The sequence below is a fragment of the Equus caballus genome, chromosome 1, assembly GCF_041296265.1.
Source record: "Equus caballus isolate H_3958 breed thoroughbred chromosome 1, TB-T2T, whole genome shotgun sequence".
NCBI classification, from domain to species: Eukaryota; Metazoa; Chordata; class Mammalia; order Perissodactyla; family Equidae; genus Equus; species Equus caballus.
Genome location: NC_091684.1, coordinates 138956879 through 139200671, shown reverse-complemented (window position 1 = coordinate 139200671; position 243793 = coordinate 138956879). Strand labels below are relative to the sequence as shown.

Here is a 243793-nt window from a genome sequence, read left to right as displayed (position 1 = left end):
TATTTATTTTAAAATTTTAAAAATTAGCCCCACCCTGAACAGAATGAATTATAGGCAAAAGGAGTTAATGATAGTAAAAGCATTTAATAAAGAGTCAGGGTTCTCTCATGACTAGAGAGTAGGAAAATGTGGTATTAAAATGAGAAAAAAACGTAACGTGGAATTTCTTCATATGGAATAATTTCTGTTTGCAATAACTTGACTTTTTTTTTTAATTTCCCAACTGAATTTTTCATAATAAGAGAATAAAAGATCTTAATTTATAGAGGCCGGCCTGGTGGGGCAGCGGTTAAGCGCGCACACTCTGCTTTGGCAGCTCGGGGTTTGTCGGTTTGGAGCCCGGATGCTGACATGGCACCGCTTGGCAAGCCATACTGTAGTAGGCGTCCCATATATCAAATGGAGGAAGATGGACACAGATGTTAGCTCAGGGCCAGTCTTCCTCAGCAAAAAGAGGAGGATTGGCAGCAGATGTTAGCTCAGGGCTGATCTTCCTCAAAGAAAAAAAAAGATCTTAATTTATAAGAAGCAAATATAGACTTACCGCTAAAATAAAACTCATAAATTGATAATATCATAAAATTCACTGATCCTATACTATCAATGCATGTTAGTATGGTTAAGATAAGCACAGGATTCCATAATGTAAGCAGAAGTTATCATTGAATAGTGTATCATGAATGGTTTTTATTATCTTTTTTATACTTTCCTAGTTTTTTCCCCCACATAATAAGCTGGTATTGGTCATATAACTTTTTAAAAACACACAAAATTTGAAACAAAAACCAAAATGCTCAGAAGTAAATGTTTTAATGTAGGGAAAGCCTATATTATTCTTTCACTCTAAAAAGCAAAACAGAACAAATTAAAATATGTTTTGCTCAGTCTGATCTGTTTCCTGAGAAAAAAAGTTTTGTTGTGATTTCTCTATTTTTTCCCCAGTTTTATTGGGATATAATTGACACATAACATTTGTAAGTTTAAAGTGTACAATGTGTTGATTTGATACATTTATATGCTGCAAAATGATTATCAACATAGCATTAGCTAACACATCCATCCTGTCACACAATTACCATTCTTTTTTTGTGGTGAGAACATTTAAGATCTACTCTAGTAACAACATGCAAGTATATAATACAATACTATTAGCTATAATCACCACGCTGTACATTGTATTCTCACAACTTGTTAATCTTAGAACTACAGGTTTGTACCCTTTGACCAATATCTCCGCATTTCCTCCCCCCTCCCGCCAACCCCTAGTAACCACCGCTCTACTCTCTGTTTCTCTGAGTTTGGCTTTTCAGATTCCACATATAAGTAATATCACACAGTATTTATCTTTCTCTCTTTGATTTATCTAACTTAGCATAATGCCCTCAAGGTCCATCCATGTTGTCACGAATAGCAGGATTTCCTTGTTTCTCATGGCTGAATAATATTCCATTGTATACATATACCACATCTTCTTTATCCGTTCACCTGTTGATGGACACTTAGGTTGTTTCCCACATCTTGGCTATTGTGAATAATGCTGCAATGAACATGGGAGTACAGATATCTCTATGAGACCCTAACCTCAATTCCTTTGGATATATACCCAGAAGTGAGATTTCCGGATCATATGGTAGTCCTATTTTTAATTTCCTTTTTTTCTTTTTGAGGAAACTTCATACTATTTTCCACAGTGGCTGTATCAATTTGCATTCCCACCCATAGTGCATAAGGGTTCTCTTTTCTCCCTACTCTGCCAACATTTATCTCTCTCTCTTTTTTTTTTTTGGAAGATTAGCCCTGAGCACCAATCTTCCTCTTTTTTTTGCTGAGGAAGTCTGGCCCTGAGCTAACATCCATGCCCATCTTCCTCTACTTTATATGTGGGACGCCTGCCACAGTGTGGCTTGATAAGCAGAGCATAGGTCCACACCTGGGAACTGAACCGGCGAACCCTGGGCTGCCAAAGCGGAACATGCAAACTTAACTGCTGCACCACCAGGCTGGCCCCATTACCTCTTGTTGTTTTGATGAGAGTCATTTGAACAGGTGTGAGGTGATATCTCATTGTGGTTTTCATTTGCATTTCTCTGATGATTAGTGATGTCAAGGGAATTTCTTTTTCTTTTCTCTAGTAATTGTTTTATTGAAAGGTAACATACATCCAGAAAAGTACATAAATCATAAATGGAATGCGCTTGTGTAACTTCCACCCAGATCAAGAAAGCAAACTCTATCAGCACCCTAAAAGCCCCCTTCAACTCACCTTCCTATTATTCTTCTCCTCAAGGATAACCACTATCCCAACTTCTACCGCCATAGATGAGGTTTACCAGTTTTCAAATTTATATAAAGTAGTATTACTTTCTTGTGCTTAGCTTCTTCTACTCAGCATTATCCTTTACTGTTGGTGGACATTTGAATTGCTTCCCTAATAACTATCACAAATAGGGTTGCTATGAACATTCTTGTACATGTTTTTTGGTGAACATTTATTGATTTCTGTAGGTGTACGCCTAGGGGTAGAATATCTGGTCGCAGGGTAGATGTAAGTTAACCTTAGTAGATACTGTCAAACAGTTTTCCAAACTGGTTGCACGGATTTATACTCCCACCATCAGTGTAAGAGAGTCCCATCCTAGTTCCTCCACATCTTATCAACATTTGATATTATTTATCCTTTTCAACTTAGCCAGAACAGTGGGTGTAGTATCATAGTGGGGTTTTTTTAATTGTGGTAAAGCATACATAAAAATTTACCATTTTGACCATTTTTAAGTGTAGAATTTAGTGGGATCGAGTACTCACACTGTAATTTTAATTTGCATTTTCCTGATAACCAAAAAAGTTCAGGGTCTTTTCCCGATTATTGACCACTTGGATATCTTTTTTTTTTAAGTGCCTATTCAAATCGTCTGCCCGTTTTTCTATTGGATTGTCTGTGTTTTTCTTGTTAATGTGTAGAAGTTCTTTATATATTATGGATATGAGTTCTCTTTCCAATATGTCCATTGCAAATTTCTTCTCTCTTTCTACGTTTTTTGAAGGTCAGAAGTAACTAACATTAATGTAGTACAATTTATCATATTTTTCCTTTATGATTTTTTTGTGTGTCTTGTTTAACCAATATTTGCTTATCCTAATGTTATGAAAATATTCGCCAATATTTTCTTTGAAAAGTTTTATTTAGTTCTATAATCCATCTGGAGTTGATTTGCTATGTATGGTGTGATGACAGGTCAAGACATTTTTTTCCATATGGATATTCAACCGACCCAGCAACATTTATTTAAAAGACTGTCCTCCCGGTGGCCCAGTGGCATAGTGGTTAAGTTCACATGCTCTGCTTTGGCAGCCTGGGGTTTACAGGTTGGGATCCTGGGCAAAGACTTACACATCACTCATCAAGCCATGCTATGGTGGTGTCCCACATACAAAATAGAGGAAGATTGGCACAGATATTGACTCAGGGCCAATCTTCCTCACCAAAAAAAAAAAGAAAAGAAAAGAAAAGAAAAGAAAAGAAAAAAGTAATTAAAGACTATCCTTTCCCCCACTGCACTGTTTCGACAACTTTGTCATAAATCAGGTGATCAAATACATATGGGTTTGTTCCCAGACTCTTTATTCTACTCCATTGGTCTATTTGTCTATCTTTGTGCCAGTGACATACTGTCTTAAACACTCAATCTTACATAGATCTTGATATCTGGTAGTGTAAATCCTCTGGCTCTGTTCTTTAAGATTGTCTTGGTTATTCCATTTCCCCCCTTAATTTCTTTGTTGATGTTGTTGTTTTAACAACAGCTTTTTTGTTGTTAGTGCCCTCAAGTGGATTCTGGGTCTTAGCCACCCCATGTACTACACAGCAGAACCCTGCCCCATCTTTTTGCACAATCCTCTCACCTTCTGGCGCTATATCAGACAATGTTCTGTTGCTATTCATAGGATTTTCATGGCCAATTTTTTGGAAGTGGGTGGCCACAGCCTTCTTGCTAGTCTGTCTAGTCTGGAAGCTCCACTGAAACCTGTCCATCATGGGTGACTCTGCCGGTGTTTGAAATACTGATGGCATAGCGGGTGATGTGGTGTCCCTGACCTGGAAACGAACCCAGGCAGTGGTGAGAGTGTGGAATCTCAACCACTAGACCATCAGGGATGGCTAATAACAGCTTTATGAAGAAACAGTTCACATACCATACAATTCACCCATTTAAAGTGTACAATTCAATAGTTTTAATAAACTCACAGAAATGTGCAACTATCATCACTGTCAATTTTAGGACATTTTCATCACCTCATTAAGAAACCCCTACCTTTTAGCTATCATTCTACTATTCCTCATTGACCTGCCCCACCAAGCCCTGAGCAATCGGATTAATCTACTTTCTGTCTCTAAAGATTTGCCTATTCTGGACATTTCATGTAAATGCTATCATATAATACATGGTCTTTTGTGAATGGCTTCTTTCGCTTAGCATAATGTTTTCAAGATTCATTCATGCTGTAGCATGGATCAGCATTTCATTCCTTTTCATGGCTGAGTAATATTTCAACATATGGATGTGCCACATTTTGTTTATTCATTAATCAGTTTATGGACATTTCGGTTGTTTCCACTTTTTGGCTATTATGAATAATGCTGCCATAAACATTTGTGTACAAGTTTTTGTATGGATATACGTTTTTCATTTCTCGAGTATATAGTTAGGAGTGGAATTGTTGTATCATATGGTAATTATATTTAACTGTTTGAGGAACTGCCAGACTATCTTCCAAAGTGTCTGCACTATTTTACATTCCCATGTTAATGTTTAAAAATTTTTTAAAAATGTTTTTAATTGAATTAGTTATATATATAATAAGAACGTCAAACACTACCAAGAGCTACAAAATAAGGAAACCTTACTTCCTCTATATATTGCAAACAGCTGGGCAGCTGACGTCCCGCTCTGGACCACCAGGTGCAGATGCTTACTTTGTTCTGCACTCCTAATGCCTTTAAGACTGAATGCTTTACGGAGGGCAAACGGACTGAATGTGCATTTTTGAATAGGTATTCTGCCTCCTTTATTCATCTCTTTAGTTATTCTTATTTCTTCAAGTTTTATAGAACTGAAATTATTGATTGAAAAGTTTTTTTTAAGGCTTTAAAAAAATATTACCAGTCTTCTCTCAAAAAAGCTTGCCCCAATTTGCAATCTCATCAGCACTGAGTACCCATCTCCCTGTGCCCTCGTTAGTAGATTAGTAGTGTGTATAACCACTTTATATATATTTGCCAGTTTGTTAGGCGCAAGGAGTCTCTTGACAAGTTTTCTACTCCCCCACGCTGCCTCTCCTCTGGAAATGAGAAAGGGTCCTTTTCCTTATTCATTTTATTACTTCTGCTCCGTCAACTTTATTCGCCCGGGAACCAGCAAGCACGACCTCCTTTCCCAGTGGGTCCCCCCGGGCGGCTCACGTCAGCAGAGGGCGCTGTGGAGCCAACGCCGGACCCCGCCCCCAGGCCCGCGCGCCGCGCCCCCGTGACGTATTTCCGCGTTAGCCGCCGCCGAGGCGTGCCCCCATTGGCTGTCGGCGAGGCAGTAGGGGCGGAGCCGAGTGGGTGTGGTAAACGCCGCAGCCCGGTGGGGCGTGGTTTCCCCGGGCCCGCCCTCTGCTCGCGCGCCCTCCCCCGCCCCCCAGTCCCTCCCTGGGACGGCTGCGCGGAGCGGCCGGGAAGCGGCGGCGGCGGCGCTTTCCCCCCTGGTAGCTGGAGCGGGGCCCTTGTGCGCGCGCGGCGGGTCCGCTCGAGCCGGGGCGCCGGGGGCTGAGGCGGGGAGAGAGGGAATCCCGGGCTGCTCCCGGCCCCTCGGCGCCGGCGCACCGCGTGGGGCGCGCCCCCCAAAGGCAGCCCCGGGCCCGCAGCGCCGACTCGGCCCGCGCGGCGGGCGCGGGGCAGCTCAGAGGGAGGAAGCAGGAGGGGCCGCCCTCTTGTCGGAGTTGGAAGCGCCTTCCCCGGGTCCAAAATGCCTAAGAAGAAGCCGACGCCCATCCAGCTGAACCCGGCCCCCGACGGCTCGGCGGTTAACGGGACCAGCTCTGCCGAGTAAGTCCGGGGCCGGGCTGGGGAGGCCCGGCGGGGCGCTGGAGCCGGGCCGGGTGCGCGGCGCGGGGCTCCGCTCGGGTTGGTCACGTAGGTCTCGGGCTGGCGGGCGAGGAACTGCCGGCCGCCGAGGTATCGGTGACTAAGCACTGATTATGCTCCTGACTCAGACCGGCCAGGGGACCCGGCGACTCTCGATGTTTCCTCCCCTTTCCCGACCTTTTCAGGCATCCCTGGCCGCTGGCCGTTCCCGTTCTCCCCCCGAAATAGACTGGTTCATCCCCCGCCCCTCCCCGGCGGTCTCCCGGGGACTCTGGCCTGTAACGGGGAGAGGGGAACACGGGCTTTGGAAAGGATTAAGATCGCGTTGCGTCTTCTGCTCAGGGTGTAGAGTGTGGAGTTGGGACCGGCGAGCAGCATCCTCGCCTTGGTGCCCGACACCTGTGGGCCGAGAGTGCCTCGCGGCCGCCGCCGCCGCCCGGCCCGCGGGGGCGTGTGCGCACCGGCCTCCCCGCGGCTTTTCCCTGGCCGACCTAGGGGGCTCCCGGTCCTTGGTCGTCTTCCTGGAAACTGTCTTGACTCGGAGGGAGCGGCTTTCCTCTTCTTCATCTGACTCTTCATTCATTCGTTCCACAAATCACTCCCCACCCGTGACGCCCCTGGCTTTCTTGACCATGCGCCCTAAAACCTCCTGACCTGGGACGTGAACATGAGGCCGTGGAAACCATTCACAAGTTGCTCCATCTCAGCAGCTTCCAGCGTGGCTCACAGTCCAGCGCTTTATTTCATTAAATAACGATGAGGCTGTTTCATGGATGTTTCTGAGCTCCCACAACTCTTTTGTGTCCTGGGTGAGGGACCCGGCTAGCTGGAGAAGTAACTAGAAAAGATTTGATTCTTAATCTTTCGTCTGCACGCTGGAGACTTTAGGAAGCTAGCTGGTGAAATGAATCCAGTAGCCCTGCACCTTCTGCCCTTGGTGATTTCCGTAACCTTCCTTTCTCTCTCTAGATTTTAATAGCCCAGGGACCTTTGACTTGGTGACTCTGTCCATCCCTGTAATGATCACAAGGCCTTAGGTGAGCCTGTGGTGTGAGCTCAACCGGGTTCCTCAGACCTGCTCCCCAAAAACCCCTTTCAATACTTTAGTGTCTGTTTTCCATGATATTGACTTATACAGGTCAGTGGATTGCTTTGCAAACATTCAGTTTTAGTGTACAGAATTTTATTCCCTTAAAAAAGCCGGAAAGCCTCCCAGGGTGGGGCAGGACAGGCCGAGTTTTGACCACCGTGGATTCCAGCTGAATGTTGTGGCCTCATCATCCTGCTCCTGTTTGATTTGGAGGAAGGTACTGAGTAGAAGTACCTGTTGTCATTCTGTTGTTAGTTGTGACACCACAGCTATGTTCTTGCAAAAGGGGGGAATTTCATTAAAAGAAAACAATGTTGGGAGGAAAAGAAGAAACTACCCTGGAGTTGGCAGAAAAATTTGGGTGAGACTGGGAGATTCTAAACAGTGTTAAGAGGTTGGACTCTGAAGTCAGGCGAAGTTTGAAGCCTGGCTCTGTTACTTTTGGTTTTGTGACCTGTGACAAGTCTCTCAGTCTCTCTAAGGCTTAGGTTTAGTTTTTTTAATCTGTGAAAATGGGGCTAGTGATAGAACCTACTTAGGGCAGCTGTGAAGATTAAATGAGTGAATACATAGTAAACCTTCCATGAATGTTAGCTGGGTAAATGTTGAGAAGGATGAAGGAAGGTGGAAGGTAATTTCCATTCGTGGTGGTGCATATGTGTGTTAGGGTGCCTTTGCTTCTGGATAAACGACTCTCCCTCTCTTAGTTTTCTGTGCCATTTGCATCTACCTTCATGACTCATTGCTGTGTTACAATAGGAGGCATCTTGGTGTAGGCTGCCTGAGACAAACAAGGACTGTTCCCCTACATTTTCTGGCACTAATGGGGGGAAAGCTGTGCACATCTTCATCTTTCACCTCCGTGAGTGTTTCTTAAGCAAAGCTGCTGTTCTCATAATTTCTGTGATTAGGCCAGGGCACAGTTCTGATCATTATCATGCAATGTAAACTAAAGAAGACAATCCGTTGCCGGTAAAGAACCCGGTACTAAATTGGTAAGGTTGCTTCTCCTCTGTAGCTTGCTGGCATCTTGGGATTTACCTCTCACATTGTACTTACCTCTTTCAGATCTAGCTGGGTTATATGGGACCTGAAGTTTATGCAAGTTCTGGGGGTCCTTGAAGACAAAGAATGCAAAAATACTTCTTTTGAAAGTTTTGCAGAAATTTATGAGCGTATTTCAAGGGTGCTAAGTGTTAGAAAGAAATAGATTGGAAATAAGATCATATCATTCCCCTGTTTAAAATGTTTTCATGGTTGCATTGCAGTTATAATAAAATCCAAACTCACTGTATTAGGCTGTGAGACTGAGTGATCTGCCTGCTGTGGCCCCCACCCCCATCTCTTTAACCACGTTTCCTGCTGCTCCTTTCTTCCACTGTGCTGGTTCTCTTTCACTTCCTCCATGGGATGGTCCATACTCCCTCCAGGGTCTTGCACATGCTCTTCCCTTGGCCTGGAATGACTCATCTCTTCCTCTTCCCAAGCTAGGAAGGAAGCAATCTTCACTTCTCTTAAATCTCATTTCCTTGGAGATACTCACAGACCACCTAATCTAAAGTAAGTCCCTCTTTTTCATGTCATGTGATTTTTTAATGATACTTGTTTACTGTGTCTAATTTTTACTAGGGTGTTTTAAATATCTGTCTCTTCTGTATACCATGAACTATAAGCCTAGGGCTACCTTTTTTTGATTCACTGCTCTGTAAGTAGTACCTAGAATATAGTACCTGGCACATAAGCGCACAAATGTTTTTTGGGTGAATACTATTTCTAATATTTGCACCATGTGTTTAACAAACCTTTTTATACCTTTTCATTTTTCCTTTAATTTTCCCCTGTACTCTCATTCCCTTCTCCTCATTTCCTTTTCTTTCACAGGCACCCACTCTAGAGTATTTAAGATATGGTTTTGTAATTCCACCCATTTGTTGGGTACATGTGTACCTTTGGGAGGTAAATAGCATTGTTTCCTGTGTTTCTGTGCTTAGAGTGCTCGATGTTACTGTGCTGTTATTCAGCCTTAAAAAAGAAGGAGATCTGCCATTTGCAACAACATGGATGGACCTGGAGGATGTAATGCTGAGTGAAATAAGCCAGATACAGACAGAGAAGTACTGCATGATCTCACTTACATGTGGAATCTAAAAAAGTGGAATACATAGACGCGGAGAGTAGATAGGTGGTTACCAGGTTTGGGGAGGTGGGGTAAATGGGGAGATGTTGGTCAAAGGTAGAGAGCTGCAGTTATGTAGGATGAGTAAGTCTAGAGGTCTAATGTACAGCGTGATGGCGATGGTTAATCTCTACTGAATACTGGAATTTTGCTAAGATGGTAGATTTCAGGTGCTCTCATCACACACACACAAAATGGTGACCGTGAGGAGATGTGTATGTTAATTTGATTAGCTTGACTGTAGTAATCACTTTGCTGTGTGTATGTGTGTCAGGTCATCATGTTGTACACTTTAAATGTATTCAGTTTTTATTAAAAATGCTGTTGTGCTATAAATCTCTATCAGTCGGGATAGACTAGGTGATGTTGAGGTAACAACCACCAAATCCCAGTAGTTTTAACACACTTGCAGGGTGGAGGGAGGCTCTGTTGATTGGATTCCACCAGAAATCCAGGCTGATGGAGGCACCATCTCTGAAATAAGTTTATGTGAGAAGGAAATCTTGTGAAGCACGTTCTGGCTCTTAAAGTTTCTGCCTAGAAGTGACACATGTCACTTGTGCTTTCATTTCATTGGCCAAAGCAAATCACATGGCCATGCTGGCCTTCAAAGAGGGTAGGGGCCTTCTTGGAAGGAGGAGAGCTAGGACTGTTTGAACAGAAGCAATGACCACTCCAAAGTTATTTCAGTTTCTTATTTTTTTAACCAATGCTATGTTTCTGAGCTCTATTCATATGCTATGCGTGTATCTAGTTCATTACTTCTCTTGGTTGCAGAGCAGTCAGTCATGTGCATGTACCACATTTTACTTATTATTCCCTTAGAATTAGGCACCTCTTGTTTCCAACCCCTTGCTGCTCCAAGCAGTGCAGCTGTGACCATCCTTGTACACGGCTCATTTGGGACCCTTGTTGAGAGTTCCCTGTGGAATGTGCTCAGAAGTGGGATTGCTGGATCTTAGGTACCTTGCCTCCTTCCTAGATGAGGCACATAATCTCTTTGTTTGTTTTTTGATGAAGACGACCGGCCCTGAGCTAACATCTGTGCCAGTCTTCTTCTACTTTGTATGTGGGATGCTGCCACCTCATGGCTTGATGAACAGTGTGTAGGTCTGCATCTGGGATGCGAACCTGCGAACCCTGGGCTGCTGAAGTGGAGCCCGTGAACTTAACCACTACGCCAACAGGCCAGCCCCTCTTTCTGTTTTTTTTTTTAAAGAATACTTGTATTCTCTGAGGAGAAGCCTGAGCCCTGAGTAGAAATCACAGTAGCAACAAAGGGTACTTCCCAAGACCTCACTTTTTCTTTGACCTTAGGCACGTCCTTTGTACTTTCTTTTGGTTTCCTATCTGTAAAATGGAGATGATAATGGTTTACAAAATCTTTACCTTAATGGCCTCCAAGGCCCTGCCTGATTAGATCCTTTGTTTTCTTGCACTGTCCCCTTCACTCCAGCCACACTCCTCTCTGTGCTGTTTCTCAGTAGGTTGGGCGCATTCCCATCTCAGAGCTTTTGCATTGCCATTCCCTCTGCCTGGAATGCTCTTCTCCCAAATACCCATGTGACTGCTTCCTGACTTCCTTCAGACCCCTGCTCAAATGTCTCCTCACAGAGGCCATCCTTGATCACTCTAATACAGCACCCCCTGTCGTTCTCTACCGCTTTATTTTGCCGTTTTTCTTCATAGCTCTTACCACTAACTAACGTTGCATTGTGTGTAAGTATTTACCTGCCCTTCCCCCTACCCCCACTAAAATGTAAGCTTCTTGAAGGTGGGGACTTGGCTTTGTTTCTTGCTCAGAGCATAGAACAGTATCTGGCCCATAGTAGGGCCTCAGTAGATATCTGTTGATTAAATGAATGAATCCTTCCTACCTTGGAGGAGTATTGTCAAGGTTAAACAAGATAACACATATAAAAGTGCTTTGAAGGCCATAAGGTGCTGAACAGACAGGAGGTTGTGTTGCTTGGCCTTGGTGGCATCCACAGATTTTTGATTTTGAACTGTTTCACTGTGACCCTGAAACACTCAGACTTCCTTAGTTATTGCCTTCAGAGCGTAGTTCATAGCATCAGCAGTTCTGCCAGGTTTGTAAGGGACACACCTCTATTAGAGTGTGAGGGCCCTAAAGGAAGGGGTCAGGGAGGTTGAGACAGGTTGATGTGCTTTTTGGGGTCTCTTATGGCCTTTTCTGGAATGTGCACCATGATAACTAGGAGCTTTTCAAGTGGTTTTAACTGATTTGGTAGTTTTGAATTTGGGTGCTTCTACTGATTTGTTGCTGCACTGACTAATACTGGTGCTGTCTTTTGAGAACAGCTGCAGGTGAGAAGTAAGGCCAGCTGAAGCTTGTGTCCTTGGGAAGAACATCTCTGCTGTTGTTGCAGCAGATAGAGAAATTGCAAAAAGTTTCATAAAGATCACTTAGCCTCCGGTGAGGAGATGTGTGGGGCTCTTGTTTGAACATAAACACAAAGTTCTACTTTCACTTACTTATGCGTCTTTGAAAGAAAGGGAGAGGATTCTTTGGTAGAGTAGCTGCCAGCCCTGCCTTACCCATCTAGGTTGCTTTTTCTCTCTTCTAGTTCACCTGCTGTGGTGACTGACCCCTTTCCTTTCCTCCCTTGCCCCAGCATACTGCTGCTTACCTCTGTCTGGTCTTGCTTATTTGGTTTCCTTTGTCTGGAATGCCCTCCTCCACTTTTATTTTTGTTTTATATTTGCCACCACACTTTAGCTTCTCTGGGGGCAGGGACCATGACTGTCTTGTACTGATACTTCCTCAGCATCTAGCACAGTGCCTGGAATGAATGAATGCTACCCATCTTTCAAGACCTAGCATGTTGTTCATCTCCCATGTAGCCTTTTCTGATAACTCTATGCTATTCTAGGACCTGGGTTTGAGACTTAGTTCTACCACTTCTTTTTAAAGATTTTACTTTTCCTTTTTCTTCCCAAAGCCCCTCAGTACGCAGTTGTGTATTTTTAGTTGTGGGTCCTTCCACTTGTGGCATGTGGGACACTGCCTCAGCATGGCCTGACCAGCGGTGCCTTGTCTGCGCCCAGGATCTGAATCGGCGAAACCCCGGGCTGCTGAAGCCGAGTGCACGAACTTAACCACTTGGCCACAGGGCTGACCCCTAGACCGCTTCATAATTGTTCACCTTGGGCATGTCATTTAACTTCACTCACCCTCGGTTTTCCTTATTAGTAAAGTGAGGAAAATAATATAATGAACCTATTAGGGAAGGAGGGCAGGTGAGCATCATTTGAAATAGTGTTTAGGAAAGCACTGTATGATTATTGGAATGCTGTCCAAATGCGAAGTATTGTTAATGATGCCAGCTTTGATTTCTTCCTTTTTAGAAGGCTGACTGTTATCTTTTGTTCTTAATGCCAAATTGCTAATGTTGATGAATCATGTTGATTTGGACATTTTATATGCTGCCCATCTTTTAAAATCTGACACAGACCTGGATCTAATCAAGCCTAACTTCCTGTTTACAGCAAGTACAGGGACAGAGGAACAAGTTAAATGACACCAGGAGGAAACAGGCAAATCCAGGATGTGAAACATTCTCTAAGACAACTGACTCAGTCTCTTTAGAAAGTCATTGGCAAGGGGGAAAAGGGGGCGAGTGGTGCTCTTCTAGAATAAGAGATTAAGGAGACATGCCAACCAGATATAACGCGTGAGCCTCGATGAGGTGCTGAACCAAAAAGTGAAGTAGCTATAAAATATACTCTTGGGACAATTAGGGACATTTGAATAGGGAATTATTAATTTTTTAGATGTAATAATGGTGGTATTATCATAAGCGATGCATGAAACTTTGAAATGGTTCAGGAAAAAATCCGCCTACACAGTGGATAAAGCAAATGGGGCAAAATGTTCACAGTTGTTTAGTTGGTTAGTTTATGAGTTTTGCTGTTTTATTCTTTCCATTTTTCTGTATGTTTGGAAAAATTCACAATAAAATTTTTAAAAGTACTCAAAGAACAAAATTCATCCTAAATCTTATGCCCTTTTTAATGTTAACTCACCATTTTCTCTCTTCCTTTTTATACTTCTGGTCTATATTGTATAATAAACATCACGTTAAATGCAATATCGTTTTTTAATTATAATGCTTTCTTATTCACTAAATGTTCCTTTTGTGTATTTTTTTCCTTATCTTGATTGTTAGCGACCACACCTTTTTGGACCTCTGGGTCTACAACACTGTTGATACAGTAAATCATTTTTGGTAGATTGGGCAAAACCAAAATAATGTTTAAATAAACCAACAAAAAAACTTGCTAGCTTTCCTTTATATGAATTGGTAGTTATTTCCACCACATCCACAGGAAGCACAGGTCAAGCAATGGTGAATCTTTCCGACATGTTGAGGAAACAAACCCCGAGAACCCACAGGCTGTGAAGATGAGGTGAGCTTGAGAAGAAAGCTTAGGCTCCCAATTTTGTTTCTGTGATTCCCTTCCAGAAGCTGCCAACTTTGAAAAATCATCCTGGTCTCCTACTGCCACTTGATTGTGTTTTTACTTCATGTCCTGTGTCCTGTTCTGTTGCCTGAAAGCCCATGAGAGCTGTTTGGAGGCCCACATACCTGTTTGCTAAGTTCATACCTCCCGGGATGAATGGCGTTTTGTTTTAAAATAGCAGGTGTTCTGTGAATCCTGGTGCAGGGCTGACTGCTAAAAATGTTGATCCTGCTTCTGATTTCTTGGCGGTGTTGCTCCCAGGGGCATCCTCCTTTGATGTCAGCTAGGGAGTCAGATTCATAAGACGTTATACGAGGGTTGAAGAAAAAGTGGACAAGAGTAGAGTGACCTCTTTTCTCCCCACCTCTTCTTTGAATATTTACCTGTATAGGCATAACTTATTAGAAATTTGAATGTATAAACACCTTTTAAAGAAAGAACCTACAGACATTATCTTTTCCAGTTTAACTTTTGGTTATTCCATATTATACATATTTAGATAGTTGTGATCAGTTGAGTCTTTTTTCCCCCCCAGTTTTACACACAAACCTAATCCTCATGCTTGTCATTTATTTTTTGCCCAAGAGTAGAATTTGATAGGGTCTGGCTTCACAAATGACACTTTGTTGATTATTTAGGTGACTTCCAGATTTTTATTATTTGTTGATACTCTTGTAAATGTTTTTGAACCAGATTTTTGTTCTGCTTTTAGATTAATTCATACATGGAATCAGAGGCAGTGAACCATGTTACCGCTCTTGTTACATATTAACAGAATATGTTTCAAAAAAAGATAGAGCCAATTTACGATGTATGTTTCAACTGTTTCCTCAAGTTTCAGGAAGTTTTTTTTTTTTTTTAAGTTCAGTGATTTTTGATAGTTTAATAGGTGATACAAGGACTCTTTAAAGGTCAATCTGCTTAGCTCAGTTGCTAACCAGGCTGTGTTTTTGAATTGGGATTATTTTCTGCATTTCATCAGTTCAGTTTGAACTAATATTTAGTGAAGACCTCCAGAATGTAATTCACAGGCTGGAAGCTGTAGGTAGGTGAATGAGATTGTCTTTGCCTCCCAGGATCTTAAAATCTCATCTAGGAGGGGAGGGAGGGGTTGCAGGGCCACAAGAAGAAGGAAAGAGATGACTGCAGGGTAAGAAAAGTGCCCCAAGAGAAGAGGTACAAAGGCAGTACTGTTGGAGCTCGTCGAGAGGAGGAAGAACACACATTCAGTGGGGGGAGGTTGGCAGAGCCTTCACGGAGGAGATGACATTTGAGCTGGGTCTTGAAGGATGGCTAGGATTTCCATGGGATTGGAGGTGGGGCATGGCAGGAAGAGAGCTCAGGATGAGCAACTTCTCACAAGTGGGAAAGCTTGGGATGCGTGGAGGAGCCAGCTACTAGTTTAGTGTGCTGGGTGCGTCGGTGCAGGTCGCAGGAGATGAAGCCGGAGAGGTAGGTGGGATGGTTTTGTGGTACCAGCAGAACATTTTGAAAAGTCACATGCAAACTTTTGTTCCCCTCTGACCGTTTTTTAATAGATATGTCCAAATTGTTTTATGTACTTTGTATTTTTATTTTTTGTTCATGTCTGTTATTAACCATACATAATTACTTGTCTTCTGGTTTGTTAAAGCAATAGGTCAGTGTGCTTTGTATTTTAAAGTTTTATAAGTTATGTGGTTACTACATCGTCTCATTGTGATGTTTTCCTTTTATGTTATATTACTTAAGAAAATTACTCGTTTTTTATTTTCAAAAGCATGTGTTTTGTATGGGATAGCCTACTTTTCTTTAGTATTTAGACGTTTATCATCTCTTCACAACTAGTAGGAGTATGTGGCTTCATTTTCTTCTAGCCTTTTCTCTCCCTTATGTGGTTAACTCTTTGTCCCATCTGGAATTAATTAATGTAGTTGGTGTGAGGTATGGGTCTAGTTAATTTTTCTCCACAGTGAGTACTAGTATCTAGAGTTTCTTAAATATGATTTATTTATCCATTTGTTGTATTTTCAGGTTTGCCTTTATTTGGTCTTTATGGCATTTTTGTCTGTTTCTAAAATTTCTTTTTAACTCAGTCTTATGTAGTTTTGATAGTCTTTTTAAAAAGAAAATTTGGTAGGATTAAAGAAAACTTTAAAGATTTTCATGGTGTACCTTTCTATTTATTAATGCCTTCTTCTCTTTCTCCTGTTATGGTGTTATAGTTTCTTCTGAATAATTCTCTTGTGTCCTGAGTTAATATTTCAAATACTTCACTTTTTGATGCTGTTGTGATTGAACATTTTTTAATTTGTATTTTCCACCTTGACTATGGTTTGATTTGTATGAATTGTTTTTATTCTGAAGTTTTGTTAAATTCACATATCTAGTAATTTTTTGATTGAATATATGAATTTCTACATTTACTAGTGTCATCTGCAAAATGTACTTTTTTCCTCTCAACACCTTTAATATTTTACAGCCATCTCATCTTGTGTTGCTCTCAATAGCAGTTCTTGTGTCTCAGGGGAACACTGTTAAGTATAATGAGGCTTCCTAAGGACTTTCTGGGCCAGGGACTTCTCTGCTCTTTCCAAGGAGTCAGGAAAATAGGAAGCAGCTGCCCAGCTTTATAGCATGCTGGATGGGACCTTACAGATCCTCCAGCCCTGCGTCTGTGCCTTCATCTATGAAATGAGGAAACCAGACCCTGAAAGGGGAAGGAACTTGCTGAGAGTTCACACAGGTGGAGTGGAAGGAGATGGTTGGGCTTTCATCCCAACTCACATTTTTCTTATGGTGTGTATGTTACCTGTTTTCATTTGGGACACTTACTTGGTTTGGAAATTTTCCAAGTTTACCCAGCACTGAATTTTGGTAACTTTACCCAATCTTCTAAAGAAATTTTTTAAAAAATCTCTTTTCAAGTAATAATCTGAAGCTCTGGAAAAGGTACTTCTCCAAATCACCACTCCTTAGGTGTGTGAGGGAAACGGGAATAAGCAAATGGGAGAGGGAAAGGGTATTTTAGTTCAGGATCCTTCGTAGGAGGACCTATTTTTGAGCTTCGTAATGTCAGTTTTAAAAGCAGTGGTTTTCAAAATAACCACAGACAAACGTTCCCTTGAAATGAATGCCTTTCTGGCATTGACCTATTTTGAGTTTAGCTGTTACCCAGAAAGGTTCAGAATCTCGAATGCTCTTAAGTGCATTTACTTTTCAGACAAAGTAGAACAATTGAGTGAATGATCCATGTGGATTCCTGATTCGCTTAAATCTTGAAATTTGGGGTGTTGTAAGGAGAAGTCATGACTAATTAGCCAATCATAATGTTGTACTTACAGGTTTGTCTGGATCCAGGTTAATTATGTTTCCTTCTTTATTAAGTTATAACTTACATATCCAGGTTAGTTTTAAAAAATTAGGTCAGACCATCGCCACATTTGAGAGTCCAGAGTCAAAATTATTTGCCCTATTTGATTTCATACCATCCTTCAGTAAATAATCCTTCAAGAATGTCCTTGTTGGGGGAGACCTCAGACATTAGCAAGAATTCCAAGCTAACTGTAAACCTTTTGTCTAATGGCTTACTCAAATCCAAATTGAAATCGTACCAAAATGCCAGCCTGTATTTCAGCTTCTCTCTCTCCCTCTCTCCCTTTCTCTCAGTCTGTGAAATGGTGGGGAAACAAAAAAAGTAGCTTAACATTCCAATAATTTTTAATAATAGAAAATTTATCCTGCTTATCTTAGCTTTTCATTTGTGTCCGCTGATGTAACTTCGACGTTGGAGCCATGGAAAGGTTCCATTCACCAAAGGAAGGACCAGCAGAACATTTATATTAATTTAGATAAAGATTGCAACACTTTTATTGTTTTACTGGAACACTCCTTCTAAAACTCTTTTGAAGAAGCCTCCTTCTAAGTCTCTTTTGCTTTGTTTTATTTTGGTAACTAAACTAGTGCTGGGTTAGCCATAAATGCAGCTTGCTGCTTCTATTTCTGAGTATTCTAAATCACTAATTGCAAAAAAATAATAGTCTTAAAGCATTTCCAAATAAAAAAGCTGTAAAATATTTATTAGGGCAAGTCAAGGGGAGAGTTAGTGAGGAAAGTACCGGAAACCAATAGGTGTTTTGTTTGCATTGAATAAAGTTTCAGCTTGATATGCAATCACAGGGAAGAGTTTTTGAATTCTTGAATGCTGGTGTGAGGTGGAGGGGACACAGGGTAAGCGGAAATCATCGGTTCCGGAGGCACAGAGGACTTGGGTTACTGGAGGCTCACCCACAGCTGAGGATCTGGAACAATTCCTGAACAGGTTGCTTTCTTGAAAGACAAGGACTGCATCTATAGGACCACAGCTGTTAATCTGTGGGGTAATTAAGAATGGCTCCTAGATGAGGAAGGAACTGTAGGATGAAGTCAGAAGATATGAAACTTTATCCCTGAAGGACATCATAACTGGAAAAATAACTACCATTTATTGAGCTCCTGTCTGGTCTATTTATATCTATTATCTTGAATTTGCACTAAAATTCTGCAAGAAAGATCATAATATTCTATTGTACAATAAGGAAAATGAAGTTCAGGGAAGTTAAGTAATTTGCACAAGGTTGCACAACTAGTAAGTGTTGGAACTAAGTTTAGAAGTCAGATCTGTCCTACTCTAACACCCCTGCCTTTCCCACACAGCCCTCCAAAGATTGCATAAAATGCTAGAGGTCTTTTTAGAGCTACACTCTTGAAAATTGTAGCCACTATCCATATGTAGCTATTTAAATTTTAATTAATCAAAATTAAAGTTTAAAAATCAGTTCCTAAGTTGCACTAGCCACACTTCAAGGGCGCAGTGACCACATGTGGCTAGTGGCTACTGTGTTGGACAGCACAGATTAGAACATTTCCATCATTGCAGAAAATTCTATTATTGTCTAGAGCTCATCCAGTTTTACTCTTTTATTTATTTATTTATTTTTCCCTCGTTATTTTGCAAAGGGGAAAATTAGGGACAAAGGAAGGAAGTAACTTGTTCAGTGTGATGCATCTAATTAATCCAAGCCTTTGGATTGGTTGCCTAGTGGCTTTTCCCATGTTCCACACTCTTCCTTAAAAAAAAATTAACAGAGGGGCTGGCCCCGTGGCCGAGTGGTTAAGTTCGCGCACTCCGCTGCAGGCGGCCCAGTGTTTCGTTGGTTCGAATCCTGGGCGCGGACATGGCACTGCTCATCAGACCACGCTGAGGCAGCGTCTCACATGCCACAACTAGAAGGACCCACAACGAAGAATATACAACTATGTACCGGGGGGGCTTTGGGGAGAAAAAGGAAAAAATAAAAAAATCTTTAAAAAAAAAAAAAAATTAACAGAATGGAGATTTGCAAAAGGAGTGACTCTTCCATTCTCCCAGCTTTGCCTGGCCTTCAAACTAAGTTCTTTCTTCCAAAGTACACAACCCTGTGTTTTCCCAAGTTCAAAGGGCATGCCCAGATTAGTTCCCCCACCCCCCTCTGGGAAATGAAAGATGTTTGTTGGAAAGGAATTCCATACTTAATGTATGAAATAGTACTTTGATTCCCTCTGCTCCTTTCTCTGCCTTTCTTACCAAGCACTTTGTAATTGAACTTGCAGCTGCTAACCATTTGTCTTTCAAACAAGGCCAACTTCAAAATAGTTCAAATGACAAAGGTATGTAGACTTTGAATGCAAACAGCTGCCTGTTATTTGCTGTTGATTTGGATGGCATTTGTGTTAGGGTCATATAGATTTAGATTAGGACCAAAATTACAGTAATAGATTTCTAACTTAGGGATTAAGAATATTAAGATGTATTAACATTCATTTAATTGATATTTAGGACATACCTAATATATACCAGGCACTGGGTTGAGTGATGGACAGAAAGTACTTTTACTGAAAATTGAAAAAGATACTGATATTATGGAGGAGTTGAATGCATTTTAAATTCTTTCTGAATTTTGTTGTCAGTATTTGCCATCCACATATCTACCTGTTTAGTCCTGAAATTCAGTAAAAGCTTCAGTTTGGATCATACTTTGAGATAAAGTGAAGAATCATGTGCAAATGTCCTTTTAGTGGATGCTATTAAAGACATTTAAATTATACACTCCAGTGTCTAAATGACAGTCTGAAATGTATGTGTGTGCGTTTAGGGGATGGGCATGTGGGAACTAAAAGGAGGCATTGTACTGGGGTAATATTTTTAGGAAGCCTAAATGTGATGTTTGATTTCAGTATAACAGACTTATGGTTTAGAAGGTTGTCTTTCAGAAACTGAGAAATTGAAGTTTTGGGGTTTTTCCTAAAGAAATGTTAAAGTCACGTGCATAAGTATGCTCAGAGAGATTAAAAACAGAGAAATTGGAATGATGGCATGGTACCCAGAAAAGTGCCCATCTTCCTTTAATGTGCAGAGGAGGGATGGAGAGGACTTTAAAGGTGGTGGAGGGGCCGGGCCTGTGGCCCAGGGGTTAACTTCGAGTGCTGCTTCAGCGGCCCAGGGTTTTGCCGGTGAGGATTCAGAGCCTCTTGGCTCACTGGCATGGCACTGCTCATAAGCCATGCTGAGGCGGTGTCCCACATAGCTCAACTAGAAGGACCTACAACTAGAATTTACAACTATGTACTGGGGGGCTTTGGGGAGAAGAAAAAAAAGAGGAGGATTGGCAACAGATGTTAGCTCAGGGCCAATCTTTCAAAAAAAAACATCTTTCTGATATTGAATCTTCCTTCAAAAAAAAAAAAAAAAGATGGTGGGGACAGCTGGAAGGGGTCCCAGGGAGCTCTGACATCTGGTCTTTTGAACTGCCTGAGATCATGTGGTGTGGGGGGCAGATGACTCTCGGTGTTGTTTTGTAGAGTAGGGTCTGATTTCTACAAAGTTGGGATTATGAAAGTTTGAGAGTCAACAGGCCCCAGTGCAGGATGGTCTGAGGAGGACTTACTGTTCACCTCTCAGAGTGGTACTTGTTTTGGGTGCAAGCAGCTCTAGCTAGCTAGAGTTTTGGGCTCTAGCAGCTAGAACCCAGCTTCCCAATCAGATTTTGAATAAATGTTTCTCCTCCCCAAGCGTTTCATTTGCGTCTAGAGACAACCCCTCTTCTAAAGAGGTCTGAAAGTCTGCAGGCTTCGAAATCTTGAGGTGGCAGCGCTTTGGAATAGCAGTGCCTCGCAGAGAGAAGTGTGAGGTCTGTGCTCTTTCCCTGGTACAGCTGCCACTCGCCACATGACCATTCCATTCCTGCTGCTTCTCTGCAAGATGGGAGTGATGGGAACGCTACCTTTCAGGGTTTATATATGAGCTCCATGTGACCATGTAGGTCACCGCTGAGCACACTTTCAAGTTCCAAGTGGATATTAAGTAGATTAAGTTTTATTCTTGAAAGGAATCTTGGAGATCTTTGTTGCAATGCTGTCCTTTGGCAGATAAAGAATCTAGGACTACAGAGAAGGGTTAAGAGAAGTTGGCCTTGTTACACAACAGGTTCTAGTGTGAATTGTGAGTGTGACTTTTGAGTAAGCATAACCTGGAGACAGTGAGGCACAGTGGCAAGGCTTTGGAGCCAGCAGACTTGGGTTTTAATCCTGACCCTGCCTCTTACTATCTGGGTGATCTTGTGGAACTTCTTTCACATCCTCAAGTCTATTTCCACGTCTGTAAAATGGGTATAATAACTCCTACCTGGCAGAAAGGATTCATAGACATGCTATGTGTGTAAACAGCTTTTTATGATTAACAGGATTAATGCTAAGGGCCAGGACTGGATTGCCAGCCCAGGGTGCCTTATTCTCTATCAGGTGAGAAGGAGAGAAAATTCTCACCTCCCAAAGAACTTCCAGTCACGAGGCTCTTCAGCTGTTCTTTATCCACACAGACTTAGAATAGAGACAACACCGGGCATACTTGCAATTTTTGGGGATGTGCAGGAAGGAAAAGAATTATTTTCAGTGAAACAGGAGGCTGCAAAAGGTGCCTAGGAAACAACTGCCACACAGTACATACTAATATAGACTCCCCCCTGCTTCTCTAGGACCACCATCTGCCTGACAAGCACCACCCAGGAAGTGCAGCCTTCTTCTCCAAGAGTTTAAAGATTTCCTGGGCTTTGTGTATGTGTGTGTGTGTGTGTGTATAGGAATAGGGAAGGGTAATCACTGACATAAAAGGAAAGTAACACTTCCTTCCTGTGGCTCAAGCCAGATATTGGAGATAAGCTCCAGGTGGATCTTGTGTTCAGCTTCTTCATGGTTCATCCTAACGTCTTCCCCAGTGATCCCTGGCCTCTGCTCAGACTGTGTCTTCTACTGGGGATTCCCTTCTCCAGCTTCAGTACATGTGGAAATGCTGAAATCCTAATATTGCTTCCAAGTCAATTTGTAGTTTACCTGTTCTGTAAATCAGTCACAGACCTGTCCTCCACCCTACTCCAGGAGATGGTCATCTGCTCCACCTTCCAGAACGCTCTGTATATATCCTTTTCTGCTTGAGGTGTTGGTGTAACTCTGTCCAGTTGGACTGGACTTGAGGAAGCCTGGGACTGAATCTTATTCATCATTATCTCCAGTGCGTAACATGTTCCCTGGCATCTGGTTTGGAAAAATTTTGTTGAATGACTAAACAAACCTTGAGATGGCAGTAAAGGCAGAGGGCAGAAGATGCTTCTCTCCCAAGGTCAGGGCTCTGCTAATCCCTGCAAAGTCTGACTTTGACTTAGTTTGTGGTTGGTTATTTTCAGTTTATATCATCTTGGCACACGAGTGTCACAGTGTTGGTGGTAATCATAGCATTTGTTCTGTGAGACTCTGTATATTCTTCATTGTTTTTACATCCATTTATTTCCTCATGAGGCAGGTGGATGTATGTAATCTCTACTTGATAGATAAGGAAACTGATCCCGGTTAAGGGCCTTGTGCATGTCACACAGGCAGCTGCGTGCCTGTCGTCCTCTGTACTACCTTTTCAGCCAACAGTCCTTTCCTAGCCCTGAGAGGAAACTGGTGGTGACATTCTCTGGTCTTCTCTCAGCCCCAGGCCTGGCACAGAGGAAGGTTCAGGGAATGTTTGGGGCTGGATGGATCAGTGAGCCTCTTTTACATGCTGAGCTGAACACTTATCCCCAGCAAGTGCTGGGCTCCTTGATGGATATGTGACATGGGTGGCTGAATATACATGGCACCTGTGGCTTTTCACACTCTCCCCCCACGCCTCTCCAGGGACTGGGATAGGACAGATGGCCACAGACACAGGATTTTCAGCTCTGCATCCTCCCAGCAAATTACATTTGGGGAAAAGTTAAGTTTGTGCAATAGCACAATTTTGGTAACATGGTTTTATAAGTTAACACCCTGGATAAATCACACTTCAGCAGAACTCATTTGGGAACAGAGTTTAATTTTACTGTAGGTGGCTGTGACTCCCACCCACCAGCCCTCTACCTCCTAATAAATCTTGGCTGATAAGGTGAATGCGGCACTAAGCCAGGCTATTTCTGGACTCAGGATAGCATTACATTATATTAATCATCCTTTTCACCACCAACACCTTTCATTCCTTCTCCCCTGAGTATAGCCACAGGTCTGTCCTTAAATATTAGAGGTGGAAAAGATCTTGATAGTTCAGTCTCCAGTATGTATCATGAAGAGGTGGAGGTCCAGAGAGGCTGGGCAGCTTATTCAGTGTTATACAGCTAGTGAAGACTGGAGTTGAGATCCAGGGCCCCTGACTTCTCTCTAGAGCAGGGCTCCTGTTTTCTGCCCTGCCCCGCTGCCCGCCCTTCCATCTGTCTTGCAAGTAGGGGAGAGTCTGTATGTTCAATTTAAAAATGAATAAAGGTGACCAGCTGTTCGTTGTTAAAGGCCCCCAGCACATCGTGAATTCATTTCCTGTTAACCCTCACAGCCTCTCTTGACTTATCTTTGGTAAGGGCTGTTAAAGTTTTGACAGATGTCTGTACAGTCAGCTGCAGCCTAGGGGTAACCCTGCATGAGTTTGACTGATAGGATTTAACTTTTAGGGAAAAAAAGAAAAAGAGGGATGGTAGGTGTATGTGGAGAGAGAGAAAAAATTGTTGATTTTTCTCTTAACAGTATACCTCTTGGCTCTTTGGCTCTAAAAATCATCAAATTTTGACGTTTCAAATATGGCAGAGAGATGTATAATCCAAAGGCAGGTGGTCCAGGCTGTTGAAGATTATTAAAATGTAACAATAGGTCCAAGTCTGGAGCTTGAAAAAATAACACATCTCATCTGTCATAGAAGCTTTAGTGTTCTATGGTCTCCTGCTGATGGACTTGGGGAGGCTTGGGAGCTCAGCAACCGGTATGCCATTGACTGGTCTCCTGGTCCTAACCCTGTTGGGGGTGGGCGTACTCCTTGTCTAAGTGGGAACTTTTGGGAGGGGCATACATGCCTGGCCAGCTAGAGGGGCCCAGTCGACCTGCGCCAGGGTGATGTATGTAGCAGGAATACATACACATAGTAGTCGTAACACAGCAGAAGATAATTCTCTGCGTGGGATCTCAGATGTAGTAGGTGGTCAGTGTTTATTGATTGCTTGATTAAAAAAATCTTCCTCTTCTTTCTTGACTACAAAGATCTCGTCTCTTTAATTAAGGGGAAAAGAGGAGCTGTTTTGCCCTGCTCTTCTCCTAATACCATGACTAGCTGCTGCACAGATGCAAACTCTGTTCTGACATCTTAGTGGGCTCTCCTGCTTTGTGTGGTAGGAGTGATCCGTGGAGGCAGACAGCTGAGGTTGGAGTCCTGGCTCCACCCCTAAACAGTTGTGTCGACTGGGCTCATTACCTCACCTCTCTCATCCCTAGCTTGCTCATTAGTAAATACAGGGGTGATAATAATACCTAACTTGTAACATTGTTTTGAGGTTTAGATGTAAGTTCATTAGCATAGCACCTAAATCATAGTAGGCACTCAATAAATTATGTTACCCATGACTACTTACCTTTCATTTGGGCTTTCTCCTTCAAGCTTGTTGCCGATGTTTGAGAGCCTCTCTGTCCTTTAAGGTTGAAGTCCGATATTATCTAGACCATGAAACCTTGCCTGGCCTCCCTTGGAAAAGCTCCAGTGGGACTGTCCATGAACTACTCAGGAGATGAACCTCTTGGGAGGGTGTGTATGTGGTAATCTTCATACATATCTGTTTTGTTTCACCACCTACACTCTGAGCTTCTAGAGATCACGAGTTTAGTCTTGATGCCCCATCTCTAGCCCAGGAGTATAGTAGGTGGTCTGTAAATGTGAAATGAATGAATGTTGGTGTTAGCTTGCAGAGCTCATGTCCGACAGGCGATTTACTCCGTTGGGTTTCCTTGATAGCAAATAAACGGTGTGCACTGTGCACAATGTGTTATGTGCACTGAGTTTCTTCGTAGCTAGTCTTGAATCATTTCTTCCTTTTGACTGATTAAGCAAAGTTGGGCTAGTTGGAGTCCCCTAATAGGACCAAGAGATATGGCTCCTGCCTGACCCTGTTGTGGGTTAAAGTGCTTAATTCAGTCCTGGCACGAAGAAAGGTGGGAATGTTATATGATTAGGTAGAGTCTAGTCTTTTGCTAGACTGTAAATGATTGTGGTGGGTAGGGATGTCATAAATATACTAGTGGTCTGGGAGCCTGAAGGAGTTAAAGTTCCTCTCAGAATAGCCCAAGCAGCTCCTAGGAAGTAGCTTCCGAGGCAGGATGTGGCCAACCAGCGAGTAAATGAGAGCCTCCTTTGGAAGAAAAGGAAGTGGGTGGAGAGAAGTGAAGAAGAGCTTGGTGGTCAACTCTTTTTATCAGGGGCTGTAAGAACATGCTTCTCTTTTGAATGCCAGGCAAAGCCTGCAGAATTTTGGCCCAAAGTGAACAAGGTCCAAAGAGTGCTAAATAATGCTGATTTTGCACTTGTCTTGTTTTTCTCCACAGCTAATAACTCAAGTTTAATATGCAGTGGAGTGTTGTCTTAGTAGATTTTGTTTTCTAATCTTAATCATTGGTGTATTCTTTAATGTTCTTTAAGGATTCCCAGTTAATGTGAGGTGTTATCCACAATCACACTCTTTTCTAACTGAGAATAAGTTAGAAGAAAGGTACTTTTTTCTTTCTTTTTTAAGGAAAATGTCTCTTCAGTGTGTTTACCTGTTGATCTGTTTGAGAACACATTCTCACCCATTCTCTGTCCAGGTGCTCATAACAGTCCCTTGTGCTATAGGACAAGCATGTGCTTCCATTTAATGCAGATGAGAGATCTTATTCAAGGTTAGAAGACCAGTTACCAGCAGAGTTGATGGAGGGCTTCAGACCTCCTGTCTTCAAGTTCAGGGATATTTCCACAATCTTGATACCTTTTGTTAAGAGTATGGTTTATACGTTGGAGGCAAGTTGTTGACAGAGGGTGCAATTTTGCAAATAAAAATAGCCCTTAGGGATTCAGTAATACATATATGAAATGGAATAGGTGAACTGAATTTGGTGAGCTTCAATCATCACTGGAAAAGCAGTGATCATTTATAAATGTATGGATAGCAATAATGTAAATCAGTGTTGGGTTTAGGAATCGGCTCTGGGACTATGGTTTGATATATGAGAAACGCCTCTGCCTTTACTATGAACTGGTATGTGTAATGGGCTGGATTTGGCTGTACTGTCAAAGGCTTCTTTGGGCCTGTCCTTGGACCAGGTAATGAGAGGTTAATTATTTAGAAGAGAAGTCCTTATTGGGCTTCCAAGGACCTGGAAAGCTGAGCTGAGCAGTTTTTAGACGAGATTTCTACACACCCTTTCTCAAGGAAGTCAGTATTTCCTGAACTGTGCAGGTCTTGACTCCGTTTCTCTGAAGGTTCCAAACTAGAATTTTTACGTTTATCCAGATGTCTACTTTGCACGAGCATGTTATGGGTGATTTGACCCCAAGATGCATACTTAAATTGCATCCTGGTCAAATTGTGATATCTTGCATGTATTTTAGATGTTTAAATATTAAAACAAGTATACTTATGGCATTTTTTAGAAGCTAAGATGTCAGGCTGCTTTTTGCTGAACCCCAGACATCCTGAGGCAGTCTACGCTGGTATGCTAAGGCCATCTTTTTTTTTAACTTAAGGTTTTTGTTTATTTTTTATTGAGATATAATTGACATAAAACGTGTAAGTTTAACGTGCACGAAGTGTTGACTTGATACATTTATGTATTGTGGTATGATTACCACAATAGCATTGGCTGACACCTCTGTCATGTCGCATAATTATCATTTCTTTTTTGTGGTGAGAACATTTAAGATCTAGTCTGTTAGCAACTTTGAAGCATATAAAAGAGTATCATTGGCTATAATCACCGTGCTGTGCGTTAGGCCTCCGGAACCTATTCATCTTCTAACAGCAAGTTTGTGCCCTTTGACCAACATCTCCCCAATTCCCTCTCCTCCTCCCCAAATCTAATTCCGTATCATGGTGTACTGTGCCCTTCGTGCTCTAGCCCCATCTTACCCTCCAACCTCATCTGGACTCTCTCCTGGATGCATCTGCTCTCCAACCACTTAGAACAGCTTGTCACTTTCACTGCCTTCCCGTTCATGCTGATGCCCAAGCCTGGAGTGCTTTTTTCTCTGCTGCAAAAACTGATACCCTTCAGGGCTGAACTTGGGCATTACATTTTCTGACCTTCACTTTCCCTTCCTCATCTTAGGTGGAATTGGGGGTCTTTTTTTCGGTTCCCATAGGCCCCTGTGCCCACCTCACTTGCAGCATTATGATCTACCTTACTGTTAGTTGTTGCTGTACTTGTTAGTATCCTTCCTTGTGTTTAGCTTACACTGTGATATCTCTCTCTCTCTCATCTCTGTATCTGTCTCCCTGTCTCTTACATACACACACACACACACACACACTGAGATTGCCCGATGAGGGCAGGGACCTTGTCTTCTTCATCTGCACCTTCCTAACCTCTAGCACAGATAGTGCCTGTCACACAGTGGGTGCACCATAATAAATCTGCACTGCATCTTCACAGCTGTCGGCGTAAATGGGTGCAAGCTGGCTGTCTACTCAAGTTCCCTATCCCCTGCCCTTCTAGATTGGAGCAGTCCTGAAAGTTTACATTCCCATGGTCATTTCTGCTTCTGTGGGACTCACATTTCCCTTTCTGTGGTTTTTCTCTTCTTTTTGCTCTGTGTTGAGCCAGCTTAGAATTTGGCCCTCTTTCTCTAGTTTCTACCAAACGATAATAAGAACAGAATACACACAAAGCTGTTTGTGTGCATGGCAGATTGGCCTGAAGGTCTGGGGTGGGGAGGATGTATTACAGCCATAAAGACAACTTAAAATCTAGCGGTATTAGGTATCTTTGGTCTTAAATGACTTTGCCACTCTGCCATGGCATATCCTTTCCTTCTTCTCTTAGTACTTCACAACTACTCCCAAAACAAGCTTCTCCCATTGTATTCTGAAACATATTTCAGCTCTCCAGCTCCAACCCTATGTGCTCTTCATTCCTGCTTCTGCCTGTGCCAGGGCTCAGGAGCAGGCCCTCCTAAACTGTGGGCAAGCCTTCTGGTCCTCTGGTAGCCTCTGCTATGAGGAGGTTTGTTATTACAAACACTTATTTCCCCACCCTTCACCTTCTTTCAGAAGACAGAAGCAAACACTATCAGTTTTTGTTTTAGTTAAATTTCGGTCTCTCTAGTCCATAATGTTACTTCTACGAGGTAGGTTTTGACCCTACAAGGCCAACTGCTATTAATTTGAGGGCCTGACTAGTAGTTTTCCGTGCCCTAGTTTAAAAAGTTGAGCACCTAGGTGAGCACTTGTGTGGACTTCTAGCCCTGACCCCCAAATCAGGATTCCCTGAGCGTTGCTAGAGGGTGATTTGGGCAGTGGGATTTTTCCCAGAGGTGGTGTGTGCTCAGAGGTGAGGTTTGCTGACTCCTCTTCCGTGTATTTTGGGCAAGGAGAAGGGGCCAGCTGTAAAAAACGTGTTCGTATATTTAAGGGAGGAGACAGGTTTGAAGAAATGAAGATTTCTCAACACGGACTAGAATTGGAGACACGTTTTGAGTGCTGTGTTTCTTCTGACTATATCTTCCTCCCCTCAGCAGTGCTTCTGGACACTGGCTGTTGATCTTTTTGCCTTGGGGACTCAGCTGTCCTCATGGTTCTGGGTTATGAGGTCTAAGATTATGGTCACATTGGTTCTGTACGTCCTCTCTCATTGAGCAACCTGCATTTCTGATTCCTGGGGCAACATGGGCCATTACTACACAGGGAGTTTCTGAAAGGTCTTTCTCTATGTCAGGTTCTCAAGAACAGGGAATGGGTGGGGTCAAATACATCATCCTTCTAAGAACACAGTCAACCAGCTTATCTTTCCAGGAGCAGCCACCCACACCCATTCTGTGGCCACTACCCACCCCAGGGCTACCTTTGTTTTTCTGATGGTGACCACACATGTATTGGATTTTCCACCTGGGTTGTCCTTGGTGCTTCTTCCTTTCAACAGTCCCTGCCCCCTCCTCTCCACCCTTCCCTCCCTCAGTAGTGCCCTGGCTCTCTTGTGGCCACCAGAATTTTTACTGCTTTTCTCCAGTGTGCTTTACCTGGGTAGTGTCCTATCTCTTCCCTTCCCACCCCAGTCAAAATGTATCAGCCTTGGATGCTCCTCTGGAAGGAGTTCCTCTTTGGGTAGATTTAATTTGTTGTCTTTCGAGGAACTTCTGCCATTTAGCAGAATGCAATTCTTTACCTCCAAGGAATAAGTCACTAATGGGTAGATACCTGGTGTTAGGGATGAGCTGGTGGGGGATTTGTTTGAAGGACATGAGCTCTTCATCATGGTATGGGGAAAAGATAAGCTTTGGCGTTTCAGTTCTAGCCTTGGGTAGGTTACTTAACTTCTCCTGGCCTCCATTCTGTATGTATAAAATGGGAACAACATACCTATTTTTTAGTGTTGTTATGAGGATTAAATGAGTTAATGGGTGTACGATGGCCAGCATTTTGGAAGCTGATCTCTTTTTTTTTTTTTTTTAAAGATTTTATTTTTTCCTTTTTCTCCCGAAAGCCCCCCGGTACATAGTTGTGGATTCTTCGTTGTGGGTTCTTCTAGTTGTGGCATGTGGGACGCTGCCTCAGCGTGGTCTGATGAGCAGTGCCATGTCTGTGCCCAGGATTCGAACTAACGAAACACTGGGCCGCCTGCAGCGGAGTGCGCGAACTTAACCACTCAGGCACGGGGCCAGCCCCTGGAAGCTGATCTCTTAACTGCATCTAAATTTCATTCTTTATCAGACTTATGTCTCTTTTCTCTCTATCCAGTGAAGGTGATATTCCTTTTTGTCCTCTGTCTTCTGATTTTTTTTCCTCTCCCTCCAAACCCTATCACTTTTCCTTTTTGTAGTTCTATGGAAGACTGATCCTTCAGGGATTAATTCATGTGGCCAATATGAAACAGATTTTGTCCAGTGAGGCAGAAGGAACCATATAGGCTGTCAGTTCTTGCAAGCAATAATTTGACACCCCCCCCTCTGATTCAGAATGTTGTTCAATATTTAAGAAGAGTCTATATGAGTGGGTGGTCCTGTCACTCCAGTGGTTCCTCTGTATGTGTGTGTGTGTGTGTGTGTGTGTGTGTGTGTACGTATGTATGTATATGTGTGTGTTTTTCAGCGTATCTGTCTGCAGAAACATGCCGTCGGAAGGTAATTTATATGATTTCAGAAGCCTGTTTGATTCCAAGGAGTAAGTTGGTGTTTTTGTTTTTTTTAAAGGCTAGGAATACATGATTCTTATTTCTCTCTTTCTTTATTTATTTTTAAGATTTTATTTTCCTTTTTCTCCTCAAAGCCCCCCTGTACATAGTTGTGTATTTTTAGTTGTGGGTCCTTCTAGTTGTGGCACATAGGACGCCACCTCAGCATGGCTTGACGACTGGTACCATGTCCACACCCAGCATCCAAACTGGCGAAACCTTGGGCTGCCGAAGCAGAGTGCACAAACTTAACCACTGGGCCACAGTGCTGGCCCATTATTTCTCTCTTTTTAATTAAACTTGTTTTCTCGACTTTTAAAAATATTTGTTTACTGGCTTGGAAGCTACTTAATTTAAAGTGAAATTAAAGGTAAACAACTGTCCTTTCACTTTCTTATTTTTTTAGTTTTAAATTTTATTCCCCCAGCACTTACCTTTGTTTATAATATTCTTAATCTCAGTACTATACTATTGTCTACAGAGTGGACCCTACCAAAAGGCCCTTTCTCCTTTTTTGCTATCTAAATTTTATGTATCATTCTAGACCAATTCAGGTCTCAAATCCCTACAAAACTTATTCTCATTACTCCAGCATATTTTGAACTCTAGAGGCATCTGTGTCCCCAGCCACTGGTGAGAATTAAGGGAACTGTGGGATATTCTTTGCTTCAAAGTCCTTTTTGGGGGTGATGGCGAAACCAGTTAAAGGCGATAAAGGAAGTATTTAACTACATCGTGCATTTTTTCCAGATTACTTATTTGTTGCACGACAACATGCAAGTGCAGGACTTTTCGTCAGTGAAATTTCATCAGTGGTAGTCACATCATGGTGGTGTTAGGACATTAAAGGAGCTCATCCGCAGTTAGCAGAGTACCTCACACACAGTACGTATGCAATAAATCAATAGTAGATACTATCAAATCAAATATTCTTATTAACCAATAATTAGGTGACAATAGCAAAACAGTATTAAATATTTGTTTATCCCTTTAGATGATTCCAACTTTTTTTTACATTACAGTCTCATTTAATCTCTACAACAACCTTTTATTTATCATCACATTGTTGTCTTAAACTGCCCTTAGCTCTCTGTATTCCTTTGCTATTTCATTTCACTAAGGGCCTTCTAGTGTTGAAATCATGCATTCTCAGAGAACACCTGGGAAGATGAAACAATCGATTTAGTCTCAAAGGAAAAAGCAGTGAGGCTGGGATAACTGTCAGGGAGGTTTATATGTGGCCAAGAAGTAATGACCAGGGCCTCAAACCATACAACATGGGAAGCCAACTACTGTGCTTGCAGGGATATATGGCCGTGGTACTTAGCTGCAGAGTTCTGTCCTTGGAATACTATGGGAAGAGTCTGATATTAGGATTAGAGAATTTTAGCACTGAAAAGGACTTTAAAGACCACTTAGTTTCTAAAACTCTCCTTTTTTACCTGTGAGAAAAATTGAGATGTGACTTACACAAGTTCACAGACCATGTAACTGCCAGAGATTAACCCAGGTTTTCTGACTTCCCAAGCCTGCATGCCTATTTTCTAAGCACAGAGTATCTGGCAGCCATGTGTGTGGTTTTCTTCTTTCTAGTAGTTTCATGTGCCATTGTGAAAGACCAGCTCTATGCTGACCCAGAAGCAGCTGATTTCCTGTATATGTTTCTGGCCCTGGAAATGGGTCTTTGGGCTGCTTTCAAGAACAATGACTGTGATACTTTTCTCACCTACACATTTGTCAGCAAGCAGAGAAGAGTAGGCGGCAAAGGTGTGAGCAGCCAGCATCAAGGAAAAGGAAAAAAAGTACCTCTGATAACCCCAGTGAAGCACACTGTGAACCATGCAGGAGAATGGCTGCACTGAAGCATGGCTTCTCATAGCTGCTTAAGAATCTAAGCCCAGACTTGGGCTCAACACCAAGAAATAGAAGTCTACAAAGGTCTGCTCTTGCTGGAGGTGGTATAGGAACCTTTCTCCTGCCCAAGAACTGCCACAGATACAGAGTAGAGTTTGGCTGCCATGGAGAGGAGGGGAAATCCATGCTCCTAGGGCTTGCTTAAGACAGGCTGGATCAGGACAAGAGAGAGCCTCCCTGTCTCTGCCACAGGCCTACCACCAAATAAGAGTAATTGCTGTCTACCCCTGGAGGAGGGGCAAGAGCATGGAGAACGACCTCTCTCTGTGGCCAGGCATTAAGGGATAGTTCAAAACTGAGGGGGGAACAGGAAGACTCGGTTCCACTCTAAGCACCAGATAAAACACATTGCTGGAGAAATTTGCAGACTGTGGTGGTAACGACATTAACAAGAAAACCCAACCCAGCTCAACTCTTGACTAACAGCATGACAGAAGAGCTGCCCATTACCAAGCATAAAGACAATTTATCATGATCTCTGTTCTTCTGTCATAATGTCCAGCATTCAGTCAGAAATTATAAGGCACAAAAATCAAAAGAGAAAAAAACCCAATCTGTTATCAAGAGATAAGGCAATCAACAGAACCACACTCAGAGGTGACCTGGATGTTCGAATTATCAGGCAGGGCTTTTAAAATAACCATAATTGATATGTTAAAGGTAGATAATATGCATGAACAAATGAGGAATTTCAGAAGAGGTGGAAACTGAAAATAGATTCAAGTGGAAATGCTAGAAATTTTTGAAAATATGACGTCAAAGGTCAACAGGCTCATCAGCAGACTAGACAGAACTGAGGAAAGAATCAGTGACCCTGAAGATAGGTCCATAGAAATTATCCAAACTGAAATACAAAGAGGAAAAAACAGTAAAAAGAAATCAGAACCCTGCATCCAAGATCTATCAGTCTCTCAGTCATCTATCTATCTGCCTGTCTGTCTATCAAGAGAGATTGAGATTGAGAGAGACAGGAGACAGATACTGACTGGGACTTTTTAAGAAATTGGTTTATGCGATTGTGGAAGCCTGGTATGTCCAAAATCTCCAGGGTAGGCTGGGCAGGCTGGAGACCCATGAGAGTTGCTGTTTGAGTCCAAAGGCATTCTGCTGGCAGAATTCCTTCTTTGGGGAGGTGAATCTTTGTTCTCTTAAGGCCTACAACTGATTGGATGAGGCCCACTCACATTATGGAGGGTAATCTGCTGCTTTACTCAAAGTCTATCAACTTAAATGTTAATCTCACCCCCAACCACCCAAAATACTTTCATAGAAACATCCAGAATAATGTTTGGCCAGATATCTCTGCACCATGGCCCAGTCAAGTTGACACATACAATTAACCATCACATGCTCCCTGCTAATTACTACCCTCCCTGCTCAAAGGGTGATCACTTTCCTGCTTTATAATTGCATAGATTAATTTAGCCTTTTTTTTGAATTTTATATATGTAGAATGACATAGTATGTATTCTTTTGCATCTGGCTTCTTTCACAGAGCCTCTATACATAATCCTAGAATTTTGTTGCTTAGTTAGTTGAGCAGTTCTCTCCAGTGACCTGCAGGATTGAGTGTGGGAGGGTATAGAGCCCCTTCTCCAGCACGTTGTCTGGGGCTGGCCCTGGTTGGCATGTCTGCACTAACACAGATGGTCTAGCCTGGGGTGGAGTCTGGAATTTGGTAAGCTGCACCTTTGGCTCCCTCTGGCTTCCTCCTTGAGGCCCATTCTCCTTTCCTCCTGACTACTCTTTGTAACCCCTGCATCCCCTCTGTTTGTGGTTTGACTCTGCAGCCAGCCCTTCATGAAGCCAGTTCTTCTCTTTTTTCCTCACATTTCCCCCCACCCCCGCCGGTGAGGCTCCTCAGCCCCTCAACCTGAGCACACCTCAGTCTTTTTTGTACCTCCTTAGCTGACTGTCACATTGACAGGCTTGGACCTCAGAGATATCTAGACGGCTCTTCCCTCTTTCCTCCCCATGTATTTTTTTCATGAGTATGGAAACTGAGGACCAGAAAGAAAGGTACCTTGCCCAGGATGTCACAGATGGGAGTGGTATAGGGTGTGGATCCAGGGGTTTCAGCCTTAGTCTCTGAGTTCTCTTCCCTCTTAGCTTGGGTCTTTCTGCCTTGCTTTCCCTGCCCAGTAGTATTCCCTACTTGCCAAATGCCACAGGGGAGAGAGAACTTCACAGCTCCCTGGGCTCTCTGGTGAGGACACCCACCTGTACTGGGACCCTTTCTCTCCTTCCCACGCAGTGATTGGTTGTCATCCTCTGCTCTTCCCTGTGTACTCCCTCCTGTCAGAGGCAGAGTCGGCCACCTAGAGCAGCCTTGCTCTGCCATGGTAGAGCAAGGCTCAGGTTGGTGACAGACAGCTGGCTGGGGTTTGACATTCAGTTGTGGCCCATTTATGTTTGGTGTGCAGCAGTTTGAAGACTCCGTTCCTTTGTCTGGACATCACCTGCCTCTCCCTTCAGTCATCCTTTTAGGTCAGCTTCCCATTTCAGTGACCATCAGGGTTGGAGCTGGCAGCGTGGGGCCTTGAAAGGAGCTCTCTTTTAGGAGTTGGGAGACCTGCCACCAATAAACTGTGACCTTGTCCTCTCTGGACCTCAGTTTTCTCACCTGTAAAGTGGGTTGGATCAGGTGGTCTTTAAGGTCCCTCCCTGTGCTGCATTTTATACTGCTTCTTGATTTAAACTACTGAGCCACAAATGAAAGATTCTGGTTGTGGTAGTGCAATTAGGCTTAGCAGGTGGGTGAGATGAGAGGGAAGGAGATGTTCTTGCCCATAGGATCATCCTTTCCCCACCCACTTCATTGTGCCTCCCTGGTGTTTTCAGAACACAAATGACAACGCTTGTTTTCTTTCTGCGTTCCTTGTTTTTTTCTGCTTTTTCCCATTTCAAACATGTAATCTTCTTGTATCGATGAATTTGCATTTACTTTAAGACAGCCATGGTGCAGAACTCACGTTACAATGTGTGGCTTTCTCTCTGCTGTGGTGAACGTGATAGGGGTCAGAGCTCATCACAGCTGGTCCCAGGAGAGGGCTGTGTGTGTGTCAGAGATTTATTGTGCTGGGCTCCAGTTTCTTTTCTCAATTTCTAGTCCTGATTTTGCTGATTTCAGTTAAAACCGAAGATTGTAAAGGAGGCAGGTTCCTGTCCTCTGAATTTTGGAGACTTGTGGTGTGGTTGAGGGGTGAGGGCCCTTCTTCCTGTTTCCTTTGCTTGAGGCATTTCACCCTGGGAAGCAGAAATGAGCCTTGTTGAACATCATCCACTCCCTGTGCAAGAGGAAGCAATCCTGTTACATTATTGATTGATTTCTTTTTAATGAGTACTGAAAGGCATTTTGATGCCAGGATTTTCCTTTGACCTTCTGATAAAATCTTTTGTCTTTCATTCTCTGAAACAGCTTTTAAAAAACTTTTAGAAGGTCTTAAGGATTATTAAATTAAAGGAAAGGCAGTAATTTCTGGATCCTGCAGTTGCTCCGTTGGCTCCTCCTCATCCTCCAGCCTAGCCCCACCTGCAGTAACGTTAGCGTGAAAATGTGTCAAAATTCTAGTGTTTCTTCCATTATTTTTCTATTTCTATCCTCCCCTGGTGAAGTGAGCATGGAGTTGTCACTCCGTTTTACAGAAAAGGAAACTGAGATGAGTCAGGGTTAAATGACTTGTCCATGGTCACACAGCTAGTCTGTGACAAATTCGAGATATTCTATGAATCCAGGATTTCTGATTAGTAATGACTTGTTAATTTGGCAGCAAAAGTCTTGCCACTACAGCTTACAGTCTTGGCCATGTCTCCCTGGCTGCACCTTCTGAAAGCACAGATCAGAAGCCGGTTGCTTAGCTGGTGGGATAGGTGGTTAGCCAGCAGAGCTTAGGAGCTAGAGGAGGGAGGCAGGTGGCACAAAGCCCAGATTTAGTTTTTCTTCCTGAACTTGGGAGAATTACTTATTTCTACAGAGAGACAGGAAAACGAGCATAGTTGGCATTCCCTTTTTTTGCTGAATGGGTGGAGTTTCTTATATCAGTGTTACCGGCAAGGCCATGTTCAGGTTGACGTGCAGGGAGCCAGGATTGCATCTGGGGCAAAGGGCTCTTCGTGCGGGTACACCATCTTCCTGTCTGATTGAGCCCTGGCATGTTAAATGCCCCTCACTAGGATCTTACCCATGTTTACAAGTTGCCTCCCTTGAAAGTATTGAACTTTCTGAAGAGAAAATACAGCCTCGTGGTTAAGGTTAGAAATTCTCTCTGCCCAGGTTTGAATCCTGGCTCTGCTGCTTGCTAGCTGTGTGGCTTTGGACAAGTTAATTCACCTGTCTGTGCTTGAGTTTGCTATCTGTTGTAAATGTAGGATTGTTGTGGATTAAATGCGTTAATAAGTATAAAACATTTAGAAGAATATACAGTGTTGTGAGGAGAGTGATTTTCCTTCCATCCAGCCCTCCTTCCCTCTCTCCCTCTTAGCCACTCAGTGTGTGTGTGTATTTTGACAGTAGCTTTTGGAGTCCTCATTTGCAGCTGGACTGCTGAGCCCTCCAGGCAACTGTAACCTCATCCAAGTTTTAGCTGTGGGTCTGTCTGCATTTGACATGTGTTTCTAAATGTTATCATCCATGGGCTCCTTTGTAGAGAGACCTGAGGGAGAGGAGCCAGAGGGTCTGCATCATGAGCTCCAGCCACACGTGTCTGGGTCCCCACGCCTGAGGGACAGGGGCAGCTGTGAGACCTAGTTGAGCCTTTCAGCAGGATGAGAATATGGGCCAGCTGACTTAGTGTGCTTGGGCTGCGTGATAAAATACCGTAGCCTGGGCGGCTTAAACAGCAGACGCTTATTTTCTCACAGTTCTGGAGGCTTGAAGTCCGAGGTGAGAGTGTCAGTGTGTGCGGGGGGTTTTGGGGGAGGCCACCTCTCTTCTTATAAGGCCACCGATGCTATCGACTAGGACTCCACCCATATGACCTTATTTAATCTTAATTACCTCCTAAAAGTCCTATCTCTAAGCATAGTTACACCGGGGGTTCGGGCTTCTACATATGAACTTGGGGAAGGGGGCGCATTCGGTTCATAGCACCAGCTTTCCTCCCCCAGTTACCCAGTGAGGAGATGGGTAAAATCAGCCTTGTGTCCGCTTTGGCCCCATGTGCCGTGTTATTTGTCAGGCAGTGTTGGGTCTTCCCATGCACTGGGCAGGCATTAGGCCACCATCTCCCTGCCTTCTTGAGGTTTGGAGTAAAGTGCGAGTGAAGAGTGGAAGATTATGCTTGCTCCTCACCTTCGAGCTCAGAAATGGTGTGTGTTTGTGGGGGCCACCAACATTCTGATGTGTAATGATGGCCTGTCTTGTCACCTGTGTTGTTTGTTTAGACTAGGGACTGAAATCAAATGAAACACACTGGAAGCTCTTTACCATCCTCCTTGTAACTAACTCCCGGGAGTAATGAGCACTTTTCAGTTCTCTCTGTAAAACGCTTAGTAATGCCCACAGTATGCTGAACTCATGACTAGCAGGCTGCTCTCGGCCTGTCCTGCTCTCTTCGGCACCCACTGGTTGAATTATGTGCTTACCAAGAGCCAGTTTGTTCCCAAAGCCGTGTGTGCAGTTGTAGCTCGTATTCTAATTAAGTAATATATTTAAATATCAGATAAACTCAAGAAATATGACTGCAATGAAGTCATTTTCTTTCCTTTTTTTCACCTATGAACACCAGTTAAAAGCTGTGGAAAGACTAAATAATGTCCAAGTCACTAAAAATATTACTGTCAAATTAGATGAGCATTAAGATTGGGGGAAATCATAAAACTCTTAGAATTTTATTCTGGTGTTACTCTGTAAGTGTCTTTATTCTTATTCCACTTTACAGAATCAGGAATTAGAAATGATAGACAGTGTCTTGTATTCTGGTTCGTGTAAGAAAGATGATGTGGGGCTCTTCCCAGTGGACGCCTGACTCAGAAAGAGGGCCTTGCCCTGTGTGAGAAGATGGGTAAATGAATGCACATTTATATGTATTATGCAAAAATAAAAATTTTACATGGATCTTTTTATGATTCCTTGCTTTATTTTTATTAACTTGGTTCCTGACCTGATTACGTTGGACAGGAGGGTTTCTACTGTTGTATTTTGCTTTAGAGCCTGTTTTGACGATTTGGTTTGGTTTCAGTTAAGTGGTTTTAGGAAATAAATTTTGTTTGGTATGTGATGTTAACTTAATAAAACCAACTCTAGGGGGGCTTTTGAAACTGGGGTTTTAAATCAAATTAAGGTGGCTTATTTTGGATTTTAGTAGATTCTTTGGTTCCTCTTATAGACTCGCAGCATACTGAGAGAGATCTAATTCCCTCATTTTACAAATGAGGAAACCAAGACCTTGAGGGGAGAAGTGTGTCATTGGTGAAGTGTGTTGTGGGGCTGCCGAAGGGGAGGGGCAGAGTCACAGCAGATGGCACCCTCCCCCCAGCCTCCTCCTCTGGGTGAACTTCTCTAGTGATGATATTGACGTGTGCTCCCCACTTTGGGACAGGACCAACCTGGAGGCCTTGCAGAAGAAGCTGGAGGAGCTGGAGCTCGATGAACAGCAGCGAAAGCGCCTTGAGGCCTTTCTTACTCAGAAGCAGAAGGTTGGGGAACTGAAGGATGATGACTTTGAGAAGATCAGTGAGCTGGGTGCTGGCAATGGTGGTGTGGTATTCAAGGTTGCCCACAAACCGTCTGGTTTGGTCATGGCCAGAAAGGTGAGGTCACTTAAAAAAAAAAGGCTGACTCAAGTTTGTTTGGAGGCAGGTAACTGGGTTATCTCTTGGAAAACCTGGGGGCCTACAGACAAAGGTGAAAGGAAGACTGACTTTTCATTTAGTACCTTTTTGTGCTGTTTGAACTTCGAACTTGTTGTCAGATTATAGATAAACACATTAATGATGTATTAGTCCATTTATCCCATCCCCAGACTGGAAAATAACAGCAGGTGACCCTTCTCCAGCTTTCTGTGTGCCCTGGAAAGAATGCTACGGTGCCTGTTCATCATTTATCCAGTACAGGAGAAGCTGCTTTCATTTACCCAGTCCCAGGGATGCACAGAACCCGCATTTCAAGTGGTTTCCCCATGCTCCAGACCCGCCAGTGGCTCCCCTTCATCTCCCTGCAGTGTAACATCTCAGCTTCCCACCATGGCCTGTAGTCTTTGAGCTGGAATTCCCTTCCCATATAGCCTTGGTCCTCCTCTTTCTGAACACAGCTCCCCGGCTCCAGTGAAGTTGGACTCCTCTGTGTTTTTCCCCACACCATATTCATTTTTGTCCACATAGTTTTTGCTCGTACTGTTCCTTCCATCTTTGCAAACAGTGCCCATCTTCAAGACCCATCTCTTATCTAGCTTTCAGTAGCTGCTCTAGCCCACACTGGTAACCACTGCTTCCATGTCCTCTGACTCATTGTCTATGGCTCTTTTTAGAAGCTCAGCCTTACTCAGTAACCATTTCATGTGCCTGTCACCTGTCTCTCCAGCTGAAACAGGGGACAACATTAGGGGGACACAAGGAGGCACCAGAGACCTTGGTTACATCTCAACCACATTGGGTTCCTGAGGTCAAAGAGAAATCTCTTGGGCAGCTTAGGTTAGCATACCCAGGTCCTTCTACCCTTCTCCTCCCACCGCCCTTAAGTATCAACCAAGTCCTCAAGCCCACTTTTCCCTCATCTCTCAGCTTCATGGGTCCCTTTTGAGGAAACTGTCCATTCAGTTCTATTCTTGGGAGGAGTGAGTTCCCTCTTTCTCAGTCTTGGCTCTCAGGAGCAGAGTCAGAGCTGGCCCTCCCCTGGTTACAGCTCCTCCAGTGTCAACACCTGCTGTGGTACGTTGGGACTCAGGGATTTGGTTGGGCAAAACTTATCTGTTAAAACTTGCTTGTTGGGCTGGCCTGGTCATGTAAGTGGTTAAGTTGGCGTGCTCTGCTTTGGTGGCCTGGAGTTCACAGGTTTGGATCCCAGGTACTGATCTAGCACCACTTGTCAAGTCATGCTGTGGCAGCATCCCACATAAGAATAGAGAAAGATTGGCAACAGATGTTAGCTTAGGGCCAGTCATGCTCACCCACACACACAAAAAAAATGAGAAAACTTGGTTATTTCCTCTCTTCTTACCTTTAAGAGCTTAAGCATTTAAGAAAGCTTCCATGCATGGTGTTTTGTTTTGTTTTGTTTCGTTTTTTTGCTGACGAAGATTTACCCTGAGCTAACATCAGTGCCAGTCTTCCTCTATTTTTTCATATATGGGCCACCAGCACGGCATGGCTACTAACAGAGTGGTATAGGTCCGTGCCCAGGAACCAAACCCCAGGCCACTGAAGCAGAACACACTGAACTTAACCACTAGGCTACTGGGGCTCGCCCCCATCCATGTATTTTTAAACCTTCTGCTCCTCCCACCTTTCTTTTCCCAGCTAATTCACCTGGAGATCAAGCCTGCAATCCGGAACCAGATCATAAGGGAGCTGCAGGTTCTACATGAGTGCAACTCCCCATATATTGTGGGCTTCTATGGCGCATTCTACAGCGATGGTGAGATCAGCATCTGCATGGAGCACATGGTATGTGGCGACCTGTTGGCCTCTGGAGTTGGGCGGCTCTCATCTAATCTTTGGTCTAGGAGGTGACCAGCTGCCTCCCTGTTCCACATCACTGTCTTGGGCATCTGGGAAGCCCGGCTGTAGGACCTGGACTAGCCAGAGGATGACAGGCCTCCTTCCTAGGTCCCTGCCTCTCTTCAAAGGCAGGTGGCAGCAACCGGGTGTCCCTGGTGAGTGTGCCTAGAGCACATCTGCTAGTTTTCTTGACCCCAAGATTTTGACGTGGGTAAAGTCTGGTTAACATAGTTTAAATCCATTTATTATATGCAGTGCTGTGTGCTAGCTACACAGTTGTGGAGTTATGAAGATGAGTGAGACAGTCCCTCAGAGAGTTTATGATCTGCTTTAAGGGCAACCCGTGGGGTTCTTTAGGCGTGCAGAGAAGCAGTCCCACCTAACGCACATTAGAGAGGGCATTCTGTGTATGTGAATGGCCAGTCTTTTCACCATTAGCTACCTGGAGTCCCTTCTTTCTCTTCCCAGTGATGAACAGTAATTACAATAACAGTAACAATAATAATGTTAGCAATACTTATAAGCTAAACTAATATTTATTGGGTGTATTTTATATCAAGCACTATCCTAAGAAAATTAAGATTTTATTGCCTTTTCACAACAATCTTATTGAGTGGGTACATTATCCCTATTTTACACATGAGGAAACTGAGGCTCAGAGAAATGGAATAGCTTACCCAAGGAGGTCATGCAGCTAGTAAGTGGTACTGGTAGAATTAAACGCAGGCAGTCTGACCCCGCTGCTTGTACTTCGTTGAATCCACTAGTAGTGACTGGGATCCTGTTTCCATCCTCGATGCCTAGAACTTCAAAGAGGGAGACTGGCTTCATGGTTGCTGTTTTTTTCTCTCCCCATTAGGAGGTATGGCACCGGGGACTTGGGGATCTGAATGTTTATTCATGTCTCCCTTCTCCTCAGAAATCCAAGGAGGCACTCTGTCTTGTTTGCCACTGTCTCTAAAGCCCCTAATCCTGGCACACAGCAGGTGCTCAATAATTGTTTGTTTACTGATTGTCATCTTCTCATCATCGACCTTTGGCAAGTTTCTTTATCTTTCTGATTCTCAGTTCCCTCATCTGTAGAATGGCTATTATTATACCTGTCTTCCTGTGGTGGGGATCAATTAAAATAACAGACATGAGTCTTCCAGCACACTGTCTGACTCAGCATGTCTTCTGTAAACATTGTCTTTTGCCTTATTCTCACCGGGGCTGACGTGATTGAGCCTGCGTAATTCATGGCTGCTGTGCTTTCAGTGCAGCACAGCGTCCCTCAGCAACTTTTCCACATTTTTCCTGGCTCTCTAGAGCTGCCCTGACCTCTGGAATGAGAGCCCCGGTGCTTCGTCTTAATGAACTCCAGGAGAACCCTCCCTGGGAGGTTTGTCCCTTGCTGGTACCCCCATTATTTTGAATGTCTCTTCATTTTAATGATCAGAAAGTGTCATACTGTTGCAGGCATCTGCCAACTCTTGTGGGTGCCTATGGAATGTAGATCCTGAAAACATCTTCTGCATGTCTAAAGGTTACTGAGAAAGCTCTCCTTCCCTCTTACTTCACTGAGAGCCAAGCAGTCTCTGTGGGAAGCGTGTGAACATTTCTGGCTTGGTCCTAACCCATGCCTAGGTGCTGATTATTTTTCACATCTTTTGGTACCCCCCCTTGGGGGCGGAGACAGCAGGAGAGAAGGAGCTGTTCCTTATCCTTTGGGTTTCTTGTGCTCCTTTTGCTGATGGTGGTCAGTTTTCTAGCTCTAGCCCAAGAGTTCTGTATGACGATGTGTCAGTGGCAATGGAGGTCCTGGAAAACTAGAAGGGGAAGAGAGTGGAGGTGATGGTGATAAACCAGTGACAGGAAAGGCCAGAATAGCCTTCTTTCCTCTGAGGTCTTGCCAAATTAGTGAAAGGTGGGTGTGACATGACTAGACATAGACATATAGTAACTAGCTTTTGCATCTGCCACAACTTGCCAAGTCCTTTTCGTATTACTTAAGTTATTAATCACATCAGCCCTGTCACGTCAGACGGATTGTTGACCTCCCCAGCTGCTAGATGGAGAGAGGAAGGCCTTGGGAGACTTAGTAATTAGTCTTAGTCACATAACCAATAAGAGTCAGAGCTGAACTCTAACCAGATCTGCTTGCTTTAGATTTCATACTCTCTCCATTAGCCTATGCATGCCATATATTCGCTCATGATTTTCTCATGTCTGCAGAGAAATGTTTGGACCAGATCCTCTCTAGGGACTCCTCCCCATGCCACATCTTGTATTTCTGTGGTTTTTGGCCCTTGTAGGCCATCAGGGTTTACATTAGTTAATCAACATGGGTTCAGCCTCATAAACACTTATTTTTAGTGCCTATTATGTGCAGGGCACCACATGAGCTACTGAGGCATGGAGACATTGAGAATAGCATCTCTGCCCCCTAAAGCTGTTCACAGTCTGGATGGCTGTGTTCTAGGGCGGTCTCAAGTGAGGAGTGTCAGTCTGGACATAAGGGCTTGTGAGCACCAGTATGTGTCATCTCATGCCTGCTGTCTTCTGAACCATTAGAAATTCTTCCCTGAGTTACCTCCAAGTTCTGTGCCACCCAGAATTCTCCCTTCAATAGGGGAACCCGGAGGCTGTTTGTAGGGTGAGCATGTTGAACTCCAGGGTGCTTGCTTCAGAGGTTGTAATTAGGCCCCAAACATTGATAGACAGTGGCCTATTTATTTATTCAGACCTTGCTGGATTGTCTTTTATTAGCCTTATGTATCCTCTTGTCATGTGGAAGACAGTCTTTTTATTTGTCTTAAATTAACCTGTTTTGGGGCTTCGTTATTCTGGAATCCTTTATTCACTCTGGACTCATAGATATTGATCACAACTTTTGTGCTCCTTGCCCTGTTCCTCCCCTCCCCACCAGCATTCCCTTCCAGGAGGAGAAGATGACACAGAACATGACGGGTTGGTTTCCTATTCTCTTCGCCCATTTCTGCTATCTGCAGGTCAGTTTTTTCCCCCATGGATTTATTTGGCTCTGTGGGAATAGTGGAGTGCTTCCACACAAGTCCCTGAAGCAGAAGCCATGTCTGGAATTACCCTGGGGAGCCTAAGCCTGGAAAACTGGCTGTCAGAGGCTGTGGGGGTTGGGGGTCAAAACCTTTTGAGGGGCAAGCACAGTGTCACACCTATTAGGTGATATATGTTGAATGACTGAATGAGGGAGGTCAGGCTTGGGGCTCAGTGGGAGAGAGTCAGGCCTTGGAGTCTGCAGTAGGGCCTTCTGTTCCTGGCTATAGATAGGCTCAGAGGGCAGCTGGAATAGTCTGTTAATACTAGTGGAGAGGCTCAGAGCTGCCAGAGTTGGGATCCTGGAGGGAGGCAGGTGTGGCCAGAAGGCCAAGCAGCCGTGAATGCCAGAGTGGCTTTCAGCTTTAGCTCTGGACGCTGTCACTCTTTCCTTGGTCCCTGAGCAGCCCCTCCTGCAAGAGAGCTCCTGCACCACCTGCCCCGGATGAGAAAACTCTGTTACTGCTGGCTGCTACTTCTCCTTTGGGATTTCTACTTTGCCTCACATTTCATATTTCAAAGGCATTGTCACGTAGAGGTCTGTCCATTAGCCACGTCCCAACTGTTGAGGTTCTTTGGTTCCTCTCTGTGTCTTTGTCTTCACATGATGTTATTTGTTAGTAACATTTTTCCCCAACACTTTATTAAAATTTTCAAACATATAGAAAGATGAAGGAATTATATAATGCACAGTCTAAACCCACCACCTAGATTGTACAATTACTGTTTTGCCATATTTGCTTTACCACATATTGTCCATCTATCCATTGCACTAATCATTTTTTGGATGCATTTTAAAGTAAATGTGTCATCAGCATTCATCGAACCCCACTCTTTAAAGCACTCAGCCAAGGCCTCACCTTTCCTAGAATGAAGCTGTGTTTGCACTGCCAGCCTGAATTTTGAGACCCAGATGAGTGCTCCCTGATCAGAAAAGGAACGCTGCCATCTTTGGGGAAGTGGGTGACTGTTCAGATGGTAACTGAGCAACCAGAGAACTGGGGACTCAGGGTTGATGGTTCTCATGCAGGAGTGAAAGCTTTTGAGCTCTTTTTTCTTTTTTTTCCATAAAGCATTTGTCTCTTTTATAGAAAACATTCACAGAAGCACCGTTGACTTAGTTAATAATTGGTTTCTAAAAATAAGTACAATTTTAGCAGCTTTCGTCAGTGAAGGCAAGTCCTTGGTAACAGTGAGGTAGAATTAAAAAGTTGTAAGGTGAGTTGCAGGCAACTCTGGGTAATCCTGGCTGTGGTTCATGCTTCTTAAATCTTGCTAATTCCATTGTTCACATTCTTGCTCTGCTTATAGCTCAGAAGGAGGTTAAAAGGAAGAGAGGCAAGTTTTCTTCCTTTCTAATAGAAATATTTACTGCAACCTCCAGGGAAAGTGTAAACCAAGACAGTTAGCTGGGCTGCCTTCTGTCCTAGGCTGTGGAACCTGAGAACCACAGGGCTAGCTTTTCTACCTCATTTGAGGCAGATTTTGATAGAGCTGCTTTGTTACCTTCTTTCAAGTGCATAGTCCTCCCTGAGAATTAGGCAAAGCCTTTCAAACAAAGGAGCTTGAAACCACATTCAACTGGAAGCAAAATAGACATGGCTCAGAAACTTTCTGCGCTGGAGTCCCTCTTCTCATTGATAAGGGAAATTGAGAGATGCTATGACATTTCTGCGAGCCTGCTGACTTAGGTGTGGTTACCTGGGCTGTGGTGCTGTCCTGATTTGGCCACCAGGGAGCTGTGGCATTGTGAAGGCAGCCAGGCTCGTAGGATGACTCAGACCTCAGCCTGGGTCCCAGCTTGGGTAGGGCTCTTGGAAAATAAGTGTGTTTACAGGGGAGATCTGTTTGGGTCTGGATTCGTCATTCCAGTCTCATATCTGAGTGGAGATGTGAAATTATAGGTTGAGTTTCAGAATCCTCCTCTGTGCTCCTTCATTGAGTGACCCACCAGTAGACAGTTGGGCTAGGGAGTTATGATTAGAAGTCGAACACCTTCAGAGGTGTTAGTGTGCCTTTGAGAATCCACACCTATACTACTTTCTTTTTCCATCAGCATCTGTGATCCAGAGTTGACTGTGATAGAAAGTGATTGGTCCAAACTATCCTTTTTATAATCGTAGAATATTTAAATTGATAATCTATTCTTTAGCATATTTTAGGTAACATTTCCTGAGAGGTCTGTGTCTCTAAATGTCTTACTTATTTTCTCCCTTTAGAAGGAAAGCAGTATTGTATTTACCTAACAGTGCCTTTGCACAAAATGCGTGCTCAGTAAGTATCTGTTAATTGATTTATGGATTTAGTTCTCCACTTTCATAAATGAGTTCAGTAATTTAAAAAGGTGAAAGACTTATTCATTGTAGAAAATTTATAAACAATAAAAAGCACAAAGAAAAAACTATCATGCAACAAAAATCCCTGATAAACTTACTACCTAGACTAGAATTAATCATTGATAACATTTTTGAGTTCTAATTTGTTTGAGTATACACACACTTTTTTTTCCCCTTTTTCTCCCAAAAATCCCCCGGTACATAGTTGGGTATTTTTTTGTAGTTGTGGGTCCTTCTAGTTGTGGCATGTGGGACGCCGCCTCAGCTTGGCTTGATGAGTGGTGCCATGTCCACGCCCAGGATTCGAACTCGTGAAACCCTGGGCCGCCGAAGCAGAGTGCACAAACTTAACCACTTGGCCATGGGGCTGGCCCCCACACAATTTTTTACTTTTATAAAAGTGGGATTATATTCTGTCCTTCTTTTGTTTATCACGTTATGCATTGTTCTGTGACCTCACATTCTGTGGTTGCATCCTAGAGTCTGGGTGATATTGGAGCGGGATGTCTGTGGGAAGTCTTTCTGCTTACCCAGGTCTTACCTACCTCCAAGGCTGAGTTTTTGTGTCATTCCTGTTGCGAACTCTTCCCTTAGCCAGTTTGTCCAGGAATCACTTCCTCCTCAGAGCACCTGTAGCAGTATCTGTTCTCTTCATTCAACTGTTTGTTCCCTGCTTTGTTTCAGAGGAAGATTTAAGATGCTTTGGCCTCTTTATGAATAAGTTCTGTCTCCCCAAGCAGGCTGTGTTTTTTCCTGTATTTATAGTTGTTTCCATCCCAGTTCCTTTCCTATCCCTGTGCCTTACACAGTGGTGGTTAATAAATGATAGATGATGACAGTAACTGCTCAGTGTAGGTAAGATACTTTAGACAATGAGTCTGAGTTTGCAGGAATTGTCTCTGCTTCTGAAGGTAGTTTTAATTTATGACTGATAATTAGCTACACTTAAGGCCATGGTGGCAGGAACCTCTTTCTGCCTCGATGCATCTGGGTTCCCTGGGTGAAACATTTCTTCAAGATTTCAGGTTAAAATATAGAATCTGTAAATGGAAAGGCCCTGGTGTGTGAGTCCTACAGGGGCTGCTTCATACCCCACTTGTATCCTCTCTTGCACCCTCCACCATCTCTGCCTGGGGTCCCTCATGTCATCTCCCACTGCTTAGCTCCTCGCTGATCTCTCTGCCTCTTTCTCTGCTATGGTTTTCATCTTAAAACACTTAGGTCGGTTTCCTTTCCTTCTGCCCCCGTAAAGTCAAGTCTTGTTTTCTTGGTGAGGTGCCGCGATCTCCCCAGAGCTGGCCATTTCCAGCTTGATCTGCCACGGCACTTCTTCATGCAGCCACAGTGAAATGAACCACCTGTCATCCCAGGAGTACTAAGCAGTTTAACGGTTCTCTGCTTTTGATCTTATTGAGATACCCTGTTCTTTTCTCCCCTGCTCCTCTCCCTTTCCAGGTACAGAAATTGTACTCATCCTCTGAGTCAGCTTTCAGCTCAAATGCCATCTTCTCAGTGAAATCAGAATTTCTTCTCCCGGCGTGTCTACAGTACTTTTCTTATACATTTATTCTGTTTTGTTTGATTAAGAGTTGTGTATTTCCCTACTAGTCTGTAAATTTATTGAGTGCAGAAGCTAGGTCTTTTTCATATCTCTTCCCCCATAGAACCTAATACAGTCCACAGCGCTTTGTAGGATTTGTGGAATGAGTTATTGCTTCTTATGACATTTTTCTTTGGGTTTTATTAAATGTGATTTGTTAGGATAATACCAAATGCAAGTTGTGATGTATTATCGTGATAAAATGGCTAACATTTATTGAGCACTTACTGTGGGCTGTGCATTGTTCTAAATGCTTTATATGTGTTAGCTTAATACTTACAATAGCTGTATGATTATTATAATAGCCTTATAATAATCTAGAGCCTGTACTCCTAACCACCAGGTCAGTTCAGTGCAAATCAAGCCCCTTTTTTGACCACTGAATTAGTAATTTGTTTAATGATCATTCATAGCATTTGAGTTACTAGTTATTAGATCCCTCCCATAATGTTTTGCATTCATATCTTATTTGATGTCTGGAACAAATCAAAGGGTACCTCCAGGAGGACTTGCCTTCTGTGGGGTTCACTTTCCTACTGAAGTTTCACACTTGGAAGAATAGTTAGAAGCACCGTCACTAAAAGGCCTGGTATTCTTCTTCCTAGGATGGGGGTTCCTTGGATCAAGTCCTAAAGAAAGCTGGAAGAATTCCTGAGCAAATTTTAGGAAAAGTTAGCATTGCTGTGAGTATATTGTGAAATTTTTCTCCCAAGTTTCCTCATTAGTAAGTTAATGAGTTGGTAGGAAATAGACAAAGGAGGAAGGTAGCAAGTCAAGGAAGGGTAAGTTTGTAAGAAAAGTGGGTTTTTCTCACTAGAATTTTTCTGATCTAGATACAATATTTTCTCTCAGAACTAGAAAAGTGACTTTATATTAAAATCTGTATCTTGGAAAATAGGACAAAGTATCCAAAAGAATTCCCATTTGGGCATCAGAAAGCCTCTTTTTAGATTGCAGATTTAGAAAAAAATGAATTCAAGCAAAGTTTTAAATTTGCAATAATCAATTTTACTTAATAACATGTAAAATGATGGTTTCTTGATAAGGCGGGTTTAAAAAATCAAACAAAAGAATGAATAAAAAGTAAGAGAAGAAGGCAAATTTATGTTTGAAATATTTTCTAGATCATTTTAAGATAGAGAGATTGAGTATTTTCTAAACACAACAATTTCAGTTGCTCATCTTTTTACGTTCCCTTTCCTCTAGGTAATAAAAGGCCTGACGTATCTGAGGGAGAAGCACAAGATTATGCACAGAGGTAAGAAATTACTTGCTAGCTGTTACTTTTTGAACTTTAGCTGAAATCTAGAAGTTGGTGTATCCTCTTTTGTGTTTTATTTTGCTATAAAAGCTATTTCATAGTATTTTAAATTTTTATTAAAAGTCCTTGACTGTTTAGTTTGATGGCTGGAGCAGCAAGTCCTGCCCACCTTTTGGTCTGTGGTATACCTGTTACCTGAGGCTGTGACAGGCATTGTCACCCAGCAAGCCCAGGCCAGAGCCTCAGCTAGAACTTAGTTACCCAAGCCCCAGTGTCACTGTCTGTCTCCTGGACTGGATTTTGCATAGACCCAAAGCCATGACTAGCCAACTGGATATGAGTTTGACTATGAAATGAACTCTGGTTTCTTTTAATAAAAGTACACATACACTTACCATGTGACCATACCACTCTTAGATATTTATCCAAGGTAAATGAAAACTTCTGTCTATACAGACTTATATACAAATGTTTAAAGCAGTTATATTTGTAGTAGAAACAAGCAAAATGCTCTTCAACAGGCAAAGAGAGAAACAAGTTGTAGCATGTCCATACAATAGAATACTAATTAGCAATAAAAACAGGCTGCTGATACATGTGGCTTCGATGGATCTCAAAAACGTTTATGCTGGATGAAAGAAGCCCAACACAAAACAGTACAAACTATTTCTGTTTATGTAAAATTATAGAGAAAACACCAGTGGACCTATAGTGACAGAAAGTAGATCAGTGGTTGCCCGAGGGTCTAGGGAGAGATTAACTTGAAAGGAACATGAGGGAACTTTTTGGGGTGATGGAAGTGTTATATCTTGATTGTGGTGGTAGATACATGGGTATATGCATTTATCAAAAGTCAAGCTTTCTATTGGGGCTGGCCCGGTGGCGTACTGGTTAAGTTCGTGCACTCCGCTTCAGCGGCCCAGGGTTCACTGGTTTGGATCCTGGGCATGGACCTACACCGCTTATCAAGCCATGCTGTGGCAAGTGTCCCACATATAAAATAGAGGAAGATGGGCACAGATGTTACCTCAGGGGCAATCTTCCTTAGCAAAAAGAGGAGGATTGACGGTGGATGTTAGCTCAGGGCTAATCTTCCTCACCAAAAACATAAAATAAAAATTAAAGTGGAACTTTCCACTAAAGTGGCTGCATGTTATAATATATAAATTATAGCTCAATAAATCTTATTTTTTAAAAAAGATGAAGACAGAGGAAAGAGAAAAAAACAGTGCTGTTGACTCTGTCACCTCAGCTGCAGTGTGCCAACAGTGACAGGTATAAGGAGGGGAGGGCTGAGGAGGAGTTGACTGCACCAGAGTAGACTGGTGGAATTGAGTGGCCAGCTTACAATCCAGAATGATAAATTCTACCTGTTAGCTGCCTGAGCACTGTGGTGAGCCAGCTTTGACAAGGCTGACTCGTAGGTTCATTTCCAGCACCCTCCCTCTCTGTTTCCTTTTCTTAGTACTGCTGCTTCCAAGCACTGGCCATTCAGGTCTTCATTTAGACCTCACCTAATTGGGACAGTGTTTGCAAATGGTAAACAGTGGTTCTGCTTCAGTAGGTCTGGGCTGGGGCCCAGGAGTCTGAAAATTTTAAAATAGGCACTTTTGTTTAATTAAAACTTTTTAAGAACTGTGATAAAATATACATAACATAAAATTTACCATTTTAACCATTTTTAATTGTACACTTTAAGTGGCATTACGTATATTTACATTGTAACCATAACCACCGCAGTGTGAAGGTGTCAGTTTTGCGTTAATTGGTCTATAGATTCAAGGCCATCCCATTGAAAATCTCAGAAGCCTTTATTGTAGAATTGACTAATTGTGTCTAAAATTTATGTGGAAATGCAAAGGACCTAGAATAACTAAAACAACCTTGAAAAGAAAAACAAAGTTGAGGGACTTAGACTACCTGATTTCAAGATTTATTATAAAGCTACAGTAATCAGTAGAGTGTTGTATTGGTATAAAGCTAAACATAATAGACCAAATAGAACAGAATGAAGAGTTGAGATATAGACACATACATATATGGTAAATTGACTTTTGACAAAGATTCCGGGGTAGTTCAGTAGGAGAAGAAGAATCTTTTCAACAAATGATGCTGGAGCAATTGAATACCCATATACACAAAAATGAACCTCTGCCACTGCCTCACACAGGTTCAAAGATTTACTCTCAGTGGATCGTAGGTCGAACTGTAAGAGTTAAAACTATAAAACTTCTAAAAGAAAGCACAGGAGACCATCTTAGTGACCTGTGTTTTGGCAAAGAGTTTTTAAAATGGGACACAAAAGGCATAAACTATAAAGGAAAGAAATCAATAAATTGTACTTTTTCTTTTTTCTTTTTTTTTTTTTAAAGATTTTATTTTTTCCTTTTTCTCCTCAAAGCCCCCCGGTACATAGTTGTGTATTCTTCGTTGTGGGTCCTTCTAGTTGTGGCATGTGGGACGCTGCCTCAGCGTGGTCTGATGAGCAGTGCCATGTCCGCGCCCAGGATTCGAACCAACGAAACACTGGGCCGCCTGCAGCGGAGCGCGCGAACTTAACCACTCGGCCACGGGGCCAGCCCCTAAATTGTACTTTTTCTAAATTAAAAACATTTGCTTTTTAAAAGACACTGACAAAAATAAAAAGGCAAACCACAGACTGAGAGAAAATATTGGCAAAACATATATCTGTCGAAAGACTACCTAGAGTATATAAAGACCTCTTACAACTTAATAGTAAAAAGATAATTCAATTTTAAAAAATGGGTAAAAGATTTGAACAGACACTTTACTAAAGAAGATATGCAAATATCAAATAAACACATGAAAAGATATTCATCATCATTAGTCATTAGGGAAATGTAAATTAAAATCACAATGAGATATCATTATGCACCCACTAGAATGTCTAAAGGGACTGACCACACATTATAGAGAATGTGGAGCACCTGGACCTCTCAGATGCTGCTGATAGGAACGTAGAATGGCACAGCTATGTGCAAAGCAGCTTGTCAGTTTCATAAAGCATTAAGCATGTACCTATTATACGTTCAGCCATTTCACTCCTAGGATTTTCCCGGAAGAAATGAAAGCATATGTCCATTCAGGCTCTTGTACATGAATGTTCATAGTAGTTTTATTTGTAGTAGCCAGAAACTAGAAACAACCCAATGTCCACGAGCAGTTGAATGGATAAACTGTGGTATATCCATACCATAGGATACTACTTAACCATTTAAAGAACAAACCATTGATGCATGCAACAATATAGATGAATCTTAAAAGAGTGATACTGAGTGAAAGAGTCAGACGAAAAAGAGCACACATTATGTGATTTCATTTATATAAATCTAGAAATTGCAAACTAATCTGTAGTAACAAAATGCAAATCAGTGGTTACCTGGGGAATGAGGGAAGAAGAAGGAGAGAAGAATTACAAAGGAGCATGAGGAAACTTTTGGGGGTGATAGATATGTTTATGATCTTGATTGTGGTGATGGTCATATGTATTCATCAATGATATACTTTAAGTATGTGGAGTTTATTGTATAAAAATTACACAACAGTAAAGCTGTAAAAAACTAAAAAGCAAAAAAATAGTCAAGTTGCTAAAAACCAGTGAGAGAGAGAGATTCTTAAAAGCAGCCAGGGAAAGGGACAACCACTTTGGAAAACAGTTTGGTAGTTTCTTTTAAAATTAAACCATACAGCCCATCAACCCCGCTTCTCAATATTGACCAAAAAGAAAGGAAAACATTTGTTTGTACAAACGTTCGTAGCATCTTTATTCATAACAGCCCAAACTACAAACAACCAAAATATTTATCACCAGATGAGTGACTAAACAAATTTTGATATATTCAAGCAGTGGAATACAGCTCAACAATAAAAATGAACAAACTGTTGATACACACAACTTGGATGAATCTCAAAAATGTGCTGAGTGAAAGAAGCCCTACTCAAAAGAGTACATACTGTGTGATTCCATTTATATGAAATTCTAGGACAGACAGAATTAATCCACGGTAACTGAGTAGGTCAGTGGTTGCCTGAGGATCTGAGGGCTGGAGTGGGAATTAACTTCAAAGGGGCATGAGGGAACTTCTGAAGTAATCAAAATATTAAATCTTGGTTTTGGTGGTTGGTTCACAGGCGTATACATTTTTCAAAACACATCAAACCTGTATACTTAAAATACAAAACTATAGAAAGCTTTCTGCTTTCTAACTGCACTAGCTATCATTTTGTCCTCTTGCTACTGACAGTTAAGAAAGTATCATTAAGGAGGTATGGTATGGCTTGAAGGGGGAGCAGTTTTCCAGCAGTTTATGGACCTTACTCTGTGGTTCTTTAAGACCTCTGAGTTCCGTGTTAGAATATTTTGGTGTATTAATTTCTAGGAAATAGGAGTAGCTGAAAGGAGAGGAGAGTTCACATTTCTTGAGTATGGCTCTGTGTTCTAGGGTGGTGATTGACATACGTAGTTTCACTTGGAGCCGTGAGTTCAGAGCTGTAGAAGGGTCTAGTGGAGTAAATGTAAAATGTAAAATGGAATCCTCTTCTCTACTCCTAGGTTGCTATGAGGATTAATGAAATGACATATGGAAACCAACTGGCAAAATGTTTTGCATAGAGAAGGGCGTAACAAAAGCAAATTGCCTTCCTTGTTCCTTTATGTAATTTGTGAGGAAACTGACCTGATGAGATTAAGTTCCTTTTGCGAACTGTACCTTTGTGTGCTCCTCACCTTTGCTCCTATTACTGCCTTTCCTGGGAATGCTTACTTCCCAGTCCCCACCCCAACCCCTCACATTCATGCCTTTGCTAGACTAAGTCTGCTCATACCTTTCAGTATAGCACTGAGGCTTGGGAATCAGCCACAGTTGACATCCTAACTCTTATGTACAGGGCGTATAAACTCTCATGAGTTATTTATTCATCTGTAAGATGAGGATACTTCATGCCAAAGAGCAATAATTGCAAATTACGTACTTATTTTACATGGTTTTGAGAATGTCTTCCTCATAAGTCATTAATAAATGTTTGCTAAAAGTAATGATACTACTATTTAGCTCAGACATCTCTTCTTCTGAGAAGCTTGCCCATGAACCAGCCCCTTCCCAAATAGATTAAGAGCTCTGTCTCTGTATTCCCTTGATGCAGTGTCCATCCCTTTCTTATTGTAATAAATAATGATCCTTATTTTTTGAGGATCTGTTGTGTACCAAGTACTGTATTATGTGCTTCTTGCTACTACTTATTTCTTGTTCACAACAACCTTGTGAAATAGGTATGTTTTTCCTATTTTATAGATGTGGAAACCAAAGCTCAGAGAGTTTGTGTGTTTCTCTCACTAGTATGTGAGTTTCTTCAAATCAGGGAGCATGTCTAATTCGTCTTAATATCCCCAGTCCCTAACATAATAGCAGAAAGTAGCTCCTCCTTAAAGGTTTGTTAAATGGGTGGATGTGTGATTAACTTGTGCGAGAACACACAAGAAGCAGCAGTGAAATGGGGCCAAGAACCCGTGTCTCCTACTCTTAACACCGTCATTAATCTAGTCCTGTGTTTTCTCTACTCTGTGCCTTCTGTGTACTATGCTCTGTTTTTGATGGAGAGCTCTAACTTTATTTCCATTTTAAAGAGGGGAAGGTTCCAGCTGATTTCTGGAATAACCAGCTTGCTTTCCCCTTCAGCCTGGTGCTGCCTCCACTTTCCCGGGAATTTCTTTTCTGACTCCACCAGTTAATGTTCTTTGGCACCAAGAGCTGCTTTGTGAGCCACACTGGTCTCTGGACAGATGGCTTTGGTGGAGAGTTCTTACTTGCCCAGCCAAGAAGGGGAAGTCACCAGAAGGACTTCTACCCTGGTGAACAGTGTGTGTGCTGGCCCGGCCTGGCCGCTCAGCTTTTCAGACTCCTGCTGTGTGTGGTTATTCTCGAGAAGTCCTGAAAGAATCACTGTTGGCCTGGCCTGTGGAATGGGGCTCTTGCACAACTTGATTCCTGAGCAAGATGCACAATGAGTGGATGATTCCTGGAAACCTTAGTTAGGGTGAGAATGACAGAGAGAGAGTCTCCCTGCCTCTGTCTGTAGGCTTCCTTGCTGCCAGTAAGTTCTTCCTCTGGTCTAAATATATTCTTTTCTGAGGAAATTCAAACTGTTTTTCTGATTCTCTCCTTGAGGAAAAATGGGGAGGAATAAAGAGGCTTTTTTCTGCCTCAAATTTTTACTTATTCCTACTTGTTGATATTGATTGATATGCTGATAACCTTAGTGATTATTTCAATTAGCTTTTTCTGTGTACTAAACCACCCCAAAACTTAGTAGTTTAAAACAGCAAGAGTTTATTACTTTCTACAGTTCTATGAGTTGGCAGGGCCTATCTCCTCTCCCCATGTTCTCACTCATCCTCTGGGAGGCTAAAGCCCTTGCTTCTTCCTGTGATGCTCTTAGGGTTTCAGTAGCAAGAGTGGGTAACCCCAGTAGTCAAGCACCATTTAAGCCTCTGCTTATGTTACATTTGTTAATGTTCTGTTGGCTAAAGAAAGTCACGTGGTCAGACCAAGATTCAACAAGTAGAGGGATAGACTATCTCTTGTTGGCAGGAGCTGCAAAATATTATGGCCAGTTTTTCTTCTCTGTCACGGTGATAATAGTTCAGAGTTTGAATCCTGACTGTGCTCCTTACTGTATAACCTAGGCAAGTTATTTAACTTCTCCAAACCTGAGGAAAATGGAGAAAATAGAGCCTACCTAAAGGGTTGTGAGGATTAATTGAAATAATGCCTTCAAAGCACTTAGAATAGTGCTTGACACATAGTAGACACTTAATAAACATTAGCTGCTGCTTAGCAGATAAATTAGTATAGGTTTTTATGATTACTAGCAACAGAAACCAGCCTGACTTGGTTTAAGCCACTAAAAAGTTATTCATCAGAAGGATCCTGGGAAAGCTCAGAGAATCCTTTGAAAAGCTGAACCCACAGTCTTTGGTAGGGCAGAGACTAGGGCTACTCTGGTTGGGAATCCGGGTCACTCAGGCAGAAAAGCAGCTGCCTCGAGACCACACCTACCACAGGGGTGCTGCTGCTGGGTCACTTGGCCCTTCTTAGCCTCCCTGGGGCCTGGACTGCAGGCTCAGTCACCTCTAGAAGGGCCTGGGGTCAGTGCCTCTGAAGCATACAGTCTCACAACAATCACGCAGATGTCAGGGGACACCATCCCCTCTTGCTGAGTGTTGGCGGCAGGTTCGCTCCCCATTACCTAGTCTAGCATGCAGAGATGACACTTAGGATTTTAAATTATTAAGTTGAAAGTGATTTCTAGGTGTGCCCTGCTCTAAGTAAAACTCATGTACAGAAATAACTTGTAACACAAGTTCTGGGGGCGATTCTTTATGTTTTCAAAACATTCACTACAGGATCTTTCAAACATTAAGTTCTCATAGAATCTTCAAAAAGGCAAGCAAATTACATCAAATTGATTCAAACATTTTTTTAAAGAATATGTCAGTGATACAAAACTAGGCCTACCTGCACTTAGAAATTACCTTTTAAGTGGGAGGAAGTGCCATAATGGTGTCTGAAGGGAGACCAACTGTTTCAGGTGCCATTTAGGTACTGGTTTTCCTGCTGGGTGGTAGCCTTTTGAAAGTTTTTCAATAATCCTTGACTGGGTGAGTGGTAACTGGGTGTCTTGGTCCTGGTGGGGTAGACTGCCTTGGGTGTGCATGTGGCTGGCTTTCCTGCATTTCTAATGTGCCCACACTGGATGGAACCTAGAGAGAAGCAGGTTCTCACCCTCACTCCTGAAGTGACTTGCCTCTACCGTCATGGAGCAGGACTTCTTGGGCAGGACAAGCTCAGCTGATCTTCCCACTGTCTGAAGCTCTGGCCAGCTCTTCTGGATTTCATCCACGGTGAATTGGCCCACTATGATCTGCCCTGGTGTTGTGCAGACATTGCATTCTATTTCCCCTGGGGGTTCAAAGGGCGAAGCAGTCCGTGTGGCTCAGCCTGGTGTACGTGGTTTGTGGGCCATTGATCAGTGTGGCTGTTAGATCTGTGACCCCTCTGGGAGTGTCGGTTTTCTCTGAAATCTCTGGGTGACATTCTGGTGGATAGTCATGGGTAGGTGCATGCAGATGTTCCTCCATGTTTATTTGCCCTGCTCCTCACTGTAGCATCCCACATCCAAGAAAAGTAATTCATAGTTGTAAAATATCATAGACTGTATACCAACTGCCAGGTGCTGGATGAATCACTACAGAGGGTGTAAAGATGGCTCATAAGTGAATTTGGTTCCTCCAGAAGCTTAGAGTCCAACGGGGGAAAAGAGACATGTCTGTAGGTGACCAATGATGGTGGAACAGAGCCACTGTCATTGTTTTACACATGAATCGCTACCCTGCCAACTTTCAGATAAAATCTGATGTGATATAACTAGTCAGAATCCTTTGGTTGTGTCAGAAACCCAACTTAAGATTACTTAGTCAAAAGAGGGAATGTCTTGGCTTGGGTTACCAGGAGGTCCGAAGGCAGGGATGAATGTGGGGTTGAAGTGACGGTCTCCGGATTCTAGTACCTCTTGGCTTTGCTCTTCCTTGTGTGGGATTCCTTTGCAGTCGGATTCTCATGGGGGCAGCATGGACCTCACTAACCCTAGATACATCTAGTCCTTCATGCTCCCTATCCCAGAGACAGAGCTCCATTCACTGCCCCCAGCATCCAGATCAGCGCTTGAACCACTGACTGCCTCTGCTTGGAGTGCCTGACCAAACCTGGACCAGTCAGTGTATCAGGGGACTAGAGTAGTCTGGTTGGCCATCCTGGGTTATAAGCCCACCTCTGTGGAAGGATGGATGGGGTCTCTTGGTTGACACCCTAGCAGAAACACTTGTTGTTGGGGGAGGAGCATATCCCAGATGAAAAAGAGAGTTTCTGTTAGTAAAAGATGGTGAGGAGGAGTGGATGCTGAAAGCAAACAAATTAGGAAAAAAAGTTTTTCCACTATAAATACTATTAAGCATTGGATCAGGAAGACAAAAAACTAGTAACAGATCAAAACAATAATTAAGCATTTAAGGCAGGGGTGGGCAAACTGGTGGCCTGCAGCCCAAGTCTGGCCCACTGCCTATTTTTATATGGCCTGCAAGCTAAGAATTGTTTTTGAGAATTTTATGACATGTGATAATTGTGTGAAATTCAAATTTCAGTGTCTATAAATGAAGTTTTATTGGAACACAGCCATGCTTATTTGTTTAAGCGTTGTCTGTGGCTGCTTTTGTGCTATGATGGCAAAATTGAATAGTTGCTTGTGAAAGAGACCGTGTGGCCCTCAAAGCCTAAGATATTTGCTCTCTAATCCTTTTGAGAAAAAGCTTCCTGGCCACTGAGTTAAGGGGAAGAAGAATCTCCCAACTGAGGAAACTTTAGAATTTAAGCACAAGAGTCAGCTTTGAGTTTATCAGCATTAAGTCTTGATGAAAGCATGATGGATGACATAGGTAGGTAGGAGAGAGGGTTTTTCCTGACCCTGGAGCTCTGGAAGCAATCAGCTACAAAGCTTTGCATGTAGTCTTTTCACTTACTATGGCAGGAGCTTATGTCCACTTCATGCAAAGCTGACCCAGGTAGGTAGGCCATGAGTTAAAGTGTGAGAGGTGGGGGGCCCTAGGATACAGCTCTGCTTCATGCCATTTAAAGCAGTGATTTGCATTTCTAGTCTGCCATTCTTCTTGGCCCACTCTAGTTAACAAGGTTTTATTTTGATCAAGACCCTGAGGAAGCATTACATGATTTACATCAATACAGGGTTCATACAACTTAGCCCGTAAATTATTTCTGCCTTGGAGTTGCTGGCTGATGAAGATCAGTAAATGCTAAGGAGGGTGTTACTTTATGCCTCAACTTGTTTTTCTTTTCCTTCTATCAGATGAAGGAGTGTGTAACCTGCTTGATCTAGTCCCGGTATTGAATTAGTAGCTTGGACCTGCCGTGTCCTGAGTTTTAAGCCAGACTGTAACTGGAGCCAGCTGCGATGGCTCTCTTCAGAGCTGGAGCAGTTTATACCTGGGGGCCAGCCTGCTTGGAGTGCACTCCGGAAGAGTTCCTGTTGCTCAGGGTAGAGGTTTGTGAAAGCAGGGAGCTCTCAGGTCAGAAGGAGACGCAAGGTTTCTGTGGAGGCTTTGAGAGTGTTTTTGGATCCTAGTCCCAGGGATGGCTGGGGGCCTCCAGAGCTCCTCGCAGGTGTCCTAGCAGCAGCCTCTGGAGGAGCTGGGTCCTCAGCTACAGTCAGGATTTCAACCTCTGAGTCTTCCTCTTGCTTTAGTCAGACTTGCTTTTGGCACTGGTAGGCAAGATGTGAATGGCTCATTTGTTTTTTTTTGTTGTTGTTTTACAAGCTGTTGTAGCATGTAATGAGTTTCTGAGTGGCTTCTTCTCTGACCTTTGCGAGGTACTGTCCTGCCTGCCGGGCCTCTTCTGGTGTCCTCCCGGCCTTCCCTGAGCGCAAAGTCAGGGTGGCTCCTTAGGCTGCACACGGTGTTTTGTCATGAGCACAATCCTTGTCTGTGTGGCGGGGGAGTGTCGTCTGCGCCTCGATCCGTAGGTGGCCCAGGGTGTTCAGGTGGTGGCCCTGGCTGCACCTCTGCTTCCTTTGCCCATCAGTCTCATCCCCCAGCCATGTGGTGGCAGCTTCAAGGGCCCTGGCCATGACTTTACAGGGAGAATTGATTCCTGTGGACTCTGTCTAGGCTACCACACCTTACAGATAGAGAGAAACGGAGAATGGCTAATTAGTAGCTGGAATCCAGTCTGCTGGTCTCTTGGTTAGAAATGTGAGTCACGTTCTCTCTAGAATTACCTCAGCTGCTAGACCCACTGTGATGGATTATGGCTCCAGATGAGTTTGTCTCTTAGCTCCTCAAGCGAGGCAGATGGGATGTTGGAGGAGGGAGAGTGCTTCCTCGGATCCCTTTAGGGAAGCATCGTGGAGGAGGTGGTATTTGGGCTGAACTTTGAAGCTTAGGGAGAAGTTATACAGGTGGCAATGTCAGAAGAGGAATTCCAGTAGAGGGAAACACGTGAGTCATGGCACAGAGGCAGGAAAACACAGATTTGCCCTTATAGGAAATAGCAAGTCATTTGAGCTCTTTAGAACAAAGGGTTCCTGATGGTGAGTGGTGGGAATTAAGGAAGGAGTAGTCGAAGCAATTGAGGAGTCTCCACTGCTGTGCTCTGGAACTGGATTTTATCATAGGCAGGTGGGAGCAGAGGAATGCTCCTGCACAGGGAAGCGAGGGGAGCTCTCCTTGAGGACGAGGAGTCTGGCCTCCGTGGCTAAGATGTGTGGAGAGAAGTCAGTTAGGAGGCTGTTGCTATGGTCCAGTAAGAGACAGTGTGGGTCTGAGTCAGGATAGTAACCGAGAGAAGGGAGAGGAGGGAACAGGTGGGAAAGAAGTGGTCAGGGTTTATTCTGGGAAGCCCCTGGAGAGCAAAGGCCAGGTGCTGGTGTGGATGGATGGGGAGGGGAAGGAAGCAGGAAGACTTGCCCTGTGGCCCTTCCCAAGGGGTTTGTGGTAGAAGGGAGCCTGAGGTCCAGGACTGCACCTGGTCCCTTTAGGAAGAGCCTGGTACTGCAGGCTGAGAGGCAGTCCCAGGAGACCTATGTCCTGCTCCTTCTCATATCACAAAGCCTCATTTCTAAGGGAAACCTGGGCCTGAGACTGCCACTCTCCCCAGTTACAGATAACTTCCTGAGGAGGACTGCAGACCCAGGAGAGCTGGTTTGATTTGGAAGTCTGGTGACCTAGTGATCAGCCAAGAGGCAGATTTTATTAACCACTGTCCAAGCAAGATGTAGCCCAGCTCACGATGCCCAAAACCACAGAGTGACAATATAGGGTCTAGTGGCACATCTCAGCATGAGGGTGGGAACCAGCATTAGGCTCGATAGCACCAAATTAATTAGAAACAAAAGTGGTGGGATTTTCTTTTTCCATTTGGAAACAACACATTTCGAAGTTTATCGTTGGGGGTAAGTGCCTACTGCCCTGTGAAACGTTCGCAGTGCTGTCGTTGGATGGTCATGGCGGGCACTGAGGCTGCAGAAAGCTTCTGCCCACCCACTGGCCTCAGAGTCACTGCCTCCCTCTCCCTTTAGCATCCTGGCTGCCAATGGAACCTTGTGGAGGATTCTATGTAGCTCGGCCGTTGGCTTCCTGAGTGATCTTGTCAGAGTCCCTCATCATCCTGAACCTTACTTCCTTCTTTGTTGAGAGGTAATCTCACTTCCTTCTCCATCTTCTGGATCTGTCCTCAGGGTCACTTGAAACTCTTGGACCATTTGTTTAACAGCATCAAGGTGGTGGCATTTAAAAGCCCACTGAATATATAGTGCTCGGCTCCTAAGAAGCTTCTAGTTCTAGTTGGAGAAGCAAGATTATACCTTGAAAGTCAGATAAACGGTTTATGGGTGAATTGACATAAGGTCTGGCATTGCCTTAACATATTCTGCTCCCTCCCACCCTGCAAAGAAAAAGCTGAAGGGTTATGGATGAAATCAGATTCGCAGTGAGTAGATAATTGTTGAAGCTAGGTAATGGGTGCATGGTTACACTATCTCTACTTTTGTGAATGTTTGGATTTTTTTCAGAGAAAAAATTTAAAATAAGGTGGCATATGTACTAACATGACAAGTGACATATGTGGTAAGAGCTCCAGGGTTCCAAGGAGAAGGGAGTCTTGTGGGCAGTGGTCAGGGGAGGCTTCATGGAAGAGGTGGGAGCTGGACTTTGTCTCAGTGAGGATTCTCTGTTGCCAGTAACAGAAACCAACTTGAACCAGCATAAACAGGACAGAGGACCTCCTTTAAGGACCCACGAGGCCTCGGGGAAGCCAAGGGCCAGATGTCGCCAGTGTTCAGGAAGGGACAGGACAGGGAGGGAAGGCTGTTGGGATCCCAGGCAGCATCTCTCCACTTTGGGCCGCTTTGTCCTGCATGCTCTGCAGCTCAGCTTTCTCTGCTTCCCTGTCCAGGAGCTGCCCACAGCCCAGACTGAACCCGACCCTCTTAGCTCAGTTTCCAAGTCCCTGAGTATGCCGGCAAAACTTACATAGTACAGATAGCTGGTGGGGCTCCCTCCTGTTGGTGAAGAGAGGAGAATGAGGGGATACTTCTGAGTTAGGCAGCCCTTCTCCTCTGCTCCCACCCGCCCCCCCCCCCAAACGAAAAGACTTGAAGGGTGGTAGGTCACGTATGAACAGAGAAGACATCTGGATTGGAGACTAGCAAGAGCAAACGATTCAGGAACAGAAACATGCAGGGAATAATTGGAGAATAGCACTGATGGGGGCACATAGGTAGGAGCCAGACCAGGCAGGACCTGACTTTTTATATCTTGTGTTTTTTCTCAAACAAATGTTAGCTTTTGGTTTCCCTCCAAGCTTCAAGAGCCATTGAACTCTGAATTCTGCGCTTCTCACGTGTAGTACCTCCTATTTATTGAGCACTTAGTACTTGCCAGGTTCCCTCAAGCAGGAATTACTATTTCCACCTAACAGCCAAGGAAAGAGGCTTAGCGTGGCTCTGTCACTTGGCAGGGGTTGCACAGCCAGTGAGTGCTAGAGCAGGGGTTCACATCCAGAACTGCCTGACTCCAGAGTTGGTGGTGCCATTTCCACATCACACTATACGCCTACCAAATAATGGGATTTCTGATGCCCGTTGATGTTAAGAACCAGTGGATATTAGGATTCTTGGTTGTTAGTGAACACAAATAGCTCAAACAATAAAGGAGATTTATTTTTTTTCTTTTTTGGCTTAGCTAACCAAACCCCAGGAAGGATAAGAATGCAGCTGGCCTGAGGGATAATTGTTTCCAGGGATTCAAATGCCATTAGCGGTCACACTTCAATTAAGATGTACTTATAAAAGATACTACTAGCTCTCTCCCTCTCTTGTTTGTTTCTCTTCCAACATGGGCTTCATTCTCTCAGGCTAGCTGTCTCTACCACAGGGGAGCCATCACCTCTGGCTTTAGTCTCATTATCAGGGAGGGAAGAGCTTTCCCCAGCTTCTGTTAGAAAATCCTGGGGAAGGCCTCTCATTGGACTGATACGGGTCATGTGCCTAGACCTGCCGGGGTCACCATGGCCAGGGCATGGGGAACTATGGGTGGCCCAGTGTGCGTTAGGGGCCTGCCCTGTGGCCAGGGGTCAGGGTTCCCTGATTGTCAGTTTCCACCTGAAGTGGTTGGTTGGAGTAAGGGAGGAGCACTTCTCCCAGAGAAGTGTGTGCACTGGGGAGTGGCTGCTTCTCAGTAGACCATACACGGAGTGCCCCTTATGTTCGGCTTACACTTGTCTTTAAAAACATTCTCTTCTAAGTGTTTTCCTTTAGGGGCCTGTCCCGGGCTGAGGTAGGAATGACTGCTGAGTGGCTTCGTGACCTCATTTCCAGACTTGTCTGGTGCATCATGCTGACTGTGACCCGGGCACAAGTGGTAGTGCCTTACTTTGGTGGAGCTTGGGTCACCATAAATGTAGTGATGTTACTAGTCTCTCCCACTCTCCATTTTAAAATGAACAGATCTCCTGCCTATCTCTGCCTTCCCTTTTTCTATTGGCTTCTTTTTTCTCTCCTCCTGCTGAGCAAAATTAGCCTTCAGCAGGTTGAAAGAGATTTTTAGCTAATTTCCCTTGTTTAAATAGCGGATGATAAGCATCCAAGTTAGCCAGCATTGTTTTCCTGCCTGCAGGTGGTTGCTTGGCTTTGTGGTAGATTGCTGTCTGCTTGTCTTCTGAAGTAGCCAAGAGAGTCTGGAGGGGGAAGCTCACAGCTTTAAGGCAGATTCTTTTAATGGAAAGGTTACTTGCTGTCTTTGGCGAGGGACTTCAACTTTAGCCTTAACTTCCATATCTGTAAAATGACGCTGCTCTGCCAAATAGAATCACGGGGTCATTAGAAATGAGAGATCAGGGAGGCCAGGATCTGGAAGCTTTTCCCTTTACTGCCCCTTTTTCCTTTCCTCTTGCTCTCTTTCTTTCGTGTAACCCCTATACCTTTTGCTGTGGCTTTTGTTACATCCTGTTTTAAAAATCTGACCATTTCTTGGAATGGCATGTGCTAACGAAAACCAAATCCTGAACTCTCGCAATGTCATCTCATGTTTCACTCGCAGAGTTTGTGTGCCTTTGGGTCAGGGATGAGCACTGAATTTGCAGAGAGGGGCGCACAAAAGTAGAGTGAAAGCGTTCAAAACTAGTGAATCTTGGGAGGAAAGAAAAACATTAAAATGTTTTGGTGGCAAAAATATTGCAAGTGGAGAGAGAGAAAAATAGCTGCTTGTTAGGACCTGGCCCACGTGCTCCGAAGGCTCTGTGGACTCAGTTGTTAGTCAGAAGGAGGTGGGAAACGTCTCTTCCTGCGGTCAGCCAGCACTTTCTTGCAGTCAGACTTGTCAAGGAGAGTTCGCTGGAGCTGAGCAGGAAGTGCTCACTCGCTAAACTGGAGCAGAGAGTTCTTTTCTCTCACAACCAGATTTCAAGGATTTCAACCTACCCCAAGTCAGATCCTGTTCCCAGATAAAGCTTGTTACATCTCTAACATGAGTGACCCCCTTTCCCACCCACAGCTCTTTTTTAAAAATCGAGATATAATTGACATTTTAGTTTTAGGTGTACAACATCATGATTTGAAATTTGTATATATTGGGAAATGCTTGCCACAATAAGTTTAGTTAACATCCATCACCATACATAGTTACAATTTTTTTTTTCTTGTGATGAGGACTTTTAAGATCTACTGCCGTAGCAACTTTCAAATATACTATACAGCATTGTTAACTGTGGTCGCCATGCTGTGCATTATGTCCCCAGGACTCATTTATCTTATAACTGGAGGTTTGTACCGTTTGACCACCGTCACCCACATCTTAATAATGGTTTTTCTGAAACTTGGGAGTATAACTCACTGTGGTTTGCCATTCGCTCCTTTGCCTAGACCCAGATTATCTAGGCTCTGGAAATGAAGAGTCTATGAGTTCTGCTCTCGCCTCTGCCATGAGCTCACTGTGTAATCTAGAGAGATTACTCTGGGCCTTTGTGTTTCTCATCTGGACACAGGGGTTTATAATGCTTACTTCACCCCACTGCTGTGAGGATTAAAGAAGACAGTATATTTAAAAGGCCTGGCATAGCAGATGCTCCATGAACCACAGCTATTGTGGCATCTTCCTAGGTCAGCTGGGCTTGCCTACGTCCCATCCTCCCACTCCTAGTCTTTCAGCTGTGTCCGTCTGCTTAGCTGGGGGAAATCAGTGAGGGGAGAAAGCTGGAGCCTCTTTTCAATGTTCTTAGGGAAGGTTGGGTGGGAAAAAGAGGTTACAGGTAATGGCTAATTGAAGGGTTTGGGATTTTCTTTGAATTTTAATTATCTTTGCTACTTAATTAGCTCCCGGATGCCATGGATAACTGGAGGTGGCTCTTTGGAGACTGTTATTTGACTTATCAGGGTCAGCTACCTTTCCCTTCTTTTTCTTCCTCTTTAAAGAGGGGTTGTTAAGTCATTACCTGGGTTGCTAAGAAGAGGTCATTTGAAGCCTAAAATCACCATTTGAAAAATCTCATTTGCCTTTTTTTTCCCTCCCTTTAACTTTTAACTCATTTATCCAAGATCTTCTCACTTTTGGATTCAGCTTTTCTCACACATAAGTCAGAGTCTGGTTTCCAGGTGTCACTCCACTTGCTGCTCTGCGGCCCTTATTTCTTCCCTTCACCTCTTTCTTCTGTTTTTCTTGTGCTCCCCATTCTCTCCCCTGCTCCTCTGCCCTTCTGTTCCTCATGTCCCACCTCCTTCTATCATGCCTGCCTTCCCCTCCACCTTCCAATAAGGAATGCAATTTCTTGTAATATTAGCCTACACAAAACGAAACGAAGGAAGTTGAACACAGAGGGAATATACTGGGGGGCTGATACTCACCTTGCTTCATCTGCCTGATGGGGCCTTGCCAGCTAGTCAGGTTGGCATCCGTCTGGGCTGGTTGGAAGAACTTAGAATATCTGAGTCGCAGTGCGCTGACCATGACTCTCTCTTTGCCCTTACCATCAGACATGTGTGCACACATTCCAGTTATTTGGTAGATTATGTCTCTCCTGGTGGTGACAGTCTTGAGGACAGGGATAAGGGACTGGGTCCTTTCTACTCATAGCTCAGTGCAGGGACTCTGTAAGTGCTCATAGAATAAACAAATGACTTGCTGAATTATTTAATCCAAACCCCTTGTTTTTAGAGTGGTAGAAAATGCTCAGAAGTTAAATTAAAATCATGTGCTCTTGGGGAAAACTCGGGGGGCTTTGAACAGTGGTTATTTCTGGGGGAGAAAATATCAGAGAAGAAAATGCTTTGTTCCACTTAGTTTTTCATAAAACCTCTTTGTTCATTTTTGAAGAAGGAGGGTACCAGAGGCTGAGCAGGATCGGGGTATCAAACTTGAACATCTTGTAGGTTTCCTCGGGAAGCTTGTCTGTCTGGGAGCCTAGTGGGTGTGCATGCTTCCTTCAGAGTGCAGCCATCCACCCGTGCTAGGCCTCCTCCCAGCTTCACTCTCTTCTTGTTGGAGGGTCAGAAACAGAACCCAAGGCCTGGAGAAGGCCTCAGAAAGAAGGGAGGGCCTGGGCCTGTGATTGGAACAATGTTTGAAGTCGCTATTAGGGAAAGATATGGGAGGAAGCCTGGTTAATCCTCCCAGGGCTCCAGGAGCAGGGCAGTATTCCAAGTTAGGAAGGGGACTCAGAAGTAAGCACCTGGAAGTAGAGGTGAGAGCGTGGGTGGGAAATGAGGATGCTTTAGATGCAGGGACCAGCGCAAGACTAGCACAGTTAGAGAGGCAGGCGAGCCTGAGCCTGGAGGAGGTGAACATGGAGAAGTGTTGGGGTAAGAAGCTGGAGAGGTAAAGAGGGACTAGAGGGCTTGGAAAGGCAGGCTGAGGGGCTTGGGTTGTACACGAAGGCAGATGGAGCCACTGCAAGCTCTGTGCAGGGGCTGTCCTGCTGGAGGAGTGCTGGTTGCTGTGCAGCACGAAGTGGAGGAGGAAGATACTGGGGACAGGAATGGAGGAGGGAGGGATGGCGATTGTAGAAAGCAAATGCGGAGAGCTGATAGTTGTAGGAAACAGTCTTTCTCTGGCCTTGTCTGACATGTACCTCTTTTTTGTCCCCAGAGAAGAGCCCAACTTGGCTGGGGCTTCCAGAGAGGAGCATGTCCCGGCCTGGCGGCTCTAGCCACATGCTCTCCAGTTGAGGGGTTTAGTGTGCTGAGATCTCCCAGCAACTTCTTGTCAGGCTTTCCCAGTCACCAGGAGGGGCCATGTGCAGTACATCTGGCTCCCAGGACAGATGTGGTCCAAGCAGGGAAAAGCCCCTCAGGGTTTCCCTCTGCTCCTCTCCGACCCCATCCCCCGTGGATCTCTGCAGTCTCCCAGGCAGTGTCGTTCCCTGGGGTGGGTGGGGGAAGTGGGATCTGACAGCCAGGGATAGAGGAAAGCAGTGTTACATAAGTTTGAAAAAAATGAGGCTTGCTTGCCATGTGAGTAGGAATCAGATACAAGGACTGTTACAGAGGCGGTGCAGAGACTCCTGAGCAGCAGCTGCGGCAGAGGGAAGTGTCTGAGCTAGCAGAGGAAGGAGTCCTCGGGCCCTGGGGGAGATGGCTGCTCTCTGTTGGGGGGCGAGGGCGTGTCTGGTGCTGTGAGCTGCTGATCTTGGGGGGCAACTGGTGTAAGAATCGTTCTTTGTATTCCTTAACATGGGTGCTATTTAAATACTCACACTTTGTTAGATTCATCCCGGAGTCCATCTGGTAAGGTTGCAAGAGCTGCCATTGTTGTCACCCCTTTCATGATAGGCAAACCTCAGACTAGAGAAGCCACGTGACTAGCTCAAGGCTGCATGTGGAGCAGGGGGCAGGGCCAGGATTTGAATACAGGTCTCTTGTCTCTTTAGCCAGTGCTATGCTTTTGCTTTAAAACAAGGTCTATGGGGCTGGCCCTGTGGCCCAGTGGTTAAGTTCACGGGCTCGACTTCGGCGGCCCAGGGTTTTGCCGGTTGGGATCCTGGGCGCGGACATGGCACTGCTCATTAGGCCATGCTGAGGTGGCGTCTCACACAGCACGACCAGAGCCACCTACAACTACAGTATACAATTATGTACTCGGGGGCTTTGGGGATGGAGGAAAAAAAAATTGGCAACAGTTGTTAGCTTAGGTGTCAATCTTTAGGGAAACAAAACAAAGCAGGGTCTAACATGTCTTTCCTAAACAGGCCACAGCAGCATTGGGAAGGTGAGGGAGCTCCCGCCTTCGTGGTGCAGGCACAGGGATGAAAGGCTGTGGCATTTGGTGGGAAGTGTGAAGACAGAGGCTCGTGTTGGAGGGACTTGCATGTGCTCTCGCTGCCAGCCCCAGCAAGCACTGACACACACCTCGCTATTCCCAGTTCTGTTCTGTTACTCCAGATCATTTTCCACACACTGGACACTGACCTTCAGGGGTCAGGCATCTCTGTGTGAGGAGGGCCATGGGTACTGTGGAGATGAGGACTAGTGGCTCCTCAGTTAGAAGTGTTTATTGGGTCCTGTCTTAATACTAGGCTTGGGCATGAAACAAGAGAAAAGCTAATTCTTGACCTCCTGAAGTTTATACTCTCCCCACTTGAAATAATTCCCCAGGAGGCGCATGACTTGCCCCTCACTTCATCCAGGTCATGGATAAGGGCCATCTGCCCCCAGAGGCCTTCCCTCAGTGCCCTGTCTCAGCAGCACCCTGCACTCTCTCTGCTGTTTCCTGGTTTGGTTTTTATTTTCTTTGTGGCACTTCAGGCCACCTGATGTTACACATTGGCTTGTGGGTTTGTTTTCGTCTGTCTCCTCACACTGAACGTCAGCCTCATATGGTGGGAACTTGATCAGTTTGCTCGCTCTTGTCTTGCTGGTACCTGCATGGTACCTGGCACATAGTGGTGCTCAGCGAGGATTAGGTGGAGAGTGACCAGTTGAGTAATGTGGCAGCAGCGGGGGTGGGAAGGAGACAGGTCTAAGCATCAGAAGATCTGAGTTCTGGTTCCAGCTTTACCCAGTCTTGGCTGTGTGACCTTGAACCTTTAGGCCTTAGACTTTTCATCTCCACCAGGGAAGGGAGGACCCAGATGCCTTCTAAAGCCACTTGAGACACCTACGTTCTGAAAGTCTGTATGTAGGACACACAGGGGTTTAGGGGTTTAGGACACACAGGTTGTTGAGGGGTTTACAAAGTTCTTGTGTCCTGTGATGCTATGAGGGCTGGATCTTATACTGCACCGGTGGCTCTGAGTTTGGGTGTTGGTACACAGTGAGTTTAGATCCATTCATTCACAAGCCTTTGGGAGTCCCTCCCGTGTGCCAGGTATTGTCCTAGCCGTGGTGTTACACTGGGGAGGCAGACAGTCAATGTCCCTGCCCTCGTGGAGCCAATGGTGGATGGGGACAAGGTGGAGCTGGCTGGGGGCTGTGGTTTTGACCCCACCAGGGCTGGAAATGATGAGGGGCTGGGTGGGGGTAGGGTAGGGGAAAGACTTACTGGAATATGACAGGGTGACTTTTTTTTTCAATATACCCTTGGAAAGATACTTAAATAGACCTGTTAGAATCTGTTTAAGAAGAAATACTGTAAATGCATTCATGTGAGATTATTGAAGGGAAAAATAATGTTAATACAGCATACTTTCAGAGATTTTGTGGTTTCAATTCTAGACCAATGCAATAAAAAGCGAGTCACACAAATTTTTTGGTTTCCTAGTGCATATAAAAGTTACGTTTACACTGTACTGTAGTCTTTTAAATGTGCAATAGCATTATGTCTAAAAACACAATGTACACACTTTAATTAAAAAAAATTGCTAAAAATTGCTAACCATCATCTGAGCCTTCAGCGAGTTATAATCTTTTTGCTGGTGGAGGGTCTTGTAAACAATGCAGTTCTCTGAAGTGCAATAAAGCAAAGCACAGTACAATGAGGTATGCCTGCAGCGGTTCTGTCGGTTGGAATTAGAGGATTTGGTTTTTTCTCTGATTCTCCAGATATTCTATATCCTAGTGTCTATATTACTTCTCTCAAAGATTCCCTGTCACAGTTTGTGATTTTGCCCCTGGGTGTGGCTTACACCTGAGTGGGTCTCCTTGTTTGCTGCTATCTGCCCACAAAGCCCTGGCCTGGGGACTTTCACCAAGTCCCAGCCTCCGTTTACCCACTTGTAAATGAGAATACAGTAGTCCCCCTGTATCCGCAGGGGGGTGTGTTCCAAGACCCCCAGTGGATGCCTGAGACCACAGATAGTACTGAACCTTATACATACGTGCCTGTGATACAGTTTAATTTATAAATCAGGCACAGTAAGAGATTAACAACCATAAGCAATAATAAAGTTGGCTTTGGGGCCATTATTAAGTAAAATAAGGGTGACTTGAACACAAGCGCTACAATACCACGACAGTCATCTGATAACCGAGATGTCTACTAAGTGACTAACGGGTGAGTAGTGTATCCACTGTGGATACACTGGACGAAGGGATGAATCACGTCCTGGGTGGTACGGAGTGGGATCGTGTGAGAGTTCATCACGCTACTTAGAATGGTGCACAATTTAAATTATGAATTGTTTATGTCTGGATTATTTATGTTCATTTTTCATTAATATTTTTGGACCACAGTTGACTGCAGGCAACTGAAATCTTGGACTGCGGAACCACGGATAAGGGGGCACTACTCTACTTGGCCCTGGTCCGCCTACTTTACAGGGCAGTTGTTTGAATCAGAGGAGACGGAGAAGACAAACATTTGGAAGTTCACCTCCCTGCAAAAGGAAGGGCCAGTGGCCCAGTAGTGGTGCTGACAGCCAGGGCAGGAAGTGGGGAAGGTCCGAGCGCAGGGAAGGGCATGGGGCTGGTACTGAGGCACTGCCTTGACCCTGAGGGGCAGCTTTCAGGCTAGTTCTCTGGCAGTGAGGGGCTCTCCTTGACTAGCAGGTAGGCTGTTAGGGAAATAACTTCAGTGAAAGAGAATCGTAAGTCAGCTCCCAACCCCTGCCTCACATATTCGTAAAACTCACCTGCTCTGTGCTTTGTACTGAGGTCAGGAGCAGAAATTCTCACGCCCATCCTGTCTGCCTTGATTCTTTGCTCAGCAAGCATACAGATCTTATTATTTGTGGTTTTCTTCCTTATGATCTAACCATATTATGTCTTGCCAATAGGGGCAGTTGAAGCAACAGACTTTGAAATCTTAATTATTTATGGTAACTGGCTCCCTCCTGTGGGTCATCTGGTCAAGTTTGGATTCTGAAAGAGTAGAAATCCACTGACTTTCTGTCTTGCTTCTACAGCAGCTTATCATTTCCTCTCCAAACAGTCCTTCCTCAAACCATAAACAAGTGGGAAGAAGGGGCCTTGGTGGCCAGTGTTTGCAAGCCACTGTGATGGGGGTGGGGAGTAGGTCCTGGGACTCATGGTCAGGGCTGGTCTGTCTGTGGAGCACTGACCCTTCTGCTCGCCGGCCTACCTGTGCCAGTTCTCTACTTTTCTGTTTTCTTTTCCCTGCAGATGTCAAGCCCTCCAACATCCTAGTGAACTCCCGTGGGGAGATCAAGCTGTGTGATTTTGGGGTCAGCGGGCAGCTCATCGACTCCATGGCCAACTCCTTCGTGGGCACAAGGTCTTACATGTCGGTATGAGCATCCGAGTTCCATTTTTTGAGCTTCTTGTCTGGTCAGGGATAGGAGCCAAGTGGGTGCCTTCTCCTGTAGAGCCAGAGCCTGGTGATGGGGGTTGGGGAGAACAAAATGAGGGACGAGGCATTGTGGTCCCTCCCCGAGGGGATCACAGTCTTAGGGGGAGATGCTCGTGGCCTTTCATAAGCCTCGGAGCATAACTGGGGTCTTGGGGCCTTGACTCACTAGAAGAGATTGTACGATCACAGCTCCAGCCCTCGCCAGCACTCGGATGTTTTCCAGTGCTTGGCTTCCATTCTCAAGAGATTGTGAGCTTCAGCTACCCTTTGGTCACCTCGACCTGATTGTCTTCAAAACTTCAAACCCAACATGCCCAGACATGATCCCACCCCAAATCGCCCCACCTTTTCTTTTCCATTAGTGGTAAATGGCATCACTGTTTCATTGGTTTCCCCAGGAAGAAACCTGAGCATCAGCCTTTAATCTCCCTTCCCAGCTCCTTATCCTTTCCACATCTAATGGTCCCCAACTCCTATGTACCTGTTCAGAATTGTTTCCCCAGTCGGACCTCTTCCGTCCCTCCTCACTGCATGTCTCCCAGTTACTTGCCCCTGCCTCTCACCACAGCACACCTACCTGGTCCCCTGGCTGGAGTCTCTGCTCTAGTTCGGCCAACACCCCATCACAGAGGTCTTCCCTTGGGCTTCCCCCTTTGCTGGCTCCCACTGTCACCAGAGCTCTGTGTGCGGCTGTGCCCACACTTATGTCACCATCAGCTTGTCCTCTTCTCTCCCCCATACAATGAGGTCCTGGGGGCAAGGATAGGGCCATAGGTCTCTGTTGTCCCTGGGGTCTGGCTTGGGGCCTGGCAGTTGGTAGGTGCTCAGGGAATGTTTGGCAAGTGGGTGAATGGTTGGTTGACTGAATGGTGGGTCAATGGCTAGCATGCCCCTGAGAACAGTTCAGAAAGGGGGAAGCCTGACTCGGGGTGAGTGCTGACATGGGCTAGAGTAGAGGAGGGTTAGAGTGAGTGGGAGGTCTTCATGGAGGTGGAAGTGAGTGCAGGCCTGGAGTGGAGGGGGCAGGCACAGAGGCGCAGGGCATCCTAGCACGGAGAGTGTTTTATGTGCTCTTTCAAGCACTTTCACATCCTTGAGTGATCTCATCTGCTGCATGTGGTTGTCCCATGAAGTAAAGATGCTTGTTTCCATTTTAGAAATGAGGAAATCTAGAGTCAGGGAGATTAAGTGACCTGCCCACTTAACCTTGCAGAGCCAGGATTGAAAGCCAGGTCTCCTTCTCGCCAGTTAGCCCCGTTTGCACAGCATGCCCTCACTTGCCTCTTAGGTAGGATTTGGCAGCTGCTCCTGGCCTCCCTGTGTGGAAGTTCCTGTCCGCATCCTCCTTCTTTCTTGCCTGCACCTATCCCGTGACTCCAGCCACTGTCAGTATCACTCACCCGGCGCTGACCCACATCTCCGCCCCTCCACTCCAGTGTCCTGCAGTCTTTAAGGAACAGGGAACCCACCGGCCCTTCAGAACTCTCTCCCATTCTCTTTCCCTGTCCTCCCCTTATTGCTTCTTCCATAAATGTCTGAAAACTGAGCAGCTCGCACCCTGGGTCACTCAGCTGCCAACTCACAAGTTCAAAATCAATTCATAGGCCCTAGGACTTACTGATCTAGGGTTTAGTGGCTCGGGTTTTTGTGGTAGGTGGTCAGTTCCAAAATAGTCCAGTGTTGGAGTTAGTGAAAAATCCTATGGGAGAAATTAATTTAATGTCTAAATAGAAGTACAATGGTCAGAATAAAGATTTTTTTGTAGAGTTCTTGAAATACGTGTCCTATTTCAGTTAATGCTAAATAAAAATAATGCTTTGTATAGCACTGTATACTTTTTTCTCTTTGACTCCTCCCACCAATAACAACTCATATTTTGTATAGCATTTTGCAACATCTAACATACATTTTCATTTGATTTGACCTCCTCAGTAACAGGTATTTTGTTGTGTTGTTACTATTGTTATCACCATAATTATCAGTCCCATTTTATAGATGAGGAAACTGAGGCTCAGGATCATGTAGCTTTTAAGTCCCAGAGTTGGGACTTGAACCTAGGTCTCCTGACCCCAGATCCTTTGCCTTTTCTACCATTTCACATTGTCCAAGGACAGTCAGTGAGTAAATGGCAGAGCTGGTCTTATAACTCAGCATTCCTGACTCTCAGGACCAGTGTTCTTTGTACTCACTGCACAGTTCATTCATGGCCCATGTTCCAGAAGCTTCATGTTTCAGACTCAGGTAACAAGATGAGCCTCTCGTGCTGGGCTTTGGCCAAGCTGCCCTCACATCCAGGACATGACCAGGCTGGGCAAAGCTGGAAGCACAGCTGCAGCAGCAGCCAGGGTCCAGCTGGGTCGGATGCTGTTGGTTCAGGGCAGGAAACCGGGGAGACAGAGCCCTGAGGAGGCCTCAGAGCCACGGGAGCCTGCTAGGACTTGGGAAACACGGTATTTGGGGGTAGATGGGGAGCCAAATTAAAGAGGTTAGTGGAGGTCCTGAACCAAGATGTGAGCTCTTGAGAGGAAGGGGCAGAAAAAGATAAAGCCCATCAGTAGACCCAGGGCCGGGACAAGCGGGGCAGCCCACTCCCTGCAGCACAAACAAGCCTCAGAGGAGCAGAAGTGCTGAGGCCTCCCTCTGAGCATCCACGGGGATCACCCATCCCTCTCCTGTGTGGGCCCAGATTAGCTCACAGCTGAGCATAATTGTGTCTGTCTCTCCTGCAGCCGGAAAGACTCCAGGGGACTCATTATTCAGTGCAGTCGGACATCTGGAGCATGGGGCTCTCTCTGGTTGAGATGGCGGTCGGGAGGTATCCCATCCCTCCTCCAGATGCCAAGGAGCTGGAGCTGATGTTTGGGTGCCAAGTGGAGGGAGATGCGGCTGAGACTCCGCCTAGGCCAAGGACCCCTGGAAGACCCCTCAGCTGTGAGTGGCCTGGTGTGGCCCCAGCTTGGACTGTGGGGGGTCCCTTACTGTTGGGGGTTTCAGGAGGGCTGGTTCTCTGTACACTCTCCCAAGATTGATTCCCTGTCTCTGGATGCCAGGCTGGGGCCAGGGGGGAAGCAGAGCGGGGGTCTTCAGGTGGGTGTAGAAAATTATTACTACTCCCAACAACTTCCTACCATTTGTGGAATCCCAACTATGTTCCCAGCACTGTGCTTAGTACTTTAGATGCATTATCTAATTTTTAAAAATCATGAAATTTTCTTTTTTTAAGGTAGATTATTTTACTGAGATAAAATTCACCTAATATAAAATGCACATTTTCAGTAGTTTTTAGTATATTCCTCCATGTTGTGCAAGCATCACCACCATTAATTCCAAAACATTTCCATCACCCCAAAAAGTAATCCCATCTTCACTAGCAGTCACTCTCAGCCCACCCACCCCCAACCCCTGGCAACCACTAATCTACTTTCTGTCTCCATGCATCTGCCTAGCTTTATCTAATTTTAATAGCAGCCATGTGCGAGCACTATTATAATCTCCATCTTAGATAGGAGGAAACTGAGGCACAGAGCGCTTGACTTGTCAAGGTCACATATACTTGTAAGTGGCCTTGATTTTGATTGATTCCTTGGTGGTGAGCATTGTGCAGTACCACCTGCCTTTCTGAACATGAGTGCTGTGAAGTCAACTGCTACTTGGAAGATCCTGGCCCAGTCATCATCTTCTAATGTAGTTCCTGTCGGGACTTTCCTGTCTGACCCACGAGACCTGGTCTTTACCTACATGAGGCCTACGTGGCAGAGGGAGTGTATGAAGGGAGAAACTGCGGGGGCAGGGATAGCTGACGGCGGTGACTGGAAGGGCTGGTGGCTGTGGTCCCTGGCCTGGGGTTCTGGGGTAGAAAGAAGAAACTCAAGGAAGAAGGAAGAAATCCCAGTTCAGGGAGAATTACAACTAAGTCCTTTATGTTATGTTATTTAGTTATTATCTCATTTGTTCCTCTCTCAATATAAGGGAGGAAGGGCAGACGTAATTATTATTCATCTCTGCTTTACAAAACTCAAAACTAGGCTTAGCAGTCAACTGATTTTCCCAAGGTCACAAACCTCAGATGCGGCAGAGCCCAGATTCATACCCTGGCCACTGACTCTGGCCTTTGGTGGTGGCCTCTGTGTTCAGGCCTTATCTGTAGCTCCTTTTGTTTCTATTTATCATATCGACCTTGTTCTGGTCCCCAGGATCCGTGTCTAACCCCTAGGGTCATACTGGCAAATACCCTCCTGTCTGTTTCTGAGAAGTGTTTTCTTTTCTTTTTTTTTTTATAAAATCTGTAGCTTATGGAATGGACAGCCGACCTCCTATGGCAATTTTTGAGTTACTGGATTACATAGTCAACGAGGTAAGTACTACATGGCTTCCTTGACCTTGGAATTTGCTCCTCTTAGGGAAAAACTCACAGTTGATTTGACTGGGAAACCTGAGTTGTTCCCACCGAATGGGCTGCTTGGGTCCCAGGATCCACATGACTTGGTTTGCACATCACGCTCTTGGAATTGAGTGGCTCGTTTAGAAGCTATAGGAGTCCCTTCCCAGGGAACATCTCCAGGTATCTCTGAGTCCCTCGTCCTCTCTCAGATTCAGGAGCCTCTACCTTGCCCATTGACATTCTCATTCCTTCACTCACCAAGTGTTTCTTGTGCAGTTACTATGTGCTGAGCACTGTGGTGGCAGTAGGAATGAGGTGGGGATCCAAAGATGGAAAAATAAAAGTCCCTGGTCTTGAAGACTATTAGATTGTGAGGAGGAGGAGGCAAGGCAAATATATATGTAACTGCAGTATGGGGTTTTCTCTTGTAAGTGCCATTAAACGGCTGTGAACATAAAGAATGACAATGTAAAAATAGATATGGAAAATATTCACTATAAATTGCTGTCTGAAAAAAGCAGACTACAAAATAGCTATACTACGATCAGTTCTTTAAAAAATTTATGCATATATGTGCATATAAAGTCTAGAAAGTAATATAATACAGTGGTTCTGTCTGAGTGATAGAATTCCAGGTGATTAAAGGTTTCTTTTTGCTTATTGCTCTTGGCTGATTTTAATAAAAAGAACATATTTGTGTAATATATATACTAGTATGTTTAAATGGAAAAAGGCTCAAAGAAGGAAGAGACTGATAAGCTTTCATCAAATTTGGGTTTGCAGGGAGCTGGAAGCTGTGGACTAGCACTAGTTGCTCAGAGGAGGGTGGGGCAGGGCTGGAGGGGCTGGGGGTCAGGACAGGATTTCAGATAGGGCCAGCACTCCCGGCCTCAGGAGCAGCATGGTAGTGAATGAGAAGGGACAAACTCTGGCATGTTTGGGAGGCAGCTGGAAGCCCCCACTTAGCTGGAGTATTGCCCTCTTCTCTTCTTCCTCAAGAGACTAGTGGAATAACTTTTCATACTTTCTTCCTGCTCTCTAAAACCAGACCCCAAAAGGCTCAAAATGGTCCCCTTGTCCATTACAAACATAACAGGGAAAATCCTGGTTCACTGGAGCAGTTAATAAATCACTGTCACTGGTTCAGTCCACTAGGGAGATTAATTTACCTCTTTACTGACTGTCTGCACAGCTTTCTGCTGGCGCCATGGGACAGAGAAAAGTAGTTCAGGATCTGATCTTGGCTGCTTAAGGACTCAAGGAAGGCAGAGGACGTTGCATCTGTGGTAGTCAGGAAAGTCATCCTCCACTGCTGGGCCCTAAGCTGGGTGGGAGCCACATTAAAGGAAGAGATGGCCCGAGGTTAAATACGCAGCTGCCAGTTGCCTAATGTGCCCTGCCACCTTGCATGTTTTTACATTTCCCTGCTCAGTTCTCCAAGCACTGCTCAGGTGGGCCAGGTGAGGAAACTGAGGCTCCAAGATGAAAAGTAGCTCAGGCCCTTCCCACTTAGTGCTCTTGCTTCCTTACCACCTACTCCCAGCCCCGAGACCCCAGCCCCTTCCTCCCAGGAGCCCGGGCTGCATGGTGGCAGGTGTATGCGCCTCACACTCTGTTGGCACGCAGCCCCTCCCTTGCTTGGCCCCCTCCTACTCCGGAGGTCTGGAGCGGACTGCCCTGGAGGCCATGCTGCCTGTCTCTTCCTTGAATGTTCCTTTCATCCCCCTCAGCAGCAAGGACAGTCTGCAGGGTGGGCCTAAGAGCTGGGTTTAGTCTTTGGCCTCAAATCAGGCTTATTCACCTGCTGTTCTGATACAGCACTCAGAGGCCTAAGCTGGCCTTTTTTGGTAGTGTCACTGGTTAATTTTTAGTCTCCAATTACCTGTTGATTTGGGCTACACATTGGAGCAGTGACATCCTGGGTTGTGTCTGGGGGTCAGCTCATAAGGAAGCTGCACACAGCCCCAGCACAGGTCACATGAGAGTGGCTGACGTTTCCTGGGGCTGCATGGAGCACACGAGCTGGGTGCTCCAGGGCCTAGTCCTGTGTAGCCATGTGTAATCTCCACCATGCACCCTGGGAAAACTAGAGCCGTTGCCAGTGTTCCTGCTCCGATGCCCTCAAACGGTCTCATTCCTGGAGTGAGTGTGCAGGTAGCATTCTTCCAGACCCAGCCCTCTGCTGGTTAATGTCTTATTAACCTTTCTCTGCTCCTTCAGGGTTCCAAAAAGGGATATACATTTTATCATTGTTCAGTTAGCTTTCTATGACTTCCGCAGGTGCTGTCTGGGCTGGACTATACCTGGTGGTTTGCATATCCCCCAGCTGTTGCTACTAGTAATTTCTGGATATGTTTCCATGCCACACTCCAAGATTTACAGTTGAAGAGTGTCAGAGCTGGAAAGGATCCCAGAGATTATTATGTCCTCCTCATTTCATGGAAGGGTAAACTGAGGCTGAGAGGAAATCAGTGATTTGTTCAGATGTGTACTAGACAAGTGAGTGGTAGAAGATGGACTTGGCCCCAGCTCTGTGGTGTGTGAGACCAGTGGTTTCACCCAGGTGACCCGGCAGGCAGCCACTGCCTCCGACCTCTGCCTTTCCTTGACTGGATAAGGGCAGCACTACTCAGAGGTGGGGGTTGGGAGGGGAGGCGAGGTGGCTGGAGCAGGAAGCCAGGCATTTATGTCTTGACATTTATTTGCAGCCTCCTCCCAAGCTGCCCAGTGGAGTATTCAGTCTGGAATTTCAGGATTTTGTGAATAAATGGTAAGTCAGCTCCTTGTTTTCTGGAAGAGTACCCTGGTTTTGTCAGGCTTCCCACTCATCTTGGGAAGCACGACTTTGCCCCTTCCCTTCTGTGATCACCCTCGGGCTGCTGCCCTTCTAGAGTGCTAGGAATTGGTGACCTGTCTACAGCAGTGGGTACAGTAGCTGCTGCTTTCAGCACTTGCTCTACAGGGATCGGCATATTGCCTTTCGACCAGCATCTAACCTACTGTGGGCATGGCATCGTGCTGAGAACAAGAAGATGAACAGGGCTTGGGGATTCTTTCTCAGAGCCTGTGGGGTGTAGTGGGGGCGGGGGGGGGGGGGCCGGCAGACATGCAAACTTTGAGTTAGAACCAGCACCAGGCAATAGCTCTCACATTATCTTTCTTCCTTTAAGCTTAATCAAAAACCCTGCAGAGAGAGCAGATTTGAAGCAACTCATGGTAAGTCCACTTATTTCAGACTTGTACACCACCTGTTTATTCATTTGTTCTCCTCCCGTCACACGTCCGTCCAGTACTTCCTGAGCCCATTCCTTGCTCTGACTTGACCACTGCCATGCAGCTGACCCTGGGGCTGCAGGACACCAAATGTCAGTCTCCTCCATCCTCCCATCAATGTAAAGGGAAAGCTGGGATGACCCTGCAGCCCCAGGGAGTCCAGGGAAAGAAAGGGCCATCCCAGCCCTTCATGGGGACAGGGCCCTTTTCTACTGACTGGCTCACCTTACATTCAGGACTCTCCCCAAGCCACTCTCCACTTGCCACATCTTGTTTGGTGGTGGTGTAGGGCAAGGAGCAGGGAAGTAATACTGTGAATTTCTGAGCTTACAAGGTTTGTAAAGCCTTTTTGGTGTAACACCCACTTTCAAGTTCATCAGTTCCTCTGTTCCTTCTACCAGCCCTGGGAGGCACTGCAGGCAGAGCTCCCTGCCCGTTTAATAGCGGGAGAGAGCAGGCTCAGGGAAGTGAGTGGCCCAAGGCCTCGCAGCTGGTGGACCCGGCAGAGCGGGGGTCTTTTGGCCTGCAGCTGGCCCTGCTGTCCTGGTCCCCAGTGCTGCTCAAGGGCAGGCCCCAGGAGCTCCTTCTAAGGGCAGCACAATCTCTGGACCCAGGACTCTTGAATTTTCCTTCTTGGTGGTCTTTGAACACCACTTTCTGTTTCCTCACATGCAGGTTCACGCTTTTATCAAGAGATCTGATGCCGAGGAAGTGGATTTTGCAGGTTGGCTCTGCTCCACCATTGGCCTTAACCAGCCCAGCACACCAACCCACGCGGCTGGCGTCTAAGCGTTTGGGAAGCAGCAAAAAGCGAGCCCCCTGCCGCGTGGTGTGCCATGTTGCTTTCGGGCCTCCTTCCCATGCCTGTCTGTTCACACGTGCATTTCACCTGTGACAAAGGATGAAGAACACAGCATGTGCCAAAATTCTATTTGTGTCATTTTTAATAGTACTGTCTTTATTCTTATTACTATTGTTATTCCCCTAAGTGGATTGGCTTTGTGCTTGGGACTATTTTGTGTATGTTGATGATCAAAACATGCGCAATGTTGAATTACCGTGAAACTGGTGACTGTGGGTAGTCCTTCTTATTGAAAATTGCACTGCTCTTCCCTCCCTGTCACTGGCTGGCTGCCTGTATTTCTGGGGTTCTTTGACACTTGGTGGTACTTCATTCTTGCAGGGCATACCTCCTATTCGAGTAGGAAGGAGCCTTTAAGATCCTTCACAGGCAGTGCATGTGAAGCATGCTTTGCTGCTATGAAAATGAGCATCAGAAAGTGTATATCATGTTATTTTATTATTATTATGTTTTTGCTTTTGGTGTAGAATTCAGCAATTTCCATCAAGATCTAGCCAGAGCCCTTCACTGCCATGATAGCTGGGGCTTCACCAGTCTGCCTACTGTGATGATTTGTAGACTTCTGGTTGTATTTCTATATTTATTTTTAAATATACTGTGTGGGATATTTAGTGGTATATGTCTCTCTAAGTTTGGAGTGGTGTTTCTAAAATGGAGTTACTTTGAATGTTATAGATGGATCAAGGCATAAAATGTATGAGATTTATTTTTCCCCAAATCCAAATACTGATGCTATTGTAAACAACAAACAGTGTGTATAGTGCCTAAAAATTGTATGAAAGTCCTTTTAACCATTTTAATCCAGATGTTTAACAAATCTAATCTCTTATTCTAATAAATATACTATCAAGTTAAACGGACAAAAGATTTCTACTTTCGTAGTAGGATTTTCAATGTCTCCTATATACAAGAAATCGAATTCTTTAGCCAAGCATTCTTATGAGGGGCAACGGGAAGACAAGGAGCAGGCCGGAAGGTGGACATAACACACCGCGTTGGACTAACGGGGCTGCCTGTAATTCCAATCTTTGAACTCTGTCCAGCTCTGCTCACCAAACCCCCTATCTGTGAATCTTCGATCCACCTTCCTGTGAACCTGTGAATATCCCATCTCTTTATAGACGGGACAAGCAGGAGGCAGAGGTGGGGCTGGGGGGGGGGGGAGCAGCACGCCCACAGGAGCGCCTTGCTGGTATAGCCAGCTGTCTACCTGGGACAGTCAGTCCCATGCTGCTTTGCTCCACTGAGCAACGGTTTCCCCTCTTTCACCGGTCACACTTAACTACACGTTCCTGGAGAGAAGGAATGTGCCTAGTGCTGGCTTTGTCATGCCTGTGAGGTGGTAGTGAAGTCACAGAAAACAAAGCCATGTCTCAACTAGCCAATGGTCCCCTTTCTGTGAAAAGTGACTTTTGGAATTTGAGGTACATGTGAGGTTGCCTGGTCAGCACCTCTTCCCTCATTTTCCTTCTTTGAGAGGGCAGGTTATAGAAGCCAAAATAAATGTATATTTAAAAATAAAAAGACCTATTTCGTTTTCAAATTAAAAACAGAAGTTGGGTAAATCTCCTAAGCAGGTAGTTCACTCTGGATCTGCCAAAGCTTAGGATATAGCCAGGATTTTAAAAACTGGTTGCTGCTGCCTCAGCGAGGCGATCATTTTTTCTTGCTGTGAGGCTAACACTTGTTCTAAGTCAACAGTGTAATGTATACTTTTTCAATAAACATTCAGACCGAGGTTTAAGACCCACACCCACTACACACCCCATATGTTTTGCTAACAGAGAGGATGCCATCACTACTGAGAATGTCTCATTAAAATGTGCAAACTGGGGGGCTGGCCTGGTGCCGCAGCAGTTAAGTGCGCACGTTCTGCTTCAGCGGCCCAGGGTTCACTGGTTGGGATCCCGGGTGCGGACATGGCACTGCTTTGCAAGCCATGCTGTGGTAGGCGTCCCACATATAAAGAGGAAGGTGGACACCGATGTTAGCTCAGGGCCAGTCTTCCTCAGCAAAATGAGGAGGATTGGCAGCAGATGTTAGCTCAGGGCTAATCATCTTCTTCAAAAAAAGAAGGCTATTAAAAAAAAAGATGTGGAAACTGCATCTTAAAAGGAAGAAATGATGTAATCTGGAGTCTAAAACCTGGATCTGAACGCTTTCATGCTGTCTTTTGAGGAGTGTTTTAAATTCTCTATTCACATCCTGAAAGTCAAAAGAGTTTTTCCTAGTAATTTTTACTAAGAATGACCTCATTGTCAAGAATGATATTCCCTGCATCAGTCTTGCTGTTTTGAGTTCCCCAAGCCAAATTACTTCCTCAAACTTCTTACTGAGACACCAACAATGGTTGGATTTTTAAATGATACCTCATTAGCACCTCACAACCACCTGTGAAATCGCCAGAGCAGATATGAACACCCTCATTTTACAGCTGGGAAAGTGAGAGTTGCCAAGAGGGGAGAAGGCAAGCCAGTTAGTGGTAGAGCTAGGATTCATAGCCAGTTTTGCTAGCTCAAAAACCCATGCTCAGCTAGTCCTGGGGGCCTAGTGGTTAAGTTTGGCGTGCTCTGCTTCAGTGGCTGGGCTTCGGTTCTTGGGTGCAGACCTATACCACTCAGTGGCCACAGCAGTCAGTGGCCATGCTGTGGTGGTGGCTCACATGTAAAAAGAGGAAGATTGGCAACAGATGTTAGCTCAGGGAGAATCTTCCTCAGCAAAAGCAAAAAGAAAAATGAACAAAAAATACCCCCATGGTCATATTTTAAGTTAGACCCCAAAAATGTACACTTTGATGCTTTTCATTGCAAAACTATTTTCAAATTGTGTTTTCCAAGAAACATCTCATTCAAACTTTCGGCTATTTCCTGTAAGAGGAGCTCAAAATAAGTTTAATGAAATGTTGATTAACAAATCTATCCATGTTCTCTTCTGGAGCAAACCAACGTCTTTCAGAAAATGCTTCTTTATAAGGCATTTTTAAAAACAAGTAAAAGAACTATCAAATTTTCTATTTCTCATCTTTTCCCCATGCCCCTCCCCTGAAATAACTAAGAATTTAGAAATTCCTGTTTCCAAATGGTTACATAAGTTCTATTTGAGGAGGTTCTTTGTGTTTTGTTTGTCTTTTCTGTTGCTAGGGCAGGGCAAGTTACTTTTATAAAATTAAGCAACTAAACTATATATTCAGTGGAAAAGGGACAGTGTGCAGAAATGAATCTCAACTTCAAATACCAAATTTAACTCTTATTCTGTAACTGTCATCCCTTTATTATAAAAATCCAATCTCCCAAGCATAGTGACTCCTTTTTTAATGGCACATTTCCTCTCTAAGTCCAGAAAACCATCCTGGTGTGCTGTTTGCCCCAGAGGAGAAACTGATCCTTTTCTCTGTTGCTATCTGGAAGCCAGGAAGCTGCACGGTGGCTATTTAAGTACATTTTACCACAGTGACGTCTCCACCTAGATATGACGACAGCACACACAGCACACAAAGCAGTCTATAGTAGGCAGTGTGTTGCATTGTCACTGAGAGGTGGCAATAGCTTGTGCTCTCAAGTGGCCCTCTGTCCTCTTTGTCATCTTTCTCTCCTAGATTGTGGCCTTGCTCTGCTCACAAGGGTTCAAAGGCATGCAAACAGCCTTTAACTGATTTTCTTAAAAGAGGCATTGTTGATTGGAAAGACTAGCTTCTATTTAAACTCTGCCCTTTTTGCAAATGCCAGACTTTCTTAATAGCGTTTCAGAGGAAATTTCTGTTTTGAACACAATTAATGAATCTGACGAGAATACAGACACAGCACCACTCATACTGCTCAGTGTTAAGACATTGCATCTTTGCTTTTCTACATGTCACTAATTTTTGTTAAAGCATTCTGAAACCTAAGTTGTTGATGGAACCATTTTTACAACTACACTTCCTCCTAAAGTTCTTGTTTCCTTTTTTTTTTTTTTGAGGAAGATTAGCCCTGAGCTAACATCTGCTGCCAATCCTCCTCATTTTGCTGAGGAAGACTGGCCCTCAGCTAACATCCATGGCCATCTTCCTCTACTTTATATGTGGGACGCCTGCCACAGCATGGCTTGCCAAGCCGTGCCATGTCCACACCCGGGATCCGAACCAGCGAACCCCAGGCTGCCGAAGCGGAACCTGTGCACTTAACTGCTGCACCACCGGGCCGGCCCCTTTGCTTCCTTTTAAAGCAGCTACAGGGCCCATGGCAAGAATTCTTTGAAGAGAGAAAGTACGAAGAGACTTAGAAATTTAATTTGTGTGACTAACCCTGGCTCTTCTTCCCCTTCAGGAATCTGATTCCTCCTCCTCCTCTTCCTCCTCTTCTGGCACGTGGCTCCTTGTGCTCAACTCCAGTGCAGTTTGGTTGATTGACACTTCATTGTCTACATGCACCAACATCTGCTGCAGCCAAGGATATTAGGGATTAGTAGGAAACATACTGGCCTGAAAGTAGCAGATTCTTAAAATTGTTTTAAAATCAAATCTCAGTTGCATATTCATGCTTAGTATTTATCACCAAGAGGTATGGCCACTTTCCTATTTCTCCAAATCCTACCCTGACCTCTCACCCCGCCGCCCCCACCAGAACGAGAGCAGGGTAAATGCCCTAGGTTTGATAGACTGTTACCTGATTTACAAACATGGTTCTTACGAAATAATTATGCTAGTTTAGATGTGCTGCTTCCAAATGGTTTTAAAATGACTTAATACACATCTGGGAGAACTGCTCAAATATAGTATATTTAGAAAGTAGAAGATGATTTTACTGATTTATTGAGAGAATCTGGTAAGAGAAGGATACAATGAGGACTAGAACTCATTTTTCTAGCACTGTGCTTTGTAATTGAAGCTACACTCTATTTCTGAATCTCAACCTTAGTTATTCAGAGCAGCAAAAGTTCTGAAACATCCCTGCAAAGATCTCCAGACCCTCTGGATTCACTGGACGTACAAGAGAGGACGGATGACTAGGACGACAGAGGCAGTATAACAGTACCTGATTACTAAATCAATCAAAGCATAACCAGCGGTAGAAAGGTGGATTGTTCCCTGTCTAAAATAGTAACGTGGAATAGCCAGTTTATTAAACTAGAAAATTCTTATTAGCACTTCCCAGAGTCCTTTAGGCTCAGGAATGTGATTTACAACTTTTGACCCCCAAGCAGCAGGAGAGCACAACGGACTTGGCCTTCTCTCCCTAGGCCCACACTCGATCACGCTTACATCATGGGACTGTTGCGGTGCAGGCTGAGAAGGCGGCATCACATCCCCTCTTCGGGAACTAATCATTGATTGGAGGGCCAATTCTTCAACCTAGAAAAGAAGAGTTAAGGACACTTTCCTTACCATTTCACTGAGATACTGACGTGGGTTAAATTTACTGAGCATGCTGTTCAAGCATGCTTCCACAAGAGGAAGTGAGAACAGTGTACTGTAACCTCTCTGCAGCTCTACAGGGAGGGTGGGGCCCCTAAGCTTACTGGCTTTTTAAGGAAATGAGCAGAGAAAGCCGCCAGCCCCTTTCCCCTGGGGTGTACAGGTGTTCCCGCTGAGGCAAGGCTTCCATTCCCCCAGACCTAGCAGCTCGGGGGAGAAAACACAAGTGTGCCCTTAAAAACGCCAGGCGTCTTCTCATTGCAGAGGGCCGGTTCCCTAGGCCTGAGCTTGTCTGCCCAGTAATGAGAAGGCGAAGGCAGGAGGGACGGAACATGGAAGGGTTTCCAGGAGCCTAAGGAATCCAGGCTTTGGAGGTCACCATCAACACCCAGTTAGGTACCCGGACAGGCACTGTGGTGACGTAGAGCGTAAACGAGTGCACGCCAGCAAGTGTACCGAGGGAAAGCGCGTCATTTTGATCTGTCACAGCTGTACAAGGCTTTGCAGTTCACAGCGGGCTTTCGTGACCCTCTCTCATCTGGACTTAGAGGCCCCGCAGAAAAGTGCAGGGCAGGGATGCTCGGGACCATCGCCCTGCGGCTAAGGGGTGAACGGGCACAGCTCTGGGAATGGCCGCGGGGGCCCCTGTCAGGGCGGTGGTCGGTGACGGCTCCGGGCGGAAAGCTCCTGGGAACTCGCGCGCCACAGCTCCTTCCCTCAGGGCCTCGCCGCCCGCCTGCGCAGCACCGGAGGACCCGCCAGTCCTTCCAGCTTGCGGTACCACAGCTGGGCGGGCGCCACCACGCGCTGGGAGGCAGCGACCAGGCCGCCTGCATTCGGGGCTGGGCTGCGGGGCGCCCCCCCCAGGCGCGCAGCGCCGGCCTCGGCGGAGCCGCAGGGAGGGATTCTGACACGAGCGGGCCGTCATCTCGACACGCTCCCCACGTGCGTGGGCAGCGCCACGACGGCCAGCTGAGGGAGGGACGACGGGCCGCGGGAGCGGCGGGTCACCTTGAGCCGGTTCAGCTGGTCGTGCAGCGCCGCCTTCAACCGGAGCAGCGTCTCCTCCTCCTTGCGGAGCTCCTGAAGCCGGCTCAGCATCTCGCCTCCTCACGCCCGCCGTTCTCCGCCCTCGCGCGGTCCACGCCACCCGGCGCTCGGTGATGACGCCACGGCCTCCGCCGACCGGGAAACGGGGCGAGGGCGTGGCCGGCGGCGCGTCGGGGCGGGGCGGCTTCCTGCTGACGCTCGCGGGAGCTGCACAGCTGCGGCCGAGGTATGTGAGGCACAAACCGTGGTTTTATTTTATTTTATTTAAAATTTAAAGATTGGCACCTGGGCTAACAACTGTTGCCACCTTTTTTTTTTTTTTTGCTTTGTCTCCCCAAACCCCCCCTGTACATAGTTGTATATCTTAGTTGCAGGTCCTTCTAGTTGTGGGATGTGGGATGCCGCCTCAACGTGGCCTTGACGAGCGGCACCATGTCCGCGCCCAGGATCCGAACCCTGGGCCACGGCAGCGGAGCGCGGGAACTTAACCACTCGGCCACGGAGCAGGCCCCCAAACCCGGGTTTTAAACCAAAAACCCGACTCCAGTAACGATCAGGATTCCTAAAGCACAGGATGTTGAGCTGTGAAGCACCAGGAGATAAAATGGCCAAATATCGAGTTCCAAATGCTTCAGTTGAACAGTAGTCGCTGTACCACACTTCCAATGTGCTGTTGCCACAAGGGGCTAATTCCACAAAACCTGCAGAGGCATTTAAAGGCAGGGACAAGAACAAAATCACCAGCACCCGGCACATAGGAACACCACCTCTACTGTTGAGGGTGGCTCCTGTGGGCAAGGATGCCTAGCCAAAGCAGGGTCCCCAGGGCCGGCCTGTGGCCAAGTGGCTGTTCACCTGCTCTGCTTCCCGCCCAGTGCTTCGCTGGCTGGCATCCCGAGTGCGGACATGGCATTGCTCATCAAACTGTGCTGAGGTGGCGTCCCACATAGCAGAGCCAGAGGGACCTATAACTAAAATATACAACTACATACTGGGGGGCTATGGAGAGATTAAAAGATTGGCAACAGATGTTAGCTTAGGTGCCAATCTTTTTTTAAAAAAAAAGTGGTTTCCCAAGAGGCAAAAGCACGAAGACAGCTGTGCTTAGATAACAGCATCCGGAGGTGGTGCCTTCACATAGTAAACAACTGACATCTCCAGGCTGTACTCGTCCTGGCTGTGGATTTTGAAATGGCCAATGGGAAAAAACCCAGATGCAAAACACGACCCCGTGAGACAAAACTAGGGAAATGCAGGCCAGCTGTAAGGCAGGAAGAGACACATTGACAGAGCACATTAAAAACTTTTAGGAAAAACCTAAAGCTCTCTTGGGTACATTTCTCTGCACCATGTTCGGTCAACATATTCATCCCTTAGTAAAACTGTGATATACACAAGTGGTTCCAAAAAACATTCTGGCACTTCGACATGGAGGGTCAGAACAGAAAGCGCACCCAGCGTGCCCGCCAACTGTATTCCATCACAGCAGGTCCTACCCACTTCTCTGAACCATCTACTTCGGACTCTGCCCTCTTGTGGTTACTTAAATGTCCAATCTTTATAGAATGTCACCCATTTTCCAAGGTATGTTAGGGGTGGGGCTAAACTCTAAGAGCATGTATGTATTGCCAATACAACTCTTTTGTTTCTCAAGACACTGTTACAGAACAGATTTTCTATCTGGAATTAGGGAGCATCCCTTTTCCCATTCAACTGCATGGATTTAGTATAAACCCAAGGCTCCAATTCACACCAGACTATGAAATGAACCACCGAAAGGCTGGAATTATGGAGAACCAAGTGCCATTTAACAAATGCTAACCAAGATTCACACGACACACCAACAAGCCATGTTTCTCTCTGTCTCTTTGATCAGGTCTTTATTCAAAAGGAGCTGTCCAAAATGATGTGACCTTTATGAAATAAACAAACAAGTTTACGCAGCAGGCTTCTTTTCTTCTGCAGCGGGTTTCTTTTCTGCAGGCTTCTTCTCAGCTGCTGGCTTCTTAGTAGCTGCAGCCTTTTTTCCCACCAAAGGCTTCTTCTGCTTCTTAACGTCAACAGCCTTCTTTGCTTTCTTCCCTACCACAGGCTTCTTGCCTGGAACCCCCTTCTCATCTGATTTGGCTTCTAGTGCTGCTGCTGCCTTATCCACCCGGAGTTTGTGCTGCAACAAATTAGGAAGAAAATCTAAGAATCAAATCTTTCTAAAAGCTTGGCATACCAGCAAAAATCAATTAATTACTTACATTCTTGGCCTGGCGAAGAATGGTGTTCCTGCGCATGGTCTTCGCATACGGGTTTAGCTTCAACATGATTCTCAGGTTTTTCAGTGGATTCTTCTTCAGGACCCTGCGATGAATCTTCTTGCTACAAAAAGGTAGACACTGTATTAACATTTTATTTATACTATCGACATTTTTGAAATAACGAGCAGTATGAGGTCGGGGCAAGAACTACTGTCAACATCACAACTTTACCGTGGTGCTCGGAGGGCTCTTTGGATCTCTGGGCTCTTCAATATTCGGCTAAGGTCTGTATTGAGCATCTTGTGCATGGGAAGGCTGAGAGGAAAAGAAAATGTTGACAACAGATGTTCACTTCCTGTTCCTCATGTAACTGACTAATGAACACGAACTCAATGGAAGATGTATTCTTAATCATTTAACCATCGACAATTTCTACTATACTATCACTTCTCAGAATATTTCACTATTTCAGCATATCGCATCTGTACATAAGGGGAAATGTTAATCCATTACTTAGAAAACATGCAAACCAATTTTGAACGTAAATACGCACAACATGAACATCTGTATTCAGTATATGAATATGAAGAACACTCACTTGTAGTTACTCTTGAGGGAAGCAGCTTTACGCCAAGTGCCATAAAGATCATCTAACTTGCGGAAAGCGCTTTCAGTCCAAATGCAAAAACGTCCCACGTGCCCACCAGGAGCAAGTTTCAAAATGTTCAGTTTGCTTACATTAAGCAGAGTAATTCCTTTTAAAGGGAAAGGAGAATTAGGCAGCCTGTATTTCAACAGAAGAAACACAAATCAGCTTTAGGCTTATGTGCTACCTAAGGTACCTGAAAACTACCTTATTCATTATGCAGTTTCAACTGTCAATTGTGTACCCATTCAGCCAAGAATCAGAAGTTCCACAAAATCATGTGTTTCAGGAACACGGACCATAGTGTGGAATCTCATCATAATAAAAGCCGAGTAAGCTTGCATTATATGGGCAATTCAAACATGTAAGCAGTAAAAGGATTACCAGGGATGTTTCTGAAGGCCTTGATGATACCATTGTCCTCATTATAGATGATGCAGGGCCCCCTACGCTGGATACGACGTCGGTTTCTCATTTTTCCCTTGCCGGCTCTCATTCGCTGAGAGGCATAGACCTAAAAGTAAAAAGTGAGAACGTTTAGTATTCTGATTAAGATATGATCCCTGCCACTAGATCTTCATAGTTAAAAAAACAAAAAAAACCCCACTCCATTTTACAGATGATGAAACTGAGGCACAAATGACTCGCCTAACATTAACCCACAGACATAAATGGCAGTCAGGATGCAAACTCAAGTAACAGGGTTCCAGAGTCCTTGCTCTCATTTCCATAAAGGTTTAGCTATACTGTCTCTCACTTATCTTCTGAAACCTAAGAAATTTGTGCGAAGGACTATCAAACTGTCAATGTGTTCATTAAACCTACTTTGGGGGAGGGAAGATCAGCCCTGAGCTAACATCTGTGCTCATCTTCCTCCACTTTATATGTGGGATGCCTACCACAGCATGGCATGCCAAGCGGTGCCATGTCTGCACCCAGGATCTGAGCCAGCGAACCCTGGGCCGCTGAAGCAGAGCGTGTGCACTTAACCGCTGCGGTATCGGGCTGGCCTCTAAACCTACCTTTTTGATATCATTCCAGGCCTTAAGTTTCTTAAGAAGCAAAACAGCCTCCTTGGTCTTCTTGTAGCTTTCAACTTTATCTTCAACCACCAAAGGAAGTTCAGGAACTTCCTCAATCCGATGACCTGACAAAGCCAATCACCACTGACCTGATTACCTCGAACCTTTTGAAAAACTCCAAACATTTTATATAACCCACAAAAGCAAAATGGCATACAATTTACCAAATCAGAATTTCCACAAATATCATGTGTTTCAGAAACACGGACCAATGAAGTGGAATCTCATCATTTTGACAGTTAAATAAAAATAGAGCAGGTGACATGAAGTTTACGTGGAAAAATTTCTAATATACTAATTCACTATTTGAACTGGTTCCCCAGTTACATATATTCACTGATAAGTCATGTGTTAAACTGAAGTAGTCAGAATTATTTAACAAAAGGAAATTTAGTCAGGCACTCTGAAATGAATGGAACTTAATACACACTATTAATATGAATAAAAAGGGTCAGGTTAGGTAAAAAAGGGATATTTTGTACCACTCCTATGACACAAACTATTACAAACCTTTAGACATGACCAACGCTGGTAAGGCTGAGGCAGCCAGGGCAGAGCAGATGGCATATCGCTTCTGTGTTGTGTTCACTCTGCGGTGCCAACGGCGCCAGGTTTTGGTTGGTGCAAACATGCGGCCCCCACGACACATCTATTCTTCCAGTTAAGACTCACATCTCTCAAATTTTAGGAATTACAAAAAGACTGCCTTGCTCAGTAAGAATTTTCGTCACCCTTCTGAACCAGCTTACTGACAGCAGGCAACTGTCGCTGAGAACAGAGTAAGACGCAAATTACGACATCATTGCAAGTAAATTTCAAATCAAGCCCCTAAGGTGTAAAAACATTTATGCCGGAAAATTTCAAATCTGTCTGGAGCAATGTCTAACGTGGACATTAGTATTCTGGACACAAATATTTCCCAGATACTAACATGAAGGAACCAGGTCCAGTCTGCTAAATTCCATGACAGCTGACCAGTCTAGGTAGTGAAATAAAGGATACGTTTCCAAAAGCACCCTGGCCAGAACGGTGAGTACCACCGCCTCGAACTCTGGGAATCCGAGCCACAGCTCTGCCAGTACCCCAAGACTCAGCACTGGTTTGATGACCTGAAATTGGAAAGAAATACAAGTTTTAGCTACCCAGCCACACCAATCTGACTATCATGCATGGTAGCAAACAGCATCAGAACATCCAGGAAAATCACGCGGTTCAGAAACACGGACCAATGGAGTGGAATTTCATCACTGCTGTTAAGCAGCTCTTAAAACAACCCAGGAAAGATCTAGACCCATACCTGCTAATTCGCTGACGGCATAAGGCTGTCTGTTGTTTTTGCGCAAGTTGGTGTGAACAAAGTTGACAATATCTGGCCGAATGGGAGCCTTGAACACAGCAGGCAAAGTGACATTTTTGCCAGAGGACTCCCCCTTTTCGGAGTACACTGATATCAGTGGACGAGCACACGCCTGGGAAAAAGGAAAAGACGATTATGTCAAATGCTCAGTTACAGGAGAGACTAGAGTGTGGTGAGGCAGACAACGCTTAACGCTGAAACACAGGCTGTTACCAACACTTTGTCAGGTCCACCAACTTCAATATTTCTTACACTTGAAGGACACTTGGAACCTCAAGTTCTGCCACATGATTTTCATTATTATTTAAGAGAATGGTTTATCGCTAACTTTCAAAGCAGTTCTTACAAAGTAAAATGATCAAAACCATACCGTAAGTTTTGAACACGCTGCGTAATGTCACCATCTAAATAAACCTTAACCCCAAAGGCCAGCAAATCTTGCCTACCACGGCTGTGCTCCCAACTTCCTCCTCGCCCCCTGCATCCCATTCTGAACATTTCCTGAAACTTCCTAGTATCAACACCGGTCGTGTCACTTTTTGCTCATCCTCCTGGAAGCAGAACTAAACCCCTGAGGATGGCCTACAGTCTGCCCCTCGCCTCCCATACTCTTCCAGATACTCCCTGCCCACGCTCAGGGCCAGCCGCTGCCTACCTCAGAGGCAGCTAAGACACTCTTAGCACGCTGGTCACCTTCTCTCAGGTTTCCCTGATCACCGTTGGGTGCAAGTCCAACCACTGCCTCCTCTCCCACTCCCGACGTCTACAGCACTGACTACCATCCAACATCACCGCGTATTTTTTCCACCTCAACCGCGCGCGGAGCCTCAGGACGCTGTATTTTGTCTCTTCTGTTCACGGAACTCCCCAGGGCACAGACCGCTCCCAGTACATTAGCCATACTATGCGCTCACTGAGACATCGAAGATTTAGGGGACACCAAATGCATTAACTTAACATAAGGAAATCAGAAAGCTTTTCTAGAGGCGATTCTTAGGCTGAACACAGACGAGAATTTGGGGGGTGGGAAGGAAATACAAGTTTCTTTAACAGAAATCTCTCTCAAAAAATGGAAATGTTCCTTACTAAACAGCACATGGAGACAAAGGCCCAAAAATGTACTCTTTCGCCCCGATTCAGCCTTAGGCCCCAAGAGTTCCCAACTCTTTAGAAGAACCCGTGCCTTCTAGGATGCAAGAAAAGCTAAAATTGCCAAGGTCCCCTGCGCCCGAGAACAATCTGGCGTCCCCGCGCGTCGCTCCCAGAGGGGCCCGTGCCGGGACGCCCACGTTGCCGCTAAGATGGCTGCCGCAGAGCCGCACTCCCCAGCTCCCGGCCACAAACAGACGCCTTTGGTCCTCATCTGCTTTCCCTCGCTTTCCCTCCCGAAGATTTTAAGCCCTGTGCCCCCAACCCATTCCTGCCGAGCCCCGACAGCAGGGGAACGTCCAGCCGAGCTGACTTCCACTCACCATGGCAGGGAGAGGAGAAGGCCACGCTCCTCTCAGCCCGGCGGCTCCCACAGGAAAAGGAAGGACGTAGCACTCCCGCTCTATATGTAACCTTCAACTCGGCCCCCACCTTGCCCCGCCTCAGAACCAATATAAAGGCACAAAATATCTCTCTGATGCTCTACAAAAATAAAAAATAGTGTTTTATTTCTTCATATGCGTCCAATTGCGGTGTCTACTGACTTTCAAAGCCAAGAATAGCTCTCAGAAACAAGGGACTCCTTTTCGCGGAATAATCCACAAGGAGGCGTGGCTAACTCTCGCGAGAGGAGGGGTTCTTTTCCTCAACCACTGTAATTTATTTTAACTCTTTCTTACGGGAATGGAAAACTATTGTGACAGGAAAAGCCGCTGTATGCTCTAAAACAAAAGTTTAACTTTGTGGACAAAAGGGGACTGCTAGGAGGTAAAAGTAGTCCCGGCGGGGGGTCATGACCCCGGACGTCACCGCTCGGCGCGCAGTTCGGTTTGGCGGGTTCGGATCTGCAGTGAGACTGGGCCGGGATGTGGTCGCGAACGAACCGAGCTGCTGAGGAGTTTTACGCTCGTCTCCTGCAGTGAGTTGTAGCCCCTGCTGTTGGCCAGGGTGCGAGGACAGCACTTCTCCCTCGGGGTGTCTCGATGGCCGCACCCAGCCTCTTGCCGCAGCCTTGGGGATTAGCGGGCGCTGCTGTTACAGACGAAGTCTGCGGTCCTGGGGTCCGGGAGCCGGGGAGAGGCCAGTTATCCGCTCTGGAGTGGGGTTGGTCCTGTCGGGGCTTGCTTGTAGTCTCGTTTAAGAGAAAACATCTGTACGTTATCGAGGTGGAAGGTGACAGGTTTTCCAAGAGGCGCTTTATTCATTCTGATAATACACACAACTTGCGATGTGTTGGAAGCCCCTCCCAGGGTATGGAAAAGTAGATGTTGGCATCCTTCACCTGTTTAAAGCCTTGCCGGTGTGAAAAGTGTTGTTATTGTCTGCTCAAGATAGTTATCATCTGAACTGAGGCTGTAAGGATGAGGTGACGGTGTGTTGGCTTCTTAAACTACCTTTATTTCACTGTGCTCTTTAGTGAAGTACTGGTACCAAAGGGGGGATTCCATCTAGTTCTGCATCGAATCTACTACTTCTCAAATTTGAGAGTGCATCAGAATTACCTGGAGGTTTGTCAAAAACATAGATGGCTGGGCCCCACCTCCAGCGTTTCTGATTTATTGGGTCTGGGCCGGGCCAAAGAATTTGCTTTTCTGACAAATTCCAGGTGAAACAGATGCTGCTGGCCTGACGCCATGCTTGGAGAACCACTGATGTAATCTAACCCCTTATTTTCTAAATGCCATGATTTTTCATTGTTTCTCTTTCTTGGTTTTCTTCCTGCTTACAAAAGTGATAATGTTGTCAATTTTTTGAATGTTATAGAAAGAGCACTAACTTTTTTTAAACTAACAATGTCTTCGATAGCTTTCAGTATAAGAGCGTATAGATCTATCCCATTGTTTTTAACTGCTGTATAATATTTCATTCTATGGCTGTTTTATGTTTATATAACCAGTCCCCTATTGAGACAACTTTATTTAGATCCTTTATATATCCCAATTATTTCGTGGATGTTAGTCTTTCTCTCCACTTGTAAGCACCAAAATTGTCTTTTACTTCTCTTGAATCTCTCACAATGCCTGTGTGTCCAGCTGCCTACTGGAAATTTACACAAGACCTCAAACTCAGTATCTGCAAAATTGAATTCATTGCCCCCCCACAGCCTGACATTCTACTCCTGAATTCCATCTCTGAGTTGAGTTCCAAATCCAAGACTTTCACTTCCTTCTCTTTTCCACCGTCCCCACCCCCATCCCATCTAGTCACCAGGGGCACCTCTTCTCCCTCCATCCCTACTGTTTTTGTTCAGGCCGTCATCACTTCTCTGAAGTACAAGTGATTCACAGCGATTTTCCTGGCCTCCAAGTTTGTGCTCTCTGCATTGCTGTCAGAGAGATCTTTCCCATTTAAAATCTTTCAGTGAGTTCCTCTTGGCTTTCAGGATAAAGTTCAAGCCCTACAGCAAAATATCTTGCCACGACAGCACCCTGCACTCACCTCTGTTGGAGCACTCATCACCCTGTATTGTAACTGTTGGTTTATTCATTGGACTCTAGTCGAGACTCTGAACCAGGGAATGTGCTTTTGTTTATATCCTGGACATCTAGTAAGAGTGCCTCCCTCTAATACACATGCTTGAGAGACGATTGCTGAATGACTGATTGAATAACATCCCTGAGTTATACATCAAAGACAAACATCTTTAAGAATAAGACACAGTCTTGTCCAAAATGGCAAAAGTGAACTGGTCGTGGGCGTAGCTCTCCTGTTTTTATTTCGGTAAGTCGTAGAGTAGATTCGATAATAAATGGTATCCTGAAACAATTCCACTGGGTTCCTTTAGGACTCGCAAGATTTTTTCTTTCAGAGTGTAGATCAGGGTGCTGTGCATTTTGGTATTTATAGTTTCTGTGTCTTGAGATCACTATTTTAAAACTTTCTTGAATGAAATGATAATTATTAAAGGATATCCAAGAGTTTTGTAACAGCTCATAAAAATAGAGGGAGGATAGATGCTTCTGTTTTAGCTGTAGAAATCGCAGGCTTGGGACCCTTAAATAACTTCCCTGTGGTTATGCACTTATTCAGTGGCAGATCAGAATCTAGTCATTTTTACTTCCCCAAAGTCATGTGGTAAATTACATTTTAATAGTAATCGGTGAATGTGTTTTAAAAGATACAGGAGTAGTGGTAGGTAACCTAATTTCCTGCTTCCTGAGCACTTGTACTCAGTTGTGGGCAGCAATTAAGTGTGGGCAGTTAATCTCTACCAAATCTTTTTTTTTCTCTTTTCTTCTTAACCTAATACTCTTTTTCTGCCTTTTTCCCCCTCTTCCCAGCTATGCCTTAGCGCTGCCATGAGTACTTTACATTTTGCTTTTCCCACTGGTGTCACACACAAAGTGATGACTAAGCCCTGAGTTTAACTGACATTATACTTTAGCTCTATTTTTCACATGTGTTTCTAAATTTCAGGGAATTTGATGAAGAAAAGAAAGGAATCTGTAAAGACCCATTTATCTATGAGGTATGAACAATTTGTTATTTAAACACAACTCAATAATCCTAAAATTGTAAGTTTTTAACGTTGAGATTATACAAGTTAATTTACATAGAGTAAATTTCACCCGTTTAAAGTACAGTTCTATGAATTTTTACAAATGCATTCAGTCATGTAATCATCCCCATAATCAAGATACAGAACATTTAAATCACCTCCAAAATATCTCCTCCTGTCCCTTTGTCGTCATCCCTTTCCTCTGCTCCCAGTCCCTGGCAACCGCTGCTGTGTTTTCTGTCTTCTCTTTTGCCTTTTCCAGAATGTCGTATAAATAAAGTCATACAGTATGTCGCCTTTTGGGTCTGGTTTCTATCAATGAGTATAATGCATTTGAGATTCATCTGTGTTGTGTGTATCAGTATTTCATTCCTTTTTATTGGTGAATGGTATTCCATTGTATGGATGTACTGGTTTGGTCATCCATTGACCAGTTGATGGACACACTTGGAATGTTTCCAGTTTTTGATAGTTATGAGGAAAGCTGCAATAAACATTCATGAATTTATTAAACATCTAATATATGACAAGTGTTCCATAGGTAAACTCCGCATAGAGTTTAATCCATAAAATAATTAGCAAACTACAATAAATTATATACTAAAAGACAAATAAGCTGGGAAAAAATAGTCATAAATGATAAGGGTTAATTTCCATATATGTATAAAATATTTAGAAAATTCCTAAAAATCAATAAGAAAAAAGACAACCATAGTAGAAGAATAGGCAAAGGGCACAAATAAGTAATCACGGAAAGAAAAACACAAATATAGTTCTCTCTCACTATCTGAATTCTTACTAACCAAACTCAGGAATCAAGTATATCCTGGTCAATGTAGTAATCCCTCCTTATCTGAATTCTTGCTGTTTGATACCTGTATTCGTTTCCTAGGGCTGCTGTAACAAAGTGTCACAATTTCGTTTGCTTAAAACATCAGAAATTTATTCTCTCACAGTTCTGGAGACTAGGAGTCTGAAATCAAGGTGTCAGCAGGGCCATGCTCCTATTGAAAGCTCTGGGAAGGGATCCTTCCTTCCCTCCTCCTTGCTTCTGGTGGTTTCCAACAATCCTTGGTGTTTCTTGGCTTGTAGACACGTCACTCCAATATCTGCCTTTGTTAACGCATGCTGTTCTTGCTGTGTGTCTATGTCTTTAAATCTTTCACCCCTTATAAGTACACCAGTCATTGGATTTAGGGCCCCCGTAATACAAGTTAGTCCTCATCTTAACTTGATTACATTTGCGAAGACCCTCTTTCCAAATATGGTCACATTCAGAACAACCAGGAGTTAGGACTTCAACATGTCTTTTGGGAGGATGTAATTCAACCCACAACAGCACTTGAAACCCAGGAACCTAGTAGGTTAGAATAACACAGCATCCTTTACTCTCTGAACTTGATATCTAAATGCTTTAATAGCCAAACTAAGAAATTAAACAGATTCAAATAATGAGAGATATTTGTCAGTAATCATATTAAAGACTGTTATCTTCATTAGTGATCAAATAAATGAAAATTAAAACAATAGGATAGTATTTTTTTGCTATGAAATGATGAAAATAATGAAACTACTCTGTGTTAATGTAAGTGATAGGAATGCAAACATGTGGGTGTGACATATTTGAAAGGCAATTTGACAACATCAGTGTGATTTTAGATATTCCTCTTAAGCAAGTAATTCAAGGATGTCCCTTAGCAATTGTTTATTATAGCAAATAACTCCATACGTCAAACAATATGGAATTAGTTATATGATGGGAGAGCCATGGTACTAGACAGCAAAAGAACATTTAATGGCATGGAAAGAAGTTCATGATATTAAAACTATTAGAATATCCTATTTTTATTAAGCAAAATCCTATCTATGTATCTAATAGATACATTTCTATTTAAATAGATTTATTTATACATATGGGAAAAAATCTGGCAAACTATGTACCAACCAGGCTAATAACAGTAGTGATTAACTTGGCTAGTAGAATTATAGGTGAGTTTAAAAAAATGTCTTAGTGACTGCCCCTGTGGCCTGGTAGTTAAGTGCAGTGTGCTCTGTTTTGGTGGCTCAGATTTGGTTCCCAGTGCGGACCTACATCACTCGTCAGCAGCCATGCTGTGGCAGCATCCCACATACAAAATAGAGGAAGATTGGCACAGATGTCAGCTCAGGGCCAGTCTTCCTCAGCCAAAAAAAAAAACTTTTAGCCATCTATTTTCTAACTTTTCTACAATAAATGTCTATTGCAATTGGAATGAAAAAATATACAGTTGCTATAAATTAATAAATTAAAGTTCTAAATTCCATAGTACAATCAGAAGAAAGGATAATATTTAGTAAAGTGCAAATTTGGTGCATAACAGTAAATACATTATGATTAGAAGAAGAGGATGTCGGTGTGATCGTAATCGAAAGAAGGCTTTACAAGGCAGGGTGCACTTTAGGTGGGTCTTGAAGCATGTGTAGATAAAGATATAAGAGCTAGATTTTCTAAACATGAAAAACAACATGGGCAAAGAATAAATGAAATCTTATTTTTAAAATATTGTTTTGTTCAAACTTCACATGATTTCACTCATATGAGGAAGATAAACTAACACACGGGCAAAGAGAACAGAGTAGTGGTTACCAGAGGGAAGGGGGTTGGGGGGTGGGCATGAGTGGTAAAGGGGCGCATATATATGGTGACTGACAATGTACAACTGAAATTTCACGATGTTATAAACTATTATGACCTCAGTAAAATTAAATATACATATATGCTGTTTTGTTCAAATTCTCTTTTCCAGTTACTTGCACAGAACTGGGCTTTGTGTGTTTGAATATTTGTACAAATATATATGTGTGTATATATATAACATAGCTTGGCATTATGTTTTTAATAGACTGATATCCAAGTGCAGTTGATCAGCAAAGGCCAACCAAACCCTTTGAAAAATATTCTAAATGAAAATGATGTCATATTCATTATGGAAAAAGTGGTAAGTGCTTGGGCTTTGTGGTTGTTGAATTCTTAATAGCCAAATTTGGTTTCTTGGGAATAATCTCAGATGTACACTTTCTTTTTATCAGCATGTTAGTGAAGGTGGATTCTCATTTTTTAGGAATAGACACACTGCTGTCCAATAGAAATAAAATGTGAACCACATATATAATTTAAAATTTTCTAGTAGCCTCATTAAAAAAAAAAGTGAAATTAATTATCATACAGTAAAATTGATTTTTTTTCTTTTGTTGTCCAGCTCTGTGAATTTTAACACATATAGAATCTGGTAATCACCACCACAATCAGGTCACAAAACAATTCCATCACCCCAAAAACCTCCTTTGCTCTATCCCTTTAAAATCATACCCTTCCCCAACCCCTACCCTCTGGCAACCACTGATCTCTCCTCCCTCACTGTAGTGTTGTCTTTTTAAGAATGTTATGAATGGAATCATACAGTGTGGACTGCATCTGGCTTCTTTCATTCAGTGTAATGCCTTTGCCATTCATCCAAGTTGTGTGTGTATCAGTGGTTCATTTCTTTTCATTGCTGTGTAGTATCCATGGTATAGCTATACCACAGTTTAAGTACCCATTCACCCTTGACATTTGGGTTGTTTTCAGTCTTCAGTGATCATGAATAGAGCTATTATAATCATTTTTTTAGAGATATTTGTGTGGGCATAAATTTTCTTTTCTTTACAGTAAATACCCAGGAGTGGGATTTGCTGGGTCTGAAATTGAGTTTAATAATTCTTTGTATTTAATCTAATATTATCATTTCAATACCTAATTAATATAAAAATCATTATTGAGATATTTTAAATTCTTTTTTCCATACCACATCTTCAAAATCTAGTGTGTATTTCACACTTCGTCTCACTTTGGTCTAGCCACATTTCAAATACTCTATAGCCACGTGTGGCTAGTGGCTGTTATATTGAATAGCACAACCTGAGTAACTGTGACTCATGAAGATCTACTTTAATTTTTGTTTGTTAAATGTAAGAAGAGGGAACTTAGTTTTCACATCACTTTATAATTACAACCTTAAGCCTTTGTGGGTTTTTGTTGTTGTCTGTTTTGTGTGTGAGGAAGGTTCACCCTGAGCTAACATCCATTGCCAATCATCCTCTTTTTTCGCTTGAGGAAGGTTAGCCCTGAGCTGACATCTGTGCCAGTCTTCCTCTGCTTTGTATGTGGGAGGCCTCCACAGCATGGCTGATGAGTGGAGTAGATCCGCACCTGGGATGAGAACCCGTGAACCCCAGGCCACCATAGCTAAGCTCGGAACTTTAACCACTTAGCCACGGGGCTGGCCCCCACTGTGTCTTTTAATTGTGGTAACTGTTTTGGCAGAGCAATTATAATGATTTTCATTGAGTGCTGATAATGCTCTCACATTACACGGTTGATTTGGGGCTGGAACCCATTCCTCTGGTCACATTGTTTCCTGAAGTAGATAGAAATAGGCTGTAATAGGGGAAAGTGGGCGTTCCTTTAGAAAGAACAGCTCTGTCTGCTCAGACTCTCATGCTGTCTGGGTGGGCACTGAGATGAGTGAGCAGGGCGCTCTTCAGTGTAAATACATGCACGAAAACTCCTTTCTGAGGAGAGAGCTACTTTTTTGTCTTTTATGTTAATGAAAGGGTGTTAATACTGCTTGTCTATGGTGGACAGATGCTTGGAAAATAGTTATAGGTGAATTATGTGGTTGAATTTAGACTTTTGATATGGGGAGAAGGAGAAAGGTACATAGAGCAACAGCTGAAAAAACTAAGATGGTCAGATGAAGGTGAGTTTCCTAGGAAAAGGTAAAGATGAGCAGAGGGATTCGTGGGCATCTGGGTGAGGATACTAGTGCGAATGCAGCTTGCAGTTGGGAGGAGTCACCTGGAAGTCACTGAGGCCCTGGCATTTGGGGATGGGAAACGCTTAAAATGGCCTTTATTCCTGCAAAGATCAGTAGAGCTTAAAGCATGAGTTTTAGACATAGATATTGAAAAGTAGTACATAGAAAAAATGACGTTTCTTGGGTACCTCTGGTTCTGGGAACTATTTGGAAAGCCAGGCCTGGAAGGGAATGAAATCTGGGAACTAGCAAAAGAAATTCAAAGTTAAGGAAACATCTCGATCTGATACCTATTCCGTGGGCAGAATATTTACTGCCACAAGAGCTTAAAGGATAAGAACTTGAGTTTTGAAGGTAGAATACCTAGGTTCAAATGTTGGCTCTGCCACTCAGCAGCTCTGTTATTCTAGGCAATTTATTTAGCCATTTGCTACCTCAGTTTTCCCATCTATAGAGCAGGGTTAATAATGGCATCCATATCAGGGTTTTTATGAAGAACAAAGGAAAACTTAGAACAGAAGCTAGTACATAGTGATGCTCAGGAAATGTTAACTCTTACAATTGTTGTTATTATTGTTATTGCCAGTAATGGCAAGGCTGAGCTATTTAACTACGTAAACAAATAGACATCAGAAACACGTAGATATCAGTACCCTGTAACACCAGTGAGAACGGATAGCTCTCAGAGGATTAGACTTAAGGACTAAGAGCTGTTTGGGGAGTGAAAAATCTGACAAAATTGGAGACTCTGCCATGGGTTTCCCTCGGTATTTTGTCTTCAGCTCATCATTTTGTACATGATGGAGCACTTCCTTTTCTAATGGCATCAGATGCTTCCTTTATCAGTATCAACTTAGATCAATATCTTTATAGGACAGTGGAAATGCTTCTAATGGCAAAATCTCTTGGTACCAAACTGGTGTGTAGCTATGATTCTTGCTGTAACCCAATTATTTGTGCTTGAGGGTTTAGAAATTGTTGCAGGATGTTGCAGCATAGTGAAGAGTTGACTTGTCTTAAGTGTTCTTTTACCTGGTTAAATAAGAAGAAACATTTTTAAAGCCTTTAGAAAAGGAAGAAGCAAGTCTTGTGGAAGAGCTACAACCTGAAGACACTGCTATTTCTGATTTCTCTACTGGTGACAATGTTGGACCCCTCGCTTTACCAGTTGGGAGAGCAAGGTAAGTATTTTCTTCATGTCGGGGTAGGAGTAGAGGTGGAGGGTAGGATTTAAATGGAAGCATCCTTATAAACATTGGGGGAAGAAATGTATCTGGCCCAGATCCCTCCCCGACTCCTTCCTTCTCTCCCTTGATATGTATACCCAACTCTCCAGGGAGCACCCTCCTGGAATATCCCATAGGAATCCCAGACATGGCCTAGAAGACTGCATCATCTTCCCTTTCTCCACGCCCTTGTGCCCTTTATTGTTGTTGCTTCTTAATTGTTTTCCTTGTGTCTAGTCTGGTTCCCCCCCAATCTTTGTTTCTCGCTGCTGTCAGAGTGATCTTTATAAAAAGAGAGCCTGATTGTGTTGCTTCTCTGCTTAAAAATCCTTCAGCGTTTCTCATTGCCTTGTGATCAGTGAGGTAAAATGCAAATTCCTTACGAACCTTCATTGTGTGGTCCGGTGGTCTTCCACGGGGAGTGCCATACCCAGCGGGCATTTGGAAATATGTGGGGGTACTTTCTGGTTGTCACAGTGACTGAGGGAAGCTATTGGCCAGGGCTGTGGATGGTAAACATCCTACGATGCATAAGGCTCTCCTGCACGAGGAATTATCCCACCCAGACGCCAGTCGTGCCCCTGTTGGAAACTCTGCTGTGTCTCTCTGTCCTGCCAGCATCACTTCCTGCCTCCACCACCTCCCCCCGCCCCCGTGTGGCCATATGCAGTTCCCCCTGCCCGCTTCCCTCACCTCCAAAACCAAAAAGTCTTTGCCATCAAGTTCTGGAGAATATAGTCATGTAAATAATAACATTAGAGAATAATGAGTATAACAACAGTGTTCACAAAGTGACTTTCCTTCTTGGTGGTTTTTGTTTCTTTTGCTTTGTTGAAGCTTTTAAAATTTTTATGTAGTTAGTTCTTTCCTAGCTTCTTCGTTTTAAGTCATATTTGGCCTTTTTCTTTTCTCCCTCACACCTTAAACATTGTTTGTTTGTGTGCTTTTCTCCAGTCAGCATCTGTGTGGGGTTTATCCACGTGCTTATTGTTTCTTTGCTCTCCAGTTCTTCTTGCTTTTCAGACCTGCCTTCTGGGATCATTGTATTTCCTTTTTGAAGTACAATCCCTTAGAAATTCCTTGCCTGAACATCTGTTGGTAATAAATTCAGTTTTCATCTCTTTGAAAAAAATTTTTAGGCCACATTTTTGGGTACCTTTTTTTTTTTCTTCTGTTACTTTTTGTTTATTTGAGTTCATAATAGTTTACATCATTGTGTAATTTCAGTTGTACATTATTTCTTGTCTGTCACCACATAAGTACTCCCCTTCACCCCCTGTGCCCACCCCCAACCCCCTTCCCCTGGTAATCACTGAACTGTTTTCTTTGTCCATGTGCTTGTTTATTTTCCACATATGAGTGAAATCATCTGGTGTTTGTCTTCCTCAGTCTGGCTTATTTTTCTTAGCCTAATTCCCTCCAGATCCATCCATGTTGTTGTAAATAGGATGCTTTTGTCTTTTTTATGGCTGAGTAGTATTCCATTGCGTATATATATACACACCACATCATCTTTATCCAATCATCAGTCGATGGGCACTTCAGTTGTTTCCATGTCTTGGCTATTGTGAATAGTGCTGCAATGAACATAGGGGTAAATATGTTACTTTGGCTTATTGATTTCAAGTTGTTTTGGTAGATACACAGTAGTGGGATAGCTGGGTCGTATGGTAGTTCTATTTTTAGTTTTTTGAGGAATCTGCATACCGTTTTCCATAGTGGCTGCACCAGTTTTCATTCCCACCAGCAGTGTATGAGGGTTCCCTTCTCTCCACACCCTCTCCAACATTTGTTATTTTTAGTCTTAGTGATTAACCATTTTAACTGGCATAAGGTGGTATGCTAGTGTAGTTTCAATTTGCATTTCCCTGGTGATTAGTGATGTTGAACATCTTTTCATGTGTTTATTGGCCATGTCTATATCTTCTTTGGAAAATTGTCTGTTCATATCGTCTACCCATTTTTTGATTGGGCTGTTTGTTTTTTTGTTGTTCAGTTGTGTGAGTTCCTTATATATTGTGGAGATTAATGCCTTATCGGATATATGATTTGCAAATATTTTCTCCCAATTGATGGGTTATCTCTTTGTTTTGATCCTAGTTTCTTTTGCTTTGCAGAAGCTCTTTAGTCTGATGAACTCCCTCTTGTTTATTTTTTCTTTTGTTTCTGTTGTCTGAGAAGACATGGTATTTGAAAAGATCCTTTTAAGTTTGATGTCAGAGGGTGTACTACCTATATTATCTTCCAGGAATTTTATAGTTTCAGGACTTATCTTCAAGTCTTTGATCCATTTTTAGTTTATTTTTGTGTATGGTGTGAGATAATGGTCTGCTTTCATTCTTTTGCATGTGGCTGTCCAGTTTCCCCAGTGCTACTGAAGAGACTGTCTTTTCTCTGTTGTATGTTCTCGGCACCTTTGTGGAAGATTAGTTGTCCGTAGATTTGTGGTTTTATTTCTAGGCTTTCAGTTCTGTTCCGTTGATCTGTGTGTCTGTTTTTGTACCAGTACATGTTGTTTTGATCACCAAGGCTTTGTAGTACATTTTGAAGTCAGGGATTGTGATGCCTTTGGGTAACTTTTAATTTTGATACCCTTTCAAATTTACAGAAAAGTTAAAAGAATAGTATAGGAACTTCTCTATACCCTTGACCCAGATTCACCCATTACGTATTTACGTTTTGCTGCATTTGCTTTGTCCTTCTCTCTCTTATTCTTCCTCTTCTACTCCTCCTCCACACCCCCATCTATATAAATACACATATCACACACATTTAAAAAAAATTTTATTGCGGTCTTAATAGTTTATAGTATTGTGAAATTTCAGTTGTACATTATTATTTGTCAGTCACCATATAAATGTGCCCCTTTACCCCATATGCCCACCCCCCAACCCCCTTCCCCTCTGGTAACAACTGATTTGTTGTCTTTGTCCATGTGTTATTTATCTTCCACATATGAATGAAATCATACAGTATTTGTCTTTCTCTGTCTGGCTTATTTCGCTTAACATAATACCCTCAAGGTCCATCCATGTTGTTGCGAGTGGGACAATTTTGTCTTTTTTTATGGCTAAGTAGCATTCCATTGTGTGTGTATATATATATATATACGCACCACATTTTCTTTATCCGTTCAGTCGACGGGCACTTGGGTTGCTTCCACATCTTGGCTATTGTGAAAATGCTGCAATGAACGTAGGGGTGCATAAGTCTCTTTTGAATTGTTGATGTCAAGTTCTTTGGATAAATACCTAGTAGTGGGATGGCTGGGTCGTATGGTATTTCTATTTGTAATTTTTTGAGAAATGTCCATACTGTTTTCTGTAGTGGCTGTACCAGTTTGCACTCCCACCAGCAGTATATGAGGGTTCCCTTTTATCCATATCCTCTCCAACATTTGTTTTTTTTCGTCTTGGTAATTATATGCCATAAAATTATGCCATTCTAATGGGTGTAAGGTGATATCTAAGTGTAGTTTTGATTTGCATTTCCTTGATGATTAGTGACGTTGAACATCTTTTCATGTGCCTGTTGGCCATCTGTATATCTTCTTTGGAAAAATGTCTGTTCAGATCCTCTGCCCATTTTACGATCAGGTTCTTTGGTTTTTCTTGTTGAGTTCACACACTTTTTAAATGAAATATTGACAGTATGTTGGAGATGTTGTGTTCCTTTACCCCTAAATACTTCGCTATGTATTTCCTAAGAAAAAGTACATTCTCTTACATAACCACAGAACAATGATCAAAATCTGGAAATTTAACATTGCTACAATACTATTACCTAATTCACTGTCTATATTCAAATTTCCTTAAGCATTCCAGGGATTAATGACCTCAAGCATCTTTTCGTGGGTGTATTGGCTCCTACTTTCTTCCCTCCTCCACCCCCAGCCAGTTTTATTGAGATATAATTGACATATCGTACTTATTTCTTTTGCTTCATCTCACAGCCTACTTCCACTTCCACTGAACATCTTCCCCACCGTATTGAACTCCCTACTTGTAGCAGCTATAATCCTGTCACACTTGGTCACTTTCTGGTGTGTGTATCTTGATCTGCCTGTTGTACCCTTCTCCGACTTCTTAACTAGGTGAAATATTTATGTGTTTTGCCACTTAATTTCCAGATTTTTGTTTCTGGGATACTGTGATATTGTGATTTATAATAAGAAACATGTATTTGGTCTTCATCCACTGTTCTTGGCACAGAGTTCCTAAAACTCTTGGAATTTCCTAGGTGATGAGAATGATGAAGGTGTCTTTTGTTAATGAGATGACTTTTGGAAAGCCCCTAAGTAACCTAAAGATGGGGGCTGGTTGCCAGGGGAACCAACTGTGTGATTTGGAGGGTTAGAACTTTTTGTCCTACCGCCATCTCTGGAAAGGGAGAGGGGCTGGAGATTGAGTTCAGTCACCAAAGGCCAGTTCTTTAATCAATCATGGTTATGTAATGAGGCCTCCACAAAAATGCAAAAGGCAAGGGTTTGGAGAGGTTCCGGGTTGGGGAGCATGTGGAGATGCAGGGAGAGTGGCATGCCAGGACAGGGCGTGGAACCTCCGTGCCCTTTTGCCATACCTTGCCCTGTGCAGCCCTTCCACCTGCCTGTTCCTGAGTTATATCCTTTTATAATAAGCCGGTAATCTAGTAAGTACAGTGTTTCTCTGAGTTCTGTGAGCTGCTCTAGCAAATTAATTGAACCCAAGGAAGGGGGTTGTTGGAACCTCTAATCTTTGGCTGGTTGATCAAAAGCAAGGAGGCAACCTGGACTTGCAGTGTCATCTGAAGTTGGATGGGAAGAGAGGCAGCCTTGAAGGACTGAGCCGTTAGCCCATGGGAGCTGACGCTGTCTCCGGGTAGATAGTGTCAGGATTGAGTTGAAATGTAGGACACCCAACTGGTGTTGGAGAATTGTTTGGTGTGAGGGAAACCCCCACACATTGGACTTGTGTGCAGAATCTTGGTGATCAGAAGAGTCAGAATCGTAGGTACCCTTCATGATATCTTTGGAAAAGAAACCTGTTGACTGATTGACAATCTGTACTTATAATTTATTCTTCCTACTCTTGTTTTCAAGGCAGTTAATTGGACTGTACACTATGGCTCACAATCCTAATATGACCCATTTGAAGATTAATCGGCCGGTTACTGCCCTCCCTCCCCTCTGGGTAAGGTGTGACGGTTCAGATCCTGAAGGTACCTGTTGGCTGGGAGCTGAGCTTATCACAACAAATAACAGCGTTACAGGAGTTGTCTTATATATGGCCACTTGTAAAGGTGAGTGCTTCTCTTCTTACTTTTATGGGGATGTGGATGTGTGTGTATTTATTTATTTGTATAGTTGTTGTTTTGTGGTTTTTACTGAAAATTGATACTGTTAAAAGGGAAGTGCCCACGAAGGAGCTTGTTAGCCACCATGAATCTGCTGGAGTGTGTAACCGCGTCGTATAGGAGATAGAACATGTAACCTGTCGTATAGGAGATAGTCCGGGAACGCGGGAAACAGATCTCCACGCGTCTGCATAGGAGTTTATACCTGTTTTGTTTGGGTTTCATTTGATTTATATGTGTGGATTTTTGGAAATTTTCATTGGAGAATAAAAAATTGAATGTAATGACGACATAATTCCGGTCTCGTAGTAGGCATTTAATTATACTTTTGCTAGTAGTATTGACATTTGTTCCACTTTCATTCTGTTATAAAGATTTCATTCATTTGTGATTTAAAATTTTATTTTAACAGTTATTAGGGTTAAGTTGTGGTACCCTCAGAATTTGAGGGATTATAATTTTCTAGCTCTAGCAATGTAATTTTGAATTAAACGTTTACATTTTTTTCTTTGTTTCATCTCCTATAGCAGATAAAAATTATTCTGTAAATCTTGAAGACTTAAAAAATTCACACAAGAAAAGACATCACTTGTCCACTGTAAGTACTTCTCTTCTACTCATATTATTTTCTTCAAGCTGTTATCAACCTGCCTTCCTGGTTTAAAGGTTTTTTCACTCCTAATGTGACTAGATATTTTTCTGTAGTATCAACATGTTTGTATTTATTTTCATATAAGCTAGTGACTGAAAATATCTGCCTTCTTGCCTTTTAGCTAATCTTTGGGATTAAAGATAATTGTCTTATTTTTCTATTTGAGATGAAAGTGTGGCTCTTTTTCTTCTTGGGGGAGAAGGATCGAAGTCGTTTTGGTAACGGGCCTTTGACGTGTGAGAGCATATCTAACTGCTCTGCTGGGTGTACCCTTTAGGTAACAGCCAGGGGCTTTGCCCAGTATGAGCTCTTTAAGTCCACTGCCTTGGACGATACAGTCACCGCGTCACAGACTGTGATCACTTTGGATATTTCCTGGAGTCCCGTGGATGAGATTCTTCAAATCCCCCCACTCTCTTCAACCGCAACTCTGGTAGGAGCAGAGCCTGCTTCCTGTTGAGTTAATGAGGCCCCTAAATGTGGGTTTAATTTTCACACAATTGTTGCTAGTGCTGCGTGCTTCTGGCCCCAGGCAGACAACTCTGAAAAGCTCGGCTGGCCCCTAAAGTCTCACCAGGGCAGCCAGTGGCGGTGTTGCCAGGCTATCTGATCCATCAGTTGCCCATAGTGTTGCAATTATGTGCCTTAAGAATTTTGCAGTGATTAATAAAGTCTCTCAAATGGGGACTCAAATGGAGTCATCAAAGTGACTTATCTCAGCTATTCTTAAAAGAGTGCAGAGGGCCGGCCCAGCGGTGCAGCAGTTAAGTGTGCACATTCCGCTTCGGCAGCCTGGGGTTCGCTGGTTCAGATCCCGGGTGTGGACATGGCGCCACTTGGCAAGTCATGCTGTGGCAGGCATCCCACTAATAAAGTAAAGGAAGACAGGCACGGATCTTAGCTCAGGGCCGGTCTTCCTCAGCAAAAAGAGGAGGATTGGTGGCAGATGTTAGCTCAGGGCTAATCTTCCTCAAGAAAAAAAAAAAGAGTGCAGCTATTGGCAACACATCAAGAATCATTATATTAGTAAGCCTTTTCACCCTATATTTACATTTCTAGAAATCTGTCTTAAATTAGAATGGCTAAGGAAAATACATGTACAAAGATATTCAATGCAGTGATACAGCTGTGTTTCCAAAATATTAAAAACAAAACCTGAATGTTCAATAGGGAAATGATTAAAATAGATTTCCCTGATGAGATATACATTCTTTAAAAATCATAATTTAAAGTCTCTTTAAAAATAATAGGAAATGCTTATTATTAAGCAAACAAAAGGAAAAACTACAAAATTGTATATATCATAGGATCTCTACTATGTTTTTAAAAAATATATACACAGAAGCCTGGCTAGTCTTAATAGTGGTTCCCTCAGAGTGGCTGGATTATGGATAATTATATTCTTTTTTTTTTTTAAAGGTTGGCACCTGAGCTAACAACTATTGCCAATCTTCTTTTTTTTTTCTTTCTGCTTTTTCTCCCCAAATCCCCGCAGTACATAGTTGTATATTTTAGTTGTGGGTCCTTCTAGTCATATGACATGTGGGATGCCACCTCAGTGTGGCCTGACGAGTGGTGCCATGTCCTTCCCCAGGATCCAGACCAGCGAAACCCTGGGCCGCTGAAGTGGAGCGTGCCATGAGGCCAGCCCCCAGATAATTATATTCTTAATGTTTTTCTTTTTCTGCAATATGAATTTATATACAATGACATTTACCCCTTTTTTTGTCTTTTCTTTCATCACCCCCCTTTTTTTAAGATCTTAGATATTAAAACCTTGACCTCTGACTAAGACACACATTGTTGCTTTAGTTAGAAGGCGTCTAATGAATGTATTTATTAGAGGGGTTTTATTTTTGGGGTGTGGTAATGCTAAATTTCTCGTTGAGCCTTAGATGTATCTATTTATATTTCTCCCACTTGTCCTCTTGGAAATTCAGTCAAACAGAGCATGTGAGGAGAGCATTGTTGCATGTAGGTACAGTGTGGTGTAGAGAGAGGATGTGATGGCCTGAACTGAGGTTACTCTGTGGGGATGGGCAGTATTTATGGTATCTGGGTACGATGTGCTAAATCAAGTATGGCCCCTCTTTTTCAATTCATTCGTGCTTTATGAAATATATTTTTTAGTGAGTGGGTACTTTGAAATGCAACTAACTGTGACCTTATGCCCAGAGGATGTGATTACCAGTGAAAACTGACTTTGGGAACTTTTTAGAATATTAAGGTGGAATCAGGAGAACCCAGAGGTCCTTTGAGTCACCTTCACAGAGAACTGAAATTTCTCCTTGTGAGTATCCTTCTGGAATTTGTGACTTGCATTCAATCTCATGTTTTCATAAAAATGTTTGCTCATATTATTGTTATTTAGTGTTGCATTCTTCAAAATTTGTTCTGAATGTTGTGTATTCATTAGATACTTATGGCAATTTGGGCAGTTTAATTTTACTACGTGGTAGTTGTCCTTTCAGTTACAGGGAGCGTGAGTTAGATAGTTAAAATTACAGCTCTTCTGTCTTTTCTATTGGAGTATTTGGGTTTTGTTCATATGACAGGGTGGGTCAGCTTCCAGTTTATTCCAAATGCGTATATAGGCTTCTTGTTAGTAACTGGGATTTTGATTGATGCTAAAGATTATTGAGCATGTGTTTCAAGAATTTTATGTTTCGGTAATTTTAGCTGCACTCTACAAATTGAATCTCAGGGATGCCTTGTTTTAATGCAGTAGAAATTCCAAATGTCTTAGCCTGGCGTACAAAGCCAGCTATATCCAGTCATTGCCCTACTTATTTCTTTTTTCTTTTCTTTTTTAACAGCTTTACTGAGATATAAATTATATCCCATAAAATTCAGTCATTTAGGTGTACAGTTCACTGGTTTTTAGTATACTTACAGAGTTGTACAACCATGACCATATTTAATTTTGGAGCATTTTCATCACCCCATAAAGAAGCCACTACCCATTAGCTGTCACCTCGGACCCCTCCAGCCCCTGGCAACCACTAATCTACTTTCTCTAGATTACTTTGTTCCTTTTTATTGCCAAATAGCATTCCATTGTCTAGATACACCACATTTTGTTTATCCATTCGTCAGCTGATGGACATTCCAGTTGTTTCGACGTTGGGCTATTAGGAATAATGCTGCCGTGAACAGTCGTGTACAAGTTTTTGTGTGACATATGTTTTCACATCTCTTGGCTGGAGTTGCTGGGTCATATGGTAACCCTATGTTTCACCTTTTGAGGCACTGCCAAATTGTAACTGTTTTCCAAAGCGGCTGTACCACTTTACGTTCCTACCAGACGTGTATGAGGGGTCCAGGTGTTCTATATCTAAGCCAGTGTTTGATATTGTCTCTCTTTTTAAACTATAGCCATCCTGGTGGGGATGAAGTGGTATCTCATTCTAGTTTTGATTTGCATTTCCCTGATGGCTAATGATATCGAGCATCTTTTCATGTTCTTATTGGCTCCTACTTATTTCTTTAGCTTAATCTTACACCCTACTTCCACTCACACTGAACCCCCAGCCCTCACCGTCTTGAGTTCCTGCTTATAGTAGCTCCGATCCTGTCACACTTTGTCACTTTCTGATGTGTGTGTCTTGATCTGCCTAGTGTACCCTTCTCCCACCCCTTTGCCGGGTGAGCTCTTGGTGACGTCTTCGCCTAGGATGCTTGCACTGATCCCTGAGGACGGCTTATGCTGCCTGTGCCTTGTGCTCCTGTAGAACTCTGCACACACCTCTTGTCAGAGTGTTTATCAAACACAGTCATTTGTTTACTTCTCTGTCTCCCCTACGAGACTTGAGTGCCGGGTGCCCCGTGGTGCCTTCAGCATCTAGCACAGTACCAAGCATTTTAATTCTTTTCCCTGCTGTTATTATTTCCCTGTTTGTACAAAACTTGGTGCTTTTTCTCCCTTTCTCACCTTTCTTCTTTCTTGAAAGCTCCTCTTTCAGGACCCTTCCTGTGGGCTTCTATCATACAACCCTCGTGTCTCTGCCCCTCTCTCTCCACCCTGGCAGAGAGCCTGGCCATTCAGTGATTTGACTAAGGCCTTTATGAGGGAACTCCAGACTCCCATCTTTCAACTGATCCCAGTTCCTACTTTTCCCCCTTCCACCTAATTATTTTCCACTTTCATAGAGTGCTATGACCCCAAACTCGGTATGTCCAAAATGAAACTTGAAATCTTCTCCAGGTTAGATCCCCTTAGAAAATCCCCCATTGCTGTCTGTGGTTCCACCATTCCTCCAATTTCCTGGGCTAGAAACTTTATATTTTACTTTAGTAAGAATTATATCTATCATCACCACTAATTGCCACAGCTAGAAGCTGCCACTCTGTGTGCCAAGCACATGGTTCTGGATTGTTCCCTTATTTTCCTGAGGTGTTGGCAACTGGTAAGTGGAAGGGCTGGTTCAAAACTCATTCAAATCCATGTCTGTCTGTGTGACTTGGAAGTCCATGCTTTGTTATAATCTCCCTTATAAACCACAGAATCTTAGATCTGCACATGGCCATACTCTCTCCAGATTCAATCCTTTGTATTTTTATAAATGAGTAGGCATTTTTATTTTATTCTACGTATTCTCTCTCTTGAATAAACTGTTCTTTTGTTCCTCTTAGCTTTCTCTCGCTGTTCCCGTCTTGGTTAAAGCCCTGATCACCTCCCTCCTGGACCACTCTAATGATCCTTCATTGTTTCTCAACAGGGACGCTATCAGCATTTTGGGCAGGACCATTCTTTGTGATTGGGACCATTGAACACATTGCAAGATGTTTAGCATCCTTGGCCCCCACTAAACTAAATGCTCAAAGTGCTCCTGTACCCGCAGTCATTGTGACACCCAAAATTATCTGCACATTTTTCCAAAGACCCCCTGGGGCTGGAGGATGATATCACTTCTGTTGAGAAACATTCTTCTTTTTTTTTTCCGTAGAATCCATCCTGGGTATTTTTGACAGAGGAATTCTTTATTTATTTACTTATTGTATTGTATTTTTTTTTTTTTGAGGAAGATTAGCCCTGAGCTAACTACTGCCAATCTTCCTCTTTTTGCTGAGGAAGACTGACCCTGAGCTAACATCCATGCCTATCTTCCTTTACTTTATACGTGGGATGCCTACCACAGCTTGGCTTTTTGCCAAGTGGTGCCATGTCCGTACCCGGGATCTGAACCGGCGAACCCTGGGCCACCGAGAAGCAGAACATGTGAACTTAACCTCTGCGCCACTGGGCCAGCCCTGACAGAGGAATTCTTAACTACTTGATCATGTCATTTTCCTGCCAAAAAATCAACAGTGGCTGTTGCCTTCCATATGAACTAAAAAGTCTTTTCAGGTTTTAAGATCGCTATTCCTGTCTAGCCCCTATTCGTTCTAACCTTATTTCCCACCGTTCCCTGGGTGTTTTCTCTGCCCTGGTTGGAAGCATCCCACCCTCCTCGTCTTATTCCGTGCTCCTTCCCTGCTGTTGCTGATGGTCCCCACATTTGAGCTGAGCTCCTCTTTCACATTGTTCCTCTGGCTATTCTAGCCTATTTTGGACCCTTTTCCTTCCTTTGGTTTAGATATTGTATGTACAGCATACACGTTTATATTGTTTTTATATAAACTTCCATTCAGTTTCACGTTTGCTGTTTTCTGATTATTGCATCTGAATTATCGGTCCTTCTTAACCAAAATTACAAGCTTCTTCAGGCAGGCTCATCGGTCTTGAATCCTCTGTAGCATCTGTGCATATGGTATCATAGTTCAGAACACTGTCTTTGACATCAGACTGTTGGATGTATGTCCTGGCACTGTCAGTTACTAATCAAGTGACCTTGAGCAAGTTGCTTAACCTCTCTTAGCCTCAATGAAATGGGGATGATGATAATATCTGCCTCATAGGGGTTTTGTGATGGTTAAATACCATACTAGTTATAAAACCCTCAACGGTTCCTGGCATGTGATTAAACATTCAAGAAATATTATAATGGCTAATGTTATTATTAAAGGCATCCTTATTGATTAAACTATGTTTTTTGCTAACAAGTTTTTCTGTTTGATGTTTTTCGTCTCCCATAGGTTTTGGCTGATGGTTTGAGGACTGGGGTAACTGAATGGCCTGAGCCTCTGGAAGCAAAATCTGCCGTTGAACTCATGCAGGAATTTCTGAATGGTGTTTGTCTTCCTAACTCACACTTCGATATTGTTTATATTTTCTTTACCGTTTATTTTCTTAATTGAGAATTTATACTTGCTATATCTAAATATAAGTTGTCGTTTTTGGCTTGGTATTCTTTTTGGTTGAGATATGTATAAAACTGTGAGGTCTGCCATGGCCAGAGGGGCAGCTTTTGTTCTGAACTGCTAATGTTAAAGGTCTATGCAATTTTAAGAATAATATTTAATTTAAATTTTATATCCCACAATTGTATTTGAGATTGTAGGAGAAGAGGGATGGGGCAGTAACCTTTGAGTACCTATCACTGCCCGACATTGTGTGTCGGGGGCTCACTGTTCCTCGCTTCCCCCTCACACCGTTACCTGGGGTGTACCGGTTATGGCGTCCACTGGAGAGGGAAGTAACGTGCTAAACTCCCCATTATACTTCTACTGCCTCCTTTTGACATTTGAAAATGGGATTAGGATGGAAATTATTTGGAAAGCAGAAAAATAAAATCCAGAGTTAATAAGCTTTTGCTGCTTTCTAGACTTAAATAAGCTGGATGGATTTGGTGACTCTACAAAAAAAGACACAGAGGTAAGTGATTATTATCAGTTAAAAATGTACACTGAAATAGCTTTGAAATTTGGTTGTAATGTTATCTTTTGTGTCATACCATCTCAAATGGATCTGGCACAGCCATGACAGTGTTTTGAGGGTAATTTCTTGTTTTTCTTTAACGTCAGTACTGGTGATTGTTTTCCTCAAGATCTGATAAGTATTTTTAAAGAGAATTAATACATATGTAGGTTAATTGCTCAACTGCAGAGAAGGAGAAATGACTATGTTAATATGCCATAACGTGGTATTACTATGGTATTCTAAGATACTATGAGATGGTATGTTGATGTGCCATACATGGTATTATTAAATTAAGCTAAATAGGTTGTCTTTTGACAAATAGGAAAATGGAGACAAAGGCAATTTAAATATTTTTACATGGAAGGAAAGTCAAATGCTTGCTTTTAGTCATCACAGTTTTAAAACAATTTTAGGGGTCCTGTTTGTCATTGTCAATTTATTTGTATCTCCTCATTAGTGAATGAAGTTGTAGAAAATTAGTTCACATCTGTGTGTGTGTTCGTGGATCCACATTTTCTTGGAGCAGCATTTGAAAGCTGTTTGGCCTTAAACTATTTCAATATATTTTTTTTTTTAGTAAACTGAGTATCTCTGACGCTTGCTTCTTTTTCAGACAGTGAAGCATGACAGTGCTGCCGTTGATCGCTCCATCGAGTGTCTCTTCACAGTACGGGGTGATCTCGATTTTGCTGAGCAGCTGTGGTGCAAAATGAGCAGTAGTAGGTATCCATCCTGATTGTAAAGTGAAATTTTTCCTGTTATTTCTTGGGTTTATTTTGAAGTCTTTTGGAAATAGTATAATGTGTACTGCTGGTCTCATGTGGACATCTGGTTCCTGTTTTATCAGATTCATTTCTAATAATGCATTGGCACATTCTAATCAAGAATTGTACTACCACAAGGCAATTCATAGAATCTATTTTATTCTCCTGCCTGAAGCATAAGACTTAGGTGGTTTCTATGCTATAGTTATGGGAACCAAAACATATACCATAGTGAAATTATAATTATTAAAAAAAGGAAAAGATATTCCTTAATATTTTACTAAGTGTGTTATCTTGTGGCACTGAGTTTAATTTCTTTCTTTAGAAACGCATTGAATCTTTTTTGGGGGGTTTAATTTCTCTCTCCTTTCCCATCCATAAAGTACAGAAAGTACTTGTCCATAAAGTACTTGTCTTCCACTTCATTTATGTATCCTTAAGATTAATGACATCTTTGATCTGCAGAAATAACCATGAAAATAACATTAGGCTGACTTGCTTTCCAAGGCGTGATCTCCTATCAAGACTTGGTGAAGTGTTTCGCGTTGATCATCCAGAGTCTGCAGCGTGGTGACGTCCAGCCGTGGGTAGGTTTAGCAGCGGTGCTGGAACATGTTCACAGCGTAGCGGGGTGGTTAAGAACACAGGCTCTGGGGCAGACTGCCTGGGTTTCCATTCCAGCCCTGCTGCTTTCTAGCTGTGTAACCTTGGGCAGGTTCCTTTACTTCTCTGTGCGCCAGTTTCCTCGTCTATAAAGTAGGGATAAGAATAGTATCCACCACATAGTGTTGTTTTAGGATTAAATAATTTAATTCATGTAAAACACTTAGTGCCCAGCTGGTAGTTAAGTGCTCAGTATCTGTAAGCTGCTGATATAGTTATTGCTGTTGCTATGAATGATCACTCTCATATACCACTGATGCGAGTACAAATTGGAACACGCTCTAAAACGCAATTTTAATAATGTATTAAGATCCTCAAAATGTATATCATGCCCTTTCAATGAATAATTCTTTTGTTAGCATCCATCCAAAGCTCATACACACAACTATGTGTCAAGATTTTATGTATTAGAATAGTTATTGCAGCCTCATTTATGGTAGCAAAAAATTGTAAATGATCTGAATTCTCACTGTTTTTCTTTTTTTTTTATTGAGGTATCCGCTATTAATGGAATGACTAAGTGAATAATGATGGAGCCACATGATGGCACATGTAATAGTTGCTAAAAATGGTGCTGACAGATGATGTAGAGAAATGCTTGTAAAGTTCAGTAAAAAAAAAGGAGTATATACTATTGTATAAAAGGTGTAATTTTGGAGAGAAAAATCTGGAAGTAAATATGCTAAAATGTTATAGCAGTCACCTCTGGTGGAAGGGATACAAATGAATTTTTCCAACTGCGTTATACATTTCTGTACTTTACAGATTTTCCATAATGAATTTCTGCTTTTATAATTTAAAAAAAGCTAGGCAAAAAGCTAGGAACAAAAAGATTCTCATTTAATAGGAATTATTTTAAATAATGTGGCTGCCAATTCATGACTCTAAAACTTAGAAATTTTCATAGGTGTGAACAAGGATACACTCCAGAGCAAAGTCTTGCAAACTCTGCTCTAATTGAGCATGAGTGACTTTAGGCATTTTAGGCTTGGCCATTGAATTCTTCTCTTGAGAGTCTCTCTGTTTGTGAGATATTTATAAGTATATCCCTACTGTGTGCAACAAGTGCAGACAAGGTGAAAATAGTTTAAAAAAATTCAAAAGATTGTGATGAAAATTAGAGATAATAGGAAGACAGTAGTGAGATGTCAAATATTTTAGGTATGTTTAAAATTAATTGTTTAACATTTGGAACACATGTTAGGTCTATAAGCTCACAGCTCTTATTTATTTATTTATATTCTTTTTTTTTTTTGAGGAAGATTAGCCCTAAGCTAACATCTGCCACCAATCTTCCTCTTTTTGCTGAGGAAGACTGGCCTTGAGCTAGCATCTGGGCCCGTCTTTCTCTACCTTATATGTGGGATGCCTACCACAGCATAGTTTAACAAGTGGTGTGTAGGTCCACACCCAGGATCCGAACCAGTGAACTCTGGGCCGCCGACGTGTGAACTTTACTGCTGCACCACTGGGCCAGCCCCTCACAGCTCTTTTTAATTTGCAAATGATCAAGTCAGTATGTTGGCTGTTGTAGCCAATAAAGAATTCCTTATGACACACGCACAGACCATTGAGGGAGCAGCAGCAGGTTTTCGGTGTAGTTGAAGATATTCAATTTTGGAAAAGATGCCCGATAGCACTTAATCAGCCAGGAGAAGAGAATTCCTAGTTGTAGAGCTTCAAAGGTCCCGCTCTGCCTTCTCTTTCGTGCAATTGTATCTAGAGGTGATGAGTTTAAACCCTTCTTAATTGCTTTGGACTTAAGTAAATAAGGTAGGAATGGCACTTTAGAAACTGCCGTGTTTGTAACTTGGGTGCTTTTATTCAAACAATTTGTGGTATCAGGAGACTAAAAATGCAAGCTTATCGTTTTTAGCTTGAAGCTCATGCAGTCTGCTTCTCTTTTGCTTACTGGGCTTATTTATCATTTTATTTATGGTTTTATAAAATTTTCTCGATTTCTAGCTCCATAGTGGGAGTAACAGTTTACTAAGTAAGCTGATTCATCAGTCTTATCATGGAGCCATGGACACAGTTTCTCTCAGTGGGACTGTTCCAGTTCAGATGCTTTTGGAAATTGGTTTGGACAAACTGAAGAAAGATTATATCAGTTTTTTCATAGGTAAGTCCCTTTCCCAGCTCAAGAAATTAAAAAATACATCACGGTTGGCAGCCATAGGTAATCTCAGGTTTGATCTTTCTACTTGTCCCTGGTTGGTTGTAGTCCTGGCTTTGCCCCTGGTTCGTTGTGAGACCAGCATTTCTGTTCTCTGGGCCTTCGTTTCCCCTTCAATAAAGATTAGATTAAAGAGGACTGGAGTTTTTATTTGTTTGTTAGTTTTTAGTTCAGACATTTTGAGATTCTATGAGGTTAGTGTAGTAAATAAAACACCCTTTTTTGTGATGCTGCTTTAATAGCCAACACGTGGTTGTTTTTATTAGGGGCAAGCTGTGACCATTTTTATAAGTACTAGTATATATTTATAGTGTAATGTGCCAGAAAATTTGGCTCTTTGTGAGAAACTTTTTAGCTTGAGCATTTCTTTTATACATGAACTATGAAAACTTTTTCTTAAATTGCTCAACATGTAATACACAATACCTAAAGCTTATTTGCATATGTGTATTTTTTTTAATAGGTCAGGAACTGGCATCTTTGAATCATTTGGTGAGTTTTTTTTTATTCTAAAGTTGGTTTTTCTGTTATTGTCATTCTGCATACAATTATTAAGGACCTACTCTGTGCCAGCCTCTGTCCTAAGTCCTAGGAAGCAGATAAATAAGACAGTCAGTGCCCTTAATTATACTGTCTAATAAGGCAGACAAAAAAGTAGCCCATTCAATGTCATTTCATGATACTGAAGTATAGTTGTATCCTGCTTAAACCAAGGTGCTCCCACAACTCTCGTTTACCTAAAAGGGTTAGCGAATGCCTTCCTTTGGTAGGCCCTGTAGAATTTCCTATGTTCTGTAATATATTGATTCAAAAGATGCTTCTGAGTTTCAGAGTCATGATTACGAGCTTTCGTATTTTCCTGGTGTACTGATTTAGAAAGTTTAGGAGATTGACGATCATCTGTACTGACCCTGACATTCGTTGGGAGATCCTTTTAGAAAATGGATCTATAGTATCAACTTGTTTGTCATTTGTCTCTTATAAAAATACAAGATAGAAAAACTCTAGCTATATTGTGCAAAGTAAGACTCAGTTGGATTCTTTTGAGGTTAATTTTTGCTATTCAAATTTTAACGATTTTATTAAGAGTACATATTTTTAGTGGAAACATGCTTTAGCAAAATATATATATGATAATGGAGGGCCCAGAGGAGATTGCTTGGTGTTTTTATACTTTTTCTTTTTTTTTTTTTGTTTGAGGAAGATTGGCCCTGGGCTAACATCTATGCCCATTTTCCTCTATTTTATATATAGGACACCTGCTACAGCATGGCTTGATAAGCAGTGCTAGGCCCGCACTGGGATCTGAACCAGCAAACCCTGGGCCACTGAAGCAGAACATGAGAACTTAACTGCTATGCCACCGGGCTGGCCCTTTATACATTTTTTTAAACTTAGAAAAGTAATAACATTTTTGAAAGTTAGACTATAGTTCAGACATACCTTTTATCTCATCACCCAAATATGAGTGCTCTTATTTTTATGAATTTCCCTCAAGTCATTTCATATGCCTTGTTTTTTTAAATATGGTGCAGACTTTCGACACAATAGTCCTTAAACTTTGAGAATCTCCTAGAAGATTTTGAAGTGCTAATTCCTGGGCCCCTATGGCTCAGTAGGCATAGGGCTCAGGAATACGTCCTCAACTTCTAGAGGCCACTCCATTCCTTGGCTGCTGGCCCCTTTAAGAGTTCATGTGGTTGGACTGGGCTCACCTGCATAATCCAGGCTGCTCTCCCAATTTTAAGGTCAAATGACCTTAATTCCATCTACAACCTTAATTCCTTTTTGCCATAAATGCAACATATTCACTTCTGGGATTAGGGCATGGACATCTTTGGTTTTCTGCCTTTCTCAAGCAGGCCACATCTTGAGAAACACTGGGCTACATTGCCTCCAGGTAATCATTGACATCAGGCTGTGTCACCTCTGTGCAGTCTTGTGGGCAGGCAGAGGTCGAGCAGCCTAGGTTGTAGCATGGGCGGAGACAGTCAAAGGGGGAGGGCAATCTGGGCGTGTTCCTTTGTGCAAAGAAGCTCCTGGGGTGCTCCCCCTCCAGAGCTGTCCGGGGACCACTGGGAATACGGGTGACAGGTGCAGGTGATGGAGTGGTCTCTAGCTTGTGTTGGGGTCCTCCCTTCCTGGGACCATGCCTATTTTCCTACTTGTGTTATTTTCACATGTTGGAATAACCTTTGTAAGACAATAAATATGTCCCTATATTTTGGATTTAATTGTAAATGAATTTGGATTTTAAATTATCACATTTTGCTTAGCTTCTTTTAAACTGTAATTTAGGGTTACCCAGGGATCTCTCCTACTCCCCTGCCATTACCTCCAATCAATTTTTTTGGTGAGGAGATTGGCCTTGAGCTAACATCTGTTGCCAGTCTTACTATTTTTGTGTTGTTTTCCTCCGCAGAGCCCCAGTACGTAGTTGTATATCCTAGTTGTAGGTCTTTATAGTTCCTCTAAGTGGGACGCCGCCTCAGCGTGGCTTGATGAGCGGTGCCATGTCCAGATCTGAACCGGCGAACCCCGGGGCCGCCAAAGCAGATGGAGTGCGCGAACTTAACCACTTGGCCACGGGGCCGGCCCCTGACTGTAACTTTTCCCTTACTGTATTAGTTTTCTATTACTGTCTAAACTTGGAAGCATAAGTGAACACAAATTTATTATCTCAGTTTCCAGGGGTTGGGAGTTGGGCTCATTTTAGCTGGGTCCTCTGCTTAGGGTTTCACACGGCTGAGATCAAGATGTCAGCCAGCTGTGTACTCATCTGGAGTCTTGATAGAAAAGGTCCACTTCCAGGTTCTCTCATTTGTTGTTGGCAGAATTCACTTACTTCTGGCTCTATGATGAAGGTCCCTGGTTTCTTGCTGTAGCTGGTGGCCCAGGACAAGTCTCAGGTTTTAGAGGTTGCTTGCCGGTCCTTGCCATGTGGCCCTCTCCAAAACATGATAGTTTGTTTCTTCAAAGCCGGTGCGAGAGCCTCTCTAATGCTTCATCTTCTTTTAAAAGGCTACCTGACTAGGTCAGAGTAATGAGCAGGTGATACTCTTGCTTTTGATTAGCTCGCAGTCCATCAACCAGTAACCTAATCCTGGGAGTAACACCCCCTCATACTTGCAGGTTCTGGCTTCATTCAGGGTGAAGGGAATTATACAAGATGTGTACTCCGGGGGCCAGGCGTCTTGGGGTCATTGTAGAAGTCCATCTAGCGTATTTTCCATGGGTTATTTCCTTAGGATGGGTTCTCAGAAATAGAAGGTCTGAGCATTTTCTGATGCTTGATATACGTTGCCATATTTCTTTTCCAAAGGGTCATACCAATTTACCAGTAATGTATGTTAGTGGAAGCTTATCAATACACTTGCTTAATTTCTTGGTACTTCAGGTTTACTGTCTGATTTTAGAAGTGGACACTTCCGTCAACCCAGCAAGTGGATTGAAGTTCAGAATGATCTTGTGGATTTACCTTCCTTCCACTTGGAGAGCTTGGGGCAGTGTTAGTCACCCACTTGGGCCTCCTCGATGAAGGAGTTCTGTGATTTGCCTTTACCAGAGAATATGTATAATGGTTTGCTTAGAACATTCTCAGTCAATCAGTCAAGACTTTACTTACAGTTTAGTTTGAGGAAGAATATGGAAAGGCGGAAAGCTGCCTAGCTGCCTCCTGTCTTTTTTTCCCTCTATCAATCAAGCATCCAAACCTACGTTTGGCAGGCATAGCCATATTCTTCCCAAAGATTCCGCTTGTTCTTTTTTTTTTTTTTTTTAAAGACTTAATTTTTTTTTTTTTTTATTAATGTTATGATAGATTACAACCTTGTGAGATTTCAGTTGTACATTTTTGTTAGTCATGTTGTGGGTACACCACTTCCCCCTCCGTACCCTCCCCCCACCCCCCCTTTTCCCTGGTAACCACCGATCAGATCTCCTTCTCAATATACTAATTTCCACCTATGAGTGGAGTCATATAGAGTTCGTCTTTCTCTGACTGACTTATTTCGCTTAACATAATGCCCTCGAGGTCCATCCACGTTGTTGTGAATGGGCCAATTTCGTCTTTTTTTATGGCTGAGTAGTATTCCATTGTGTATATATACCACATCTTCTTTATCCAATCATCAGTTTCTGGGCATGTAGGCTGGTTCCACGTCTTGGCTATTGTAAATAATGCTGCGATGAATATAGGGGTGCAACGGACTCTTGAGATATCTGATATCAGGTTCTTAGGATAGATACCCAGTAATGGGATGGCTGGGTCATAGGGTATTTCTATTTTTAACTTTTTGAGAAATCTCCATACTGTTTTCCATAGTGGCTGTACCAGTTTGCATTCCCACCAACAGTGTATGAGGGTTCCTCTTTCTCCACAACCTCTCCAACATTTGTCGTTCTTGGTTTTGGATGTTTTTGCCAATCTAACGGGGGTAAGGTGATATCTTAGTGTAGTTTTGATTTGCATTTCCCTGATGATTAGCGATGATGAACATCTTTTCATGTGTCTATTGGCCATATTCATATCTTCTTTTGAGAAATGTCTGTTCATGTCCTCTGCCCATTTTTTGATCGGGTTGTTTGTTTTTTTGTTGTTAAGCAGTGTGAGTTCTTTGTATATTATGGAGATTAACCCTTTGTCGGATAAGTGGCTTGTAAATATTTTTTCCCAATTAGTGAGCTGTTTTTTTGTTTCAATCCTGTTTTCCCTTGCCTTGAAGAAGCTCTTTAGTCTGATGAAGTCCCATTTGTTTATTCTTTCTATTGTTTCCCTCAACTGAGGAGTTACAGTGTCCGAAAAGATTCTTTTGAAACTGATGTCAAAGAGTGTACTGCCTATATTCTCTTCCAAAAGACTTATTGTCTCAGGCCTAATCTTTAGGTCTTTGATCCATTTTGAGTTTATTTTGGTGTGTGGTGAAAAAGAATGGTCAATTTTCAATCTTTTGCATGTGGCTGTCCAGTTTTCCCAGCACCATTTGTTGAAGAGACTTTCTTTTCTCCATTGTAGGCCCTCTGCTCCTTTGTCGAAGATTAGCTGTCCATAGATGTGTGGTTTTATCTCTGGGCTTTCAATTCTGTTCCATTGATCTGTGGACCTGTTTTTGTACCAGTACCATGCTGTTTTGATCACTGTAGCTTTGTAGTATGTTTTGAAATCGGGGATTGCGATTCCGCCGGCTTTGTTTTTCTTGCTCAGGATTGCTTTAGCAATTCGCGGTCTTTTGTTCCCCCATATGAATTTTAGGATTGTTTGTTCAATTTCTGTGAAGAATGTTCTTGGGATTCTGATTGGGATAGCATTGAATCTGTATATTGCTTTAGGTAGTATGGACATTTTAACTATGTTTATTCTTCCAATCCATGTGCAAGGAATGTTTTTCCATCTCTTTATGTCATCGCCTATTTCTTTCAAGAAAGTCTTGTAGTTTTCATTGTATAGATCCTTCACTTCCTTGGTTAAGTTTATCCCAAGGTATTTTATTCTTTTCGTTGCGATTGTGAATGGGATAGAGTTCTTGAGTTCTTTTTCTGTTAGTTTATTGTTAGTGTATAGAAATGCTACTGATTTATGCACGTCCGCTTGTTCTTTAACTCCCTATTTTGCTTGTACTTTTCTTCATTCCAGGAATATTTCATTTCTCCATCAGTTGATATACAAGAACAGGTTTATCGTGTTCAAAAACTCCACCATATTCTGGAAATACTAGTCAGTTGCATGCTTTTCATTAAACTTCAACATGAGCTCCTCTTTTCTTTAACACAGTGAGTATTTCTCTGTTGTTTACTTACATAAAAATGTATTCTCTTCTGAAATAGTTGCAGCCAAAATATATGCATTTTGTGCTATGAGTTCGGATAGAATCTGCGCCCTGTCCGCACGGTAGCAGAGTGGTTCCATGTCACTGCCGGAGGGAGGAAAGACTCATGGATTCAGAGGGATCCGGTTTGACACCTGGCGCTGACACTTCCTGACTTGCTGAGGAAGTTTCCTTTCACTGCAGCTTGTTTTCTCATCTGTGAAAAGGCTCTAATAACCTCATGTGTTTGTGTTAGGATTAAATGGTGTAATATGCGTAAAGTACCTGACACTTAGAGGTGCTTAACAAATATTAGTTCCTTCTCTTTTCTGTGCATCCTTATAAGTTTAGGCCAAACTAATCTTTGCCAGCCGTCTCCATGGTAACTGAATGGAATCAGATATTATCACTAGACCTCTATCAGTAGTATTGCTGTAATTTTAGAGATTCTGCTGATCAGTTTCACTGAAAACAGTTTGGAATGATTCTCATACGTGGATTGCTGGGGTCTTATGTGTATTTGAGGTTTCCAACTGGAAATCAGTGAACTGGCCAGTGGAAGGACTGGGTTTCTTTTTCCCTGTGGAAGGAAATGAACCACTGTCTTTTCTAAAATTAGAATTTCCTTAGTTGTAAAGGGAAAAGTTTGAAATAATTATTATTTTTTCCATTAAAGAGCAGTAGTTAACTCTTTAATTCCCCAGACTCAGAACACCGTGGAGGCTGTCTCTGTCTTTTGCCTCTTTTTGTTTTTCTCTTTCTCATACGTCTTTCTCCCCACTTAAGCCTTTACTTGGGTTCAACTTAAATATATTTTATATTTATGAGAAATATGTCCACAATTAATTTTTAAAAAGTGAATGAGATTGTTTTTCAAAGAAAAAAAATAACCTAATTTTTTGGGAGAAGAGGGTTTATTTGTTTTTTATTTTTGTGGCTCTGAAATTATTCTCCTGTTGATGTTATGGTTAGTGGTATTCAATAAAATGTTTCCTTTATGAGCTTTAGACTACAGATACAGGAAAGCCTTTCTCTCCAAGTCACGTTTTTTCCAAAAGAAGTTCTTTTTCTTTCCTTTTTTTAGATCTTGCATAAAATACTATAAACAAAATCCTCTTGATGAGCAACACATTTTTCAGCTGCCAGTCAGACCAACTGCTATAAAAAACTTATATCAAAGGTAAGCAATTTCATAATTATACTTTAAGTGCAGCCATGATTCTAGGCAATTTCAGTCTCTGTTCAGGGGACCTCATGACGCAGAGCTGTTTCACCTCTGCGACCACGATCACCCGATTCCCACTGTCTGACCATAGTCTGATAGACTTCTCCGTCTTCCTTCTCCCGGACCTTTTGTCTGCTCTCTGTAGGCTGTTGGGCCTCTAGTCTTTCCTTTTTCTCTTAATTCGTAATTCCTTCACAGAGTAGGGCAGAAAGTACAGCCAGCAGGAAATGACAGGCTGGGAAAAACTGATGAGGGGAATGACAACAAAGTCAAGGGTCTGGCTGTGGGAGTGGGAGCAGGGTTTGGGATCGGGGAGGTCTGGGGCGGTGAGGCTAAGAGGATAGATTACCCGTCCACATGGACGCTGAGGACACGGGGGTTGCCTCAGTGATGGTCTCCTCTCATTCATCCCTCAGCATATAAGGGACTTGAAATTTCTCTGTACTAAAGCCGCTCTATTCAAACCCTCCTCTCATTAGTCACCTGTTCGCCAAACCTCATCGCTCCCCTGAAACTGCTCTGGCAAAGCTCTCCAGTGGCCTAATCACGCAATCCGGTGGACAGTTTCCAGGAGAAGAGTGTCGGCCCCGGTGCTTAGCTGGCCCTCACCTCCTTCTCCTTCAGCGAGCACTTAAAGGCTCTTCGGCATCTGGCCTTTTTGCTGTGTTGAGCTAATGCCCTTCCTTCGTTTCTCAGACATAACATTCTGTCTTAATTTTTAATTCTACTCTCTGCCCACCTCCCAGCCTGAGACTAGTTCTCTTTTCAGCTTCTTTCTCTGCCTGCTTCATGTGTGAGTTTTCACCAGAACTTCATCTTCTGCCCTCTTTTCTCCTTACTTCCTGTCTTCCCTGGGGGCTGCACTCATACTCCAGGCGTCAGTTCCTCTTCGCTAGTGACAGTTCACGCCCTGTATCTCAGCTTCTCCTGAGCATCACATCCATGGTTCTAAATGCCTGTTAGATGTGAACCCTCAACTTCACCATCCTGTAGATAGTTCAGACTAAATCCAAGCCCCTCATCCCCTTCCTAACGCTTTTCCTCCTCCAGGATTTTCTCTCTCAAGTGACCGTTACTAATCTCCACCTGATGCCCCAGACAAACCTAGGACTCATCTTCCACTCATTGTTGTCACTTCCTCCCTCCGTTAAGTGGTTACCAAGTCCTGACCTTCGTGGAAGCTCTCGAATCCACCCCCTTCTCTCCCTCTTCACCTCGTCGTTCCTCGCCTCCCGCCTGGTCGTGTCATGCCTGGCAGTATGGTAGAATCCTTTTTCCTGCTGCCCTTCTGCCTCCGTTTTCTCCCTTCTCTACGCCACTGCCCAAGTGGTCTTCCTAAGAGTCAGACGCCGTCATGACTTCCTTCTGTTTAAGTGGCCCCCTTACCTTCAGGGCAGTGTTCCAGTGCCTGAGCGCGGTCTGTGAGGCCTTCTGTGCCTGGCCTCTGTGCCTTTCTGGCCCACGTGCCACCGTGTCTTCCCTCTCTCCTTTTGAGTTAGAGAAACTGTCGCTGCATTTCCTCAGACCCTCCACAGGCCCACCTCTGAGCGCCCACGCACGTGTCTGTCCTGGACCTTGTCCGCTTGACTGACTGACTCCTCCTTAGAATTTCATACTCAGCTCAAAGGCCTCAGTCTCTGAGGAGTCTTTTCCAGCTCTACAATCCCAATCTGAGTTAAATTACCCCTCTTTTACTGTCCCCTACCACATTCGGGATTCCTCTATTATAGCATTTCTTTTTAATTGTTATCATTTATATCCTTTTTGCTCTCGCTCTTTTGACTGTGCTTCTTGAGGGTGGGAATTGTGTGACCTCTTCATCTCTTCTTCCTCAGTGCTTATCAGCAAGGACTTCACTGAGTGACTACAGAAGGAAGGAAATGGGGTTTTTTCCCTCCCCTTTGATGTTTTTTCTTTCTTTAGTGAGAAGCCCCAGAAATGGAGAGTGGAAATAAATAGTGGTCAAAAGAAAGTGAAAACAGTTTGGCAACTGAGTGACAGCCCACCTGTAGACCATCTGAATTTTCACAAACCCGGTAAAGATGGTTTGTAATCTTTTCAGATAAATTATTCCAATAGAAAATAAACTAAGTTTACTGGTGGAGATCATTATTATAGCTCTTGTGACAAGTTTTAAATAGTTTTCCTGAACTCTTGGTATAAAACATATATATTCTGGAAAAAAAAAATCATGAAAGAGTACTTTTTCTCATTATCCTGGATAGAGGAGCTTTTAGTAAGTCACACAGTAGGGACATAGGTGTAAAAATAGGTAATAAGATGGAAATACCAGCTCATACTTCACCCTTTCACACACTGTTTACAACAGTGATGATATTTCCGCCCTAATGTCTTCTCTGTGGCTGCAATAAGGGTTGAGCTTTCTAGTATTCTATCAAAGATGGTTTGTGTCAAAGAATATCTTTTATCCCCTGGCATAATCACCTGGCCCACCACGTCTTCCCCCTTCAGTAAGCACCCATAAAAGTGTTATCTTCATGGGTATGGCTAGTATGGGGCTGTCTTCTCTGATTTGTATAGGTCTTAAAAGGCTGCATTCAAATATTGCAAGGATTATCCAATATCAAATCTGATGGTTTTAAGACAGAATTTAAGAAGATTTTTGAAGGCCTGTAGTCAATCACTGTTGGGAATGCAAATAGTCCTATTTTCATGATTGATGCTTTGAAAATTATTTCCAGAAAATGTTTATTCTTCTCCCTAAAATATATTTTGATTCAGGCATAATGGAAACTTCTCTATTCATATGGCTGAACTATCAAAGTCCTAAAGAAACTGAAAGAATTTCCTGAGAACCATCATTTAATATCGTGCTGTCTTTCTAAGTATGATATAAAACTTGAAAGCTATAAAAGATTGAAAATCAACTACATAAAAGATAGAAGCATTTCTGCATGGCGAAAAATACCATAAGCAAAACAACCGATAAATGATAAACTAGGAAAAGAAGTTTGCAGCTCGTGATGAGAAAAGGCTATATTCCCTAGTATATAAAGAACTTTCAAATCAGTGAGAAAAAATATTAATAACTCAATAGAAAAATGGGCAAGTAGTATGAACAGTTTACCAAAAAGGAAATTCAAATGTCATCTTAAAAATAAAAGGTGCTCCACCCCACCTCTAAGAAGAGAAATGCGATTTTGTATCATGTAGACACCATCTCTCACTTGTCAGACTAGCAAACATCAAGAGATTTGGTGTCCCGGTACTGGCCGGGATCTGGGAGGACAGGTGATCGACCTCACACGGTGCTGGTTCCAGTGCACAGTTGTACAGCTTCCGTGGAGGATGATATCCACCAAAGTTGTTTTTGAAGAATACGTTTTTTGGCTCGGCAGATCCATTAATAGGAATTTATTCCACACACATAGCCATGTGCAAAAAGGCCTGTGAACAAGGTATTAATTGTGGTATTGTTTACACTAACAAAATACTGGAAAAACACAGAGACTGGCGCATAGAGAAAGGTCCGACAGGACACAGCCATCTTTAACCCTGAGGTCTGGAATGGTGCGGCCAGGGAGTGTTCTCAGCTTTGGCTGAGTGTTAGAATCATCTGGGGAGCTTTTAAAGTCCTGATACCCAGACCAGGTGAATCAGAGCCTCTGGAGACAGAGCCTGGACATCAGCAATGGTGAAAGTCCTCCCGGGGATTCCTTTGCACCACTAAGGTTGAGAACCACCGAACTAAACACTGTATTTTATCTACATCTGTCGTTTCAGGGTTGTTTTTTTTAAAAGACATGTATTACTTTTATGATTAAAAAGAAGACTTTAAAGACACGAATATATGTGATATATTTTTTAATGCCATTTTAAAATAAATTTTATTACATAAAGATTAAACCTCTGTTATGAGGAAATTCATGCAGGATTAAACACCTTTTTCCAATGATGCTGAATAAATGAAGTATACCGAACATATCTTCTAGAGTCTATTTGGTGCAAGTTGCTTCAAAAAAGGGACTTTTAAATGTTAGAGTTAAAACAATTTGCTAATGCATTGATTCAATGACTCCTTTTATGGAAATAAGGAATTCTTATAAAATTGTATATTTGCGTGCTTAGAAACACTCAAACTTCATTTTGCTTGAACTTTATAACCTCTTCTATCTATCATATATTCTTGATGTATTTGCCTAGAAATTATTCAGTGACCTTTGGCTCAAAACAAGACCCACTGTTGAAGGAGGACCTCATTTGTACAAGTCATGGGCTATTCAAACAAAGCCCTGATTGTAAATATTAAAGTCCAATAATGATTTTTTCTTTTGAGGAAGATTAGCCCTGAGCTAATATCTGCCACCAATCCTTCTCTTTTTTGCTGAGGAAGACTGGCCCTGAGCTATCATCTGTGCCCATCTTCCTCTACTTTATATGTGGGACGCCTACCACAGCATGGTTTGACAAGCGGTGTGTAGGTCCACACCCAGGATCTGAACCGGTGAACCCCAGGCCACTGAAGTGGAACATGTGAACTTAACTGCTGTGCCACCAGGCCAGCCCCAATAATGATTTATTTTTTGCCAAAGATTATAATGCGCTTAAGAAGTTAAACTTTCTGTTTCCTTGGACTGAGCACTTAGGTCGAATACTAGCTTAAGGTGTGTAATGGTATGATACTCTTGAGTAAAACAGTTGACATCAAAAGCAGGAAGACTTGAGAGAGAAGTGTACTTTTAGCAGCCATAGGAAGAGAGAATAATGGTTTAGAGTTAATGGGGGAGAAAAACAGTGTCCAGCAGTGCTCCTCACCTCTTGGGTACTCAGCAGATGAATGCTGATAACGGTAAGAATGTGGAAACGGAAACGATGACTCACAGGGAAGTGGCTGTAATCTCGTCTAGATGTCTATTGTACTGTTTATTTTTTGAAATATAGTAGTCCTCAGGAAGAAAATGTGAACATGTGTCTAGTCTTCAGACTACAAATCCTAAGTGGAAAAGGTTTTCTGAAATATGTATTAAGATAGGAAAAAAGACAGTATTTAATCATAGTGGATGAGGCACAAAAAAATAAAGCAGTAGGTCCCCAAATTAAAAATACGTAATTTAAAAAAAAAAACCTGCTTTATATTTTAGTTTGTTTAATCATGCTTTCAGTGCATCAAGAGGGTTTACTATTTAGAAGAATTGTCCTTGCTGGTTTTCATCTAACTAACTCTCTTAAAGTGAAAGGCGTGTCACTCAGACTACCCCTTGATTATGGTGAAATTCAGCAGCATACATGGCAGAAGAGCTGGCAGGATGGTAAGCAGTTCTGATCGCGCTGTCTTTGTGCTTACAGATTTTTCTGAGTTAACGTTGAACGGCAGCCTGGAAGAAAGGATGTCTTTTCCTAACATGGTCACCTGCAGCCAGGTGCATTTCAAGTGAGGGGTGCTGACAGCGTCCCCCGTAAGGTGGCAAGTTTGCTCTTTGTTCTCCCTGAATACTTTGTAGTGTGTCAAGTACCTTACGTTTTAGTTCTTTCTATAACACAAGTGCCGACTTAGTGCATTAGAAATATGGCTTCTTTGTCTGTAATCAATAAAAGGCCTACCAGATGTTATTGAGCAGTGCAAGTCTTTAATTTTCTTTCTGCTTTCTGTAGTCAACTCAGTAGGTCAGTTTAATCCTAAAACTGGAGAAATGAAAAAACATTTCTTTGAATGGTAATTTTTTTGAGTGCACCTTAAATCTGGGTATATAGTAGAAAGAGAGTTTGGTTTCAAAAACACTGATGGAAGAGAAAAGCCCTCAACAGGCATATCGATTTAACATGGGAAGTAATTTTGTTAAAAACAATTTTATCCCAGCCCAGTTGTGCAGATATAAATACCTTTTTAAAAATGTTTAGTTTGAGATAGTATTAACCAAAAGAATTAATGGAATAGCGTTTTCTACTATCTTACTCTTCTTCTGTTTCAGAAACATTACATAAAATCAGATAATGAGTAAAATACCTGACATTATTTCTTCTTAAGCTGTATTTTGCTCTCAAATGGAGATTAATTTTAGCATAAAAATAAAATGAACCTTATTTTATAAAACAAAATATCTAATTAGAGAAAAGATATATAAATTATATAATATTTCTTTGAGCTATTTCATTGAGTGAAGTGAATTGAATTTAGTGTAAGAAGTTTATCTTAGAAAAGTGTGTGCGCTCACTTTCTGGTACCTGCCTAATGCTTTTCCTTGGTTGTCTGATAGGATTTACAGCCTGAAGGTTTGTTATCTAAAGATGGTTGACTACCCATCATGTGTAGGACAGTGCTGAGATGGCAACCATTTCTACATTAAAATAATATTTCTGGACAGATTTAAAAATGAAAAAATCAAATCACAAAACAGTTAGTGTACTGTGATCCCTTTTTGCAAAATGAAAAGAGGTGCATAATGTACAGGAAAATATTGACATTGAGTTGGAGAGGGGTGAGCTTACTGTGGTTTTTATTTCATTTATGCTTATTTTTATTTTCTAATTCTTAAATCCCAGCACAAGCCAAAAAAAAAAAGAACAAAAACAAGGTAATTATTACAGAACCTGAAAACGGAAATGTATATAAACCTTTGAAGCAGAAAAAGGAGGAAGGTCCTGCAGATTCTGTATGAAAGGCGAAGCTACCAAGTGGGTGCCCGTGTCTCAGCTCTGGCCCCGCAGGAGGAGCATTAGGAGAACCGCGGCGATCAGCACACAGAGGGTACAGACCGTGGGCACCAGGATCTCCGTCACCATCTGCATGTGACTTAGCAGCGGCTCTGAAACGGGAGAGAGGGCAGCACCACAAAGGAGAATGATCATTTTAGCCAATATAGCTTCATCCCCAAAGCTTTAACTGTATTGGAGAAACTTGGAAAATGGCATCATCAAACTTTCTAATTATTCTCATTTACTATAGAAGAGAACCTGGTGAATTAAATGTTTATAAAAAATTATGTGAGGGCTTTGTAAAATATTTCAGAAAATACAGATAAAGAATGCCTAAATTTGGTTCTTCCATAGGTAGTGGAATAAAGTCTAAATGTACACTAATACTTGTGCTTACCGTAAATTAATCTGAGAATATTAGCAGCCATACCCCACTGTTTCTATAATTTTCATCGGGGGGATTGTGAAAGAAAAGTCCTTGGGAAACATTTCTAACCTTTCGAAGATGTTATTGTGTATCTTAAGAGATATAGGAATTTCTATATTGAAATTTTATATGGTAATTCTTACATGGTTAAGCAATAATCTTAAAGAGTTAAATGATAAGCATATTTCATGTCCACTAATATGGTGGTGGACATTTATGTAATACCCACTTTTAGGTTTTGTGCCTGGCACCTGGTTACCAAGATAAACAAGGCACAGGGCCTGCGCTCATGGGGTTAATAGGCTCAACAGTAAATTCTATGTTGTGTTTCTACATGATAGAATAAAAGTTTATTTGAGTTTAATGGAATATACATTCTTTTTTTTTTAAAGATTTCATTTTTCCTTTTTCTCCCCAAAGCCCCCCGGTACATAGTTGTATATTTTAGTTGTGGGTCCTTCTGGTTGTGGCATGTGGGACGCCACCTCAGCATGGCCTGATGAGCGGCGCCATGTCCACTCCCAGGATCTGAACCGGCGAAACCCTGGGCTGCTGGAGCAGAGCACGTGAACTTAACCACTCGACCACGGGGCCGGCCCCAGAATATACATTCTTAATATTACCTGGTTATTTAAATAGGGGGGCCACAGGGATATATTGGCCTATAAAACTAACTGAATTGGTAGGATTTGGTCTAGCACTTTCCATCTCTGATACCACATTAAAGATGAGTTTGTTAAAACAGGGAGTGTGTTTCTCTGATTGCCCTTATAGAGAGAGAAAGACAAAACTCAAAGAAACAGATGACGTGTGTTGGCATTTCTTGATGTGTGTGTAGTTACATCTTGGTTATTCTACATCGCTGAGCCGTTTAATCCCACACATAAGAAATGATGCCACGTTCTGTCTGTTGCCGTATCTCCAGGGCTTAAAACGCCCCCAGCTAATAGTGAGTGCTTAATCATTACTTGCTGAATAAGTGAATATAATATCTGGTGAGTTCTTTAACTTTTCTTCATTACGTTTGCTATAATAGTTGGATTTTCCCCTCCTTCCATAAAGCTCACTGTAACAAAAATAGATTTATAAATTTACAGTGTGATTCAGAAAGAAAACTATAATGGATAAAATATTTCTCTCTTGTGGTAGATTTTTAAAATATTATTTAAAATGCTAAAAAATAGAAATTTGACCTTGCTTCAAAGTGAAAAAAAATTATTTTTAATTGTGTGGTCTTGGAAGAGTGACTTCCAAAAGGTAGTCAAGGTAGATGCAGATTTTGAGATTTTGGTAATGTCCTGTGTATAAATATGCGGTTTAATTATCAAAGGGAAGAATCAAAATACACTCACCTGCAGCCAACACCTGGTTGTTGATAGAGCAAGTTTCCAAGGCTTTGAGGTGCCAACTTTCCACCTGATAAAGACCCACTTGGTAAGTAATCTCGTCTTAGACAAATTTTTTGTTGTTTGAAATCATTTTTGGAATAACGTGGGATAAAAAATTTTTTTAAGTGTGTAGTTTAAATTAGTTAATATTTACTGAAAACTTATGTGTATCATTGTGAGGGAGTCAAAAAACAGAATCTTTATTCTTGAGGGGCTTACAATCTAGTGCTTTTCTGGTAATGCAAAACCAGTGAATGCCAGAGAGCTGTCAGTTACTATTTCCGTTTATAGTCCCACTGCTCCCCCAAAAGGATGTTGGTAAACAAGTGAGATTTATTTTTTGTGTGTGTAAGGAAGATTCGCCCTGAGCTAACGTCTGTGCCAGTCTTCCTCCATTTTTGTATGTGGGAGGCCTCCACAGCATGGCTGACAAGTGGTGTAGGTCCGCTCCTGGGATCCAAACCTGCAAACCTAGGCTGCTGACGTGGAGTGTGTGGAACTTTAACCACTTGGCCACAGGGCTGGCCCCATAAACAAGTGAGATTTATCTTCTCAAGTTATCTTTATTAAGACATTCTAAATTATGATTTCTTTTCCCTGCCGTAGATAGCAGCATAGAGAGCTGGTAGAAAAATTTGTAGGGTATTGAAAATGTTTGGTGTATTTTAAAGGATTATTAAGTTTATTTTGAATGTCATTTTGGAACTAGTGCATTTGTATGGCTCTGCCATTTGATGGGAAAAGTGAAAATGATTATGATCATTACACATGTGGTTGACTTGGTTCACTTAACTGGCTTCATATGTGTTGAAGACTAGACAGTATTTGCATTGACACAACATTTAGAATAACACTTAATTAACAGTCTCTGGTGCCTGTGATAACCTGAAGCAAACAGGACTCCTGCACAACCCCAGTCTGCCCTCGATGCTCTGTGAGTTAGGGTTGAATTTAAAGGCGTGTTTACCCCATTCTAAGCAAATAAGCAAAGAAGTGGTGCGAGTGAGGGGAAGAGGAAGGCCCATCCTCCAGCGTGCCTGTCCTCTAGCGGAGGAGAGAGGAGAGATGCCTGCCAGACTCTGCGCCCCTGCTGCCCAGCTCTTCTAAAATCCAGAAGGAGCATCCATCGTGAGTCCTACCTCTCTCGGGTTGGGAAAGCCATTGGCAGTGATGATCTTCGTGTAATATTGAGCTGAAGCCTTTGGGTAGCGCGGCTTGTTTCTGTTGTTAAATTCGACATAGTAGAATCCGTATCTATCTGAGTATCCTTTCTCCCATTCAAACTTATCCAACAAAGACCAGGCGGTGTACCCTTTTATATTAACGCCATCTTTTATAGCTGCAAAGACATTTCGTTCCATTTTTAATCTTTCATTTCCTTGGGAAAATAACATTGGTGAAGATCATCTTAAATGTTTTCATTTATGAGATAAGTTTTAGTCAATCGTGTGTTATCAAATTTTGTCCAAGTTAAATAGAAAAATATGTCTTGGTTTGAATCTCACCTTTTAGCATTTCATTTGTGTATCCTTTGAGGTAGTGAATTCTCCACTCGTCACATAACTGAGTGCAGTGTGACTTTTGAGACGCTCCGTTTTCTGTCACATATATGGGAGGATCGCCATATTGAGTCTGAAAGGGAGTCATAGTAATGAATATCTTAAAAATTCCAACCCACAGGTGGGTCTCTGGGTCTGAGGCACACCTCGGAGCGCATATTCCAGCCTGCCCTGTTCTAATGAGCATATGTAGCGTTTAACAGCTGCCAGTTCACACGTTTGTTTAGAGATGAAAGTAGCAGGGGGCAAGTTCATAGGAAAGAATATATTTCTCACTGAATCAGCATCATTGTAGGGAAAATGTACTTCAGGCCTTGTTCTTTCCCACATATTCCATTTCAAATGAGAAATAATAACTCAACAAAATAACTTGGCAAAATAACCAAATGTGGGATAAGTATTTTAGCTGCAGTTACGTACGTTGACATGGTTATTCGTAGTAGGCATTAGCCTGTAAAGCTTATATCTAGTAGCCTCTGAAGTATGAGTAACTGGGTTTATTTTGTTTTATTAACTCTAAAATGTAGGCACTTGAGCGTAAGCTGTAAGAGCAGGAATTCGGGTCAAAAATGTCCTTTAAATGGCTTGTGTGACAATCACCTGAGCAAAGTTGAGGAGCCTCCTGAATCCCCATGGCACAGAATACAGCCATTGAGACCCCAGGTCCGGCCAGTTTGGGTCAACTAGTTCGACTAAGTCGCGATCGTTCTGGTAGCTGGGCCCCTGGCGGGAGGGGTAGTTCCTCTCTGTAATGTACCGAGTCGTAAAATGACCTAGTCCCAAGAAATCAGAGGTGCCTTTAACGTAGCGCTTTTCCTGGAGCGAGAACGCCGGTAACCTGGACGTGTCCAGGCCTTGCTCTGCACTCTTTCTTCCTGTGGAGAGAGGAGAGGAGAGCTCAGCAGTGTCACTTGCTCACAATCATTTTGTTGTCGTGTGCCATGATGATACTGGCATGTTAGCGTATAGGTTGTTGTGCAAATCCAGGGCTTTGGGATTCGTTTGTATGGAAAATGTCACAGCCTTTCAAACTGGAATTTTGACATTTGAATACTATCTAAAAATTTAAAAGTTTATATTGCTTAAAAGCAATATTTTCACAGATTATGCAGTGAGTGGTAATGTGGACAACTGTGAAGCCATCTGGAAAAAAAGTAATAGAGTTGGATTCCTACATTATCCCTTATATCTAAAAGGTAATTTTGGTTGCCTCTGGGAAGGGAACTGGAAGACCAGTGATGGTGCGGGGGACAGGGACATCCGGTCCCGTTCGAGCTTTGTTGTTGTAGTGTAAGCTGATACAACCTCTGCGTTGGGCAGTTTTGTCCTATCTTTCAAAATTGTACGAGTATAGTCCTTCACTGACCATTTCCAAATCTGCATGTCCTACTTGTTACTCACACGTGTAAAAGAACGTACAAGGATCTTCATTGTAGAGTGAGTAGCAAACGATTAGAAGGAACCTAAATACCAGGAGAGACTGGTTAAATAGATGACGGGCTAGCCATCAGTACAACACTGTACAGCCACCAGAGCGAGCCTGTAAAACAAGCACACATGCACACTGAGCAGCAGTGTTTTGCTCACATGCGCATCATCCATCTGAAAGCGTGCGTCCCCCCGGGAGGGTGGGAGCAGCGAGAAGGGGGGGGGGAAGCTTGACCCTCTCCCTTTGTACTTTAAAAAATTGGAAACATGCAAATGTTTTTGCATAATCTATGCAAAAAATGTTTTAAATGAATAAAAATAACGTTTTTATGAGTTGATCTGAAATCTAACTATAAAAACGTCTCCAAAGAGGCTATTGGCTTAGATTCAATGAGTGAAAAGTTTGTATCACTAAATACCTTTAAAATATTAGCATATTATTACTTCCAGTTACATTTAGTAATGAGAAAAACCACATAGTGCTGTCACTGTTCTCATACAGTAGCCACTTGCCACATGTGGTTCTTAGAATGTGGCTAGTGTGACTGCATCTTTAATTCAGTCAGACTGAATGATTGAATATTTAATTTTTTTAAATTTTAATTTAAATTTAAGGAGACACAAGACTATAGGCTATCATATTGGCCAGCACAGATATCGAACATTTCCGTTTTCACATAAAGTTCTGTTGGACAGCACTGGTCTAGAATTACTTTTGTTCAAATATTTATTGCGAATTAAAGGGTGCTTAGGAAATGCCTAGAAGTAATTTGTGAACAAGATTTCAGGCAGAATGCTTTCAGTGTTACAGAAAATCCTGACAGCTCCGAGAATCCTTCTTTCCACGTTGTGCAAAGGAAGATGTCAGCCCAGTTTCCCCTTGAATTCCTGCAAAGTTGGAGCTGGCGGGTCTGGGATGATGGGCCTGAAGCCCAAGAACTGCTCTGTGACAAGTCGTCAATCTGGCTTTCCAGGGCAGTCCTGTCGTGGCTCCCGCAGGGGCCTCCGAGGCTCCCGAGAGACGGACACACCACGTGAACGATGGGATGCACCGGAGGAACACGGCACTGTCCCCGTCACGAGGGCTTCTTCCTCGCGCATCCTGAGGAAATCATTCTTAAGATTTTGAGTGTGTGTGTACAGACACGTCACGGAACTGATTATTGCCAAGAGATTTTTAGAGATTCTTTTGTCTGGTCCTTCATTTTCAGATGATAAGAGTGACCCCCAAAGCGGGGAGGCCCAGAGTCACTCACTGGTTAGTGGCGGACTTGGAATCAGGCCTTGCCACTGCTGTTCCGGATCAGTCTGATAACGGTGCTTTAGAAAGGGAAATGATTGAATTGTTGACAGGTCTCTCTTAGTCAAACACCCAAAATAGTCTGTTGTGTGAGACCGTAACCTATTTCACTGTCATCCTTGTCTGTCTCTTTGGTGGTGGTGGTGCAGGCTGATGCCTCTAAGTACACGGATGTTTAGGTATGTTTAGATTCCTATGGCCAGACACTGCTGGTTGCCTACCCAATAGTCCCACGCCTGTCTTCTTCCTGGCTCTTCCTCGCCTTCTTTGAAGGGGCCATATCCTTTATGGGAATCCTGGCCCCAGCCTCTAAGACCCTAGTCCTGGGGGTCTAGGGCACCCCAGGGCATGTGACAGTTCTGTCCCTTAAGTCACAAAAGGAAGTCAGCTGCAGGTGGAGGCTGTTTCCTGGGAAGATATTCCTTGTTCTTAAAATCAGATATGACAGCTACTTCCTTTTTTCTGCCTCTGGGTGTTGATGTGTAAAGATGTAATGCCTGGAGCTGCTGCAGCCATCTTGTGGCCGTAGGGAGCGGTTGATGGACTAGCTAAAGGTGCCAGAGTGGAAAGATGGAATGAGCCTGGTTCCTCAAAGACATCCCTAAGGGCTGGATTAACCAGCCCTGGGTCACCCTTTTCCAGACTCAGGTGCGATGATAAATTCCCTACTTTTCAAGCCCTTTTAGTTGGAGTTTTCTGTTAGGTGGCACTTAACAGCATCCATACTGATACAGCCTTGTGATCTTTACTTGTCTTTATTCTCTTCTCTGACACTGGCAACCAGAACTTGGGGAGTATTTCTCAAGCAATAGAAACAACCAGCAATACAACTGACATGGCCCATGGTTGAGTCTTTGACTTCTCTCTCCTACTTTGTTGCGGTTACAATGGAGTGGAGCAGGGAGGAGACAAGACAGCAGAGCACAAAAGAGAGCAGCCCAGAGAATTGCTAAATTTTTTTCCTGGGTTCTGAAATTTTCAATTTCCAGGTCTAGGAATTTGTTTGGGCGTCCCCCCTTCCTCCCCCAGTTCAAAGAACCAGTTCTCAATTCCTTGGGGGCTGGGTTATCCCTTGAGTGCCTCGCCCAAGTGTTCTTCCATCCCCCTGCCTTTTGGTCATGTCACTTGAGCTCGATACTGTTGCTGTGGTATCTGCAGTCTTAAAACATGGCTTGGCTCACCGATACGGTCCTTCATGACTTGAGGGTAGTCACCCGCATAAATGGGGTTGGCAAACCAGCCCAGGCAGAACTGTAGGTATCTCTCAGCAGCTTCTACGTCCTTGGGGTTGCTAATGTCCACAGGCTCCCCCCAGTCGCAGTTTAATGAAATCCCCACCAGACCTTATAAGAAGAGAAAGGAAAGAGGTGAGACAGGTGGGATGACACGGCTCCTCCGGGGGCCGTCTGTCCCCAGCGTGCGGGAGGCACGGCTCACCTTGCTGCTTCCCGCGCCACGTGCTGTTGTAAGAGTGCCAGGCTTGCGCGTGGGCCTGAAAGAAGAAAGAATTCATCTGAGGTGCCTGCCTCGCCCACTTCTCTCTTCCTTTTCACTCCAAGGTGGCCTTTCTCTCCCTCCTGACTCTAGAGATCCAGATGAAGTCTTAGGATTCTCGTGAGTCCAGCCTTGGTCAGCCAGTCCCTCAGCCCGTCCCTTCCTCTGACCTCCAGCGCACTCACTTGCTTCATATCGTAGACGAAACGCGGTCTAAATCTGGCATAAACGCATAGACCACCACCTTGTGTTATTTCTTGTTTCTAAGATCTTTGCTCAAGTTTCTTGCTTTCTTCCTGGTTGTCCTCTGTGGTAACTAGGCAGTACTTTCCCCACAGGGGCTCAGGAAGTTAGGAAAATACCAAGCCCTGGAACAGTGTTGAGAAATGGACCCCAAACGTGCCAACCTGCCTCCTCTCCATGCTGTCTCTCAGTGGCCCGCTGATGTCTTCAGAGCTCTGCCCTTTGCATATTCACAGTTTAAGAAATCTAAGCCAAATGTGGGAAGAATGAGGAAGTTCTCTCCCCAACATGAATTTGAGGGTCTGGTCTGTCACCCAGTGGCCCCTCGCCTTCCGGCTGGATCAGATGGTCCACCTTCTGCTGAGAGTCCACTGGGGCCATCCCGTCATGTCTCCTCACTGTTCCTCAGTCATCGTCACTCGTATCCTCATATGTGGCCCAAATGAGACCTACTTTCCTCCCTTCTCTCAAGCCTTTCGGGTAACCCATGGCGAGTCACCTTCAGCATCTCCTCTTGCTGTCTCCTTCGCGTTTGGGCCCTAACTGAGCCTGGCTGCCCCTAAAGACCTCCTCTGTGGCAGCTCTTTCAAGCAGAGGCCGGTTTTTCCTCACACCCCTCACACCTTAGGGTGGGGTCTGCCTTGCTCTTCATTGTTGCTTCCTATTTCTCCTTCCACCTTCAAAAACCCCAGGTCCCAGATCAGATGAACACTCCTAACCCTTCTTACTGCCATCCTTCCCCAGCCTCCAGCTGCTTCTGCTCATTCACTGAAGATTTTAGCCCCTAGTTCACTGTCATCCCCCTTTCCTCGTGTCACCATTCCACACAAGACAGTTTAGACCTGTGGGTGAAAGGTTTTCCCGTGCATGTGCTCCATCCCCTTGGCTCTTAGACTGTAAGCTCTAGAGAGCAGCCACTATATTGTCCAGCGGGGCACTGGACGACAGGACACTCCCTCATGAATCCTCGTGGAGGGGAAGTGAATGGTGCGAAGGTGCTGTGGAATATGCTGGCTTTCAGGTGGAGTGGCGGAGGACTGAGCTCAGGCTTGGAGCCCTGGGGCAGGCTGAGCTGACACTGGGGCTCATCCCTCCCCCTTGAACCCAGCCTTCGCTCCCAGAAGAGCCCCCTCACCTTAATGATGTGGTGTGCCGCCCTGTATAGGCCCGTGCCGCGGAGCTTCAGGCCTGGCGCGTGGTAGCCTGTCTCATAGCCTTTTTCCACCATTGTCTACAGGGACGGCAAGTGGGGACCACAGGACTGTGAGCAGTGGCAGGGTGCGGTCTGGTCCCGGCAGTGGGTTTTCCCGCCTGCAGAGGGCCCTGCTTACCCGAGGATCACTGAAAGTGACCCAGTGCTTCACCCGGTCCCCAAAGACCTCAAAGCACAGGTTGGCGTAATCACTGAAGTAGTCGGCCGTGCTCACATTCTGCCACCCGCCATATTTGACCTGGAGCGGCTAGAACAGAGGAGTAGAGTGAGAAGCAGATGCCCTAACGGTCCGTCTCCAGAAAAGACTTTTGGAGGCGATTGGCCATGCTTGTGGGAGAAACATGGGCGATTAGAACTACAGAGGATGTTTGGAGGAAAGGGGAGCAAAGACGCAGGGTCTTGGGCACTGACTTGAAGACGGTGGCAGTGATGAGCCATGAAACAACGTGAGTGTGGAGATGAGCTGTGTGACACTCCTTATACAAGCTAGAGGGAGGAGCAGAGAAAGTGTGAGGCTCTCGTGCTTAAAAGGACTGGACAGATTGAACACGTAGGGAAATTTGCCTAGGAGAAAGAGATCGACCATGGGAAAAGAAGCTTGAGTATAAGTTCTGAGGAAGAAAGGTACAACGTGGGGCATGGAAGCTGTGACAAGGATTTTAGGGGGGTGTGCAGATGTCAGAAACCTCCCGAAGCCTCTCTTATGAGAGTGAGTCTGCTTTCTTTGGCGGAGGGCTTTCCAAGATTCATCATTCCATTGGGATGACCTACCAAGCTCTCCCTGGGGGGTTCGAGGGCGTGCTAAAGGGCCAGCTTGGTGAAAGTGGTTGTCCAAGGAAGAAGCTGGAAAGCGGTTTCTTGCTTGTCTCCCTGAAGCCTGCTCTACGGCCCCAGCCACAGTTTAGAGGCCTCTGGTGGCTCTCGTTCCCACAGAACAAACCCCGTCACCTTGGCTCGGCAGCTGAGGCCCTCCAAGCTACTCCCGCAACCTCTGTCCTCTCCTGCCGGCTCCCCAAGCTCTAACCAAATCGCTTGCCCAGCCCCTCGCTGCCTCCTCGCTTCCCTCGAGCCAGAACACCCCATCCTCGCACCTCAGGCCCCAGCCTTCAAGGCGCTGATCGGACTCCCTCCTCTCCCCGACACCGCCCTGAAGCCGTGTCTTCATCCTCTGACCTCCTGCCACCCTGTGTCATAAAGAGTTACGTACACGGCTCCTCTCCTGGCCAGGCTCTGATCTCCGTGGGGCCTTGTGGAGTGAATGAAAAAGTTGCTTAAACAGTGGTGTCTAATAGTGATGTTCTTAGACATGTCGAGACTTTACGGAAATTATGTGGGGGCGTGGTGCTCATTTATGAGAATATATGGTGCAGGCTCAAACTGAGAAAAAAATGGCTAAATCAACTTTTAATTATGCCGTGTCATCAAATCTGACTCAAAAGATGTTTCTTTCTTCATAGTTTGATTTGATTGTTTTTAGGCCAAATGTCTGGAAAACATCAAAATCCACATTTATCACTTGTTACAAACATCATTTAAACCAGCATGGCCTCCCTGCCACTGGGGAGTCAGAGAGATTTCTTCACTCCTCCCCTGTTCCAGTCCAGACTCCAGCTTTGCCCCCGACCTTGGCAACCCCAGGTCCCCACATCAGGCTGTCTCCTGCTGAGCTGAGCTCCCGGGGCCTCCCAGCCCACACCAGCCCTCACCTGCGGGAGGTCCCAGTGGTGCAAGGTCACAACTGGGGTGATGTTGCTCCTCAGAAGGGCATCGATGAACTCGCTGTAGAATTTGATTCCCTTCTCGTTCACCTGGTCAGCTGAAGGTGAAATAAAAGGGGACTTGACAAGAAAGGAACTTGGCCTTGACCTTCTGAAGTGCCGTGTTCCTGGGCCCTGCAGCTTTTCTAAGGCCTGAAGGCCCCTCAGCCCACCAGCGCTCAGTCTCAGAGGGGTGGTATACTACCCCTGGGGGCGAGCTACCTGCAGAACCCATGAGGGCTGCTGCCAGAAGACGCCACGTTCATGGTCTCCCTCCCCAGGACTCCGTGGTGTCCCCGCAAAGCCAACATGGCCAAAAGGAGCCCCGCGTGTGCTCCGGAGGGGCTGCCCTCGCTCACCTCGGACGCCCGTGGGTAGGAGTCGGGGCCAAGACAGTGAGAATCGGTAGTGGCTCACGTGCAGCTCCCTCAGCAGAGCAATGTCCTCCTGTGCAGATGGGGGGTGGGGGGGAGGCAGGGCAGGGTCACCTGGGGCCCCGGGGTGGGCAGGAAGGGTCATGCTGGGGGCCCCATGCCAACGCTCACCCCATCCATACTCCCACTGGGTGAGGAAGCAGCTGTTTCCTCATCCACACGACAGATACGATATCCAACAGGCGCGACACCACCTGCCCCGCCTTCTCCTGGGGATGTGCAAAGAGTCAAATACCAGCAGGATATGGGGACTCTGAGAAGTCATCAGCAGCTTCCTACCAAACTTGGGTGATGAATCCTTCAAGTCAATCCAGAGAGGAAAGTGGGTGCCGAACAGAAGGACTGAGGGTAAGCAGGTCCCACTCCCTCCAGAGGGGCTGATTCACATGCGGGGACCAGGGGTTCAGGCCCCGGTGGCCTGTGGGCCCTGGAGCCATGGCATCAGCCTTTCAGCTACCCATCGCTTAGGCTAAGGCACTGGCTCAGGCAGGGCCCTGTTTTCCTTTCCTCCGAATCCACCTTACCACATCCTGCACGCACTGCCAGTCCCCGGTCCCCACGGGCTCTGTCCCCTTTGGCTGCATTAGGGTAGAGGGTGTTTAGCAGAGCACTGGGTTGACATTGTCACCTGGGCTCCCTCAATATATCACTACCCACCTCTCCGCTAGGTGTGTGTTCACACACACGCACACACACATACCCATCACTCACCTGGACCTTGTAGTAGCCATTACAGGCCACATCTGCTGTCTCATCCCCAAGCACCTTTCCCTTCCGGCGGTGTGTGAAGACATCCCAGATGCTGGGCCCTTTCCCGTCCTGGTCCCAGGCGCCCTCTGTCTGGAAGGCAGAACTGCCCACGCCCCAGGAGAAGCCTGCAAATAGAGACCCCGAGCTGGGCTCTGGGGCCCCTCCCGCTGCCCACCTGGGAGTGGGAGCCTGCGGGGCAGGACAGGGGGAAGGAGGAGAGACCTAATATGCTAAAAACTTTTTTTTGCACAATTTTAGCTCTGATTAACATTTACTATCTGTATAGTAACTTTAAAAAATCTATTAGGAACTTCTTTTATTTTAGAACAATTATATGGAGTTATTTTTCCCATTCTACCTGTCAGAAAGCTAAAATACCAAACTCCTTGGCAAGCCAGCCAAGGTGAGCAAGCTGACAGACAGATGGACAGACCAACAAAGGGATGGACATACCGAGTGGGAAGGTTCCATAGTAGAAGGAGGCCTCTTCTGGGGATCCCCTCCTGGTGGCCCCCAGCCTGGACACCAGCAGTAGCACCCACCAAATGGTGACAACCCGCACTGGCTTCATGGCACCCGGCCCTCCCCCATTCCTGAAAAAGCACACCTGACAGGTGTCGGCCCAGACAGCCGGGGCTGGGGGGCCAGATCCCGGCCCGGCCAAAGGCCAGGAGGGAGGAGGACGGGATGAGGTGGGGGCACTTTCTAGAAAGGTGTTGGCTCTGCTGGGACACACCCACAGAGGCTGAGGCTGGGCAGCAGAGATGATTCCCGAGTTAAACATAGAGGAGGAGATGAAGGCTGGCCTTGCGGAGCTCCGTCCCAGTCTGATGGGGGAGACCCAGCCCACACCCCTGTGAGAGGCCTGATCTAATAGGGAAACCACTCTGCCGCAGGGACGCTCCGGTCTGATGGAGGAGGTGAGACCAACCACAGACCCCTGCACCCCCACCTGCACGCTGTGGCGTGTGCAGAGAGACAGACTCTCCCCAGGCCCGGGGGCTGGGAGCAGGGCCACCATCCCAGGGCCTCCTGTCCTGAGGTCAGGACAGATTCTCTCCCACTGGCATCCCTTCTCTGATGCCAGCCCAGCCAGCTTACCTAGGATTGTCCTTGAGCAGCAGCTGGTAGCCAGACCACTCTCAGATGGATCCCAGGGCCTGCGCAGCCATCTGAGAGCAGAGCCCACAGCGCAGCATCCGAAGGCTCTGGTTGGGGGCGTGGTCAGTGGCCTAACCCCCTTCAATAGCCCCATTCAGCAGGGCAGGAATGCTGAGCTGGCCAGCAGGGCCTGAGTCAGCAGCAGGCAGCGTGGCCCCAGGCCCTGGGGCATCCAGTCAGCCCCCTCCCAGGGTAGAGGGCCAGCACCCCATCCCTGTGGCCCCTTCTGGGCCAGAGCGCCATCTTCAGCGCACCTTAGCCTGTGAAGCTCCAGGTAGGGGTGGCGGGGCGGGGGTCAGAGTGTGTGGGCATCTGTCTCTGTGTCTACCTCTCCCTGCTGCCATAGAAAATTCACTCTAGAAGGTAAAGTTGGTTTTTCTGCCTCACCCTCCTCTTTGGACCCCTCAGTCACTCACTTATTCATGAATCCAGGCCTGCCTGCTGGAACACAGCATCCCTGGAGGCCCGGCCCCCGTGCTCCCCACCCTGGCTGCCTAGGTGCCCACTGCAGCTTCCTTCACTGCAGGGCCCCCAGCTCTCCTGCTCCATCCCCTCTTGCATTTCCCTTCACCTCACTCCCCGCCAGCCTCCCTGCTTTTGCTGGCCTCACTGTGGTGCTCTCAACTGGGCAGGTCTCACCCCTCTGTGGTTGGTTCATTTCTTCCTGCCACCGTGAAATGGGACCTGGCCTGTGCCCCCCAGGGGCTCAGGGTCTGAAGGGGCAGGCAGTGGGGGGTGGGGGGAAGCAAGGTGGTTCTAAACACCACGCAGGGGAATGCAGGCTCCAATGGAAGAATGATGGACACTGCGGAGGCTCGGGACGGTGGGGCTGGCTTCACAGGGAAGGGGGCATTGGACATGACACTTGAAAGATGTGGAGCCATTTTCTAGATGGCATGGAGCAGGGAAGGCATGGGAACTGATGGAGGGAACTGCACGTGCAAAGGCCCTGAGGTGTGTTTGAGGTCCTGGGAGCTTGGCATCTTCTCTCCTCTTGCATCTATCCTGCAGTGCCCAGGCTGGGCTGCATCCTCAGAGTGAGCAGGCCACCGGACAGCCTCCCTTGCGGCTGTCTTTCCTGTGGCAGCACTGCCGTAAGTGTCTGAGGCCAGTGATGTGCTGTTGGCATCAGTGCTGGTGCCTGCCTCACCAGGCTTGTGGACTCCGGGGACTCTGCTCTCCAGGCTGAGGTAGGAGGGAAACATAAAACTTTAAGAGCTGATGTCATCTCTGAAAAATGCCCTCTTCCACAGAGCCAGAGGCCCGGTGTTTGTGTTGGCGGGGCTGGTCAGCCTGGCTTGGTCTGGGCTGCCTGGGGTCTGTCTGTAGACCCGGGCTCCACGTCTAATGACGGTTCTCCTTCCACAGGCTCCAGCCTGGCTTTGGCGGGAAGGACTTGGGCCTCCCAGCTGGGTGACCCACCTCCCACCACCTCTCCTTCCCACCCCACGAGCTCCAGGCCCTGCCTGAGGCCTAGAGCAGCCAGAGCAGGACCCTCCCCTTAGGTGGGGGTCTGAAGTCCCTGGGGGCCAGGCCTAGCTGAAGAGCAGATGTCGGGGCACGGGTGGCTTTGGGCCCCTGTAGCTTCCTCCTTTTCCCACCCCGCAAAGGGCTGCAGAGGTGGGGGCCCGCCTACCAACAGCCCCTCAGGGTCTTCGAGGAAGGTACTTGGTAGGAGCCAAAGGCCTGGTCTTCAGTGCTGGGGGCACTGATGGGTCCCAGGTCCCTGTGTGTGGTGGGTGCAGCTACAGAAGAGGCGCAGCTCAGCCATTCTGTACCTCAGGGTCCTTCGGAGGGGATCAAGGGGTGGGAAGGACACTGGGGATTCAGGAAAACAACTTCCTGCCTCCATATGGCCAGGAACCGGCAGTGGGATCCTGTGACAGGCACTTCCTCTCTCTGGGACTGAGGCTCCTCATCTATAAAACACCAGCTGCTCTTTCAAGGGTCCTCTCAGCTGACACGGCAGGGCCCAGCAGTTCTCTTCCCTGGCCCTAGGAGCTGGTCTTTCTCTCTCCAGGGTGGTCTCTAGCGGGCCCCCTCCCCGCCCCAGCCCTGCAGCCCTGCAGCCCTGCAGCCCTGCAGCCCAATTCAGCCCTGCCCAGCCCTGAGCTAAGGGGACAAGTCCCAGGAGACAAGGTTCAGTCCTGGTGTGCTGTGTGACATTGGGCCAGCCATTGTCCTTCTCTGGGCCTTCATTTCCTCCTCTGTAGAAACTAAAGAGGCTGGCTACCAGCTGTCTGAAGTCTTCCTTAGTTCTGGGATTCTGTTAGAGAGGCCACAGGTTTTCAGGTTGTGTGGGTTTGGGTTTGTGGTAGAGAGGGAGGCGGGTCGGAGCAGCTGAAGAGGCTGGGATGGAGGTGAGGGATGCGCAGGGAGGGTTAGGAGCGAAGGCTCTGGAGTCAAATGTAACTTTGAATCCCAGCTCAGCATCAGCAGCGGAGTGTTACACGCACTTAACTGGACTTCTCAGAGGCACTTTTTATATACAAATGAGGAGAACGATAGTACCTGCTTCACAGGGTCGTTCAAACCTTAAATGACGGGGTGGATGTAAACGCTCCGGCTTCACGTGCTGCCCAGCAGAGAGAAAAGCCCCAATAAATGATCCCCCTCGTCAACGCCATCCTATTGTCAGGGCTGAAGTCCAGTGCTGCCGCTTCTCAGGGTGCTCTGGGCGCAGCACAGCGCCTCAGAGGGGAGATGCTCCCTGACGGCTGGCAAGGGGTCTCCATGATCTGAGAGCGCTGTCTGGAAAACGCCCAAATCCCGCCTTCCTGTGGGATCCGCAGGAGCCAGGCCTCCATCCGCGCTGAGGCCGGGAACCCCCGGCACCACCGTAGGCAAGCGGCCCAGGGCTTCAGCGGGTCTCCAGGGCTCCTGCCAGCTCTGGCTCTGTGGACAACACCCAGGGCCTTTTCCTTCTGGGTGTTGATGGTGACTTCCAAGGTCCACTTCATTTCTCCGAGCCTCCAACCTTTTATTATAAAAATGTTCCAACACACGGAAAAGTTGAAGGACCTGCACCGTCCCCACCGCATGCGCAGCGCTGAGACTGCTGTCCTTTCCTCTCCTTGCTTGATCACAGCTCAGTCCCTCTAGTCCTCTTTCCTCCCAGCAATTCATCTTCCTTTTTTGAGGCATTTCAATGTAAGCTGCCAATGTCAGTTTGCTTCCCCCTAAACACTTCAGCAGGCATATCAGGAACTATATTTGTTGATGGTTCTTTTCTTTTTGAGGCCAAGATTGCTGACAGTGAAAGGCACGACCTTAAGTGTACTCTTCTGTGCGTTTTGACAAATGCAATCATTTGCGTAACCAAAGCACCATTAAGACGTGGAACACGAATTTGTTTCTTTTGAACTCTGAGTCACACTGCATCTTTCTCAGGACTTTTGGGGGAAACTCCCGCCGGTCGCCAGGGCAAGAATCCATGTCATCTTGCTTCCCTCTTAGCTCTGGCCGCTTGGAAATTCTGAGACGCTTGTGGCCGGCCTCCAGCCCGCGCACAGGACGTGAGTTATGCATTTCTGTCGTCTTACGCTCCCTTCTCCCCAGTTACCTTGTCTGTTATTTTTAAATCCTGCTGAAGTATATACAACTCTACAAGCGGGTTCTCAAATCCTTTTTTTGGAACAAGACTGAAGGAGTACTGCATAAATAATCATATTGGAATTTTCAGGATATTTCAATGGTTTGTGGTGTCCAAATATGTGAAATTGAGGCTGTTCCAGTAAATCTGGAATGAATTGACACTCTATGCACAGAGTACGGACCTGTGTGTACAGTATGCATATGTACGCACACACACGCACACATGAATTCTTTTCTTGGTCCAGACAGTGGCACTGGCAGTAAAACTATCAATTCCAAACCGAAAGAGCCCACTCAGCACTGGCCTGGCTGCCCAGGATCCTGCAGGGCAGAAGTTGGGGAACAGATGGTGGTCTGAATGGTGACCTTGGATGGCTGGAGGCCGGCGCCTGTGAACAAGTGATGATGCTGCTGGCAAGTCTGGAACCAGGCTGCGAAGCGGCCTGTGCTTCCCCATCAGAGATCTTTGGTCCAAGCTCTTCTGCTGGTGATTTCCTGGGTCCTGACTTGCATTTTCTCCCCTCATCCCCGCTCGTGGGGAGCCCTGAGCCAGCTGCCAAGGACCCCGGCCAAGCCTTCGGGTTCCAGTTCCTGAAGGGTGGAGAGGGTGAGTGAGGATGTGGGGCAGGGAGAGGGGAAGCGTCTCAGGGAAAAGCTCTCTCAGCTTTTCTCTCCTCGGGACACTCTCTGGATCTGTCTTCCAGCGCCTCTATCGCAGACCTTGCTTCACTTTTATCCAGGAGGCTGTCTGATTAGAGTCTGTCTCTCCGCTAGACTCTAGCCTTATGTTTTGTTCACTGTTGACTACTATTCGTGTAAGGAACGAATGAATGAAGGTTTTGTTGTTGTCTCTTGTTTTTTTTTGCCCTCATCCCTGCACAGATGGTGTGAGAATAAGCTCGGGGGATCATTCCTGGGCAGGGAGCGGGCCTGGGATGGGGGCTGGGGTCCTGGTCTGACAGGTTCAGAGCCCCACAGAGCACCTCAGCTGGGAGGAGGCGCCATCTGGGGAGAGAGGAGCCTGGGTCCTTCCACAGAGAGGTGACTCCCTCCCAGCGAGCAAGTACCCATGAGGCCCGAGGATGATCTCAGTGTTCTGAAACAATAGCCAGGGATGCAAAATTTTAAAGGCAGTGGAGGATTCTAAGACTCGTATGCAATGTTTATTATATATAATACATGTATATATAAATTTTAACTTTAAAAAATTACACGGAAAATACATGAATAAATACATTCACAACACAAAGAAACGGCAACGATCACTGAAGTATATGGAGTAAAAAAAGAGTAAGGCCCCCTCTCCTTGTCCCCTTCCCGGACCTTCCCTCCCCCAGATGGCCACTTCTGACAACTGACCTTGTCCCTCCCTGCATTTCCTCTGTGTTTTCATATGAATCAGGTACATATACGTATAGGTAGTTTTGTTTGATTTTCTACGTTAGTGGCGATAGATAGGTAATATTGTTTCACAACTTGCTTTTTTTCATTTGATAATACATGTTGGAGATCTTTCTGGATCAGTGCACCCAGCGCTGCCTCATTCATTTTAATGCCTTCACAGCATTCCATTGTATGATGTTCCATATTGATCTACTGGTCCCCTGCAGAGGGACATTTTTTTCTTTACAATGCATTGCTCTCACAAAGAATGCTACAATGAATGTGCCTGGACACGTAATTTCATACCTGTGTGTGTATTTATTCCTCAAAGTGGAATTGCTGAGTCACTTGTGATTTTGATGGATGTTGCCAAATGAGCCTTCATTAGAGGTCACCTCATTCTTTTCAACTGAAGCGTATTCAACATCAACATTTAACCAATGTAACTAGTAAGAGATGAGAGTGGACCTGTGGCTCCGTATGTGGGAGCCACCAAGGCCTGCTGCCCGTGGTTGGGGAGGGGCTGGACTCCTGCTGGGAGCTCAGTGGCTAGACGGAGGTATATTTGCTCTAGTTAATTCCTGAGGAAACCATCACTGGTCCAGAGCTTTACCGTTTACAGAGGGTATTTCTGTGCATAATCAACTCACTCAACCCTGTTGAACGAGGAAGGGCAATATGACTTAACTTCACCGCATTCTGCAGATGAGGAAACTGAGACCTGAAAGAGTCACACTCAGGTGACAGGCACTTCAGGGTCTGAAACTCCAACTTTCAGGTGTTTTTCCACCCTGTCCACTGCTTTCTCTGCCTCTCTGGGTCACTTCCTCTCTCTCTCTCCACTCCTTGCCGCTCCCTCTACGCCAACTCTTCCCCAAACAATGCTGCCCTCAGGGTCACCCCCAAACCCAACGCCTCAGGCTCCAATAGACCCAGGAATACGCACCGAGATCAGAGGTGGTTAGCACTGCCTGGAATAGATCCCTGAGGCTGTCCCAGTATGAGAATTTATAGCTGCTTCTTGCTCAGACAGCCTCAAGGACAGATGGTGGGGCCTGGACTTGTTCCTACCCAGCCCCTTGGCCCCCAGGGCCAGAAAATTAGTTACTTAACATTTGGAGAATAAATAATTGGGGGGAGGGGGAATGCATAAATGAATACAAGTGTGGAAAAGCAAAAGACCTAATTTAAAAAGGTGCTTTATCATGCAGACCGCATTTGGTGTTTAGGTGTGCGTATGTGTTTGTAACAAATTTCTTCCCATCTTTTTCCCTGTTGTGTTCTTACTCAGATGTCATCCTCCTGTGTATGCAGTTTTGCATCCTGTTGTCTTGGTTTCACTTAAGATCGTCAACATTTCACATGTGCTGTATGGTAGGCAGCTTCTAAGATGGCTGCCACTGGTCCAGATGGGCTTCAGGACTCACTAGGCCCGAAATATGGCACCTGGGCATATCAAACACTTGAAGCTGAAGGGAGTTGAGAAAAAGGGAGGTCTCTCTGACCTCCCCCCTGCCCTTCTCCCCTGAAACAGGTCACAAACGGTCACATTTGTGGCATCTTCCTTGTACTGGAAGAAAGGACCACCCTTATCTCGGAGGAAAAGGGATGCCAAGAAGGATCTGAACAAGCAGGGCTTGCTAGGTCTCCCCCTGGTGGAGCACTCACCTCGTCTTCCTGCCCTCTGGTGTTCCCACACGGCAAACCCAGCATCGAAATCCTCAGGCCTGTTTCTTCGGGTCTTCATTTCTCTATGAAGGCTCCTGTGTCGTGTAATAAATTATTAATAAATGTGCATAGTTTTCTTCTGTTAGTCTGTCTTTGTTCAGTTTAGTTTTCAGACTCCGCTGGAGACCCTCAGAGGGTGGAGGAAAACTTCCCTCCCCTACAGTCTCCATCTCCTGGCATTCGCACGCTTGTGTAATCCCCTCCCCTTGAACCTGGGCTAGACCTGCTGACGAACAGAATACAGCAGAAATGAGGGGAGGTCACTTCCGAGATCAGGTCTCAGAAGGACCGTGTGCCTTCTGGTTGCTCCCTTGCTCTGAGGGAAGCCCGCTGCCCTATGGAGGGCCCGCAGGTGGAGGGACTGATGTCCCTGCGAGAGCCAACAAGGACCTGAGACCGCCCACAGCCACGTGAGTGTGCCCGAAGAGGACCCTCTTCCCGTTAAGCTCGGAGCTGACTGCAGCCCCAGCTGACACCAAGATGGCAGCCTCTGGAGAGACCCTGAGCCAAGCCACACCCTGACGCCAGACCCACAGAAACTGTGAAAGAAAAATGCTTGTTATTTAAGTCATTAAGTTTGAGGGTAGTTTGTTACTCAGATGTAGGTAGCAAATACACATTCTACAGGCTACATTTTCCTATTGTTGGCTACCTGCGCTGTGTTTAAATTCTCCTTAATACAAAATTCATTTTAGTGGACATCTTCTTGTCCAACCAGCCTTTTCTGAACTTAGGATCATTTCCTGAGGGTGACCACAACTGGGAGATGATTGAGGCCAAGATTCAAACACATATGACTTTTCATAAACATCCCCAAATTGCTGTCCTCCAAGGGAGTGACCAGGTCCCCATTTCCACACACCCTTGGCCAGCGCCTTTCCTACCTCCCAGATCATCAGTGTCTCTGATAACAATCAGGTAACTGTAGTACTTTCTCTGCCTACCTCTCAGGGTTATTGTCCAACTTGAAATCAAAATCATGTAAATGATAATTCCCCTGGAGGCTGCACTGGGCTCTGTGAGGCTGGGAGAGGTTATGGTTTTTCCTAGAATCCCGGGATTTCTCAGAACTCAGTGTGTCCCAGCCCCGCCCCATTTCATAGAAGAGGAAGCAGGGGCTCAGCGATGACCAGGGGCTTACTCAGGGTCACACGGAAATTCATGGCAGGGCAGGGACAAGATAACTCGGGTCCTTTGCCTCCCAGTGTAGCTCTCCCCTCTCTGACCCACACGGCCTCCCAGCTTGCCTGCTCTGCCAGAACCAAATATCCAGGCACAACCTCAGGTCTCTCCTTCAATCCCCGAGGATTCAGAAAATCCCTACCTTTCAAGAAACGCTGGCCCCAAGTCCTCCCTGCTTTGCGGACCGGGCCACCCAACAAACCACCCTCATTTCCACCCAGCGAGGCCAGGAGACCACCCCATGTGGCTCTGCCCAGCTCACTCCTCCCGCATCTCAGGGCAGGCTGGCCCCACAGCTCCAGGCTCCTCATCTCTCCAGGCCCCCTCTCTTCAGCCATGAACCCCAGCTCAGGGCTGTTTCCATCCTTCTGTCACTGTGGCCAAGAAAACAGGAAGCGTCTGAGTCACTCATTGTCCCCTGGGCTTTGGCTGTCTGGGCCCAAGTTCTGGAGTCAGGGGAGGACAAGGAGGGAAGAGGTGGCTTCACAGAAGCTGAGACTGTCTTGTGGAGCCCCTTCTTCCAACACTCTTCCAGCTTGTGGGACCCCAAATAGCCAGGGGTCCAGGAACCTCCCCCAATTCCTCTTGGGAAAAAAAGAGCACTGCCTCAAGATTTGGAATTCTAGAGTTGACTCTGCTCCCCACTGGCTGTGGGCCTTGGGATTGTCCAATGGTTCTCCAGTTTGGTTATATATTAGAATCACCTGGAAAGCTTTAAAAAAATTCAGACACCTGGGCTCCATCCCCAGCGATTCAGACTTAATTGTTAAAAGCTCCCCAGGTGATTCCAAAGTGCATCCAGGCTGGAGAACCACTGGGCTCGTCTTCCCCTCCCTAAGCCCCAGGCTCTCGCCTGTCAAATGGGGCTAATGGTGCCTACTTTCCACAGCTGCTAAAAACATCGCGATCCTAGGCATGTCCATGCACATTGAAAATGTAAACACTAGTGTAATACGTCTTCATATGACCCACCTTAGGAGGGTCTGAGCAGAAGTGGGCTGACCTGAGGGTCCCTTGGTCTTTAGAATCCGGGTCAAGGTGACAGTGGCAGGACATTGACAAGTGTGTTGATGGGCATGAGCAAGCCTGTCTACTGCCCTGATGTGTTCATCTTCCCAAGTGCCCAGCACTGAGCAGAGGAAATGCAAGGTGAGAACAGCAGGCATCACCCCTGGCCCAGCCCCCACAGAACTCTTGGTCCAGTGGGGAGAAAGGCAGGAGCACAAAAGTTCAAATACAAGGCAGAGGGGTCAAAGGTTTCCAAGGGAGGAAGATACAAGGGGAGAAAGAGATGTGTTCTGGCTGGAGGGAGTAGGGAAAGCTTCCTGTAGGGAGTGGCATCCATCCCAGGGGGCTCCAGTAGGGTCTGAGAACCCTAGGACAAAGGCATAAAGGTAGGAAGGAAAGTGCAATCAAGACATCCCAGGTCACCTGGGGGTATGAGCTGTGAATGGAGGGGAAGGGACAGGCAGGGGGCCAATGGGCAGAGACCAGCATTCTCTTCCAACCCTTTCCCCTTGTGAACATGCGAGTACATACCATATGAATCCGTTTATGAGAAACAACACACACATTTGTTTTACAGTGTGATCACTTCATTCCCTACCTCCTGGATCCGTGTTTGATATCTATCATTGGGGCTGGCCCTTGGTTGTGTTGTCTTGTCACCTTGTGTGCCTGGCTATCTTTGATCGTAGGATGGACAGTTGTTTGAAACATTACCTTTAGGAATTGCCTGAGGCCTAAAATGATGTCATCTTCCTTCAGTTAGCACTTCAGCTTCTGCAACGGGTCTGGGGCCACTAGCCATCCAGGATCACGTTAGTCTAATCTCAGGGCTTCAGACTCTGTGGCTTCCCCAGATAACTCGAGGCCGGAGTACAGAACTTGTGAGGGCCAGTTTGCTTCCGGTCACCCTTGCTCTCAGAGCCCGGCCCTTTGGATTTCCCAGTCCCGAGTGGGGGTGGTTTCTGCACTAAGTTCTGGTCCTGGAGCCCCTCGAGCCTCCCAGAGGCTCTGCTCCACTTCTCAGTTGCCTCTGACTGACGGGCCCCCTCCTCCACCACCAAAGTGCTTCCCACGCCAGGCCCGCTGCCGGGCCATTTCTTTGTATCTTGTTAGCTCTTCGATGCTTTTAAGATTATTCAAAATCCTGTGGCCAGTGTTTTTAAGCTGCCTTCAGGGGCAAGGTCAGTCTGAGTAACCTGTCTGCCTTTACTGAACGTAGAGTCCTCTCTAATTAGATTCTAACATTACAGGGCACCTACTTCATTTGTAGATCCTATAATCATACCTCTTTTTCTTTTAAATTGAAAAGATTGATACCTAACAAAATATAAATACTTATTTGCTTTTTCTGATAATATGAAAAACAAAGTTCAAAACAACAATACCAACTTGAACAATAAAAGTGCAGCGAGAGGCCTCCACCCCGCGGCGGTCCTGGTGTGGGTTGTCCTGGTGTGTGCAGGGCCTGGGGACCTCGCTGTGGTCTTGCCAGGCTGCCAGGGCTGCCCCGGGGCAACACCTGTCCCCTCTCTGCCTATGCCACCAGGGGCAATGAAACCAGGGCTCCCTTCTAGACTCAAGTTCAGCTGGAGAGTCTTATTCTGTTTACGTACAGCGAATTTTAACAACCTCCTTGGAGAGGTCTTTGCATGATGTTTGGTCCAGTTTATAAACTTAGTTAATCAAGTGTCTTAAAATATTTTAAACTTTACTTAAAAATGTCTTCCTATTTCAGTACTCCAATTTCTGACTTAATCAGCAAAACCTTCCTTCCTGAGTACTAATACCCTTTATAACACCAATAAGCTAAACTTATAAAAAATAAAAATCTAAATTAAATAATAACAAAAATTAAAATATGGTGAATTTAAAGTTCTATCACATGTTCTAATATGGTGCATAAACTCGGTAAGATTTCAACTTAAAACCCTCAGTTTAAATTATTCAATTATGTACTTTCAATTATTAGTTACAAGGCTGTTGCTTTAAAAGACCAAACTGTCCTATACATTACAAGCCTTATAGTACCAAACGCACAGAGGTTACCTCTTAACACAGAAATAGCAATGTCATGGTCAAGTCGCTCACATCCTTGGAGGCATATTTTACACACCCTTCCCAGTTTTCCTCAGGCTGATAACCTGATTGGATTTTTCATTTTGACCCTAAATGAAGTGTGATAAGCAGAATAATATCCCACCCCTGGAAGATATCCGCATCCTTCTCCCCAGAACCTGCAAATGTGTACCTTACTCGGCAAAAGGGACTTTGCAGATGTGGTTGAGGTGAGGATCCTGAGACAGGGAGAGGAGCCTGGGTTGTCCAGCTGGCCCAATGGAATCACAAGGGTCCTTATCAGGGAAAGGGAGGCGGGCCAGTCGGAGAGAGAGGTGATAACAGAAGCGGAGGCCAGAGCGATGTGACTGCCGGCTGAAAGGGAGCCAGGAGCCAAGAAATGAGAGCAGCTGGAAAAGGCAAGGAAGCTGACCCTCCCTTCCAGCCTCCAGCAGGAATGCAGCCCTGCCGACACCTGGTTTCAGCCCAGCGAGACCCACTTGGGACTTCTGACTTCCAGAACCGAAAGATAATAAATTTGTGTTGTTTTAAGCCACTACGTTTGTGGTAATTTGCTATAGCAGCAGTAGAAAACTAGTACACTAAATACGATTTTTCACTTAACCCGAGACTTTGAATTCCAAGTGATCCCAGGGTATGTAAATATCCGTCCTATTGAATTTTAAGGACTTTCAAATGACCACAACAACAAAATTACTGAATAAAGGGAAGCTTAAGTTTGTTTACGCAATTGTGTTTGCCCAGCACACTCTGCTGAAGCCGTGGAGTTACATGCCTCATCATGTCTCCTTCCCTGTGGCTGTGGAAGCACGAGCATGTCATTGTTTTGGCTCATTTCTAATCAGATGGCGTTCACACTCGAAAACGGACAGTCCTCGGTTCTTGGAAGGTGATGTCTGCAGGTACTGGGCTTCTTGATGACATCCAGGCACCTGAGGACAGTTGTAGGAGTCCATACCATCGGTCACTTTATGAGACAGTCCCTCCATTCATTCTCCAGGCACTCCCAGAGCACGTGCCGAGGGACACAGGGGTGAGTGAGGCTGGGTCTGCACCCTCAAAGAGCTCCCCTGTAGTGGGAGCCGTAGATTGTGACGTGGTGCGTTAAGAGCAGGGATAGCCAGTCAGGCAGAACAGCTCTCCATGGGAGGAGGGGGTGGTTGGGGAGACTTGGAGCACAAGGACTGAGAATGGACAGCACACAGACGGTTTGAAATCGCCAGGCTGGGAAACATGAGTGAACCGTTGCTGCCCCTGAGGGCCCTTGGTGGGGAGGGGAGGAGACCCAGGTTGGGGTTGGTGGGGATCACTCTAGAGCCTGGTACTTGCATCGGCTCGGGCTCGGGTAGGCTGGGTTCCGGTCCCGGCCCTGTCTTACGACCTCAGTTTCTTCATCTGAACCGTGTCATTCATACTAGAGCCTTCCTCTCCACAGGGAGGCAGGAGACCCCTGGAAGGACAGAGAGGATGTCCTATGTCCAGGAGGCTGGACCACTGACCTCAGAAGGTAAGCTGGGCTCCAGTCAGTACAGCCACTGGGAGTCTGAGCCCAGTCACCTCGGAGGAGGTCTCCTGACTGCTCCTCATTCCTCGAGGCCCAGATCCAGGCCTTAACTTGCACTGATGACAAAACTGTCAACCCAGTGAGGGGTGTGTGAGAAACAGGAGCCAGGCTCCCACCCAGACGGAATGAACCAGAACCTGGGGGTGGGGTATATGTGTGTGGAGGGGTAGTTCTGGGAACCTGAGCCCCAGGAGACCCTGGAGCTCCACTAGAGTTGAGAACCACTGGGTGATAGACCCGGGACTTGAGGCCGGGTCCACGTGGCTGCGCCCCTTTCATGCACAGGCACACGCCTCAGGCCTGGCGTTCATTGTAGCGTTGTTCTCCAGGTCCGCCTTCCCACGGCGTTACTGGGGTTTGTGCACAGCTGCTACACACACACAGTCTCCCCACACTCCCTCAATCACATTGACAATGTTGGGTCACACACAGACAGGTGGACTTGGTTCCCAAGTAAGGCTGTCAGATTTAGCAATTAAAAACACAGAATGTCCAATTAAATTTCAATTTCAGATGAGCAACTTAGACTTTTTTAGTATAAGTATGTGCCAAGGATTGCATGGGACATACTTATGCTAAAATATTACTCATTGTTTCTCTGAAGTCCAAATGAACTGGGCACGTGCATTTTACCTGGTAACCCTGCTCCTTAGTCCTGAGGCACCTTCCTGGCTGTTCAGACACAGTCACGGCCCTGGAGACACACACTGATGCTGTAAGCTCTGTTAGGGGGGCCGTCTCTCTGCCTCCGCCCTGGGCCCAGCCTCACTGGCTGCAGCATCCAGGGAAGCCTTGCAAGAGATGACTGCCTTGAAATGGCCTTGAAGAGTGAATGGGAATGAGCCCTGGAAGGCGTCCCCATAAAGGGGACCAGGCTGGGAGAGGCCTGCTTGTAGGCTCCAACTCCTTGAGGCTCCCAAAGGAGGGGAGGGGGCAAGCTCCACTCCTCGCCTCCTCGACCACCCCTCTGCCCCTCCACCAAGGCACCTGGATGACAGGAGGGCTCAGGATCAGCAATGGTGAATCTGGAGGGAGTTCTGGAAACAGACCTGGAAAGATAAAGATTCCTCCAGCTGCCTCTGGCCCAGATTGAATCATCGAATCCAGGGCTTCCCTGGGGCCTGTTTCCCTGGGAGAGGGGCTGATGGCCTGCAGAGGGTGCCCATCCCCCACAGGTCCCAGAGCCCACCCGCCACGTGGTGGTGGTGGTGGTGGATAATGATGGGATGAGTTTTGGAGATAGGTCAGGCCCACGAGGATGACACTCACTCAGGTCAGAAGTTCTTAACCTGTCAGATGCATCACCCTCCTTCTAATATAAAATATTGTGGGCTGGCCTGGTGGCATAGTGGTTAACTTTGCACACTCCACAGCAGCAGCCTGGGGTTTGTGGGTTCGGATCCTGGGTGTGGACCTACACGGCTCATCAAGCCATGCTGTGGCAGCATCCCACATACAAAACAGAGGAAGTTTGGCACAGATGTTAGCTCAGCAACAATCCTCCTCAAGCAAAAAGAGGAAGATTGGCAACAGATGTTAGCTCAGGGACAATCTTTATCACTGAAAAAAAAAGAAAAAAAAATTGTGGATGCCCCTTTTACCATCTTGAAACGAAATTCAAAGATATTACAACCAATCCGGAGACATGATTAAAAACAAATATACTGCCTTAGTCATAATATAAAGGAGAAATAAAAAGAAAGCAACTGAGAATAAAATAAAATATATTTCAGTCAGTGAATGTTTAAGCATCACTACGCCAGGAAGACCCAGTAATGTTTAATCACCCCTGGCTTTTAGCTATAAACAGAAGTGCTGTGACAGGTAAAATGCAGGTGGATTCACGGGTGTTGTTCTGGTGAGTCAAACACCCGACATGCTTTTCTAAACAAAGTACGTATCTTCCGTTGATTTGCACAGTAGTTGCATTCCTAGAAAATTCGGTGTACAGTTTTAAGGCCATACAACGAAATACTTTGTGTTTATATGCAAAACAGAGTCAGGTTCTAGTCTTGGAGATTTTTGAACAGGTTTTTCACTAATAGGGGACCCGGAACAATTCTTTATTGCAGGACCATCCCCCTGCCCACTAGTGGTGCCCATCTGCCATCACTGTGACAACCAACACACATACCCACAACTCCACAAAACATGTCCTGGGGGCAGTGTCTGTTCTCTGAGGACCAGCATCAGGAGGGCATACAGGAAACCCAGAGCTCCCGGCTTCCAGCTCGGCCCCCTGCACCACAGCCCAGGTGTACCCCAGCTGCAGCTTACAGACACCCTCTGACCTCGGCCAGCACCTGGCTCTGTGCCAAAGATGGTGGCCTTGTAGGTTGTCTGAGGTAGGAGGAGGGAGCAAAGGAAACAGGCCTGACTCAGCCTCCAGGTTCCCTCCCCTCCAAGGACTCTCTGCCTGGATCCGGTGGGGGAAGTGACAGCCACATGTCAAATCGTGGTGGGTGGACAGGGAGACGCAGTGCCAGATCCCTATTCCAGGAAGGCCTCACTGTCAGGCCTTCAGGGACGGCTCCAGCTGCCAAGAACCACTTCACTAAGGTCACACCCCCTCCCTGGGTGGCCCACATCCACTGACTTACTGAGGCAGGAGTATAAATATATAAAGCCTGGCCATCTCAGCCCCACTCGGGATGCCTCTGAAGGCACATGGGGCTGTGGGGTTTGACCTGCACCACAGCTCAACTTCTCCCTCTGCCCACTCCTGTTTCTGTCCCCTCCCTTCCACGAGTATCGATCCCAAGGGCCCCCTTAATAAACACCCTATATTTGGCGTATAAGTACTCCATCTTGGAGTCTTCTCGGAGAACCCAACCTGTGACACATGGTAATGGGCAGTGCTGGTGAATTGTGTGATGCAAGTCCTGGAAAGGGGACATGGGGACAGGAGGGCTCGTGCCTGCTGGAAGCATTTGGGAGGGCCCTGTATTAGTCAGAGTTTTCCAGAGAAACAGAACCAATAGGATACATACAGACACACAGAAAGATTTAGTAGGAGGGATTGGCTCATTATTATGAGGGATGCGATTATGGAGGCTGGGAGGTCCAGGAACGCCTGTGGTGTAGTTCTAGTCCAAACCCCAAGGCCTGAGAACCCGGGGGGGCCAATGGTGTGAGTCCCAGTCCAAATGCAAAGGCCGGAGAACCAGGAGCACCGATATCCAAGGGCAGGAGGAGACGGATGTCCCAGCCCAAGCAGAGAGCGAATCTGCCCTTCCTCTGCCTTTTTGTTCTGTTCAGACCCTCTCGGGATTGGAAGATGCCCACCTGCATTGGTGAGGGCACTTTCTTCACTCAGTCTATCAATTCAGATGCTAATAGCTCCTGGAAACGCCCTCACAGACACACCCTGAAATAGTATTTTACTAGCTATCTGGGCATCCTTTAGCTTAATCAAGTTGACCCAAAATTAACCACCACAGGCCTCCTGGAGGAGGTGGGATTTGGGCCACCTTGAAGGACAGGTAGGACTTTAACAGTGTGAGATGGGGAAGAGGAGAAGGTCATTTCAGCTGATCACTGTCATCGTCACTGCTAAGGTTGTACCTTTGTGGTAGGTGATTTATTTACACATTTCACTCGAGCAGGGAGGCCCTTGAGGGGAATGACGAGGTGTGGGGAAGCTCTGAGGCCCTGAGGGGCTCTGAGGGGAAAGAAGCTGGAGTGAGTGGGAAAATGGGCTTGACCTGGAAGGCAGTGAGGAGCTACTGAAGGCTTTAGAGCAGGGAGGGGGTTACAGGATAGGCATCTTCAGAAAGGTCTCTGTGGCGTAAATGCACGCTGCATTAGAAGAGTTGGAGGCTACTGCTGACTTCTGAGTGAGACACCATGAGGTCTGCCCAGAGCAGCGGCCACTGGGGTGCACATGGGAGAAGATGGGTGTCGGGGTGGGAGGAGGGAAGGCTCAGAGGTGGCCCCAAGCCCAGCTCCAGCCCGGAGCTGAGTAGAATAGGATGGCTGCGGGGGCCTCCATGGTTCCCTCAGTCAGGGAGGAGGTGAGCTTACTTATCCAGGGTCTGCCTGGGGACCCATCAGACTTGAGGACCCCATCCTCTCTCTGTGGTTGGCCTGAGGGGAGGGGCTGGGAGACAAGGGCTGATAAGTCAAGGTATCACTACCTAATGTAATTTAGAACCTCCCCACCCTGCCCTGCGGCCACACACCCATTTAAGTGGCTTAGCCTAATATCAATGTTCACGCTGGTAACAGTCCAACGCAGGTGTTCCTGGTTCGCAGGTGGCTCTTCTCCGTGGTGACCAAGGCTCCTTCTAGCTTGTGGCTCTAGGAGCCTCTAAGGACCTCAGTGTCCTATGCATTCAGTGGATGGGTGGGGAAAGAGAGGGGCACACAGCTTCCTAACTGCCCTGACCAGGAAGTGACACACCTCACTTCTGCTCACATTCTGCTGGTGAGAACCAATCACTGGGCCACTTGCTAGCTGCAAGGGGGGCTGGGAAATGTAGTCTGTGGCTAGGCAGCCGCTTCCCAGTGACAACTGCACACGGAGGAGGGGGAGCATGAGTGTTCAGTCGACAGGTGGCCATCTTTGCCCCAGCTGGGAGCGGGCCTGAAGCAGGAAATGCCCTGTCTCCAGCAGGTTCTAGGAACACGCTCCCACAGTGAGTGTTGAGGGTGCTTCGCGGCACCTTGTGGGTGGGATCTGCCCGCGACAGACTTGGGGGGTTGTAGAGTGTGTGGAGCGTGAGCCCTATTTGCTCTCTGTGGGAGGTGGCACTTGTGTGCTCTCTGTTTATTGTGTACAAGGCTGTCTTAGTTTTCTATTGCTGTGTAACAAGTTATCACAAATTTAGCAGCTTCACACAACCTGCACTGATTAGCTCACAGTTCTGTGGGCCAGAAGGCCAGGTGGCGGTGGTTGGATTCTCTGCTTAGGACTGTGCAAGGCCAAGCCTATCTGGAGGGTCCCGGGAGGAAGCCACTCCCAGGCTCATTCAGGTTGTTGGCCAAATCCAGGTCCTTGCAGTTGTAGGACTAAGGTGCCGCTTCCTTGCCGGCTGTGAGCTGGGGGTGGCTGTCGCTCCTAGAAGCCTCTCTCTGGACCTTGTGTGTCCCCTCCATCTTCAAGGCCAGCAACGGTGTATTGAATCTTTCTGGTGCTTGACATCTCTCTGACTTCCCCCTCTGCCGTCAGCTGGAGAAAACTCCGCTTTTAAAGGGCTCACGTGATTAGATTAGACCCACCCAGATAACCTCCCTTTTGTCATATGACATAATCACGGGAGTAATAGCTCATCATATTCATAAGTGCCACCCACCTCCAAGGGGAGGGGATCCTACAAGGTCAAGGGTCAGTGGGGGTCATTCCTAGGATTCTGCCTCCCACAAGGGCTGGGTCTGAATGCCTTTGATCCTAGTTTCCTCCTCTGCAAAGTGCAGATAATTATATCACACAAGGATATGGTGCGGATTAAATTTATTAATTCACATACTTAACAAACATTTGTCAAGCACCTTCTCTGTGCCAGCTGCGGTTCTGGGCATCAGGGAGCCAGCTGCTAACACGACAGGCAAAGACGACATGTGCATGAAGGGCCCCAGCATCACATCTGACGTCTAGCCTGCACTCCGGCAGTAGTCGCAGAGTCACTGGCGTTAGACTGACTGCAGCCCTGTCTCTCCCCTGTCTCCATGCCGTCACCGTCCCTCTTCCCCCTGCCACCTGGACAGACAGCCTCCTGCACCTTCCCCCAGGCTCAGGAGCAGACATCTCCCTGTTGCCTCCCCTGAGTTCAGGCGCACAAAATTGTCGACGAAAATAATCCATAACCAATCTATAAATGAAAACTTGGGTGAGTTTATTCGGAGCTGAAATCTGAGGACCATGGCCTGGGGCCTTTCTTCCCAAAGGAAGACAGGGCACCAAATAAGTGATGTGTACAGAGTGGTTGTATACCCCCATACAGAACGTTTCACATATGATTGAAATGTCCCTCCCACAATAGTCACAAGATTGCCCTGTCAGCACAGCACTTGATGGACACAGCAGGCAGTGGGTCTGCTATCTCAGAGGGCGTAGCAGGAGGCAAGTCTATTGTCTCCAGCTGGGCGGTCACAGGTGAGCACAGCAATCAGCTTCTAGCCTAAGGAAAGATACTTAATCCTTAAGGGAATGCCAACTTTGGGAAGGGGAGGGAAGTTGCACCTTTTTATCTCAAGGGCTTTTGTTCTTGCCATAGGGAATATCTAAAGCAGATATACAGTGCATGCTCAACAGCCACGGTCAGGCCCTTTTGGAAAGACAAAGTGAGGCCGAATTAGGTTTATACCAAACGGCTTCCTCACATACCCCAATATATCCTATTACTTGCCATTTTTATTTGTCAAAATGATGGCGGCGGCAGTGTCTCCACTGTCAGCTCCATCCAGAATTCAGATAATTCGTCCACAGACATGTCCTAGGATATTTAAAGCAATTAAGACAAATATTTACTTATTCATTTTTTTAAGCATGTGCCAGTGTGAATTTTTTTTTGCTGAAGAGAGATTTGCCCTGAGCTAACATCAGTTGCCAATCTTCCCCTTTTTTTTTTCTCCTGACAAATAAAAATGGCCAGCGATAGGATATATTGGAGAATATGCGGAAGCCATTTGGTACAAACCTAATTCGGCCTGACCTTGTCTTTCCAAAAGGGCCTGACCTAGGCTGTTGAGCATGCATTGTATATCTGCTTTAGAGATTCCCTATGGCAAGAACAAAGGCCCTTGAGATAAAGGTGCAACTTCCCTCCCCCTCCCAACTGCACTCACCTGTGACCACCCAGCTCAAGACAATAGACTTGCCTCCTGCTACGCCTTCCAAGATAGCAGACCACTCCCTGCTGTGTCCATCAAGCACTGTGCCGACAGGGCAATCTTGTGACTATTGTGGGAGGGACATTTCAATCATATGTGAGACACCCTGTTTGGGGGTATATAACCACTCTGTGCACCCCACTTCTTCGGTGCCCTTTCTTCCTTTGGGAAGAAAGGCCCTGGGCCATGGTCCTCAGATTTCAGCTCAGAATAAACTCACCCAAATTTTCATTTATAGATTGGTTATGGATTATTTTCGTCGATGCTCCCCAAAGCCCCAGTACATAGTTGTATATCCTAGCTGTAAGTCATTCCAGTTCCTCTATGTGGGATGCTGCTGCAGCACGACCTGACGAGCAGTGTGTAGGTCCATGCCCAGGATCTGAACTGGTGAACCTGGGCCGACAAAGTGGAGTGCACGAACTTAGCCACTTGGGCACGGGGCCAGCCCCAAGACAAATATTTATTGACTGCCACTATGTGCTGGATCTACTTCCTCCAGGCAACCTTCTCGGACTGCCCATAGCAGGGCATGATCCCTCTTGGGCAACCACAGTCTGGCCTGCCCCTCTCTTGCAGCACTTTGCCTGCCTATTCCACCCCACTGGGCGTCCATATCTTATCTCCACTCCTGCTCCCTGGCTGGGAGGGCTGCTAGGGAAAGTTGCCTGAGGAGGCCACTGATTGAAGCCCTGCAAATTCCAGCCTCGGTCCCTGCACCCCCAACACTGGAGAAAATAGAGGCTGAAATGGAGACTTGTGCTCTGGAATTGCAGTTCTAAGGCCCTAAGCTCTTCCCTGTCTCTCCCTGCTACTCCAGCTTAAATGACTGCTTGTGCATGGGCCTCCCTCCCCAGGGTCCCCTTCTCTCCCGAATCTTCAATCCCCATCCTGTTCCACTGCCTGCTGTCACTCAAACTCGAAGACCCTTTCCCTTTCCACATCCTAAAAATCCCTCTCTCCACACTGCCTCCCAGAGTCTGACTGAATAATTGATGGGGGCTGGTGAGCACAGTGGGACAAGGCCGGCTTGAATCCTGGCTTCCGCCCTGCCTGGCTATGCGCCCGTGGGGGAGTCACTTAGTCACCGTGAGCCTGAGTTTCCTCGTGGATTAAACAGGAAGGTTATGTTCATTGTCGTGGGGCCCTGGAGTGCGCGGTGCAGCCCTGTGACGTGGGCGTGTGGAGGGCAGAGCTGTGGAGGGCACTGGCGGCTACCTGCATGGGGTCAGAGAAGTCTCCTGGACAGGTGTGAGGCTGAGGGACGTGGCGCAGGACAAAGCTTGGCTCTCAGACCGGAGGGGTCCTTAGGTTGTCACTGGGAGAGGAAACTTCTTAATTCTGGCTAGTGGAGGCCATGGAAGAAGAAATGTTTTAAAGCGGGGAGGAAGCTCATGTTTATTAACTGTTCTTTCCTGTGAGGTCATTTGAGACACACTTTGGGAACCCAAGACAAAGGAGAACATGGGAGGGGACTGTACATGTGGCCTTGGCAGGTGGGGATCACAGCTTGTGAAACATGGGTGCGTTATTCACAGACCTGAGCTCTGAATGACACGATGTCACCAGTCCTGGCCTCCTCTTCTCCCGAGAGCAGGGGCCACTGCTCCTCCCTGTCGGTGGCTCCTGTGAGGTCCAGCTACGCAAGGCTATAGGGAAAGGAGGCCGAGGCACCTGCATACCGTGTGCACTGTTGGCCTCTTTGGGGACCGTCTCTGCGACTCTTCCTTGAGCCCAGGCAGCAGAGAGCTGGTGCGGCCGAGTGGATCACTGAATGTGGGTTCTGTAACTGCCCAGAGCCAGGGGCTGCTGACGGCAGGGAGGAGGAACGCGGGCTGTCTGAGTGCCCGGCAACTATGGACGGACGGGAAAAGGCTGCATTGGTTCCTAGCAGAGAGCTGCCAGGCATGAGCACATGTGTGCAAGTGTATGTGTGTGGCAGGAACGCAGGAGAATGGCATTTCAATGGTTGAGCTCCAAGTCAACTACCAAGAAAGTTTTAAATTAAAAGACACTTTGGGTCTTGCTTCCTGCGTATCCCTGCTGGCGGGCTGGCTGGTCGCAGGTACCAAGGCAGGGTCGGCGGCACCACTGGTGCATCAGCCAGGGCTCCTGTTTGGAGTGTCCCTGCCAGGTGGCACACCCTTTGCCCAGAGGCTTCCCGAGGCTCCCTTTGGTTTGCAGCTGTGCCATCCTCCGCCCCATCCTCCATCTCGAGGTCTAAGTTGACTGTTGGTCATGTCAAAGCAGTGGGAAGGGTAGAGGGGAGTGGAAGGTGAGCCCTTCCTCTTCAAGAGCAGATGGAAGCCATGCCTATCACAGGTGCTCACATCCACGAGGCCAGAGCTCAGTCACGTGGTCCCACCTAGCCACAAGGCAGGCTGGGAAAGCTGCCCGGCCCAAACTGGGGTTCTGTTATTAAAGAAGGGGAGAACGGATATCAGAGAACAGTTAGCAGTTTTGTCCACAAAGCAAGCGATGTGGAGAGTGGATGGGCGGGCGTGAGCGTGGAGGCAGGCAGACCATGTAAGAGGCAGTTGTAACAATCCACGTGAGAAATCATGGTGGTCTGGGCCGAGAGGTAGCAGCTGGGATGAGACAAGTGGAAGGATGCGAGAAATATTTAGGAGGCAGAACCAATAGGATTTGGTATTAGTTAAATTTTGAGGGTGAAGGAGAAGGAGGGATCAGGGACAACTTCTGAGTATCTGGCATGAAAATTGAGCACATTTATTCAGCAAACTTTATCCAGTTGACCCCACATGGCAGGTACTGCACTTGGAGACGGGTAGCACCATCACTGTCCTTGCAGGAGCTTTAGAGGGGGAAGGGTAACTCCCAGGAAACAAGGAGAGAGCTGTTAGATGTTGGGAACCAGTTAGGACCGACGGTGGGTGGACAGCATTTCAGGGAGAGCAGAGTTCACCGTGGGGCCTGGGGGCTTTGGGAGGGCTGAAGGCTCCTGGAGGAAGAGGCAGACATTCCCAGTGAGCAAGCAGGAGACCCAAGACATGGAGGTGGCCTAGGGTATCAGGAAAACCTTTCTGGTGATGGCAGCGATGGTCATGGTGCAGCAGAACAAGGCCTGGCTTTAGAACCAGATGGACTTGAATTCAAATCCTGACTCTGTGCTCACGTGTTGCTGGTGGAACTGTGAATTGGATCAATCTCTGTCGTAGACTATTTGGCTGTATCTATCAAAACTACAAACCCACAGGCCCCTTAACCCAGCAATTCTGCTAGGAATTTATCCTACAGATAAACTCACATATGTGTGAAGCAACACATAGATAGGCTATTCATTGCAGCGTTATTTTTGTAATTGGCAAAGATTGGAAACAACCCAAATGGCCATCAGTATAGGATTGGGTAAATAAATTGTGATGTATTTAAGCAATGAAAGACAATGTGAATGAAGACAAAAGACAAAGAATGAAAGACAACAAGAATGAAGTTACTCTCTGTGTATTAATATGGAAAGGTCTCTAAGATATATCATAAGTGATAAAAACTAGACACAGATCAGTGTTATAGTTTACTACCATTTGAGTAAAGAACAAAATTGCGGAGGGAAGCATATCTATCTCCATCTGTCTATTGAAATATATGTGTGTGTATTTTTTTCATATTTCCTTGTATATGCATAGAATATCTTTGGAAGGACACACAAGCACAGTTGCTTCTAGAATAAAGACTAGGTGGCTGGGAATCAGAGTTGGGGGCAGACTTTTCACTGCACCCTTTTGTACATTTGGAATTTCAAATTATGTGAATGTATTGTATATATCCCTGTCCTGCCATTTTGTAGCTGTGTGACTTCAAGCAAGTCACTTGGCTTCTCTGAGCCTTTGTTTCCTCTTCTGTAGAATGGTGCCAATACATTGGCCTTGGGAGAATCATTAGGGTTGCCTGGCACAAGGGCAATGCCCCACACATCTCTCTCATCTCTTCTTTCCTTCATCGCCCGGCTGCTAAGCCTTGCCCGGCTTACCCCCTTCAGACATAAGTCGCCCACCCCTGACTTGCTTGTGTTTGGGGGTCCAGGTGAGAGGCACTTGGTAGCCATCCCCATGATTCCCTGACATCACCAGCCAAGATAGGGGATGCTCAGGAGGAGGAGCGGGTTTGGGGTGCGGCGCGTGAGGCCAGTTCCAGTCAGGCCGCGTGTGGCATATCTGATGGAGCTCAACGCCTGGGCTGGTGGTGGAGACTTAAGGGTCTTCAGACTCTTCCACTGGGAAGGAATAATAATTGTAATAATAACAAGTGCTAACATGTATTGAGCATGTACGTGCATTATCTCTCTCAAACCTCTAAGCACCCTTCAAGGTAGAAAAAAGACTATTGTCATCTCCAAAGTTACCCAGTTAGGAAATAGTGGGCTGGATTCCAACCCAGGCCTGTCTGACCAGAACCTGGGACCCAGATGGAGAGCAGGTCCTCAAAATCAGTAACTTTTGGGTGGCTTTGCGGGCCACATGGCATCTGTCATACTGCTCAACTCTGTGGTGTTGTGAAAGCAGCCATAGACAACCCATAAATGAATCGGTGTGCCTGTGTCCCAATAAAGCTTTACTTAGGGACACTGAAATTTGGATTTGACATAATTTTCATGTGTTGTGAAACATTATTCATCTTTTGATTTTTCTCCCAACCGTTTGAAAATGTAAAACCAGTCTTCGCCCACGGGCTGTACAAGCAAAGGCGACGTGGGCCTCGAGCTGTAGTTTGCTGACACCTCCCCACCCTCTAAATCCTCTGACAACCAGAAAGGACACCACTGGCACCGACGCCTTCTCCAGTCTGGGTTTTGCCTCCCAGAGGCCCGAGGCCACGCTGCTGACACCGGAGCCCCGCCTGGATGCCTGGCTCCGGAAGACGGAGGAAGAGGCGGGGCCGGGCCCGGGCCTGCTCCCGGGTGAGTCTGGGCCTTTGAAGACCGGCTCCCTCTTCAATGAGAAACAGGCCTTCCTCACCCCGCCAGCCTGGCGTCCTGGGGCAGGAAGTGGGGGCAGACGTTGGCCCTCAAGGCTGCCCCTTTGCGCCTTGCTCTCCAGCACTTCCCAGCCTGCCTCAGGGCCAGTCCCACAGGGCCAGCTCAGGTGGTGTCAGGGGGCGGCAGGCTCAGGGAGGGACCGGGAGACCTGGTCAGGGCTGTGGGGGAGGCCGGCAGCGTCGCCGGGGCCTCCCGTCCTCTGGGGGGAGCAGGGCTGGAGATTTTCTCTGAAACCTGCCTCAGAGTGCTGAAGGTTCAAAGGAGCAGGGCTGTTCTGACTACTTCCTTCAGAGAAACTTCCTTCAAAGATAGCTACTCTTTTCTCTCTTTTTGGCTCCTCTTCCCAACCCTCTTTTCCTCCTCTCCTCTCTTGACCTCTGCTTCCCTTCTCTCGGGTCCCCTCCCAACATGGCCTGACACTGCTGCCACGGAGCCTTTGCTCAGCCGGCTCTCTCCCGGAAGTCCTGTCCCCCCATCCCCACCTGAACATACTCTCCTCTCAGATGCCACCTCCTCCTCTCCCAGTGGGCCGGGGCTGGGAGGGGATCTCCCTGAGTGCCGAGTGTACAGAGCCGGCCTAGGAGAATCACCGCCCAGATTCAGTGCCCAGAGGCAACTCAGACCCCTCCGCGTGGCATTCAAGGCCTTTGTGAGCTCTCTCAGGCTTTGTCTCACCTGAGCTCCCCTGGGAAAGCTCACAGCCTCGCGGTGGGAGGGAATCCTCTACCCCAGTGCGGTCCAGTGGAAATATAATTTGAGCCACAAGTGTAACTTTCATTGTTTTAGTAGCCACGTTAAATAAATAAAAAGAAACAACTAGAATTAATTTTAATAATATATTTTCTTTAACCCATTGTATTCAAATGTTATCATCTCAACATGTAATCAATATAAAAATTATTAATGAGATATTTTATATATTTTTTTATGTACCAAGTTTTTGAGGTCTCATGTGTGTTTTACACTAACACCAGGTCTCCACTCAGACTGGCCACATTGCAGTCGCTGCACACGGCAGGTGGCCCCCAAGTTGGACAGCTCAGGCCTAACCCAACCCTGAGCCCCAGCCCTTAACCCTAAAAGCTGCCTGAGTAACTACAAGGTAAGTGTAATGGATGGCCCTGGTGGAGATTAAACTGGTGGGTTTTCTTCTCTTTTTGCTTTGATTTCTCAGGGAAGAGGTAAGTGGTGCCTTTGTAAAGGGGAATCCTGTCTGTCCGAAGCTTCGTGTGCATCTCAGAGTCCTGGGCTCCACAAGGGACAACCAAGTCCTGTCCAGGAAGTGGGGCATGGGCAGCCCTTGGTGTGTGAGTGTCAAAAAGGAGAAGCTGCGATGTGGGTCCCCGGAAGAGAACTAGGTGGCTGTGCTGGGGGGTGAGGGGTGCTGTGGGCAGCTCATTACCCAGGAGGACAGGGCAGTAGGCTCTTGTCAGTCCCAAGCTTTGAACCAAGCTTGCATGCTGTGGAGTCCCCACTGGGGGCAGCCACTTCCTGTGATGGGCAGCAGGGGATGTTTCTAGAAGAGGGTAGTGTCTGAGCTGGATCCTTCCTTTCTCTTTTCAGAACCTCCATCCATCCTTTTCCCTCTTGTATCCCCTTCCTCTCCTTGCCCCAGAGCTAATGAGGTGAGTGCCCCCAGTGCAGGGGCCTCCATCCGCTTGTTTCTCTTTGAACGTCCAGGCTCTGGTTGGCTCCAGAGGAGCATCCTGGGAGAATTGGCCAGCAGATGCTGGATTCCCTCACCTGGAGGCCTGACCTCACTTGCAGACGGCCCCTCCTCCATCTGTGCCTTGTGACTGGGCAAGGCAGCCCAGCCCACCTGTCCGTGGCTTCAAACACTATCCCCTTCTGCTCAGAGACGCTCACAGGACGTGTGTGAGTGTGTGAATGGGCACTCCCAGACTGAGGGTGGCACAGGGGCTGTCTAGGGTGCAGCGTTGATGGCTGGGGTCCCCAGGACGGGCCTGGGATAAAGGGTCATTCATTCCTGACAGGTGCGTGTGGGCGCTGGGCCTGGCCAGGTCTTTCAGCAGGATTTCATCAGGGTTGAGGAGGCCCCTCCCCCTGGAAGGCTGGAGCTGTGCTCTGCCTGAGGTTGCTGTTTCACGCTGGAACCACTCGTGGGCAACAGAAAGCCAGCCTGAGCCAACTGACCACAGAGCCAGAAAGTCACCTGGGTGACCAGCTGGTGCAGCCTGCTCATGGTACAGGTGGGCAAACCGAGGGCCAGGGTGGAAGGAGGAAGTGAATGTGATCCAGGGTCAGTCCATGTGAGTTTCCCATTCCTAACTCTCTGATGCCGAGCCTGCTCAGGCGCTTTACGAGCTTGGCGAGGCTCCTGGCTGGCGAGTGGCCGAGCGGGTATTCCAGCCCGAGGACAGTGATGGAGACGTGTCATCTGAAGGGGCTCATCTTCCCTCAGCTTCTCCATCCTTCCTTCCTTTGTTTGATGGAGCTTGGGGACAGGAAGGGAGGTTTCAGGGAGTGAGCTGGGCAACATAGCAGGAGTAAGTCTTGGGCCAGTAATTCAGGTAAGTGAGAAACAGAAATGAATTTTCCTATCGTTCCACTGACTGTCCATCTTAGCCCCCCTTGGGGTGGGGAAACAGAAGAGGGCAGTGGTGCAAACTTAATCTCAGACAGTTTGGGGTCTTCCCCTTTCCCCCAAGGGGTGGTCTCAATTCCATCTGGCGGCTCTCTCTACTGTTGGGGCCCTGAGAATCACTCTGAGGCCTTGCCGGGGCCCAGAAACTTCTGTGAGGTGCCCACAGCCCTATCTGTCTAGACATGCCCCTCCCAGAAGTTCCCCTTCTAAGGGGGTTGCCCTTGGTGCCTGGACCCTCAGACGTACCTCAGACTCAGAGATGCCCAGGACATCTCAGATTTCATCAATGGTTTCCATCATCTCTCTGCTGTGTAGCCCAGGGGCTGGGGGCTGGCTGGGTGGTGAGGGAGCCTGTCCTCTGGACTCCTGGGGACCACCACTGTGGGCTTCTCTGCTGATGGAGGCAGGTGGCAGGGTTATGAGCATCCCTGAGGGTCAAGCTGGCCTTCCACTTCCACTCTTCTTGGGGAGCAGCTCACATGCTGCTCTGACATGGTTAGTCAACCGTGAGTCCCCAGGGCCGTGGGGGTCTGTGGCTCTGGAAGCCCCTGGGTCTCTGGTTTCCCTGATCAAGCCCAGGGAGGAGGGGCAGTCCTGGTTTGCCCCAGACTGGAGGAGGGTGGTTCCCGGGATGAAGGACTTTCAGTTCTAAAAGCAAGACAGTCCTGAGTAAGATGAGCCAAGATGAGCTGTCCCCTATTTTTTCCCTCCCTTAGTCTGGTATGGCTGGTCTGGGGAGGGGATGACAGGGTCAAGGGGACTTCCCTTCTGTGTTCTATGCTTGGGACAGTGTGCAGGCAGACCAGGCCCTGGAGGTTTATTTGGGGGGACGAGACTCCTTGGTGAGATCAGCTCCAGCCCTCCCAGTCCCCACCCCCCGAAAAGGATGAAGGTTTGTTTTGGTGCCCCCGCTCCCATCCTGGGCTGCTGCCAAGCCTGGCCTCCTGCTGAAGGTGGTCCCAGGGGCTTCTGGATCAGTAGGGCCAGGAGGCAGAGCCCCTGGGCCCATCCTGGCTACTCTGTGACCTTGGGCAGGTCCCTTCACATCCCTCTGGTCCGGTCCCCTTAGCTGTGAAATGGAGGGTTGGATCTATAGGGTCCGTTGAGCCCCCTCCAGCTCCCAAAACTATTGTTTGAGCCACACAGATGAGAACCCCGACTCTGCCCCCATAGTTAGCCCTGCAAAGCCTAGTGGGGAGCCAGAGGCTCGAGCTGTGAGGCTTTGGGAAGGGCAGGCTGAGGACACTGCCCGCAGGTCTGGACAAACAAAATAAATTTGTCCCCTACCAAGAGGGCAGTGGTTAGAGCCAGGGCCCCCTAGGACTTAGACTCATCCACTGAGTCCAACCCTCCTGACTGCCAAGAACAAACTGAGGCCCAGAGAGGGAAAGTGAGTTGCCCAGGATAACACAGCAAGTGGGTGACCAGGTGGGCATTAGAAGCCTGATCTCCTGGCTCCTCCCCAGTGCTGTTTCTTCCCTTCTCAGGATCACCAATATCACTAAATGCTCTTCACAGGGAGCCTCTCCTCCTCCTGACCCCTCCTGCCCACACACCCCACCCCTCAGCTTCCTGAGCCTGCTGCACTTTGACCCTCAGATCTGGAAGGACCCCACAGATGTAGGGGTGTGACAGGCTGCGACTCACCTCTGAGCTGCTGGAAGGGCTGTGTTGGCACCAGTGCCCTGCTAGAGTGGGGAGCCAGGAGGTGGAGAGCGGCTGGGAAAACTGAGGTCGGGTGTAGAGCCTGCGTTCCTGGTGGGCATGGGGTCTGAATTGGGGTCCTTTGTTTAGCGGGGGCTTGGCTCCCAGCAGACATTTGCAGACTCTAACACCAAAGACCTTCAATAATAACAATAATGACAATAGTAATAATAATAAACGTTTCCATTGAACAGCTGACACTGTTTCGGTTCAGCTCTGAGAGCTTCACATGCCTTTAACCCTCACAACAGCCCTGTGTGTGTAGGGGGGAGTGTCCTTAGGACCATTTCCCAGCTGAGAGGACCTGGCCGAGAGAGGGGATACCATCACGGGGCGCTCCACTGAAGACATGGGGGAGCGACTTCCTTTTCCCGGGAGACTGAAGTAGCTCGACTGGTTTTGTCCTAAAATTTAGAGCAGAGTTTGCATTGTAACACCCATCTGTGACAATTTTAATTTAAAAATGGTGTTCTGAATGACAACTTTTCTCCACCAAATCTTGGCATCACATTAAACGCAGGTTGGGGGATGGCTCTGTGCTTCCTAGGACACTTGGGCGAGCCGCCCCCAGGGGGCACTCACGCCCCGTCCGGGCAGCAGGGTCTGTCTGGCCAGAGACGCCTCGCAGGATGGTCCATGGGCCCCTCAATTGGTGATTTTCCGGACGGGCAGGAGATACCCTGGTGGGACCAAACTTTCAGCTCCGTTGTATGATTCCTCCCCATCGGGAGAGACTCCCCACAGGGTCGGCCCCTGTCCAGCGTGGTACCAGGATGGGCTTCAGGGGATTAGTGTGAAAATGATGTGAGGAAGCAAATGGAATATTTCTAGGAAGAGGGTCTATGTTTTTCATTAAGTATCACAAAAAAGGCTCGACACCCCCCCCATTAGGAACTCTGCCCTGGGTACCCGGGTCCCCAGACACGGTTGCTACCTCCTCAACTGTGCTGGGCACTTTGGCGTCCCCCACGCAGGGCAGGCAGCATGAACTTCTCTAAGCACCCCAAGAAAAGGCCAGAAGGGACCCCCACACTCCTCTTCAAAAGTGGGAGCCCCACAGAAAATGCCCCCTGTTCCCGCAGCCCCGCCTGCTCTGCCCCGGCCTGAGCAGAGTCTGGGACCCTGTCTGAGGGCAGAGGAAAGCCAGATCCTGCTGCTTCCTCTCGGGATGTCTTCCCCTTCGGGGCCTCAGTTTCTCACTTGTAAAATGGGGATGTGAAAACCTGCTTTGTAGCGTGGTTCTGAGGTCAAAGGAGATGATTCTCATTGAGGGGGCTGTGACCCCTGCAGAGCTGGGCACGAGGACCCCCGGGGCCGTCCTGGCTGAGGCTCCTCTTCCTCCAGGGGTGAGGCCCTCTGTTCTGCAGAGCCGAGACGTGGGCACGGTGTTTTTGCTGACCAGGCCTTTCCGGTTGCAGCCGGACAGCATTTGTGACCCTGAAACGTAACAGGGAGGTAGCATAACTAGGGTAGAACGTAAGCTCCCCAGGAGTAGGAATTTTGTCTGTTTCATTTCCCGCTGTGTCCTCAGGGCCGAGAACATTATCTGGCAAATAGTAGGCGCTCAATAAGTATCCGTTGAATAACAGATGGGGCCATGGGGAAGGGGCAGCCAGACATCCAGAAAAGTGTAGGGAGGGGCTGGGACATTCTCACTCAAAGGTCCGGTTTCAGCTCTCTCATCAACTTTCTGGGTGACCTTGGGCAAATCCCTTCTCCTCTCTGGGCCTGTTTTCCCACCTACACAATGAGGGGGTTGGCCCGGGGTCTCCAGGCCCATCCAGCTCTGATGCCCAGTGCAGCAGTGAGAAGCGGGACCCACTGTGTCTCGAGAGCAGGATTTGATAGAGGGCAGTGGGGTGGGCATGAGAAGCCCAGGAGCGCTGAAGGGGACCAGGCGGGGCTGCCAAGTCACGGGGGCATGGCAGGTGGGCACTCATTCTGCGGTGAAACCCAGACCCAGACCTCAGCAGCTGGGACTGTGGGCAACTTTCTGCTCCCACCCATGGGTGAGGTTCCTGCCCCTAGCCCTTCACCTGCTCAGCAGGAGCTGCAGGCACGGACTCCTCAGTTTGCAAATGAAAGGAACGCCAAGACACTGTCCTGCTTGAAGCTCTAGGAAGAGGTCCTGTCTGCAGCTGGGACCCTGCTCCACCCCTTGGGCCCTTCGCAGCCCCCTGGACCCCAGGGAGAAAGGGGGTGGACACGGTGGAGTTTTCATCCAGCTCTGTGCCATCATTACATACTAAACCCACCACCACTCCCCTTTCTCTGCCTCTCTCTGAATTTCTGCTGGGACTGAGCTGACAATTACTTTTATCCTCTAGCCTGGTATAGAGACACATCCACGAATATAGTTAGACACGTGTTATGGTTTAATTTAAACAATGGAGTTCATCAGCCATATAGCTTATATTTTGTTTCACTGGTGACTGATGACTAGCAAAATGACATTTCCATGTGTCCTTCTGAGAAAGTTCCAGCACGTTGCCCCCCACCTCAAACCAGCACTGTCTCCAGCAACCACTGAAATCATACTACTAAGTACAACCAAATTGCATGAAAAATTACTTATAACGAAAGTAGTATGTGCTTTTGGGTGAACATCGCAGAATTATATGAGATTTTTTTTTTTTCTTTAAAGATTGGCACCTGGGCTAACAACTGTTGCCAATCTTTTGGTTTTTTTCTGCTTTATCTCCCCAAACCCCCCCTGTACATGGTTGTATATCTTAGTTGCAGGTCCTTCTAGTTGTGGGATGTGGGACGCCGCCTCAACGTGGCCTGACGAGCGGTGCCATGTCTGCGCCCACATGTCTGGGCCGCCGCAGCGGAGCACGCGAACTTAACCACTCGGCCACGGAGCCGGCCCCCGAGATTTTTTAATGAGTGAAAACTCTCTCCTTCATCTCATTGTCTAATATTAACAGTTTAGTGCATCATTCCAGACATTTCTGTGGGTCTGTGAACTATGCAAATATTTGCATGATTTTTTTGTACAAACAAAATCATAACCTACAGACTGTTCTGCAACATACACGCCCTTCCAAGTCAGAGCACATGAGTCTCCCTTGTTGTTTGCATGACCGCATAATGGATATTTGGGTCGTTTCCAGTTTTCCATTGTTGCAAACAGCACTGATATGACACTTTGTATCTAATCTTTGTGCACTAGTAAGAATTTATCCACAAGGTAACTTTTTAGAAGTGGAATTACTGAGTCAAAGAATACATGAATTTAAAATATTCATAGCTATCACCAAACTGCCAAAATCAAATATTTGTACATTTACATGTTCACAAACTGTGTGCAATTGCCTATTTCCCCACAGCATGACAAGGCCATCTTTTCAATCTTCATTTGTCTGCTGGGTGAGGGTTGTATCCCAATGTTTTTTGGGTTTTTTTTTTCCTGAGGAAGATTAGCCCTGAGCTAGCATCTGTGCCAATCTTCCTCCCCTTAGATGTGGGTTGCTGCCACAGCACAGCTGATGAGTGGTGTAGGTCTGCACCCAGGATTCAAACCCATGAATCTGGGGTGCTGAAGCAGAGGGCACCAAACTTAACCACTAAGCCACAGGGCTGGCCCCAAGTGTTTCAATTTGCATTTTTTTCAACTGTAAGTGAAGCTGGACACCTCTTCTTATATTTATGGGCCTTTTATAACTTTTCTGATGTCCATTGCCCACTTTTAAGTTGTCCATTTCTTATTGATTGTAAAAGTCCTTTACATATGAAGGACATCAAACCAATCTTTGGCTTATCTTAATTACTGGCAAATATTTTTCTTAATTTGTTTTTTTTATTGCTTTATGTTTCATTTCCAAGACCTGTGCAGTAACAGTTACCAGTATTCCCTTTATGGAGTCCTGGTTTCTTGCTGAGTTGCATTTTTGATACCACAAATCCCAGTGATTGGGAAGGTCCCTTAATCCACATATTGAGAGTTAGGGGAGAAAGGGTTTGCCATTTATAGCTGAAAAGTGGGCGGTACAGAGGGCCTGTCCTTTGCCAGGTCTGGAATCTGATATCTGGAAGGAGACAAGGGCAGCCAAGAGACAGCATGGTGTGATGGGGAGAAGTCCTAGAACTTAGTGTCCCTCCCGGCTGCCCTGTCCTCCCTTGGCCTCAGTTTATCTAAGTGCAAAATGAGGGGTTTGAATCTGCCGAACTCTGAGGTCACTTCCTGTTTTCATGTTTGATGAGTCTGTTCATACATGGTGCCCTCAGACAGGACGCCGCCCCTCTTGGAAACTCTCTCTCGTTCTCCATAAAAGGCAGAAGTAGAACAGAGTGATGGTCGTGTCCTTTCAAGCACTGAGGACCCCTGACTCCATGGCTAGCTGCCCAAACTTCACCTGCCTCGCAGGCACCTGGGGAGCAGTCAGGAATACTGGAGCCCTGGCACCACCCCAGGACAATTCAATTAGAAACTCTGGAGGCAGGGCCTCCGTAGCTTTTTTTATTTTTATTTATTTAATTTTTTTTTGAGGAAGATTAGCCCTGAGCTAACTACTGCCAATCCTCCTCTTTTTGCTGAGGAAGACTGGCCCTGAGCTAACATCCATGCCCATCTTCCTCTACTTTATACATGGGACTCCTACCACAGCATGGCTTTTGCCAAGTGGTGCCATGTCCACGCCCAGGATCCGAATCAGTGAACCCCAGGCCGCAGAGAAGCAGAACGTGCACACTTAACTGCTGCACCACCGGGCCGGCCCCGCTCCGTAGCTTTTAATGTTCCCAGCTAACTGATGCTTGGGAGTCAGGAGTGGCCTGAGATCCTGCATTTCCAACAAGCTCCAGGGGATGCTGATGCTGTGGGTTCAGGACCACACTTTCAGTAGGAGGCTGGCAGTGCCAGCGTCCCCGGGCAGCTCCTTAGAGATGCAGGCTCTCCGAGTCCCAGAGTGACCCCTCCTTCTGGCTTCCCCATGTGCGTCTGCACTGCTGGGTGAACATAATCATCTTCAAAAACAGGCCTCTGGAGCTTTCACGGTTGTATTTGCTTTTTTCATAATTCATCAAGCTGTACATTTCTGATCTTGCCAAGCAGAAAGGGACCAGACCAGGTCATCCTAGACCCCAAAAAGGACGAGGAGCCCCGATGCAGCTGCAGTCCGCCGCACACACAGGGCGTGACTGGGGAGTCACTGGGAGAATGCTGTTGCGGGCTTTCACTCTCTTTCTAACCCGGAAGGAAGAAGGAGGTGAAGGGGTTCAGCTCAGCTGCTGAGGAGTTCCTGGGGTCCGTGGACATTTGAAGGGGAGCTTGGGCGAGCCTCAGTTTCCTCATCTGTGTGATGGGGATAATGATGCCTCCTTCTCTACGTTATTCAGTTTTAGATCAAATAACATTCAAGCGCAGCAGCCAGCCTGGCATAGAGTAGGTGCTCACGTCAGTCCAGTGCTCGCTGGGTGCTTACCTTGAAACAAGTCACGGCCAGATCTTGGCGTCATACTTGGCAGGGTCAGACCGACTTGCTTTGCCCCTCCCACGTTGTGAGAACTTAGGTGAGTCATTTTGTCTCTCTGCCCCTCTGTTTGCTTGTCGATTCAACGCAACTTTGGCAGGGTTGTCATAAGGATTAAATGAGGTCACGCGTGTGACGTGTGGAGGCCTGCCTGTGCCGGGCCGAGCCAGCGCTCTGTCAGCCCGAGTGCAGGCTGCGGGTAGCCAGCTCCCTCCCACCCTGGGGGAGCCCTGGCTTCAGAGAACAGAGTCCCCTTTGACTCTGCCGGCCCGCTGTGGTCGCCACCCCGCAATCACTGAGCACTGGAGAGCAAACATCCCCCGTCAGGCCCAGCCTTTTTCTTGGCTGCCGCCCTCGGGCCAGCCGGGTTTGGGTTGGCGGGCGGGGTGCATGGCTAGGCTTTGATGTGAGCAGGAGTCCCCGAGGTGTGCTGGAGCTGGGAGGTGGAGGTGGGGCTCCCAGCCTCTCTCGGTGGCCCAGGGCCAGCTCCTACTCTTAAACCCCAGAGCCTGGCAGGGCCCTGCTGTCTCGTGCCAGTGGAGGGAGGCAACTTGGCACCAGTGGGTCCTCACACCAACCCTAAGATGCGAGTGTGATTGTTATTCCCATTTTATAGTTGGGGAAACTGAGGGAAGTGTTCCCCACTCTGGTGAACACCAGCCTGCGTGGGAAGGCAGAGTGCCTCCTGAGTTGCTCTGGGTCTGAAGTTCCAATCCATTCTCTGGGAGGGTCTTCGTCCCTAGAAAGACCCCCATTGAAACGGGCACATCAGACCCCAGAAGGGCTACTGCCTGCCCACACAGGTTTACTGGGCATCTGGCTCGTGCCTGGCCCTGCGCCATGCCAAGGGAGGGGAGGAGGAGCCAAAGTCCCCGCACAGGCACAGGTTCAAATCCCAGCCCCACCACGGGCCAGCTACAGGGACAGCCCCCCGGACTCAGTTTCCTCACCTGTAAAACGAGGTGTAGGGAAAACTAAGTAAGCACTGTGTGTGAAAGTGATTTTTCAGGCGGTGCTGGTCAATGCAAGTGGGGGATTATGAACACCCCTGAGCTAAGATCCGAGTCTTGTCGCCAGAGCAGAAAAAGCTCAGAAGAGAACGGAGGAGCGGCTTGGCGAGTCACACGGGAGGGGCTGTGGGGTGGGCGAGGGGGGCTGACTTCTGGTCAGAGGCTGGAAGGGGCCGAAGGCTTGTCCAGCCCTTTCTGCTCGTGTTTCAGAGGAGGCGAAAGAGGCCTGGAGGAGGTTTTCGCCCAAAGACTGTGGGGACGCAGGAGCTGGTCGGAGCTCTTGGGGGAGGCCTCAGTCTGACTGCTGTGCGGTTCTGGGAGACTGCTTTCAGCCGTCCGGGCCTGTTTTACCCTCTGTCGGTCCCCGCTGCTGGGAGAGCCTTGCTCCTGAGGCACATGCGCATGGTTTGTATAGTGTGTCCCCTGTACGAACAGTGTCTCATGGGGTGAGTCAAGGGTCCATCGAGGTGGTTCCCCAGGGACCAGGCTTAGGCCGGGCCAGACCAACGTAGAAGGGGTTAAATTGGGGAGCCCCTCCAAGCAGGATGCCAGGGACCTCTAACGGAGGAGGTGGCCTTGAAGGGGACAGCAGCTTTGTCTCCTTGGGCTCTGCAGTGGACAAAGTGGTCCTGAGTTCTTCGGAGGTGAGGACCCAGGGAACCCACAGGCATTCCACTCCCAGGGTGGGACCTGATGCCAGGGGAGAAGCCAGATTGGGGACCAGGCCTGGGGGCCCGAGGGGAGGAGGAGGAGGAGGAAGAGGAGGAGGCAGGGCCCGTTGCCAGCCAGGAAATGTCTGCCGGCTGGCATCAGGCTTTCTTGAGCTAGCGCGCTTCCTGTGAGCCGTGCACACAAGCCCGGTGACCTCAGCCCTCAGACATTCCAGGACAGCCCCCCATTCCAGATAGGCCGTCCCATTGTCCCCTGGAGCAGCGAACGGGCGGCAGTGCCGACCTTTCGGCATCCAAACAACATCCATTCATTCAACAATGTTTACGGAGCACCCACTCCGTGCAGGCGCCGGGCCAGGCCCCGGCACTGGCAGACACCGTGGAGCCCGGCAGCCGGCGGGTCTACGTCTTCCAGTCAGACCCCTGAACCTGGAGCTGCTGCAGATCTGCTCTCCTTGTGGGCTCTTTGGGTTGGGACACTGAGGTCATCATGGATGAGGAGAATCCCTAAATCGGGGAAACCCTGGGGGCCGGGGGGAGATGGCCAGTGAAACTTGATTCGGCCCCACTCGTGCCAAGGGCTGCACTGGGGGTCTGCATCTATTGTCTCATTTAAGTTTCCCAACAGCCAATAGGGTGTCATTGTCCTCATTTACAGAGACACAGTCTCAGGTGAGTGAACTTGCTCTCCGGGTCATGAGAGTCTGGGCCAGGATTCACATCCAGGTCTTTCTGGGGCACTGAGACCTCAGATGCTGAAATTAGTACCATCGAGCCCCTGGCCTCAGTTTGAAACCGCCTACTAGCCTAGAGGGTTTGGGCGAGTCACTTAGCCTCTCTGAGCCTTGGTTTTCTCATCTGTCAAATGAGCTCACGGTGTCTAATTCAGAGGATTGCTGTGAAGGTTAAGTGGGGCAATGGATGCATAAATCCCTGCCCCCTGGCTGAGGTAAGAGGCTTCAGGATACCTCATTTGGGGGGTTTCATCTCCCAGAATTCTCCGGCCACACAGGACCTTGAGAAGTCCTGAGCCCATTCCTCCACCTCTAGGTCTAACCACTCTAGTCATCTTCAAGAATTGAGGGAGCAGGTACCATTTTGCGAAGCATAGTGGGCAGGGACAGACGGGGAGGAACGCGAGGAGAGGAAGATGAAGAACGGACACAGACTCCCTGCCACCCTCCTCGCCTCCCTCAGGCACCTGAGGATCTTGGGGCTGAGGAGGGGCCATCCTGTGTGACATAATGAGACCATCGCAGGCTACCACTGTGACCATCTCTTTGCTCACACTTCGCTTCATGAAGGTATCTCATGTCTTATGTCACTGCATCCCAAAGACGGCTGTGTGAATTGCTAATCTTATCCCCATTTTGCAGATGAGGAAACCGCACTGGACAGATTCACCTGAGGCCTCTGAGCTAGTAAGTGGGTGGGATTTAAGCCTCTGCCGGTAACCCCGACTCCTCTGCAGGAGGCTTCCGGAGCCGGGCAGCGGAGGGGGCAGGGCCCCGTTAGGGGAGAGGAGAATGCCTTGTTTTTTGCAGCTGTGCAGAACTCTTGCAAAAAGCCTTAGGCAGGTGAAATAGAAGCCACGGGAATAAAAATACCTTTCAGATGTTTGGTCCTCTCCTGTGCTCTCCATTATAAGGAAGCCCTGCATCACGTCTACCCTAAAACCCTCTGGCTGCGGTTCCCACAGCCTCACCTGGGTGGACACGCTGGCTTTTCTGCAGAACTGCACCGACCTCAGGCTGTCTGGGTAGCGCTGGGGGCCCGGTCAGTGTCCTGGCTGCCACCATGAACTCAAAGACCTTGAATCCATCACAGCCTCTCCAAGCTTCAGTTGTGCCATCGGTTAAATGAGGATGTCGATAAGTGGGGGGATGGGAAGACTGCACTGGGTACGGCCTGGGACGGCGGGCACGGCGAGCTTCCGAAGTGGAGCTCTTCTGCCCTCCCTCTGAGGGGACGCCGCTTCCCCCTTGTCCTCCTGCGTGGAGGTGGCATCGGGCAAAGGGGAGGCAGTTCCACTCTCTGTGAAGAATCCTGGGCATCAGCTGCAGAGAGCTGAGCTCAAAACCCGACTCTCCCTTGTACCAGCCCTGATCAAGCGTGTCACTTCTCTGAGCTGCAGTATTGTCATCTATAAAATGGGGACATGATGCCAACCACCCAGAGTGAACTGCCTTCATCCCCACAGAGGTGCCACCCACCAGAGGGGAGATTCCCAATCGGACGATGGCCCCGTGGAAGGCAGGGCTCAGCCCAGAGAAGTGCCTCAAAGTTGGTGGCGTCCTGGAGCAGCGGGGAAGATGTTTCAGGGCCACGTTGGGGGGCGTTTCTAGCACCCCCTAAAACCAAGTCCCCTACATTATCAGTTACTCGGAAAGAAAACCTGCTTCAGATGTTCATAAAGGGAAACCGCGTTGCTCCAAGAAGGGCTACGGCTCCAGGGTCACAGAAGGCCGAGGTGGGATGGGCTAGAGGCTCCGGCAGGGTAGAGGCCTGGGCCCTGCGCTCCTTCTGGTTCACCTGCCCTAGTTAAATCCAGGTCGGTGCAACAGCACCTCTCTGAGCTTCTGCTACGTGCAGGTGCCACACCAGACACTCTGTAGGAGCAGGTGACTCATAAATCAGACTTGAACTCTGCACTTATGAAGCTTCCAATTGAGTGAAAAGAATGAATGGTGACATGAATAAGACAGCTCCATGCACCCCTGCCTCACAGGCACCCTGTACAGAACCTGGTCCATGGTAGGTGCGCAGTACGCATTGACTGAATGTAACTAAACTACAAAGCACAGCAGGGGTCAGACCCAGGGTGGGTGGTTTCCCAGAGGAGGGGTCATTAACACGGGGTGTCAACGGCTGCCTAAGAGCCCCCTGCTCCTCCATGTGTCCACTGGTCCTCCATCAAGGCTGATGAAGACCAGAGCAGGGCAAGACCCCAGCTCCTCCTCACTGCTGCCCACCAGCCCTCATCTGAACCCTGAGGAGTCTCCGGATGTGAGGAGGAAGCGGCCGGGCTGCGGAAGGCAGGCTCATTTCCAGTGGGGCCGGGCCGCCAGCCCCAGGTCCTGTTTACACAGCAAGGCGGACGGGCCGGCAGGACTTGGCGGTGAATGTGCTCCTGCCTCTGAGAACAGAGGGGCTGGCAGAGCCCGGCCAGGCCGGGCGCGGGGAGGCCTGTGCCAAGGGGAAAGTCGAATGTAAAGAGTGTTTCCTCCTGGCCAGGCGGCCCCAGACTTTTGTCTCCAGTCTGCGGGCAGTTCCTGCAGTGATTCATAATCGGCGGGAACTTATAAATAAACCCCACCTCAGCCTCGCACCACAGCCTGGCCGGGACCTGGGCGGCAGTGGGGTGGGGGGCTGGGAGACAGGGAGGCTGGAGGAGAGGCCCTGAGGAGGCTGGGGTCCTGGGTGATGCTGGCTGCCGGGCAGGGGCGCCTCCGGCTTTCCACGAAGGAACTGCAGCTGTTGCCAGGGGTCACGTTTTCCACCAGAGGACTTGGGAACTGGACCACCGGTCTGGAGCAAAGAACTCTGAGAGGCCTGGGTTTGCATCTCCCCGGGAATGTGGTGGATGAGACTAGGTAGAAGTTTGAAACCGCTGGGCTTTAAAACATTCTTCTGATATAATTTCAAATTTACGGAAAAGTTGCAAAAATAAAACAGAGAACTCCAGTACAACCTGTAGCCATGTCCATCAGTTGTTTACCTTCTGTCCCATTTCTTTTTTCGGAACCATCGAAGGGTAGGCTTCCAGCACCACACCTCTGCCCCGTGCGCCTGCGGTGTGCACTTCCTGAAACAGCCAGGGTCTGGATTCCTCACTGGCCGCTTATTAAGTGTGTTCCAGAGCAAGTTGCTCAAGTCCTGTGTCCTTTTCCGTGAAGCAGTGCTGCGAGGGCCCCTCCCCATGGAGAGGATGAGAAGTGACACTGGAAATATCTCCTGCAACAATGTGATAAGCACAGCTCATTATCAGGCACAAAGCAACTTGCACACATTATGTCATTTGACCTGCACAACGTCCCTCCTTTACTAATAAAGAAACAGGCTCAGAGATGGTGTGTAATTTGTACAAGGTCACACAGCAAGCTAGGCTTTGCTGCACACGGTAAGCACTGAATTGCTCCTGCAGCCCATCCTGCTCCCTATTTGCTGTGTGGTTTCGATCAAGAGCTGGACTTCCTGGGGCCTCAGTCTCCCCATCGTCCTGTGGCACAGGGATCTCTGGGGTGGGATGCAAGATGATTCCGCAGCAGCCCAGCACGCTGGATCCCTGGAGACCAGGTAGGAAGGAGCCCTTCCCATGTCAGGGTCCATGTGGAAGCTGCTTCCATGGCCAAACCGACCTCCTCTGAGTTCTTCCAGCCACCTCAGGATCTGGGCTCAAAACGCCCTTGCAGGTTGTTTTCTGGAAACTGGGAAAACTGGACCAGAAGGCCCTGAGCCTCCCTGCCTCTGGAGCGCCTGCAGTGGAGGGGTCTGGCCACTAGGTGGCCCCCCACAGGCCACCTTGCTCTCCAGGAAGAGCAGCCGGGTCTCCAGCCCGTGTCCGTTTCAGAAGGGCCGCTCTCCTCCCAGCCTGTCTGCATGGCCCTCTTGTTAGCCTTAGGGAGCAGCCAGGGAAACTGAGGCTTTGTACCCAACTTGGTGCTTCCCAGGGTTTGTCGCCCTGGTTGACCAGGGCCACGGACTGTGACAGAATGGCCTGATTTCTCCAGACCTTGTTTCCACATGGGCAGGAAGGTGCGAGTCTCTTCTGCCTGGCTTTCCTCACCGGGTCTGGGTGTCAGGTCTGACACTGTGCCTCAGTTTCCACCTCTGTGAAATTGCTATAATGGTAGAGGCTGCTTTGTGTCGGTGTGAGCATGAATAGCCGCCCACATCCGAAGGGATCTGAGGCGTTAGCCTGCAGGCCAAAGTCTGGCCACCTCCAGGTCGGCTCTGGGTGGGCTGTCAGCTCCAGAACTGCAGCGCAGGGCTTGGGAGGGGGAGGGGCCCTCGGGGCTCACGTCGCCTGCACCCTCCGTTCCGCAGACAGAAGAAAGTTTGGAGAGGGCAGGAGTTTGCCCACGGTCTCCCAGCCCCACCACACCACACCAGAGCCCAGGTGCACTCACCCTGGGGACTGCTGTCATTATCTCTTCTCCCACCTCTGCCCAGAGCCCAGCAGAGAAGCCCATGTGGGGAAGGGCTGGTCCAGCTGGGACAGGAATGGGCACATGGGGCCACGGTGAGCTGGCGGCCATCCCCCAGCTCAGAGCCTGGGGAACCCCCCTCTCCTGAGGGACAGCCAGGCCCCCCCGCCCCCCCCCCCACTGCTTCCCGGTCTTCCACAGAAAAGCCCCTCAGGACTCACCTGCCCAAACCCTGGGAGGAATATTTTTAAAAGTTTAAACACTCTCCAGGGGACAGTTTGCATTTCTACTTATACAGTGTATCTATGCTTTTATTTATGAAATAAAAAGGCTTCTGTTCTCTGTTAATTAGTGGGCTCATATAAACCTGCTCCCTTAGCTCAGGATGTGGGGGGCAGAAGGAAAAACCAATAAAAATATAAAAATATGGAATTCCAGATGCACTGGGCAGGACCAGCCTTCCTGCCTGGGCAGAGGAAGGGGCATATTACCATGAATTAGCAACTGTCCAGAATCCCAGGCTGATAGCACGCATGTTTTGGGGAGAGCATGCTGGTAACTTGAACTCATTCATACTCCACTGTAACTGACTGACGGAGTGGCTTATTCCTGAGCAAGTGTGAATGGAGGAGGAGAGAGGGAGCAGAGACCTGAGAGCCTGGGGGTGGTGAGGGAGGAGGAAGAGGACAGAAGGTCAAGGGGCGTGCACAGAGAATGGAAGCCGAAGGCCCCAGAAGCTGACAATGTTGCCCACATGCCAGAAGGACGTGGGAGGCATTTCTGAGAGAGGGCTGCCTGGGTTGTGGGGGCACAGGGAACGCAGCTTCCACGAGTCAGTGCTGTAACCTCAGGGAGAGGGGCGCAGCTGTGAGCCAGGCTTCTCCAGGACGAGCGGCTGGCCTGTGGGACCCAGCCTCACATCGTCTCTCTGCAGAGTCCACGGCTGCTCTGGGACGGAGGCACTGTCATCATCTCCCTTTCTCTCCCAGTAGCCTGAGGCCCAAAGAAAGAGAAGGACTTGCCCAGGAGCAGGCCCACAGTGAGTGCCAGGATGCTGAGCGGAGCCGAGGTCTTCTAGTCGGTGGCTTCTTACTCATGTTCTACCTGCATCTGGAGTTTGGTGGACCCAGTTCCTGGCCTTGTGACCCTCGACAAGTTAATGAACCTCTCCCAACTCAGTTTTCCTCCTCTGTAAAATGGGAACGATGTCTCCTGTCTCCTGGGGTTGTTGACAGGATTTGATACTGCATGAAAGGGCCTGGCATGCAGGGGGTATGCAATCAACAGTAGCTGTAATACAGAGGAGTCGAATCTTACTTGGGACACGGTTCTTAAGTCAGCTTAATGCTTGAAAATCCTTTAGGAAGGCTCTGTGAAGAGTTAAATCTTTATGGGGGGCAGTGGGGGGCGGGGAGAAAGAGGAAGGCTTTAGGATTGCCATGGATCCTGGAGGGTGAGCGAGGCATTGTGGTAGGCAAAGTGCACACTGCGGGTGGGGGGGAGGTGCACTGGAGGCCTGGCAGGCACAGGAGGGTCAGTGCCAGGGCGAGCAGGGCCCTGAATGCCAGCCGGAGAAGCCAGGTCAGGCTCGCTGATGTCTGAGAGGTTTGATTTTGGCAGGGACTGATTCAAGGGAGGTTCCCTGCACATGTGGGTGAATTTCCACCGCCCCCCACCCCAAGTTGTTTCTCTGATGGAGCGTTGGGGCCAGTTTATGGCTCCTGGCTGCCCCTGTGCGGCCTCTCCCAGCCCTCCTCCTCCCTGGCTGTCTGGCAGCCAACTAAATTTTATGTGGGGAATTTGAGGAATTTGAAAAGGCAGAAGGCAAATGCCACTGTTGGAGATTTCCTTGTCAGCCTCTAAGGGGGAAAGCCCCTCTTCGTGAGGCAGTGGAAGAGAAGCCTGGCCTTCTGGGTTCTGGACCCTGTCCTCATGCTCGGCAGCCAGGTGGCCAGGGCAAGTCCCTTAACCCCCACCTGTGGAAAGGGGGCAACATCACTCCACTCTGCCCTGGGGCGGTCGGAGGGCCGGCTCGGGAACAGAGCGCGGTGGCGGGCCCTGTGAAACGCCCTGCCCTGAGCGGTTGCTAACGATGCCTCAGTGCCCTCGCTTTGCAGAGGAGGGAGCCGAAGTCCAAGGGCGGACTTTTGTCTGGGGTCACTGGGGCAGACCTGGGCGGGGGCCAGGATCCCAGCGCCGATGGGGCCGTTGGTGGCCGGGCCGTGGCGCTGGGGGCGGGCGAGTCCCCGGCCCCTCCGGGCGAGGGCGCGCCGCCGCCCTGGGTCTGCCCGCTGCGGGCGCCGGGGGCGCAGCCGGAGCCGCGCCCGGGCCAGGGCGCCTCTATCTCTCGCGGCCGCGGCGTCTCCGAGTCTCGGCGGCCCGAGCGCCGGGCGTTATCTGCTCTCGCCCGGCTGGGCCCCTTCCCGCCCTGCCGCCTTCCCGCCGGGCCCGGGCCGCCGTGGCGACAGGCCGCCCCCGCCTTATCGGCGGCCCCTCGAGCCAGCGAGGGCCCTGCGGGCGCCGGGGCCGCAGCAGAGCCCCAGCCCGCGCCCCCACCCGGCCCGACCCAACCCTCCCCGGGCTACCCGTCCCCGAGGTGCCTGTTTCCGGGCTGGCCCCTGCCCAAGATGCCCCCTCCCCGAGATGCCTCTTCTTCAAGATGCCTACTCCTTGACATGCCCCTGCCCCAAGACACCCCCTCTCTGACGTTCCCCCTCCCTGAAATGCCCCTTCCCCAAGATGCCCCCTCCCCGAAATGCCCCCTCCCAGGGTTGCCCCTCCCGCGCCAAGCTGCTGGAAGCCCATTCTCCAAGGGGCACCACATCAGAAAAGGGTTTTTGTCAGATGTGACTTTTTCTTAAAGACAAGCCTAACTGTGCTTAATCCCATTTTAGTCACATTTCAAACGATTTCACAAGAGAGGCAAAGTTCTGCAAAACAAAACGAAAAACAAAAGCACCCAGCCCCGGAACCCACTATATGTCAGGGCCGGCTGCCTGCAGAAACCGGAGCTCTGACCCTCCAGATCTCTCTCAGATGCTCCTGCCCGGTGCTTACGGTGTTAAATGTGGCACCGGTCGGAAGCTCAGTTTCCCCTCTTGAATATTTGAATCTGTGAGACATGAAGCTCCCTACAGTGCTTGTGGCGGAGGAGTGGGTGCAGCCCTTTGTAATAACAATTTGGCAGTATAGATGGAAAGCCATGAAAGTATTCATACCCTTTGACTCAGTAATCTCGCTCTGGGAATGTATCCCAAGGAACTAGTTCAGCAGCAGCAAAAGAAAAAACAAGACAAAACTATGGGTTCATCAATGTGTTATTTGTAAAGCTAGTGAGCGCATCTTTCTAAGTGAAAAATTGGAAGACACGAGTCATAAAGAACTGGGTTTGAATCCACGTCATCTACAAACCTTGGGCGAGTGGCTTAACCTCGCTGAGTTTCCATTTTCATGTCTGGAAGGTGGATAACCCCACTACTCAGATCACTTTTGTAAGAATTCCAGGAGACAACCTGTGCAAGCATCTAGTCCAGGGTTTCTGGTAGAGGAAGAACTTGATAAGCATTTGTTTTTCCCCTTTCTCCGTCCTTACAGAAATGAAAGCATGGCCTATTTCAAGTCACATTTGTGAATACTAGAGAAAGTGCATGTGGTGGTTAAGAGCTGGCATCCGCCTTGGACTGGATCAGAACCCTAGCTTCACCACTTGCTTCCTGGCTGTGTGATCCCAACAAGATTTATTTCCTCATTTATAAAAAGAGATAAGTGGAACCTGTCCCACAGGATTGTTTCAAGCTAATGAGCTAATATGTGCAACGTGTGTAAGTCTTTGCCTGGGACGTGATAAGCTCTCAATCCTTGGTAGCTATTATTACTATTATTATTAAATAGTATTTAAAACTAGAAACAACTTCAGTAATCAAAAGTCCTCTGAGTTAAGTAACTTAGTGTATCTTTCAGTGGAACATGGTACAGCATTTAAGAAGAGAGCGCTAATCAATATAAGCTAGTGAAGAAGGATGCACATGACAAGTGAAAAAAGAGAGTTGTATCTATCCAGACAAATGACCTAAATATGAAAAATTAGAAGTAAAAATATAAGGTGAAGATTTAGGAAAATTCTTGCATTGTCTTAGGGGTTGGGAGTATTTTCTCAAGCAAGCCAGGAACCCAGGACCCTAAAGGAAATAACAAATTAGACCATATAAAATGTGTGAATGTCCACATGGTAAGGGACTCCACAGACGAGTCTAGAGCCAATAGCAGACAGGGAGAAGTATTTGTTCTGTCTGAGGTAGATAAAGGGTTCCTGTCCCCCATGTCCCTCATACAGAATTCTTACAAATCAACTGAAAAAAATCAAACAATAGAAAAATGGACAAAACCACTTCATGAAAGAGGAAATGCAAACATGAGTCGGCACACAACCTCCCCAATTGTTGGGGAAATGCAAATAAAAATACACACCAAATACCGTTTGCACCAAGCGCTAACTTAAAATAGAAATAGGCATGCCTTTGGCCCCACCAATCCCACTTTCAGAACTTCATCCTAGGGGCCGGCCCAGTGGTGCAGCAGTTAAGTTCCCACGCTCTGCTTCTTGGTGGCCCGGGGTTCGCTGGTCCGGATCCTGGCTGTGGACATGGCACTGCTCGGCAAGCTATGCTGTGGTAGGCATCCCACATATAAAGTGGAGGAAGATGGGCATGGATGTTAGCTCAGGGCCAGTCTTCCTCTGCAAAAAGAGGAGGATTTGCAGCAGATGTTAGCTCAGGGCCAGTCTTCCTCAGCAAAAAGAGGAGGATTTGCAGCAGATGTTAGCTCAGGGCCAATCTTCCTCAAAAAGAAAAAAGAACTTTATCCATAAAAAGGTGTTTTTTAATTGTAATTCTTCACAGTGACAATCTCAGTGTCATCTCTAGGGGCATGGGTGGATCCATGGGTGAATCTATAGGTGTGGGATATTCTGTTTGGCAAAAAAAGCAGTCGCAGTGTGGTGTGTAAAGTATGGTCCCATTTTGTGTTAGAAAAAAAGTGTGTGCGTGTGTGGTAGGAATAAGTTTTTCACCTTCTCCAGGGTAAACATGTTGGTCACGTCGTATGAGCCTAAAGAAAGGTGAGTGCGTATATTGAAAGAAGGATGCATGTGGTTTTCCCCATTTTCCTTCTTTCCCCCCAGTTTTATTCAGCTATAATTGACATATTACATCTTGTAAGTTTAAGGTGGATAACATCAGATTTGATGTACGGATGTATTGGAAATGATTACCACGTGAATTTCGTTAACATATATCGTCACAGTTACAAATTTTTTTCTTGTGATGAGAACTTTTAAGATCTATTCTCTTAGCAACTTTCAAATAAAGAATACAGAATTGTTAATTCTGGTCACCATGCTGTACATGACCTCCCCAGGACTGGTTTATCTTATAGCTGGAAGTTTCTGCCTTTTGATTTCCTTCACCCATCTCCCCCCATCCCCTACTCCTTGCCTCTGGTAACCAAAATCTGTCGGCCTGTTTTTCTATAGTTTGACTTCTTCCATTTCATTTGTAGGAATTCTGCACACGAGGGATATGAACCCTTCCTCTGCTGCATAAGAGCCTGAGGAAGGGGTCTCGCCAGCCTGCTCCAGATCACTTCATTGATCCTCTGGTGGTGGGAGGTGAGATGGGTGGCGTATTCTTGGTCCCCATCTCTCTGTGACTTTTGGCATGTTGCAGTGGCATGTGTTGTTGCAGTTTGGAAAAATTGCGATTAAATCAATTTGATCACACAACAAAAGAAGAGAAGCTGCAAGGCCATAAATGAACCCTGCGGTCCAGTTTTTGTAAAAAGGAACAGCTTGTGTTTGTAAACATGCCGGTGGCTGGGAGAGGCCTCGGCTGACTGTCCGAGGTCACTTCTGAACAGTGGGGCGTGCCGGAGGGGTTTTTATCATCACACGTCTCTGTTTTTCACATGAGCGTTATTCCTTTTGCAATGACAAACGATAGAGTGTTTTTTCCTCTGATGAGTACAGAGGCGTTTGAATACTATGACTACAAGGAAGAAATGTGGACAAGAACCAGAAATTGGGTTAGGATTGTGGGAACTCTCCCTAGTATTTTTATTTTTTAGATGTGTGCTTATGTTTTTTATTGTGGTAAGAGACGTATAACATAAAATGTACCATCTTACCCATTTTTAAGTGTATAGTGCAGCAGTGGTAACTATATGCCGATTGTTGTGCAACAGATTTCTAGAAATTTTTCATCTTGCATAACTGAAACTCTATACCCATTGAATGACTCCCCATTTCCCCCTCCCCCAGCCCCAGGAAACCACCTTCTACTTTCTGTTTCAATGAATTTCACTACTTTGGGTACCTCATATAAGTGGACTCAGGCAGTATTCGTCTTTTTGTGACTGACATTTCATGTAGCATAACGTCCTCAGGGTTCGTCCTTGTTGTAACATGTCACAAGATTTCCTTCTCTTTTTTAAGGCTGAATAACATTCCATTGTTTACGTACTACATTTTGTTTGCCCATTCATCCTTTTGCGGACATTTAGGTTGCTTCTGCCTCTTGGCTATTGTGAACAATACTGCAATGAACACAGATATGTCACTGTCTCTTAGAGATCCTGTTTTCAATTCTTTTCGATATATACTGTTACGGACTGAATGTTCGTGCCCTCCCAGATGCGTGTTTTGAAACCCTAATTCTAATGTCGAGATATTTGTAGTCTGGAACTTTGGGTGGAAATTAGGCCATGAAGGTGGAGCCGCCGTGAATGGGGTTAGTGCCCTGATAAGAAGAGGCCTGAGCCCTTGCTAGCTCTCTGCTCTCTGCCGTTGAGGATACCACAGGGAGTCGACAGTCTGCAGCCCAGAAGAGGGCTCTCACCAGAACTGGGCCACGCTGGCACCGTGAGCTCGGACCCCCAGCCTCCAGAACTCTGAGGAATAAGTTTCTGTTGTTTATAAGCCATCTAGTTTATGATATTTTGTTGCAGCAGCCCAAATAGTCTAAGGTATATACTAAGAACTGGAATTGCTGAATAGTATGATAATTCTATTTTAAATTTTTTGAGGCACCTCCACACTGTTTTCCATAGTGGCTGCACATTTTACATTCCCACCAACAGTGCACAAGGGTTCCAATTTCTCCACATCCTCATCAGCGCATTATTTTCTGGGTTTTTTTTTATAGTGACCATCTTAACAAGTTGGGGTGATATTTCATTGGGTTTTAATTTGCATTTCCCTGATGATTAGTGATTTTGAGCATCTTCTCGTGTGCCTGTTGGCCATTTGTGCAGCTTCTTTGGAGAAATGTCTATTCAAGTCTGTTGCCCATTTTTCAATCGGGTTATTTGGTTTTTTGTTATTGAGTTATAGGAATTCTCTATCTATTCTGATATTCCACTCTGTTTCCTTTGCTGCGTGGCAGTTTTTACATTTGGTGTATTTCCACGTGTCTATTTTTGCTTTTTTGCTGTTGTTGCCTATGCTTTTGGTGTCATATCCAAGAAATTATTGCCAAATCCAATGTTTTGAAGCTTCTCCCCTATGTTTTCCACTAGCAGTTTTATAGTTTCAGGTCTTACATTTAGGTCTTTCATCTATTTTGAGCTGATTTTTGTTATGGTGTAAGGTAAGGCTCTAACGTAATTCTTTTGCATGTGATGTCCCGTTTTCCTGACATGATTTGTTGGAGAGACTGTCCTTTCTCCACTGTGCAGCCTTGACGTCCATGTTGAAGCTCATTTGACTGTACACACTAGGGTTTATTTCTGGGCTCTCTATTCCGTTCTATTGCTTTCTATGTCCGTCTTTATACCATTACCATACTGTTTTGATTACTGTAGCTTTGTAATATGTTTTGAAATCAGGAAGTGTGAGGCCTCCAGCTTTGTTCTTCTTTCTCCCCAGGATTTTAATGTGGCAGATTTCCATCAAGTAAGTTTTGAACCGGCCTCCCTGGGTAGCAGGCTGGGAAGATGCAGGAGAAGGACGTGGTGGGGGGTGGGATTCCCATCTGGGGCGGCTCCTGTTAGCACAGACTGGGTGGGTGACCTTGTTTGCCCACCCAGCCCTCTGCCACGGTCTCTGTTGGTCTGCTCAGCCTGTGCCAGCCCCATGTTACTTTCTCTTTTTCCTCCTTCATTTCCTTCTTTCCTCGCCTTCTCCCTTGCCTCCTTCCACCCTTCCTTCCTTCTCTCTTCCGTCTTCCTCCCTTCCTCATTTCGTTCCCTCTCTCCTTCCTTCCCCCTTCCAGTCCAGTTGAATTGGGTGACTTGCCTAAAGCAACTTGGGAGTGACACAAGGCCCAGTCCTCCTGACCTTTGTCCCTCTCCTCAAGGGGGAGAGGAGGGGAAGTGGAGAAGCACCATGTCTGCAACACATACCACCGCCCCGGGTCCGTGCTCGGTACTCTGCTCTAAAGCACCGTGTGAGCTGGGCTGTCGCCTCCATTTCCTCATCTGGAGATCTGTAGATGAGGAAACTGATGCCCAGCCAGCTAGTTCCTGCCCGAGGTTACACGGCTGTGAGAGTCACGGGTCCTGGGGAAGCGCTCATGTGGGTTACCTAAATGGGTCTTGCCAACAGTACCACCACGACGGGGCTTGTTCCCGCATTTTCAGATGAGGAGCAGGAGGCTCTGAGCCCAGGGTCACACAGTAGCTGATAAAGGAGCTGGGACCCAGGCAGACTCTCCAGCCTGTGCTGCTGATCCCCCTACACTGCCCGGGCTCTGCTCGGCAGCCCCCACACCTGATGGAAGCCGCTCAGTCAGGTCTCCACGGTCGCTGCCATGTATGGACGTTTCTTTGGAACTGGTTAGGGTAAGGTCTGATTGTGTTACTTCTAGTCTTTTTGCTACAAATGATAGATGAGCCTGTAGCTTCCAAGGTACAGAGTGTCCCCTGATCTCAGACACACAGGGTGGTGTGACAGTCCTGTGTGAGCCTTAAAGAGTGTTGGATTTCACCATGTTGTGGGGAAGGACATTCTACGAAGATGGAACAGCATAGAAACGAAAGAACAGTATCAGCCAACACTTACCCAGCATTTATTCTGCTTCCTGATTCTTCTAAGCACTTTATATATATTCATTCATTTAAATTCACAAACAATTCTGTGAGATAGGTACTATTACTATTCTCACTTTACAGATGAGGAAAGATGCTCAGAGAGGATTAGGAACCTGCCCAAGGACACACAGCTAGAGTGAAAAGGGAGCTGAGCCAGGGTTGAGGCCCCAGGACTCCATGTGGAGAGCAGGCTCTGTGTGTGTGAAAGGCTTTTGTTTTTTAAGCAAACAGGGTCCTTTGTTGAGGAAGCAGCTATCCAGAGCACTTGGGCCTTCAGAAGCTAGGCCATTAATCCTTGGTAAGCACGTCTGTAAAATGGGGCCAATGATTATTGCTCCCCTCATTTCCCTTTCTGAGCCTGCCCCCTCTGCCGACAGCAGAGAGAATTCTCAACTTTGCAGCAAAGCTCTGGGGCACTGGGTGGAGGTGCTGTTCCCAGGAAGGCCTCCAGTCCCACAGTGCAGGGTGAAAGCAAGGTCTCCCCTCGGGCCCCAGCCGCTCTGTGTCCCTGCAGTGCTGCCCACCACAGGGCTGTGGGAAGCCGGGTTTCTTCCTGCCCGGCTCTCCCTCTGCAGGAGCCCATGAAGGTCAGCCTGGGAGACCCAGGAACGGCTCTGTACCCAGAGTGGCCTGGGGAAAGAGCCTTGAATCCTGGCTCCACCCTCACTTGCTGTGTGACCTTGGGCAAGGGTCTTGATCCCCTGGAGCCTTTGTTTGCTTCACTGGGTTGTTGTGTAAATAAATGAGTTAATATGCGAAGGGTGCTCAGAACACAGCCGGGCATTGAGTAATTGCTACCTAAGTGGGACTATCATTTGATGCCCCAGATACTGACCGAGCTCCCATGTGCTGGGGAGACTGGGATGGATAAGGCAGAGCCCTTTCGGTCCCTCACGGAGCTCAGCGTGTGCCAGGATGACCACCTGTCTCATTTGCCTGGGCCTGAGGGCCTTCCTGGGACGTGGGCTTATTGGTGCCCAAACTGGGACTGTCCTTGGTGAACTGCAACGAGTTGGTCACCCTGCTGTCTTGTGGGGGCACAGATCCTCACACTGGCCATCCCAGGTGGGCATGGTAAAGAAGTTGGGGGTGTCTTGGAGGCACCGAGCAGGGGAGGACTGAAGTCTGGGGCTCAGGGAGAGCTTCCAGAGGGAGGGCAATTCAACTGAGACTTGGAGGGTGAGAAAGAACCAGCTGAGCAAAGACAGACAGAAAGGAGGGAGATGGGGCGGGGCGAGAGCGGGTGGAAGAGAGCGTGCCAGGCAGAGGGTTGCACGCAGGCAGAGCTGGCGGCCAGTGAGAACGCCACACATGTGGACCAAGGCATGCTCTGAGACACGGGCACACGCGCCCAGGACACCCTCATGCAGGTGCCAGGGGTGGCTGCGCCGGGCAGCATGGCAGAGATATACACGTATGTGTTTGCTTGTGCACCCACAAGTCTTACATCACTGGTGGCCTCTCGGGGGAGCGGGTGCTGGAGATAAGGGATAGAAACCTTGTGAAGCTTTTGGACGGAAAGAATGTAATAGCTACACCAAAAGATAAAATAATCTAAACCACAACCAAGCACGCCTGTGCTCACCCCCACGCCCAGCTCATTCCAGCCAGGGGCCTGGAGACAGCGGCTGCAGGACCCCCTGGCAAGGGCTGTCCCAGCCCCCGGGGCACCAAGCTGGCCCAGGAAGGGGAAGAGGCCACAGCCACACTGTCTGCCGCCTGGGCCTCCCCCCAGGCCTGCGGCAGACAGAACTAAACAGGCCAGCTTATCAGCTGTCGCCACCGTGTCCCACCCGGCTGAGCTGGGCTCCGCTGAGCTGGGCTTGCTGCTGGGAAAGTGGCCCCCAGCCCTTTGCCAGGGACAGCACTGGCCCAGGCTGGGGAACCAGCGGGGGTGTTTTCCCAGGGGTCAGTGGGGGGTGGGGGTGTCTGGTGACTGTGGAGCCAGGCCGGGGGCCCAGGAGCTGGTCTGCTGCAGGCTCACTCTAGGGTTTTAACGAATTAATTTTGAGTGTTATTTTAAAATTGGACAAGTGATTCAAAAGTGCATTCTCTTTACAAAATAATCAGGCAATTCTTCAGCATGTGAATACTGAATACAAGTTCCCCTTCTCTGGAAACAGCCCAGGCCTGCGGTGCCGGTCTGGGCTGTACTTTGTAACGTGCATGCCTCCATTCAGTCCTCATGGCCCCTGGAGGATACACCCCGAGGCCCAGCAGTCAGGTTTCTCCTAGACCCCAGGGCAGGGGAGTGGCAGAGCTGGCTCCCAGATACTTTCTACTCTTCCAGAATCCCCAGCACCTCCTCATTGAGAGATGGGGAAACTGAGGCCAGAGGGGGACATGATCAGAAAGGCATCATCTGGCCTATCTGGGCCTCAGTGTCCTCATCTCAGCAGTGGTGTCAGATGTTCTGGTCCTGCGTCCTGTCCAGGATAGGTTCACTGACTGCCGGGGCTCTGCATCTGTGTGCCGAGGTAGGGGTGAGGTTGGGGTGGGGCGCTCCTCCTGCGCTCACCTCTCTTCCCTGTATCCCAGGGGTCCCAGCCAGGAGCAGTAGGGGCTTGCCCCCAACCACTGTGCTTGTCACACAAAGCCTGTCCACCCCCACTGGGTTTTGTCCCCAGACAGAGCACGCCTGGCGTCCCCCTGCTGCCCCTTAGCTTCAGGAGGGCAGGGAGAGCAGACTGCAGCCTGGCTGGCCTAGCTGGGCCAAACCCACGTCCACTGGGGGCGAGGTGGCACTGGGAGGGGGAGGGAAGGAAGGAAGAGGGGCCTTCAAGCTCCCCTCCAGCCGTGGGGTGGTTTGGACAGAGATGGATGGAGGCTGGAGGGAGGAGGTGGGGGACCAGAGGTGCGGGCTGGGCTGGGTACCCCCACTGCAGGGCTCTCACAGGCACCCCCACAAGTCTGCTCCCACACCGGACTCATCACCTCTTCTAGACCTGCCCCAGCTTTTGTGTTGGGGGGGCGCCATCTACCTCGACCCGGCTAGAATCTGGGTGTCCTGCTGGCCCCTCTCTCCCCAGGGACAGTCAACTTCCGTGACTCCTGCGTCCCCCAAATCTGTCCAGCCTGGGCCTCACCATCCCCCAGGGGCTCAGGCTGCTCTCCCTCTTCTCAGGTCCCTGGCCCCAGTTCCCCAGGCCTCCGGTGACCCCAGCCTCCCTGCCCCACCCTCGTTCCCACTTCTCCTCCCCAGAATTCCCCAAGTTCCAGCTCCAAAATGCAAATCTGACCCCTTCACACTCCAGTTTAAAACCCTTTAATGGCTCCCCACTGCCTAGAGGGACTGTCTGAGCTCCTCAGTGTGGCCTTCGAGGACCCCCCGTCCCCCCATCCCATCTCCTTTATCAGTCTTGCCTCTCTGCACCCCTGCCTGTCTCAGTGTTGCTGATGCTCTCTAACCTGGGGGTCTCTTTCAGGCCCCCATGCCTTTGTCCTTGCTGTTTCCTCCCTTGGGACCCCTCCTTGCCCGGCCTTGACTCCTTTCCCAGGTGCTGATCACTTCCCATGGCCCCTACACAGCTCTGGGTGGGCACACGGGGGCACACAGAAGCACACGTCACCAGGTGGTGTGGAGAGGGCTCTGATTCGTGAATACATGTCTGTTTTCTCCGTGGGACTCTGTGATCCTCGCGTGCAGGGCCAGGTCTTTTATCTCCTATTCCCAGCGCCCAGCACAGGCTTGGGCAATGGCCAGGCGCTCAATAACTGTCTGCTGAATGGGTGGACAAGAGCGGAGGTGGACAGAGCCGGTGCTGAGGACAGGGAAGTTGGGGGCATTTGGGTCCCCTCTTTAGGAAGCTGCCTGTTGGTGGAGAAGATGGGGACACAGTCCCAGGGTGGCCTTGGCAGGCCTCAGCCCAGAGCATCTCTCAGGGCAGGCCCAGCCTGCAGGACCTTCTCTTAGCAGAGAACGCCCCCCTGGCCTACCAGGCATCATCGTCTTCCTGAAGACGTTCCAGACACTCCCATGAGGTCCCTTCCTGGCTTATAGGTACCTCCCCCAGCACCACCATCAGACTGCCCACTGCAGGAAGTCCCCTCCCTGGGCCAGCCAGCCCCCCACATCCCCAGCCTCTCCCTCAGCCCCAGCTTCCCCCACTCCCTGGCCCACAGCACAGGCTCTGACCACCAACACACTGAAAACGACTGGCTGCTCCCTGGGTGCGCCTGCTTGTTCTCAGCCTTCGTTTGTGCTGTGACCTCTGCCTCCCCTCCCTCCAGGCCCATCTGAAACGCAGCCTCCTGGGGTCGCTGCCCCAATCACCTTGCTGACCACACCTCCCAGCTTCCTCTGCCTGATTTAGAGATATTTTTTCTGGCCTTATGTCCCTTTGAGCCTGCAGAGGAGCTCCTTGAGTCCCAGTCCTGGCACTTGACCTTTCTCTGCCTTTTCTGTAGACTGGGGCAGCAGCCCGCCTCTGCCCAGGTGGTAACCCCATCACGGCTGCAGAGGTCTGCCATCCCCTCCCAGGGTCAGAGTCACCCAGCTCTGAATTTGAATCTAGCCCACCACATCGTGGCTATGAGGCTTTGGACAGCCAATTTAGACCCTCTGAGCCTCAGCTTCCCCTTCTGTAAAATGGAGATATTGACTGAATCCACCTACAGTAGTGCCTTAGACCCAGCACGTCCTCTGGACAAGTCCCTCTCATGGAGTGAGTAGCCTGAAGGGCCAAGAGGATGTGCCCACCCAGAGCCTACGGCCCCGTTTCCTCCCAACCATACTCCAGCCCCAAGGACTAGAATCCCCTCCAGATGGCCCTATCCCCTCCAGAGTCCATCCGCCTCAGGGCGGACATGGATGTCAGTGTGCGCATGCCTGCCCAGAGGGTGCCCAGGGGCATCTGTTTGCAGGAGGCATGGAGCTGGGGATAGAAAGAGAAGAGGAATCCTGGGGTGGGGGCTGCCAGTTCCAGCAAGGAGCTCTGAGGTATTCAAGAAATCTAAATGCAACCATGTCCTCCCCAGGCATTCTGGAGGTGCTTGTGCTGCTTTGTCAAGGCAGCAGGATGGGACGTTTAACCATTTGTTGGTTTGATTAATAACTTTCCAGTATTTGGATTATGGTGAGTGGGCCCTGGGCCCTGCAAATGTTAGGGGGCCTGGACGCCCCTGAGGGGAGTCATGAGGTGTATAGAAAATGGTTCCTGGGAGGAGGTTAGGTTAGCGCATTTCCAGGAACGTAGGCAGCACGGATAACGCTAGTTCTCACACTGAGGACAGGAAGGGCTGTGAGCAGGAGCTGAGGCAGGGTGCGGCCGCCCCTGGAGGAGCCCAGGAGCCGAGCAGGAGCTGGGCCATTCCAGAGTGCCGTCGTTGTCGTCGTCGTCGTCGTCGTGAGCACACCGCTGAGCGCCTGCCCGTCAGGGCGCACACAGGCACGGGACTGCTGTCACCGCGGGGCTGGTGGTGGCCTCCCCCATCCTCCTGCCGTAGGCTCTCAGCCCCGGGTCATCAGGGAAGACCTCGCCAGGAGGTGACATTTGCATGGGCCCAGGAGGGGTCTTGCCCTGTCACAGGGAGGCTGTTCATGTAAAGAAAGAACACTTTTATGCCCTGGAGTAAGAATTGAAACTAGCACTTTCATTAATTTTATAATTTTCAAAACTTACTGTTTTTCAGTATGCAGCAATATATGGTTAGGTCATTGTCAAAATGATGGCATGCAGAGATAAGCAAAAAAAAAAGAGAAAAAAGCCCCTGGCAGTCTCTCCGCTGGACACAGCCACCACCAGCACTTGCCTGGGGTTTCCTCACAGCCAGAAGGCTGAACCCGTAATTCTCCTCCGCGAAGCCCTCTGTGCTGGGATGGAAGTTTAGTTCCACCAAAGTGTCTGCCTCGGCCTGTCCTCTCCCTGTCCATCCAGTCTGCTCGGTGCCCCCCTCCCGGCCTCCCCCTCTGTCTGAACCACGTGGCTTCATCCAGCCCCCAAACCTTTGCTCCGGAAGGGACAATCAAGGCAGGCAACCATCGGGCTGAGCACGCATCTGAGCCGACCCCCTTGTTTCCCTTGAGGGGGAGTGTCTTGCCCAAGGATGTGCAACAACTTGGTGGCATTGCTGGGACGAGGACTCAGACCTTCTGCCTCCTGTCTAGTGCCTCTGTCTATAACCACCGTCTGTAGCCATCCCCTGCTTGCCCTCCGTCTGCTGGCTCCTCCCCTCCATCAAACCTCCTGCCTCTTCTAGGGAGCCTTCCTCACTGCTGCCTGAAGCCTGGCTCCCTCCCGCAGCTCACTGATAATAACTCCCAGACTGAGCACTCCAGCCGGGAGCACTTCTAACAGCCACAGAAGAGCCCATTACCCCAGTTTGCAGGCGAGGAGCCTGAGACTTTGAGACGTGACGTCAATTGCCCACGTCAGCAATAGTTGGCCACTGCTTCAGAGCCCCTGCCCTTGGCCCCTGCTCGGCACTGCCTCTTCCTGGGTGGGTGAGTCTTGACCGCAAGTCTTTCTAGACAGCTGGGCAGAGCAGAAAGAGCACTGGACCTAGAGTCCAGCTCCCTTGGCATCAAGTTCAAGCTCTGGTGCCACGGCCCAGCTGTGCGGGCTCTGGGACCTCTGCTCCCTCCTCTGCAAAATGGCATTGCCGTGTCTGCCCTGCCCACTTCACTGACTTGTGTGAGGACCAGTGGGAAAGGGGGTGGGTCAGACTGATGAAAGAGTTTGTTCCCCAGATGTGAAGCACCCCCGAATGCCCAACAGCACTCTGCACTTTGCACAAAAAAGGAGCATAATCAATCCAGGCAGGGGATTCTGTTTGCTGAGGGACTTTTTTTTTTTTGGTGAGGAAGACTGGCCCTAAGCTAACATCTGTGCCCGTCTTCCTCCATTTTGTATGTGGGACGCTGCCATAGCATGGCTTGATGAGCGGTGTGTAGGTCCATGCCTCGGATCTGAACCTGTGAAACCTGGGCCATGGAAGTGGAGCAGGGAACCTAACCTCTACGCCACCAGGTTGGCCCCCTGAGGGACCTTTTGGAGGACTGGAAGGAACAGAAAGAGGGCATGTCCTTCTCACAAAGTGGGTTGGGGGAAAGGGCCTGTTCCAGGGGTCAGGAGAGCTGGGCTGCCCACCAAGCCCTGAAGGGTATATGGCCTTGGCCTCCCTTCCCCTCTGTGGCTTCCAGGCAAGAAAGGGTCTAGGTCTAAATTCTGTTCCATATACTCTGTTCCAGGTTCTGAGCCCAGCCCTGGGCCACAGGACCCTGCCTCCTTCCCATGGGCCCACCCCTCCCACTTGTAGGAGGCTAGCCTTGAACTCTGGGGCTTGGGACCTGCCCTCTGGGGGTTTTGTGTGGTTTGGGAAGGACGAAGAATGCCTTTTGTCAACAGAGCAGAGATTACATGGGTATTCCTGGCAGGCCCGTGGCAGCGTGATGCTAGCCATAGGCCTGGTGCGGGCACCACTGAGGCACGGAAATGTACTTCTAATTACAGCATGGATGTGGCCGGTGGGACCCTACTGTTTTACAGGGTCCTAGTGGGAGGAACCCTAAGCAATCCCTCCCACGTCCCTCCCGCGGTGGCCAGGGGTTGGACTCATGATGCTGACAGCTGGACTGGAAGAGGGGGCGGGGCAAGACCTTCTCCCTGAAGAGTGAGGTGGCGTGCTGTTGGGGGCGCGTGGGGAGGTGAGGGCACAGCCTCAGGGAGACAGCCATGACAGGACAGGCAGACCTGAGTTTGAACCCGGGCTGGTGACTTGGGCAGGTCACTTGGCCTCATAGCCTCCCAGAGTCTCAGCCTTAACTCAAAATGGAGACAATAGTCTCTTTCTTGCAAGGATATAACAAAGACCATAGATGTTATTCGTAAAGTGTTTAACATAGAGCCTTTACACAGGAGGCACAAAGAAAGAAAACCTTTATGTTCCAGGGTAAGAATCAAAACTTGGCCTTGTGTTAATCTTACAAAATTGAAAAAAAATTTTTTTTACTGTAAAGTAATATACAATCATTGTCAAAATGTTGGTATATAGAGATAAGGAAAAAATCCACTTTCACAATTATTATTTATTATTATTAAGTGTTAATGGTGGGACTTAAGGCATCGGAAGAGGGCTGATGGCCTAAATATTCTCAGAGTGGCTCAAATTATTCTGCTTAGGCTGAACGTACAAGCTATTGCTCTCCTCTACAGGAGTACAGCCTGCGGGTGGCTGACTCTTGACTTGCTGATGCTGGAAGTTGGCTGTGCTCCGGGGAGACGCCCAGCCTCAGCCCGAAGCCTGGGCCACCTCCCAGGGGCAGCAGCCGTTTCAATGAGATGTGACAGAAAAGGGCAAAGAATTGAGGGTTTGAAGCCCCACTGACCTGGGTTCCAACCTGGTTTTGGACCTAAGACGCTTTATTAAAAAACCTTATTATTTTGGTAGAAATGATGCGAGTGATTAAAAAAATGTTGAAAGGATAGAAACGTGTAGTGAGGAAACTACAAACCCTAGCACCCAGAGGTTATCCCAGTTAACTCATTGGGGAGCATCCCTCCAGTAGTGTCTCTGTGCAGACAGATGTGTGCATTTATTCAATCTCACGTCAACATGGGCAAATGATGGATGTTGTGGCACTCGCCTAATTCAGTCCCTGGAAACTGCCTGTGGAGGGGTAGAGTGGAGACAGACAGCATCGGCTGTGTCAGGGGGCCATTGTAGGGGTTAACAGTGGGACACTGGACTTGTAATCCTAATGTGTCCCAGACCCCACGGCCCGTTGTCGGGGCTGGGCAGTGCTTTGCCCGTGCAGGGAGAGAAGCAGCAGCAGGAGGGCTTGCCGCTGAGACAGGGATGGAGGGTCTCGTGTGTCCTGGACCACTCTCCTGGGAGCCAGCACAACGCAGTGGTTGAAGAGTCAACCCTAGTGCTGGGCTGCCTGGGTTCAAATCCCGGCTCTGCCGTTTGCTGGCTGCCTCATCTTGGCCATGTTACTTGATCTCCTTGTGCCTCAGTTTCCTCATTTGCAAACCAGGGCATAATAATAGAATCTCTCTCGTAGGGTTGCCTGAAGTTTAAATGAGTTAATTCAATTAAAGCACTTACTATTCCTGGCACAAGATGAGGATTCGTAAGCATCGGTTGTTATTCGCGCCACTATTCTCATCCTATGGCCACATTGCTTGGTCTGTGAAGCCAGAGGGCAGCTCCAGGGCCCCAGGGGCTGAACTGGCCAGGGGCCCAGTGCTCTGGGCTCCAGTGTGGCCCTGCCCCTTCTTCCTTGAAACCTTTGCTCTCTGAATCTCCTTCACCAAACACACCCATCCCTTAGCAAGGTTTGAGAAGGCAGCGATCACACTGGGTGTCTGGGAACACAGTCTGTCTGTAAAGTCCTGGGCCTGCATAAGCCTGCCGTTCTTCTTGGCTGCCTCTGGCTTTCCACCCCCAGGCCAGAAGCAGAGTGAGAGAAACCATTGTTCTTGTGGCGGTTGTCTTTTAAAAATTGGCCATTTGAGGCCCTTTCAACTGACTTCCCATTGTACATAGAGGAAACCCAAGGACCAGAAAAGTAGGGTACCGTCCCCCCGTGTTAAGTGGCAAGCTGTGCCTCCGAGCGCAGACTAAGAGCCCTTTCCCAGACACTGGGCGCTGTGCCCAGGGGCTCGTCTCCGGCCACGCTGTGGCTGTGAGCTACCAGCACTCAGCTCTGCTCTTAGCACAGCTCTGGGCTCAGCTAATGCTTGTCCTGCAAGGACCACAGAGGCACATCTTCTGCCCTCATGGTGTACAGAGGAGGAAACTGAGGCCCGGAGAGGAGGACTGGCTGGCTGCTCTGGGTCACACAGTGAGTGGGGACGGGGGCCAGTGCTGTGCTCCCTCCCCTCCCGCCTTTCTGTCCAGTCAGTGTGCTTGCTGAGCACCTCCGCGGGGGAGCTGGGGCCCTGTGCGAGTGCTGTGGGTGCCAGGAAGAGGGGCGGGAGAGACTGGCTCTGGGGGCCAGGCCTGAGGCATAGGACAGACAACAGGATGTGTCTCAGCCCCACCCCGCAGCCCAGGAGTCAGTGTCTCCATTCACATTAGGAGGGGAGGCTGGAGAGGGGGAAGGCCAGGCTTGTTCTTCTACAGTTGGGGAAACTGAGGCAGAGAGCTTCAGAGCAAAATAGTGATTCATTTGGGTTCAGGAGAGTCCCTACCAATGCTTTCTGCTCTCAGCCCCCTAACTTCCAAATCTCTGGCCCAGGTACCCCAAGCCTCTGAGGGCATCCCCAGACCGGAGGGACCAGGACTCGGGGGGTGAAGCCCACTGTGCCTCTCACTTGCAGGATGACTTTGGAACGAGTCACAGCCCTTCCCTGGTCCTCACCTGCACAGGGTGTCAATGGTGATCTCTGGCCTCACGCATCCCCTGAGGGCTGACATCCCCTGAGGGTGACTTTTCTTTGAAAGTTATAAAGTGAAGGGTATGTGTGAGGTTCATGAAGGGAACTCAGGAAAACTAGCAGTTGCAGGGGGGTGGGGGCAGGTCGCAGTCTCCAAGGAGGCAGGTTCCTGTGCAAGGGCTCCACGCTCTGGGGCGCCTTTAGCATTACTCTACTTTTCGTATTTGCTTATGTAATTAATTTGTCTTTTTATTGCCCCTAAAATAGACTTTACCACAAGTGTAAGGAAATAAAGAGAAGCAGAAACAGAGAGAGAGCGAGCAAGGAAGAAAGAAAAGAAGGAAGAAAGGAAGAAAGAAAGAAGGAAAGAAAAAAAGAAAGAAAAAGATAAAAAGACAAAGAAAGAATCATAGTGGTAACTCCCGGGAAAACCGCTGTTACCATTTTGGTGGCGCTCCTTCCAGACTTTTCTCTGTGCATGACTATCAAAATACCTAGATGTACCTGTGTGTTAAAGACTATAGCATAATATTTTCTATGTTGTTTTATAAAGTTTTCTCTCTTTTCCACTTACCAATATTTTGATAACATTTCATCTTGTCAACGAATGTTCATCTCCAGCGCCTTTTTTCCCTTGCGGCTGTGGACACCTCGTGGACGGGTCTACTGTGTTTGGGTGAGCCAGACACGACAAGTCCAAGTGGTTCAAGGGACGGGCGCTGTAACAGCCTGGGTGGTGAGGCTGGGGGTGGAGTGAGAGGCCTCCCAGAGGTGAGGTCTGTCTGTGGACAACTCAGACGGGGAGGGGACTCTAGACAGTGACTGGGGAGGGAGACGGGCCAGCTGCCCGTGAGCCAGGCACAGATCCGCCTGCTCCCAAGCCCTCCTTTGCCTGCTCAAGGGGCCTCTTGCAGAGCTGGGGATGGCTCTCCCCAAAAAAGACTCTGCCACCTTGCTGAGCCAGCAGGGCCACCCCCGTGTGGCCAGACCAGCCGTGGAGGACACACAGTGGGCAGTGTGGCTTGGGGCTCGCCTCACTCCTTGCTCTGCCCTGCAGACGCTGAGTCCCTGAGAGGCGACTTACTTCCATGGCAGTGAGGCCAAAGGCTGCACTTGTGGACCTGAGGAAGGCCTTGAAAAGGCAAGGGAGCAACTTGTTTTGGACTCAAGGCTCAGCTGATCTTACCTGTCTTGTGACAGGTGGGGACATGGAGGCCCAAGGCCCCACAGCAGGTGATGGAAGTGCCAAGCCCAGTGACCAGCCTGGGGTCCATTCTGTGCCAGCTCACCTGCAGGGAGCATTGCTGCTGAGGTCACAGTTCCTGGAGCCAGACTGCTCCTGGCACCGCCATGCACACTCACGGTCAGATGTGTGACAATGGGTGAGTCACTTAACTTCTCTGTGCCTCAGTTTCCCCTTCCCTAAAGTGGTTATAAGAACTGTCACATATATCACAGGATTGCTGTGCTGCTTAAACAAATTAGTACACGTGAAGTGTTTTGAATGGCGCCCTGCACACAGTAGGCGCTCAGAAACGTGAGCTGTTTTCTTTCTGGCACTCCAGAAAAGGGGTAGGGTGGCTCGTGTCCCCTCCCTGCCCTCACCAAAGTCTTCAGCCCTACAGTTTTCTGAACTGGCAGAACACACAGACGTGAGGGCGTCACTTTTTGGGTGTCCCCCGCTGAGGGACCTGGGATTGTCCTTTTTGCACTGTCTTCTCTCGGGAGGTGCTGTCCTCCAGGAGCCTGGATTTTATGCATATTTTTCTTTGTCGTGTCACAGGGGACAATCACTTACCCTCTCTTGAAAAACAGGAGTCGGACTTCAGAGCGGTTATAGCTTCTTCCAGTGCCAAAGCGGAGGCTTCCTGGACGCAGCCCGGGACGGAGCGGCCTGGCAGATGGGGACGTGGCGGGCGTTATGGGCTGAATTGTGTCCCCCTCCCCAGAAATTCACATGTTGAGGTCCTAACCCCAGTGTCAGAATGTGGCTGTATCTGGAGACAGGGTCTTTAACGAGGTAATTGAGTTAAAATGAGTTCATTTAACCCAATGTGACTGGTGTCCTTACGAGAAGAGGGGATCAGGACACAGACACACACAGAAGGAAAAGCACGTGAAGATATGGGGACAAGGTGGCCACCGACAGGCCAAGGAGAGAGGCCGCAGGAGAAACCGGCCCTGCGGACACCTTGATCTTGGACTTTGAGCCTCTAGAATTGTGAGAAAATAAATTTTGTTGTTTGAGCCACCCAGTCCGTGGTTCTTTGTCATGGCGGCCCACGCAAACCAACGGGTCAGAGGTTGTATGTCTGGCCCCACAAGGACGGCCTTGATTCACCAGGCCGCCAGGACCTGACGAGGGCATGACTGCATGAGCCCCCAGTGCTTCCAAACGAGGAGAGAGTCCTTCATCATTGGGCCTGTGAACACTGGGGTCTCTGGGATGATAAAAAATAGCCCTGCTGTGTGCCCAGCCCTGGCCATTCCTGTCTCCCTTGGTCATGTCCACACTTCAAGGTGGATATTCTTAGTCACGTTTTCCAGAGGGAGAAACAGACGCTCAGAATGTCACCTGCCCAGAGGTTCCAGCCTTGGGCTGCCTGGCCCCCACCATGCTCTTTCCTGCATAGCCTGGTGCTCCTCCAAGAAGGTCTCCCACCGTGCCCCAGGGGGTCCTACGCCCTGTCACTGGGTGGCAGCCGGGACCCTGGCCCCCCTGGCCCCTGGGGATGAGGGAGAGTGGGAAAGCTCCCAGGCTCCCGGCGGGAACGCCCTCCCCCAGCCGTCCTCAGCTCTTTCTCTGTTGTTTCTTTGCTCAGCTGGGCCCTGTTATCTTCCTCTGAGTCTGACGCCTAGTTCTTCCTGTTTAAAATTCAGACTCTGGGCTTTTCCTTTGGGGGCGGTTGTGTGTTTGTTTTGTGTTTTGGATTCTCCACCAGCCCCTATCTCGGGCACTTTAGGTCACCCAGGCTCAGCCAACCCTGTTTGCTGTAGCCCAGCGCCCAGGTGAGCGAGCGCTATTCCTCTGCCCAGTGGCTGGGGCCTTGGGGTAGTGGGGAGGAGGGAGGAGCCAGTGGCTTTGACCCCGGCTGTAATAGCCAGAGCCCCGCCCTCCTGCTCCCTCTCACCTGCCCCAGCCGAAGCTCAGGGTCTCTGTGCTCCCTCTCCTTTGAGACCAGCACATCCCAGGAAAGAGATTCAGCCACAGAACAAGAAAGGAAGTTTTGGATATGAGTCACCCTGATGAGCTCTACTCCTGAGAGCCGAGACAGGCCCTGGAGAACCTAGTACGTGCTGCCTACATGGGAGAGAGCACCGAACCGGGAGTCAGGAGACCTGGGTTCCTGTCTTGGCTTTCCACCCCATGCTGTGTGAGCTTGGGCACATCACGTCCCTCTCTGGACCTCAGTTTTATCACAGGAAGGTGGCTGAGGAGTTGAGCCAGCCAGTCCCTGAGGGCCGACCAGCCTGATGAGCTGTGATTTTAAGTCTTCCTGAGATGCTCTTACGGACAGAGAGCAGGCAGGGGGTGAAGCACGCACGGCCTCCAATGTGCAGACCCAGTGCCACCTCCTCCAGGCAGTCACCCTTCTCTAAGGCCCCACTGTACTTCCTGCCCCTACCAGAAACATCAGGAAGGCTTCAGGGTGGAGTGAGACCGCGGGAAGTTTCTTAATCTCTCTGAGCCTCAGTGTGCCCCTCCGTCAGATGGAGGTGATGTCCATCTTGCAGGACTGCCAATGGCACCTAGCGCCCAGGAGGTGCTGAGGGAATGGTGGGTCCGGTTGTCATTATCTCCTGGTGAGAGCATGAATGTGAGGGCTCCTTGCTGGCTGTGAGCTCCTAGAGGGCAGGCGTCGGGTCTGACCCATCCTTGGGTACCCCGGCCCACAGACCATTCATTGAGCAGGGGGACGCCTGCAGGGACATGGCATCAGCCCCTCTGGAGCCCCATCTCACATCCCCTCGGCTCGCCTCTGTCCTCCTCCAGCTCTTTCTGAGGCAACTAGCTCTGCACGGGGGTAAAGTGACAGCCCTGGCCTTGCAGCCTGCTCCGTGCTTGCTTTCTGCCCCAGGTGATGGGAACAAGTGGATAAAATTAACCTGGGGGGACCGATTCTGAGCTGCATTCTTCCCTCTGAGGGTCCCCAGCACGGAGCCCCAGGTGCCCACAGCTGTAACTAACTCCTTAATTCCCCTTAGGTTGGCTTTCCTTCCTCCTCTGTTCCACTCATCCCAGCCCCTCATTTCTGACCTTGGGGGGCATCTAGGAGAGGCCAGAGTCTTTGAGGAATGTCCCCCGGGGTCGCGGTACGTGTGTGAGCGGCAGCTGGCATGCCTGAAACCCTCAGGCTGCAGCCCGACAGTGGAGCCAGCCCTGCGAGGGTCTCTGCCTGCATTCCCTCTGCTCCTCTCACCAGCCCGAGGAGCGAGGGATGCATTGCCCTGTGGATGGAGCAGCTGGCTGGAGGGCCAGAGCTGAGCCAGGCTTCACTCTTTTCCTCCTTCTGTTTGTGGTTTCAGAATATCTTTTCTGGTTCTTGGTTTTGGAAGAGTCTAGCTGTCCGTCCCCATCTCTCAGCCCTTCCCCTTCGAGCCCTCAGGGAAGGCCCCATAGCTCAGGGGCAGGGGCTGAGAGGCTTCCTGTCCCCACCCGGGGCCCTGGAGACCCCAGATCGGGGGAAAGCTGGCTGCCCTAGGGAGCCTTGCACAGGCCCCGCCATGAGGAGGGCAAGCTATGATCCCAGCCCCAGTGCCCTGGGCTGGTTACTTAACCTCTCTGCGTCCCCGCTCCCTCATCTGTAAAGGAGGGATGACCGCAGAGCCAACCTCAGGGGGCCCTTTCGAAGATTGAGTCAAATAACACAGAAAACACCTGGACATCAGGAGCTGGGTCTATTTGATTTCTGTGTTCTGAGTGGTTCTCTGCCCCTCAGACAACAGAATTGGGTTTCGGCAGACTTGGGTGAGGTATGGGGTGGGAAAGAGCCTGGAGCTTAGAGCCAGAGAGCTAGGTCCCAGCCTGGCATTGCCACTGCCTGGCTGTGGGACTTTGTACACAGGGATAATTGTGGGGAGGCCTCAGTGAGATGGTAGGGCCAGTGTGCTGGGGCCTGTCCCCGCTGGCCTGGTCCCAGTCCCCACCCCAGCCAGCCTGGGCACCAGGACAGGCGGGCACAGTGATCACTGGGCCGCCGGCTCCCAGCATCCTGCCGCCAGCTCCCCAGGCCGCCCGGCGGCACGTCCTGCCCTGCCCAGCCCGCCGGGGAGGCTGAGGGCTTGGAGCCGATGGAATCAGCGTGCCCTTCCCTCCTTTGTCTGCTGGTGCTTCCTTCCCTTCACAGCATGCTTTCTTTTTTCTGGTTTATCAGGCCCTGGGGAGAGCCGGGGCCAGCCAGGCTCCCAGCCGAGCACCCCTGGGAGGCCGCCAGCTGGGAGCAGACGTCTCGTCTCTGGGGCCGGCGGCTCAGCCATCCTCTCCCTCCACCTGACCCCGGCCAGGCAGACAGCCCCTCTCCCAGCCTGGGGGAGGCCACCCAGTTCCTGGGGCCCCAAAGCCTCCCTTTCAGAGGCTCGAAGACTGAGGGGTGCTTAGGATACACTGAGGCCCCCCTCCTCACTTTAGGAGGGGGAAACTGAGGCCCAGAGCAGGAAATGCCTGGCTCACAGCCCAGGGCTCCGTCCCTGTCAGCATACAGCTGCCTGCTGTCTTGCCCAAGGCAACTGGCAAGTCAGGGGATGTGCGCTCTGAAAGACCTGGCCCTGTCACTCACTCGCCAGCTGGGCAAGGGAAGTAACATCTGTGCCTCAGTTTACAAACTGTACAGTGGGCATAATGGTGGCCGCCTCATGGGCTGTTTTGAAGGCTAGAGGAGATAATGTAGATGTTCCCCACCCTAGCGCGGGCATTCTCTCTAGAGCAAGTGAATTGCCCCCCGGTGGCAAAAATTGGTTCAGGGAGGGGGTATGAAAAAATCGTAAGTCACAGGTATGCATATGGTACTTAAACAGCATATCTGGGGTGTCAGAATTTTGTGCAGGGTGGTGATTAGGAAAGACTGTCGCTGAAGGCTCCTGGGGTGGGGTAATAATGCAAGGGAAGGTTGAGAAACTCTGTCCTGGAGTGAGAGCTCGGGTAGTCAATCCTTTCCTCTCTTCTCTGGCTGGTCCCACCTGTCAGAGGCTTTAGGGTAAGATCAGGAATTAGGTCGTGCTCACCTTCTCGAAGCCTCTGGAGAGCAGGCGGTGGGATCGCCCAAGTTCAGACACTGGAAACTCACTTATTTGTTCTTCATGCCTCTGACATTGGCCCCAGGTCACGAAGCTCCCCCTGAGAGCAGGGTGCAAGGTGGGCAATGACGACCCTGGGCCCAGCTCTCAACAAACAGGCGGGACAAATGAGGGGGGAGATGTGAGAAGCCTGGACTCGAGGTGAGACCAATGCCCTGCGGGCAGCTAGGTGTGGTGGCAAGCTTGTCCAACCCAGAGAAGAGGGGACATTTGGGGTGGGCTGTGATGGATGGGTAGGAGTTTCTCAGATGGAAAAGAGCAGAAGGAAGTGCTGGGTAGAGTGAAGTGCAACCTGAGTTAAGACACAAAAGTGTGCCTGAGGGCTGTGAGTGGGACAGGAGCCGCGGTGGAGAGGTGGCGGGGGTAGGGGACTACCACACCTAGTGTGGCTTCGTGTGGCAGCCATGTTCGTAACTCCTCTTTGGTCCTATTTCTCTCCTATAATGTCCTTTTTATATACAAGTCACGTGTGTCCTTTGTAGAAAGGTTGGACAGCCTTGAGGAGCAAACAGAGGCACCAATCTTCTCCGAAGGGAGTTTTTGAAGGAGTTTCGCCTCTTTAATCGGCGTCCCCCACTGTCCCTGATGAGCCTGCCCTTCAGCAGGCAGGAAGGATACACGCACCCTCGGCTCTCAGTGCCCAGCACGGCGCTCGATGCTTTACATGCATGAATCAATTTCCTGCCACACTCTGTGGGAAGGGCGCTCTTTCCCTCCTTTTCACGGTGGGGAAACTGAGGCCCAGAGCCGTCAAGTTACTCTAAGTCACACTGCTGGTGAGTGGCGGAGCCTGCACTGGAGCTCAGGCCTATGGGTCTTCTGAGCCTCCTCTCACCGCGCTGGGGCCACAAACAGGCCTCAGGGCTCCAGGAACTGCTGACACCGCAGGTGAACTCCGGACAGGTGGAGAGTTTTTCTGGGACAAGGTCAACAGTCTTCTTTAGACTCCCAGATGGGTCCGTGCCCCAAATCAGAACCACTGTGGGCCCCAGAAGAGCTCCCGGAGCTCAGGGCCCTTCTCCTGGGAGTCACAGACACACAGCTCCTTTGGGAGGACCGTGGTGGGCCCCACTGTGGGACAGGAGAGGGAGCTCAGAGCAGGAGAGAACTGGGTCCTCAGGGGGCCTCTTCTCTGTGGGGCTAGCTGATCTCTCTGGCTTTGTCCAGTGCTCACGCTGTGATTTCGATGATCAGCTCACCCATCACAGCTTTTGTTCACGCGGTCCTCTCGGCCAGCGGTGGCCTACCTCTCTTTTTGTCTGACCCACCCATACCCACCTTTCGAGGCCTGCCTCAAAGGCCACTGCTTCTGGGAAGTCTTCCCGGATCTCACAAACTAGAAGTGCTAGTGCTTTGTTCTGGATCTCTCCTCTCAGTGCTTGTATCCTGACAGCACCTCTGGGAATTTTGTCCTTGCCAGCCCAGGAACAATCTGAAAGTGGGGGCTGTTTGGCTCAGTCAGATTCCCCAGCACCAGCACAATGCCTGACATTTAGACAATGCTCTGTGAGTTTATTGAATGAACGACCCAGTGAAGGAGTGAGTGAGTGAGTCAATAAGAGGACGAAGCTCTACGCACCTCCTTTCCCAGCCCCTAAGGGTCAAGGGCCTGGAAAGCCGCCCCCACAGCCTGCGTCTCAGCATCCTGGGGTACTCGGCCTGCAGGTGGTCTTTGAGGTGGCTCAGCTGGGAAGGCTGGGTGAAGGGCACGTACCGGTTTATTTGGCTGGGCTGGCCGGCTGCGGGCACAATGCTGCCCTAGCCTGGGGAAGCTCACGGGGCTGTGGAGGAGCGAGATGGGGAGGCTTGCAAGCTCTGGAGACTCTGACTGCACTGGCTGCCCGGTTCCCCTGCCACCTGGGCCAGCCTCCTAGCCATCGGCACATCTCCAGAGCCAGGGCACAGAGATGGTTGAGCAGGTGCCGGCGGCCATCAAGCCTGGTCAGAAGACAGAAACCACTCCTGAGAGCAACTGGGTCCAGAATACAGACAGGGAAACTAAGGCCTGTAGACAAGAAGGCCCCTGCCCCAGAATCCATCATCATCAATGAGCTGGAATCATAGAAGCTGAGTAGGATAGGGACTCAAATGTTACTTGGTCCAATTCTAGGAATTATTTTTCTTTACATTTGTTTGAAAAATGGGAGGTGGTGTCTGGAAGGCCACGCATCAAGTGAGAATCATCATAACTGCCTTTTGTCTTGTGGTTGTTACATGTCAGACATGAGGCTAAGTGTTCCACTTCTAGAATAGTGTCCATTTTGTAAATGAGGAAACAGTGGCTCAGAGAAGTTAAGCAACCTGTTAAAGGTCACACAGCTGCCAAGTGATACAGTCTGGACTGAACTCAGGTCTAGGTGGCCGCTTTGTGCTTGCACTCCTGACCGCTTGGCAATACTGTCTCTTGTCACTCGGGTAGACTTCTGGATGAATTACCTTGCTTGATTTTTGTTTATCTGTATTTTCTAAATTTTCTTCAATGAGTATGGAATACTCGTATAATAAAATCAGCTAAATGAAAACAGCAGCTATGTATGAGTTTGTGTGTATGAATGTGTGTTTTAGTGATTTTCAACTAACAACAGAGAATTTTTGCAGCTCTGAGTGTCTCCAGGCATCTCTGTACACCCTCCCCTAAGCCAGCTGCGTCATTCTTTAAGCAGCAGCTCCTCTCCAAAAATTATTCAACAGAGGCCCCTCAGTCTCCCCCTGATGCGCATTTAACCAACTGCAAAGTCACTGGTGCCCTTTGAAAACACGGCCCCCCCACCCCCCATTCAGAATTTCCCACACTCAGGTGTTGAGGCAGCAGGGAGAGCCCTGGCCTGGGAATCTGGGATCCTAAGGTCTGGTTGTTGCCCTGGTCTGTAGCCCTGAGCAAGCCCCTGTCCCCACCCCCTGGGCCTCAGTTTACTCATCTGTCAATAAGGGGTTGTATGAGGTGAGCTCTGAGGACCCTTCCTGCCCTCATGGTCCTGTTTGCGGAGCATTCTGTCAACTGCAGAGCTGAGCTAGAGATGAAGGCACGTTGGGTTGTCCTGCATCTCGATGATGAAGGAATTGCAAACAAGTTGACCTGCCAAGCTATTGGCAGAGCACAGGCGGCTTCACGCTCAGGTGAGAGCCCTCCAGGTAATTCCTCCCACGTGTGTTTGTGAATGCAGAGTTCATCGGGTCCTGCTCTGTGGACATAGGGTGTCGGATCATACATACCGCCCCACGACCCAGCCCTAGAATGCCTACCAGCTTCTCAGGTTTGGATGCTCCATCTTGGCGGTTGATCTCTAAGGAGGATCTAGCAAGAAGTGGCTGTTCAATGTGTACATCCCTTCTTGGAGAGTTTGCAGAGGATCAGGGAAGATGGCGGGGGCAGTGCTTATCAGAAAGGAGTGGCAACCTCAGAGGACATTCAGGATGGGAGACGGGCAATGGAGATGCCTTCCTGAGGCCTCCTGGAGCACCTCCATGTAAGCCAGTCCAGTTGGCATGATGGCCAGTGGGGATGTCCCCATCTTGAAACAGGCTCCCCCTGCAACCATCCTGCTGGTCCAGCCTGGGGCTGTGCTACTTACTCTCTGTCTGTCCCCGAAGCCCCATCTTTCTGTGGCCATGATTCCCCGGAGCCAGGTCTGTTAGGCCAGACCTCTTCCTCATGGTAGTCCTGACCTTATAGGAAGGGCAAAGTTCTGTCTTCCCTGTCCATCACCAAGCTGGAGAAATACAGGGACCAAGAAGAGCCAGCAGGCAGGAGAGGCTTCCTGGAGGAGGGGTGTCTGAGCAGCAACTGCAGATCACCAGGCAGAAGAAATAGCCTGTGCAAAAGCGTGTGCAGAGGCGGGGAGGCTTGGCAGGAGATGAGACTTGGAGCTGTAAATCCTGGACCCCGGAAGCTGTGCCGGGAAACCCGGGCTTGTTCTAAGGCTGATGGGGAAGCAGAGAACCAGCATGAAGCGAGAGCTGAGGACAGATCCACGTTTTAGAAAGCAGTGGTTCTGGGAGGGAGAGGAGGGGGCCTCCTGGGTCAGGTGTGACAGAGAGGGTGGGAGTGGTCAAGGAGGACTCTAAGTTTCTGGCTGGGGGAATGTAGGGGTGTCTACACACGTCCTCCGGGGCAGGATGCTTTCAGAGAGCCCAAGGAAAGCCAGGTGGGGTGTCCAGCATACAGGTGAACCAAGGCGTTTGGAGCAGAGGGGAGGATGTTTGAGAGGCTCGTGTCCAGGCAGTGGTTGAATGTGTGAGCATGGCTGAGGCTGTCTCGAGAGAGTGGGGAGAGGGCGGGGAGCCTGAAGGTGGCATGTGCCTGTGTTAGGGGTAGGGCGAAGGAGAGGACTGGTCAGAAGGGAGGGGGAGACTGGAGAGCATGGGCCCCAGGAGCCACAGAGGGGAGTTCAAGGAGGGAGTAGCCAGCCGGGCCCAGCAGCACAGATGCTCATGTGGATTTGGCCACATGGAGGTCACTGATGAACCCATCAAAAGCCGTTCAGTGGAGGCGTGAAGCAGAAAGCAGATGGACGCACAGAGGCCAAGCCCCTGGCGTCTCTTTGGTGGGCACCTGCCATAACCTCCTGTCCGGTCTCCCTGCTCTGTCCTCACCCCTCGAGTCCATTCACCACAGTGGATGGAGGGCTCTCAGACACACAGCTGGGTCCCTGGCTTGCCCCCAGGTTTCTAATGCTCTGTGCCTTCCCACCACCACCCCTACCAGGGACCACCAGGCTTGACACCTTCTGGCCTCTGCTCCTCCCCATTCAAGCTTTGGGCCCCTGCTCTGAACAAGGGGTCTGCTTCTGGCTTCTCCAACCTGTGGGGGTCCCCTTCGGCTTCAGCACCTCCACATGGGAGACCCCCACGGCCCACACGCTGGCCCCTTCACCCTGGTCTACCCAGCGGTCAGATGTCTGGTCAAACTGCCTTCTAAAGGAAGCTTCCGTTTAGAAGGGAACCCCCTCCCCACTCCCCACTCCAAAGTCGGGTGTCCTCTTGTTTACACGTGCTGTGCCCGCTGCAAAATGCTCACAGCTGCAGATAAGCTTTTAGTTGTGCAGCTTATTGGTCTTTCTCTTTAGAATGTGAAGTCCTGTGAGGCCCAGGGACCGGTTCTGCTGTGTCCTCGCAACACCACACACAGCCTGGCATGGAGTAAGGGCCTGGTGCGTTTGAGTGAATGAGTATTAATGAATGACAGCGAGGTACAAAAGGAGGAGCACAGATCAAGCCCAGTCTGTTGAGAAGTTCAGAAGGAGAGTGTGATCCTGGCAGGGGCCGCGACTTAGCTAAGCTGTGCCAGCGACCCTCAGTCTTCCCAGCTGTAGTAAAAGGGTGGTAACTGTTGGTCACACAGGATGGTCCTAAACGACCGCTCACCACCTGTGAAGTCTTCAAGCACAGCCCTTGTTGGGCTGGGGGTTGGGCCCCCTGCACCATCATCTCAGGATCCGGAGCCCCGGGGGGCAGGAAGAGCCCGCTCCTGACCCCCACCCCAGTGGGACCGGCTCTCTCTCGAGCCCAGCCCCCAGAGCTGAGAAAACCCACTACCAGTAGGGCAGTAGGGCCTGCTGGCTTCAGCCGCTCCATTCCCTGCCCGCCCCAGTTCCCGGGCCCCACAGCAACACCCCCAAAACTGGAGCACCCGAGGGTGAGACCAGGGAGGGAGGCCCTTGTCCCCGAGGGCGGCGCAGTAGGGTCACCATGGGGACGGGGGCAGGGTGCTAGCAGGGTGAGACCAGGAGGGGGCCCAGCGCCCCCGCCGGCCCTCCCTGCCGCCCGCCGGATGCGAGTCTGGTTTCGGATCCAGCGCGGCCGGCCGGGCGGGAGGGGCGGCGCGGAGCCGCCGCCTTATCGGCCTGTCTCCGGCCGTCTCGGCCGCCCCGGCTGGCGGGCGCTGCCCGGCCGCTCCCGCTCCCGCTCCCGGCTCCACGCCGGCGGCGGCGGGGCCCTCCGGACTCCCCGAGGGCAGAGGGGTGGGGGTTGGGGTGGGGTGGCCCGGGAGCAGAGCAGAGGGGCCCTGCTGCCAGCCCCTTGGGCCTGGGGGGGCGGGGGTGCTGGTAGGTGGAGGGGCCAGGGAGGCCCCCTCCACCCCCTTGGCAGCCACTGTGGGAGGAACTGGCCAACTTGGGGCCGGGGAGGGCCTTTTGGGGAGATAGCTCCCCCACCCCCTACCCCAGCAAGATCTTCCCCATCCAGGGTCCAGAGAGGCTTTCTTTTCCTGGGCCTGGGTGTCAGTGGCACAGAGGCAGGCCAGCTGAGCCCCAGAATATGCCAGCCTCCAGTGAGGCCTGTGGGGCCCAGGCCCTGACAGAGCTCAGAGGGCAGGTCCATCAGCAGTGGGCGCTGATGGCTGAGTCCCCTCTCCAGCACTGTCTCTGTTCTCATCCACATGGTCCGCATCTGCCCTGGTTGCTCCCTCTGCTTAGAATGGCCTCTTCAGCTCAGCTTCTAGGAAAATCCTCTCTCTCTCAGGTGCCACACACATACCCCCCAGCCACTAGGTGCTGGGGGTCTAGAACCTCACAGATGATAAAAGGACAAGAGGGATCCACTCTGCCCCCTCCACTGCAGGTGGTCTGAAGAAAGCAGGAGGCGGCAGGTGAAGGCCCTTGGGATGGGGAGGTGGGATAACCTGCTCTCGGGGCTCTGAGGAAGGACGGCCCTGCAGGGGATACCTGAAGGTGAGTCCCAGCCAGATTTCAACAGAGCCCCTGCCAGCGACAGGGCCAACTGTCAGCTAGAGGGAGGCAGCGGTGAAGAGCTTGGGCAGGGATGGAGCGGGCATTGTGGGGTCCCCAGGGAGGAGAAAAGCCGGGGAATACCCAGGAGGAGATGTTTGAGTCAGTCCAGGGTGGTTAAAAGGAAGAAGGTAGAGAGGAGGAAGGCAGAGAGCCCAACAGGGCGAAGGCCGGAGGCCAGTGGGAGGACTCGGGCAGAGCAGAGGCAGGTGTAGGGGTGGCTGGAGGAGGTGGAGATGGAGGGGCAGGTGGGGCCACATGGAGAAGGCTCTTCCACCCCAAGGCAAGGACAGAAGAACAGGTTTCATGTTACACCACTGTTACTTTACCACATTAATAAAATGATAAATAATAATAATAGGTGATATACCCATTTGACAGTCAAGCAAACTGTGGCTCAGGCAAATGACTTAGCTAGACTACATCCATAACTGGGGGAACTGGAATTTGAACGCAGATAAGCCTGTCACAGAAGCCCAGGCTGCTGCCTTCCTGCCACAGCATCCAGGGAATGGGGCTGTGGAGAGGCCTTTGGGTCCACTTGCCCCACCTTCCTCCCACCTCTTTTGATGCATGAAGACACCCAGGGTCCAGGAGGGGCCAGATTTGGCCCCATTTTCCTTCTTCCTAATTTGATACCATCCTCCCAGTATTCCCAGGCCAGGAGATGATTAATAACACAGATTTCCATCCCCCTTCCAGCCTCCTGCCCTCCCATTTAGTGGGTCCCCAGCAGGGCCTGGGGATCTGTATTTTTAGCAAGCATTTTGGTGATTCTGGGTCTTCCTTGTGCCCTCAGGCATTTGAAGCCCATAAACTTTCCCTCAAGCCCCTCGCTGAACCCCTTCTGGGCTGGCTCTCTCCCTACCCCCCTCAGTCTGCTCCCCAGGGCCACACATTCTCCCCGTTCTCCTCCAACTGTGCCCACCCCAGGCCCTTCCTCTTCAGGAACCCCCTCTCTCGCAAAAGTGAAAACACGTGGTTGCCTAGGCAACCGCATCCCTCCTCCCTGCCTGCCTTGAGACCTCCCAGCGTCTCACAACCGTTCAGAAGAATATTTCAAATACCAGCCTCACCAGGCGGGGGCTGACAAAGGCTGAGTTCCCCTCAAAGCCTTCTCTCTGAGGGGCATAGCCCCGCTCCCCTCGAACCTGGGGGCCTGGAGTCTCAGGGGCAAGTTCCAGGCCATCGCCTTGGTTACTGTCCTGGCCCACTCTGCTCGCCGGCTCTCAGCTGCGAAGCTCATTGCTATTCGGCCTTAGAGATCCCTTTAGAAGGGGAGGCCAGAGCCCAGAGAGGGAAGGGACTGACCCAGGTCACACAGCAAAACTGTGGCCTGGGTGAGGGACAGAAGGGACGAGGAAGTAGCATTGGTGGAGTCCCTGCTGCCTGCCAGGCCCAGTGCTGGATGCTCTGGGGGAATTAACGTGTTATCCCTCCCCATAATCCTGGGAGGTCAGTTTTATTCCCATTTTATGGTTGAGAAAACTGAGGCTCAGAGAGATGGAGTACTTTGCCCTAGGTCACCCAGCAAGTGAATGGCAGAGCCAAGTTTCAGGAAACCTGGTCTGTCTCCCCAGAAGGCCACGGTCTTTGCACTTAGACTGTGCTGTTCTCCAGGCTGGGCAGGGGTTGGGGGAATTCTGGGGCTGTGCAGATTCCTTCTTGATTCTTATTTTTGCATTTCCTCATTAGAAGGTTTGGCTGAAGTTTTTTGGGGCCCGGGCTCCAGGTGAGTTCCTCTCCCACTTTCTCTCAGCCCTGGATCCCCTGATCAATATCTCTCATCCCAAGATGCCACTAACTGGGAGAGTGGGGATAAAGAGGTGCCATTTGTACAATTCATGCCTTCTCTCTGGGCTTCAGTTTCCCCACTGGTAATGTGAAGGGGGGGTTGGAATTGAAGACTTTGAAGATCTATTCTAGCTCAGATGTCCTTGGATTCTCACATCAAGTATATGTGTGTGATTGTGTGTGCACTTGTGGGCAGTTAGGTGTGTGTGATTCTGTGAGTGACGGTGTGTGATTGCATGTGGGGGATGGTGAGTATGCAGCATAATAGGGTGCGTGAGTATGTGCATATGGATTATGTGTGCATGACTGTATATGTGTGTGATTATATACGTGTCTGGAGAAGGGTGGTTGTGAATGTGTATATGTTTGGGGATGAGTGTGAGTATGTGTATAATTGTGTGTGTGTGTATATAGGTTGTGATAGTGGATTTGTGTGCAGTTTGGGCTGTCTGAGTAGTTATCGTGAGAGATTGTGTGTGTGTGTGTGTTTATGCATGGGTGATCTGGAGCGACTATGTGTGTGTCATTGTGTGTGGTGGAGGGCCGTGAAGCCTCTTTCCAGCCTGGTGGACCAGGACCTGGGCTGGGCACGACCGCTCCTCCTTGACCCACGCAGATGGGTGCGGCCAGGACAGGCTGAGGTGGGGACCCCATAGCTGCCCGTGATGCCAGCAGGGCAGCAGAGCACATCCCTCCAGTAATCAGCTCCAGACGCTGCTGCGTCGCCTCCTTCTGACGGGAGGACGCTGGCAAGGCGTTCTGGCCCCAGCCAGGTCTCTTTGGGGGAAAAAAATGGAGGGGGAGGAAAAATCCCCCAAAGGCAGATCTTTATTGAAGCATTTCGTGACACGCACACCAACTAATTGATTTCCTTATTAGTAGCAGAGCTTTCTCCCGGCCTTTTCTCCTGCCTGAACTTAGAAAAGTGAAGAGTGGAGAGCCAGCTCAGTACAGACGCTGGGCCAAGTTTCTCCTCGGATCCTCCCCTGGCCCCAGAGTCAGGGCGGATATGTTTGCTTTTCCAGGTCCAACTATAGGTAGAGGGGTGTGACCACCCATGGGATCAGGTTTCAGAAGCCCCCACTATTATCGAGTCATTCCATTTACTTCGGGCTGTTCCTCAGGTCAAAATGCACATGTCGTGGGCAGGCGTTCTGAGTGCCTTAGTCGTTCACACACAGTTCCTGCTGCAGAACTCTTGGAACCTCAGTTTGCTCATCTGTACAAGGGGCCGCTCCTGTTACTGACGTTACAGAGCGCTCGTGGGAATTAATTCAGGTCAGGTGTGTGAGTCCCGAAGCCTTTGTAAAAGTAAGTTGCTCCTGTTACGACGACGATGACGCTTTCTTATGAAGCACATGTGTCAATGGCGCAGTTTAAGGCCCGGGAGTTCGCAAGGCACAGATGGGCCTCGTATTTAGCAGAGAAGGCAGCCAGGTCCAGGTGAGGCCTCTCAGCAGAGCTTTTTCCCCCTCCCACCAGAAAGCCACAGCTGCCCCTCTGTCTGCGCCTGTGGCAGGTGGTGCCTCACTTCATCTAAGGGTTAGTGAGAAGAGAAAAGAGCAGGAAGACACTTTGCCTGAATGGTTCCAGGTGATGCGTTAGGCAGCCATTGTTACACCCATTTCTCAGAGGGGGAAAGTGAGGCACAAGGCAGTTTACAAACATACCAAAGAGCACATAATTCTGAGAGGGGAGGTGGGGATTTGAACCTAGACCTGACCAGGTCTGAACCTATAGAATGCCTTTTGTTCATTTCACAAAAAAGTGCAGCCCCTTTCGTGGAGGTAGAGAAGGCAGAGACAGCCTGAGCCCCTCTCCCCAGAATATCTCGAGGGACAGACAGATAAGGGAGTAGGAATTGGGGATCATGGCGAGACAGGTGCTGTGACAGGGGTAAGCGTGGCCACTGGAAAGGGCCCCTAATACTGGCTGGTGGGGTCAGAGAAGTCTTTCTGGAAGGGGTGGCACCTGAGTAGGCAGAGGGGGTGGAACCTGCAGGGCTGACCTTCAGCTGGCATGTGTGGGCACGGCCATACCAGCAGTTAAAACACTGATGCACTGGCGTACGTGTTGTAACTAACTGAGGCCAATGCTCCCCTCCCCTCTCCAGTGCTCAGGCTGCTGGCCCCTCTCCCAGGTCCCAGGGCCTCCCCATATCCAGAAACCTTAATGGCACATCCAGGACGCTGCTAGGATGGGGGGTAAACATGATGACTGTCAAGGCACAGAAGGGACCCCCAAAGCCGGGCTGCTGTCCTTGTTCTGATCTTTTTCCAGCCCTCTGGCATGGGGGCAGGGCCGAGGCTGGAAGCTGGAGTCCACGCTGGCCAGACAGGCCTGCCACTTGACACGTGCTCTTCCGTTGCACGCGGACTTCCTGGGATGGCGACCAGGGGCCTCTCTGCAGTTCCTGTTCCCAGCGGCTCACAGCCGCCAGGCCCAGGGAGATGAAACGTCCCAGAACGTGGTGGGGCAGGGAACAATATGGGGCGGGTGGAGGAGGGCCACAGGAAGCGTGGCAGGGACAGCCGGGGAGCTGGCCTCAGGGTTGGGGGTGACTCAGGGACTTGTGACTTGATAAGGTAAGATGACTCCAAAGGAAAACAGCCGGAGTCCAGAGGGGGTGCCGAAATGGCCGACAGCATGTGATTTACGGCACCTGTTCAGACATTAGTTCTTGAGTCCTCACATGTCTCTGAACAGCAAAGGACCTTAAACACTATCCAACCAAATGTGTTATAATCATTGACCCTGTCAGGTAGGTATTAAGATCCCAACCTCACAGAAGAAAAAACTGAGGCTCAGAGAGGTGAGATGTGGTGCCCAAGGTCACACAGGAATGGCAGTGGAGCCAGGATACGTACCAGACAACTCTGACCCCCGAGCTTGTGTGCCAAGCCAGGCTTCCAAGCAACATGGGCCCCCTGACCCCAGGAATGAGGCACGCCTGTCCTTGAGCCCAGGGCCCCTTCCTGGGGCTTCACATCCTTGCCCACAAGCCAGTACCCCCAGCACATCCCCTGAAAAGACCCCCCCAACAAACAGGGCCACCTTGCCATTAGAACTTAGAGTTTAGAAAATGTTTGAAACTGGGGAAAAGAACAAGTCTTGCCTACCAAATACAACAAGAACACTGCAAATAAAATGAAGAATCGCGTTAAACTCATATGCACTAATAGGGTCTGTGGGTTTAATATGCCTTACAGGGAGTGGGGTGGGATCTCCGGAATAAGAGTGGCCAGGGTTGAGACAAGCCTTAAGCCGGCCCGCCCACCACTGGTCCTCCAGCCAGGAAGGAACAGCCCAGGGGCCCACTGTGGCTGGGGCTTGCTGTCAGCTATCATCCTTGGAGGGGTTATTTCACCTTCCTCAGCCTCCATTCCCTCCCATCTCCTCCAGATTTCTTTATTAGCAAGATGGGACCATGAGAGGTAGCTCATACTGGGGTGAGGGGAGAGTTAAATACAATAATGTGTGCAGAGAGCCTGGCCCCACGACTGGGGCTCTGCTATTGTTCTTGCCTCCTCGGTCTGCCCTGCCCAATTTCAGGAAGTCTTTTTTGGCTGGAAACTTCTTGGGATGAAAGAATGTTGGAGAGAGAAGGCAGTAGCGATAAGGCGGAGCCAGCCTCTCGTGTGGGAGGGTGACTTCAGGAACGCAGAAGGCTCCGCGTCTTCAGTGCTGTCCCCACCCTTGCTCTGCGCCTAACCCCCGCCCTTCCAGCTTCCCCCTTCCAGCCCCAGGCTTTGATTAGGGTACACTGCACAGCCCTCCCCCTCCCCGCGAGGCGGCTGGAGGCAGAGTCCGGGTCAGATTTATCTCTGTGTCTCTTTCTTTCATGTTTTAGAAACAGCTCTGTTGAGACGTGGCTGACATACAATAAATTGCACATACTTACAGTGTACAGCGTGATAAGTTTTGACATGTGTTTACGCTCATGAAACCATCACCGTGATCAAGAAAATGAACACGTCCATCACTGCCAAGAGTTTCTTTGTACCACTTCATAATCCTTCCCTCTCTCCATCTCTCCCGCCCCAACCTCAGTCCCCAGGCAACCGCTGATCTGCTTTAGGTCACTATCATTAGTTTGCATTTTCAAGAATTTTATATAAACGGAGTCAGACAGTATGTATTCTTATCTGTAAGTTTTCTTTCATTTAGCACAATTATTTTGAGACCCATCCATATTGTGCATATATCAATGGTTCACTCCTTTTATTGTTGAGTAGAATTCCATTGGATGGGTATCCCACAATTTGTTTATCCATTTACCTCTCGATGGGCATCTGGATGCTTGGAGGTTTCACTCTTACGAATAAAGCTGCTATGAGCATTCACATACAAGTTTTTGTATGAACATAAGCTTTCGTTAGTCTTGGGTAAATACCTAGAAATCGGAGCCTGGGTCATATAGTAGATATATGTTTAACTTTTTAAAGAAACAGCTAGGGGCCGGCCCGGTGGCCTAGTGGTTAAGTTGGCACATCCCGCTTCAGAGGCCTGCGGTTTGCAAGTTCGGATCCCGGGTGCGGACATGGCACCACTTGTCAAGCCATGCTGTGGTAGGCGTCCCACATATAAAGTAGAGGAAGATGGGCACGGATGCTAGCTCAGGGCCAGTCTTCCTCAGCAGAAAGAGGAGGATTGGCAGCAGATGTTAGCTCAGGGCTAATCTTCCTCAAAAAAACAAAAGAAAAGAAACTGCTTTCCAATGTGGTGGTAGTATTTTCATTCCACCCAGCAGTGTAAGAGAATCCCAGTTGTTCCACATCCTTGCCAACACTTGGCATAATCTGTCTTTTGGTTTTAGACATTCTAATAGTTGTGTAGTGATATCTCATTGTGGTTTTAATTTACATTTCCCTCATGATTAGAGATACTGATAGTGATCTTCTCATTTGCTTACTTGCCATCTGTATACTATCTTCTTTGGTGAAGTGTCTGTTCAAATCATTTGCCCATTTTTTAATTAGGTTGTTTATTTTCTCATTATTGAGTTTTGAGTGTTCTATATATGTTCTGGGTACAAATCCTTTATCAAATATCTGATGTGCAAGCATTTTCTCCCAGTCTGCGGCTTATCTTTTCATTTTCTTGCCAGTGCTTTTCAAAGAGCAGAAGTTCTTCTGTTGGTGAAGTCCAATTTATCACTTTTTTCTTGTATCTATTGTGTTTTTGGTGTGTATCTAAGACATCTTTGCCTAATTCAAGGTTACAAAGATTTTCTCTTGTATTTTCTTCTAAGGTTTCATAGTATTCAGGTTTTCCGTTTAGGTCTATGTCCATTTTGAGTTTATTTTTTTGCTGAGGAAAATTTGCCCTGGGCTAACATCCGTTGCCAATACTCCTCTTTCTTTGCTTGAGGAAGATTAGCCGTGAGCTAACATCTGTGCCAATCCTCCTCTATTTTCTTGTATGTGGGAAACCTCCACAGCACGGCTGGTGAGTGGAGTGGGTCCACGCTGGGGACCTGAACTGGCGAATCCAGGCTGCCAAAGTGGAGTGGGAACTTTAATCACTTGGCCATGGGGCTGAGCCCTCTTTTGAGTTAGCGTTTATATATGGTGCAGGGTATGGATTAAAGTTTATTTATCTTTTTTGTATATAGGTATCTAATTGTCCCAGCACCATTTGTTGAAAAGACTCGTTTCCCACTGAATTATCTTGGAACATTTGTTAAAGATCAATTGGCTGTTTACATGTGGGTCTGCTTCTGGACGCTCTGTTCCATTTCATTGATCTATTTGCCTATCTTGAGGGCAGCGCCACACCGTCTTGATTACTGTGGTTTCATAATAAGTCCTGAAGACAGGTAGTGTAAGTCCTTCAACTTTGCTTTTTGTTTTCAAAATCATTTTGGCTATTTTAGGTCCTTTGCATTTCCATATGGATTTTAGAATCAGCTGGTCAATTTTAACAAAAAATGCCTGCTGGGATTTTGGTTGGGTTACATTGAATCTATATGTCACTTTGGACAGAACTGACATCTTAGCATAGTGAGTCTCTGATGCGTGAAGATGGGCTCTCTCTCCATCTGTTTACGTATGCTTTAATTTCCTCCTAGCAGTGTCTTGTAGTTTTCAGTCTATGGGTTTTGCTCATCTTTTATCAGATGTATCAGCAAATATTTAATATTTTTAAAAGGACTGTTAATGTTTTAAACGTCAAAGATCATTGACACTTTCACTTTCAGGTAGCAGGAACTGGATTTACCGTGCCACCTGAAAACAACTTAAATCCAGACAAAATATAGGGAACAATGACTCCCAAGATGTTGGGTCCCAGGCAGTAGAGGACAGTGATAGAAAACAAATGAGAGGAGCTGTGATTGCCCCAGATTACTGCCCAGAGAGCATTTCCAGGCCACACAAAGGGACAGGGACCCGGGTAGAGCCCAGCAGTCACCTTGAGTCGAGAAGATGGAGCTGGGAGTCCAAGGAAGCAGGTTCACAGGGAGGCGTCCTAGGGAGGAGAGCACCGCGTAGGGAGCGGCCGAGATCCCCCTCGTACTCACTTGAGTACCAGTCAGCACATGTGTGTGAGAAAACTAGCCAAGGACCAGAAAGAACCCCAAAAGATAAGGAAGAACAGACCTGGAGCTCTACTGGACTCAGAATAGTGCCAAAACTCGTTCAAGAAGAAATAGACAGGGGCCGGCCCCCGCGGCCGAGTGGTTAAGTTCGCGTGCTCCGCTGCAGGCGGCCCAGTGTTTCATTGGTTCGAATCCTGGGCGCAGACATGGCACTGCTCATCAAACCACGCTGAGGCGGCGTCCCACTTGCCACAACTAGAAGGACCCACAACAAAGAATATACAATTATGTACCGGGGGGCTTTGGGGAGAAAAAGGAAAAAATAAAATCTTTAAAAAAAACAAAAAGAAGAAATAGATAACCCAAAGAGCCCATTACCTATTAAAGCAGCATTGAATTTGTAGTGAAAAGCCTTTCCACAAAGAAAACTTAGGCCCAGGTGGCTTCGCTGAAGAATTCTACCAGACATTTAAGGAAGAAAGTATACCGTTATACATAAAATCTCCTAGAAAGTTGAAAAGGATGCACTTCCTAAACCATTCTATTAGGCCAGCATTACTCTCATCCTAAACCAGTCAAAGACAGTATAACAAAAGAAAACCACAGACCAATATCCCTTGTGAACATAGATGCTAAAATGAATAGCAAAATTTTAGCAAATTGAATTTACCAATATATGAAAAGGATAACACGATATATCAAGTGGGGTTTATCCCAGGTATGCAAGGTTGGTGTACTATTAAAAAATCAATTTTAACATATTAATGTCACCATATTAACAGACTAAAAGTGAAAAGCCGTATAATCATTTCGATAAGTGTGGAAGAAGCATTTGACAAAACCCAACACTCATTCCTATAAAAACTCTCAATAAATCAGGAATAGAAGGGCACTTCTCAACCTGACTCAGGGCATCTATGAAAATCCACAGCTAACATTTTAATGGTGAAAGACTGAATGTTTTCTCCTTAAGATCAGGAGCGGGACGAGGCTGTCCGCTCTCACAATTTCTATTCAACCCTGTACTAGAGGTTCTAGCTCGTGCAGCCAGGCCAGAAGAAGAAATAAAAAGCATCCATATTGGAAAGGAAGAATCCAGTCGGCTGCACCTGGACCACAGGTCTTTCTGGGACTCTGGGGAGAATGGCAGTGTGTGTGTGTGTGCATGTGCGCATATGCTCATGCACTGCTGTGTTGGTGCATGTGGCACTTTGCTTCTTTGAAATGTCCCCGAAGATTGGAGGACGGAAAAATGTCCCTCCAACATTTGGCAGACATGACCCATGCAACTCCCACAGTTCTCTTAGGTCTTAGGCTTTCTCTTAAAAATTTGAATGGCTTTTGCACTTTACTTCATAATATGTGTGTTGTTTTAACAAAGAAGGAATATTTTAGGTAACTTAGGTTCAACGAAACATTATGGTGGGGTGAGGATTCATGTTTATCTGAATTCCAGGGCCCTGGCCACCTGAGTGATGCAAATCCTTCACAGTGAGAAGCAAGCTTGCAGGAGAATGAGCACCTGGTTCAGAGCATGTGCGTGAGGGCTGCAGGCAAGATTTGGGGCCAGCGACCTCACTTCTCCGCGCCTCACTTGCCTGCCCGTTAAAATGGGGATGAGAATATCTTCAGGGACTCCCGCTCAGGATTGCGAGATACTGATAGCAGAAGATGCTCTGAGGGGCCACTCTCTTCTTGCTGAATGGCCGACTGCCAGTCCCTGGCTGGCCCCCATGTGTTCTCTTCCTTGCAGGCTATGAAGGGCTTCTCTGAGGGCGGCCCATGCCCATCCCTGCCCCAACACTGGAGACCTGAGGAGCTGAGGCCCCGGCTGTGCCACTGTGCAGGCCTTTGAGGCTGCAATGATTCACAGCTACTTACGGATGGGGAAGTTTGAAAAACAACCTGAGAAACACCTGTGTGGTCGGCCGGATCATGCCCTTGCATGCCAGGATGCCCACGTCCTCATCCCGGAAACCGGGACCTTGTTGGCTGACATGGAACTGGGGACCTAAGGTTCAGTTGGAATTAAAGTCACTCTCCGCTGACCTTAAGACAGGAAGATCATTCTCAACCATCCGGATGGGCCCAAGAGTCCCTAAAAGTGGAAGAGGGAGGCAGAAGAAGAGAGTGAGAGAAAGAGGTGTGAAGAAAGAAGCAGCGTGAGCGGTGTGGAGTGAGAAGAACTGGATCCACTGTCGCTGGCTGTGGAGAAGGAGGAAGAGGCCGCGAGCTGGGAATGCAGGAGGCCTCTAGGAGCCAGAAAAGGCAAGGGAACACATTCTCCCCTAGCGCCCAGAAGGAACACGGCCCTGCCGTCACCCTGAGTTTAGAGACCCGTGTCAGACGTCTCACCTACAGAACTGTAAGATAACAAATTGGTGCTATTTTAAGCCACTAAGTTTCTGGCACTTTGTTACAGGAGCGACAGGAAAGTAATATATCCCAGCCAGCCCCTCCTGCTGTGCCGGCTCTCTCCCCTGTACTGGAAACCCCCGCAGATTCAGGGCTGTATATCGGGCTTCAGGTCCACCGATGCTCGGTGTCCGGCCCTGAGGCCCTGCAGGCCTGTGTGTAATGGGGAGGAGATGCTGGCCTGCCCACAAGGAGGCCAGAGCTCAATCCAGGCCTCAGCCCTACCCAGGGCCCCAGTGGGGAGCAGCCGTACCAGCTGCGGCATGGGGAAAAGAGCACTGACTCTGGAGTCTGGAGCGCCTGAGCCCAAATCCTGAATTTGCCCTTTACTAGGTGTATGACTGTGGGCAAGATACTTAACCCCTCTCTGCCTCAGTTTCCTTATCTGTGAAATGGGGATAGTGGTACACACCTCACAAGATTGTAAGAAAGATTAAACGAGTTCATGTAAAATGCTTGGCACAGGGCCTGAGGCATAATGCACACTCAAAAAGTGTGTTATGATTAGTGGTATTTGCATTAAGATGACTGTGACTTAGTTGCTGTTTTTAGGTGGTGACCATTCTAGTGGGAAGTCACACTCGTGTGTGCTAACAAGCATGGGGATGGGTGGGGAGCACAGAGCGGGAGGGAGGGGTCCTTCCTCTTGGGGTTGGAGGTTCAGGAAAGAAGTCCAGTGAGGCTTGAGCTGAGTTTTCCTATCTCACATCCACATTCCTGTTCCTTTAGTCAGTCATTCAACAAATTTTTCCTGAGTATCTGCTATGTGCCAGGCCCTGTGCTGGGAGCTAGGGCTGTGAACAAGACAGTCTAGCCTTCACGGAGCTCACAATATGATGGACAACTCAGACAACAGAGACCAAGGAAGAAGTGCAAAATGTCACGGGGACACAAATGCTACCATGGAAACCACAGAGGGGCAGGGGTGGGAGGCATTTTATACTGGATGGTGAAGGAGGGGTAAGCCATTCACATAGGATAAGAGTTGGATCCCAGAGTTTCAAATCCCAGCTCTGCCACCATTGTGAGGCCTTGAACAAGTCACTTCTCTCTATGCCTCAGTTTGCTCATCGACACAATGGGGATAATGACAGTGTCCACCCATAGGGAGGTGGAGAGGATTAAACAAGTTACTATACGTGAAGTGCTTAGACGGTACGTCACACATCCGTCAATGCTAGAAGTGTTTGCTTCCACTTCTGCTTTTCTAGCAGAGGCAACAGCAAGGGCAAAGGCCCTGAGGTGGGAAAGGGCTCAGCAAGTTCCAGGAAGAACAAGAAGGTCAGAGTAAACATGGGGAGTGTGGAAAGGGACGAAGTTAGGAAGGCAGGGCAATGGGCAAGCTCCCTGCCACTCCTCCATGGCCACTCATCCTTTAGGTTCAGGTTCCTTAGGCCCCTCCACTGCTCAGAAGCCTGCCATGGCTCCCCATTGCCCATCCCTGCAATTCCCACCTCCTGGCATGGTTTTCAAGGATTCAATAGTCCAGCTTCGTCTCCCTCTTCCAATCTGATTTGCCTTCCTCCCACCCCAACATCTGCTCTGACTGGTTGGAGCTCCTCATGGTCCCCTTACTGTCTGACATCTGCTCATCCAGGCTCTTCCTTTCACAGGGGAGCCTGGAGCCCAGAGGGGGATGTGACTAAGTCAGAACCACACTGCAGATTAGGGGCCAAGTCTGGAGCCCAGGTTTTCATGACTCTGCACCACGGCTTATAGTCTCCTAGGTCCGTCATCTTAACCAATGTTGCTTCTGTCACAATGTGACTTGAGCTGAGGGAAAGGGGAGAGGCCGGGAATGAGGGAGGTGGAATCCAGTAACTGGAAATGACTTTTCCTGCAGTGACACTGGTGTCTGGGCCCCTTTAGCACTAGGCATGCTGTTCCCCAGAGAGAAGCCGTTTGCGAGGCTGGGACACAGAGGGAGTGCACAGTGTCCATCTGCCTTTGCTCGTGTCCAACCATTCCTACCCTAGAAGAGCTGGCGAGCCCCGTCTGATAAATGGCCATTGTTCAGGCCCCAGGGTCCTGCTAGGGAGTGCTGACAGAGCCTGCCACCATGACCTGAGGAGGAGTGGGATTCAGGAGGAGGAGAGACCTCAGGGAAAATACGGTTAACCTCTAGGGAATGTGCATTAGTCAGCTGGGGCTGCCATAACCAAAGGCCACAGACGGCGGGGCTTCAACTCAGAAATTTATTTTCTCACGGCTCTGGAGGCTGAAAGTCCAAGATCAAGGTGTTGGCAGGGTTGGTTTCCTCTGAGGCCCCGCTCCTTGGTTTCAGAGGGCCTGCCTCTTGCTGCCCCTTCACACCGTCTTTTCTCTGTGGGCACGCATCCCCTGTGTCTCTGTGTGTCCAAGCTTCCTCTTTTATAAGGATCCCAATCAGATGGGATCAGGGCTCACGCACGAGGAGCTCATTTTAACGTAACCCTTTCTTTAAAGCCCTATCTCTGAACAGAGTCACATTCCGGGGAACTGGGGGTTGGGGCTTCATTGTGTGAATTTTGGGGGATACAATTTAGCCCACAACAAAACCAGACACTTGTCAATGCTTCGTCGTGCTCAGGACTGCAAAGACTGAGGTCTCCCAGGAGGGCGCTATTGAGTGTTGGGCATTCTGGGAAAGTTCCCTGGGAGAGAAAAACTTGAAGTTTTGGTGGAAAGAAGGAAGGACAGGGAACAGCATTAAGAAAGGCCTGGAAGCACATGCAGGCAGGACGTGTTTTGGGGAAGACAAGTTATTTAGTTGTCCTGGGTGCTGGGTGTTCTTCTAGGGGGTGGGCTCTAAGCAGGAATTAAGTTGTGAGAGGCCTTGGATGTCAGGAGAAGGACACGGGCTTGGTTGTACGCCACCAGGGAGCCACTGATGATATGCTGAGCACAAGAAAGATGGCGGCCGTGCTTCAGGCCAAAATCGGAGAAATTAGATTACAGAAATAGTTCTCATCAGAATCCCCCGGGGGCTGGTTAACCCAGCCCGCAGGGCCGTGGCTCCAGAGTTCCTAATTCAGTGGGCCTGGGATGGGGCAATTTGCCTTTCTGACACGTTCTCTCGGGATCCTGCTAATGCTATGTGTCACAATTTGAAAACCATTGGAAGCTTTGCTAGAAGACAAGAGTGCAGTGGCGGGTGGGCAGGGGTATGTCCCACCTCCCCAAGGGCCTGAGGCACCAGACGTGGGAAGACGCCCCCCCACCGCCATAGTTTACAGGCGGGAAACTGCAGCCGGGAAGGCTGCGGCCACAGCAGCGGGCGGGTCCAGGCCTTGAGCCTGCAATCTGGGGCCTGGGTTGCCACGGCACCCAGCGCCCCGAGCAGGAAGGCTCCCCTTGGGTCCACCTGGCCTAGGCCCTTGCGAGGGTACTGACATTCTGGGTAGGAAAACAGGCACCAAATAGCCGGGTCTCTTGGAGCGTGCGGCCGCCAGCGGGACAGCCAGGCGGTGCAGACTGAGCCCGAGCCGGAGCCGGAGGGCGCGTCCCCGCAGCGCTCGCCTGTGCCCGCGCCACCCCGTCGGCCCCGCCCATCCAGCCCCGCCTCCCCGCGGGGTGGTGTCCTCAGCCGGGTCCGGCGAGTGTGGCCGCCTGCCTGGCTCCGCTGGTCTGGCTGAGTCAGGCTCTGGCTGCTGCCGGCATCATCGTGACCCGGGACAGTTAGGAATGGAGAGGGCGAGGGCAACAGGAGAGGGAGGAAGGGGTGCGGCCGGGTTGGGAAGGAGCGCTGGACCAGGAGCCCGGCAACGAGGCTCCCAACCAGGCTCCTGTGAGGGTCTCATCTTGAAGGGCTGTGTGACCTTGGGGAACTTGCTGAACCTCTCTGGGCTGCATTCATTCAACGCAAACTTACTGTAGGCTTGGCGTGTGCCGGGTGCTGGGGATGTGGTAGTGAACAGGACCCACGAGGCACTATGAGTCCTGGTTAAAGGGGGGATCCCTGAATCCCAGCTTTCCAGCCTACTGACTGGGTGACCTTGGGCAAGATAGTCAACTTCTCTGTACTTCATTATCCTCATCTGTAATTTGGGAGTAAAACGCCTATCTCACAGGGGTGTGGGGGTTAAATGAATGCATACTTATGAAGTCCTAGCAACAGTGGCTATGAGGCACTGTTATTAAGTGCATAATAATCTTCATTGTTAGCTATTATTTTTAACTTCACCCTCTTGGAGCTTATGTTCACTGACATCATTTTTATTTAAAATGTCTTTTTCATTATGAACTATCTGACATATTAAAAAACCCCATAACCACTGGGTCCCTATTACCCTATTTAAGAAATAAAACCTTATAAGTATATTCTCTCCGCTCGACTTTAGTCAGGGCTTGATATCTCCTGCCTGGAAGCCTCTAGAATCTCCAACCCATCCTCTACAGTCACAGCTCAGAGTCCATGAGAGATCCAGGTAAACCATGGATCGGATCCTGCCATCCCCTGCTCGAAAACCTGCACCTGTGAGATTGTCCGCACACCCTTGACATCCAGGCCCTTCACTTCTGACCTCCACTGACTCTTCCCATTTGGCTCTGCCACACAAGGCCAACGTTCCCCTTACCATTTCTTAATCGTCCCTGCTCTTTGCATATGTTGGCTCCTCTGCCTGGGGTCCTGTGTATTCCTTCTTCTCTCTCCTTCACTCAGTCCAGTAGGAACACCATCCTCTGGTCCCCCAAGGCTCCCTGTGCACCGTTCCCCTGAGATGTGTGCGTGTCTCCTCTCCTAGACTGTAAGCTCCTGGGAGCAGGCCTGTGCTTGACTCATTTTCACCTGCTCCTAGTGAAGGAAAGGCATGCACTGCGCTACACAGTTGTAGCTGCGTGTGTTTGGGGCACCGTGCTGGGGTGTGGGAGGGACCCCGACGCCATCGTTTTCAAATGGGAACCTACAGTCCATCAGCTACAAAACCTCATTTTAGAGACATTCCAGCACTGTGTGATCTTCTCCTGTGCCCAGCTCCCCACACAAGCCCCTTCCTATTCCTTCCCCCTTCTTCCCGTCTCTGTCTCCTCTCTCTGAGGACAAGGGGTTCCTCACGATGAGTGGATCTCCCCCAGAGACTAAGATGTAGGATGTGTAGTGACCATGTCGTGGATCCAAGAGGCTTGTGGTTTGGGGAGACCAAGTGGATGCCAAGCCTGGCCCCAGACAGCCTAGGCTCTAGGAGCAAGGAGAGCCGCTTCCAGAGCGAGGGCTCCTGGCCTGTTTTCCTCCTGTCAGATGTATTTGCAAAGCAGATTTTTTCACAGAGAGAGGGAAGCCCGTCTCCATTTAAGTAAATCAGAAATAAACTGGTAAGTGTGCCCAGACCCTAGGGAGGGAGCCGTGTGCCTTGGCTGGGGGTGGGGTGGGGCACACTTGCTTCTGTGGACATTTTGAATTCTGTTCATGTTCACATCTGAACTTTTTAAAAAAATGAAAACATATATTGGATGGTAATCAGAAGAGCTGGGTTCCAGTATTGCAAATACCAATTACCAGCCTGCTCACCTTGGTCTCTCCGAGCCTCACTTTAATAACCACCCAGTTCTCCAGTGCAAAGAGCAGGCACAAGGCAGACCTTTGTAAACTAGACGGGGCTGGGCACACTGAATTATTATTTACTCTCCGTTCAGTTCGTCTCAGTAGACAATCACGGAGGCCTTCTCTATTGCCATCGTGTGTGGGTCTCTGTGTGCATGTCTGGGTGTGTGTGTCTGGGCATGAGTGTGCGGGTCTGGGTGTGTGTGTGTGTCTGGAATGTCAGGGTGGGGTCTGGGGTGACTATGGAGTTGACCATTACAGGATCCCTGCCCTGAGGAGCTCCTGGGACGGCGGGACAGGTGGCCAAGAGAACAACTTCCTCTAACACTCTTGAACTCTGCTCTGGACCAAATAAAGGAATGGAAAATGTGAGTGCACAGAGGAGGACCAGGATCCAGACAGGGGCCTTTGCACTGGCCGTTCCCTCTACTTGGAATGCTCTTCCCCCAGGATCCTCAAGGCCCACCCCCTTGCCTCCTTGCACTCTTTGAGCAAATGACCCCTTCTCAAGGAGGCCCACCCTGTTTAAATAGCAGCTCCACCCTGCACCCTCCAAACCCAGCACTGCTTTATTTTTAGCCAAAGCTGTTACTTTCAACGAGGGTAAAGTTACCTACAGTAAAACTAATGTAAAATGCTATAAGTTTTACTCATTTGTTTTAATTGACCGTTTCCCTCATTTCCTTCATTAGAATGAAAGCTCCATGAGGGAAGGGCCCACAGCTGTCTGATTCACTGCTGTGTCCCCAGTGCCTAGAACAGCACCTGGCACAGAGTAGGCACTCAGGTAGTATTTGTGAATCTGGAGGTGATAGGCTGGATGTTCAGGCACAGATGGCAGCAAGGCCGTGGTGATGCCTGGGGAGCTGACCAGAAGTCCGAGGCTGCAGCTGTGGACTGACGGGGCCCCCTGTGATGGGGGAGCTAAAGGAAGTGTGGACGGTGGAGGCAGGAACACTCCGGCAGGCATGGGGAGCAAGATGTGGCCTGGAGAAAGCCTGAGACAGCAGGGGCCATTCTGTATGCCCCCAATTCCGGCTCGCTGCCTATCCCTTCTCTCTGGTACCTGGAGAATCAGAGCCTGTGGATGTGGGGGAGGGGGTTTCAGGGGCCCTTGCTTTGTTGGGAGAGATGATGGTAGACCCATTTGTGAGAACCAGAGGCCACCGGAGGTCCCTCGGCTAGGGCATGTGTGTCTGTGGGGGGCCATTTAGAAGGAGGAGGTGGCAGAAGCCCCTGCGAGGGTGGTGGCTGGATTGGTGACGCAGTGAGAACAGAGGTTGCCGTGTGTTGGAGAACAAAGGCCTGGGTAGAGGGCGCTCTTGAGACCGGGAGCCGGAGAAGAGGCTGAGCAGATGCCGAGGCCTGGCTGGGAAGGGCCTGGAAGGTCAGGCCGAGCAGTCAGGATAGAATCCTGGGGGCCTCGGGAGCATGCGGGCGTCTGGAGCGGCGAGTGGGAGGGGGCCAAGGAAGGGCGCTGTCTTCAGGAAGAACTCCCACCCAGGGGTGTGCCCAAAGGGGAGGAGGAGCCTGCTCGCCATCCTTCTTGTTAACAAGAAAGGGCGCAGAGAGACTTGTCACTTCCGTCGTTCATTCACTTACTCGCTCACTTGATTATGCACTTTCAGTCTGCTGGACTCTGTGCTGGGATCTGTGGATGCCACGAGGAATCCGTCCTGAACTTTGACCCCATGCAAGGAAGAGGGTACCCCAGGAAAGACGTGACAGCTCTAAAGAGGCTGCGTTTGTGACCTGCTGGGAGACCAGTGAGGGCTTCTTGGAAGAGGAAGCATCTGAACTGGGCGCCAAATAGTGATCAGTGGTTGGAAAGTCAGCTGATCAGGAGGAGAGGACGTTTTACTCAGGAGCACCAAACCACCGGGTTTTAACATGTCCTGTTTCATTTAATTCACCCAGCAACTCTTGGAGAAGGTACCAAGGCAGAGGAGGTGACTTATTTTATAGATAAGGAGATAAAGATCTTGGGACTAAGCCCAGAGAGGGTAAGTGCCCAGCCCCAGGTCACCAGCTTAAAAATAGCAGAGTTGGGACTGGACCCCAGGGCTGTCAGACTCCTGGCCCAGTGCTCATCCTGCAGGATCCCAGCTGCCACTGGTTATTCTGGAGTTCCATTGACTGCTGTTTTCCAGGATGCTGTGGAGGAGCTGTCAGCCAATCTCCAACCCCCGGGATCTTATCTTCCCCGACTGACCCAGGGAGGATCCAGGACATGGACCAGTGACCCAGTCCAGGCTCCTCGGTGGTTGGCTGAGGGCAGGCAGTGGCCAGGATGGAAAAGGATGCATCAGACTTTGAGTTCGAGGGCTTCGGGCTGGTCCCAGCTGTGCACGTCCCGGCTGTGCAGCCTTGGGCCAAGCACTTCATTTCTTTATGCCCTTCAGTTTCCTCCTTTGTCAAGTGGGGATGCTGTTCACTCCAGTATTCCCCACCTCCAGTCACCCGAGAAACTGAGGACATAATGGCTCTGACCCTCCCTAACGTGCAAGTTGGTGGGTTATTATTTTAAGGGACGAAAGGTTGTTTGTGCCACTAGAATGATGACAAGGACGCTACACTGCGCCTACTGCAAGTGAACTTTCGCTGAGCCCTTACCAGGCTGAGTGCTTTCCGTGCATTCATTCATTGAACAGAGTGTGGCCTGGAAAACACTGGAGGGGAAACTATCATCGATGCATGTGTTCTGTAAAGATGATGGTGATGATGGTGAAAAAGCTATCTCGCAAAGCAATGCGATTAAAGGATTCACAAGTCTTTGAGAGCAACTGGGGCCTTGCAGACTGTGCACCCTGGCCCCCTGGCACAACTCTGGGCCTTTGCTTTCTTCATGAGTGGCTGACATCCTCAGAGTGCAGGCAGCCAGCCCCCCAGCCCCTGGAGGAGGTGTTGAGGCCCTCGGCCAGCCCCAGGATTCCTGTTCCGGGACAGCTCGGCTGCAGCCTCAGGAGGGCAGCCAACGAGGGGACCAGCGGCTTCTCACCACAGCCACTCTCCAGTGGGCAGACCGACTCCACTGTGCTGTGCCGAGCTGATAAAGAGGACAGACCCTTGTGTTGACTGTGTCTGGGAGAGTGGGGCCCCTGGGGGCGGTCAATCTCCTCTGGGAACAGACTGTCTGTGCTGAGATACCATCGCATTCCTGAAGCTCGGGCCACCCCAGGGTGGATGCGGGTGGGGCGGGTGTGGAGATGGAGGGGAGGAGGAAAAATGACAGCTGCCGGCCGGCCCTCCGTTCCCCTGGCGCCCACAAGGAGGAAGGCCGGCACTGGGTCCGCAGGGGTCTGTGGTTTCCTGGCCCGAGTGTTAAGCACGTCATAAAGGTCATTAACAGCTAACATGGGCACTTCACTCTACAGTTGACAAAGCATTTTCTCAACAGTTATCTTTTTTGCTCTTCCAGATAACGTTAGGTTTAGGTAGTCTGGGGGTGATAAGTTTCGCAGAAGGGAGATGCTTAGCAAGGCTGGAGCAGAGGCCAAAGACACGGCCAGACATTGGGGCAGGGGCCCTGAATGACCCTCAGCTGACCAGGCCGACCCGCCACAATAGCTGACACTTACAGAGTGCTTACCGTGTGGCAATGACTGTCAAAAGCTCTTGGGATATGTTAATTCATTAATCCTCACACAGCCCTGACGAGGCAGTGCTATCATTATATCCATTTTACAGATGAGGAAATTGAGGCAGGCACGGGTTAAATGACTTGCCAAAGTCACGCAGGCAGAAAATGGGAGGGCTGGGGTTTGAACCCCTGCAATATGACTCCAGAATCTCCCATTTAACCGCTGTGCTCCACGGCCAGCTCAAAGCCAGGTGAGGGTCCAGGTGCTGCTGCCCGGCCTGTGAAGGTAGCGGGATTCACAGCTGCTGGAGCGGCCTCGGAAAGCGGAAGCGCCGGCTCTGGAGTTAGGCCTGTGTTCACCCCCGGCGCTGACGCTGATGAGCCAGACACTGCACCTCAGCCCCCGGAGTCCCGGTCTCCTCCTCTGGAAAGTGGAAGCAGCGCCTACCTCCGCAGTGAGTGTGAGAGATGCTGGATTTGAAGGGGCTGGCACATGGAGGGTTTTCATTAAAGAATTACTGTTATTACTTTGACGGCTGAGTTGGGGAGGTGGCCTGCCCAAAACTGAGACTTCGGATGAGTATCTCTTAAAAGAGAGGCCCAGGGGCTGGCCCGGTGGCGTAGTGGTTCAATTCGTGTGCTTGGCTTCGGCAGCCTGGGGCTCGTGGGTTTGGATTCTGGGTGTGGACCTACACACTGCTCATCAAGCCATGCTGTGGTGACATCCCATATACAAAATAGAGGAAGATTGGCACAGATGCTAGCTCAGCAATGATCTTCCTCAAGCAAAAAGAGGAAGATTTGCAACGGATGTTAGCTCAGGGCCAATCTTCCTCACCAAAAAAGAGAGAGAGAGAGAGAGAGAGGCCCAGTTACTCAGCCCTGTGAGCATAGAGAAGGAGTGAGGTCTACTGGAAGGGATCCAGTGGCTTCATAGGAGGCAACATGAGTGAGTGGTTGGGAGTCTGGTTTCTGAGTTGGGCAAACTTGAGTTCAAATTCCAATATCCAGCACTTACTTTCTGGGTGGCCTCGGAGAATTGCTTAACTTCTTGGAGTCTGTAAAATGAGAGCACTAATAGAAGATTCTCGCAGGGTGACGAAGAATGGATGAGATCAGTCAGAAAGCAGCACTAGGCACACTGGCAGGCAGTGTGCTCAACAAGTGCAGCTGCCATTTTTGTTCATGAGGGTGGAAGTAGGGGTGGCAGACCGAGTCACAGCCCTGCCTAAAGATGTCCCTGTCCTCGTCCCTGGAACCTGTGAATATGTGAGGTTAACAGCAGAGGGAGTTAAGATTGCAGGTGGAATTAAGGTTGCTAATCAACTGACTTTAAGATGGGGGAGATTATTGTGGATTATCAAGGTGGCCCCAATGTCATCACAGGGTCCTTATAAGTGGAAAAGGGAGGCAGAAGAGAGTTGGTGTCACAGTGATGTGGGTGAGAAAGACTCCACCAGCCATTCCTGGCTTGAAGACGGATGAAGGGGCCACAAGCCAAGGAATGTGGGTGGCCTCTAGAAGCAGGAAAAGGCAGGAAAACAGGTTCTCCCCTAGAGCCCCTGGAACAGTACACAGCCCTGCCAATGCTCTCGTTTTAGCCCAGGGACACCCATTTTGGGCTCCAGACTTCCAGAACTGTAAGGTAACAAAATTTAAATTGTTTTAAGCCACTAAGTTTGTGGTAATTTGCAATAGCAGCAAAAGGAAACTAATACGGGTGTGAGTTAGTCCTTGAAGATTGGCAGGATGGTTACAGGCAGAGGTGGGGCCGGGATACACAGGAAGTAGAAACTGTGCACCCAAAGACCCTGAGGCTAGAAAGCACAAAGCCTTTTGGGGGACCAGTGGGAAAGTCTGCAAGGTTCTTTGCAAAACTGGACACAATTCTCTACCCTTGCTGGTATCCCCTTCGCAATATAACTAGGCAGCTCTCCATCAAGAGATGGAGTTGGTTTCCTCATCCCTTGAATCTGCACTTGGCCTATGATTTGTTTTGGCCAAACATCAGCAGGTTCCGCGCCGGGGCCTCAGGAGGTGTTGCACACTTCTGCGCTCACTCCGGCTGTTCTTGGAAGCCTGCCACCAGCATATGACCAAGCCCAGGTGTGACAGCAGCCTCTAAAAGGGCTCCCAGTGATCTCCACCTCCTGGAATGGAGTCTCCCATTGGGTGTTGGCGGGACCTAGTGGTTTGCTTCTAACGAATAGAATACGAGCAAAGAGATGGGTTGGCACTTCTGCTATGAGGTTACAAAAAGACCTGTGTGACCTCCATCTGGCTCTCCCTTTCTTGCTGTCTTGCTGGCAAGCGTTGAGGGAATTCAGCTGCCATGTTGTCAGTGCCTTATGGAGAAGCCATGTGACATGGAAATGATGTCTCTGGGAAACCACCAGTGGGGACCTGAGACCTGCCAAAAGCTACAGGATCCTCCCCGATTTGAGCCTTGAAATGACTGAAGCCCTAGTTGATACCTTGATTGTGACCTTGTGAGAGGCCCTTTGGCCAAAGATATCTAGCGAGCAGCATGTGGACTCCTGACCCACAGGAACTGTGAGAAAATAAGTTTGTTGTTTTTAGCTGTGTAATTTGTTACACAGCAATAGATAACTAATACATCACCAGGCTAGTCTGCTGGATGATGAGTGACTTGTGGCCCAGTCACTTCCTTTCACCCAGCCAACAGCCAGACAACCACTAGACATGTGAGTGAGGCCAAGCTGAGATCAGCTGAGCCTGGCCCAGATCAGCAGAACTCCTGGCTGACCTTAGCCTTGTTAGCAATAATATATGTTGTTGTTTTAAGCTACTTGGTCTGGGGTGATTCTTACCCAGCTGACTGATAGAACTTGTACCGCCCGAGGGTTATGCTGGTGCTGGAACTGAGGCTGGGAAGATGGCAGGGGCCTGACCGTGGAGAGCTTTGATGCCAGAGTAAGGCTCTTGGAGTTTAATTTGCAGCAATAGGAGCAGGGTTTTGAGCAGGAGAATAAGATGATGATCAGGGCTGTGGTTAGGGACATTTCCTGTGGCAGCGGGGAGTGGCATGAATGGGAGGCAGGGGCATCACTGAGGAGGCTGCTGTCATGAGGCAGATGGCAGTGATAGAGGCCTGAAACTGGGGAGGGGGAGGAAGGGGAGAGGCAGTAGAGGTGCCATCAATGGACTGTTCTGGATTGGGTTGGGGGCAAGGCAGTGGGAGAGCGGAAGTCGACACCCGGGTTTTGGTCCTGGGTGCTGTTGACAGAGATGGGGAAGTCCGCGTGGGGGTGGGAGATGCACGCTGTCTGGGACACACTGCGGGTTAAGTGCTACCGAGGCCTTCTGGGAAGAGGCCGGGGACAGTGATTCAAGACTGCAAAGGGAGCTTTCTCCTCAGCCCAGGGACTCAGTCAGGTCTGGGGAAGGGTAGAGCATAGCACATTCAGACTGGGCACCTGAGAGAGGCGGATAAAGGGCTATTTACAAGCATGTGGGAGGGGTTTGGGCATTGCAGAGGGGGTGATAAAGTAGCCTGGGGCTAACGATGGTGGGGGGCTATCACCCCTAGGTCTGAGGAGGCCCCAAGGGAGGGAGCAGGAACCAGAACCAGGTTACGGCATGGAGACGGCTGCCTTACAAATGCTGTGGCCTTTGGTAGAAGATGCAGATGACCCAGCAACCCAGCGAGGACAACACAGGGGAGTAAATGCCCTGACCGCTCCCTCTCCCTGTCCTGGGAGCACTTTCTCGTGTCCCCCATTGGCTGAGTCCAACCTGACGTCAGAGAGCAAGGCTGCCTGTTGATGCAGCCCACACACATCAGCCTCACAGCACACAGAGGGTGGAGAAGGGGAGGGAAGATATCTAGCCACCTAACAAATGAAATTTCTTTAGCTTAAGTCAGTCAGTGACCCCATTCTGGCAAAAGAGATTTGAGGGAAGATCTGCCAAGGAGTTTCTGGGGAAAGGGTCTTTAGTTTTAGGAAAGAGACAGCAGGAAAGATGTGTTCTTCATTGTGTCTGATGCGATGCCTGGAACTGCAGCAGCCATCTTGCAAGCATGAGGAAAGCCAGCAAAGCAAAACTGA

General features: G+C 47.5%; 5 protein-coding genes, 3 long non-coding RNA genes and 4 other non-coding genes across 26 annotated transcripts; 5 read left to right on the top strand and 7 right to left on the bottom strand.

Moving 5' to 3' along the window:
- The first annotated feature begins 5683 nt into the window (after positions 1-5683).
- On the top strand, positions 5684-81629 carry MAP2K1 (mitogen-activated protein kinase kinase 1). Of its 2 annotated transcripts, none has more exons than XM_023655001.2 (11): positions 5684-6088; positions 39072-39282; positions 40987-41133; positions 48783-48860; positions 49384-49435; positions 72071-72195; positions 74987-75188; positions 76547-76611; positions 79347-79408; positions 79809-79854; positions 80587-81629. In XM_023655001.2, exons 1-11 carry the CDS (start codon positions 6009-6011, stop codon positions 80698-80700), a joined length of 1182 nt encoding a protein of 393 aa, XP_023510769.1. In that variant the 5' UTR covers positions 5684-6008; the 3' UTR covers positions 80701-81629. The 2 variants fall into 2 exon arrangements, with proteins under 2 accessions (XP_023510769.1, XP_001496470.3); XM_001496420.7 differs by lacking the exon at positions 5684-6088 and adding an exon at positions 15144-15330.
- SNAPC5 (small nuclear RNA activating complex polypeptide 5) lies at positions 79868-87392 on the bottom strand. 5 transcript variants are annotated; one of them, XR_002812108.2, is made up of 5 exons: positions 87177-87340; positions 86013-86102; positions 85056-85190; positions 80137-80800; positions 79868-79987 (listed from the first exon to the last, which is right to left on the bottom strand). XR_002812108.2 is itself a non-coding variant. In XM_023655004.2 (4 exons), exons 1-3 carry the CDS (start codon positions 87264-87266, stop codon positions 85074-85076), a joined length of 297 nt encoding a protein of 98 aa, XP_023510772.1. In that variant the 5' UTR covers positions 87267-87392; the 3' UTR covers positions 79868-80800; positions 85056-85073. The 5 variants fall into 5 exon arrangements, 2 of the variants coding, with proteins under 2 accessions (XP_023510772.1, XP_023510777.1); XR_011439756.1 differs by having other exon boundaries at positions 85056-85187; positions 87177-87339; XM_023655004.2 differs by having other exon boundaries at positions 79868-80800; positions 87177-87392.
- Positions 87393-89068: 1676 nt separating this feature from the next.
- On the bottom strand, positions 89069-94301 carry RPL4 (ribosomal protein L4). The gene is made up of 10 exons (XM_001497094.5): positions 94022-94301; positions 92490-92661; positions 92195-92301; positions 91703-91841; positions 91133-91257; positions 90495-90624; positions 90063-90219; positions 89696-89779; positions 89465-89585; positions 89069-89382 (listed from the first exon to the last, which is right to left on the bottom strand). Exons 1-10 carry the CDS (start codon positions 94022-94024, stop codon positions 89152-89154), a joined length of 1269 nt encoding a protein of 422 aa, XP_001497144.1. The 5' UTR covers positions 94025-94301; the 3' UTR covers positions 89069-89151.
- LOC111769681 (small nucleolar RNA SNORD18) lies at positions 90366-90435 on the bottom strand. The gene has a single exon (XR_002802454.1). It is a non-coding gene; the product is annotated as a small nucleolar RNA SNORD18 (small nucleolar RNA).
- Positions 91357-91428, bottom strand: LOC111769680 (small nucleolar RNA SNORD18). Its single transcript, XR_002802453.1, has one exon. It is a non-coding gene; the product is annotated as a small nucleolar RNA SNORD18 (small nucleolar RNA).
- On the bottom strand, positions 91901-91999 carry LOC111769715 (small nucleolar RNA SNORD16). The gene has a single exon (XR_002802517.1). It is a non-coding gene; the product is annotated as a small nucleolar RNA SNORD16 (small nucleolar RNA).
- Positions 92374-92444, bottom strand: LOC111769682 (small nucleolar RNA SNORD18). The gene has a single exon (XR_002802455.1). It is a non-coding gene; the product is annotated as a small nucleolar RNA SNORD18 (small nucleolar RNA).
- ZWILCH (zwilch kinetochore protein) lies at positions 94300-134117 on the top strand. 8 transcript variants are annotated; one of them, XM_023654993.2, is made up of 19 exons: positions 94300-94617; positions 97116-97167; positions 100080-100175; positions 103095-103213; positions 108336-108535; positions 109117-109187; positions 109519-109674; positions 111460-111531; positions 115317-115410; positions 115946-115995; positions 116654-116759; positions 117312-117391; positions 119433-119589; positions 120107-120135; positions 125276-125412; positions 126532-126627; positions 128596-128708; positions 131980-132089; positions 133174-134117. In XM_023654993.2, the coding sequence occupies exons 1-18, from the start codon at positions 94565-94567 to the stop codon at positions 132066-132068; spliced, it is 1770 nt and encodes a 589-aa protein (XP_023510761.1). In that variant the 5' UTR covers positions 94300-94564; the 3' UTR covers positions 132069-132089; positions 133174-134117. The 8 variants fall into 8 exon arrangements, with proteins under 8 accessions (XP_023510761.1, XP_023510760.1, XP_023510755.1 ...); XM_023654992.2 differs by having other exon boundaries at positions 131980-132094; XM_023654987.2 differs by having other exon boundaries at positions 94304-94617; positions 128596-128717; positions 131980-132094.
- LCTL (lactase like) lies at positions 131556-146669 on the bottom strand. 3 transcript variants are annotated; one of them, XM_070270186.1, is made up of 13 exons: positions 146421-146669; positions 145281-145444; positions 144495-144582; positions 144085-144194; positions 142497-142625; positions 142301-142396; positions 140866-140920; positions 140610-140771; positions 137301-137575; positions 136647-136773; positions 136281-136480; positions 135106-135169; positions 131556-133436 (listed from the first exon to the last, which is right to left on the bottom strand). In XM_070270186.1, exons 1-13 carry the CDS (start codon positions 146572-146574, stop codon positions 133321-133323), a joined length of 1740 nt encoding a protein of 579 aa, XP_070126287.1. In that variant the 5' UTR covers positions 146575-146669; the 3' UTR covers positions 131556-133320. The 3 variants fall into 3 exon arrangements, with proteins under 3 accessions (XP_070126287.1, XP_001497077.2, XP_070126294.1); XM_001497027.5 differs by lacking the exon at positions 146421-146669 and adding an exon at positions 145773-146407 and having other exon boundaries at positions 133303-133436; XM_070270193.1 differs by lacking the exon at positions 146421-146669 and having other exon boundaries at positions 133303-133436; positions 144681-145444.
- A 3101-nt stretch (positions 146670-149770) lies between these two features.
- Positions 149771-153270, top strand: LOC111776112 (uncharacterized). The gene is made up of 2 exons (XR_002812089.2): positions 149771-150681; positions 152749-153270. It is a non-coding gene; the product is annotated as an uncharacterized lncRNA (long non-coding RNA).
- A 10251-nt stretch (positions 153271-163521) lies between these two features.
- On the top strand, positions 163522-175346 carry LOC102150798 (uncharacterized). Its single transcript, XR_288973.4, has 5 exons — positions 163522-163652; positions 170523-170764; positions 171817-171944; positions 172523-172717; positions 172837-175346. It is a non-coding gene; the product is annotated as an uncharacterized lncRNA (long non-coding RNA).
- Positions 175347-206141: 30795 nt separating this feature from the next.
- Positions 206142-209103, top strand: LOC138924676 (uncharacterized). The gene is made up of 5 exons (XR_011439735.1): positions 206142-206321; positions 207124-207271; positions 207478-207532; positions 208057-208238; positions 208672-209103. It is a non-coding gene; the product is annotated as an uncharacterized lncRNA (long non-coding RNA).
- The last annotated feature ends 34690 nt before the right edge of the window (positions 209104-243793 follow it).

Coding starts and splice junctions, on each gene's coding strand:
- MAP2K1 (XM_023655001.2), top strand. CDS start 6,009: ATGCCTAAGAAGAAGCCGACGCCCATCCAGCTGAACCCGGCCCCCGAC. Junction 41,134..48,782: donor GCATCTGCATGGAGCACATG/GTATGTGGCGAC, acceptor TCTTCTTCCTAG/GATGGGGGTTCCTTGGATCA. Junction 48,861..49,383: donor TAGGAAAAGTTAGCATTGCT/GTGAGTATATTG, acceptor CCTTTCCTCTAG/GTAATAAAAGGCCTGACGTA.
- LCTL (XM_001497027.5), bottom strand. CDS start 146,340: ATGGTGGCCCTGCTCCCAGCCCCCGGGCCTGGGGAGAGTCTGTCTCTC. Junction 145,445..145,772: donor CTATGGAACCTTCCCACTCG/GTATGTCCATCC, acceptor CTCTATTTGCAG/GCTTCTCCTGGGGCGTGGGC. Junction 140,921..142,300: donor CGGCACACCACATCATTAAG/GTGAGGGGGCTC, acceptor TTCTTCTTTCAG/GCCCACGCGCAAGCCTGGCA.
- ZWILCH (XM_023654987.2), top strand. CDS start 94,565: ATGTGGTCGCGAACGAACCGAGCTGCTGAGGAGTTTTACGCTCGTCTC. Junction 117,392..119,432: donor GTGGTGACGTCCAGCCGTGG/GTAGGTTTAGCA, acceptor CTCGATTTCTAG/CTCCATAGTGGGAGTAACAG. Junction 119,590..120,106: donor TTATATCAGTTTTTTCATAG/GTAAGTCCCTTT, acceptor TTTTTTTAATAG/GTCAGGAACTGGCATCTTTG.
- RPL4 (XM_001497094.5), bottom strand. Junction 92,302..92,489: donor TGCCGTCAGCGAATTAGCAG/GTATGGGTCTAG, acceptor TTCCAATTTCAG/GTCATCAAACCAGTGCTGAG. Junction 91,258..91,702: donor AGCGTTGGTCATGTCTAAAG/GTTTGTAATAGT, acceptor TGGCTTTGTCAG/GTCATCGGATTGAGGAAGTT.
- SNAPC5 (XM_023655004.2), bottom strand. CDS start 87,266: ATGCTGAGCCGGCTTCAGGAGCTCCGCAAGGAGGAGGAGACGCTGCTC. Junction 86,103..87,176: donor ACCAGCTGAACCGGCTCAAG/GTGACCCGCCGC, acceptor CTTCTTTTCTAG/GTTGAAGAATTGGCCCTCCA. Junction 85,191..86,012: donor CACCGCAACAGTCCCATGAT/GTAAGCGTGATC, acceptor CCTTGGCTGCAG/CAGATGTTGGTGCATGTAGA.